Here is a 288,358-nt window from a genome sequence, read left to right as displayed (position 1 = left end):
ATACTAAAATGTCTGAACATATGCACTAGATAAAATCATATGTACATACATTTCAGTTACATTCATTTGTACGTATACAAATACATACAAAATGCAGTACATGTTAATGCGTGCAAAATGTATCATTATAAAATACATTCTACTATCTACTGTAAAATATAATCATTTATAAGAATACAATAGTCTTGTAATCGTGTAATTAGATTACATGTAATCATAATTACATGTAATCAAATTACATGTAATCAAATTACATGTAATCATATATTTTGATTGCTTGTAATCATAATTACTTGTAATCGTTTTTGTTGTGATTACTTGTAATCGCAATTACTTGGAATCATGATTACAAGTAATTGATTACTGTAATCAAAATTGTAATCATGATTACAGCTGTAATCAAAATTTTTTGAAAATTGTAATCATGATTACAAGTAATTGATTACTGTAATCAAAATTGTAATCATGATTACAGCTGTAATCAAACTTTGTAATCACGATTACAAGTAATTGATTACTGTAATCAATATTGTAATCATGATTACAGCTGTAATCAAAATTTTTGAAAATTGTAATCATGATTACAAGTAATTGATTACTGTAATCAAAAAATGTAATCGATTACATTTTTGGCCAACTCTGGTGTGCGGTATGGGTCCTCGTTAAACTGTGCTACCGTAAAGTGCTCGACTTCGCGCGTAGGTCGTCGGGCTACCGAAGCGGAGGTGCCATCCCCTCCGCAGAGGATCAAAATTGTGATGGCATGTCTTCGGATCATCCTCCGGGATGTTTCCAAGACCGTCGCCAATAGCCCATTGTGCAGCTCTAGTGCGACGTAAATTAACAACAACAACATAATATGAAAAATATAGAAAGAATATAAATTGTAAATTTGATGCTTACTCGTAAATTTGATGCTTTGTTACTGTTAACTAATTGAACTATATATATATGTGTGTAATAGTTGGGTGAATTGCGTCATCTACTTCCTCATTGAAAGGCGCCTGACCATTCAGAAAGGAACGTACCGGATAGATGGAGACACAAAGTCTAGACGGGAAAAGTCCCGAATTTATAATAACTCAAACTCTTTTCCATAGAACTATCTAATTTAGTATTCATTCTTGATCCGGCAACACTGCGTGTAGGCAGCTCTCACCGGTCATATCGCTGTTAAACTTATTCCTTTTTTTTATTATTAAATGTTAAGTTTCATTATTAAACTATATTGTCTTTTTTTCCTCTCTCTCTCTTGGATCAGTCTGCGTAGGGACCGAGGGTGTGCGGTATTGGTCCTAGTTAAACTGTGCTACCGTAAAGTGCTCGACTTCGCGTGCAGGTCGTTGGGCTACCGAAGCGGGGGTGCCATCCCCTCCGCAGAGGATCAAAATTGTGATGGCATGTCATCGTATCGTCCTCAAGGATGTTTCCCAGACCGTCGCCAATAGCCCATTGTGCAGCTCTAGTGTGATGTAAATGAATAACAATTACAGCAAACTTTTTTCTCAATTTTTTTTACTTTACGTTATATTTTGCTTTGTGGCTCAAAATCTGCAAGACATAGAAACATGAAATTTTAAAGGTGTGTAGAAAATAAGAGTTAGAAGAAATACAGAAAAATGTAATTTGATTATTAGTGTCATTTTTTTTTCATAATCGTCCTTGAAAAACTTACTCAATTTTGAGTTTACGACTACCAATGTTTAACTACGTAGCCTTGTAATTTTAAAACCAATCCAGAAGACAAGGGAACTCCTGGATCAGTATTCAAGTTCTCATAACAATTCAATACCCAAAGGTATTGAATTGTTATGAGAACTTGGTGGAGTTTGTGACCCGACAGATTTAACATGCACCAGTCACCATTTTATACTTGGGTATTATTCGGCCGGCTGAATTCGAACTCCAATTCTCACAAACACGAGTCCATAGCCCTACCAACCAAGATATCGCGGCCAAATTAGTAGTTTATTTTATAACAGTCAATGAGACGAGGACCAGTCCTTCAAAAATGACAGCTTTGCGCGAGTAATCACCGGCTCAAGTAATGCATATAATGCTTCTAAATATTTATGTAAAGTTTAATGGAAGAATAAAATCACCATATCTAGCGGCATACACAGGGCCGGATTATACCTTTCGTAGGCCCTAGGCACAGAGCCGGATTATACCTTTCGTAGGCCCTTGGCATAGCCGTTTTTGCCCCCCCCATTCCTCCCCTCTTTCCCCGCTAAAATTTTCTTGCATATTTTTTTTTTACTTTTTTATTAATATGGGTTTTAATTTACGAATTTGTTTATCTAACTTTATCTGCAATATCGGCAGTATGTCGGTATTGCAGATAAAGTTATCGGCATGTCGGTATTGCAGATAAAGTCGGTATTGCAGAGTATCTGCAATACCGACATACTGCCGATATTGCAGTTGATATCGGTAATACCATTTTTGGTGAAAATTTACTCTTCCGATTTAGAGGAAAACTTTGTAGATGAATTTTTACTATTTTCAAATTTGTATGAGCATAAATCTGCACAAGAAATGTTGAAGGCTCAAATTAAAGATAAACTTGTGAATACTTTTCCTAACGTTCACATTGCATTAAGAATATATTTGTCGATTCTTGGATCAAATGCAGAAGGAGAAAGATCTTTCTCCAGATTAAAATTTATAAAAAATTATTTGCGTTCAACAATGAATCAAGATCGTTTGGCATCTCTCGCACTTATGTCTATTGAATACGACATTTTGCGTAGTTTGGAATTCGACAGCATAATACAAGATTTCGTTGAATCCAAAAATCGCAAAAAAGTAATATATTAGATCATAAGATTCTGCAAAATAATTTATTACCGAAAAATATTATATTTTTATTTGTATCTTCATAATTTTGTGAAAAATACACTTGTTTTTTTAAAGCTAAATTATTTTGGTCAATAAATTTTTTTCTCCCAAGTTTTTCGTAGGCCCTAGGCACGTGACTAGTGTGCCTATAGGATAATCCGGCCGTGGGCATACATAAATTTAGGTGCTCCGCTGCAAGACTTATAAGCGCGCCTTATCTTAGAGTTTACACACACAAAATTAAAATTATAACATTAAACAAAAACCCTGCATGGCGGAAAGAGATATTCGGGTATTTATAATCATAAATTATATTTGAATTTAAGGTAATAAAAATCGCAATTGCGATGATAAGGCGAAACTTTAAAGAAGTACTGTATGCTCTTAACTCATTGAAATGAAATTTACTTTTAAAAATAACAGAAAATTATCCACTATTTTATAATAATTACATTCAGAGCAGCGATGGCGTAGGGGAAAGCGCGTTCGCTTTCCAATGACGTGAACCGGGGTTCGATCCCGGCTATGGCTGGTCGATACGAATTCCGCATCCGGCTTGCACCGACCACAGTGCTGGCGTGAAATATCCTCAGTGGTAGACGGATCATGGGTTTGAGTCCCCTTGCCGCCAGGCTAACCGTGGGAGGTTTTCGTGCTCTTCCTCTCCGTGTAATGCAAATTCGGGTTAGTTCCATCAAAAGGTCCTCCACGAAGGCAAATTTCTCCCAATACTTGATCCAGGAGTTCCCTTGTCTTCTGGATTTTTTTCAAAATTACATGGCTACGGAGTTAAACATTAGTAGTCGTAACACATTCGAGCTCCTCCCAAAAGTTCAAACGAGGAAAATCATGGAGAATTTCTTTTTAAATTCCTAACTAATCACGGCTGTTATGGACAACATCAGGCCAGGTTTTTTGGGGGAGCTCAGCTGTGCAGTACCTGTCAGCTTGTTGAGGATTGGGAATATATATTAATCCAGTGTACAGTCCGCAAAAAAAAAAACGAATCACCCTGAATAACTTTTGTTCTAATGATCGGATTTTCACGAACTAAGTGTCAATCTTAATGGTTCCTGGGGGTGACCTCAAATATGCTAATTAATTAGTGCTAACTATTAATTAATATACTAAATCAGACACAAAAACGTACTTTCTCTGAATAAACATATAATTTTTTTTACATATTTGGAATCTAGACACTTGAATTAGGGGGGGTAGACAAAATTTTGAAAAAATTGGATCGTAAATTGGGTCGCAATAAAGGTTTATATATTTGGCGATAATCCAGAAAACCGCCAAAAAAAGTCGCCTGCGCAAATGAATATTTTAAGATAACCCATTGACTAATTCGAAAGAGGAACGCTTAATTTTACTAGGTTGCTAGGCAACCATGCTATGATTGTAAAAAAATTGAAATAATGTTGTGTGATTGCTCAGAGAGGTTTAATTCATTCTTAATAGAAAATATCTCGAAGTTTCTGGGCAATAGACAATTTTTAAGCTGATTTCTGTCTAAAAAGTAAAAAAAAAATATTTTTTAATGTCCTTTGAAAAGAATATTTGAATCGATTTATAAATTATTTATGATTTTCTAAATTTTTAGAATTTAAATACATGAACTTTTTATCTGATATTGTTTAGATTTTGCTGTTTTTGCTAAATTTATTCGAGGATTTCATACTAAAATCAAATTAACATAACTTATTACAGCTATATACAAAATTTTAGGGATAATCATTTTTACAGCTTTAACCCCTAGGGGACGGGTGATTCATGAAAGCATTCGTACAAAATCAGAATCAGGATGTAAATAAATAAATAACGCTAGCTTAAATGCAGGCGTTGCTAATTTCACAGACTTACTTTGCCGTGAATTTAATTATTGTTAGTTTAATCATATATATAATCAATGTTAGTTCAAAGTATAACAAAATAATTTTATTTTGAACTAAGTAATGGTGAATTAAGTAAATCAAACAATTATAACCCCGCCCACAAATAAACTGTTAATGAATTACTTTGATTACCAGTGTTATCTTTTTACCCTGGTTGTTACTGTTTTATGCTGTCACGTATTTGTGACAGTCGGAGCGAAAGGGTTAACCAGTCTTCGAGGCAAAAAATTTTGAAGAAAAAAAAAGTGCTTGAAAAAATAAATGTAGATTATATAGTAATTCTAATGCACATTCACAAGGTTTTCTGTAATTTACGATATTTTTTTTCGATAACTCAAGGAATTGCTGAATGTGTAGGGGCATTTTAAAGACATTGAAATATGTTATGTTTAAGAATAAAATATTGAAATAATATGTTGCATATTGTATGATTTGTTGTTTATAAAATCGCGTCATTCTGCTAGATATTTAGGTTACATGGTTTTCTTTGGATAAAGATGCTTAGCAAATTGCATCCTCGTGTTTCGATGCATTCTGAAACTTACGTTCGCAAATTCACCATACAATGTCGCTCAGCATATTCTTCAATTACGATAAGCTACATTTACCACCAAATACTGCTACTATGATTATTTATGTTTTCTTATATATATCTGATACACTCCTTTTAAAGAGATCCCTAAAATACAGAAAAACTTAAAAGATAAAATATTTAATTTCATTAACTCAAAATATCCGGACTCAAAATTTAATTTTTAAGTTAAATATAACTTTTACAATATTGATGCTATTACGTTTTTAAAGACCACATGAATCCTGTGAAAATATTAAAATCCATATGTTTACTTTAACGAGTGTAAAATCCTTATCAAAATAATGATCAAGAACTAAATGTAAAACAGTATAATTGAAGATAAAAAGTCAACTGGCTTCAAAACATATGAAGAGGGGAGGTAAAAGCGTTCAAATATAATCGCCCATTCTCAAGACTACTTTTATTATTATCTATTATTTTTTTAAATCAATGAAGTTTTTATATTTTCGATTCAGTTTCTTGGGATTATCCATTTAGTTACACAACATATTAAATTATTTCACTCGATATTAAAATAAGTTTTGAAAAGTTATACTTTATGTATCGATGCCAAAGTTTATTCTACATATATTTTAGGGTATGCTTTCGGAGTATTTTGATCGAGTTTATTTTTACCCTTATTTGCTTAAAATTATTATATAATCTGCTTAAAATAAATTACTCAAGCTACATGATTTAATGCATTTATAGTATAATAGTAAGCGGGACTTCCATCGCATATTCTTAACCTTAATACCGCTATCATTAAATAAATGGAATAAGCTTAGATAAATAATAAAAGCTAATTTTTTCCCCGTTTTAATTTTCAAGGAATAATATGTTTCGATCAAACAGACTTCATTCTGGAAATAGCGAAATTATTGAGTATGTCCCATAGAGCAATATCATTCTTATCCTCTTTTGACGAAATATAGGAAAAATTAGTTTTCACAGTTTCTGTAAAAAGTATGTTAGCCTTCTTGTCACGTTTTTTTTAATTAAAATAAGTTCGGAAATCGCGTATTTTTTATAACATTTTTTTAAAATCAGATGACTCTAAAATTGTCATGGCTTCGGAATCTTCTTGCAAATTTCAATTTTTAGTATTTCCTACTTAACGAAGTAAGGCATTTTCCTGATAACAAATTATACTACAATAATATCTTGGGAATCGTGCTAAAGTAAAAAACTAAACTAAATAGTTTAGTATATTATCAGGAAAAAAGTCTACTTGGTATCATAAAGAAAGAGTAAAAGATATAATGAAATAATTAGTGAATCACACGTGATCAGATAATTAAAAATTTAATTTCACAACTAAGATGTTAGGACGACATTTAAGATACTGAGATATTTTAAGACGCTTAAAAATTTGGCTACGTATTCGACAGCTTTTTATGTTCTGTATCCTTATACTCTTTGTAGTGACTTATAAAACATCAAAACTATATTAAATAATCTATGTTGAAGTAACGAGAAACAAAAAAAAAGACAATCAATAATTTATACTCTTTTTTCAAAAAAAAATAGTATGCTTAGTAAATAATCAGCTGTTTTGCATTAAATAATTTTAAACAGTGGAATGTTTTTAGTTTCTTAATAAGGTTTTATTCTTAGCTAGCAGACAATAATTCTTTTTTAAGAAAACTTGACTATAATTTAGAAAGGAATTTTACTTTAAAGAAAACCTTAAAATACTAATAAAATTGACTAGTATATTAGTGAAGAAATAATAAACATAAAAGGATAAAGAATAAAATTCTTAAAAATGTCAAAATTTACTTAAATAATTGGTAAAATAGTTCTGCGAAACACTTGTGAAACACTTCCGGAAATTTCTTTTAAGATTAAGACGATATAGGGTAAACCAACCAGTGATGAAACATACCCCAGTAAAGGAACATTTCATAGATATTTTTTAAAAATAAGATTTTAAACGTTTTAATTTAGACTGATTGGTAACAGTAGCTTACTACCTAGCAATAGGAAATCATCTAACAATGCATAGAGTTACCTGGTCTTGGAGTCTTCTCTGGAAAAAGTTTTGAATTTGTTAGTATCTGTTCAACGCCTTGTTTCTTTGACACAATTATAAGGTCAGTGGTGGTAGTTATCAGTTTAAAGAACAAATAATTGCATATAATAATGCTTTTTTTCTCATTGTGAAAAAGATAATTCAAAATATGGTAATTGAAGTTACGTTTTATTTATTTCAAGCATCATAACATTAGCAAGTACTGAGATTAGGGGGTGCTTATTAACTGGATTACCAAACGATGAAAAACTAATGAATAAACAAGTGTTCATTTATTAGGATTTTTTTCAAGTTAATGAAAATAAAAGGAAAATTTTAATTTTTCTGTACTTTTAGTCATATTATACATCAAAATTATGTTGAAAGTACAAAAAACAACTTCTAACCAGTGAAGGAACATAATTTGTTGAATAATTGAAGTAACATATAATGTTTATTTCATTTCAAAATGCAAATTTAATTGTTAAATCTGTTTAAGGAATTATTATAATAATTTATTAATTATTTATTGTTATAAATGTAGTGATAAGTTATTACATCATACCTTAGACACCTTAATAAGCTATGTTTACTGACCAAATATAATAATAAAAGCTTGAATAATAATAATAAAAGCCTTTGTGCTAATAATTAGCTAATTTATTATCTTATTGCGGTCTTTAACGTCCAGACGGAAACTGGTAGGAAAAATCCATTTAAAAACCATCATGCAGGTGAAAAATGGGTGAAGTTTTTTTTAAGGCGACATCCACCGATAACTCAGTGCAATGCGAAGATAATTTCGAAAGGCAAAACTTCCCTTAGAGAATAATATTCGAAATACTGGTTTTAATAATTTTAAATGAATCTTTAGGAGAGAAGTAGCCCTGGCATCCTTTTAGAAAGTGATTGCATTTACAATGCGAACGAAACAAGAGTTGAATACTGCCCTTAAACGGGAAAAATCCTTGGCCCTAAAAATTATAAGGATTTTTATTCTTAAGTACCTAGGAAAGAAAAAGTACCTCCATTGGTAGTTTTTCCTTACTGAGGAATTCTTTGAGATATTACAGAATCAGTCCCTGCTGTATATTTCATTGAAAAAAGCGATTCATGATATGAAACAATGACCGCAGCAACATTTTTCAAATATATTGCAAATGCTTCTACACATGGCGAATTAAAAATGCTATCAAATTCCCTATTTTCCTTGTTTTGGATAGGTATAAATCTCATATCAATTTGAAACTGAGCAAGTTATGTTGATCGAAACAAATTTTCTGGTTTAGTTTTCTACCTAATTCAGGGAAATCTCTTGTTAGATCTTAAAAGAATTGTAAAGCAATATATCGAGAAAATTTTACATCCATTTTTAAATAAGATTTTGAGGCATCAACTAATGAAGTTAAAATGCTTTTATGAAATGTGATATTTTTCCATTCGATGTAAAAACGTTGACTTTAACAAATGCATGCAAAACAGACACCAAGAGTTAATGAGCAAGACAACTTATCAACAAAATACATGCTTCGAGAGTAACGATGCACTATTTCTTCAGAAACTTGAGAAGGAAATCTCACAAGTTACATTGCAAATTTTTAAAGGAACATTGACGACAGAAAAGTTTAATCTCCCAAATATCCAATAGCCTGTGCTTTTCTCAATATTGAAGAATTTATTTCAAAAAGAACATTTGGTTAATCAAATTTTGGCACTGAAGCTGATACAACTAACATTGATAATGAAAGTATCTTGGAAACTGATTTTGATATAAGTCCTCTTGAGGCATTGTTAGTTGCAAAAACAATTGGTTCCATAAGTAAATGGTAATTACTGCTGAAGACTCACTAGATATAAGTCAATGAGAGATGGATTTTACTCAAACTTCGAAACTCCTTTTTCTCATTTATTATCCAGCGAGGAATTCTAGAAATGGTACTGGAAAATCAAAAGATATTTCGAAGATACACTTATATTGGCCAAAAATTTAGAAAAAAGAGGAAGGTTAAATCAAAAGAAAAAAATTACTTTTTTGCATTAACTTCAGAAAAAGAACGAAAATTTAAAGAGATTGAAAGAGCTGAAAAAAAAGTTAAAGCCGAAAATATGACGAAGAGAAAAAAAATACTTAAAAAGATTAAAAAATAGCTTAAAAAATATGGGGAAAAGAGTAAACAAAAAAGTGATCTAATTATAATACAGTCAACCCCCGCTATAGTGAACATGGTTTATAGTGAACTCCCGGATATAGTGAACGAAATGTTCGGTCCCGTGCCTTGTTAAACCCGTATAATATTATTTTTGTGGATATAGTGAACCAAAAAAGTGACGAAGTTGGATATAATGAACTTTTTTCTGTCTTCAACTAATTTTTTTCTTCATTTTTTTGTAATAATTTTGAAATTTCTACTTCAAAATAAATACATATACCGATTTTTAAAACCATCTATAGGTAGCGATAAGCATTTTTTTCTTGTTTGCTTCTTTTATCTTACTTTCCCATCCCTAAACAAATCAAGTAGATGTTTCCAACCCAGGCAGATGATGCACCTGTAAGGTGTCAGAGGAATCAATATGGACATTTATATGTGTTGATAAGGCCCTTATTTCAACTACTTTTTGCTTTCAGTGCAGTTAAAAAAAGCCTGGAAACAAGTGTCTCAAATTTAACTATGGCGAGCAGTAAAATGTTCTCCATTGATGATAAAATGGGCATAATCAGAAAAATTTAAAATGGGTGTAATCAAGCTGATATTTGCAGGGAATATAAACTTTCCAAATCTACAGTTTGTAACATATGGAAAAATAGGCAATTAACAATTTCTGCTCATGAAAAAAATTTAAATGGCTGAAAAAAGTTGAGAAAAGCAGACCACAAGGATATTGAAGAAGCATTGCTGAAGTGGTTCAGCATTCAAAGAAGCCGTATCTTTCAGTATCTGGATAAATGTCGATAAATTTGGTAAGCGATTTTACGAGATTACTTTTATGTGCTCGAATGACAGGTTAGACAAGTTTAAAAAGTGGACTAACAGAAATTCAGGAAAAATTATCAGAGAGTCGGGAAATGTTTCCATATCTGATGTTGAAGACTGTTCAACAGCTAAAGATTACATTTTTTTTTTGTACGCAGGACGAAGAGTAATAAAAAGTAAAAAAATTTTTGCTACTACATTATATTTTTCAGTCATTTATTTGAATAAAGTGTAATAAAAGGGAGGAATTTGGGAACCATTAGTTAAATTGCCCTCATAACGAATATAGTGAACTCTCGGTTATAGTGAACCAAAATTTCGTTCCCTTAAAGGTTCACTATAGCGGGGTTTGACTGTTATAATAAAAACATCATCGGAATACGCAATGATAAATATTCATAATTTAGAACTGACTGTTAAACTGTGAAGGAAAAAAATGAAAAACATTTTTTTTTAAATTATGTATTCAAACATATTTTTCTTTCCATTCCATGACTGAAAAAAAAAAAAACATTTTCCACGTTAACTGTGAAAATATGTTGCAATTCCAAAAAAAATCTTATTTTTACACATTTGTGTGGCCTATGGATTCCTAACGAGCATCAAACATTCTCTAAATTAAGTGTTTATTCACTGGTAAGAACTGTTCCTTCACTTGGTTATCTTGCTACTTATTATTTGAACCACCAAAAGCTTAAAACAATATTATGTAAGTAATTTAATTTTTTTTTACATAATTTGTATTTAATAACAAATATGTCGACACCATCATTTAGCTAAAATTACAAATTTAGAAATTTTTATGATTTTTTCTTAAAGGCAAGCTAAGCTTAAGTGTTCCTTCATTCTTTAATTTACCCTATAAGTTGAGAAATTTGCGATGTTGTGAGAGATGCTAAAAAATGTTGACTACGTATTTTTATTATTATTTATAACATATATATTCAAGAAATTGATAAATATATTATTCCAAATCTATGCTTACGTATGAATATTATTGAAATTGTATCAGTTATTGAAAAGCAAAAGCAAAAAATAAAAAATAATCACATTAAAGAAGCACAATCTGGTGTATAATCATATTCTATCAGAAAATCATATCATATCCTATTTTATAAAACTAGACATTCCTTGAATAAATTGTTTTTTATTCAAAATATTTTATTCAAACTTCTTTACAAAATTACAAATAAATTATTAAACGACTAAAAAGGAAACATTGTATTTTATAGTTAGAAAGAAATAAAAATAAAAAGATTAGCAAACGATTATTAGCGAAAAAAATATGAATGAAATTTTACACTACGCGCGCGAAGTCAAGTTCCTCGCAAGTTTATCACATTTTAATATTAATCGCCCCATTTAATCATTTCTTTATTGTCGCCAAATTACTTTTTTTAAAATAATTAATTTTAATTTTTCTCAGCTTCTAATAAATAAAAACAGTTGAAACTTTAGATTTTGCAATTGAAAAATATGTAGAATAATATGGTATAAAAAAATTCATACCTTATAATTCAAAATTTTTTCATCCTCAATTTAATTAAATAATAAAAAATAATTAATAACTATTAAAAATTATTTTTTGCATGAAATTATCTTTGGGTAAATGAGTTTTATGAGTGGGTGCAATTTTTTTTGAATTGCTTCATTAGTTTTGAAAATATGACTGAAAACGCAAAAAGCGAAATTAACATTAAGGGGTACGAACTTTGAATCGCTCTCCTGACCAAACTATGGGGACCACATTTCCCAGATTGCGGCTACCCCCTATATTTTGAAGATAAGAAATCCAAATATGTAAAAAAAAATGCATGTTTATTCAGAGAAAGTACGTTTTTGTGTCTGATTTCGTAACTTAATTAATAGTTAGCACTAATTAATTAGCATATTTGAGGTCACCCCCAGAAACCATTAAGATTGACACTTAGTTCGTGAAAATCCGATGATTAGAACGAAAGTTATTCAGGGTGATTCGTTTTTTTTTTTGCGGACTGTACAAACTTTAAGAACATTAGAGAGAAATTTCTTCATTTAAAAACCACCTATGAATTTATAAAGCAGCATTGGTCAAACCCTAAGATAAAAAAGGGAATTGAGGAAATAATAAGAAAATTGTATAGTAACAAGGCACCTCCCTGAATCCTGATGGCCTTTTGCCGCCTATTGTTAGGAAAGATACACTTTAAATCACTGCTTATTGATTTACCTAAGGCTCCTATACTATCAGAGCTGACCTATCAAGCAATATTGGAGCAAAAAAGTTCACAAGTTAACGTTATGTTAGTATTGTGCTTATGTTAGCTCTTTGGAGCAAAAATAGATGCCTGTTATGGTTTTATTTTTACTTGAATTTTCTCTTAAAATGTTTTCTGTGCTTTAGTTTCACACTTTTGCCAACCTCTGCCCATATGTGATACCTCATTTTGAAAATTTTAATCACTTGTGTTCCTAGAGTATATATATGTCTTGTTTTGTTTAAAAAATAAAAAAAAATCCTGGAATTTGATACCTTTAGTACTGTTGTGCCAGCTGTAATTATATTCTGAGTTACAAACATCCTATATTTTCCTTGTGAAATTGTTTCCTTTTATTTACTTTGCACCCCTACTGAAGATGCGGCATCAATATCTCTTCTAATTGTTACTGTTTATTTTCTTTGTAATGTTTGTTTGCATTTAGTTTATTTCTAAGTAGCACTGTTTTCTGGATTTCATATTTAATATTCTACCTTTTTTGTTAAATATCTAATTTGAAAATTTTGAATATGTTTGCTCATGTAATTGAACTGTTACACTCACTTCAAACTTTCGGAGTGACCCCTTACGGGGGCGGGATGGGGTTAAGCTTGTTATTATTAGTAGTCGTAAATCCCAAAAATTGGGTCGACTGTTCGACGATGGTTATAAAATAAAATATAACAGTCATTGAACAGCCCACCCGATTTCGAATTTACGAGTACTAATGTTCAACTCCGTAGCCTTGTAATTTTGAACCAATTCCAGCAGAAAGAGAACTCCAGGATCAAGTTTTGGAAGAAATTTTTGCCTTCGTGGAAGACGTTTTGATGGAACTAGCCCGCATGTGAGTTACATGGAGAGGAAAACAACGAAATCCTCCCACGGTTAGTCTGATAACAAGGGACTCTAACCCATGATCCGTCTACCACTGAGGATATTTTACGTCAGCACAGTGGTCGTTATAAGCCGGGTGTGGAATTCATATCGACCAGCCCTCACTGGGATTCGAACTCGGTGCACCTCATCCGGAGGAGAATGATCCATCTATCCAGTGAGTCCATCTTCATTGAGTAATAATTCTGCGGGATGTACTAGTTTTCCAATTTTATTGATTGGTACCAATTTTATCGATTTGCCTAAATTTAGTCGTCTTCAAAATGTAAATGACAATCCAATCGTCATTTTTGCAGAAAAAAAAATGGAAATAAACCGTTTCTCCTCTTTATCTGCAATGATAATGAGTGCAAACTGTTGTCACAGGTTACTACATACATTGAAAAAGAAGTTCACCACTAGATGCCACAATTATCTAAACTGGTTCAAAATGCAACGCTCACCCGAGTACAAAAGTTAGGTTATTCAACCCAATAAATTTAACTTTTCATACGTCGCATCATGTACAATAGCAAATCACACCATAATAAACATAACGGTGAACAACCATATTGCTATATTGTGAGAATATCTTATTACACAAAAAGAAGAAGAAAAATTACATTATCCAGCCTTATAAATTTAACTTTTCACAGTGCTGAGTTATCTCAATTGACAAAAAGTACAATATCATCTCACATCGAAGAAAAGTTAGGTTATTAGGTTAGGAATACTACTTTCTATTGTATAATGTACAATAGTAAATCACACCATAATAAACACGACTATGAGCAACCAGAAAGCTATCTACTTTGTAAAAATATTTTATTACACACACAACAAAAAATAGATTATTAAACATTAGGAACATAATTGTCAAAAAATGATTGCCTTACTTGTAACAATAAATCACCTCACATGAACATCATTATAATAGCTTAAAAAATAAAATGAAATAAATCTTAAAGAATGTCTTTTACATATTTCATTGAAAAACTTGCAAATGCAATTTATTTTAATTGTCTTTAAACAAAAAATAGAAATATATTTGTACAAGATATGGAAATTGTACTAAAAATAAAAATTTTTAAAAAATATCTTTGACAAATTTTTTAAACTTAATTTCTTTGTCCATTATGTTATACTACACAGTATAAGTATAAAATTAAATAAAGTGCATTTTATTTTAACCGTTTATAGAAAAATAGAAATATTTATAACAAGATATTGAAAATGTGATGAACCATTATAAGAAAAGAACTACAAATTAATATCACACACTTATACATAAAGACCTCATGACATATATATATTTTTTTTTAATGAACTGAGCAGTTATTTCAAAATGACAAATTAAAATCATTTGCATATTTCCTTATTAAATTTAATTATTTATTAAATAGTTTTTGGAATTAAAAAAAACTTAGAAGAACAAAAAATTGATTTTATGAAGCAATCTACACTACTTTATATCATGTTTCATAAACCAACTAAGAATAAGGCTTCTCCCGAGTATGAACACGACCGTGTCTAGTGAGATGACTTTTTCGTGAAAAACCCTTATTACATATACTACAAGAATAAGGCTAGTCAACAGTATGAACATGACAGTGTTTTTTCAGACTACTTTTTAATGAAAAACTTTTATTACATAAACTGCAAGAATAAGGCTTCTCACCAGTATGAACAAGGCTGTGTTGTATTAGATTATCTTTTCGTGAAAAACTCTTATTACATATACTACAAGAATAAGGCTTATCACCAGTATGAACAAGGCTGTGTTGTATTAGATTACTTTTTTGTGAAAAACTCTTATTACATATACTACAAGAATAAGGCTTATCACCACTATGAACATGATTGTGTTCTTTCAGATGACTTTTTTGTGAAAAACTCTTTTTACATATATTGCAAGAATAAGGTTTCTCCCCAGTATGAATACGACTGTGTATAGTCATATTACTTTTTACTGAAAAACCCTTATTACATATACTACAAGAATAAGGCTTCTCATCAGTATGAACATGACTGTGGCTGGTCAGCTTACTTTTCAGTGAATATTTCTTATTACATATACTACAAGAATAAGGCTTCTCACCTGTATGAACACGGCTGTGACGGGTCAGATTTCTTTTTATTGAAAACTTTTTACGACATATACTACAAGAATAAGGTTTCTCCCCAGTATGAACATGACTGTGTTCATTCAGACTCATTCTGTTTTGAAAACTCTTATTACATATAATACAAGAATAAGGCTTCTCACCCGTATGAACACGACAGTGTGTTCTCAAACTACTTTTTACTGAAAAACGCTTATTACATATACTACAAGAAAAAGGTTTCTCACCAGTATGAATATGACTGTGTTCAGTCAAACTACATCTTTCTGAGAAACTCTTATTACATATACTACAAGAAAAAGGCTTCTCAGCAGTATGAACACGACTATGTCTTTCCAGATTACCTTTTTGTGAAAAACTCTTATTACATATACTACAAGAAAAAGGCCTCTTACCAGTATGAACACGACTGTGTGTAGTGAGATGACTTTTGTGTAAAAAACTTTTATTACATATACTACAAGAATAAAGTTCCTCAACAGTATGAGCACGATTGAGTTTAGCCATTTTTCTGACTTTTTTGTGAAAAACCCTTATTACATATAGTACAAGAATAAGGTTTTCTCCTAGTATGAACACAACTGTATTAATTCCTAATCATTCATTGAGAATATCTTATCACATATACTACAAGAAAAAGGCTTCTCACCAGTATGAATTTTATAGTGTTTAGACGGGCTTTTCCTGAAAAAATCTTGTTACAAAAACAAGAATAAGGTTTACTCACAGGATGATACTTATTCTGAATTAAATTAGGCCTTTAATAACATGTGATACGAAAAAGAGCATGCTCTATCAAGTCACTTACTTTGACTATATTTTTAATTAAGTAAAATATAATACAGAGGAAATATGATTTATAAATAGGTGCATCTATGAAAGCATTAATTTTAATTATATTGAGTAATTACTGAATAATTTTTTTTTCGCAACCAACTTTAATATTTCTCTTTTGTTGAACATACCAAGATACAAAACTAAATTAAATTATTTTACTTTATGATATTAACTATTATGAACATGAAATTATCAAATTTGATTTCATTAGCATTTTATACACAAAGACACTGCAGAAATATTGTTCATTATAAACCAAGAAAAGCAAAAAAAAAATTTTTTCACTTTGACCGACTTGAAAGGTTTGAAATTATCTATAAAGATGAATATAAAAAACTTTCATTTCAAATTCCTATATCAATGTTCTATCATACACAAGAAAAGCAAGCTCTTATTTATTAACATAAATACGAAAAAGTCAACAAAGTTTAATTCTATTTACGAGTATTAAATTGCACAAACTGAATACAGAAAATATTTTCTTAGTCTGAACATGAAAATCACAATTTAAATTTCTTGTGTATAAATATTAAATCATATATGTTTTATGAAAGTGACACACAGCTTAATTATCTGAAACTGTAATCAGTGATCTGAAATTTTAATCTATTTATAACTGTTTAATAATGCACTGCATGAAAAGTTCGTTTAAAGTGTTACTTAAATTATTCTTTTTTCCTTGATTAATTTATCACAATGAGTGCTTAAATAAATTATTTCCATCTTATGAACACATAACAATGAAATTTAACTACTTTTTTTAGTATAATTGTTAGAATAGAAGTGAAATGTTTTATAATAACGAAGAATAATTATAAACTACAATTGGAAACTCATCAACACAAACATTAAATTTCCATGTAAGAAAATAATTTTCTGTTAGAACATCATTGCAACTATGACACACATTGCACAGAGACTATTCGCTGTTATTGTTGCTACATTGAATGAGATTGTCTTTAATAATAATTTTTCCTTTGCTCATGGACAATTTTCACACACTGAATGAATAGTTTATTGTTTATATAAATCGTACAGAAAACACAATATTTTTAAAAAAAATATTTATGCACGCACAATATGAATCTTATTAACTGTCAGCAAAAAGATATTTTATCATTCACATCAATTTTTTTTCTGTATAAAGAAGATATTCTATGAAATAGATCTGCATGGAAATAACCTTTTTAAAACGCTTTCTACTAATTCACTTTACATGTACGAGATTATGAATACGCAGACTTATAAATTTGATCCAAGAAGTTGCAAATCAAAAACAATTTTTTTAAAACTTTTCTTCACACAAATATGGTTAATTAATGTCTTCTTCGGTCTAAGTAAGACATTATGTTTCAGTACAGTTACCCCGGTAAAGAATTTTACCAGAAAGAAGTAAACATTAGCGATGAGAATTGTTTACGTTATCGGTTGCCTACTTCTACTCACCTGATCTCAACGATCTCGGTTGTTGTTGTTGTAGTTGTTGCTGTTGTAGTTCAGTACGTCGCACTAGAGCTGCACAATGGGCTATTGGCGACTCAACGATCTTGGAACAGTGATATTGGTGATTGAACGTTCGTTGCGATCGCGAATCGACTAGCGCACACACGAGAAAGTTTGCTAGGAATTTTATGTTTAGTTCTGAATACGATTGAATATTTACAAAGAATTGGGCTACCGGAAGCGTCTTAAATAAACAATCGGCAACCTAGCATTTGATTATTAATTATGATTTTTAGAATTCTAATATAAAAACAGATGACAGGCAGAACATTTTCGTTTCTTGTAAATTTTTGATGAGCAGAAACTTTTTAGACCATTCCCATACCATTTGAGAACTTAACTGGTTATTCTTTAATTTCCATTTAGTTGTTTATATTTCCTTCTGCAGTAGAGTGAATAACACATTACATGTCTAAAGATGTCACATTTATCTCTTAATCAGTACCTTAGCAAAGTATGATTTATATTTATTACTTAAATTTGTACAGCTTGTTTTATTTTTCGATGCAGCATAACTCTTTTTTAATAACTGATGCTGACCGAATAGAAAATAACTTAAACAATAACTCATACACTATAACTGACCGAGTTTAATTTGCCTCTGAGATTTCACTTGTACTGAATTAAGAATCATTTATTTAGAAATGCTTAACCAATATAAATATTATGCTGACGAGGAATTTTTTGCCAGGCTTTGCACTTAATTTCCTGTGATGAATTTCTGGCAATCTTGCTGTATTTTGCATTTTTGAATAATTAGCAATTATTAGGGGTGTTTTGTGAATCTCTTTTGCAAAACAAAAAAACATGTGTTAGCACAAATTTAAGCAAAACTACAATTTAAAATAAATTATACTCTTCCTACTGAAAAGAATTATTTGGGCTTTATAAAGAAAAAATAGCTTACATATTTAAAAAAAAATTATCAAATGCTTTTAAAAATCCAATTTGGAAAAATTAATAATAATTAATAAATTATTCCATTTTTTTGTTATCAATAATTCTCAAATTTGAGAAGATTTTTTTGTTGATTACTTACCTTTCTTCATGCCTGATGACATGATAAAAGCCTTATTTTCCAATGTACCAGCTTACTCCGTCAGCAGCAAAAGATTTCACTTCCGACCAACTCGTCTGACCGGCTCACTTTTATTCACCATATTGGTACTGTCACCAAAGTAATCGCCAAGTTTTGCCTAAACCAAAGGGTGACATAGGATATAGACATCATAGTAAAGGATAAACTCAAAGAGCAAATGCTAAAATTGTTTGGAATCTTGACACTATATACATCCTGTTACAAAAATGCACCTAAAATTTTTTTTGAGCACAAGCAATGCAGCATTAGAATAACTTTTCAAGCATTAAAAAATTATATTGGAATGCATTTCATTTTCACATAACTGTACCATATTTACATCTTAGGCCATTTTCTTAATTAGCATAGAGTGTGCTAACTTAGCACTGCTAAGATAAGTAATACTTAACATAACAATTATGATTAACTCTTATAAACTCATAAACTGCTAATAAGCATCATGTCAAATGAGAAAAAAGTTTTCAAAGATTAACCTTCTTCTTGAAATTCTGTTTTAATGCTTAATATAATTTTTGATACCACTCTATTTCTCACTTTGTTTTATTTCCTAAAATTATTTTACAAATTTTATGTTTATGCAGAGAAAATTATTTGATTTTAGTATTGAAGCATTTTTCTTTCAGGTTGATAACTATCTTCAGTCATCTGATGGAATAAAAGTTGCTGTAAGTAAAAAAAAATTATTTTGTATGGTGCATTGCTTTTGTATGGCTATTTATAATCACAATTTTCTATTTTTTTCCCTCTTAAAAATACTAGTGTACAGTAGAGCGCCGATTATCCGAACTGTTCGGGACCGAACGTGGTTCGGATAATGTAATGTTCGGATAATCAGAAAGTTGTTTAAAATCTAGTTTAAATGATTATTATTTATGCACCAACTTCCCTTCACACTTTTTCTGGGCTTAGGACTGGCAGTACTATCTAAAATAGCTCTGGCGAGTTTAAGACTTTTTTTTTCTTCAATTTTTAAATATATTTCTTTAAACTTTTTTTTTTCCAATTTGAATCATTTTTATCACATTTCGGCTTTTTTATAATTTTTTTTGTCAATTACTGATTTTACCACATTTTTCTCTATTTTCCATTGCAAAAGATATCCAGCAAAGACTTTTGTTTGAAAGAACATGCTCTTTTTTGCACAGCCATATCCCTTATTCTTTTTAAATAAATCAACTGAATTGGATCAACATCATTTTGACGTTCTAAGCAATTCATTGCAATATCTAATGAATTGCATGCTTCTTATGAGACTGTCCACTATCTTGAACTTGATCATGTACTTCTTTCTCTTAATCTGAGTTCCGATTTTCATTCAAAATTTCAGAAACAATTTCATGATCATTTAAAATTTGAAATCCTGAGTCGTTTTCAGTGTCTCGACACCAGTCTTCTACTTCTTCTGCCGTATAACCTGGCATATTTTCACCCGAAAGATCTACCGATTCACAAACTGCAGTTTCGTTTGTTTTTCTGATACGAATTTTATTCCAAGATTTAAGATTCCAAGCACTGTAATCACTAATCATTAACCATGAGTGACAACTACCCATCCCCCAATTTTAGAATTTCAGCACTTATCTATTCATAAACACAGTCCGCTTTCCAACAATTGTCAAAATGAAGCTTGCACTGAAAATTATCATCAAAGAATGATGATAATTTTCAGTTGAAAAGGGGTATGTAGGTTTAACTGTATAACAATACATGTATGTATGGCTACTATAAGAAAACTGCTGAAAAATGTTGTAAATTAAATATGGTCTTCAGATGTAGTGGATATTATCTATTCCTCTAAATTTAGAGAAATTGTCGATAAGTTAAAAAAAAATTCTGAACTTAAAAAAGAGAAAAGAAAAAATGAGCGAATTCGAACATAGTTCGGATAATAAGGGTTCGGATAATCGGTGCTCTACTGTATTTCCATCATTCTTTTATCTGTCATTACTGATCACCATCAAAATGTTGCATATCATCTCTCATATCAAAGGGCTGTTATTTTGATATAAAATCATTTTTTCATCATCAATCAATCAATCATATTTTTTTTTAGTTGTATTCTTGTGTAACCATTTATGATATTTAAAATAATGATTAAAGTTTGAAATATTTCTTTTGCATTTTTAGAACATATGTTTCTTTTCTGTTGTTAAATTAATTGTATAAATTCAATACTTTGATACAAATCTTTTTGTTGTTTTCTTTTCACTGACAGTCTACATATCATCACTCATACTTAAAATGTTGGTTATTTAATTTTACTGTAAACTTGCATGGCTACAATTTAAAACAATATCTTTTGTACCTTGAAGGCATCTATGTCATTTATTTATTTATTTTATCAATATTAGTTCATTAAAGCTTCAAAAAATTCTAGATAATTAGAAATTTAGATTAATCCTAATTTTGTTATATATATATACAATGCAGAACCCGTTATCCGGAAATCAGAAAACCGGAAAACCAAAAAACCGGAACGAAATTCGATAAATTTTCCCGCCATTTTTTAAAAAAAAAAATTTTTTTTCCTCATAAGATTTTAGGATTTTTCTTTCTTTTTTGAAAGATGTTTACCTTACCATCATTTTGGAAATAATCATTAGTGTATTACTTCATCGTTTTTTCTTCTTTTTAAGATTATTTCCAAATATTTTTTTTTTTATTTGGGTTTCACAATAAAAGAAACGGCTTTTTGTAGCGATTCAGAAAACCGGAAAAATCAGTTATCTGGAATAGCGATGGTCTCGATCATTCTGGATAATCGGTTCCCTACTGTATATATATATATACAGTGGAGCATCGTTTATACGACGCCGAAGGGACCACCGAAAAACATCGTATAAACGATAACGTCGTATAATCGATTTTTACTTCTAAAACTGAAACTAACTCTGTTTTCAGTTAATTTTAATGTTTAACGTGTTGATTTACATACATTTCTAAATTAGACAAAGCAAAACAAACAAATAACCAAAGGAGAAAAATTGCAGTGAGCAATTTGAATGCATGTTACCTTTAATTATATTTTCTTGCTATTGGTCTCTACAATGCTTTGAATAGCGAGTTGAACTTACTGCTTTCTATGACGCAATTTAAATTTCGAATCACGGCCAAATCTAATGGCTGAAGCGCACTTGTACAATTTGCAGGAAAAAAGAGAGCTTTTACATTTACCAAAATAATTAGCATCGATCACATAGGTCGATAAATAGCAAAATTTTACGCTTTTGCCTCTTCATAATATTGTCTAGTTTTTTTTCAGTCATCTAGTAAAAATTACAGTCGTCATCCAAGAGTTCTTGTTATCACCCTTTTCTGTATCATTCATGTTGGCAAATTCCACCCTTTTTTAAAATACACAAGAAAAAATAAAAAATTAAATAAACGTGAGCAAAATCTAAAAACCGACGTATAACCGATTCTGTGCGTCGTATAAACGATACATTTTTACATTAAAATGAATAGGAATGATTTGGGAACACACTAAAACGTCGTATAAATGTAAATGTCGTATAAGTGATCGTCGTATAAACGATGCTCCACTGTATATATATATATATATATATATATATATATATTATTCATTTAAAATTATTTTTTAAGTATCTTTTTTAAAGTTTTTTTTTTTTTTTTTTTTTTTAAGAAAAAAAAATTGGTTAAGATGTTGATAGTTGTAAATATAAATTTACTCAATTTCATTTTATATCACACTGCTTAGCTTTTCTTTATATATCTTAGGAATATCTCTCCATCCAAGATGCTCATGTTATGAGCTCCAAGATTTATTCATCCAATCCTGACTCTAGTGTAAAGAGAATTTTTGATCCTCCATGGGATGAAGTTGTTCTTTTGCATGTCAGGTACATATCTTTTATTTTAGAGCTCTTTCATTCTTAAATTATTTCAAAATAATCTGTTTTAAGTTGTTGTTTTTTTTTTTTTTAAATTGCCCTTTTTATGTGAATAAAAGCTTTTTTTTCTTCTATATAACCAAAAGATATTTGTCGTAGGAATTTTCAAAATAAGTAGGACAAATTTTATTTGTGAGGGTTTAAGATCAACTATAGTAATTTTTATTACGTTTATATTTTTTTCTATATAGGTGTATTCAAGAAATGCATGAAGGAAACTATGTAGAAGCCTATAAACACCATTTTGCTCTTGTTCAGTATCCTTTACATATTTTGTTATTAATTAGCCTTATAAAGAGAAGGTTAATAGGTTTGTAAAAGATGGTTATAATTTTTTTAAATTAATCCTAACATCACATTATCATGTGACTATAATTTTCTATTTATGTATGATGTTACTGTTCGCAATGGGGATTGATATATATATTTTTCTTAACTTGTAATATAACATTTACCAAAATCTTACAAACACAAAAAGATGAGAACTGGGGCTTACCAATTATGTATACTGTTTGCTTGGATTTGAGAAAGCTTGCAACTAAGGTAATTTTTTTAATAGATTTATGACCACTGTGATAAGTCTTTTAAGTTTTTTAAATTATTGTCAAACATAGTTTAAGTTAAGTTAATCTATATCAGTGATTCTCAACCTTTTTTTTTGTTGCGGCACACTTTTAACGATTTCGAAATTTGACGGCACACAATGAAACAAATTAGATTAAAAGTTGTTTAATTACCTATTTTACACTGTGTTAAATAGTTTGTGATAATAATTTTGAATGTGACATAAAATAATATGTACTACAAAAGCACATTTATTAAGGGATTAATTATTTCTTTCGACCAATTTTTTATTAGTTAAACACAGTTATTTATTTTTTTGCTAGTTTAATTGTTAGCTTGTTTTTTATAATTATTAACTGTTATTTTTTGTGATTTTTTGTTAACTAGCTTTTTTTCTAATAATTGTTAGCTTAATTTTTGTTAGTTATCTTTTGTTAATTTGTTTTTTATATATCTGATTTTTTAGTTATCCTTTATTAATTTGTTTATTAATTGCATAGCTTACTTTTATGATTAGCTCTTACAACATTTTTTAAAATTAAGTGTCATATACAATTTAAACACTTCCATCTTATTTTAAGATTGTCTGGTAACAATCGCCGACAAAGATGTTCACGCTGTTAAAGCGTGGAAAAACTATAAAAAGTATATATATATGCACTTTTCTTTAATTTAAGCTTTACTCATAATAAAAAAAAAAAGCATTATAATTTTTACTGTATCATTTCTAATATTTGGCGGCACATTTTAAGAATTTAGCGGCACACAAAAGTGCCGCAGCACAGTGGTTGAGAATCACTGATCTATATCATCATGGTAGAGTAAAAACATAAATAAAGTTATTTAAAAGTACATATTTAGTATTTAAAAATTATAAATTGATTTTAGTGTTGAACAAGCCATAACTGATTTTGTTTGGAAATGGAATGGCTCAGGAAAAAAAAAAGTTACTTTTTAAGAAGATCTAATTAAACTTTTTTATGTAAATAAGTTTTGGTAAGTCATTGCCTAATCCCTTTAATATTACGATATCATGATTTGACTGTATAATCCTGTAAGTTTTTAATATTTGATTTTCGCAAGTATTTTGACTAATTTGTTTTGAGTATCAAATAATAATCCCCTCCCTCTTTAGGCTGATTTGCAATTGGACAAAAAGGAAAAACCAAATGAAATGTTGGAGAAGGGAGCTGATCTTTTGATGGGATTTTTTCGAATTTGTGTTGGTGATAAGTAAGTTTTAATTACTTTTAATAATTTTACACAATTTTTTTTTTTAAAGTTAGGTAATTAATAATTCTAAGATCCTAAAGTAGATCACATATATGATTAAAATGTGTAAATTGTAATTTTAAAATTAAGTTAAAACTTGTACATTGCAATAGAAATTAAAATTTACTATAAAAAGTTTTTTATAAAATTTGTTTAGAAAGATTTTTATAAAATTTGTTTGTAGAAGGACATTTATTATGAATTTGTTGACTTTTTTATGAATTTATAAGCATTTTAACTGACAAGAATTCAATGACATTTGTGATTGCAATACAAATATTTTAAAAATGTTTACTTTATTCATCATTTGCATAATAAGTTAAAAGTTTCTAATAAAATATCTAAAAATGGTTTATTTCCTATGATTTTTTCGTTTATTGGAAATAGCATTAATCTTTTTATCTCCTTTTTATGTTGAAAATTTTTTTTATTTTAGTTATTATTATAAGATACTTTTCAGCCATGTGTCGGACGGACTTAGATAAAGGGAAAAACTTCCTGTAAATACAATATCTCAATTAAAAAATCTTCTACAAGCAATTGATTAACTCTTGTAACTAGTTTCAACTCTTTTTTTTTTTTTTTTTTTGCTACCTTATTTTGACAAAATTTTTTGAAAATCACTTTTTTTTACGTTTTAATTTTTATGAAACTCTATATTGAATCATACCGCAGGTATGAATTTTGTAAATAAACCAGAAATGTTTTAAATCGAAATCTAAAAATGTTATGTGCAAAAAAACTTTTTAAATAATTGAATAAATACTTTATTTTTGTGCAAGAAAAAAGTGTATATAGGAAGCATTTATCCACATAATGGTATCAAACATTTTAGTAAAAATAACAATGCAAGATTTTATTTATTTTTATTTAAATTGTGTGAATATGAATCTTAATACGTGGTTTCTGAATCACACAAGTACGAATCTCAATATTTAATTTAAAAAACCACGATCTTGATATTTAATTTTAAAACCGCATGAGTGTGAATCTCAAAGTTTAACTTTAAAATTGGGTTGATACAAATCTCGATGTTTAATTTTAAAATCGTGTGAATATAGTGTTTATGTATGGTTTTTAACTCACTTGAACACAAAATGAATCATGATTGTGACTTTTAAATCACATGAATACATAAGTTTTTAAATATGATTTTTTACATGTTATTTTCATTTGAGATTATTCCATTTTCCAAGAATTCAGCTTTACTTATAAAAGCATTTAATGAAAAGTTCAATTCATTTTTTTGTTATTCACCAAATGGAATTGACTTTTTTGTTTCTTTCAGCCGATCATCTACTGAAGATTCTAAAAGATGGGGTATCCTAAATTTAACTAATCAACTCTTTAAAATCTATTTTAAAGTAAGTCATTTTGATATTCTATAGTAAATATTTAAACAACTAAGTAGAAATTATTATTGTCTCAGTGTGTTGCTTGTATATTCCTCAGTACTATATAGGATTCATACCAGTATGAGGATAATTGTTGCCAACTGCTTGAGAGATATCGCTAAAACCATACGCATGCAGGACAAAATTGTCGCCTTGATATATGTTTAGAAGCTACAATAATGAAAAATAATTTTTTGCATTCCATGCATTTTTAAAACAATTATGCTAATTTTATTTCTTTCCCCATAGGTTGAGTTTTAGTTTAAAGTTTTTTTAATTAAATAACTAAAAGTGCCTAGTACAAAAAAGTTTGAAATTTCAAATTTACATGTTGTGCTGTGTTTTGCTTTCATGCACTGACTATAAAAGTGTTCATCAGTGAAACATTATTTTTTCTCTTTTAGAATTGACTTTATTATCTCTTTTAGGAGTGACTTTAGAGCTTCATAATTTTTATATAGCTGATTTTTATTATAATATTTTGTTCTTACATTCTCTATTTCCTTCATTTATCTATCTCTTTGACCTCAGCATTTTTATCTGTAATTTGAATCTACTTACTAATATTATTTTTTTCTCTTAATTATAATAAATTAAAATGCTAATCTTCATTCATTATGGGATAATGACCCTAATTACTTTTATGGTATAATAGTCAGTGTAGAGGCTGTTAATTGTGACAGCTAGGAAATCATGGAATTCCGGGGTAGAAGGATCGAGATTTAGGTCGAATGTAGGAAGACAAACAGAATAGTTCTTGCGCGGAAGGATGCTCGCGGATGAACACAACCGATAACCACGGCTAGGAGTGAACAGTCTTCTGTTCGATATTGAGGCATGGATATTTTGCCATTGTGGTTGTTGCAGCATCCGAGACTGTCCCGATACTTCGTTTTCCCCGGTGACGCCCACCTTCAGGAGGAGATGCTTGCATTTGACAGTTTAAGTTTTTAATTGTTTTAATAACTACTTTTGAAATGTTTTTTTTTTTTTACGAATAATCTTTTTCTGGAGTTTGTTTATTGATGGGTTGTTAACTTTTTCTATTGCAGAAGGATGTTTCAGTGCAATAGTGTTTTATTTGGCATCTTCCAGTTTATCAGTAAACAGCAGTTAGCAATTACTAATTTTTGATGTGTGTCATAACAAGAATTATGCAATTGTAAAGTTCGATTTTTCTCTCAAGTTTGTCTACCATATTAAGTCTTTGGGCCACTAAATGAATGCCTGGGTTGTCCTATTTGATCACTAAATTTTTATTGCTGGCGTGAACCCTACTTATATATATATATATCCATGTATATCCAGGGTTCCACCGACCTGGAAAAATAAATAAATAGTAGCTAAGATTTTTTAAAGCTACTGAAAAATGCTTAAATTTTGCTTTATTTTAAGAATTACAAAATTTTTCCCGCAGTATTTTTTTTACACTCATACTATTTACTTTAAATTAAAAATTTATTGTAACTTAAAACATCTAGATTTATCTCAATTTGCTACCACTTTAAAAAAATTTCCCGACTGTGAGAATCCTGATATATATATTAAAAATTAAGTATGAAAGAAATTTGTTTTTATATACCAACTGCAACCTCAGTTGTCCATCTTTCTTGTATTCAACCTGTAAGTGAGTATTTTATCTTCCTTTTAGTTTAATGTAATTATTTTATAATTGTGGTAGTCTTCTGTTTTAGCAAAGTTAATGTGTATTTCAACAGGTAAAAGATGATTTAAAAAATTATTGACCATTCATTTTTTTTAAATTTTCTTTTTATGCTTTCAAGCTATCTTAATATTATTGTATCCCTTGATTATACCTTTCTTTTTATTGCAGGTAAACAAACTTCATCTCTTGAAGCCTTTAATCAGAGTAATAGAGAGTTCAAATCTTAAAGATCAGTACCCTGTAGCTCAAAGAGTAACCTATAAGTTAGTTTCCCAATAAAATACATTTGTGTTTTATATTTAAATGCTTTATTCCATGCTTTTTACATCAGCTTCTATGTTCCTCACTTTATTAATTTTTTTTATTTATTTAGTTGGTTAGCATTTCTTTTTCTTTTTTTCAGATATTTTGTTGGGCAGCAACAAATGTTCCAGAGTAAATTTAAGTTGGGTATGTTACATTTATAAAATTTATTTTTGCCTTTGTTAGCAAAACTGTTGCATTTTCTGTTTTCCACTAAAAAAAAACTGAAAAAAATTATTTTGGCCTAAGTGAAAGTGTAAAAGTACATAAAATACATTACGCATAAAAGTACATAAATACAATGATTTAAGCACTAAAATCTGGAATTGAATGGAAGGGCTCTTAAGAACAATTGCTAAAATCCACTTGAAAATTTACTTATCTTTAAAGTATGTTAATGATTTATTAAATTTTAATATTCAAATGAAAAGTATTTCATTCTTAACCTATTCTCAAATTTTATATTTTTACAAGTGCTTTTAAAATCACAATTTGTTTTTACAATTATAAATAAAACTTAAATGTAATGTAGAGATGGAATGATTAAATAAAAATAAAATGAAGAAAAGTGCTTTCAAGCTGCAAAGAAAAAGAAAATAAATATTGTTAAGAATTGCCACGAGGCGGCGCTCTCATCATATAACACATTATTATTCAGTTGCCATTCAACTCTAGAACAAAGAACATCTCTTGTTACTCAAAATGATCTTGTCAATTTTATGTTATTAAGTTTGAAAATAAATGTTTATGTTTGTTACAGTCCGCTACTTTATAGCTCAATATATCACGAACACTTAACAAAAAGTGGTCATCGCCGAGCACGAAGACAAACCGAACACTTGTGGAAATTGAGTACGAAATCGAAACGAACAATGGCTTTGGAGCAATTAACAGTATTTAACCGAAAGCGGGGTTATATACGAGGACAATTGACAAGGATTGAAAATGCACTTCAGCAAAATACTGATTTACCTGTAGACAATACGGACATCACTCAAAAATTATCAACTTTGGATAAACTTAGAACAAAGTTAGAGGATCTACGCAGCGAATGCTATTCTACTTTGTCGGATGAGGATTTGCCAGATTTTGAAGAAAGTTTAGATGGGCTGCAAATTGACCTCGAAACATGCGAGGTAAGCTTTCAAAAACTTTTAAATCCAAATTCTAATTCAAATGAAAATAGTTCGTCCTCTGGTAACTGTAAACTAAAATTACCGTCAATTAATCTTCCCGAATTTTCAGGTTTATATGTTGAATGGTTGTCATTCAAAACGCAATTTATGTCTTTAATTGACGATAACAAACAGTTGTCAGAACAACAAAAATTGTTTTACCTTCAGTCGGCACTTAAGGGTAACGCTAAACAATTAATTACGGTAAATGATACGTACAACAGTTTATTCGAAGCATTGAAAAAACGATTTGAAAATACACGGTTGCTAATTATGAGTCATATTGGTGAAATATTTAATTTTTCTAAAGTTAAATATGAATCTGCGTCTAGTTTAAGACAGATGCTCGATAAAATTGAAAGTAATTTGCGATCATTAAAACAACTAGAATTAGAAACGAACCCTCTTTGCGAAGCAATATTAATTTATATAATTATTCAAAGAATTGATATTGACTCACGTAAATTATACGAAATGGAATTGGGTTCGGAATTACCGAGTTGGGAAAAATTTACGGAATTCTTAACTAAAAGATGTCAAGCACTAGAAAATGTAAACAGAAATTCAGGCGAATTTAAACGGGAACCAACCCCGAAATTCAAAACTCTAATGGTGAAAAACGAAAACAAAAATAATTGTTTATTAGGATGCATAGAATCCCACCCTATTTTCAGATGTAAAAAGTTTATCGATTCTAACGCAGATGATAGATTAAAATGTGTTGTAAGGAATAAATTATGCTTTAATTGTCTCGGATTTCACACTATGTCTAAATGTAAGAAAATTCATTTAAAATGTAAATCTTGTAACAAGAATCATAGTACAATGTTACACGGAGCGAACTTTTTCTTCGATAGACAAAATCAAAACAAAAATACGGGTGTGGCGCCAATGAGCGGGGAAGAAAGAAATAATTCAGTTTCGGAACAAGAAGTTACGCAATCACAAATGCAAAATGAAATTAATAACAAACCGCAAGAGGCACCATGTTTATATTCTTTTAATGTAAATAAAAACGTTCTTCTTTCTACAGTGAAAGTTAAAATATTGCAATCGAACGGAAAATATTTGCATTTAACAGGGCTATGCGATTCTGGAAGTATGAAATCTCTTATTACGGAAGAGGCAGCTAATTTATTAGGTTTAAAAAGATCGCGTTGTAGGTCAAATTTAATTGGATTAAAAAATACAGTATTTCCGATCACTGAGAAGATTTATTCGCGTATAAGTAATGATGAGGAATCATTTAGTAAGGAACTCGAATTGTTAATTTTGCCAGAAATAGCCGGAAATGTTCCTTCGGAAGAAATAAATATTTCTAATTTGAATTTACCCGAAAACGTAAAGTACGCTAATCCTAATTTTTATTTACCGCAAAAAATATCGATTCTTTTAGGAGGAGACGTATTTTATGAATTGTTAAAAGGAAATCAAATTCGATTAAGGGGTAATTCTATTATTTTAATTGAAACAGTTTTCGGGTGGATGGTTACAGGTTCGATCCCCTCTACACACCCACATGATTCCAAATGTTATTTCATTCAGGACAATGTTGATGAAGGGTTAAATAAATTTTGGGAATTAGAGTCAATTGGGATAGTTCCAAATGATAATACAGATGAGGAAAGTACTGCTTTAGCTCTCTTTAAAAATTCTGTAGATTACAAAGAAGGGAGGTATCAAGTTGGGCTACCATGGAAACATGATTTTAGGGAATTAAACGATAACTTAACTGTAGCCAGAGGACGGCTAGATCATTTGATTAGAAAATTTGAGAGACGCTCAGAACTGTATGAAGATTATCGTGAAATTCTGAAAGACTATGAAAATCAAAGCATCATAGAGAAGGTCCCAAAAGACAAAGTACAAACAGATAAACCGCTATTTTATCTACCATTTTCCATGGTTTACAGAGAATCAGTCAGTTCTAGTAAACGAATAGTTTTTGATGCCAGCTCACATGAAGAAGGTGAACTTTCCTTAAATGACTGTTTATACGCAGGACTTAGCCTAAATCCCCTGATATTTAACATGCTTATATTTTTTCGTTTGAATGCTGTGGTGATCTTAGCAGATATCGAAAAAGCGTTCCTTCAAATATCGTTGAATGAGACAGATCGAAATGCAGTGAGATTTCTTTTTCCAAGTTCGAACCCGGCCATAAGTGAGCAGTATGACATAAATATTTTTAGATTTTGCAGAGTTCTTTTTGGTGTCAACGCCAGTCCCTTCTTGCTTTCTGCCACAATTAAGGAACATATCAAAAAATATCAAGAGTTGCATCCCGCTACGACGAATATGCTCAATGAATGTCTATATGTCGACGACTTCATAGGAGCTCTCGACGACGTGAAATCTGCCTTTCAGATGTCGGACGAAGCCAAGAAAATTATGGCAGAAGCAAGCATGAATCTGTGTAAATGGAGTTCAAACAGCAAGGAACTAGTACAATTATGGAAAGATTGCGGGTTCGAAACCCATCCCATTCATTCGGAAGCCAATCCTACAGCCAATTTACACAAAGTTCTAGGACTGCCATGGCATGTGCATGAAGACTACATCTCTGTAGAACTGAAAGACTTGCTTAAATTCGATGGAAAAGAAAGCATTACTAAAAGAATTGTTTTAAGAACTATCGGAAAACTGTTCGACATATTGGGTTTTCTTAGTCCGTACACAATAAGACTCAAGTGTTTACTCCAAGATTTGTGGCTTAGAAAGTGTCCGTGGGATACGGAACTTCCACCGGACATTCGCCAACAATTTATTCAGTGGAGGTCTGAGTTACCTGTCATTTCAAAATTACAAGTTCCTAGAATGATTCTAGACTCCAGTCTAGATGATGCCAAGGTACTTCAAATTCATGTATTTTCGGATGCCAGCCAAAAAGCATACGGAACAGCAGTGTACCTAAGAGTGAAGTACTGTGACAAAATCACAGTTAATCTTATAGCATCAAAGAGTCGTGTTGCTCCATTAAAGAAACTGACTCTTCCAAAACTAGAACTAATGGGTGCATTACTTGCAACCAGACTCGCCAAAGAAATAGAACAGATTGTAAAACGAAAAGGATCCCCAACAGTTCATTTTTGGACAGATTCCCAGATCGCATTGTTCTGGATCAAAGGACCTCATAATAAATGGAAACAGTTTGTTTCCAATCGAGTGAAAGAGATTCAAGCCCTTAGCAATCCTGAATCTTGGTCACACGTTCCCGGTAAACTTAACATTGCTGACATTTTTACGAGAGGAGTTAGTGCAGAAGTTCTTCTGAAAAATGAGGCCTGGTGGTCAGGTCCCGAGGTTTTAAGAAAAGATGAGATTTCAGTGTTTGAGTGCACTAATTCTATTGCTGAAAACTCTTACCTTTCAGAGTTAAAAAAAGGTTCCTCTGTTGAAGAGGATATGTGTTTTGCTTTAACTAATCAAAATGTTATGTTTTATAATTACCTACTTAAAATTACCAATAATTTTTCTAAACTTGTTCGTATAGTTTCATATATTTTTAGATTTATCTATAACTGTAAAAATCCAAAGAACAAGGTAGGTAGGTATTTAGATTCTGAAGAATTGAACAAATCCGAAACTTTTCTCTTAAAATTTGCCCAAAGTGAATATTTAGAAGAATTGAATGCTTTAATGAAAGGTGAGAATGTGAAAGGTAAAAGTAAATTGTCTTCTCTTAATTGTTTTATTGATAAAAAGGGTCTCATACGTGTTGGAGGTCGAATTGTAAATTCAAGTGTTAATGATTATACTAAACATCCAATTGTCCTTCCAGCAAAACATCCCTTAACCTATATGATTGTACATTATTTTCATTTGAAATATTTACATGTCGGAGCACAAACTTTGTTGTATTTAATACGTCAAAAATATTGGCCTGTGAACGGCAGAAATTTGTGCAGGTTGGTAATACACAATTGTGTTACGTGCACAAAAAACAAACCAGTTTTAGAACAACAATTAATGGGTCAGTTACCTAAAGAACGAATCGAACCTTCTTCTCCATTTACCATAACAGGTATAGATTTTTGTGGACCATTTTATATAAAATTTAAAGGACAAAGGAAAGGTGTTTTAAATAAGATATATGTTGCAATTATGTATGTTTCTGTACTAAATCAATACATTTAGATTTTGTAAGTGACTTAACATCAACCGGGTTTATAGCTAGCTTGAAAAGATTTTTTTCTAGAAGAGGTAAGGCCTCTAAAATTTTCATTGACAATGGACGAAATTTCGTGGGTGCAGACGCTGAACTGAAACGGCTTTTCAAAATTATTAATTCACCAGATGAACCTTTGGCTCAATATTTTGCCGAGGAAAAAATTGATTGGCATTATAACCCCCCAAGATCACCAAATTTTGGAGGATTATATGAAGCCGGCGTTAAATCTTTTAAATTCCATCTAAAACGGATAGCGGGAAACTCCAATTTTACTTTGGAAGAATTCATTACAATTTTAGCAGAGATTGAAGGAGTATTAAACTCCAGGCCATTGACTCCATTGTCAGCTGATTTCGAAAACTTTGATACCCTAACACCTGGGCATTTTCTTATTGGGAGACCCATCACTTCCATTACAGAACCCCAACTTGCAGATATCAATGAAAATAGACTCAGTAAATGGGAAAAGATTTCTAAAATTTCTCAAAAAATTTGGAGACTTTGGAAGAGAGATTATTTAAGTAATCTCCAAGAACGCCACAAATGGCAATTCAGTAAGGATAATGTTAAAATTGGAACTTTAGTGTTGGTGAAAGAAGAGAATTTGCCAGCAACTAAATGGTTAACAGGAAGAATTGAGGAAATATTTAAGGGAAGTGATGGGAAGGTAAGAGCTGTAAATATACGTTTGCCACAAGGCAGTATACTTAAAAGATCAGTACGCAACATTTGTATTATACCTATATATTAATTCTTGTGTTAAAATTTTCATTATAATTGTAAAGTTGAAATTACGTGTATGTATATTTGATGTTTTGTATGAATATTGTCAATTTTTCATTTTATTTTATTATGTAATAAGCATTGTAATTAATAATGATTGGATTTAAACATCCAATCGGCGGGGAGTGTTAAGAATTGCCACGAGGCGGCGCTCTCATCATATAACACATTATTATTCAGTTGCCATTCAACTCTAGAACAAAGAACATCTCTTGTTACTCAAAATGATCTTGTCAATTTTATGTTATTAAGTTTGAAAATAAATGTTTATGTTTGTTACAGTCCGCTACTTTATAGCTCAATATATCACGAACACTTAACAAATATGTAAAAGAACTTTCACTTAAGAAAATATTTTTTCCACCTTAATGTAAGAAAAATATAAATGAGCTGACGCTCTAGTATTAATAAGGCTTTATTTATGAACACTAAACACTTTATTTATGTTTTTGTTTGAGAATGTTAGAATTTAAATCCAATCATTTTTTATTTCACTTTTGTCGAAAATGTAATTAGTCGTTTACTCATAGCATTGTGATTAATGTTTTCAGCTGATGAAAATTTGACGTTTGCATTTCTGCATTGCCACAGAGGATCCAAAAGAAATAAACAGCTGATTTTAATTTTTCTCATAACAGTGAAAATGGTCTTAGTAAGTGTTGTATTAATTTATATTTTGCTACATTTTTTATTGACATCAATCTTTGCAAATAGAAAGATTTAGTAATAATAGTTTTTTTTTTCCTTTTTTTTATCAAGATATTTTTCAATACAATTGTTTGTAACCTTTATTTGTTTTTTAAAAAAAGTCATGAAATTTTATGATTTGACAGGTTAAAAACTTTTACAGCCTTACTATATCAAACAAAAGAGCATATAATGATCACTTGCTAATAGAATTTTTTTTTTAAGAGAAATAATGTTTTCAAAATAATTTTTAACTAATTAAATATGTATGAATAAAGTTTTATTTTTAGAAGAAATTTCCCTCAACAAATCAGTATCCACTCCTAAGTGTCAGGTAGATAGTTTTACTATTTGATTGCTAAAATATAGAATTAAATCATTTTACAGGTTGTTTAAAAAGATTGTGAAAATTTATGTAAGCATGCAATATTTTTCATGAAACTATTCATCATTTCCTCACAAGCACACTTTATCACATGTTATAATATGAAAATATTATAGGAGATATGTCGTTAAAATGATTTATTTGAATGTAACATTAATATAGTGCCAAAAATAAATGTTTTAAATATGTTCTATTAAAGAAACATTCAGACTTGTATCAAGATATAGTGTAAGTCTAAAATCTGTTAAATATTTTATTTAGCACTATAGAGTTTAGCCCTCTTGCTCACTAACTCTCACAATTACTTCCCATTATTTTTTGTTTCTTTAAACAGATAGCTGCACAAAATTAAGAATTATTCAACTGAAACATCCCAAAAATCTTAATGGTTTAATACAGAATTGATTCCAAAGATTTAGTTTTAAATCTGGCTAAATGTTAAATATAATAATTTTGCTTGTTTACCATCTATCACCACATTTAAACATAACATTTTTTTCACAATTACACTCTTAATATAAAATCTAAAAATTTATTTCTCAAATAATACTTTTAATTTTTCTCTTCTTCTTTTTAAGGGTGTAATGCCATCCATGTATTTGCTTCAGAAGTATGACCTTATGCAATTTGCTGAAGTTGCAAAAGCTGTTAGGTGAGTTTTTATTTTTCATGTAACTGCTTCATGTCTCACAATTATTTATCAGAAAAATCTGAAATCAGAGTATTAGCATTCATATACTTATCTCAGTTAAAGCATCATATTTTATAAATTCACATAAAACTCATTAAGCTTTGAAAACCTTTTAAGTCTAAAATGATTAGACTGTGTATTATTTTTCCTAATTCTTTAACGATATAGAAGGAGATATTTAGAAAATATTATTTAAATATTATTTAGAAAATATAATTAAATTAGTTATTTTCCATTGTTTTAAGTTTGAAACCAGAATATTTAAGGAAGTTATCAATTTTCAGTTGAAATCATGAGCAACTTAGAACTCATTAGCTTCCCCCTCCCCTCAAAAAAAGACTGCTTGCATTCGAAAACTTTATTATTTGGTTTTTATCTGTCTTAGTAATGTAATTTTTGTTTTGGTTAACCTACCTTTATTTCTATTACTTGAAGCATGATATATTTAATTTTATGTATAAAAAAAGCTTATTACCATTCAGAGCTAATTCTAATTTCACTAACTTTTTTTTTACAGCAGTTTCATTTCTTAATATTTTTATTTATTGCAGAACATAAATATTTCTCACAGTAAACTCGTTTTACAACAATTGATAGATAATTGTGTTTATTACATGTATCTTTGGTCTCTCTTTTAAAATATTTGTTTTAAGAATTAAATTGTATTGTAAGATTTCATAATTTGGAATTTTCACTGTCCTTTATTTGTTGAAAAATATTGCATTTAGCTTTGGTCTCTCTTTTAAAATATTTGTTTTAAGAATTACATTGTATTGTAAGATTTCATAATTTAGAATTTTCACTGTCCTTTATTTGCTGAAAAACAATAATACAAATAATCTGTATTGAAATTTGGTAATTTAAATAACTGTATTAGACATATTTAAAGGATGTGATCAAGTAAAATAATTAGTAATTTCAAATTAACAGTCAAATAATGTACCATTATATTATTAAGATAAATCACTTATCTAATAATTTATAAATAAATATAAAATACAACCACTTTTTTTTATACATTTTCCACTGAAGGAAATTTTTTTAATGATATAGCATAACTATACATTAGCCATTGAATATATTTATGCTATACAGCCTTTGATAAAGATTTTTTTTTTTTTAAATTTAAGAAAAATAACTGCTATTTGAAATTTGAAGCTGTCACACATATTATAAAATATCAGTTGAAATCAGTATGCTGAGTTAACAATTAGAAAAAACAATGCTTAGTTGGAGATGAATAATCAATTTTGAGTTTCTGCCTATTAAAATAAGAATTTGAATTTATTTTTAGAAAACACTTTAAAAATAAAGTAAACTTTTAGTTAAATCTTAAATATAGTTGTGTAAAATAGAACAGGTAACAGCTTCTGAAGTTCAACTACAAACTGTGGTTTGAAAGCATTTATTGCACTCTATATGAATTTAAAATACCTGTACAATGTGTTGAGTGATTGGTTGTTCATGTTATGCAGTCTAATGATTATTAGTTGACCTAACCAAGAAAAATCTCCCTGTATTTTTTTTCTTACCTATTTATTTGGGTCATTTTTTCACACATTTTACATAAATTTTTATATGAATTTTCCTTTTTGTGTAGTACACTTATTCCAATAAACTTACTGAAATTTAATGATAAATATATCTATATCCAAGAATTTTATAAAGAAAACATAATAGTAGCATGTAAAAAAAAAATCTCGTTTGTTGACTGACGAAGCCTATAATGTTATTTGTATGCTTAAGTAGCATACATTAGTATAGGGCATGAAATTTATCCTGTATTAACAATTTTTTTCCTAATTTTTCCTTTTTTTTTTAAAAAAAAATTCCAATTTTTTTTATATTTCTATAAATGTTAAAAAATAACCACACTGCCAAAAAAAATTTATCATGCATTTTTTATAAATTTCTGAAGATTAATAAAAATTATCTTTAAATCCATAGATTGTTAATAGATAGACTGTGCTATATTGGCAGTTTGGAGTTTCTAACTTGACTTTTTAAGGATCCTTAATTTTTGTAAAGTTTTATGTTGTGCAAATTAAACTGAGGCTTTTATGATCTATTTTTCTATCCAAATTTTTCATATTCATGAAAGATTTTAATATAATTTTATTGGTTTTATTTTTATATGACTATAAAAATAAAATTATATTGTGTATCTCATATTAGTAGTTTTATTTTCTTATAAATACTTTATCTTTTTTAATTTAATCTTCAATATACTAACATCGAAATATTACAACATTTTTCAAATGCTATATTTTCTGACTTGTTTATATTATTAGTAATAAATTGATCATGTTAAAAGATTAAAAACTTATTATAAATTTTTATTATGTTCCTAGTATTACGTATCATACTTTTCATTTGGAATATTATATTCTTTTGGCTTAATTTGATTTTCCTGTTAAGTAATTTTCAAACACAAAATTCATCAGTCTATAAATTAACTCAATCAAAATAATTTTTGTATTTATTTCAGAGATGGTGATTTACAAAGATTTGGAAATGCGCTGGAAGCATCGGAAGACTTTTTTATTAAATGGGGAATTCGTCTTGTGCTAGAAAAACTCAAAATAATAATTTACAGGAATCTTTTCAAGAAAGTGTAAGTAAAAATACTCATTTTATTAATTGTTTTCATTACTTGAGATATTTAACCATAATTTACATTATTAAAAAATGAAGGAACTCATCTTAATTTTTAAATATAAAAGGTTTTTTATTCTTTTCTCAAACTCCAACTGAAAGCATTTTTCTTACATGATGTTGAAGATATTTATTTATGTAAGAATTTTTAATTATTTTTGCTTTTTTTCTGTTTCATAACTGTACAATTAAATTTTGTCTGTACTAAAGTCTCAGATAATTTGATAAAAGCATTAAATTAAATAAACTTGTATGTAAAATTTTATGAATCATCATTTTCTAATCATTGTTCATCAGTTATACATTGCGCAAGAAGAAGCAAACATCCTGAATAAATTTTTATCTAGTTTTCAAATTTTCGTGGTCTAGAAATCAACCTTAATGATTCGAAAAGCCTAACCCTAAATATGCTAATTAATTAGCGCAAACAGTATTTTAAGTTACCGAATCAGACAAAAAAACATACTTACTCTGAATTTATCCTTAAAATCTATTAGTAAATTTCAACTTGATTCATAAAAGAATCTTTCAATACTTTCCTTATAAATTCTAACAGAAAAGTTAGACTGACCAATTTTAAATAAATTATTAATTTTCCCTACCCCTGAACTAAAAGGAAATAATTTATATTCATCTTTATATGCTAGTTTTTGTATATTGTTTAAAAAGCCATTCTTTAATCTTCTGTCAAATTTAAAACTTTGTTTTGTATTTCATCAGTTTTTATTAATTATTTTTATTGTTTATAAGTTAGTACTTTTTTTTCATTGCAGATACCTTTTACTCCAAACTCATATTATACCAGTTGGAGCTTTTAAAGCTGCTTTAAATTTTAGAAAAGTAAGTTCATATTTTATTGAAGTTTTACAAATTATTCTGAATTTGCAATATTAAATTAGTGAAAAAGTTTCATTTCGTTTCTAAAGATGCTTTTAAAAAAAATGCACGAGACCATCTAAATTGTGTTAATGCCCGTCTGAAAATGTAGGAAAAACACCGCTGAATGGGAAAAACATAGCAGTGATTTTGAACGGGTGCAAGTTTCTTTTGCTTTGAACCAAAGTGCAAAACTTTACATGATTACTTCTCATTCAGATGAATAAATTGTATCAATTGAATAGTTTTAATGTATTTATTAATAAAAATCATTTTAACTTACTTGTATTAGGAGCAAACAAGTTTTTAAAGGTATTTTGGAAAATTAAGTCTTCATTTATTTGCTAAGGATCTTGGATACAATATTTTCATCATTACATCTCTTTCAGATGTACAGCTGAAGGCATTTATCAATTTAACAAAAAAATGTTTATATTGAAATACAATCTAACAAGCATTCTTTTTAAAAGGAATTTTGAATTGTAAATGCATTCTTTTTAAAGGAATTATTGAAAATAAAATTTAATGTGAAATATTTTTCTATTGTTAGTTTTTAAGACAATGTACTTTAATCTTAATTAGGCTTTAATTTAAGATGCGTATAAACGGCCACCTTCTTCAGGATGCATCGAAAGAAACTTTTTCAACAATCTAATCACTGTGTCAAATGTTTTCAATAAATAAAAATATTTTTTAAAGAAGTTAATTGTATTGATCTTAAAATTTAGGAATATCAAGATGATGATCCAATTGAAGAAGAAGAAGTCTTGTGCATTTTGTCAAACCTTATACAGGAAGTAAGTTTATGCAATATTTGATTATCTACTTTATTTGTGTTATTATCTGTGAATCCAATTGCACAATGGCTAATGCACTAAACTGTCCTTGTGAAGGATCAGGGTTCTGTGCCTGTTCATGGCTTAAATTCTCACTCAGCTTCAGATCAATGGGTGCAAGTGGTTTGGAAAATGAAGGTGACAAGCCACAATGGTAACCACATTAGCACTATCATGCCAATGGTTTGGACATCATAAAACCTTAACTTCTATGTCCACTTGGCTGATAACTGACTATTGCAAGGGCATTTTATTTTTTACTATTGGTTATATATGGTGAATATTAGTATAAATAACATATTATTTTTAAGTAAAAAATTTTATACATGCTACTATCATTATATAATTTATAATAATAACCACACTATTTTATCACATGCTAAACTAAAATATTCTCTTTTGAGTATTGTAAGTATTAATTACCTTCACTACAGTGCTACATTTTATGAAAATTTACAATTTATTGGTGATACTTGTTTAATGTGCTTATGAAAATTTTTGAGATATTTTTAATACCTTTCAATACTTTGAACAAATTTTAAGTGCTTTAAATATTTACTGTTCATGCTTCTCATCTTGTATTTTCTGAATCATAATTATTATTAACTGAGCATTTTATGAAAAAAGAATCAAAATAACTTTTTCAGTATATATTTTTAAATAATTGAAAATAAACACTTCATTATAGTTTGATCATTATGAAATTATTTTATTGCATTTTCATTTTTAATCTATAAAATCTCAAAATGCTATTGAATAGCAGTTGTTATACAACAGTTTTCACTGTTTACCCAATGTTATTGTTCAAACGTATTTTGTAAAGAAAGTATTTTGTAAGTTATTTGTTTGAAAGAAGTTTTTTAAAGATACGGAAAAAATTATTAATAAATGAAATATTTTTTTAAAAAATTAAAATTTTTTAATAAATTAGAAAGCTGGAAAACAAAAATAGACAAAATATAATCTCATCAACTCACACGATTATATGTACAAAAAAAGAGTACTTGTTAATATTATATTAATATACCCAAAGCATAATCTATCAATACAATAGTGTGAGGAGCACCAAAATATTTTTGTATTGAAAATTGAACATGCTAAGCAAAAAATGCAAAATAAAACATATTAAGCACAAAATAGAAAATAAATATACGGAATAAAACACTAAATGTAATATATAAAGCAAGTAGAGAATTCAAATGTATTTACTCTTTCAAAAATGATTTTAAATATTTCTCCGAGGCTCTTTCCTTTTATGCCCCTGTGAGACAGGAATCTACTTTTGATGGAGAGATAACTGCTATCCGAATAGCTCTAGTCCAGTTACAGTGTCATATCGATCTTTTTGATACAGCTGTTGTCCTATGTGACTCAAGAGCTGCTTTGCTTACCATTGCATCCTTAAATAATCCCTTAACTCGAGACATTTTGGATTGTCGCCTCCAACTTGAATGCATAGCACCCCTTAAGAAAACCATTGTTCTCCAGTGGGTTCCTGCCCATTGCTGGGTTACGGCTAATGAAAAGGCTGACTACTTAGCAAAAAAGGGGGCCTTAATTATTCAGACTTCTGCGCACATTATGCCCTTCTGTTCCATCAAACAGCTTATTAAGAGGACCTTTAAGACCTGTGCTCATGAAGAACTTATCGGCCGTACTTGGAGGGCTACCATCCTAAATTTGCGAAATGGCCCAAGACGAAGAGTGGTGGCTGAATTCCACTTGGCCACCGGTCATGACTGTCTGCGGAAACATCTGTCTAGATTTGGTATCGTTCCTCCCCCGGTATGCACTCTTTGCAGTTCTGGTGAGGACATGGACTCCACGCACCTTCTCCGCTGCTCTACACTTTGCAGGAATTCTATCACTGAACACTATTGGGAAGCTAGAGACATGTTGTGATTAATAGACTCTGTTGCAGCATCTTTGTTTTTGTTCTTGTTTTTATTAGATGTTTATATTTGCTGTTACTGTCTATAATCTGCCATTGGAAATAAAGAAAAATAAAAAAAAAGTTTGCCAGATTACAATGTATGAACATAAAAGCATAAATAAAGTATAGTGGGGTCATTTTATGGCACGTTCTTATTGAAGTACTGTAGATCATTTGATTTCTTAGTTAATCTCAGGTTGCCCCAAAACTGGATCTGCACAAGGTAGTAATGTTATCCTGGATAATTCAAAGTTTACAATTAACAAGGTTTTTATTTTATTTTTTGCAGATATAATTGTGTGAACTGATGACCAGATTATATCTTTTTTTTACTTCATTTTCTGTCTTTTTAAATTTTTAACTAATTTTCTTTTAAATATTTTATTTATTAATAATTTTTCTTTTTCTCTTTAAAAAATTTATATATATTTTCCATATTTCCTTTGCATTTTTAAGTTATTTTATGGGTTCTATGTACTTGCATCTTATGTGCCGTAAATAAATTTTTTTATTATTTTTCTTGCTTTTCTTCATCATTAATCTCTCTTTTCTTTTTTGAGCATATATATATATATATATATATATATATATATATTGTTGAAATTATAAGTAAAGTATATATATCAGTAACAGCAAAATGAAAAGATAGAGAGGTTTGCCTATATATTTTTATAACTAGTTTTATTTTTAATGTCAAATAGTAAAATGTTACTATGTATTGAATACATTTTAAACATATTCATTTTTTTTTATTTTATAGAATAAAATGAAAGGTTACATCTCATATCAGCATCTGAAAGTTGTTTTGAGTAAACAAAATGCCTTCCCACCCCTCTCATCTTCATCAGAGTAAAAAGATCTCATTTCACACACTCCTTTAGAACATCACTTTATGTATTTTGTATTCTCAATCATATATTTTCATTAAAAAAATAAAACTTTTTTTTTATCACAATCTGTTGCATCTTTTATTTTGTTGATGATTTATTTAAAAATTTATGTTTGATTTAACTTATAATATGAATGAAAATAATTCATTCATTAAATACTGAATTTGCTGTATATGTAGAGTATAACTAAATCACCTAAAAGAATGCTTTTAAGTAATTTGGGGGAGGGGTTGTTTGCAAAACTACATTATAAATATGGTGCGTAGCGTTTTTAAAAGGTGCTTATTTTCGATTTTCATTTTTTAAAAGCCCTTAAAGGTGCTTTTTTTATTAGGTGTTTTTAAAAAGTTCTTAATTTTCCCTTTGCGAAAATGATTTTTTTTCTTCTTTACCATGTCGATTTTCAGTGCATTTTATGTGTGGTTTAACATGACAGAAGTGTGGTTTTCGCATTGTTCTATTAAACATTTTCATAATTCATTCAACCACAATCCATTTCGGCGTGTTGTCGGTCCGTAAAGTATAATAGCGCGAATCATGTTACATATTTGATGAAATACATGGGAGTCTGCATGTGCGTCTACTGAGCTGGATTTGGTGAGATTCTTGCACTCTCTTCTGCAACTCTGCTGCATATTGCCCGATATTCTCAATTTCAGGCTTCATTTTGCACCGTCTGATATCGAACCTTAAAACCTCTTGATCTCTTTATGGTGGCTAGCATAATCAAAAAAAAAGAGTTCATTGTCAGAAACTTGTTATTTTAGCATGATTATGTAAAGTCTTTGAAAATTGTTTTGCATTTTGTTAATGTATATTGTACTTCAAAATATTTTTTGAGTGATTAAAAAGTACTTAAAAGGTGCTTATTTTTTGTTGAAAGATTTGGTTTTGCACCCTGATAAACATTTGAAACAAGCATTGTATGCTCTCAAGTGAAACATTTATGTGTGTTAGATTAGTTTTTGTAATTCTTTTAAATCGTAACTGTAAAATATAAAGCTAACTCATGGTTAGACCCATGTTTTTTTTCTGCTCTATTATTGAACGAAGAATCTATACCAGAAAAACACATCTGAAAGCAGGTTCTTCCATGTAGCAGCACAAAAGCCTAAAAGTGCTTAAAAAGTACTTAAAAGGTGCTTATTTTTTGTTGAAAAATTTGACTATGCACCCTGCCTGACTTTTCCAATTATATAAAGTTGTCGCAGGTTTCTTTTTTTTTTTTTTAAATAAAATTCCAATTTGTTTGAAAGATTTTTCAATTTTAAATGCTTTCTTTCCATAAACTTTATTTATTTACTTTAAATAATAGTTATTTATCCGTTGTTGGCGGAAAATTTCTCTCTAAATTACTTTGTTAGCTCTCACTTGACTCGATGTTAAAAATAACAACAGCAAAAATTTGATAAAAGTAATAAGGAGAAACGATTAAATGTTTTCAGATTTAAATCACAACATTTATACCAAAATATTTTATATCTTCAAATGTTTCAAGGGAGGGAAAAACAGTTTGCAATTTGAACTGTTAATACAATAAAAGGTTACTGTCCTAAATAATAATCAAGTAAAATTACTTCTTATTGTATTACACATTCTCTATTCTTAAGTTAAAATATTTTTCTTCAAGTACAGTTTATTACCTTTCAAATCCAAGTAATCGTCCATTTTGTTACGGTTAACATAATAACAAAAGTTTTTTTTTTAACTAAAATTGCAGTAGTTACATATTTTATTAACAAAATTATCTTTTTTTTTTATAATTATTGAATTTTAAGGAAAATTTAAGGATAAGTGAGAGGTCACCAATAGGATTGGTAAGTGGAGCCAGCAAGAGGCGGACCCTTCTAATTTAGTAAAAAATCAATTTTTTTTGCTGTTATGTGATACTTCTGAAATTAACTAGGGCAAACAAAAAGTTATAGTAAAATTAATCGTTCATTTTGTTACAATTAAAAAATGTGATCAAATGTTAAAAAATGATTTTTTATTTTATAAACAAAATAATCTTTTTTTTTTTTCTTTTTAAAAGTATCGATTTCTTTTTTTTTAAAGAAATGAATGAGATTCCACCACAGATACTGAACATATCCTAGTATCCATATTTTACTTAAATGCTGAATAGTTCGTATTTTAATTTATACACCATTTTACAATTTTGCTTGGAAAGAAACATAAACGAAAAGCGTTGTTTTTTTCCTTTAGAAAATCACTTTTATCAGAGTGCTTCCATAACAGAATTGATTATTTGTTCATAATAATATGACATGCCTCTTCCTGTAATATGTATTTATTGAAACACTTTTTCTTTTCATTCATGAGGAAATTGGTCATTTTTTTGAAAATTAAAAAGATGACAAAACAACTCAATTATTTTTAAGGAAAAAAATAAGCATAAGTAAAGAAATCTCTTCATTATTTACATCATGAGTTCATATCCTTAATAAGATATGGACAAAGAATCAAATATAATTATCGTTTCGTCGATGCTCATTTCTTACATAACAAGTTCTTATTATGGATGAAGTATTTCCATCAGATTTTCATTTTAACTTTTTCTCATCTTCCAAAGAGTTTGGTTAGATTACTTTTATTCAAAGTTCATTTTTAAATCAAATTTCTATTTTAAAAAATGAAGACTTTCTTGCCTGTAGTGTGTCTTGTTTTAATTTTTGCTGGAGTTTTCGCCCAGGAACAAAAACCCACCTCCTGCCCAGGCAATGTAAAGGTGATGCAAAACTTTGATGTAAACCAGGTTAGAACGATTTTTATTTTTTAATTGTATTACCTTACATTTTAGTTTATTGATTTAAATGGAGTGAAATAATTTTACGATTAAATTTTTCTTTTTCTTGTGGAAGAAGTTTTCGTAAGTAAACTCTTCACTTCCTAACTATTTTTTCTTGCGTTAATGAGGACTGTATTTTTATACTATTTATTTGATTTTCCTTTTTTTTTTATTTAGTTTTGCCATTTTATAAATGCTGTTAGGAATTTTCTTTTCTATTAAAGTCCTTTTTAAAGCACGTCCTTTTTTTTCTACATAATAAACAATAAAATTAATGATAATCGGTGCATTTGAAAGAAAAAAATCTATAAAACAATTATTTTCTTTTCTAAAAATTTTAAAAACCATGTATTTCATGTAACTAAAAAGGAGAATATAATTTTATTTTTGTCAGTTTTAAAACAAAAAAATAAAGAGTATCTTTAAAAAACGAGGAAAGGGAAAATTTGTGAAAACAACAAAAGAGTTATTATGAAAAATGATGTGCCCTGCGTTTTTTCCTTTTACGTCTAATAATAGAATTCTTTCTTAGTCTAAATGTAATTTTAGTAGTTGCTTAGTAAAATGCAATTTTGTTAAAGTTGCTAACTTAGTAAAATGTAGTTTTGTTAAAGTTGTTGATTTAGTAAAATGCAATTTTGTTAAAGATGATAACTTAGTAAAATGTAATTTTGCTAAAGTTGTTAACCTAGTAATATGTAATTTTAGAATTATTTCATTTACTTATTGTTTTTTTAATTTTATTATTCTGTCTGGATCACATAAGTGTATATTAGTTTGCTAATAATGGCAATAGAAAATTTTGATTGTGCCATTCAGACTATTAGTCTCGACATTCAACTATTAGTTGTCTCGACATTAAGCAAAAAGCTCTAGCAAAAGCTCAGTTTTAAACACTGAACTATTGGAAAATCGTTGAAATTTGGATTGACGATTTAAAAAAATGTTTCTGTGGATATGATGGCAATCAAATTTGGTTGCAGCGGTCAAAAAACGATTAAAGCTTGTATTGTGATCACATCCATAGCTCTTATTGCTAAAATAGTCTCCTTAACCATAATTTCAAGGATAAGGGAGTTAAAACTAACTTCCCTTCTTTTCTTTTATAAAAATTATCGAAGTTATATCAAGTATAATATTATACAAAAATCAAAACTTTCAGTTTATTTGATTATTTTTATGTTTTGAACCTGAGATAAAATATATTATTATTTTCTTATTTTAATAATTATTTTCTTAATATTGTTTTTATCGAGATCAATGTTTCTGGTGATATTTTCAACGAAACTCACCCACATTTGCATACAGAAAAAAAAAGAAAAAAAAACTCTTTCAGTTAGCCGGAAGGTTCATAGATTATAACACATTAGTTGTTATACTTATACAACTGTTGTTAGACTATTAGTTGTTAGACTTATACAACTGTTTTATATCAACATATATTTGATAATTAAAAAATTAAGCGAGAAAATTTAGACAATTCTCACATAATTACCTCCGACTGACTCAAAGATTCAAAATGTTAATTTAACTTATAAGCACACATTCACGCTATGAACTAAAACGAAAAACTATAAGACAGCTATTACATAATTATTTTGCTGTGGAAATTTTATATCACTCTATATTAAAAAATTGTAAGGGTGTTTTGGATGTTCAACTTTAAATTACATTCTAGTTTTGCTGTGCAAAAATTAAAAGACTTAGGAATTTCAAATTACAAAGAATTATAGAAAAATGTACGGGGAGTACGATGGAATTAAATTAGATAATTAGAGCCTGTTGATTCAAAGAGTTTAACTTGTTGCTGTAGTAGGACACTAAGGCAAGGGGTGCGATTGTTCTTGTTTTCCAGTGGCTCCATCTATATCCAAGAATTTGACTTCTTCCACACCCATACGTCACATCCGTGTATAAGGTGAACCCATTCATACATATATTCATTAATCCATCTATAGATCGTAATTTTGACCTGAACCAGAGAACGATCAGTACCCACAGATGAATAATTTGTTATGGGAACATGGAAGACTTTGTGACACGACAGATTTTACGTGCAGCAGTCATCATTTTTTACACGGGGAGTCTTCAGCCGACTGGATTCGAACCCCCGTTCTCACGAACGTGAGTCCAGCGTCTGCCTACCAGGCTTTCCCGGCCCCAAGAATTTAGTTTCATAATTTTTAATCTTCCCTCTTTTAAAAAAATAAATCAGTTAATTTATTTTAATTCAATTTCATAAAGAGCGAATGCAAATATTTCTATTCTCAATAAATGTAACGTATGACTTTTTAACTTCAATACAAGCTCATGACTAATTATTATTTAATATCACAAATGCATATCAAAATCTATTTTTCACCTTTCTTTCTTACCACATTAAACACCAACAACCACAATAAACATTAGCATTTACGCTATTATAACTTTAATTTCTGACGTACTTTTTGGTCTTACACATCTTTATAAACCAATATGTATATTGTACAAACTTTTATTTACCTATTCATCTGCAAATTTAGATATGTCCCGCAGTGGACTGATCTTTAAGACACGGTTCCCAGCAGATCACCGAAGTCAAGCATCACTGGCTGCGGTCAGTGTGCGGGTGAGTGACCACTTGGATCAGTCTGCGTAGGGACCGAGGGTGTGCGGTATTGGTCCTAGTTAAACTGTTCTACGGTAAAGTTATAGACTTCGCGCTCAAGTCGTTGGGCTACCGAAGCAGGGGTGCCATCCTCTCTGCAGAGGATCAAAATTGTGATGGTATGTCTTCGGATCATCCTCAGGGATGTTTCCCGGACCGTCGCCAATAGCCCATTGTGTAGCTCTAGTGCGAGGTAAATGAACAACAACAGCAAATTTAGATATTAAGTTATTAATTTTAGCAATGAAACTAATTCAAAATAATATTGTAATTACAAATTTTCTAGGTATTTTGGTCATAATATTTCAAATTAAGTTGACAGTTTAGACATACTAAATTTTATATGGCTAGGTGCAATGAGAGGAGATATAGTTTCATAAAATTAATTTAGCAGTGTTTCCATTATTTTATCCCTCCACTGTATATTCTATATTGTAACTTAAAATTTTTATTTAGAGTTGAAACTTTTTAAAATCTTGTATATGCATGTCAGTTGGTGATGAATGTTGTCTTTGTTAGTATCTTGGCCTTTGGTTTGAAATCGAAAAAACTCCTATGGTATTTGAAGCTGGACTGAAATGCATCACAGCTAACTACACCGATAAAGGGGATTATATTTCAGTATTCAACAGAGGAGTTTCTAGAAGGTATATTTAACTCTTACTATCAAGGTTTAGAAGTACATATATCTAACTCTTTGTTCCATACTTACAAAACAACTGTTAAGTACGAACTTTTTAAGATAAATATTTAAACAAAAACAAGGAGAAAAAAATTTGCAGCAAAATTTATTTTTCAAGTTATTATTTTTTGTGTATAATTAAATTTCATTACAAACCGCGTAGAAAAGTGCCAAAGTGCAAAAATTCCTTATGCATATATCTTTGGAATAAAAAAGAAAATACTGAAGAAAAACATTCAACATAATAAAGGAAAATAAAAGAATAAACGAAATATTATAAAACAAATGTTTAAACATAACTATGAAAACATTACTAGACACGGACCTACTTAATTGTTTCACATATTATTTTTTTTCATCTAATATGATTAGCATATAGGCATAAAATTAAAACTCTCTTCTAAATTATTTTTGGCATATATATATGTAATACAAAAGTTATAAAAATACTTTTGTATTAATAAAAGCATTGAAACTTTTTCGTGTTCATAAAATGCAGATATTCTATTTTGGGATTTCAAGGCCAAAAAATATGCCAATGAATAATAATTAGATTTATATTTCAAAAAAGAAGTTATTTTAAGATCTTTCACTTCCATATAAGGAAGGATTGAACGATTTTCTATGAGTATTAAATGATTTGAGATGAGGCGTAGGAATACAAGAAATGCATTTGACTGCCCTTTTTACCCATTTTAATTATCGTATGAAATAGGGGAGCAATGGTTTTTGCGTGGCTTTTTGTAGTTTATAATGCCTAACTAAACTCCGTCAGTTTAGACGGGATATGGATCTCCCCATCTCTAGCTTGGAGGGGGCTGAGATGTATGCTTTCACCATCGTTAGTAAATAAAAAAGATTATGCAGAAAAGGACTTCATTTTTCCTGTTATGTTGACGAAAAATCCAAAATATATCGGGGTTGTGCCCTGATATTTCATATAATTTTTATTTTAATATTGTTTATATATATATAATAAAATAAATAATTAAGCCAGGAAAACAAAATAATGAAAAGATATAATCTCTTCATCAGTTCACTGCTCAATATCAACTCTTTCTAACTGAAAACAATTGTATGTTTATCTACAGACTGTGTTGCATTTTTCTCAATGGTGATAATTTTGGAAGCATTGTCTTACAGATTTATCTAGTCGATAGTGCTGTTGACAAACTTTGCAACGAATTTTAAAACATTCTGAGAATAAATACCTTTTTTCCTATGCAGAACGCTTCAAGACATTCTATACATTTCTATCTCTTTTTGTTTTTTCTTTAATAGATTTTTTTTTTCAATCGTCGATCATTTTTAGAACAACCATAAAAAAATTTCTCTATTTTTAAAGGAGTGGACGAGAAAAAACATCTGAAGGAAAGGCCACAGTTCCGAATTCCGATGAACCAGCAAAATTAAAAGTTCGGTTTGATATATGTAAGTATTACTCATAAAACGTAGGTATTAAAAAATGAGTTAGGTTTAAAATGGTTTTATTCATATGAACGTATTTTCTTAAAGTTTCGAGAAACTTCTTTTTTATAATTTTTTTTATAAACCTCTAACAATGGTCTTGCGAAAGAATTATTAATTTCTACCTAGAAGTTAATTAAGGTAATTCATGTCTAAAGTTCTCAGAGGAAAGTTTATCGCATTTTTCACGAAAAGATTGTGCTTTGTTAAGACTTGAGACAGGTTTAAATCTCCAAAACCCTACAATGTAAAAAAAAGAAAAAAATCCCATGTAATTTACGGTTTTCGACCTGCAACTGGATTGGTTTTACAAAACCGTAAAATTGAGCAAAACAGTAAAATCCGCCGCCTCATCGGTTTTTGAATACAAGTTTTGTCCGTACTCTGTAATCAGAAAATCTGTAATCAGACTTATTTTTTACCATAACAAAACAAAGCTTTATAAAAATTACAAATAGAAATAAAGCTGTTGTCTCAACAGATTTATACAATATGCGAACTAGTTTTCTCTGTGATAGTTACGAAGTAAATCTGTACCCACACCAGTTCAGAATATTTAATGTCGGCAGATTTTTTGTTGACCAGTCATCGCTGCGACTCAAATTTCGGTCGAGAAACGCGTGCCACTCCAACGCATGTCCAAACCACTGCGACTCAAATATTTTAATATGAAGAAATAGTGATAGTGAGAAATTCGCTTCAATATTATATCAAGTTGACAAAAAAGACGCATCGCAGATTTATTTATACGATGTTATAAAACCATAAATGATAAATAAGAAGTAAGAGCAAGTATAGATAATAGTCGTAAAATGATTGGAGAATAGGTACATTTCAGAACGCAAAATTGCACGGCAAAAACTAGAATTTTAATTGACGGTTTATAAACCTGTTTGCTACCAGGGTAAAAAACGGTGGAAAACCGTTTTGTCAACAAAACAGTTATAAGCCTTTAAAAATACTGAGAAATCCCGTAAAATCAATGGTTATTTCGTATGATGCTTACGCATTTAAATTCGTTTCCTTTTTTTTTTTAAATGAGAATCTACATATATTCAGAAAAAAAAAGAAAAAACGATATGTTTGTGCAAATAGTTGGAGAGATAACCAAATTCTGAGTTTGACTTCGTAACCTCAGGTGGTTTGTATGAATCTCAGCACTACTAACATAGGTCTTTCGATTCGTGGTACGATTTATCCAAGTATATAATAAATATTAAAAAAACTGATTAGATTAAGGGTTATTCATTTTGATTTGTTTTTTTCTTATTTGTTACCATATTAAATAATTAAAGTGAAAAGCAAAACGAAATAATTTTACAGTAAAATTTACATCTTCTTACATAAACATAACAAATGAATAGTATTTTTACAGTAAAATTCAGACATTACTGAATAATTTTATTAAAATTTTTTTTTATCTAATGTAATTTTATTTTTAAGTTTATCATTATTATTAAATCAGATATTAAAAAGGTTATAACGACACTTTTATCGATAGTTTTTATGATACATTTTTTGTTTTTCGTTTAGTATCCTTCTCATCAGATTACTGGGTTTTGGATACCAACTATGATGAGTATACTGTGGTATATAGTTGTTTTAACATGCTGAAAGGTTATGAAACTGGTACTGATATATTTATTCAATCATTTACTTTGTTTCAACATTTATATGTCTGTGATTTTTCTGAAAAATAAAATAAAATAATAAATTTAGAAACTATGCTTCTCAAGTGGACTAAAAAGGCGAAAATAATTATACTTATGACCAGGACCATTCTGAGTCAAAACACTTATGAAATTTTTGGGGCCCCTTGAAGTCTAAGGGACACTGGACGTTAAAAATGAACTTTTTTAAATATTAAAGGTGTTCAATATCTCAGAAATATAGCGCCAACTTGGCATCTTTGTCTCAGCATCCTCGCCACCGTTTGTTGTAACCCTAATCAGTTGAAAATTAGTTGTTGATCTTATAGCATGAGCGTGCTCGTAGCACCAATCATAATAAAAATCTTTAATACAGTCCATTTCATTTGTTATCAAACGAACCAGCGTAGAAATCAATCAATTGGTATCGAACATTAGTGATCCTTAACACCCGGAGATGGAAAAAGAAAAACTAAATAGATCGAAGCGTGCCGTCAAAGGTACCATAACAAAGCTAGAAACATATATTGACCAGACGAAGGAACATAACCATACTGAATTAGAGGTCAAGCTGAAGCGTGTGGAACAATTGTATGAAAAAGTTGATGAATTAAAGGAGCATTATTATGGGCTAAAAGACATAACTGACCCTGAGGTAACTGAAGTAGAAACGGACTTGGAGGGAACAGTAGACAGACTCGAAGCTCTGGAGGTAAGAATTAAAGATATTCTTAACTCTTTGATAATTAAACCTTCAATAATTAATTGTGAAAATGAAATATCTCAGGCTGATTCGAAAACAAAACTAGAAATTAAACTACCCGAGATACCACTACCGGTATTTCATGGTAAATTTGACGAATGGCCCAATTTTAAATCGCAATTTGATAACATTATAACTAAAAACAATGATTTAAATGACTCTCAAAAATTGCATTATTTGAAAGCGTCATTGCTGGGCGACGCTAAACGTCTGGAAACTGTTGACGATTCTTTTGAATCACTTTTAAAAGCATTAGAAAATAGATTTGAGAATAAACGTCTCCTCACTGAGACTTACATAAATCAAATTTTGGAAATTGAAAAACTTACAAATGAATCAGCTGGAGATATTAGAAACATGGTAGATATTTTAAAGAAAAATATCAGAGCTTTGAAGCTTCTAAATTTTGATCGTAATAATTTATCTGACATACTTCTGCTTAACATCATTTTGAAAAAGGTAGATCGAGAAACTAGAAAACAATATGAACAAACGATCGCATCAAATGAAATACCAGAATTGGATAAGTTTTTAGAATTTTTAGAAAAAAGAAGCCAAATTCTTGATAGTATTAGTCGAACAGCTTCTTCTTCAATTTATAAGCATAAGCAAGTTGTTAATAAGAGTAAATCTTTCCTGAATTCGAATAATAATCCTAACTCTTGTGTAATCTGTAAATTACCACACATGATTTATAAGTGCAATACTTTTCAAAATATGAAGGTTTCGGATAGATTTAATGAAATAAAACGATTAAATTTGTGTATTAATTGCTTAAAGAATAATCACAAAGTTAAAGACTGTAAATCGAACAATTCTTGCTTCGTTTGCAAAAAACGCCATAATACATTACTGCATATTTATGAGATTTCGTCCCCGCCTCCTACCTCCTCAGTTTCTACGATGCCAGGCGCCGATCAAACAACTGTCTCGCAAGTGCATGATTCATTCCCACAAGAACTTTCGAACACTTTTTCTAATTATTTAGTATCAAAAAAGAAACAAAATATTCTCTTGCCTACTGCAGTTGTTTATATTAGAAATGAATTGGGAGACTATTATCCATGCAGAGCGATTTTGGATTCCGCTTCTCATCTTTCTTTCTGTAAACAAAATTTAGCTAATAACTTAATGTTGAAAAAGGAAAAAATAAATGCTTCTGTTTCTGGATTGAGCGATATTTCGGTAAATATCAAACAAAAGGTAACCACTGCAATTAAAAACAATAGTGGAAGTTTTTCAACATCTTTAGAATTTTTAATTGTTCCTTCGATTACAAATTTGACGATAATTAATCCGGTTGAAGTATCTAATATAAAGATTCCATCGGACATTAATTTGGCTGATCCAGAGTTTAACACACAAAAAGAAGTAGAATTAATTATAGGTTGCGAGCTCTTTTTTGAAATTTTAAAGCCAAATCAGCTTCGATCGCCATGTAGTAATTGGTTGTTTCAAGAAACTGTTTTTGGTTACATAGTCGTAGGGAGCTCCGATAATAGTACAAATAGAGCATATTGTGGATTAACGCTTAGTTCAGATATAAATTCGGAAAGCCTTGATAAACAGCTACAAGCATTTTGGAATATAGAAACTGTTGAGGAGCCCTCTGTTGAACATAGTGTCGAATTTGAGTTATGCGAAACTCAATATAAAAATACTCATTATCGAAATCATGAAGGGCGTTACATAGTACAGTTGCCTTTGAAAGAGGATCCCTCTTCGCTCGGTGATTCTAAAGCCGTTGCCGAAATGCGTTTAAATCAGTTATGGAAAAAACTCTCAAAAGATGAGGAGTTGCAATCACTTTACAAATCATTCTTAAAGGAATATGCTGACTTGCAGCATATGCAATTAGTTGTAGAACCTCTTGATAAAACAACTTCGTATTTTTTACCTCATCATGGTGTACTTCGCCCAGATAGTAAAACCACTAAGTTGAGGGTGGTATTTAACGCTTCCTCCAAAACGACATCCGGTCTTTCTTTAAATGATATTTTGTACAAGGGCGGTACTATACAACAAGATTTATTTTCAATACTTTTGCGATTCAGGCAACATGTATATGTGTTCACTACTGACATTTCTAAAATGTTTAGGCAAATTTTGATTCACCCTGATCATCGAAATTTACAGTTGATATTATGGAAGAATAGCGTGAATGACCCAGTGCAAACCTTCAAACTTAACACTGTTACATACGGAACTTCTTGTGCACCCTACTTAGCAACCAGAACTATTAAACAACTAGCCATTGATGAGGGTGATAGTTTTCCCTTAGCCGCTGCTGTAATAATTAGAGACACTTATATGGATGACATTTTGTCAGGTAGTTCAGACTTTCAAGAATTTCAATTACTACAAGAACAGTTAGTAGACCTGTTTAAAAAGGCGGGTATGAGCTTACACAAGTGGTGCACTAACACTTCAAAAATTCCTAATTCCATACCATTAGAAGACCAAGCCTATGATTTCTCTTGTGAGCCACCTAATACCATTAAATCCCTTGGGGTTATCTGGAACCCAAATTTAGATTATTTTACTTTCAAGGTTGATGTAAATATGCATGACTCATACACCAAACGAAAGGTCTTATCCACCATCTCACGCTTGTTCGACCCCCTTGGATTCCTTGGTCCCATACTAACCAAGGCTAAATTGTTTCTCCAGAAACTCTGGATACTCAGATTGGAATGGGATGAACCGCTTCCAGATTCAATGGCTAAGGACTGGCAGTGTTTTGTTTCTACTCTACCTGCCATTGAAAACATGCAAATTCCTCGTCACGTGGGGGAGAAGAGGGGAATCCTGATTCACGGCTTCTCCGATGCATCAGCCGTTGCGTATGGAGCAGTTCTGTACATGCAATCAATTTCGGGAGAAACATCATATACGAGACTTTTGTGCAGCAAGTCCCGCGTTTCACCAGTGAAACCTATCACGATCCCTCGCTTAGAATTGTGTGCCAGTGTTTTATTGGCACAGCTTTTGAACAAGGTTCTGAAGTCTCTAACCTTGCCCATTCAACAAATAATGTTGTGGACAGATTCTACAATTGTGTTGGCATGGCTTCAACGGTCACCTGATCAACTCAAGACTTTTATCAGCAATCGAGTTAAAGTAATACAAGAACTCACTAAGAACTGTCATTGGAATCACGTTGCATCTGATAAAAATCCTGCAGATGTCCTCTCTCGTGGTCTGAATGCTACGGAAATTTCCTCCCATGAACTCTGGTGGTTCGGACCAGATTTTTTGAAACAAGATCTGAATATTGTTCCAATAGAATTTGAAAAACTCTCTTCGGACAGTGAATTTTTACAGGAACTCAAACCCCCTGCCAAAATACTTCTAACTTCTTATAAACTTGACTTAATTGACAATATTTTAAATCGTAGCAATAATTATACTAAAATTTTGAATGTTTTAAGTTATGCTTTCAGATTCATATTCAACTGTAGAAATCCAAGTAGCAAAAGATTTGGTAAGTTATCCTCTAATGAACTAAAGGACACGGAATCCTTTTTAGTTAGAAATGTACAAGCATCTGCTTTTAAGGAGGAAATAGAGGCCATTTCCAAGGGCAAGGCTTTTTCAGGTAAGAGTAAACTCAACTCTTTAAATCCTTTCCTTGATGGTCATCAAATTGTCCGAGTCGGTGGTCGTTTGCATAATGCTGCTCTGGATTATTCTCAAAAGCATCCAGCTATACTTCCTGCAGACCATCCTTTCACTAAATTGTTGATGACTCATTTGCATATCAAAAATCTCCATTTAGGACCTCAAGCGTTGTTATATTGCACTAGAGAAAGGTTTTGGCCACTTCGTGGTCGATCGATAGCTAGGAAAATTGTACATAAATGCATAGTTTGTTTTAAACATAAACCCCTTGTTTCAAATCAACTTATGGGAACCTTGCCTCGAGAAAGAGTAAACCCTAATTATCCTTTTTTGCATTCTGGTGTTGATTATTGCGGCCCTTTCCAAATTAAATATAAACACCAGAGAAAAGGGAATTTCCAACGGATTTATGTTGCAATATTTGTGTGTTTAGCCTCGAAGGCGATTCACTTAGAAGTTGTTTCCGATTTAACAACCGATGCTTTTCTTGCTACTTTAAAGCGTTTTGTAGCTAGGCGTGGCAAATGTGCTACGATATCATCTGATAATGCAAAAAACTTTGTTGGGGCTAGTAGGGAATTGCAGCGATTGCAGAATTTAACTAGATTTCCTGACGATAAACTAGCATCCTATTTGGCATCTGAAGGGATAGTTTGGAATTTTATTCCTCCCAGAGCTCCAAATTTCGGGGGCCTCTGGGAGGCAGGGGTCAAATCCTTTAAGTTTTACTTAAAACGAGCTACAGGAAATCTAAAATTAACATTTGAGGAATTCCTTACAATAACAGCACAAGTCGAAGGAATCCTAAATTCTCGGCCATTAACACCTTTGTCAGATGATATTGATGACCTGGATGTTCTAACACCAGGGCATTTTTTGGTTGGAAGATCTATAACTGCCATAGCTGAACCAAGTTTGTTGGATAAATCGGAAACCCGACTTTCTCGATGGCAAAGGTTGACAAAAATTGTTCAATACATTTGGTCTAAATGGTCTCGCGACTATTTGAACAATTTGCAACAAAGAACAAAATGGAAAGTAGAGAAAACCAACATAAATTTAAATGCGATGGTTTTAATAAAGGAGGATAATCTTCCTGTAAATCAGTGGGTCTTGGGACGAATTTTAAAACTATTTCCTGGAACGGATGGAAGGGTCAGAGTAGCGGAGATTAAAACGAGCAAGGGAATTGTTAAACGTAGCATTAATAAATTATGTATTTTGCCATTGGACAATTAAAAAATATGTATGTTAATTTTCTCATTATGTGTACCTACAGCATTTATTCAATCTTTGTAAATTTTATATTGGAATATGTTTATGTACCATTGTTATGCTAATTTGTATGTTTATTGAATATAATTCAACGGCGGGTGGATGTTCAATATCTCAGAAATATAGCGCCAACTTGGCATCTTTGTCTCAGCATCCTCGCCACCGTTTGTTGTAACCCTAATCAGTTGAAAATTAGTTGTTGATCTTATAGCATGAGCGTGCTCGTAGCACCAATCATAATAAAAATCTTTAATACAGTCCATTTCATTTGTTATCAAACGAACCAGCGTAGAAATCAATCAATTGGTATCGAACAAAAGGTCTTCAATGAAATTTGATCCACAACTTATTAACACTAATCTAAGTCTTATCATAAAGTTGCATGAAAAAATTTTAATTAGAAAAGTAATTATTAAGGTAAACAGTCATAAATTAATGATAATTAACAACATGTTCAAAAACTCCCCTGCGTTAAAAGTTATGAGTTAACTACCATGTTTCAAATTTTAAGTATGTTTAATTGATATTAAGTAGAGAAATAACAAATTTTCAATGGGCTGAAAATTTTGTTAAAATATAATTAAATAGTATTACATAAAAATCCTCATAGAAAAATAATAATGTTACTTAGGTTCCTATCAAGCATTTAATTATGTGCACGATACTTAGTAATAAGCTTGAAATTTTTTTAAAACAATTTGGGACAGATCTCATACGCAGCCAGATATGCAAAATATCACATTTTGAGAAAAGCAAGGTTTTATTCAAAAACACAGTATTTCTTTGAAAATCACTCTATGAAACATTTAAAACTTAGTATGCATGTTAACAAAGCCTTTTCAAGTATTTATGTATGCATAGATTAATATTAGATAAAATTAAAACTATTTCTTACATTTTAGTCCACGTGTAAAAAAGAAAAACGGACATTGCAATTAAAAAAAAAATAAAAAATCTAACTCTTTATTTATTTTGAGCTCATTTTAAAATATAAGTTCCTGGTTGTAAATGTTTTTCAGCTACAGGAACTCAGAATTATGAATTTAGTCATTTGAAATTTTGTAAACAGATTTGCAATAATATATCTCTTTAAATTCGTATAATTTTCTATAATTCGAAACTTTTATCGTTCCAATATCTTTTTGAATATGATAAGAGTCTTTTCGAGTTACAAAAACATCATATTAGGCTTATTACAATAAGTGAATAATACATATTACTGAATAACAAAAACATTTTACTTTTTAACAAGCACATTAAAATATCATATATTTTCATATTTTTCTGTAAATTCATCGATCTTGAACTTTATTCTATTCGATTAAATTTATTCTTTAGATTGGGGTAAAAGATAATTTCTCAAGAAAAGTTATTTCTTTATTTTTTTTATCGATATCCGTGTACATTTTTTTTATCGTTTATTACTATCGTAATATAATTATCAAAATTTTTAGCATAAAAGGTTTCAAAATGTTTATGTCATGATAATTTAAATTTCCATTTAGATTTAAATCTAATTATTTAAGTAAATAGATGGAATCGTTTCTGTTGAAAAATCATTGTATCATGAAAATAATGTCAGATTTTAAACTATTATATCCCAAGAACAATTTTTCGCGCATTTATATCGGAATTCTTTGCATGTTCAGATTAATTTCTCCTCGGGCATATCCATTGTTAAACAACTCTGGAGAAAAAAATGATATCGACGGGGAAATTCAAGGTAAACAACGTAAAAGGACGTAGAAAAATTATTTTTACCGAGCTGTGTTGTCTTAGTTTAATCTTTCCTTAGCGTTTAGCTATAAACACAGTGCTTATGATTGCAATTATTTTAAAAATAATTATATTTAACTATATAATTATAGTCAATCAAACTATTTTAAAAATAATAATATATGATTAAACTAATACCATAAGAATGTTGTTTTTATATTTTATAACCGTCGTTGAACAGCCGACCCAATTTTAGGGTTTACGACTATTAATGTTCAACTGCGTATCCTCGTAATTTTGTACCCAACCCAGAAAACAAGGGAACTCCCTGGATCAAGTATTGGGGGAAATTTGCCTTCGTGAAGGATTTTTTGATGAAGCTAACCCGCATTTGCGATTCATGGAGAAGATGACCTCGTGAACAGCCCACGGTTAACCTGACGGCAAGGGGATTCTAACCCATGCTCCGTCAACCACTGAGGATATTTCACGTCTGCACTGTGGTCGATGCAAGCCGGATGCAAAATTCTTATAGACCAGCCATCGCCAGGATCAAACCCCGGTTCACCTCATTGGTAGGCGAACGCTCTATCCCCTGAGCCATCGCTGCTCTACTATAAGAATATTTTATTTTATTTTTTATTTTATCCGTCGTTGAACAGCCCGCCCAATTTTGGGTTTACGACTACTAACGTTCAACTCCGTAGACTTGTAGTTTTGAACTAATCCGGAAGACAAGGAAACTCCTAGATCAGTACCCCCAGAGGTATTCATTTGTTATGGGAACAAGGAGGACTTTGCGGCCCGACAGATTTAACGTGCATCAGTCACCATACAGTACTATAAGAATATGTAAAAGTAAAACCAATAGAGTGATCGATATAATTTTTTAGAGCAAAAGTTTAATTTTTAGAAGCTTTATGTTTGCGCCTACTGCGCCAGGTTAGTGAAAGTTAGTGGCGAATATATTAATCTTTAAAATTTAAAATTATCTAACTATACATTGTGGTTGAGTGCACCGAAAGTAATAAAAGCTCGCATATTTTTTAACATAGGCCCTTATTATTTTCATTTTTACTGGTATTTAATTACCGATAATACTGATTGCATTATCTCGATTTCTTTTTCTTTCATTTTGCTGTGTAAACACTACTGAACTCCTTCTTTATAATTAAATGAATAATTTTTTTAAATTCTTTTTCTTTTGTTACTTTCGTTTACTTTAATACAAAAGTTTTCTTTAATACAAAAGTACTTTAATATAAAAATAACTTTTTCAGTGCTATAAAGAAGTGTCACTGCCAACCAATTCAGAATTTTGAAATTCTTTAAAAAATCAAATTGGTTTTTTGGAATCTTGTTATAAATTAAGTTTTAATGTTTTTTTTTTTCTACAGAATTCGTATGGATTTTGTCTCGATCACCAACTTTAAGTGAAACTACAAAGGACAAAGCTTACAAGCTGCTAAAAGCCAATAACATCGATACTGAAAACCTAAGAACAACTGATCAAGACTGTTGAAAATTCTTCTGTGTTTAATGTAAATAAAGAAGAAAATTTCTTTCGAAATCTTTTTCTTTTTAACGCAGCTTCGATGCATGTTTACCTTCGATAAAATGTGAGATATTTAAATGCAGTTTTTTGTCGTAGAACATTTTAACCGATGCAATTGGATACCGGCAAATGACGTCATCGTAGGTTAGGTAAATCGTGGCATTTTTCGATTGAGAAGTCAACCAGATTCCACATACACGCGTGTGGTCGCCTACAGGCTACATGTATCTAATTAAATCTGATTTAAATCACGTGGTTTGGCATAATCACTTCACTTCTCCTCGAATTTCAAGTACCCAATTGCCATTTTTGAATAAGAATCAGAAGCTCTACAAGCTTACTGTATTTTATTAAATTAATAATTAAAGAAAGTTAGATTTATTTAAGAAATTTATAATAAAAATAATATCCGATCAGTTAAAGTTTGATGTCTTACTCTATTCACGGCACAGTTCTATCACTTTAACTTTATCGATATGTTTTGCAGTATCAATATAAGAAATATTTTAATGATATAATTTAGGATAGTTAGGTGAGATAATTAAAGTGTCAAACTTTTTTCAAAGAAACTGTGTGCATCATGAAAAATGCAATGCGTGATTTAGAAATTAAATGAAGTTAGCAGCTTAAGTTGGCAGTATTTCCTCGTCAAAAATTGATATAGATTTTTCACAATGACCAAATTGAAAACAAGTTAAAAAGCACACAACACACATAAAATAAGTAGGTGTCAATAAAGCGAAAATCTCGTAAGTACAACATTAGTAAAATGTGTTTTAAAATGGTTGCAGTATATGAAAGGATTAAATACGCCTTACCATTGCTAAAAATAGCCAGTTTACTGACTTCAAAGACAAAATGAAGTTTTTAAAAACAATGTCATACTTCTGGCAATTTTTATTACATTAAAATATTGTCTTTGTGTTATTTCAAACAAAAAACGGTTATGCCAATTTTCATTCTACAGTATGCAGGCTTCTAAAAAACTGAAGCCATTTCTTTGAAATTTTAGAATTTCTCATTCGCTTGAAGATGACGATTGTCTCCTCTCTTAGAGGAAGCAATGTTCTCTTCTGTTGCTTAATTCAGAGGCCTGCCAAAGCAAAAAAACTCACAATTAAAAAGCAGACATTCGAATTCGACCAATTTTGTTCAAATACTAAAAAAATAAAGAGAAAAACTCGATAAAAAATGTCTTTTGTCTGATGATTTTTAAAACAATGTTATAGAATAACCTTATAATCATTATGTAAAATACGGGCTTGTTATGTTAAACGTATTACGAATTTGTAAGAATCTGTATAATTTTGTAAATATTCTTTTGCTATGAGGTTAAATAACTCTATATAAACAATTCATTTAGAAAATTTTTAAGAAAGTAGAGTAATTTAGAGACAAAATAACACTAAATGCATTTTTTTTATGGAAAACTCAGTTTGGAAAACTAAATGCATTTCTTATGGAAAACTCAGTTTGGCTACATTATTGCCGACTGGGCGATAATTTAGGCGACTTGGCAATAATTTTAGCGAATTGGTGATAATTTTGGTGACAAAATAATAGTTCTTGAAATCGTTTGTACTGAGCACACAAATCCCTGTGCTCAGTACAAACGTAAATTTCTTTTTAAAAAATGCTTTAAAGTAACAGGAATATGTAAAGTAGAAAATTGCGATAAAAAAATATTTGTTTCAATAATTTTTTGAGAAATCGCATGTTGACAACACAGTAAATATTATTCTTTAAGTCTCATAAATATATGAAGAATTCGTACCTAACAATAAAGGAAACAAAGTAACGTATCAAAAAAGAAAAAAAAATGGAAATGATAAATGACAGTTCAGTATTCATGGATGTTTCCTCATTCTATAATTATCAGTGTGATTTTTGAAAAGATATTTTTTCAAGGTCAGCTGTTTAAACTTTCCTGATATGAATCAAAATAGTGTGTGGGGGAGGGGAGAGATGAAAATTCATGTCATTAGATGGGAATTGTTTCATAACTGATCGATCGATCTTCGCCTTGACACAGAAATAGAAAGAATGTTCTTTTTTCGTTTCATATTCTGTCATTTTATTTTTGAGACTAGCTGCAAGTAAATAGAACTCATAAAATAAATTTAAAAAGTAGAGAAAGCATGAAAAAAATTCAGAGCATTGAAAAAAGGGGAAAAGAAAAATAATAATAATAAAAACCCGGAGAAAAGAAATCTGAAAAAAAAGGGTAAAAAATTAATAAAAATCCGGAAAATAAAAGGTATAATCATATGAACTGATGAAAATCTGTTTAATTTAAGAAGGTAATTAATTAATATTACACATTTGTACACAAGCAAAACAATCAATATTTTCATATCTAGCTTCAAGAGATAAGGGCAAAAGTTAGTTCTCTCAGTAAACAACTTTTTAAGAGGAAAAAATCTCTTTACATGTTCGTATTATGTAACATAATATTAAACAATTCTGTCCTATTGAAAATGCGAAAGAAAGAAACGAAGGACAAATGAAAATCGTTTGTGATTTACACAACACAACTTTCTAGTGTGTACACTCGATTTGTGCAAACTACACCGAACAAACGAAAATGTCCTTATCTGTTTTTGTTTTAAATTAGATGATACGTGAGAGATATACAGGAAAAAAAGTATTCAATTATATAATAATATAAATCTACGTGTTATTTTTTTTTCAAGTAAACTAAAAGTTTTTTTTTTCCGGATTTAAAATCTTAGGGTGTATCAATTTCGAAAGACGAAGGGGTAATATTTGACAGTGATACCAGTTTGTTCCCTAATTGATGTGTCTTATGCTTTTCGTTTCAAGTCTGACGAAATTAAAATTTATTGAAGTTATACTTCTTATGTGACTTCCCACAAGGTTGCGTTAGGACGCTTTTTCATTACACGACACGATACCGACAAAATCGGACGACAAATGTGTGAACGACATTGTAGTTGCCGGATCGTTCAAGCAATTGTTTTTTCACTTGTCCGATATCGTTCGGCCAAGAAGTAGAAATTCTTGTTCATTCAATGTTTTGAGTTGAGTGAGCACTTGATTGTGTTCTATTGTGATTTTTTTCTGCAAACTTTAAATATGCCGGATGATAATCGTCGTCTCAAACTTCTTACTTTATTTTAGAAGAAAAAAGCTAGCAGTGCAGAAACGTTTTTGGGTGCACGAAATGGTACTTACGTATTAACGCCACCGCAGCTACAGATTTGGCGGTTTTTAAGTGCCGCCAATCTACACCTAAAATTATTGCGACAAATCACGAAATAAAACACTCTATTTAAAATGTAAAAATTCAAAACACTTTATTTAAAATCAAAGTAGTCAATCGGATTTCGGTGGAAAATGGGCCGATATAGAGTTTTACATATATTCAAAACAGTCTTTTCTTTCACCAGATGTTGTCGCCATATGAACTCTGATAAATAAGATTCCAAATGATGTCTCGCTGTCCCCCTATGTCTTTTGTTCCTCCATTTAGCACTGCCCCTTATTCTCTCAACTGTTTGTGTATTATGAACTCCTGTATCAGGATTAATAAAATGTATACAAATACCTACTTGCTAATTATTTATGATAAACCTTAGCAATTTGTATTTATGATAAACCTTAGCAAAGTGGGAATCCTTCTATTATCTTTGTTTGATAACCTTTCCAACTGTCAGAATAAATTGTGCTACCATCTAACTCCCACTTGCTGATCACATTGTCTTAAATTACATTTCCAAAACGTACGTTTAACCAAAATAAAATTTCATGTCATGGAATTGATACATTTTCGTTTTCCTTTTGGGGGTAAAATATTTCGCTACTGAAAAAATAAAATTGCACCTTGTTCTGCTTTTGGAAAATCCCAAAGATGCATTTTCGTAGCACTAAAAATTGTGTCAGAAATCAGCAAACAAGGCAACAAGGAATCCAAAAGATAACTGCATGCGAAAACGCTGTGTGCGAACAGCAGGATTGCTCTTTATTGGCGCATTAGCACAACTTCTGCAACAACGTAAGTACCCACGAAATAAATGAGGCAAGATATCTTGAAGAAGATTTTTATGTGCTTTTCCATAAGCTGCAAAAGTCCCAAATAAATTTTTTAATTACGTCTGAATGAGAGAAACCAAGAACAAGAGTGATGTTTATAAGGAATAATTTTTATATGGCTTTTGAGTTGGCGTCTGTTCGCTAATTTATGTCTGTAATCACTTAACATTACTTAAATTCTAAAATGTTTTAAAGTATTAACGTTTTTTTAATCGAATTAAAATATTAGTTTCATTTAGAATAATCTTTTTAGATGATTTTTTAAATGAGTTTTACCAAATTTATCTTATGAAGCCTCTCTATCATGTTTCAAAAAATGTTTCAGTTGAATCAGGGAACAGATTTTTTATTATTCAATCAAGTAGAAACCAGTAGTAGATCGAGTTCTGTTTGAAATACATAAGGGTCTTTATTTGCCTTCTTATCAAACCATTACTATTATAAAAAATATTATCTCTTCATTAAAGCATATAATGAATTTATAAAAATTTTCAATAAAACTTTTATGATTGTTTAAATCTTTCAACCTCATTATAATGTAAAAAATGCTACATCATAAAATTAAAAATTTATAACCAGACATGAGAATACATTTTATAAAACTTTTATTTTCAAATTTTGCATTTGACATGATAAAATAAACGATTAAAATTGATTAAAAGAATAAAATAATGATATCAAAAGAGGATATAAAACAGAAAAGATATACAATAACAAATAAAATCGCCACGATTTGAGGAGAAACTTGCTTGCCTAACCAACATTTGATTCCGACAAACGATATCGCCTTGTCGGATACGACATAATTGTTATCGTATCGGTGAGTGAAAAAGCACTCCGTTGCTGACCATGTATTTTACTTGACTCTACGTCGTTCGGCGACAATCGGATTCGTTTTGTCGTTATCGTGTCGTGTAATGAAAAAGCGCCCTTAAACGTTTAACGTTACATTTTTATTGGCCTGGAAATCACGTGGTAGGATCCAATTTTCCCTCATTCATTTCCATATTGTTTTGGTTCTCACTAGCAAAAAAATAATAATAAAAGTCATAAAAGTATTCGCGATCGCAACGCTCGAGTACGCCGTCTAGCGGGAGCCTGTAAATATCGGACATTAATTTATCACGTTTTCATTTAGTTCCATCAAAGTCATTGACTGAATCAGACGCCATTTTTTAGCAGCAAATAGGAAACAAAATTTCCCTAAGGAAAAGGCCGAAGAACTTGAAAAAAATCTCCAGAATATTAGTAAATCTTTCAGGAACAGAACACGCCAAACATTTGAAGAAAAATTCCTCAATAATTTTTTATTTCTATTATCAACAAACTTGCAACTGATGACTTCCGATTTCGGATACTGTTACAGATGTGTGTATTAAGGTAAAATGCATTTCTTCTGTCTTCAATTCATTACGAATTAAAGTGAAGTCAACATTGCTTTCGTCATTCCAGTGAATAAATATGAATTCAGAACATACAGAATTGTAATAGTTATAGAATAGTATATATTTCTGTATCCATATAATTCGGAAAACAACAATAAAAAATTATCTAAGTTACTTGAAATAGTGCCATTTCTGCTGATTCTTAATTAATTTAAATCGTTTTCTTGGTAAGTTTTTTTTAATTTTGAAAGAATAAGTTCAACTAGAATTCAGCTATTCTGTTTTTAGCTACATATTCAAATTCATATCAATTATAAAATTTTGCTGTCTGGTATGTTATCTAAAAGTAATGAAGGTATAAACTATGTATCTATTATTTGAGAATAAAGTTTTCAAACAAGGAACTTATCATTTTGGAATTCTCCGGGAATCATAAATCAGGTAAGTGCAATGATTTTTACAATAAAAAATTTGCTTGTAAATATTTTTTTTCATTTGATGATGGTTCTCTACACTACAGAATGGGTTTTTACGTCTGATTAAGAACTATAAGAATAATAAAAAAAGAAACAATATGAAAGTTTTTATTTCAATGTAAAGAATTCTTAAAATCGTTTTTTTATCCTAAGAATTCTTTATTTTCCGTTTTTTAGTTTATAATGTTTTGATAAAAATTGTTCTCAAAATACTTTTTTTGAAAAATTAAATGGTATAACATTATGTGTTTATGTATACTTCTTGTATATTCCAATGTTTGAAGTAATATGATTCAGAAAAGTATGGAATAAAAATTCGGTACTAACGTATTAACGCCACCGCCGCTACAGATTTGGCGGTTTTTAAGTGCCGCTAATCTACACTTAAAATTTTTGCGACAATTCATAAAATAAAACACTTTATTTAAAATCAAAATAGTTAATCGGATTTCGGTGGAAAATGAGCCGATATAGAGTTTAGCATAGATTCAAAACAATCATATCGCCATATGAACTCTGATGAATAAAATTCCAAATGAAATAACATTTCCAAAACGTACGTTTACCAAGATAAAGTTTTATGTTGTGGGAATTGGTACATTTTCGTTTTTTCGGTAAAATATTTCCCTCCTGAAAAAATAAAATTGCATCTTGTTTTGTTTTTGGCAAATCCCAAAGACGAATATTCGTAGCACTAAAAATGGCGACAAAAAAGAATTGTTTTTTTTTTTTGTTTTTGTTTCGTCAGCATTCTTTATTTTACGTTTCTTAGTTTCTAAATAATGATTTTTATTGAAACTTGAAATTTTTTGATAAAAATTGTTGTCAAAAAACGTTGTTTACAAAATTAAATTTCATAAAATTATGAGGCTTATGTATACTTTTTGTTCATTTTAATTTTTGAACTAATATGATTCTTAAAACTATAGAATGTAAAGTTTAAATGGGCCTTTCATGTTATATCATTAAATTTACTAATACTATTTCTCGGGCATTAGGTTTTAACTCTTATAAGAATATACATATTTTTTTCTGTTAATGCACAAATATTTTTCCGATGTGTTTTGGATGTTCCTTCTCTAATAAAAAGAGATACCATTTTGTTTTCGGTTGTACAAGAAAGAAGATCAAGCATTTTTCTTTTTTAAATTTAATAAGCCACATTAAAGAAGGAACGTTGCAATGCTACACGCTACATTAACGACGTCTCCAGAGTAACTGAATGACGGTTCATATAGAAATCGCAGGTAAGCGTCTCATACAACAACGCCCCCTATAGTTCGTTGCGATCGCGAATTGTTTTTCTATAAATATTTTTTTAGTTTATTTTGATACACATATAATTTAATAGGGTAGTATTTTTTATTTTCAAATTTAGTGGATAACAATTGTAAAAAATGAGTGAAAACAATCCCACGGACAATGCGACGGATTTAAGGTTATGTCAAGGTACGTCTCTTGTGAATATCAATTGATTTCAAGGTTTTCGCTTCTGAAATTACATTATGACGCATTCACATACATTATTAATGCATTTTCCAGGGCGAGACGATGAGGCAATCACAAGCACTTCCACTGGTTCAAGAGGTCCACGAGGGAAAAATGCACAATATTACCGTGATTACAGAGCACGGAAGCGAGCGGAGCAGGAAAAAGAGTCGATGAATAGAACTAGTGATCCTTCTACGACTGCTGATTCTTCTACAAATAACGACGCAGGTTGCGAAGTTTAACTTCTTCCGCGCGGAGGGACTCCACGCACTATTTTTTTTACTTTAGTTTACTTCAAAAACTTTTAACATTTTTATTGTATTTCATAATTTTCTTCTTTTTAGTTTTAAGGGTTTTAAGGTTTTTTTCTTCTTCAAAAAGTGGTCGAAATTTTGTTTAACAATAAAGTTTTCTGGAACCATTAAGTAACTTAGATTTTACTGGGCTCAGTCGAAATTTTAACATTCAAGTTGGTCAAAAAGTAGTCTGAATTTTGTCTGACGAAAGAATCTTAAACAATAAAAATATGCTTGTTTTAAAAAGGATACGATTGACACTTTGCATTGTCATCACACACTGGCTTTCAGGTCAGAAAGTGGCCAAACTTTCGATCGCAAAATTCAACCATTAAAAACGCAAAATCGAATAGGAAAGTACTAACCATAAAAAAGCCGCAAGTCGTATAATTCGTGTCTGGTCGTTCACTGGCGATAATTAGTTATTTCAGTAAAGAAGATGCTTCAGCTTCAAAAAAACTGTCTTTACAACAGTTATTTTATTTGCTGGAATCTTTTCGTTTTCTATAAATAGATATTTACTAGCGGAATATCCGTTCTTCGTACGGGGTGGTGGAAAAAGAAACAATAAACCAAATAAGGAAACTAAAATAATTTCTATGCCTATTTTTAATATTAATTATTTTTTGCTCTTCTCTGTAACTTTACGTTATTAGATTAAGCAAAACATGTACTTAGTCACTCATCCCATCAAAATAAAGATTAACTCTATCTGGTATCATCCAGCGATTCCTGGAGAAGACGATATAATACTGAACTGTATAAAATCTACAGAGAGTCAGATATTGTGAAATTCATTAAAATACATCGAATGAACTGGGCAGCTCACATTTTCAGAAGGAATGATGACTCAAATTTAAAAAAATCCTGTTACACAAACCCCTAACGAACAGGAAAAGAGGTAGACCCAGGCTGAGATGGCTGGATTTAGTTGAGACTGATTTCCTTACTCTAAAGAAGAAAAAACTGGCGAACAAGTGTCAAAAGTAGAGAGAAGTGGATTCGACTTCATAGGAAGGCACTGGCTCACCCTGGGCTGTCTAGCCAGATATGATGATGATGATGATGGTATCATCCAGCATAATGGGGTCATTCTCACAAAAAGGTGATTTTTTAAGTCCCTGAGTAATAAATATTAGGAAATACAGCAGATTTCTTAATATTTTTCTTTATCATCTTTCGTGAAGTTCTTAACTAACAAATCATATGCATTTCTGCTAAATGTATTTAATATTTCATTCTTATTTTTTTAATAAACATGACTTCAAAATCCCCTCCGTGGACGTCCCTACGTCTGTGGCACAAAATAATTTTTAATGCCTGTTAAACAATTTAAATGTTATTTTAATGATTTTTGTAGTTTTACCTAATTAAATGTTTATAGTAACTTTTTATTTAATATTTAAAAAAAAAAAATTATTTTTATAAAATAAATGACTAGTAAACTTTGTCCATCAAAAATGATGTCTCCCTCCGTGGACAATTAATATAGTTCTGTAAATATGCAATAAAGGGCAGCATATGCGAAATCCCTATAAGACAGCTGCTGGGAGGGGTAACCATTCCATTTTCTAATGTTAAATATCAGTTGTTTTTGTTCTCTTTGGTGTCAGCTTTGGATTGTTTGGCAAAGTTCTCACCGTATACTCCGTGGACATCACAAAGAAGGTAAGGGAAAATTATTTTATTTTTGATAGATGAATTTTAGATTGCAAAAATAGTATATTTAACAAAAAGAACTGCCCCATATTTGTGACTTTAAAATTAAAAATCAGAAAAATTCAAGAACTAGTTTTTGTCTCCTCCGTGGACATCCCCTCCGTGGACATAACAAGTCCACGGAGGAGAAGACACAGTCAATGTAAGAGACAATGTGTTAGATAACCATAATACAATTTTAATAATTAAAAAACTATTTTCTTTTAATTGATATTTTTTTTAATGGAACAAATGTGTTAATTTGTTTCTATTTTTAAAGAAAATCAATTAAGTTTAACTTTTTCTTATTGGAGAAGTAAATATTGAAAATTTTTCGAAATAATTTCTGTGATGTTTAACATTTTTTTTCTCTTCAAATTTTAGGAAAAAAATTGCAAAACCAAAATTTAAAAAAAGAAGGCAATCAAATGTTCAAATGCAAAAGAAAAGGGAACAGAAAAAACTTAGTATGAGACAAGCTAGACAGAAATTAAAAAAAAAACCTATATTGTTTGAAGAAAGTAAAAAAAAGAAAAAAGAGCAAGAAACTTTAAAATTTGTATCAGAAAAAGATTTAACAGAAAAATCGTGATTAAATGTACTTAAATTTCCAGAAATTGATAGAGCAAGCCGTTTGTGCCCAGGGAAAAAAGAAACAATAATAAGAAGAAAAGAGAAAAAACAAAAACGTTATTTGGATGACAGTATGTTTAACTTGCATAAAATGGTCACAAAAGAGTACCCTCAACACTCAACTTTCTGAATTTTTATTTCAATAGTCTTTACATTTTAATTTATTAATATTCAGTAAGAGTTACTTATGAAATTGTACACCTAGGTTAAAAATGGATGTTTCCTTTCATAGCAGCATGATTAATCGGAAGTAGCTCTATCTCTAATGATGAAATATTTTATTATTTACTTATTAATGTTAAACTCATATCAGTTGTGCCCAATAATTAATGAATTAGTCTTCATTGACATTATATATTTTATAACATAAAATGTCTCCTCCGTTGACTATTACATCTCCTCCGTGGACAAGGCAGAATTTAAAATATTTTAAATCTTGTAAAAAATAAAATAGAAAACTTGACCATTATTATAAGGATATATAACAAAAATAAATAAAGGCATTTATGTAATTTTTATCACTTTTCTAATTACTTTAATTTAAGAAATTTTTTTAGTCTATTTATACCTTTTCAGTGAGAATGACCCAATGGTGTTGCTCTAGTCAGCTCATGATATTCAAAATTTACAACAGTCAATCTACCTTCTTCTGTGCATATATTCGAGGGTCCCTAAAAATTTATTTTTTCAGTATTTCTGATAGAAATATACAGTATTGATGTAGCAGTAATAGGCACCAAATTTACTCATAAACTATTTAGCACCTACATAAGAAAATATTTGGTACCTATCAAAACTGCCCCCACCATAATTCCAATCCCCCTTATTGCTAAAATTAAGCATCATTGTTGCAAAAAATAATATAGTGACATTTTGCGGTTCCCAACGAATAAGTACATTATCTCCATTAATTTTGTTTTTTGGTATCCATAGCTTATTTTTCTATTCCAATCAGTACCTATTTCCAAAATTAATTAAGCATCACGGATGTCAATAATAGTTTGCCGATTTTTAACACGCTATTGAACGAATTAGTACCATTTCTCGATTAATTTTGTCTTTTAGTACATAGCTTATTATTTTATTTCAATTAGTAACTATTGCCAAATTAATTATCATTGGCGTCACTAATATTATTGACGTTTTTAACATTTATCCTTAATGAATTAGTACCATTTCTTCATTAGTTTTGATTCTCAGTGCAAGCTATTTTTTATTTCATTTACCTTTTAATTTAATTTCTTTTAATTTTATTTACCGGCGATTTTTAAATTGTTCAGTTTTATAGTAACATGTTTTCAAAGCACAACTATACCAACACAAACTACAAGCACAACTGTAAACGAAATAAACACGTGGCTCTAGGTAAACCTAGAAATACTTATTTGGTCACATAATCTTCCTACAACGTTCACGATGATCATTCAGATAACCTGAGATAACGAATCAAAAATAATTAAATATTACAGAACGCGCATTAGACAACATTTTTTATTACAGCTATAAACTAGCAAACATCACTGATGTTATCTTTAAAATATTCACACAAAAAAATCTGAATCATTTACAGTTTACTTTAAAACAGTAGCTTTCGTTAAATAAATGAGACAACTTCATTTTTTAATGTCACTGAATTAAAAATAGCACTAAAAATCAAAAATCGAGAGTCATAATTTGTTCACAGTTGTACTCATTTAGCTTCCTACTAAATGTCGTATTTTTAGAGTCAACGGTTTACTTTCAAACAGACACAGTAAACAGAGACACATACAGGCAGACACACAAATTCTTTATTTTATTATGAATATTGAGTTATTTACTTTTTAATTTTCAAACTTGACGAAAATGCAAATTCATTGAAATTTGTCACATGAAAATATTTTGAATAATGGAAAATAAAAAGGAAATGAATTGAAAAAAAAAATTTCTTTTGGTTCATTCTTTTTTTATCACCTCTGATCAATCATACAGGGCAGTCCTCTGTAGAAAAAGAACAGTGCTGTTTACAGTTTAATTATGAGATTAGAGAAATATCCAAATTAAAATAAAAGCTGAACAGGAAAATTAAATAACTTCGAAACACATTTACCTTTATGAAAAAAATCAGAAACGATAAAAAAAGGATAAAAGTAAACAAAAGATTTCAAAACTAGGTTTAAAATGAAAAGTTTAATTTATGTTTAAAGATAATTCTAAATGAGCTTTCTAGATAATAACCAACATGTTTAAAAAATTTACATTGTTTGATAAAAATGTTTCATAAAAATGCTTTGTATTTATTGCCTTCAATATACATTTCCGGAATCCTTATCAAACAAAGTATTAGGGATCGCTAATTGATATTTAAGCAAGGAAGATACAAAATCGCTATCGAAATCAAATGAATTACCTTTGAGAAAGGAAGAAATAATAAAAAATACGTTTAAGAAGATGATATACAGGATGCTTGGTAATCATCGCCTTTAATGTACATTTCCATAATCTTTATCAAAAATAAAATAAACGAAGTATTACATATTAGGGGTCGCAAAATTAATACTAAAGCAAGGAAGATATAATATCGCTCTCGAAATCAAATTACTATTGAGGGAGGAGGGGATGACAACATTGAAACTTTTTTGATTGTCTGAGCAAACAATAGATGAAAGCGATTACTAGGAATACATCCAAGTTTGATCGGATAATTAAAATTGTTAAGATATTTTCTAAACTTCACACGTTTCTAACGTATAATTGGCTTTTAAATGTTGTTTGAAATTATGAGAGCTTATAATAAAGTTAGAATTAAAGTGCACTTATAGTAAAAGTTGTACTCTAGCTAATAAATTTCTTTTCTCTTCCTTTTTTTTATTTTGTAATTTAAAGGAAACAGTATCGGAATTTATACATAAACCACTCGAACGTTTTTATTGGTCTCTCTTGTGGTCTTGTGTGGAACGTCTTGTGGTCTTTCTTAATGTCGAACGTCTTCATTGAAATTGGCAAACCCACTGATTTATCAACATACTAAAAGTTCTACTTTAAAAATGCAAACAAAAATCGAAGAAGGAAATAAAACATTTTAAGAACTAGAAATTAAATTTTTAATGTAATGTACGGATACCTAAACCGAGTGTATCTAAGTAAGATCAATTTATATCGGCAAATAAAATAACAGTAAAAATTGTTTTAAAATATTTTAAACGGATGTTGAGTAATACTTTTTGTCTGATTTCAATCATATTTTCTGCAAATTCATTTTTTAAAACAATAATTTTCTTATCAAAGATTTACCAAGATTATAATAATTTACTTCTAAATAACAAAAAAAATCACAATTATTTAACTGACTAAGCAAAATTAATGTTTTTGAGCAGTAACATAATATAATTATGTTTTTTTCTCCAAAATATCACAAAACATGACATTATGATATATTTATCAGATTTATATACTAAAGAAAGAAATACTATGAACTGAAAGTTTTCAGTTTCTGTGAGTCGAGATGAACGGAATAATATCAATAGTGCTGGTAGTTGTGTGTTTTAATTTAGTTTCAACTCAAAAAATAAGTTTTGGACAATGCCAAAATGTACAAGTTCAACAGGACTTTAGAGCTGATAGAGTAAGCTTTTTTTTCTCCAAAAATTATTTTTTAAAATTACTTATAACCGATTACAATCATTAAAAAGTGTATCGTAGGATAAAAGAAATTTGTTATAAAGATATATATATTTTTTTTTTCAAAAATGTTCATTTCAAAGGTATAGCCAACTCGGTTATTGCTTGATGGCATAAGTCTTTAAACTCTGTTGCTACGAGCGTAAGTTTAATTTAATGAGGCTCTTCACGAAATTCTTTAGAAAATTATTTTAATAAATGGTTATTTCAATCTTATAAATCTTATAGCTCTATTGGTACGAGAGTAACTCAAATTTAATGAGGGACCTTCTAGAAAATTATTTAAATGTGTGATTAGTTTAATGTCACAAGTCTTTAACATCTGTTGCTCCTAGCTTAACTATTTAATATGGGAACTCAGTGAAACTTCCTGGAAAATTATTTCAATAAATGGTTATTTTAATGTCATAAATCTTATAACTCGATCTATTAGTACGAGAGTAACTCTAATTTAATGGGGTTCTTTACGAAATTCTTTGGAAAATTATTCTAATAAATGGTTAGTTTAATGTTATAAGTCTTTAAACTCTGTTGCTACGAGCGTAACTCTAATTAATTGAAGTTCTTCACGAAATTCTTTGGAAAATTATTCTAATAAATGGTTAGTTTAATGTTATAAGTCTTTAAACTCCGTTGCCACGAACGTAACTCTAACTTAATGAGGCTCTTAATAAATTTTTTTTAGAATTACTTTAATAAATAGCTAGTTAAATATCGTAAGTCTCTCCGTTGCTACTAGCTTAACTCAAATATAATTTTAAAAAAACTTATCAAAACCTTCAAAAAAATTATTTTAATGAATGATTAGTTAAATGTTATAAATTTTAAACTCTGTTGCTACGAGCGTAAGTCATATTTAATGAGGAATTTATCGAAACCTTCTGGAAATTGATTTTATTAAAATTGTCAGTCTTTATAAAAATTTTATTCCATTTGAAAACGTTTAAAAATTTATTTCGAAATGTTCAAACATGTATGTATGAATGTAAGCAATGAAGAATTACAATGTGAAGCATTTCATCTGTTTAGTCATATATGATGCGGCAGTGGATGAATTAAAAATTTTGCATGGAAGTTGCAATGAATTAAGAACACATTGTGACTCTTGTTGCTTCTAGTACTTACGTGTCTGCCTGCTTGTATTTTAAATGTCAAAAAATTGTAAATCATAAGATCGATCCACTCTTCATCTACCTTCGTACGTAGACGTGAACGAGGCTTTAATAAAACAGTTTTATTACTGAACGAAGTCATCATTAGTGCTATAGATATAAACGGCCGGGATAGCTTGGTCGGTTGGGCGTGGGCCCATGTCCCAGAGTTCGTGGGTTCGAACCCCGCAGGCAGAAGACTCCCCATGTAGTAAAGTGACTGAAGCCCGTTAAATCTGTCGAGTCGCAAAAGTCCTCCATGTTCCCATAACAAATCAATACCTCTGAGGGTACTGGATTGGAGATCGATCGTTCTCTGATTCAGGTCAAAATTACGATCTGTGGATGAATGAATGGATGTATGAATGGGTCCGCCCTATAAAATGGGTGTGACATATGGTGTGGCAGAAGTCGAATTCTTCGCCATAGATGGCGCCACTGGAAAACAAGAACAATCGCACCCCCCTCTGCCTAAACAGGCATACGTCAACAACAACAACATTTATTTTATCAATATTTGTTCAGTAAAGTTTTAAACAGTTTTTTAGTTAAGTTTTAAGTGTTCTTTTTTTTACTAAGTTTGACAGACTGTTTTAACAAGAGCTCTGATTTAACAAGCAATTTGATTCTGTCCCTCCGATATCGTTATAAGAGAGAGTACGACAGTATATTTCTTTTTGCTTCGTTTTATATTTTATGCTGTACTTCCCAACAAAATGCATAGACTTGAAATGCATTCCAGTTTTGTATATTGAAATTTTCATATAAACCAGTAACATTCGAACCCATCTAATGTTGAATTATGAGTAGAACAAAACGATTATTAGCTTTTGCACTACAGACTATAATCTCGAGCGCTCATTGGATCAGTATTATTACCGATTAAAAATTGTAATTAAGAACATATAATTTATCGTCATACTTATTTTTCCGAGTTCTTTTTACAAAATGTTTAATGATTTCTGAAACATTGAGCCTGTTTATGGACCACTCAATTGGACTATGAAATATGTACCACTTGGTACAACACGTTAAGAAAATATGTCATTTTTTACTATGCATTTAAGGATAGATACTGCGTTGGACCACTTTTCTTTTATTCACTTTTTCTATTATCTGTAAAGTACCATCAAGATCACGTGATTTAACCCAAGTTCCATCATACACCCTTGAGTTAGGAAATCTTCTAGGGGTTCGAGAACGAGCTTGGGATCATTAGAAAAACAATTTTTTTTTCAAAATATAAATTTCCTCTTCTTTTTTTCTTTTTAATCTAGCCGGTATGCTTTGAGATATCTCCATTCTACGAACTTCGCACTACATTTATAATGTCTCCTATGAACCAAACCCCACAGTTTGGGATACTAATTTCTGAAGAATCCAAATCCGCATTTAAAAGAAAAATAAGAAGAAAAAAAGCAGAAACATCAGCAAAAGCAGAAGTTTTTATTAAGGATTTCCAAAATTGCTCCCAGCTTCAAACCCAAGGAGTGAGGTTTGGAAGGTAGTCGAATTTATTACATTACCATTGATTGAATTTTTAGATTTTTTCGGGATGTTTGAAGCGTTTGATACTCTTCGATCATAATGTAGAAATGATTGAAAAATTATTTCTGAAGAAACAAAACGATGAAATAAATACAAAATTCTTTCCTTTTTCTTTTAGTTCACTGGTTTGTGGTATGAGATTGAAAAGTATACAGTTCCTTTCGAAATTGGATTGAAATGTGTTACAGCTAATTACACTCAAGAATCTGATCACCTTAAAGTCGTTAACGCCGGAATTTTCAAATGGTAATATGCTGGGTGATCTTTAATCACAACCCCTAACAAGTGTTTTTAGTATATTTGTTAAAATTAAATTTAAATTCACCTTTTTGGTTTGTGAATTCCTGTTTAAGTGAAAGAAGAGCAAACTCCGACAGACTAGAACTGAGAAAGGCTGACTAAAAACTAATTCGATAAGTTAGTGAAAGTAGACGTTAATTCTAAAAATCACCTTTCACATCTTCTTAGTTTTCTCCGATATTTTGATTTCAGATTTTATAATTTTTTTCGTTTTTCACTCACTTAAATATTAGTTTTTGAACCCTAATTCGTATAATTCAATTATGACAAGAATTATCAATACGTATATTAAGGACAGCAATTAAGAAACACCATCATTTTAAAATTTAAAACAAATTTCTTAAAAATTGTGCAAGATATGAACACGTAAAGTAGTCGTTTCATACTGCCTATACGCGAAAAACTAAAACTAAAATTTAATTAATTATTTTTTTTTCAGTGAATCGTTTTTAATGATTTATGAAAAAAGGCCGATTTGAACATCTTGAGAATTTAAAAAGTTTTTAGCAATTTCCTATGTAGTTGCACTTTTTAAAAAATAGCCCTTAATAAAAAGGGGTTTGTTTTCAACAAATTTTAATTTGTAATGTAAAACAACATTTAAGAATAAATTATACAACCCTACAATATTTGGCAGGACTGCGAGATGTGAGGGTATGAGGAAAAAAACATGTGAAATTAACATACTTTAATAGAGGATGGTCCTCATACTTGCTGTGTCATTTTTAATAAATCTTATTTTAAGATACTAAAAGAAATGTGAGGAGAACTCCTCACCATACAATGCTTTTTAAATCAACTCAGAAAATGATTAGAAGATTTTTAAATCTTTTAGATATTTAAATTAAAATTTTATTGTCGTTGAACAACCGACCTAATTTACGGTTTACGGCTACTAATGTAGGCTTGTAATTTTGAACATAATCCAGAAGACAAGGGAAATCCTGGATCAAGTATTGGGAGAAATTTGCCTTCGTGGAGGACTTTTTCATGAAACTAACCCACATTTGCGTTACTTAGAGAGGTAGACCACGAGAACTTCTCCCGGTTAGCCTAACGGCAAGGGGACTCTAACGCATGATCCGTCTACCACTGAGGATATTTTACGTCAGCACTGTGGTCGGTGCAAGCCGGAGGTGGAATTCTTGTCGACCAGCCACCGCCGGGATTCGAACCCTGTTCACCTCATTGGAAGGTGAACGCTCTATCCCCTGAGCCATCGCGGCTCTTAGATATTTAAATTGGATTTTTTTTCATAAATTACCAAATGCAATTTGCAACAAAATTATGTAGAAAAAGTTTTTTTAAAACTTTTCTCTCCTACCTGGTATGAAAGGTCTAAATTAAATGCTCATTTCTCGCATAATTTTTAACAAATTTCTATTTTTAAATTTAAAATAATAATTTCGATATTATTATTCTGTTATTATTATTTTTTTATTATTATTATTTTGTATATCATTATTTTGATATCATTATTATTTTGTTATCATTATTTTATTATTATCATTATTTTGATTTTATTATTTTGTTATTATTATTTTATTATTATTACTATTTTATTATTATTTTCATTTTATTATTATTTTTATTTTATGATTATTTTGAAATTATTATGGTTCCAAAGAATTTGTGTAATTTTACTGAATATTCTTACAGTAATAGTAAGAAAACGTAAGGCCAAATACCTCTATGAATGATTAAACTTTGCTTACTGAATTTTATGCACTTATTGTATAAAAAAAATCAGTGTAATCATTACAAGTCGTAAGTTTATTGTTATATTTTTTAGCACAAGTGGTTCAAAAACACACTTTTTTGTTCGTAATTTATTGCTAGTTCCTCAAAACTCCGAAAGCTTTAAAGTTTATTGGTCACATGAGAAATCACATGACCTAAATACTTTAAAGTTTTAAAATAATTACCTTAGTATTTCTTGAGGAATTTGAAAAAATGTCGAAAATTGAAAGTATCTCTTCCATTATTGTAGGATTAGAGTATTTATTTGGATTTGTAAATCTATTATGTATATGACATTGTTTTCTGTACATTCTTAACTAACAGTTACGCATTTTAATAATGTGATTTATGTTCATTCTCAATAGTTATGTTATGTTAAAAAATTTTATTGTATATAAACAGGATTAACATGAGAACCTCCTTAGAAGCACAATTAAATACTCCTAATTCTCAAGAACCAGCAAAAATGCAGCTTACTGCTTCGTTTTGTAAGTAAAAGTTTGTAAAGTTACTTGCGTTGCATTCTATACTGTAATTAGATAATAATAATTAACCATATAGATACTTCCAGTATAACTTTATCAGAGCAAATAAATTAGAGTTTTCAATTAATCCTTAGAGTGATTGGGTCTATTAAACGAAGATGATTAAATAAGAACTTGGCAGAATTTAACCAAATCAAGAATTATCAGTTTTATACCCTATTTTCTTAATTTGTACGTGCATTATTTAAAGCTACTAAAAATGGAGGGAAAACTGCAGAGAGACGAAAAGGAACACTTACGGCTCCCTGCCACAAGATTTTTTAAAAAAGGAGGCAAAAATCGTATTTCGGAGGAAAGTTCAAAAAAAAATTGAAATTAAATCTAATTAATAGCCTAATGGATAGCCTGGTCGGTAGGGAGCAGGGCCCATCTCCGAAAATTCGTGGGTTCGAAACCCGCCGGCCGAAGACTACCCGTGTATTAAAGTGACTGATGCACGTTAAATCTGTCGAATCGCAAAAGTCGTCCATGTTCCCATAACAAATCAAAACCTCTGGGGGTACTGGATTGGAGATCGATCGTTCTCTGATCAGAATTACGATCAATGGATAAATGAATGGATGTATGAATGGGTCCGCCCTATAAACGGGTGTGACGTATGGTGTGGCAGAAGTCGAATTCTTGGCCATAGATGGCGCCACTGAAAAACAAGAAACGCACACTCTGCCTTAAATTGCTCGATTTCATCAAGCAGGCTTGCCCGTGCGGCAAGTGGCATTAGAAACAACAACAACAACATAAATTGGCACAAAATTTAATGAAAATTATGCGTCAAATGGTTAAGTGGTAAAGTCAGCAATCAGCGTTGCGTGTTGTATTGGAATTTTATTTCCATTTTTCCTTTTATTATGAGGTCCCGCAGTGGACTGATCCTGAAGTCTCGGTTCCCAGTAGAGCACCAAAGTCAAGTATCACTGGCTGTGGTCAGTAAGGGGATGGGTGACCACTTTGATCAGCCTGTTTAGGGTCCGATGGTGTGCAGTTTCGGTCCTCGTTAAACTGTTCCATCGTAAAGTGCTTGACTTCACTCGCAAGTCGTCGGGCTACCAAAGCAGGGGAGCCATCCAATCTTCAGAGGATCAGAATTACGATCGCAAGTCTTCGTATCATCTTCAGGCATGTTTCCCCGACTGTCGCCAATAGCGGTTTGAGCAGCTCTAGTGCGACGCAAATAAAGTACCAACCTAACTTTTTATTATGAAACATTCGATTCACCAATAAGTTTTGCTGCTATATTGTATTATATTGGACATGTGTTCGACTGCTGCAACCAGCAAGCCAATTAGCTGTACAGTCCACGTAATGGTAAATATTCAGTACAGTATACCACATCACAGATTATACCATAGGAGTATACCATATTACAATAGACCCATACTATAGCTAAAAACAACTTTTTTGTAATAAACGTAACATTTTTGTTACTAAAACTTACATTAAATTTCAGTGTTTAAATCTCTAAAAATTAACACTCTAAAAATTAACAATAAATTCTGCTGTTATTACTAAAAAAAGTTAGTAGCTAAAAATTTTTTTTGAAGAGTTGATATCTATTTTGCAAAGTTGATATCTGTTATTGATCTTCATTTTTGCGACAGCTTGTTTCATTTTATACGCCATGCTTTTATTACATTTGCTTCATTTCATATATGTTTTCATTTCATTCGCCATGTTTTCGTAATGAATAGTTAAATTTTTGAATACGACTTACAGATTTATAGACTTTGAATACGACTTTACACCGCAATATGAATAATATTAATTAATAAGTATTTTTGGAACGGGTTTAGAAATATAGCAGATCTCTTCCCGTGAAGAAATAATATAAAATTTCAGGAATTTTTACTTTTACCCATTTCTTTCATTTCTTTACAATTTTTCTTTTAGTTACAAAAGTAAGTTTTACGTTAGATTTCAAAGTTCAAACTTATTTATCTTATTTTATTTTTAAGTGCCAGGAATTTTTGCTCCCTTTTGGGTGTTGGATACTAATTACGATGAATATTCAGTCATTTACTCCTGCGTTGATGTGATAGTTGCGAAAGCAGGTAAGATTAAAAGGAAGTATATTTTTTTATATATATATACATTAGTAATTTAAGAGTTTTAACTGCGCAAAAATGCTCAAGAATACTCCTTAAGGGTCTCCTTGAGCCAAAAGAGGGATTCTACTTCCCCCTCTTGTAATTAATTACTACTAGTAGCTAATTAATAATTAGATTTCTTCATTTTTCCATTGTAAAAAATATGCTCATATAAAATTAGTAGCCAAGTTTTAAATTTTAAGGACGTAAGTATATTGAAACTCTTTCAAACTATTCGCAACCTTAAAATTTTAAATTTTGCTATCTCGATTCAATATCTCATTGAATAAAACAAGTAAAAAAATATAAATACAGTGATGAAATGGAACAAAATATATCCCTAATACTAATTAGTTAGCTATAGAAATAAGGGGTATTGTATCCATACAAAGAGCATGACATAAAAATCATTTATTTAGTTAAGTTTGCTTTTCAGTTTCGCATTTTTTACTAAATGTGCAGTAAAAAGAGCTATAATTTTGAAAACCAGATTTTCCAGTAAACCGTTACCATATAAATAGAAAAATTCCTAGTAAATGGTTGAAATATCGTACATTTTGGTTTTTTTAAACTGAAATTACGTTTTTCTTTCTTTCTTTTTTTTTTACTGAAAATGTCATTACCAATCAGCACGGTAATTTTACCAAAATTTTTTTCTCGGTGTAATATCTAAAATTCATAACGATAAAGTTATTTCGAATAATAAATTTCACGAAAGTGATTTATATTTGTGTGTCATTCCTAAGATAATATTTTAAACTAAAAATGATTTGAAAAAAATACGAATTAATAGTTCAAAAGTTCAAAAATTAGATTTCAGAGAGAATAAATACGGGTTGCTATCATAGATGTAAAAGCCACCCCTTTGCACATAACTCGTAACGTGAAGAGTCCCACACAGAGGCTCATAGCTTTATTATCTGCAGTTATATGTTACAATTTATCATTTCAGGTTTTCCGTAATCACCGCCTATATATATATATATATATATATATATATATATATATATATATATATATATATATATATATATATATATATATATATATATATATATATATATATATATACATACAGTGGTGGCCAAAAGTGTGGACACTTTTTGAAAGTTTCATGTTTTTCAATACGATTTTCAATTTTGATTATTAGAAGCATTTCCACTTTTCATCGAGCAATCAAAATGGTTTTGATTTTTCCTTTTATTCTACTTTGTAATTCGCGAGATGTTTCGATTGAGTTTTTTCAATATTTTATTTCAATATATTAATTTCAATCCCGAATGTGGATGCGAATTTTTTGATTTCCTTGCAGACACGTATATATATATATATATATATATATATATATATATATATATATATATATATATATATATATATATATATATATATATATATATATATATATATATATATATATATATATATATATATATATATATATATATATATATATATATATATATACATACAGTGGTGGCCAAAAGTGTGGACACTTTTTGAAAGTTTCATGTTTTTCAACTTTGTGTGCTTGTAGAATATATTAATTTTCACTTAAATACAAAAGTTTATATATCAAATTGAAGGTAATTTAATGCAGAATTTAATAATAATACAGCATTACAATATCTGTATTACAAAAAAAGTTATGCAATTAATAGTAAGATCTATCTTAGATTTGCATTTTTCTAAAGTGATACTTACACAGTCAATACTTAGTAGGATAACCCTTAATTTTTAAGATAGCTTCACAGCGTCTTTTCATCAAGTGAACGAGTGTTTGGAGTTCATCTTTCGTAATCACATGGTGCCAAGAATCAATTATAGTTTCACTTAGTAGTTTTTTTCGTACAAGAATTTTCAAACGTCGCCACAAATTTTCAATTGGATTGAGATCAGGGCTGTTTCCTGGCCATGGTAATATATCTATGCCTTTACTTTGAAAGCATGCTTTGCATACTTTTTCTGTGTGGCATGGAGCTGAATCCTGCTGAAAAATAAATGGTTCGTTGATGGGGAAGAGATCCCTGATGGAAGGTATCAATTTTGGTTTCAGGACAGTTTCGATGTATTTTTTGGCATTCAGGATGCCAAATCAGGCCGAAAAAAATGCACAAGTGCTACTACCGATAGAAAAATTAAATGGCTGTGCCTTCAAGATAGAAAAATGTCATCAGATGCCATTAGATGTGAAATGAATGCAGCTGGTATTGCAGTAAGTTCAAGAACAATAAGAAGAAGCTTATCAGGATTTGGACTACAAGCTAGAATTTCAAGGAAAAAACCATATTTAAATCAAAAGCAACGCGAAAAACGAGTTAAGTCGGCAAAAGAACACATTAAATGGTCAGAAAATCAATGGAAGCAAGTAATCTGGAGTGATGAGAGTAAAATATCGCTCTTTGGAAGTGATGGTAGAAAATACGTGAGACGTAGAGTAGGTGAAGCGCTTCATCCTGATTGCATTGAAGCAACTACTAAAAATCCAACAAATGTCATGATTTGGGCATGTATATCTGCAGATAGTGTGGGCCGAATTCAAGTGATTGATGGTATCCTGAATGCCGAAAAATGCATCGAAACTGCCCTGAAACCAAAATTGATACCTTCCATCAGGGATCTCTTCTCCAACAACGCACCATTTATTTTTCAGCAGGATTCAGCTCCATGCCACACAGCAAAAGTATGCAAAGCATGGTTTCAAAATAAAGGCATAGATATATTACCATGGCCAGGAAACAGCCCTGGTCTCAATCCAATCGAAAATTTGTGGCGACGTTTGAAAATTCTTGTACGAAAAAAACGTCCATCTAATAAAAGACAACTTATTGAAGCTATAATTTATTCTTGCCACCATGTGATTACGAAAGATGAACTCCAAACACTCGTTCACTCGATGAAAAGACACTGTGAAGCTGTCTTAAAAATTAAGGGTTATCCTACTAAGTATTGATTGTGTAAGTATCACTTTAAAAAAATGCAAATCTAAGATAGATCTTACTATTAATTGCATAACTTTCTTTGTAATACAGATATTGTAATACTGTATTTATTATTAAATTTTACATTAAATTACCTTCAATTTGATATATAAACGTTTGTATTTAAGGGAAAATTAATATATTCTACAAGCACACAAAGTTGAAAAACATGAAACTTTCAAAAAGTGTCCACACTTTTGGCCACCACTGTATATAATACAAAAATTATAAAAATACTTTTGTATTAATAAAAACATTAAAGTTCTTTCGTTTTCATAAAGTGTCTTTGGTAAAGAATAGGTGTAGAGATATTTTATTTTGGGACTTCAAGGCTCAAAACATACCATTGAGTTATAATTAGATTTATATTTCAAAGGACGAGTTATTTTTAAAATCTTTCCCTCTTTCACTTTCATATTAGGAAGCATTAAATGATTATCGATGATGCGTAGAGTTACAAGGTATGCACGACTTGAGCCTTTTTACCTCATTTTTTGTTAGTATATAATGCAGGAACAATCGTTTTTGCGTGGCTTTTCAACATGATGTGATCCTGATAAACTCTGACGGAATTGTCCGAGAGTGCTATCCACCCTTCTCCAGTGTGGAGAATGGCTCACGACTGGTTTGTTTGAGCTAAATTCAACCCATGATATCAGAAATGATATCAGTAATGTATATTATATATATATATATTATATTATATTATATATATATATATATATATATATATATATATATATATATATATATATATATATATATATATATATATATATATATATATATATATATATATATATATATATATATATATATATATATATATATATATATATATATATATATATATACGTGTCTGCAAGGAAATCAAAAAATTCGCATCCACATTCGGGATTGAAATTAATATATTGAAATAAAATATTGAAAAAACTCAATCGAAACATCTCGCGAATTACAAAGTAGAATAAAAGGAAAAATCAAAACCATTTTGATTGCTCGATGAAAAGTGGAAATGCTTCTAATAATCATTTTTCAACTCGCCTCTTCATTCGGCAATAAAGCAGGTTTTGGTCTTTCTTTCGGTCCTATCCTCTACACTAGTAATTTGTTAAATTTAAATGGACTTTTTTTTGCTTTAATATTCATTTACGAACATTTTTTATTTGGTTTATTTTAGGACAAGGATTCTAAAATATTTATCTAGGAATAGGAATGCGAAACGCCCTGTGTATGTGCAGTTTCATTTATTCATTTATTTATTTTCAGAATATTTGTGGATTTTATCACGAAATCCGACTCTGAATGACTCTACCAAAAATGGTATCTATGAGAGGCTAGAAGAAAAGGGCCTCGATACTACTCCTTTTAATCCTACTGAACAAGATTGTTAAAAGCTTTACCATTTAAGTTTGAAGAAGTTTTTCAATTTCTTAAAATGATAATGTATGAGGAATTATTCTTTAAGATTGAAAAACTGATTTGAAACAAATTAAAAACTATTTGTTACATTTGTTGCCTTGGTTATTCATAATTTTTCATATTTCATACAATTTACAAAGCGTGGCACAGTGAAAATAATTTCTAACAGTCTAAATTTTGTTCATGACTGTAACTTAATTATTTTTATAAAACTTAATAGTAATGTTGATATATAGTACCCTTTATATGGTATTGTAATGGGGGATATTTTGATCATAGATTGAAGTCGCAAAGCCGCCGGACTAGCCTTGGGAGGTTTTCTTGAATTTCCTCTAATTGTAATGTAGTGTGTCTACCACTACAAAAATACAATTCCAATTCACTAGTATATAAGGCATGTTAACTCGATTCTATGATGACCTTTTCATAGATGAAAGTCGACATTGTCGATTGCTACCATCCCCACATTGGTGACCTGCGGATGTGATGTGAACGTGCCTACCTTCACAGAAACTCCCACTTCGATAGGAACACGCCTACTTTAATGGATGATTCACATTGAACAGTTGATTTGCTACTTATGACTGCTACATTATCCACCTCCCTGCTCTGTTGCTACTCTGTCTCGATTACACACAACGTATTCACTCGACTGCTAATGGCAACACAGGAGCGACCACGACCGTGAACTTAATACAGCTCTCACAATCAGCACTCAAAAGCACTGTGATCTTAATACGGCTCTCCCGGCTTCTCACAAAACAGCAATGAATCAATTAGTGGTATCCGTTCATCGAATTCCATCGGAGATATAATTCTGGTGGGTGGAGTACTGTAGTGCGTCTACCACTTCAAAAATACAATTCCAATTCACTAGTATGAACTAGTATTCCTATTCACTAGTAAAGACATGTTAACTAGATTCTATGATGGGGTACCTTTTCACAGATGAAAGTTGACATTGTCGATAATTACTCTCCCCACTGTAACATAAATAATGTTAGTTTCCTAGCGAAGGTGACCAATAAAGGAATTTTTCCTTGGTATTTCTATTTATTTATTTAATAACATTAGTAGCATTTCGTATTGGTAACAAGCTATAATCCGGCCATCTGTAACTTATTTTGTTTTATTTAAATTTTATAACCGGTGTTGAACGTTTTCTTTATTGGCAACTATCAATGTTCAACTCCATATCCTTGTAATTTAAAACCCAACCTAGAAGACAAGTACACTACTGGATAAATCATTGGGACAATTTAGCCTTCGAGAGGAGTTTTTTTTTTTTTATGGAACTAAGCGCATTTGTGTTACACGGAGAAAAAAGCCTAGAAAGCAACCAACATTAAGCCTGATGGCAAGGGAATTCAATTCCATGATCTGTCTACCAATGAGGATGTTTTACGCCAGTGCAAATCGGGAGAAAAATTCGTATTGACCAGCCATCGCTGGTATTTGAACCAGGGTCATCACATTGGGAGAAGAGCGCTCTATTCCCTGAGCCACCACGATTCAACTCATTTTGTTTGTATAAAATACAAAACGTTCTTCTTTGTGTACCTATTTTTAATTTTTTATGCAATATCTGAAATTAAGCCATTGAATTGAAGAGCATTCCACACCAAGTTTTTGATACTTATTGTAGCATTTCATTGTCTTGTTAAGCATTTTGAATTTAGAATTCTAATAGCCTATCGTAATTTGCAACTTAAACCATTTTAAGGCAGGGAATAGAATTTTTATAAAATGTGGCATTATTTTCATTGAAAAATGCTTAAATGCATTCATTAAGGCTCTAAAAAAGTTCATTGTCTGAAAAATAATATTTTATTTAAATAAATAAAATGGTATATGATGGACTATTGGCCAAATCAATGGACAAATCATTTAGGTTAACTCTAGTCTTTTATGATATTTATTATCTTTTTATTTTATTTACAGAAATTGCAACTTTTATCCATCATAAAATGAAATGATTAATATCAAATGGAACAATTATACTATTTCAAAAAGTCGAATTCGTTCATAACCGTTACAAGTTAAAAAAGAAAAAAGACTAGACTTAATAGTTTAAAAAATTCTCAATAGAAAGCCGTTGCTCTAACTGAGTTACTAACATTTTATACATGTCTTCAGAACTCTTGAAAATAGCAACAACAAAAATTCACAGTGTTAATAAAAAATATTTATTGAAATGGTGCGTTTACACGCCATTTCAATACATGTTTGAAAATATTTATTGATACTGAAATTACTAAAATAATTTAATACTGAGAATATTGATTATATACTGAAAAAGTGTTAAATCTAGCAAAGTTTCTCTCGTTTGATTACATTAAATATTTTACATCAGAAATTCAGTTTTCCAGTACAGTAAATCTATTTTCTAATGTAATGAACTTTATATGAACTAGTACAAAAGTTTTCACATTGTATGCTCCGTGAACTTTGTAACAATGAAACAGTGAAACAATTGGGAAAAAAAAATTTTGACATTTTTCTAATTTTCTATCAAAGATTAAAAGTTCTGGAATACTTTTTTATTACTATTTTATTTTTGTAAGAAAAACCTTCATCTCAATCAATATGACTCATACTTCAAACACATAAGGCGTGAGATCATATTTTGACTCCGAAAACAACAGATGGAAAAAAATTTCATTTTCCCTGATTATAGCAGAAAATAATGCCTTAAAAATAGAAACTTTTTTTTGAGAAACGGTCGATGCATTTAACTAAATTAAATTTTTTTTTGTGAAAAATACTTTAAATAAAGTTTAAAGAAAAGTAAAAATTCAAATATTTCTATTGGAATTTAAACTTTATTTTTAAATCGAAGCAATTTTGATTTGATACAAATTCTAAAAGCTTTATATGAAACATGTTATTTTTAAGAATTATTATACTGATTGATTACCCAATTGAACATTTAAGTTCAAATCATTACATATGGACTCGCCCATAGATGATGTCACGCTTAGGGGAAAGGGGATTTGTGACAGTTTGTATCATGGGGGAAAGTAGGGGTAACTATAGTGAGACATCGAACATCTAAAATAAAAATCAGTTCCATCAATCAAAAATATTTTCCTATTATTTTTTAAAAATATTTTTCATTTTAAGTATAATTTAAAATGATAAAAGTGCAGTTTTCTTCTGGTGATTTATATACTCTCGTTGATTTTGTATTGTACTAAAATAAATAAACTTTTAGGATTTAAATTAGTCTTAATTAAAAGTTTAAAATTAAAAGGAAACGTTCTCAGGAATTTTACTCAAAATACAACCGCTGAAGGAAAAGCAAGTAAAAGTACCAATAACAAGGAAAGTAGCAATGAGCCACAATAGCTCTGTGGTTAGGACACTCAACTTTCACTGTGATGGACCGGGTTCAATCTCCAATAATAACTTGAAACCCATCCAGCTTCAGATCGAAGGGTGCTGGCTTTTCAGAGAATTAAAGACGGTCTGTACACATAGACTGACCACATTGTCACAATCATGCCGTTGCTCAAAAAATTGTGGAGCCTTAGTCTTCATGATGTCTCCTACAAAGAGCTCTTGCAGGAATGCATTACTTTAATAGTAATAATAATAATAGTAATAATAATAATAGTAGTAATAACAATAATAGTAATAATAATAATAGTAATAATAATAATAGTAGTAATAACAATAATAGTAATAATAATAATAGTAATAATAATAATAGTAGTAATAACAATAATAGTAATAATGATAATAGTAATAAAATAATGCGAATTCCACTGAAAGCTCTAAAATATTGCTGTTTTCAATTGCTCTTTTATAACAATATCTTATTAATCTTGCACATTAATTATATGCAATGTTTTTTGTTGTAAGCCTTATTCTTATTTCATGCAAAAATAAGTACTCATATAATCATTATTTTTAAGCTCAAAAATGTCATTCAAACAAACAGATAAAATTTAAAAATAAGATCTGAAACATGATCTATAATGTATAGATCTCAAATTTTGCGTGGTATGTGACACAAAGGTGGAAATACGAGGGAAAGGAACATTTTGTGACAAAGAAGAGAAAGGGATCAAAAATATTGAAGAACGTGTGGCATCACTAATGAACAGTCCCTTCAAAGTGTTCTGTAATCACCACCATTAATATATATATTTTCAGAATCCCTGTCAAAAATGGAGTAAATAAAAGCATGCACATTTCCTTATTACATGTTTAAGCTAAAAAAAAAACAGAAACACTTTTGAATCACTTGTAGGAAAAAACTTGTAGGAAATCTTTTGAATCACTTGTAGGAAAAAACAGGGTAAAAATAATATAAGCACACAAAAACAATTTGCAGTAATTACTGCTAGGATATTTTTTAAAACTAACATTTTTAAAATCATTAAAACGGCATTTGGCACCAAGCTCATCAAACGAAGTTTCAGGGACAATATATAGTGAGACCCACATTATTACTGAGGATGACAGTATGACATAGAATCGTTCCTTAATATTGTTTTCCTATAGGAATTTAACAAACTTCTAGAATTTTCATATGCATAACCGCACCATACACAGAAATATCTTTTAACCTTTCTAAAATCAATCTCTAGGACATAAAGAATAAAAGTTAAGCTTAATATAATTAATGCTTTTGGCCATTAACACTAGATTGCCTAAGGAAGTCATTTTGACAGCTTTTAATACAAGAAAGACTGAAACTTAGTATATACCTATATTGCCCAAAAACAGTAAAAATGACTGGATTGTAAAAGAATAAATAATGCTTAAAGAAATTTGCTTAAAATAAATTTTTTATATTTTTTATATTACTTACAGTTGTATAACAAGTTATTGGTAAATATTAACAATAAAAAAATTATATGTTGTACAAAATTCTATGAAATTGCGTCATTATATACATCATTGTTTTTCTAATTGAAATAAACACTAGATTGCCTAGGGAAGTCATTTTGACTGCTTTTAATTTCAATTGGAAAAACAATGATGTATATAATGACACAATTTCTTAGAATTGTGTACAACATATACTTTTTTTATTGTTAATATTTACCAATAACTTGTTATATAACTGTTACACTGATTGCGTAACAATTATACTGAGTAGTTTTTACTAATTGGCCTGAAAATTCAAATTTTCAGTTAGTAGCCAGAGACCGTAGACTAATGACTTAATAGCCACTTTTTCATCAAAGCTAACTAGTCGGTAACCGGACCTTTCCCCTTCTAGCGGACTTTTTTTTCATACTTAGACTGAATTTTATTTTTAAAACAAAATTCTTGTAAGAAATAATCTACGGCTACAAAAATCCAATTCAACAATGAAAGTAATATAGATATAGGACGAAATTTAGTTAAACATACTGACTTTAAAGAACTCAATGTAAAAATATTTGGGTAGGCAAAATACATTTAATGTATGCATTACAACTATGAAATATGTGAATTGTTCCTTTCATCACAAATTAATGGATTCATCAATCAATCATGGATAAATGAATAGTGACTAATGAATTTTAATGAAAATTCTGTTTTTCAGAGTCTCATTCTACAATGATGTACTTTTATTACTAAAAGATTTTATAAAAAAACGATGGGAAAAAGTGACCCTTTTGTTTATATAAGTCGCCACTTTTTTTTCTGACTCTTCTCAAGGAAAGTCAACAAAACAAAAAAAACTAGTCATTATTTTAAGGCCTAATTAGTAAATGTTTTTGTCAGTTATTCTTTATTTAGAAACAAATGATTATAAGCAGCTGTTACTAAATAATTTTGTAATTAATACCATATTGTAAAACAAAATTATTGTAAGCAACTGTTACTAAATTTAGAAAATAAATTGATACACTGAGATGTAGGAAAAATTTGCTTTATCATTCCATTAAAACTTTTTTTTAAGTGACAGATGTCTAATAGTTAATCTCTATATATTTACGTTACGTAAACAGCTGGCTTATATAACAATCTAGAAAACATGACTTTTCAGAAAAATTCAATAGTTTTTTTTTCTGATATAACCCGTTCTACTCTTATCTTTAAACTTTTTTTTTTCGTAAACACTGAGTAACAATAACCTTAAAGATAACAATACCTTTTGTTGTATTGATAGTACTTTGTATTTAATAAACGCGCAGAATAACACTTCAGCAATTGCCTTTTCTTTTACTTACCAAAATGTTGAAACTCACTGCTGTGTTGGTAGCTGTGGTCATCAGCTGTGTGACAGCACAAAGAATCAGTCCTGGTGGATGTCCCGTAGTTGTAGTAAAGGATGGCTTCGACGCTAGCCAAGTTTGTATAAATGTTTCTCTTTAATGTTATATTCGCATTGTTCACTGTCAAAAAGAATTAAAAAGAATTCTCATCGTCATGCGACGTACGTTATAGACCGGCAATGAGTATCCTCATTTCTTCATAATTTTTTGTGTTTATGGATGCCATGATATATATATATATATATCAATATCATTCATTTATCATAATTAAGATACACGGATACGTAGAGAAATAAAGAAATAAATGTTCAATAGCTATGGTATAAGTTTTATCAAAAATACACGAATTCTAACGTAAAAGCTACACTCGTGTAATGCTAAACAACGTTAAAAAATCAACTAATTATTACAATTATTAAAAATCAATGCTTTTAAATTTCACCGACACATTAAGCAAACAAAGTTACTACGAAAATTTTCTATAGTTTCCATTAAAATGAGAAGTTTTTTTTAAAAAAAATTTTCAGTGATTTTCTATAACCTTTTTAACATGATTGAGGATCATATATAGTAAAATAAACATGCCCCTTCCTCACCTTTTTTCCCAGTTACCTTAATTTTAGTGATCAAGACAATGTGAAATTAATTGAATGGATAAAAAGGGGAAAATAGGTACCCAACGCTGTAATCAAAAGCAGGACTTCCAACAACTATGCTTTTGGCAAAACAATTTTAGAGAGGTAGGCAATTAAAGACTGAAGCTTTTTAAATTTTTGGTAATTTTGCCAGCATTTTAAAAGACTCAACACGAGAGATCTGAAACAAAGTGGTGTTACATATAAACTTTTGAATAATTTACATGCATTGATGTGGAAAATAATTCGAAATCAAAGTAATAAAATAAAGAATAATGCATTGAAGCATAAACTTAGCAAGCATTAGAAAAAAATTTCCCAAAAAGCTGGTTAGTTAAAAATATGTTTTTTTTTCTCAAAGTGTGTTCTACCTAGACACATCACTATATGATAGACATAGCATATGTGTCAGGCTATCATAACTACCCATAGTTTTAGAAAAGGGTCATAAAGCAGGTCAACCTCCTTCATATGCAACATAATAGAACATTTGAAAACTATGTTGCATGCATGTTTTCTCCTATTTATTTCCTGAATTGTCTCAAAGCTTCGAAAACATTTTTAAAAATCACGCAATCAAATTGTCTAGGCTTTACAAGCTTCCACGATTTAAATTATTTTTACAGGCTATAAATCTAAAAATTATCTTTAATTTAGAAATAGGTTTAGGGTAACGGTTATTAATGAACACGTATTTAAATTATTAAATAAACAAGTGCTTTATAAAAATAAATTATAAAACAAAAACAAATGATATCGTTGAAATAGTTTTTTAAATACATATTTTGAAAGGTATTTAAAAAAACTGGTTATGTTTCGACTGATGACTTAAAATAAACACTTTACAAAATTCATACTGTTCGAAATTTCAAAAACTTTCGCTTTGTATTTTTTTTTCCTCTTATTTATTTATTTATTTTTTGTTACCTGACTTAAAAAATTTTTTTATGTGATTTTTATTTTGTAGTTCTTACAAAACTTGACTAAAATACCTACTCTGCATATAAATAATTGATGTTTCTATTAATTATGATGCCTTTGTTAGCATAATTATAATTAATATAAAAATTGTTTTTGTTTAATTTAAATTTCGTTTAAAACGAGCGTCCTGCTTACAATAACTATATTTTGACCGATACAGTACCCATCATAATCACGTAACTGATTCAGTCAAAATTTAAAATAAAGTCTAAATAGCTATTTTAATCAAATAAATGCAATCTGTTCTGAATATAATTCAAATATTTTTTAATTATAACATTTCCTTTCAGTATGTTGGTGTTTGGTATGAGATCGAGAAAAACCCAGCAGTATTCGAAGCAGGATTAAAATGCAACCAAGCAAATTACACAGCAGAAAAAGATTATATCCGTGTGGTTAACACTGGAGTCAGCACACTGTAATTATCTTTCTTATTATTATTACTTTCGAACACTGCTATAGTGAACACTCTTCAGCCCTAGCAATAAGTCCACGATGGTTCAATGTATTCAAAATCTTTGAAAAAATATTCAGTAGTTTGAAAATAAATAGTACATAATTCACTTTTTGGATTAATAACAAACTAAACAAGTATTGTCTCCCTTTAACAGGGGTTTCCAACTCGCATGAGGCAGGGGGCCGCAATTAAAAACACCAGTCAAATGGCGGGCCGCAACTTTGTCAAAATTTTATATAGGACTCTTTAATGTTTGAAGGTACATTAAATATTAATGTCAGAATTTTCTCAAGTTGTACAAAACAAAAGTATTGAACTGACTGAAATTATTTTAAAATATTTCATTGCATATTAAAAAATTCTGGCCGCAAAATTTACAAATGCAATTAATTTCGCCAAAAATGAGTGGTTTCAAAAAGTTAAGTCGGAGAATTTCTTCGAGAAAATTTCTGAAACGCACATGCTAAATTAAATTCACAAAATACAAGAAAAGAAATAAAAAAAGAGCAACATACACGATTATTTTTATATTTGAATAAATAATTTCTCGGGTGCAAAACCTGAGAAATAAATTTCTTTGCACCGTTGGTATGTTAAATTTCACGTGAGGAAAAAATTAGGTTTTTTTAACGAAGGAAAAGCATTTTAAACCCATATAGAGTTTTTTACGAAAATTGTCCTCAAAAAATGACTAATAATATATTTTAGTTCGCCGGCCACAAAAAAAAAAGCTTCACGGGTCGCCAGTTGGTAACCACTGCTCTATAATAAAAATTTCTTACTTCAATTTTTTGTTGAAATCTTTAATCAAAACGTTAAATAATATTCAAAATATTTTCCATATAACGAAATGGTTGTCTTCCTATAACGAATTTTTTAGTTAATTATCTAACCAATTTCCGTCTTTTTTGGAATTTTTCAGATATTTAACTTTTTGATTTCCATCATTTTAAAGAAAGATGCAATTAAAAGTTGGGGTTTCTGCGTAATCAATTTTCTCTCCCATGCACCTCTTTTTGGAACCATTTGCATTATTCTTTCTAACGCAATTACTCATTTTAAAAACTCCTTTATATTGAGTATTACTTCATAATTAATTAGAAGTCATAATTATATCTTTTTAACTTATCACATAGATTGTAAAGTTTTATTATTTTTTTAAATAAATGTAAGGAAGAAATTTGAGTCCACTATAAATGAACAAACACAGCTGTCCACTGTAAGTGTATGAAACAACATTAATTCAATAGCAATTCGGACGGAACTACTGAAAACATCCACTACAACCAAGTGTTCACTATATCACGGATTCATTATAGATAGGTTTGATTGTATTATTATCATCAACGTTATTATTATTATTATGCTCGAAATTTATGAAAATTTAAAATTATTTAATTGCTCGAAAAAATCAAAATTAATATTTGAAAAAGGATTAAAATGGAAAGGAAGCAAATCAAATTATAAAGCAAAAGAGAATTATTATTCAAACACCATTAATTTTGAAAATAGATCATCATAAATACTATATTGAAACCTTGAAACTAATTACACGAATTTTACTTGTAATACACTCTATTTCAGTGTCTTGAAGTTTTAGTAGTTATGAAAGTTGAAAGTTACACTCATTGATTGTTTAATTATATATATATATATATATATATAAAAGTAATTTTTATTTAAGTAGAACAACCACTGCAAAATTTTAAATTTTTTTTTCTCAACTTTTTAGTGTTTTATCTCAGCAGCGTTTCAAACAATCAATTCAATCAAATTTTTTCTGATTTAAATTAAAAATATTTAATATGCTTATCAGTTATGCCGTTTTGTTGCATTCATAATTTATCTATTCCGATGTAAAATCGTTTAAAACGTAAAACTTTAGCCGGAGAGATATTTTTCATTTGGTAGCTAACGTTTTACAATTTTTATTTAAATCAAGCAACCAGTGCCGTCTTTTTGCTAGAAATTATTGCCTAAAAAAATTGTTAAAATCGTTAGAATCTACATGGCTAAAATTTTTAGCGAGCGATAAATCACAATAAAGTATCAAAATTGCTACAACCTTAATATGGTATCAAGTTTAACCACATTATCGTACAAATTTAACTATCTAAATCTTGACGCAATTTATACGGATTCAATTGATAATAATTTAAGATAGAATCAATATTATACGATAATTTGATTTACGGTACAGATTTATGAATCAGGGCACCAATATTGTGGTTCATCGCAGAATTTAATTTGCTAGATGTGTAGAAGGCTTTGGCCTTAAGTCATCTTACATTGAGAAAAAGTATGATCAAAACTATCAGAATATGGTAAAATTTACTGCGTTTCTGACTCGGTGAGAACACCAAAAAGCGCATTAATTTTCACCGAAACGTTTTGGTAATGATTTTGATAAAATTAACAATAAAATATGGTTATATATTATAAGTGATAAAATTTGGTAAATGCTGTAAAATTTGGTAATTTTATCGTGAAGCCTTAGAGCAGAGGTCGCCAAAGTGGTCTATATAGACCCCCAGGGGTCTATTTAACAAAAGCGGGGGTCGATCTGAGACAGGGGGGCGAATGGGGGTCGATCCGAATCCGAAGGGTCGATTGTGGGTCGAAAAAAAAAACAGTTCTCAATACGCAAATCACACATTCCTAATTAAGTATGTAAAATTTGCGAATTTTTTTTATAATTGACTCAATATCAGTTTCTTTATAAAACATAAATTAATAAACGTATATTTATTGGGGTTAAACAAGTATTTACGTACCACCGCGCAGTGGCACGAACTCAGCGCAGTTTATAAGTCCTATGCATATGTGCGCTTGTCCAAATGTCACGTGTGACGAGCATTGACGTTACAAATGCAAATACCATACGCAGTTTCAGCTATCTTTGCAAACTGTGTTGAATATTTGCAGTGTCATTATTAAAACTTTTATAGTTTTGGATAATTAGTTATTGTTTCGATAAAACCATTCGTTTGGTTTAGATATCAATTTTAATTATCAACACACAAAGAAGAAGGTAAGCATTAATAATATGGATTAGTACAGCCCGCGACAAAACTATAGCACACTTTGTATTTTTTTACGAAAATTACAAAATTGACTAATTTTGACGAAAATTAAAATTGACCAATTTTGAATCCAATATAGCGAACCTTGCAAAAAACACCAGGCACACCCATCTCATTGATCAAGAAGCAGTAAATCTCTAGTTACTTTACTTATTACAGCTACTTATGCATAATTACTTATTATTTAATAATAAGGTATTTAAATATCAATATTAATATATTTTTCATAAAACTATTGCTATACAATGTACTATAACTTTAATAAATGTACAAAATCATAAAATAAATGTACAAACACAGTATCTAATAGAGGTTTATTTTAATTAATAGAAAATTACTTTTGTGGGGGTCGATGGAGATTTCGAAAAATTATATAGGGGTCGATGATCAAAAAAGTTTGGCGACCCCTGCCTTAGAGCATAGCATAAAAGCTATTTATTTGGTTAAATTTACTTTTAAATTTTTTTTTGTTTACTGAATGCGTTGTAATAACACGAACTATAATTTCGAAGACAAGAAATTCTGGTAAACTTATTATGTGAACGGAAAAATTAAAAACAAAATGATTGGTAAAATTATCGTATAATTTGGTTTTTAATATCAGAAGTAAAGCTTTTTTTAATACTTGAAATATCATCACCACACAGAACGATAATTTTAACAGAATTTTTTCGATGTGCAACAGAAAATAAAGAAATGAGTTAGATTTGGTATAGAAAATTGGCAGAGGAGGAAAATGAGTTGAGAAATATTCTAATTATAGTCCAAAATATGCAAAATATTAAAATAATTTAACATGCATGAATGAAAAATATCGTGCAATCAAAACATTAAATTTGAAAACAAGTATTTTCTGGGGGAAGGATAATCAGAAATACATAGTCTCATTTTTTGTCTGTTTTTTCGACTCATATAAAAGAAATACATAGCAAATGTTTTCCTTGCTCTAGAACTGGAAAGAAAGTAACCATCTCAGGAAAGGCGACTGTCTCGAACAAAAATGTTCCAGCAAAACTGAAAGTAAAATTTGATTCAAGTAAGTACAAAAATTGCATTTAATTTTGTTTTTCATTTATAGGATTTTCATTCTAAAATTACAGTAAAATAACCATCAGATTATATGTAAAATTTACGGTTTGCGACAATCTTTTACTTTTACTGGTTTGAAACCGCATATAACTGGTACGATGGAGAAAAAAAACGTGAATACAAAACTATGCGGTTTTGTAACCAATTACAGCTAGGGTTATTTTAAAACCGTAAAAAATGAAATTTAAACTGGACATCGAAATCGGGTAACGTTAAGATTTTAGTTACGTTAAGTTATGTTTAATCAAGTGAAGCTTGGAAAGCGTGGTTATGTTACCTTCACGTCAGTCAAGTCTTGAAAATGGGCTCCTATTTTGATGCTCTTAAAACATGTCGACTGTCATTTCAATTTTGTATATTTTCAAAGCGTATGAAGTCTTCTATCAGATAATATAGTTATTGTATTTAATTTTGATTTACAATGTTAAAATTTTCATTCTGAAATTACAACAAAATAACCGGCAACAGTCTGTCCATCGGATTAAACGTAAAATTTACGATTTAGAACATTTCTTTATCTTACGGTTTTGAAATCGTTCACGACTGGTGTGATAAGAAATTCTTAAATACAAAATTATACAGTTATACAAAATTATACAGCATGGTTTTAAAACCGTAAAAATTAAATATAAACTGGACATCGAAGTTAGGTTAAGATTTTCGTAAAGTTGTGTGCAATCAAGTTCAACGTGGAAAATTGTTGATGATTTAAAAACAAGGGCTAAAATAAAGTTAAAGAAAATTCGCAAATAATTAAATTTCAAAATAAAAGGAATTGTAAAAAAAAAAATTTCGATGATCAAAATGCTCAACAAAAACAATTCCAGTACAAAGTCAATTTACTTCAGCTTCTGAAGAGTCTAGAGTCTGGTTGTTTTCAAGTTCTGAGACTGTTGTCTCTTCTGATTTATTCGAATTCTAAACTTGTAAATCCTTCTGACAGTTTTAGTTGACGAAGTTTTGATTTGTATTCAACTGAAATAATGATGACATTAGCATATACCTTATATCCAGTGAAAGTAGACAGAACAATGCAAGTCAAGTTGTGCACTGATTTCTCAAAACGCTTACAGTGTATATTTAAAATGTTATGCTAGTTAATGAGTTGACTCAAATAAAAATCACAATATTCTTCAAAGAAACAGTTTTAAGGAACCGGCAAATTGGTCTACCTTTGCAGAGCTAATCCACCTGTTTGTCATGGTGAAATCAGCATAAACATAAAATAAATTTTATACACGTTAATTGCAACATGCCACATTCATTGGTTAATTTGTATTAATCAACGAAAACATTTTAAAAATTACCTCATTTTCAAATATTTTTTATATTTCCATGATAAGTAATGTTATTACGCTTGATATGTCTTCAGGAAACTAAAGGCTTTGAAACCTAGGACGTTTTTGTTGGATTTTATGTATATAGACATATTTTTTAACGTAAAACAGTTGCTTATAATTTTTTTTTTTTTTTTTTTGAAGTGCCATTCACTGCAGACTATTGGGTGCTGGACACTGATTATGAAGAGTATTCCGTAGTCTATTCCTGCGTAACTACATTAAATCTGTTTAAAGCAGGTAAGATAAATCTCCTTTTTAATTTTTTTTACGTAATATAATGTATATATGTACTATACAAAAAAAATCTAAACTTTTAAAACTATTTAAAAAATTAAATTTGTTCTTATTTTCATCTGCTTTAATGTTCAAGACCATTTCCTTTTAAAAGAGCTCAATTTTCATCCGATTTCAGGAAGGTGTTTGTCAAAAAAAAAAGAAGAGGAAAAGACAAAGTTAAAGAAAGTTTATTTTAAAAAATAATCAGTCGAAATTAAACATTAACTGAAATTTCAATTGAAAAGCGGTAATTGTTTATTCCTTCGATAATACTTTATAATTTGTCTTTAATAATAATACTAATTACTAAAGTACTAATACTAATTATGACAAAAATAATTTAATAAATATTTTTATCCTTTTTATGATGACTTTTTTTCGTAAAAAGACATCAAAACTGAATAAGAGAGTCGGAAAAAAATTATTTTAAAATTTAGGAATTTTAACAAAAATTTAAAAATACTATTCGACAAAAACAACTTTATTTATGAACAAAAATACAAATCTAATAACTTATCAATATGAGGAGGTCCTATCCACGTGACAAAAAAAAAGAAGAAAAGAAGAAAGAAATATGAAATTATGTTTAGTCGAAGTGTTCATTGAATGAAGACTAACCATACGGTTTGTAATAAAGCGATGAAATTATAAAAGATTTCTTTATAATTATCGTTTTACTGTTTTAAAGACGTAAGAGGTAATTAAAATTGTTTTAAGAAAAGTTATTGTAGTCACTTCGCGTTTAATTGATCTATGAAGAGCTATTTACTCTCGCTATCTTGGATTTTAGGTTAAATTTTTAATTTGCGCTTTCTATAAAATTTTTTCGTATTCGTGAAAGTTTCGATGACATTTATTTCCGTGGCACAATACCTTAAGAAAAATATAGAAAATAAAAGGGTCGCATTATTAGATTAAAAGAAAAAATATTTTTTAAATTTTTAATTAATTTATTTTTTAATTTTTAATTCATTAATTTTCATTTCAATTAACTTATTTTTATTTTTAATTAATTTATCTTGCAATTTTTAATTTTTATTAATTTTTATTTTTTTTTTTAATTTTTAATTTTTCTTAATTTTTAATTTTTTTTAATTTTTAATTCTTTTAAATTTTATTTAATATTTTTTATAGCTTCTATGGATTTTCAATGCACACTTTAAGGAATTGAAATTCTGCGATCTGTTGTTTTGAGCATACAATTTAAAACTACACAAATTTCAGTTTTTAGATTTTTTTAATTTTTTTACTACAGTTTAAACTGATGAAAACTTATTTGGATGGTCAATGGTGCTAAAAAGTACTAACGTTAATCGTAAAAAACAAAGATGTTTATCAAATCCTAAGAACAGAGAACTTTATACTATTTAAATATATTTCAAAAACTGTGATTTTAGAATTGTATTGGTATAATTTTGTTAGAACAAATTCATAGAGAATCTAAAATTCTGCTCATTTTATATCTAAAATTCTGATTGGATTATGACCTTGTATTTTACTTATATCGAAAATAACGGCCGACTGTAGCAAATGTTCACCAACAGTTTGTTTGGTAAAATTAAATTCAGAGCATTGAGAGCATATTTAAAAATTTTCTCCTCCGTCTCCACCCCTTCGTTTCATTTAACATTTTTTGACAATTTTCACTGATAGTCATTTGAGTTTGATTGATAGGAGACACTTGTAAGATAAATTTATTTAGAAAGATTAACATTGGGGAACATTTTTTTTCCTTGCCTTGCAGGAGATTTTTTAACAGTTCTTGGATATTTTCAATTCGCCATTTTAAAATTTGAAATCGATCCCCCCCCAAGTTATGCTATTAGTTTTTAAATGATATATTTAAACTATTTTTTTGTCGAAAATCACAAGTTTAAGAATGTTTAATATAGCAGGGAGGACGCAAAAATATAGCGAAAAACTTCTGGAGGAATTACAGCACATCATCAGGATTGAAACTGCACAGGAACTTATGCTTGGTAATTTCGCACCACTAGGTGGCACTTCCTTATTATGAACTGCTTATTCATGCGCTTCTGAGCAGGTCATAATAGGGGAAGCGCCCCTAGCCACATACGATGACAATTGCAAATATTCTATGCAATTTTAATCTTGATGACGTAGTCAAGCTCTTCTAGAAGTTTATCGCAACATTTACTTAGCCATTGTTACATATAACTTTTAAGACTTAAAGTGTCATTTTTAAAAATTCTCTAGTTTTAGGAACAAAACTAATTTCAGATTTGAAATCCCCATATAATTCCGGAAAAATAATTCGGGTAATTTATTTATTTTTTTCTTTACAGAATACGTCTGGATTCTTGCCCGTGATGCAGCTTTACAAGAGGAGACAAAGAACAAAGTTTATAAAATTTTGGATAACAACAAAATCAGTCGTCAAAGCATAGTTGCAACTACTCAAGATTGTTGAATCATTTGCATGCTTTTTTTAAATAATAAAATAACATTTTCATGAATTTTATTCTGTTTTTTTTTTTTATTAAAAAGCTTGTCTATCCAACTTCAAGTCAAAGACGGCCTCTGCCCAATGCTTATCATACAACCACAATCACACCGTTGGTCTCGAAATTGTGCCTGCCCTGACTCACAGCGTGCTGATGCGGAAATACTTAACTTTACCTAATTTAATTGACATCGTGATAATTTATCTATCCCGAAGAAAAAAAAGCTTTATATTATAATTTGTTAATAAAGAATTTTTTAAGAGAAAATATGGTAAGCATAATTACCATAAAAAATAGAACCAGGTTTGAAAAAAAATAACATTTAAGGTTATTTTAATTTACAATGAAGATGCTTAAATAGTTTTTTTTTTAAATTCCCAGCCGCGTTAGCTCAGATAGGTCGCTAAGCCTAGATGGAATCAACGTTTAAAATAATTTTGCTGGTTTGTAAAAAAAAATGGAATTTTAGTTTTGAATAAAAGTAATTTGAATTTCAGCTGACTAATTATTTAAATTGGCAATTTTTATAGCTTAAAGCTTTAAAAATTCAAGCACCTTAGGCAGCTATCTTCTAAAAATATGATTCCCAACAAATTATTTTTTTTTCAACTGTAGAATTCGGATAAGTGTTTCAAGATGATTTAACTCAATCTATTAAAATTACAGAAGAATTATGTATTTGAAAGTTTCTTTTATAGCTTAACAAAAGAGGCAATTATTGCCGAAGGTTTAATATTAAAAACTTCAGGTTGATAAGGGAAGATCTCTACTAGTGAAAAAATGTAACGATATACATTATTCTTCATATAATATATATGTCACGGCGAAAGACCGAAATCGGTGGTTGTTGACTTTCTACCGGTGAATGTCGACAAACACCAAATACGTCGGTGAAAGATCGAATATTTCATTACATTCTTGCACATTCGGACCCTCACCGGTGTATGTCGACAATCACAGATATGCTTTGGTGAATGTCAGAAATATTTATTACATTCGATTTGATATGAATTTATTCATGGATATAATTACATTTATTCGATATTTTAACCCTACACTGATGTTTTTTTAAGGTTAAGTGCCGCTGCCCAGTATACATTTGCCCGGTATACCCTACACTGATGTTTTTTTAAGGTTAAGTGCCACTGCCCGGTATACCCTACACTGATGTTTTTTTAAGGTTAAGTGCCAGTGCCCGGTATACATTTGCCCGGTATACCCTACACTGGTGTTTTTTTAAGGTCAAGTGCCATTGTCCGGTATATATTTGCCCAATACTCCAAACACTGATGTTTCTTCTAATCTATCGTCAGTAAGTATTAAAATAAAGAATAAATATAAATATATCAAATAAATATAATAATATTAACGAATAAATTAATATAAAATTCGATATAACAAATATTTCGGATATTCACTAAAGCGACTATGTGATTGTTGACATTCACCGGTGAGAGTCAGAAATAAGGGTATTTAGCAAATATTTCGGACATACACCAAGCGACTACGTGAATGTTGACATTCACCGGTGAATGTAGACATTCTCCAGATTTCGGTGTTTCACCGTAACATATACATAATATCTTTATATAATAGTGAGGTTAAAAATTAATAAACTAGGTGGGTAGTATAACACTTCACGTTTGGAAATTATTACCTACGTAAGTTTAAAAAAAAAACCAGCTTTAGGTTGAGCCATATAAGCCTGAAGTATAAAATGTCGCATCTTAGGACGATAAATTAATAATTCTAAGAATACAAAAATATATACCTGAGGTTACGAAATAATAACCTAAGGTTGAACATGGAACACCTCACGTTAATAAAAAAATAACCTTTCCAAGTGTCAAAAAATACACTTGAGGTTGATTTATAATAACCAAAAGTGTAAAATGGCACACCTTAGGTATGTAAATAAATACATCAATAACTATATAAATCTATACCTGAGGTTGAAAAATAATTACCTGAAGTTGAATATAATACACCTCAAATTAGTAAAAACTCACCTATCCAACTGTCAAAAAATACACCTGAAGTAGATTTATAACAACCTGAAGTGTTAAATGAAACAGCTTAGGTTGTTGAATAAATACTTCCACAAGTGTTAAAAAATATACTTCAGGTTGAATTACTACCAATAAAGAAGTAAATATCTACCTCTCCACAGATGTTAAATTAAACACCTCAGGTTGATACATATATACCTTTGGAGGTATATTTAAGGTATGTTTGAGGTTAATTTTGAGGTATTCATTTGCAAACAAACGACGTATTTAAATAACAACGTCCCTTATACCTTTGAAAAATACCTCACTTAATACACCTCACTTTATATTAAATGTAAATACCTCACTTTACACCTTTGAAAAATACCTCACTATTTTTTCGTAAGGGTTGATCCATTCGAATTCTTCCTCTGCTTGCACTGACCTCAGTGATGACATAAAAAATCCTTCATGATAAACAAATCAGAGGTTAGAATCCCCTAGCTGTCGTGCTAACGATGAGAGGTTTCCGTGTTTTTCCTCTTTATTTTACACAAATGGAGTTAGTTGTATCAAAAGTCCTCCGCGAAAGCTAATTTGCTTAATATGTAATCCAGAAATTTCTTTGCCTTCAGGGTTGGGTTCAAAATTACAAGGGCATAGAGTTGAACATAGCATGCAGAGTTGAGGAGAGTCGTGCAGCCATGAAATTGGTCTCATGTTTAACACCGGTAATAAAATTAAAAAAAATTTGTCTGATTGATTGGGGGTAAGTTGAGAATAATAATGCATAAACATTTGAAGAGATAATCGATGAAAGTGGTATCTAAGGTGTTCCCTCTTTAGTTTCGCAGTCAAATGTAATTGTCATGCATTATGCTTTTCTCAGTACATAAAATATTTATAAGCTTATTCTGAATAAACTTATTGTATACAATTACGTCTTTTCGTCATTCACAATAATTATTACAATTTCCTTTTTGTATTTCACTTTTACATAAAAGAATGAAGACATTCGTGACGCGATTATCATGTCATTTTACCAAGCACTTTAAGTAGAGGACCAACTGCGCATGATAGTCACAAATTTAAAAAACCAATAATGAGGTAAGGGACTTATATAAGTCTTTATAAGCACCTGTGAAATATCATCATAAAAACAGATAATATTCTTATCAGATCAATAGATCGATAACTTAGTATTCAGAGGGAGTAAGAAGAAAAGTACAGTACCTTGTTTGTTTCCATTGAATAACTATGCAACAAATTCTCTTTTTAACATTAATAGTAGTAACTATTGGCTTAGTTACAGCACAACGAGTAAGTGGAGGTGCTTGCCCTAATGTGCCAGTTAAACAAAATTTTGATGTCAGCAAGGTTAGTTATTTTTCTAATGTAATTTCTTTCGCTGATTTTATTCTCTTTTTTTCAATCCAGCTGAAAAGGAAAAAAGCATTCAAAAATGAAAGACGTTAAATGTTTTAAAAATATTTAAAAAAATTTTAATTCCCTTAAATTTTTAAAAGAAAAATGTTCACAAGAAATAAACAAAAATTTTGATTACCTGAAACTAAACTATTTCTTGAGTAAGACATAAGGCAACCAAAAACGCACTAAAAAGATAATCTGTAAATTATTGATGAAAGCAGAAGTTCAGTTTGATTGTTCTTACCATAATTACAGTATGTAGTTTTGCTATTAAACGAAATACTTAATGTGATATTTCAATTAAACAATTTATTATTTACCAGTTTTATGTGGCCTGGACTAAAAACTACCAACTGCTTCATTCTATTAATAAATTTTATGAAAATATCACACTTGAGCTCTATATTTTAAATAAAAATTGTTGCAATTAATATCCTAAACGTACTTCTTCCAGACTTATACCAAGACATATAATTCCGAGACGTAATTCAATCCAGTTGAAAGAGAAAAAGCTTTAAAATGAAATAAAAAAAAGGCGGTAAATATTTCAAAAACTTTCTTTCCGAACTTTAATTTACATAATTTTAAAAAAAGTTTTTGAAGAAATCGACACAAATTTTGATTATCTTAAACTAAATTATTTTCTGAGCATGAAAAATATAATCAGTAAATTATTGATAGAAATAGTAGCTCAGTTTAAATACACTACTGACCATTAAAATTTCTACACCAGGAAGAAGACACACCACGAACGGGAAATTTGCAAGACGAATAAAGCATGTTGTGGTATGCAAATTATTAGCTTATCAGCGCATCATGCAAAGCAGGCGGTGGTATCGACACCTACAATGTGCATAAAGGAAGAGAGTTGACAGTAAGTCTGTCATACAGAAATTGAATTTCCGCATTGTTCTTAGGTAAAAAAGTTTTTGTTATGCCACGTGCAAGAAGGAGAAATGCCTACCAGCACGTGTCTGAGTTTGATCGAGGTCGAATTGTGGCCTATCGGGATTGCGGTTTATCATACCAAAGTATTGCTGCTCACATCGATCGCGATCCCATGACTGTTAGCAGAATATGGAATCAATGGGTTCATGACAGTCATATGGAACGCCGTACGGGATCTCAACGTCCCCCCATCACTATCAGCCGAAAAGACAGACATGTTATCCACGTGGCCTTAAAGGATCGTACAGCTACGTCACGAACCCTGAGTCAACAAATGGGGTCATTTGCAAGACAACAAGTGTCTGCACAGACAGTTCGACAATGTTAGCAGCAGCATTGACTATCAGCAGGGGGACCATGGTTTCGGCTATCCTTGATGCTGCATCACAGACAGGAGCACCTCCAATGGTGTGATCAACGACGAAACGCAGGAATGGCCCGACGTCGTCTTTTCAGACGAATCCAGGTTCTGTATACAGCATCATGATGGCCGCATCCGTGTTTGGCGACATCGTGGAGAACGCCCATTGGCAGCTTGCATCCGACATCGTCATACTGGCCCTTCACCTGGTACCAATGGTATGGGGTACCATTGAATGCACGTCTCGATCACCTCTTGTTCGCATTGCCGGCACTTTGAACAGTAGCCATAGATATTTCTAATGTGTTAGCGTCAGTTGCTCTGTCTTATCTTCGACGCCTCCATAACGCTACGTTTCAACAGCACAATGCACGACCCCATGTTGTTCCTGACCATTCGTCAGTCACTACGGTAGATGCATTATGGCTTAATGTTGAAGCTGCATTAAATGCTGTGCCCGTCCATGATATCTAATCTCTGTTCGACTCGATGCCCAGGAGAATAACTGCTGTTATTGCTGCCAGGGGAGGCTGCTCTGAGTACTGATTCCTTAGGATCTATGCATCTAAATGCCCTGAAAAATTAATTACTTCTTCTCCCAACTATAGTGTATGTGCCCAATAAATATCATTCTGTATTTTGCACTCTTTCCTGGTGTAGACATTTTACTGGCCGGTAGTGTAGGTTATAATAATTTTACTATGATGTCATATTTAAACCCTGTATTTTAAATAACAACTGTTGCAATTAATATCGAAGACATTTAACTTTTTTTAATATTTTGTACACATAGAGTTAGAAATTAAACTGTCTTAAATTAAACTGAAATTTTTTTTTAAAAAAAGTTCCTGCGTAAAAAGGTTATATTTTATTTCCGAAAATGCAAAGTACGTAATTGAATTCAGGAACGTGATTGAAATGACCAAGAAAAAAACTTTCAAAATCTGCAGTTTCGTAAAAATTTTCAAAAAAAAAAAATACATAATATTGCAACTACATGTAATAGAATTATATTTGAATGCAATTAAATCAATAAATAAATAACTTTTTTTTCTTGAAATTTCCAAAAGCTACTATTAAATCTAATTTAACTTAACAGATGTAAAGAATGAGCTAAAAACTAGATATACATTGATTTTTGAAAAATTTAACTGAAGTGAGCTATGACAATTATCTTTCTGAAGCTATGACAATTATCTTTTATGGATACGGTGCTATATTTAACTAATTCTCCAGACTTTTGGAAATATTTAGCACTGATAAAAACAAGAAAACAATAATAACAAATGAAATGAGGATTTAAAAATAAATTATATTATATTTGCCAGAGGAATGAGGATTTCAAAATGAATTAATTATATTAATATTTGTCGAAAAAAATAATGTCTGTGAGCTGTAAGTACATAATCATTATAGTTTTATTAATTCGTTCGCTTTCATATGAGAGAGGGCAGAACTTTAGCAATCAAAATTTCGACCTCTTTTCAACTAACTAAACACTTTTATGTTAAAATATATAGATATTATGGTCGAAAAAATAATACACTTTTCATAAATTTAATTGTTCGATACACACGCTTCTTAAAAAACCTTAATAAATTAACAAACTGACACTTTCCTTACAAATTAAAGATTTCACCGAGAGCGAAAACACTAAATTGAAAACTTATTAATATTCATTTGAGTTAATTTTTGGAATAGTTGCGCTTTAATTTCAGGGATTATTCGAAACTTCTGCTCTAACCACTTCTAACATACTTTTTCTTGATAATATTAATCAATTTCACTTTGTTTCTATTTTTTAGAGAACAATCATAATAAAAATGTGTGGCTATACTTCTGCAGTTTCCTATTTTTGCCCTTTATAATTTCCGATGAAATTACGGTAAAAAGTACTGGTACCCTGAGTAAAATATCAGTAAATTTATTTTACCGTGAAACTCCTTGTATGGTAAAATACGTTTTTACCGTAAAGCACACAACTTTATGCCGTGATTTTTAAAGTAATGTACATTTAATTACAGTGATTCAGTGATTTTACAGTAAATATTACTGCAAAAATTAAGGGATTTTAGATTTTTTGTAACGCTATTCAGAAAACGAAATATTAGATTTAAGAATGGATTTTAGGATAAAAAGTACCAACCCTCTAAGTGCATATAGTTTTCACCGTAATTTGATCCGGAATTTTTTTTTTTAAGTGTAGGGCCATAAGAGCGGGGTCATGCACCGGCATTGTTTTACTTTTGCATTACTTCACTTTTATTATAATCGAATATCATAATATATATCGTATGTAACAGCTTTTAGTGCCTTTCAAATACTGTTATTTTGTTAATTAATTGTGTTATTTATAGGTTTAAATTAAACAACTAGTTTTGAATATTTGCTCGGTATTTTCATGCGAAAAATATATTAATTAAAAATTTTTGTACTTTAGTAAAGTTTATTGAAATATATTTATGATTGAAAGAAATAATCACTGATAAAAAAAACAATTACATTTTAAGGAGTGTGACTAGTTGATATCTTTTTTCTTTATAATTATAACAAGTGGCAAAATAAATTTTACAAAAGATTTGATTATTTGTTATTATCTTTTTTTCTTAAGCAAAAATGTCTTTTGCAAATTTGTAAACGTCATAAACTGTACTATTTCACTTTTTAAACAAATTGCATTAGATTCCCGAATTAAACGTTTAGTCTAGTTAAATTTATCAGAATTTGAATACGAGACATGATGCAATATTATTTACATTGTAATTTTTAACTTGATTCTTTATAGTATGCTGGTGTATGGTACGAACTTGAGAAATATCCAGTGCCATTTCAAGCTGGACTAAAATGCAATACAGCAAGCTACACAGCTAAAGGTGACTACCTTGTAGTGGTAAACTATGGAATAAACAAAAGGTAACCAAAATAAAAAATTTATTTAGCTCCCGATAGAATCCAATGCAGCAAACTGCACAGCTAAGGGTGACTACATTGTAGTGGTAAACTCAGGAGTAAACAAAAGATTACCAAAATAAAAATTTTATTTAGTTCCCCATGAAATCATATACAGCAAACAACACAGCTAAATGTGACTACATTACAGTGGTAAACTCAGGAATAAATAAATAAATAAATAAATAAATATATATATATATATATATATATAGATATATATATATATATATATATATATATATATATATATATATATATATATATATATATATATATATATATATATATATATATATATATATATATATATATATATATATATATATATATATATATATATATATATATATATATATATATATATATATATATATATACACAAATTAACATGAAAAACATGAATAAAATAAAAAACTTAATGGAACAGAAACAAGAATGGTAAAAGCAAATAGTCGTTAATCAAGACACATCTATTGCTATAAATGCGATATTTCTGAATAAAGAATAATTATCCTAAGATAAAAATTATATATCGCAAAAATTATATATCGATATCGCAAAAAACCTTATGTTGTAAAAAATCATGAAATCAAAGAAAAATGTAAAAAGAAATCAAACTTACCGGCGTGAATTAAAACGCGGTTTAGGTTTAAAAGTACAATAATAAAACAGTTAACAAAAATCGCGAAGATGTAAAATATTGGAAGTTGTGCTTATAGCTTGAATCGAATAAAATAAAATTAAAAAAATATATTTGATCGAAGAAGAAAAAAATTTTAGGTAAAATATTAGTGCTGCCATCTATGAGAAACAATTAGTAAAAATGTAATAAAATTGAAATGATAATAAAAATGTTTAACGGATTGATTAAATTAGCAGACTAAGAAAAAAAAATCATTTATAGGGAAATTAATTTAAAAGTCAGTCTGTCAGGATAGAAAGCCGTTTATAGACTTATCCTTCATTCATAAATCCTTACATAATTTTACAGAATACACATATCCATCTTTCATAGGGTGATTTATTTAAAAATCAGAGCCTGCATACAGGAATAGAAAACCGTTTATAGGTTTTATTCTTCATTCATACAACCTTACATAGTTTTAAAGAATACACGTATCACCTGCATTCATTTGGGGTGGTTCTTTACGAACCAGAGCCCATTCCACTTATAAAAAATAATAAATAAATAAATAAACTGTTTATTATACTGGTATATATATATATATATATATATATATATATATATATATATATATATATATATATATATATATATATATATATATATATATATATATATATATATATATATATATATATATATATATATATATATATATATATATATATATATATATATATATATATATAAATTCCTTTTAATTACACAATATTTAAATAAATGACCAATAAAATAAAATACAAAAATGACTGAAAAATAATACGTAAGAACAAAAACTGCGTTGACTTGCTCTTATTTAAATTACTCTTCGTTTTGCGTACAAAAAAAGTTAGTGATCTTTAGCTGATGCAGAGAAAAATTTGTCCATACATCTGCCTGGGTTGGTCTTTGTTTAGGGATAGAAAAGTGAGATAAAAGAGGCAAACCAGAAAAAATGCTTATCGCTACATTCCACTCTTATGGATGGTCTTAAAAATCAGTATAAGTATTTATTTTGAAGTACACATTTCAAAATTATTTTTAAAATGTGAAGAAAAAATTCACTCGAAGACAGAAAAAAGTTCATTATATCCAAGTTCCTCACTTTATTAGTTCACTATATCCACAAAAAATAACATTACACGTGTATAGCAAGGCACGGGACCGAACATTTCGTTCACTATATCCGGGAGTTCACTATAAACCGTGTTCACTATAGCGGGGTTTGACTGTATATATATATATGTCGATATTTTTTGGAATTCGATTATTTTAAAGCAGACATCCACTTTTTTCCTTTGAAAATAGTTTCAAATAAATCCCATAATGAAAAAAGTTATTTAAAAATTTTGCGAAATGGCCACTAGTCATGAAATAAAACAAACATAAAGAGCAAACACCATTCAAATTTTTTTTTATTTTGGTGATAATAAATTATTATTATATAGCATTTATTAATTTCTTCAAAGCATATTTTTATAACAAACCATACGAGCGCCACCTCTGTTCACGATTTTGCAATATTTGGACTAAATTAAATATTTTAAAAAATGTTTTCACAGTGTATATAGTTAAAAAGCGACAGGGATCTAATCACTCACCGATTACTGTATTAGACTACCAGCAAATGAACTAATTTTTGCTGAAATGTACGATATTCATCCTCCATCTTTTATCAAGATTTCCTCTGGATCATTATTTTTTTAAATAATCAAACAATTATCAATATAATTTTCTCATCTTAATCCCAGGACAGGTAGAAAACATTCCATTGAAGGAAAAGCTACTATTCCTGATAAAAACGTTCCTGCAAAGTTGAAAGTAAAATTAAATACTAGTAAGTATAAAATTTAGAGTTCTCACACGATCTTTCATTTTCCAGAGTTTGAATAAAAATTTTCGTGTTTTAAGAAAACATTTTGTTCTGAGAGCTAAATAAAGAAGAATTATGAGGAGAATATTTAATTAAAAAAATTACAAGTTTAATTGTCAAAGTAATTAACAATGAAGCAATTTTTTATTTGTTTTATTTTCTCCTTTACCTAAATTTTCCTACATGATGATAAAACCACTTTGGTAAGATTTTGCTACTAATATAACAGATGAAATGCCTCAATTTGCATCCGGAGGTTGATCTATGATTCATAATAGCCAAATTCTTGTCTTTATCACTGAAGTAATCTGTAGTGATAAGATAAAAATTCTAATATCTTGAGAAATTTGTTTCTTAAAAATAAAAAAAAAACTCATTATTTTTCCTTGAAGTGCACAACAAATAAATTTGTAAATTTTTGTAATTAAATATTTGGATTTTGGTTTACGCATACTATAATAAACTAAACTTAACGTTTAGAGTTTATGTTTGATTTTTGATTTTTACCCAACTGAAAATTATTAATATTTTTTATAATTACATGCTTATCATTAAAAGTTTTTCGATGCTAAAATAAGAACAGCAATAGAAGAAAATAGTAAAGAAAATTGAATTTGTTTTTTTTCTTCTTTTGCTTTACGCATAGCTTTTTAGAATTTTACTTGTTTTTTTTTAAGTAACTTTATATGCTAAATAGTCATTGTTTTTATCATTTATTTGAAAAGTAGCTAAAATAGCTATTTCTAATCTAATTATAGCTGTTCATTATCTACCTATAAAACAAATAACGTCCAGCTGCAGCGCTCTATAAATTCAATAATAATAAAACTATTATTTGTGCCACGATTAAAAGAAACAAAGAAACTCTAACAAAAAATCTACGCGTAGATTTGTTTCATATATTAGCTCAGAAAGTTCTACCATTTTAACACGAATATTAGTTTTCATGTACATATATGAGTTTCTTAACCCTTTGACACAAAATTTTTATTAAACATTTTTATGCTTTTTTTATTACTTAATTATTTTAAATAATAAAATAATAAAATAAATAAAAAATATCATATCTAGAATTTTAATAACTTATGGTTAGGAAATTACTCATGAAACAATAGTATCATTTTCTGCATTAACGGTAAAATCTTCCAAACACGGCTCACATCCAAAACAATAATATTTCAAATTTGCTCTTATTTGCAGTTATTTAGATTTAAGAGAAACAGGTATTCATAACTGAAATTGCTTTAGTTTTTTGAAATCAATTATTAATAAATTTTTGAACATGAATATATAAAAATAAAAAAGTTTCCAAACTACTTTTGTATTTTAGCAGTAATATAATTTTGGTAATCTAACAGATATTTTCAATAGTTATTAGACTGCTTTTTATAATTAAAAAAATATATTTCTGCTTGAAATTAACGTGTCAAAAAATATATATATATAAAAAGGACACCCGAGTCCCGTCTGCATCAGAGGGTTAATACGTTATTTTATATTTTCTTCCTATGTGTGAATTTTTTCTTAACAACTGGAATATTTCAAAAGGAGTTGTTTAAATAATTCAAATATTCCATATGAAGTGTTCTTGAAATAATTTAAATGTAAATAATTAAATGAGTAAATCTAATTAGGAAAAGTATTAATGCGGGACCCGTGAAACATTAAATGAATACTTTCCTTAAATTCAATAATAGACCGAAATCTTTTCTTATCAGATCTGACAAAATATTAAACCCAAATTTAAACGACGTCTTTAAAAATAATTTATCATGATATTAAAGATTTACTGATTCAATTTAAAACCGGAATATCACTTTAAATAAATTTTAATTTCCTTCATAAAATAGTTAAAAATCTGAAAGCATTTGTTTTCGTACAAAAATATTGATTGTTTCAATTGTTTTTATATTCTGTGTTTTTTTCTCCAAAATTTGAGTTATAAATTTCTGTTTTCTTCTCCTTAAGTGCCATTCTCGGCCAACTATTGGGTATTGGATACTGATTACGATGAATATTCTTTGGTCTACTCATGCCATAGCGTACTACGTCTTTTCAAAACAGGTAATTTTACTTTCAAATTATTTCCTGTTTTCAAAAAAAAAAAAGAAAAAGGAACGTGTTCGACGTTCGTGAAAAAAAGTTTTACAAAGCACAAACCAAAATTTGTTATTTTATGTTAACTGTAAAAAATACAGCATAAAATTAAAGATTAATTTTCTGATGCAAAACATTTGAATTAAAATTAATTATTTTCATAAAAATAGATTCGAAAATCGAATTTCTTACAAAAAACAGCAACATTAAATGTAAAGTTTTTAAAAAAAAACATTCAATGATTTAAATAACAAATTTATTTAAGACATCGCATTTAAAAGTGACTATTTTTTTACTTGCTGTAAAAAAATTATATCAAAAGGGAAAAAATTTCGAATTCGTCTAGTATTTAAAACATTTCAGCAAAACACGATTTTGGATGAAATGTTTGAAATGTTAGGAGAAAAAGAATTTGTGAAAAAATTATAAAATGATAAATAATAAATTATTATGTTTAATTGTAAATCTATGTTTTAATTTTGGTTGATTTTCAATGAATGGGAAACTTTTAGTTAAGAGGTCTGACTCTAATAAATTTAATAATAATTTTCTATTAATAAATATTTAAATTATTATAAATTGAATAATAATGAATTAAGTAATAATAAATTAAACAATAATAAATTAGATAGTTGAAACTAATAAATAAAAAATCATAACTAAAATAATAATAAATAAAATAATTATAAATAAAGTACCAAAAAATGAAATAATAATATATAAAATAATAATAAATTAAGAAATAATAAATTAAGTTATGTCGTTTTAAAAAATATTATAATTGCATCTCATATTTTTATAAATGAATAAAAACTCCTTCTGAAAAAGATCTTATTATATGTGAATTTACATATTTGAATTTCCAATATAAAAATATACTATACAGATCCTATGATCCGACTTTCAATTATTAATTTATAATTGAATTCATTTATAACATAAAAATACAATTGAATTTTATTTTTAGTACTCTCTATTAATACACATTTAAATTGCATTAATGTGTGTATCTTGCAGAATTTGTATGGATTCTATCTCGAGAAACAGCTTTAGAAGAAACTGCAAGGGCGAACATATATAAATTATTGGATGACAACAATATTGATCGCAAAACTTTGCTTCATACCGAACAAGATTGTTAAGTTCAATTACAATCGTTCTCAAAATAAATAAAAAAAATTATAATATGAGTACATTAATTAATAGAATCTTATTAAATTCTGTCATTTATGATGTTGTCAAAAATCATGAAATAATAAAATTTAATTAAAAAAATTTTGAATATTGTTATTGAATTTTAAACACAGTAAAACAAAATCTGAGGAAAGCTTATAGAAGTTAAAAAGCTTTAAAAAAGGTTAAATAGAGATTAACAGAGTGTTATGTAAATACCACCCTTGACACATATTTTTAGAATCCTTCTATAGTATGAAATTTAAAATATATATAAATTTGCAAATAGAGTAGGAGGAATCAAATTAAAATTTAAGGTAGGGAATGATGAAAACGACATTGAATCGCTTGTGATGAAAACAAGACTATATATCAATTTGATTTTAGTCCAAAGGTAATTAATCTAAACACATTAAGAAACTTGAAGGTGTTTAGATTGATAACCTTTTGACCTCTCTCTGTTTTTCATGATTTGAATTTTTATGATTTTGATACAGCAATCCCCAGTAGTGATTCGTTCATTTGCGATGATGCTTTCAATTCTTTCCTAGCTTAAATACTAATTTATGTCTCCGAATGTATCCTATGCTTAAAAAGAGGAATAATTATATTTAATTCATTTTTCTGATTTGTAAAGTAGGGGACACTCGAGTTCTTACATTTTGCAGTCAATAAAAAATTTAAAAAAATATTTTTTTTAAAAATAAGCTGTGTACTTTATAATACAAAAGAAAGTTTCCTAATAATAAAGTGCGAACACAAAAGTGTTTATTACTTTAGAAAGGTACTGCAAATAAACTAAAATTCTGTAGGTGAAAAATTAAACAGGATGTCTCATAGCGACTACCCTTAATGCGCAGTTTTAAGTTTTTTGACTAAAATAAAGACAGAAAGTATGCATAATGGAAGTGTTAATTAATAAGAAAAGCAAGCTATAGAAATCTTTAGAATCACTTGTGAGGAAGGCAGGATGAAAACGTCAAAACGTCTTTATTGCCTAAAGAATCATGATGTTTTTAATAATCACCTCTCAACTCATCTTTGTTTTTTCCAGCAATCAAATATATTTGATATTTTCAGATCCGAGTTCCCTACTAGTGATTTAACAGATTGCGATCGCCATTTTGCTTTTTATTGCTTAAATATTTGCATGCGACCCGTAATGTGCATACTATTTTTACTTCATTTAAAATGAAGACAATAAAAATATTCATTAAATATGATCATTACTGGGCACTCTGCATGTTAAAGGGTTCTCAAACTAAAAAGTTAGAGCAGTATTTCATTCTAAATCTATCAAAATGTGGTCTTAAAACTGGCATAAAGTGACAGTAAAAATTTTACAGGAACAATGATCCTTAATCTGTACAACAAGGACAACATGCTAAACGCTAAATAAATAACTTAAATGTTACATTCTAGTAGCATCTGCCAGCAGACATAGTGATTATGATAATAAGTTAATGGACACGGAATCGTACATTTCAAAAAGTTATAAGGCATTTCAAGTGTCGTTCACTATTCCGTTGGATTTGCTGCAGCCTGACAATTGTCTTGAGGTACTGGTCTGAGACTCCTTCTATTAATGGCATTTGTGTCCAATACACTGTATTTTTGCTCTTTTATTTCTGAACTGAGGGTCCTCTGACGGGACAAGATCCACAAATTCTCTAAAATACAAAATAATGCAATAAATATTTTGAAATATATTCCCTCTTCGTACGGTTTTTAAAACTAAATACAAACAACACTGGGGAACAAAGTTTTGTTGCAATTATACAAATACTCGATCTTGCCTAACTCGGGAGGGTTTCTAAAATTGAATTTGCTCCTAAAACTGCAGATTTTTTTAAAAGATATTTTTAGTCTATTTTTTGGTGAAATGTAAAAGTTTAAAAACGTTTTACATAACAGTGAATCGCGAAAATGCGCGAAAAACTTCTAGGGAAGTTAAAGAAACTTTGCGAACATGCATGCGAAATAACATGCATTGTGTGTTCTATTTACGTATGCATGTGCACTTGAACATACACTATACGTAAGAACGGATATACTATATACTATGTAAGGATATACAATGTATGTAAGCATTCAACTTTTTTAATTTATTCATGAAAGTATTTATGTACAGTGATTGCTCGTGTATCTATACGCATAAAAATACAGAGCAGTTAACTGCTCATGTATATACAATATATTTATGTATTCGTGCAGTAACTATTTTTACAATTATTCTTTACAATATGATTGCTGGTTAAAATGACTGCTTATAATCTTACACATTGATTACATTGATTGTTTAAAATAAAAGATTTCGGTCACTTGTAACCGTACACCATTTATCGCATCTTGTTGTGATTACAGGTAATCATAATCACTTTTTATCTGAAATCGTTATTTATAACTTATAAAAATAATTAAAAGTAGTTTATTACCATGTACGTTTTATTTGTAGTTATCATAATCATAGTCAATTAGAGTATTCAGTGCCCATTTCTGTTGAGTAGTAAAAATTATTCAGTTATTCTTGACAAATGAATAAATAATGATTGAAAATAATAAATAATTCATTCTATTATTTCTAAGAAACATTTCTGACTAATAAATAAATCTTTATTCATTATTCAGGAAGATTGTAAGAAATTATTCATCATTCGTTATTCATTATCTCTGGTTGAAATTCCTTTGCATCCGTGTCCATGAGAGCTTCCCGTGGTTTTCCTCTTTATTTGACACAAATAAGGCTAGTTGTATCAAAAAGTCCACCACGAAAACTAATTTGTTTAATGTGTGAACCAGGAATTTCGTTATCATCAGGGTTGGGTTCAGAATTACAAGGGTATAGAGTTGAACATAGCATGCAGAGTTGAGCAGAGTCGTGCAGCCACGAAATGGGTCTCTTGCTTTAAGCTGGTAATAAAATTTTTAAGAACACTTTTGTCTAATTGATTGGGGGTAAGTTGAGCATAATTATGCATAAACATTTGAAGAGATAATTGATGAAAGAGGTACCTAAGGTGTTCCCTCTTTAGTTTCGCAGTCAAATGTAATTGTTATGTATTATGCTTTTCTCAGTACATAAAATATTTATAAGCTTATTCTAAATAAACTTATTGAACACAATTACGTCTTTTCATCATTCACAACAATTATTACAATTTCCTTTTTGTATATTATTTTTGTATAAAGGAAGGAAAACATTCGTGACGCGATTATCATGTCATTTTACCAAGCTCTTTAAGTTGAGGACCAACTACACATGATAGTCACAAATTTAAAAAAGAAATAATAAGGTAATGGACTTATATAAGTCTTTATAAACACCTGCGAAATATCATAAAAACAGATAATATTCCTATCAGATCGATAACTTAGTATTCAAACGGATTGAGAAGAAAAGTACAGTAACTTGTTTGTCTCCATTGAATAACTATGCAACAAATTCTCTTTTTAACATTGATAGTAGTAACTATTGGCTTAGTTACTGCGCAACGAGTAAGTGGAGGTGGTTGCCCTGATGTACCAGTTAAGCAAAATTTTGATGTCAGCAAGGTTAGTCATTTTTTAATGTAATTTCTTTCGCTGATTTTATTCTATTTCACTCAATCTAGCACAAAGAGGGAAAAAATTATTCAGAAATAAAAGACGATAAATGTTTTAAATAATATTTTGAATAATTTCAATTCACTTAAATTTTTAGAAAAAAATATACAAGAAATAAACAAAAATTTTGATTATCTTAAACTAAACTATTTCTTGATTCTCTTGAGCACATAAGACAACTAAAAACGCATAAAAAAGATAATCAGTAAATCTTTGTTAGAAATAGTAGTTTAGTTTAATTGTTCTTACCATAATTACAGTATGTAGTTTTGTTATTAAACAAAATACTTAATGTGATCTCTCAATTAAACAATTTATTTCACTCCAGTTTTATGTGGCCTGGAATAAAAACTACCAACTGCTTCATTCTATTAATAAATTTTATGAAAATATCACATTTGAGATCTATATTTTTAATAAAAATTGTTGCAATTAATATCCTGGACGTACTTCTTGAAGACTTATACCAAGACATATAATTCCGAGATGTAATTCAATCCAGTTGAAAGGGAAAAAAAGTTTTGAAATGAAACAAAATAAGACGGTAAATATTTTAAAAACTTTGTCACTGAATTTTAATTCACGTAATTTTTCAAAAAAATGTCGAAGAAATTGACACAAATTTTGATTATCTAAAGTTAAACTATTTTCCGAGTATGAAATAGATAACCAGTTAATTATTGTTAGAAATAGTAGCTTAGTTAAATACACTACTGACCATCAAAATTGCTACACCAGAAAGGAGACACACCACGAACGGGAAATTTGCAGGACGGAAGAAAAGTTGCATCAGGAATTTTGCGTCACCTGGTACCAATGGTGCGGGGTAATTATTTTACCGTAAATTTCCTTGAATGGTAAAATACATTTTTAGCTCAAAACACATTTTTAACACAAAACTTTATACCGTACTTTTTAAAGTAATGTACATTTAATTACAGTGATTCAGTGATTTAAAATAAATATTAATACAAAAAGTAAGGGATTTTAGATTTTTTGTAACGGTGTTTAGAAAAAAAAATATTAGATTTAAAAATGGATTTTAGGGTAAAAAGTACCCTCCCTCTAAGTGCATATAGTTGTTATCGTAATTTGATTCGGATTTTTTTTTTTTTTTTTTTTTTTTTTAAGTGCAGGGCCATAACAGCGGGGTCATTCACTGGCATTGTTTTACTTTTGTATTAATCCACTTTTATTATAATTGAATTTCTAAATATATAGTGTACGTAACAGTTTTTAGTGCCTTTCAAATACTGTTATTTTGTTAATTAATTGTGTTATTTATAGGTTTAAATTAAACAACTAGTTTCGAATATTTGCTCGGTATTTTCATGCGAAAAATATATTAATTAAAAATTTATGTACTTTAGTAAAATTTATCGAAATATATTTATGATTAAAGGAAGTAATCACTGATATAAAAACATTTAAATGAGTGTAACTGGTTGATATCTTTTTTCTTTATAATTATAACTAGTGGCAAAATAAATTTTATAAGAAATTGGATTATTTGCTATTATTTTTTTTCCTTAAGCAAAAATGTCGTTGGCAAAATTTTAAACGTCATTAACTGTGCTATTTAACTTTTTTTTAAAAAATGCCTTGGGTTCAGGAATTAAACGTTTAGCTAATTAAATTTATCAAAGCTTGAAAACGATACATGATGTCATATCTTATGCAATATTATTTTACGGAGTAATTTTTAACTTGATTCTTTATAGTATGTTGGTGTGTGGTACGAACTTGAAAAATATCCAGCAGACAAATATAAAGCTGGACTAAAATGCAATACAGCAAACTTCACAGCTAAAGGTGACTACATTGTAGTGGTGAATTCAGGAATAAACAAAAGGTAACCAAAATAAAAGTTATATTTTGTTCTCCCTAAAATTCAGTACAGCAAACTACACAGCTAAAGGTGACTCCAATGTAATGATAAACTCAGGAGTAAAAAAATCTCTCTCTCTCTCTCTCTCTCTCTCTCTTTATATATATATATATATATATATATATATATATATATATATATATATATATATATATATATATATATATATATATATATATATATATATATATATATATATATATATATATATATATATATATATATATATATATATATATATATATATATATATATATATATATATACAGTCAATTCGCTATAACTCGAAGTACGATAACTCGAATATTACTATAACTCGATTTTTTTTATGAGGTCCCGACACTTTTATCTTCAATTTCATGTTAATTATTCTCGATTACTCGAATTTTACTCCCTTTAACTCGATTTTTTTTGGATCTTTTAAAGCAAGAAAAAAAACCTAGGAGCTGATATCTTGCCCCTTCCTTTGCAACACACACACAATGTCTTTCGCACTCTTCATGGAGAAGATAAAGGTGTCCCTCTTGAAGTATGTGAACAGTGGTCAAATGAAACGTTACCAAATTTACTTCATGGATACAGTGAAAATGATGTTTTCAATATTGATGAAATTGGTTTATTTTTTAAATGTCTTCCAAATAAGACTATGATGTTTAAGGATGAAAACTGCTCAGGGGGTAAAATGAGCAAGGAACGTTTGACTGTCCTAGTTGGAGGAAATGCGTCTGGACAGAGAAATTGCCCTTACTTGTTACCGGAAAAAACCGAAATCCCCGATGTTTCAAGAATGTAAAAACGTATCTAACAAAAAGTTTTGGATGACATCAGTTTTATTTGAAGACTATGTAAAAAAATTGGATCGGAAATTCTTCATTAAAAAAAGAAAAGTGATACTCTTCATGGATAAATGCACAGCACATAGTGATCTACCTAATTTGAAAGGTTTATGAATTAGGATCTACCTAATTTATGAATTAGTGATCTACCTAATTATTATGAATTAGTGATCTAATTATGAATTAGTGATCTACCTAATTTTGGTTTATGAATTAGGTCGAACGATTCCCACGAAGATTAAAGGGAAAAATGACCTGCTTTAAATAAATGCATAGTTGAGCCAAAAATAGATTTAAGGACAGGATGTGAATTTAAAAGTGTGAGAAAGCATTTCGATTCGAATAATTAATTAGGATGAAGTTTTATAACAAAGAAGCTAACATAAAAATATTAATTGAAGCTTTTTATGTGACATCCGCCCTCATCGAAAAATTTTAACCAATATCTAAAAATTTTAAAAATAATACATTTGCAAAATTTTCCCTGTGATACAATTAAAAGGAAAGGAATCAAATTTTTAACATTAACATTATATAAAAGATAAATGAATTGTAAAAAAAAATACACATTTGTGCTCTTGGTAAAAATTTTAACACAATTAAAAATCTGCAGTAGCATTATCTGCATATTTAAAATTTTCATTTTCAAATTTTTTTTTGACTTAACAGTTTTCTCAGTTTCTAAAGTCTTTTATTTGAAGATCACAACAGTTTTTTCACCATACGAAGTATTCTTCATAATAACACAATTTAAGTTAACTCTTCAATCAAGATTATAAAAAGTTTCAAAAATGCTGTAACTAAAACATAAAATACAAAAAACAGTTTAACAGGAAAAATTACAATCTGAAATTAGACTTGAGTATTGTTTACCTTGTTTGAAAACAAAATAAAATAAAAAATGACACAGTGGTTGTTATTGTGAAGTCCAAAATTTCAGTATTGTCTTTATTTCACTTTATTATTTACCTATCATATTTATCACTTTAATAGCAAAATATCCGGGAAATTTTTTTTCTTTTTCTTATGTCCAAAATTTGCTTTCTGTAAAAAATTTTCTTTTCTCTCTTTTATTTTTCTTTCCTTTCTACTTTCTATATATTTTTTTATACTTTTATTTTCTTTCTTGGTATTTTTATTACAGTCATTAACCCGGATTTCAGGAAAAATGCGTCAGGACAAATTGTTTTTCAATCAGAAAAGATGATCAGTCTTCTCAGATTTTGCATTACAACTCGTTTAACACTATTAATCACTAATTGAAATCCAAAACAAGCTTTCAAATTTAATATGGTATTAAGGTAAATCAGTTCTTAATTTTTGACTGATCTAGCCATTTTCCTTATTTTTAATCTGAAGTGCAAATTTGGTTAATTTGCAAGTTACCTTTTGTTTGTTTACGTTTACATCTTTCTTTTCGGACATAATTTTTTTTTTCTTTTTCAAAAATTTCGGTTCGGATATTTTTTAAGTAATTTTTGTACTGAGATCTTAATTGGTAATTTAATTTATCACAATCGAGCACTCATTATTCTAATATTTTTATTTCTATTTTAAACGTGTTTTTGAAGTGTATTTGGTTACTATTACTTTTCAATTTGTGTTTGGTCACTTTATCTTTATGTTGGAATTGACTCTCAGCAATAAGAAACTTTGTTAATGAAAATTACTGAGCTAGAAACTGAGCTATGAACTATTTACCAACGTTGGACTCAAGCATTAATGTCTGGCTTCACATTTCAATTCAAATTCTAACAACAAGTATTTTATTCATTTTCCAAATTATTTGTATTAATTTTAACATTTCTTTGCTTAAAATCTGCCACAACGTAATTGCATTCATATATTAAAATGGAATTTCAATAATTATTGCAGTTGCATTAAGAGGAGAAAAAAAAATTTAATGGCATTTTCATCTTAACCCTACACACTATAGTAAACCAAAAATATAAATTCTACTGATCAATAAATCATAGAAACTATGACACACAAAGCAATAAACATGAAAATAATTTCTTCAAACATTTTTTATGCCAATCAAAACAATCAGTTCACTGAAAATAAAAATTTCAGGAAAAAAAAATTTAAACAGTAAATACGATCGATGTATAAAAAGTAATTGTTTCAATTAAAACATCAAGTATGAGAAGAAAAATTAAAATCATAATCTATGATTTTTGTTTATTTACATGAGTGCTTTTTTCTTTATTAATCAATGAAAATTCAAGAAATTGTTTTATGAGAATTGCAAAAAAAATTACCACAAAGGATTCTTGAAAAAGTTCGAATTAGTCCAAGAAGATATTTTGAAAACCGCAACATCATAGATGAAAGTGCTTTGAAATTCCATGAACACAATTCCATGAACACAAGAGTTTGACTGATAAATTTTCCACTGTCCATATAAATGAGATATTCCATATTTTTGATGTACCCTCTTCCGAAGTTGATTTATTTTCAAAATTTAAGATTATTATTTTAATGAGATATTACATATCTTCGATGTACCGTACCCCCTTCCCGACCTTTTAATCCTGGCGACTTATAACGTCGTTGCCGAGAGGATGGATTAAAACAGGTCTTAGGCAGGGAAGGAGGGTGCAAAATTTATTTACAGACAGAGCAGTCATGAAAGACAGAGCAGAGTTATTAGACAGAGCAGTCATGAAAGTACACGAAAAGTTGTGCTTCACGATTATATGTTAGGGAAAATCTTGCAAAGTAAATTCGTAAAATGTTTCAATTTAGGGACAGAGGGAAATCTTAGAAATTACTATTGGTTTATGAAATAGGTCGAGTGATTCCTAAGAAGATTAAAGGGAAAAATGTCCTGCTTTAAATTAATGCATAGTTGAGCCAAAAATAGATTTAAGGACAGGATGTGAATTTAAAAGTGTGAGAAGGCATTTCAATTCGAATAGAATAATTAATAAGGATGAAGTTTTATAACAAAGAAACTAGCATTAAAAGATTAATTAAAGCTTTTTATGTTATATATATATATATATATATATATATATATATATATATATATATATATATATATATATATATATATATATATATATATATATATATATATATATATATATATATATATATATATATATATATATATATATATATATATATATATATATATAGATAGATAGATAGATAGATAGATAGATATTTTTTACATACGATTATTTTAAAATAAACATCCGCTTTTTTCCTTTGAAAATAGTTTCAAATAAATCCCATAATGAAAAAAGTTTGCAAAATGGCCACCAGTCATATAAAGCAAACATGAAGAACAAACACCATTCAATTTTTTTTTATTTTAACGATAATGAATGACAACTACATAGCATTTATTATTTTCTTCAAAGTATACTTCTAAAACTGACTATATGAGCTCCACCTCTGTTCTCGATTTTGCAATATTTGGTCTAAATTAAATATTTTAAAAAATGTTTTCAAAGTGTATCTAGTTAAAAAGCGACAGGGATCTAATCTTTCGCCGATTTTGTATTAGACTACCAGCAAATGAACTAATTTCTATTGAAATGTACGATATTCATTCTCCATTTGTCATCAAGATTTCCTCTGGATCATTATTTTATTAAATAATCAAACAATTATCAATATAATTTTCTCATCTCAATCACAGGACAGGTAAAAAGAATTCCATTGAAGGAAAAGCTACTATACCTCATAAAAATGTTCCTGCAAAGTTGAAAGTAAAATATAATACCAGTAAGTATAAAATTTTGAGTTCTCACACGATTTTTCATTTTCCAGAGTTTGAATAAAAATTCGCGTTTTAGGTAAACATTTTATTCTGAAAGTTAAATAAGGAAGAATTATGAGGAAAATATTTAATAAAAGAAAATTACAAGCTTAATTGTCAAAGTAATTAATAATGAAGCAATTTTTACTTGTTTCATTTTCTCCTTTAACTGAATTTTCTTACATGACGATAAAACAACTTTGGCAAGATTTTGCTACTAACATAACAGATGAAATACCTCAACTTGCATCTGGAGGTTGGTCTATGATTCATTATAGCTAAATTCTAGTCTTTATTATTGAAGTAATCTGTAGTGATAAGCAAAAAATTCTAATATCGTGAGAAATTTGTTTTTTGATAATAAAAAAACTCGCTACTTTCTCTTAGCCCATTAACGGCCACTGTCCTCAATTGAGGACAGTCCCTAAAACATTATGTAAAGTTTTTATTTTTAATTTAAAAATGCTTTTCTTTCTTGGGAAGATAGTTGGCAGCACTATCAACATATCTCCATATTTTTAATAAATGTAGTGCTATATTTGGTTTGTTATTAGAATCGCCATTTTGTGATTTTTCTAGCCTCACACAAACCTCTTCTATTTTTGTATTGTCCTATCAAATAAAATTGAGGCAAATTATTTCGTTTATTACAGTTTTACTCTTAGGAGCATAGTTCAATATATAACGCTAAACAAATTTGTTTCCTACTGTTCCTTTTCTTTTTATGTAACATTATATTTTATTGTCCTCAATTGAGTACACTAAGCGTTTCAGGTAAACTTTAAAGAATTTTTCAGAATTTGTTTTTATTCATTTAATTGTGCATACGAGTTTGTACTTTTATAGATTAAGTGAACTATAAAAATGAATGGAGGAAAACAGAGGCACTAAGAAAATATTCAAGGGGCAGTGCCAGGTCCAAAGGAAAAGAGGAAGGCCGGTCAAAAGATAGTTTGACGAGGTGGAAAAAGACCTTAAGACTCTAAAAGTCCGAAACTGGAAGCAAAGAACTAGAGACAGACGACTTTGGAGGAAAATTGTTAGTGAGGCCATGGTCCAATATGGACTGTAATGCCAGGGAGTTAGTTAGTTAGAACTATAAAAATAGCAGACATTTTTTAAATTTTATTTCCGTTTTTTTAGGAAATTATTTCAAATTTTCGTAATTTTCCTCAAAAATTTAATGCAATACCATTCCCTGTAAATTTCTTACAGCAGAGGAAGCTCAGGAATATTTGATTTTAGAACAAATTATGGAAGATATCATTTCAATTCCTCCTGAGGTTAATGAGTAGGATTCGGATGGAATGACCCTAAATCAGTTACTATTACAGCGAATACCGAAAAAAACTCTTTTAAGGGGGGGGCAAACAATGCGGTGGTGCAAAGTATAAAATTAGAGAGTATCTGTGTCTGAATCAAAATTCATGCGTAAATACAACACTTTCATGGGTGATGGGGATCAACATGACTGGTTCTTAAGCAAACTGTATCAATAAGAGGAAAAAATGGTATTGGTGTTTATTTACAAGAATGATAAACATGTCAGTAGTGAAAGCTTGCATTTTGTATAAAACTCGTCACGAAAAAGAGAGTAAGAAGCAGATTTCAATACGAACTCCTCTAGTCATTCGTCTGGACCAGTGGCGGTGACTATGGTAACGAGGTACAACTATTTCAAGTAGGTGTGGGGTCACTGTTTAGTACAGGTTTTGGATCGCGTCAGCGAGAGAAAAGGAATATTTTTCTTCTGTTTATTGTGTAAACCTTAGAGTGAAGAAAAGCTACCATCACTGAAATGCGCCATTCTTGTTTCCATAGTAATAGACGGCCTCAGACTTTGTGGCGGGGGGAGTTCTTACCGTAGGCAAACTATAAGAAATGCAACGTAACTTAAAGCATACTTTGTTTTCCGAAGTTTAATAGTAAATAGAGCAACTATTTAGTATGCACTTCAGCGTATTTTTTAAATGCTTTCACACTGAATGTTTTATATATTTTTAATTGTTTTGTGTGCTTAGGTATTTTATATATGCTTTGCTAAATATACTAAATATTTATACGTAAAATAAAATTACGTGGTATTATTAATTTACTTTCATTGGTTATTTTCATATTAATCCTTTTTTCTAATTCAAAAATCAAGAAAATAATACTAATAATAATGTTCACAAACATTATCAGAAGTCTAACTTTAGATTTATTTTTAAGGAATGATGCAATTTATGTCTATTCTAAACAAAAAATAAATAAATAAACATTTAATATAAGAACTAACCACAATATTTGCATGTTAATCCAAAAGTGATAATTTTTTCACTGGAATGCCCAGTGTCCTCAAATGAGGACGGGCTATAATTTAAAAACTAATTCAAAATATGCTTAAATTTTAAGTTTTAATCTCTTATTCGGTCACAATAAATAAGATTTGAAAGATTCATTGAAATATATTTAGTAGAAATAATTTGGGCTTTAATGGGTTAAAGTACGCAACAAATTAATTGGAAAATTTTTATATTTAAATATTTCGAATTTTGGTTTACGCATACAATAATAAACTAAATATAACTTTTAGAGTTTATGTTTGATTTTTTATTTCAACCCAACTGATTATTATTAATATTTTTTGTAATTGCATGCTTATCATTAAAAGTCAAAAACAGCAGGTACAAATTAATTCATTTCAAGAATTGCAAAAATACGAACAGCAATGGAAGGCAATAGTAAAGAAAAAATTGAAATTTATGTTGTTGTTTTTTTTGGCTTTACACATAGTTTTTTAGAATTTTACCTGTTTTTTTAAGGAAACTTTATATGCTAAATAGTCATTGTTTTTATCATTTAATTTAAGAGTAGCTAAAAACAATATTTTAAATCTAATTATAGCAGTTCTTGATCACAACAAATATGTCACAACAAAATATCGAAGCAAATAACTTCCAGCTGTAGCATTCTATAAATTCAATAATAATGAAACTATTATTTGTGCCATGATTAAAAGAAACAAAGAAACTATAATCTAACAAAAAACTACTGATATATTTCTTTCATATATTAGCTCAGAAAATTATCCTATTTAAACACGAATATTAGTTTTTATGTCCATATATGAGTTTCTTAACCCTTTGACAAAAAATTTTTATTAAACATTTTTATGCTTTTCTCATTACTTAATTATTTTAAGTCAAAATAAGTAAAAAAAGTATTATATCTAGGATTTTAATAACTTATGATAAGGAAATTCATCATGAAACAGCAGTATCTTTTTCTGCATTAAAGAAATAATCTTCCAAACACGGCTCACATCCAAACAATAATATCTCAAATTTGCTCCTATTTGCAGTTATTTAGATTTAAGAGAAACAGGTATTCATAACTGGAATTGCTTTAGTTTATAAAATAAATTATTATTAAATTTTTGAATATGAACATAAAAAAATACAAAAATTCCAAACTACTTTTTTTTGGACTTTATATTTTAGCAGTAATATAATTATGGTAATCTAACAGATCTTTTTAATAATTATTAGACTGCTTTTATAATTAAAAATATATATTTTTGTTTGTAATTAACGCTTCAGAAAAAAATATATAAAAAGTACACCCGAGTCCCGTCTGCATCAAAGGGATAATATGTGATTTTATTGTTTCTTCTTAAATGTGGAATTTTTTTTTAATAACTGGAATATTTCAGAAGGAGTTGCTTAAATAATTCTAATATTCCTTATGAAGCTTTCTTGAAATAATTAGAATGTAAATAATTAAATGAGTAAATCTAATTAGGAAAAGTATTAATGCTGGACCCGTGAAACACTAAATGAATACTTTCTTTAAATTCAATATTAGACCGAAATCTTTTCTTATCAGATCTGACAAAATACTAAACCCAAATTTAAAAGACTTCGTTAAAAATGATTAATCATGATATTAAAGATTTACTGATTCAATTTAAAACCAGAATATCACTTTAAATAAATTTTAATTTCCTTCATAAGATAGTTAAAAATCTGAAAGCATTTGTTTTCGTACAAAAATATTGATTGTTTCAATTGTTTTTAGAATCTGTGATTTTTTCTCCAAAATTTGCGTTATAAATCTTTGTTTTCTTCTTCCTAAGTGCTACTTTCGGACAACTATTGGGTATTGGATACTGATTACGATGAATATTCTGTGGTCTACTCATGCCGTAGCGTACTACGTCTTTTCAAAGCAGGTAATTTTACTTTCTAATTATTTCCTGTTTTCAAAAAATAAGGAATGTGTTCGACGATTGTGAAAAAAAAATATTTATAAAACGCCAGTCAATATTAATTATTTTATGTTAAGTGTAAAAAATACAACATAAAATTAAAAATTTATTATTTGAAGCAAAACATTTGAATTATAATTAATTATTTTCATAAAAACACATTCGAAAATCGAATTTTTTACAAAAAACAACAACATTATTTTAATGCAATGTCTTAAAAAAACATTCAACGATTTAAAAAACAAATTTATTTAAAACATCGTACGTAAAAGTAACTATTTTTTTACTTGCTGTAGAAAAATTATATCAAAAGGGAAAAAATTTCGAATTCGTCTAGCATTTAAAACATTTCAGCAAAACACGATTTTGGACGAAATGTTTGAAATGTTAGGAGAAAAAGAATTTGGGAGAAAATTATAAAATGATAAATAATAAATTATTATGTTTAATTGTAAATCCATGTTTTAATTTTGGTTGATTTTCAATGAATGGGAAACTTTTAGTGAAGGGGTCTGAGTCTAATAAATTTAATAATAATTTTCTATTAATAAATATTTAAATTATTATAAATTAAATAATAATGAATTAAGTAATAATAAATTAAACAATAATAAATTAGATAGTTGAAACTAATAAATAAAAAATCATAACTAAAATAATAATAAATAAAATAATTATAAATGAAGTACCAAAAAATGAAATAATAATATATAAAATAATAATAAATTAAAAAATAATAAATTAAGTTATGTCGTTTTAAAAAATATTATAATTGCATCTCATATTTTTATAAATGAATAAAAACTCCTTCTGAAAAAGATCTTATTATATGTGAATTTACATATTTGAATTTCCAATATAAAAATATACTATACAGATCCGACTTTCAATTATCAATTTATAATTGAATTCATTTATAACATAAAAATACAATTGAATTTTATTTTTAATACTCTCTATTAATACACATTTAAATTGCATTAATGTGTGTATCTTGCAGAATTTGTATGGATTCTATCTCGAGAAACAGCTTTAGAAGAAACTGCAAGGGCGAACATTTATAAATTATTGGATGACAACAATATTGATCGCAAAACTTTGCTTCATACCGAACAAGATTGTTAAGTTCAATTACAATCGTTCTCAAAATAAATAAAAAAATTAATAATATGAGTACATTAATTAATAGAATCTTATTAAATTCTGTCATTTATGATGTTGTCAAAAATCATGAAATAATAAAATTTAATTAAAAAATGTTTGAATATTGTTATTGAATTTTAAACACAGTAAAACAAAATCTGAGGAAAGCTTATAGAAGTTAAAAAGCTTTAAAAAAGGTTAAATAGAGATTAACAGAGTGTTATGTAAATACCACCCTTGACACATATTTTTAGAATCCTTCTATAGTATGAAATTTAAAATATATGTATAAATTTGCAAATAGAGTAGGAGGAATCAAATTAAAATTTAAGGTAGGGAATGATGAAAACGACATTGAATCGCCAGTGGTGAAAACAAGACTATATACCAATTTGATTTTAGTCCAAAGGTAATTAATCTAAACACCTTAAGAAACTTGAAGGTGTTTAGATTGATAACCTTTTGACCTCTCTCTGTTTTTCATGATTTGAATTTTTATGATTTTGATACAGCAATCCCCAGTAGTGATTCGTTCATTTGCGATGATGCTTTCAATTCTTTCCTAGCTTAAATACTAATTTATGTCTCCGAATGTATCCTATGCTTAAAAAGAGGAATAATTATATTTAATTCATTTTTCTGATTTGTAAAGTAGGGGACACTCGAGTTCTTACATTTTGCAGTCAATAAAAAATTTAAAAAAATATTTTTTTTAAAAATAAGCTGTGTACTTTATAATACAAAAGAAAGTTTCCTAATAATAAAGTGCGAACACAAAAGTGTTTATTACTTTAGAAAGGTACTGCAAATAAACTAAAATTCTGTAGGTGAAAAATTAAACAGGATGTCTCATAGCGACTACCCTTAATGCGCAGTTTTAAGTTTTTTGACTAAAATAAAGACAGAAAGTATGCATAATGGAAGTGTTAATTAATAAGAAAAGCAAGCTATAGAAATCTTTAGAATCACTTGTGAGGAAGGCAGGATGAAAACGTCAAAACGTCTTTATTGCCTAAAGAATCATGATGTTTTTAATAATCACCTCTCAACTCATCTTTGTTTTTTCCAGCAATCAAATATATTTGATATTTTCAGATCCGAGTTCCCTACTAGTGATTTAACAGATTGCGATCGCCATTTTGCTTTTTATTGCTTAAATATTTGCATGCGACCCGTAATGTGCATACTATTTTTACTTCATTTAAAATGAAGACAATAAAAATATTCATTAAATATGATCATTACTGGGCACTCTGCATGTTGAGGGGTTTACAAACAGAAACGTTAAAGTGGTATTTCATTCTAAATCTAACAAAATGCCATCAAAGCTGGCAAAAGAAGACAATAAAAATTTTACAGTAACAATTATTATTATTCTGTACAACAAGGACAAAATGTTAAGCGTTGAATAAATAACTTAAATTTTACATTCTAGTAGCATCTGCCAGCAGACATAATGATTGTGATAATAAGTTAATGAAGTTAATTCGTACAAGACATTTCAAGTGACATTCACTATTCCGTTGGATTTGCTGCAGCCTGACAGTTGTCTTGAGGTACTGGTCTGAGACTTCTTCTATTAATGGCATTTGTGTCCAATACACTGTATATTTGCTCTTTTGTTTCTGGACTGAGAGTCCTCTGACGGGACAAGATCCACAAATTCTCTAAAATGCAAATTAAGGCAATGAATATTTTGAAATATATTCCTTCTTCGTACGGTTTTTAAGAATAATTACAAACAACACTGGGGAACAAAGTTTTGTTGCATTTATACAAATACTTGATCTTGCCTAACTCGGGAGGGTATCTAAAATTAGATTTGCTCCTAAAACTGCAGATTTTTTTTAAATATATTTTTAGTCTATTTTTTTGGTGAAATGTAAAAGTTTAAAAACGTTTTATATAACAGTGAATCGCGAAAATGCGCGAAGAACTTCTAGGGAAGTTATGGAAACTTTGCGAACATGCATGCAAAATTACATGCATTCTGGGTTCTATTTACGTATGCATGTGCACTTGAACATACACTGTACGTAAGAACGGATATACTATATACTATGTACGGATTTACAATGTATATAAACATTCAACTTTTTTTACTTATTCATGAAAGTATTTATGTACAGTGCTTGCTCGTGTATGTATACGCATAAAAATACAGAGCAGTTGATGTACAACATATTTATGTATTCGTGCAGTAACTATTTTTACAATTATTCTTCACAATATGATTGCTGGTTAAAATGACTGCTTATAATCTTGCACATTGATTACATTGATTGTTTAAAATAAAAGATTTCGTTTACTTGTAACCGTACACCAGTTATCGCATCTTGTTGTGATTACAGGTAATCATAATCACTTTTTATCTGAAATCGTTATTTATAACTTATAAAAATAATTACAAGTAGTTTATTACCATGTACGTTTTATTTGTAGTTATCATAATCATAGTCAATTAGAGTATTCCGTGCCCATTTCTGTTGAGCAGTAAAAATTATTCAGTTATTCCTGACAAATGAATAAAAAATGATTGAAAATAATAAATAATTTATTCTATTATTTCTAAGAAACATTTCTGACTAATAAATAAATCTTTATTCATTATTCAGGAAGATTGTGAGAAATTATTCATCATTCGTTATTCATTATCTCTGGTTAAAATTCCCTTGCTGTCGTGCTAACCATGAGAGCTTTTCGTAATTTTTCTCTTTATTTGACACAAATAAGGTTAGTTGTATCAAAAAGTCCACCATGAAAACTAATTTGCTTAATGTGTGAACCAGAAATTTCGTTGTCATCAGGGTTGGGTTCAAAATTACAAGGGTATAGAGAAGAACATAGCATGCAGAGTTGAGCAGAGCCGTGCAACCACGAAATGGGTCTCTTGCTTTAGGCTGGTAATAAAATTTTTAAGAAAACTTTTGTCTGATTGATTGGGGGTAAGTTGAGCATAATTATGCATAAACATTTGAAGAGATAATCGATGAAAGAGGTATCTAAGGTGTTCTCTCTTTAGTTTCGTAGTCAAATGTAATTGTTATGCATTATGCTTTTCTCAGTACTTAAAATATTTATAAGCTTATTCTAAATAAACTTATTGAACACAATTACGTCTTTTCATCATTCACAACAATTATTACAATTTCCTTTTTGTATTTTATTTTTGTATAAAGGAAGGAAAACATTCGTGACGCGATTATCATGTCATTTTACCAAGCTCTTTAAGTTGAGGACCAACTACACATGATAGTCACAAATTTAAAAAAGAAATAATAAGGTAATGGACTTATATAAGTCTTTATAAACACCTGCGAAATATCATAAAAACAGATAATATTCCTATCAGATCGATAACTTAGTATTCAAACGGATTGAGAAGAAAAGTACAGTAACTTGTTTGTCTCCATTGAATAACTATGCAACAAATTCTCTTTTTAACGTTGATAGTAGTAACTATTGGCTTAGTTACTGCGCAACGAGTAAGTGGAGGTGGTTGCCCTGATGTACCAGTTAAGCAAAATTTTGATGTCAGCAAGGTTAGTCATTTTTTAATGTAATTTCTTTCGCTGATTTTATTCTATTTCACTCAATCTAGCACAAAGAGGGAAAAAATTATTCAGAAATAAAAGACGATAAGTGTTTTAAATGATATTTTGAATAATTTCAATTCACTTAAACTTTTAGAAAAAAATATACAAGAAATAAACAAAAATTTTCATTATCTGAAACTAAACTATTTCTTGATTCTCTTGAGCACATAAGACAACTAAAAACGCATAAAAAAGATAATCAGTAAATTATTGTTAGAAACAGTAGTTTAGTTTAATTGTTCTTACCATAATTACAGTTTGTAGTTTTGTTATTAAACAAAATACTTAATGTGATCTCTCAATTAAACAATTTATTTCACTCCAGTTTTATGTGGCCTGGAATAAAAACTACCAACTGTTTCATTCTATTAATAAATTTTATGAAAATATCACATTGAGATCTATCTATATTTTTAATAAAAATTGTTGCAATTAATATCCTGGACGTACTTCTTCAAGACTTATACCAAGACATATAATTCCGAGACGTAATTCAATCCAGTTGAAAGGGAAAAAAAGTTTTGAAATGAAACAAAATAAGACGGTAAATATTTTAAAAACTTTTTCACTGAATTTTAATTTACGTAATTTTTAAAAAAAATGTCGAAGAAATCGACACAAATTTTGATTATCTAAAGCTAAACTATTTTCCGAGTATGAAATAGATAACCAGTTAATTATTGTTAGAAATAGTAGCTTAGTTAAATACACTACTGACCATCAAAATTGCTACACCAGGAAGGAGGCACACCACGAACGGGAAATTTGCAGGACGGAAGAAAAGTTGCATCAGGAATTTTGCGTCACCTGGTACCAATGGTGCGGGGTAATTATTTCACCGTAAATTTCCTTGAATGGTAAAATACATTTTTAGCGCAAAACACATTTTTAACACAAAACTTTATACCTTACTTTTTAAAGTAATGTACATTTAATTACAGTAATTCAGTGATTTACAATAAATATCACTGCAAAAAATAAGGGATTTTAGTTTTTTGTAGCGGTGCTTAGAAAACAAAATATTAGATTTAAAAAAGGATTTTAGGGTGAAAAGTACCCTCCCTCTTAGTGCATATAGTAATTTAATTCGGATTTTTTTTTTGATTTTTTTTTTTAAGAGCAGGGCCATAACAGCGGGGTCATTCACTTGCATTGTTTTACTTTTGTATTAATCCACTTTTATTATAATTGAATTTCCAAATATATAGCGTACGTAACAGTTTTTATGCCTTTCAAATACTGTTGTTTTGTTAATTAATTGTGTTATTTATAGGTTTAAATTAAACAACTAGTTTTGAATATTTGCTCGGTATTTTCATGCGAAAAATATATTAATTAAAAATTTATGTACTTTAGTAAAATTTATCGAAATATATTTATGATTAAAGGAAATAGTGGCAAAATAAGTTTTATAAGAAATTGGATCATTTGCTTTTATTATTTTTTTTTCCTTAAGCAAAAATGTCGTTGGCAAAATTTTAAACGTCATTAACTGTGCTATTTAACTTTTTTTTAAAAAATACCTTGGGTTCAGGAATTAAAAGTTTAGCTAATTACATTTATCAAAACTTGAAAACGATACATGATGTCATATCTTATGCAATATTATTTTACGGAGTAATTTTTAACTTGATTCTTTATAGTATATTGGTGTGTGGTACATACTTGAAAAATATCCAGCTGACAAATATAAAGCTGGACTAAAATGCAATACAGCAAACTTCACAGCTAAAGGTGACTACATTGTAGTGGTGAACTCAGGAATAAACAAAAGGTAACCAAAATAAAAGTTATATTTTTTTCTCCCTAAAATTCAGTACAGCAAACTACACAGCTAAAGGTGACTACAATGTAACAATGTAATGATAAACTCAGGAGTAAAAAAATCTCTCTCTCTCTCTCTCTCTCTCTATATATATATATATATATATATATATATATATATATATATATATATATATATATATATATATATATATATATATATATATATATATATATAACGTCGTTGGGGAGTGAAAGGATTAAAACAGGTCTTAGACACGGAAGGAGGGTACGAAATTTATTTATTAATAATTAGACAGAGCAGTCATGAAAGTGTACACGAAAAGTTGTGTTTCACGATTGTATGTTGGGGAAAATCTTGCAAACTAAAATGCTTCAATTTAGGGAAAGAGGGGAATCTTAGAAATTACTATTGGTTTATGAATTAGGTCGAACGATTCCCACGAAGATTAAAGGGAAAAATGAACTGCTTTAAATTAATGCATAGTTGAGCCAAAAATAGATTTAAGGACAGGATGTGAATTTAAAAGTGTGAGAAAGCATTTCGATTCGAATAATTAATTAGGATGAAGTTTTATAACAAAGAAGCTAACATAAAAAGATTAATTGAAGCTTTTTATGTGACATCCGCCCTCATCGAAAAATTTTAACCAATATCTAAAAATTTTAAAAATAATACATTTGCAAAATTTTCCCTGTGATACAATTAAAATGAAAAGAATCAAATTTGTAACATTAACATTATATAAAAGATAAATGAATTGTAAAAAAAAATACACATTTGTACTCTTGGTAAAAATTTTAACACAATTAAAAATCTGCAGTAGCATTATCTGCATATTTAAAATTTTCATTTTCAAATTTTTTTTTGACTTAACAGTTTTTTCAGTTTCAAAAGTCTTTTATTTGAAGATAACAACAGTTTTTTCACCATACGAAGTATTCTTCATAATAACACAATTTAAGTTAACTCTTCAATCAAGATTATAAAAAATTTTAAAAATGCTGTAACTAAAACATAAAATACAAAAAACAGTTTAACAGGAAAAATTACAATCTGAAATTAGACTTGAGTATTGTTTACCTTGTTTGAAAACAAAATAAAATAAAAAATGACACAGTGGTTGTTATTGTGAAGTCCAAAATTTCAGTATTGTCTTTATTTCACTTTATTATTTACCTATCATATTTATCACTTTAATAGCAAAATATCCGGGAAATTTTTTTTCTTTTTCTTATGTCCGAAATTTGCTTTCTGTAAAATTTTTTCTTTTCTCTCTTTTATTTTTCTTTCCATTCTACTTTCCATATTTTTTTTTATACTTTTGTTTTCTTTCTTGGTATTTTTATTACAGTCATTAACCCGGATTTCAGGAAAAATGCGTCAGGACAAATTGTTTTTCAATCAGAAAAGATGATCAATCTTCTCAGATTTTGCATTGCAACTCGTTTAACACTATTAATCACTAATTGAAATCCAAAACAAGCTTTCAAATTTAATATGGTATTAAGGTAAATCAGTTCTTAATTTTTGACTGATCTAGCCATTTTCCTTATTTTTATTCTGAAGTGCAAATTTGGTTAATTTGCAAGTTACCTTTTGTTTGTTTACGTTTACATCTTTCTTTTCGGACATAATTTTTCTTTTCTTTTTCAAAAATTTCGGTTCGGATATTTTTTAAGTAATTTTTGTACTGAGATCTTAATTGGTAATTTAATTTATCACAATCGAGCACTCATTATTCTAATATTTTTATTTCTATTTTAAACGTGTTTTTGAAGTGTATTTTGTTACTATTACTTTTTAATTTGTGTTTGGTCACTTTATCTTTATGTTGGAATTGACTCTCAGCAATAAGAAACTTTGTTAATGAAAATTACTGAGCTAGAAACTGAGCTATGAACTATTTACCAACGTTGGACTCAAGCATTAATGTCTGGCTTCACATTTCAATTCAAATTCTAACAACAAGTATTTTATTCATTTTCCAAATTATTTGCATTAATTTTAACATTTCTTTGCTTAAAATCTGCCACAACGTAATTGCATTCATATATTAAAATTGAATTTCAATAATTATTGCAGTTGCAGAGGAGAGAAAAAATTTAATGGCATTTTCATCTTAACCCTACACACTATAGTAAACCAAAAATATAAATTCTACTAATCAATAAATCATAGAAACTATGACACACAAAGCAATAAACATAAAAATAATTTCTTCAAACATTTTTTATGCCAATCAAAGCAATCAGCTCACTGAAAATAAAAATTTCAGGAAGAAAAAATTTCAACAGTAAATACGATCGATGTATAAAAAGTAATTGTTTCAATTAAAACATCAAGTATGAGAAGAAAAATTAAAATCATAATCTGTGATTTTTGTTTATTTACAAGAGTGCTTTTTTCTTTATTAATCAATGAAAATTTAAGAACTTGTTTTATGAGAATTGTAAAAAAAAATTCCACAAAGGATTCTTGAAAAAGTTCGAATTAGTCCAAGAAGATATTTTGAAAACCGCAACATCATAGATGAAAGTGCTTTGAAATTCCATGAACACAATTCCATGAACACAAGAGTTTGACTGATAAATTTTCCACTGTCCATATAAATGAGATATTCCATATTTTTGATGTACCCTCTTCCGAAGTTGATTTATTTTCAAATTTTAAGATGACTATTTTAATGAGATATTACATATCTTCGATGTACCGTACCCCCTTCCCGACCTTTTAATCCTGGCGACTTATAACGTCGTTGCCGAGTGGATGGATTAAAACAGGTCTTAGGCAGGGAAGGAGGGTGCAAAATTTATTTATTAATAATTGGACAGAGCAGTCATGAAAGTACACGAAAAGTTGTGCTTCACGATTATATGTTAGGGAAAATCTTGCAAAGTAAATCCGTAAAATGTTTCAATTTAGGGACATAGGGAAATCTTAGAAATTACTATTGGTTTATGAAATAGGTCGAGTGATTCCTAAGAAGATTAAAGGGAAAAATGTCCTGCTTTAAATTAATGCATATTTGAGCCAAAAATAGATTTAAGGACAGGATGTGAATTTAAAAGTGTGAGAAGGCATTTCAATTAGAATAATTAATAAGGATGAAGTTTTATAACAAAGAAACTAACATAAAAAGATTAATTAAAGCTTTTTATGATATATATATATATATATATTATATATATATATATATATATATAACATATATATATATATATATATATATATATATATATATATATATATATATATATATATATATATATATATATATATATATATATAGATAGATAGATAGATAGATAGATAGATAGATATAGATAGATAGATAAATATCGAAATTTTTTACATACGATTATTTTAAAATAAACATCCGCTTTTTTCCTTTGAAAATAGTTTCAAATAAATCCCATAATGAAAAAAGTTTGCAAAATGGTCACCAGTCTTGAAATAAAGCAAACATGAAGAACAAACACCATTCAATTTTTTTTTTATTTTAACGATAATGAATGACAACTACATAGCATTTATTATTTTCTTCAAAGTATACTTCTAAAACTGACGATATGAGCTCCACCTCTGTACTCGATTTTGCAATATTTGGACTAAATTAAATATTTTAAAAAATGTTTTCAAAGTGTATCTAGTTAAAAAGTGACAGGGATCTAATCTTTCGCCGATTTTGTATTAGACTACCAGCAAATGAACTAATTTTTACTGAAATGTACGATATTCATTCTCCATCTGTCATCAAGATTTCCTCTGGATCATTATTTTATTAAATAATCAAACAATTATCAATATAATTTTCTCATCTTAATCACAGGACAGGTAAAAAGAATTCCATTGAAGGAAAAGCTACTATACCTGATAAAAACGTTCCTGCAAAGTTGAAAGTAAAATATAATACCAGTAAGTATAAAATTTTGAGTTCTCACACGATTTTTCATTGTCCAGAGTTTGAATAAAAATTTGCGTTTTAGGTAAACATTTTATTCTGAAAGTTAAATAAGGAAGAATTATGAGGAAAATATTTAATAAAAGAAAATTACAAGCTTAATTGTCAAAGTAATTAATAATAAAGCAATTTTTTACTTGTTTCATTTTCTCCTTTAACTGAATTTTTCTTACATGACGATAAAACAACTTTGGCAAGATTTTGCTACTAACATAACAGATGAAATACCTCAACTTGCATCTGGAGGTTGGTCTATGATTCATTATAGCTAAATTCTAGTCTTTATTATTGAAGTAATCTGTAGTGATAAGCAAAAAATTCTAATATCGTGAGAAATTTGTTTTTTAATAATTAAAAAACTCACTACTTTCTCTTAGCTCATTAACGGCCACTGTCCTCAATTGAGGACAGTCCCTAAAACATGATGTAAAATTTTTATTTTTAATTTAGAAATGCTCTTTCTTTCTTGGGAAGATAGTTGGCAGCACTATCAACATATCTCCATATTTTTGATAAATGTGGTGCTATATTTGGTTTGTTATTAGAATCGCCATTTTGTGATTTTTCTAGCCTCACACAAACCTCTTCTATTTTTGTATTGTCCTATCAAATAAAATTGAGGCAAATTATTTCGTTTATTACAGTTTTACTCTTAAGAGTATAGTTCAATATATAGCGCTAAACAAATTTGTTTCCTACTGTTCCTTTTCTTTTTATGTAACATTATATTTTATTGTCCTCAATTGAGTACACTGAGCGTTCCAGGTAAACTTTAAAGAATTTTTCAGAATTTGCTTTTATTCATTTAATTATGCATACGAGTTTGTATTTTTATAGAGTAAGTGGACTATAAAAATGAATGGAAGAAAACAGAGGCACTAAGAAAATATTCAAGGGGCAGTGCCAGGGCCGAAAGAAAAGAGGAAGGCCGGTCAAAAGATGGTTTTATTTAAAGCATTTCAGCAAAGCATGATTTTGTTGAAATGTTAGGCGAAAATGAATTTGCGAAAAAATTATAAAATGATAAATAATAAATTATTATATTTAATTGTAAATCTATGTTTTAATTTTGGCAGGTTTTCAATGAATGAGAAGCTTATAGTTAATGGGTCTGCGCATAATAAATTTAATAATAATGTTCTAATAATAAATATTTAAATTATTATAAGATAATACTTTGAATATTTATTATTAGAAAATAATAGCAATAAATTAAAAAATAATAAATTAAATCATAATAAAATAAGCAATAATAAATTAGATAATAAAGAATAATAAATAAAAATAATAACTGAAATAATAATAAATAAAATAATAACAAATAAAATAATAACAAATAGAATAATAAGAAATAAAATAATAAGTAAAATAATAAGAAATAAAATAATGAGAAATAAAATAATAAGAAATAAAATAATAATAAATAAAATAATAATAAATTAAATAATAATAAAGTGAGTAATAGTAAAAAATAATAAATTAAGTTAAGTTGTTTTAAAAAATATTATAATTACATCTCATATTTTTATAAATGAATAAAAACTTATTCTGAAAAAGATCTTATTATTTGTGAATTTAACATATTTGAATTTCCAATATTAAAAAATGCTACTATACAGGTCATATGATCCAATTTTTATTAATTCATTTATAATTGAATGAATCATTCTATTCTTAATACTCTCTATTAATACACTTTTAAATTGCATTAATGTGTGTATCTTGCAGAATTTGTATGGATTCTATCTCGAGAAACAGCTTTAGAAGAAACTGCAAAGGAGAACATATATAAATTATTGGATGACAACAATATTGATCGCAAAACTTTGGTTCATACCGATCAAGATTGTTAAGTTCAATTATAATCGTTTTCAGGATAAAAAAAATTAATAGTATGAGTACATTAATTAATGGAATCTTATTAAATTCTGTCATTTATGATGTTGTCAAAAATCATGAAATAATAAAATTTAATTAAAAATGTTTGAATATTGTTATTGAATTTTAAACACAGTAAAACAAAATCTGAGGAAAGCTTATAGAAGTTAAAAAGCTTTATAAAAAAGTTTAATAGAGATTAGCAGAGTGTTATGTAAATACCACCTTTGACACATATTTTTAGAATCCTTCTATGGTATGAAATTTAAAATATATATAAATTTACAAATAGAGTAGGAGGAATCAAATTAAAATTTAAGTAGGGAATGATGAAAACGACATTGAATCGCTCGTGGTGAAGACAAGATTATAAACCAATTTGATTTTAGTCTAAAGGTAATTAATCTAAACGCCTTAAGAAACTTGAAGGTGTTTAGATTGATAACCTTTTGACCTCTCTCTGTTTTTCATGATTTGAATTTTTATGATTTTAATACAGCAATCCCCAGTAGTGATTCGTTCATTTGCGATGATGCTTTCAATTCCTTCCTGGCTTAAATACTAATTTATGTCTCCGAAAGTATCCTATGCTTAAAAAGAGGAATAATTATATTTAATTCATTTTTCTGATTTGCAAAGTAGGGGACACTCGAGTTCTTATATTTTGCAGTCAATAAAAAATTTTTTAAAAAATATTTTTTTTTAATTAGCTGTATACTTTATAATACAAAAGAAAGTTTCTTAATAATAAAGTGCGAACACAAAATTGTTTATTACTTTAAAAAGATACTGCAAATAAACTAAAATTCTGTAGGCGAAAAATTAAACAGGATGTCTCATAGCGACTACCCTTAATGCACATTTTTAAGTTTTTTGACTAAAATAAAGTCAGAAAAGTATACATAATGGAAGTGTTAATTAATAAGAAAATCACGCTATAGAAATCTTTAGAATCACTAATGAGAAAGGCAGGATAAAAACGTAACCATTTTATTGCCTAATGAATCTTGATGTTTTTAATAATCACCTTCCAACTCATCTTTGTGTTTTCTGGCAATCAAACATATTTGATATTTTCAGACCCGAGTTCCCTACTAGTGATTTAACAGATTTCGATCGGCATTTTTGCCTTTTATTGCTTAAATACTAGCAGGCGACCCGTAATGTGTATACTCTTTTTACTTCATTTATAACCAAGATAATAAAAATATACATTAAATATGATCATTATTGGGTGCTCTGAATGTTAAGGGGTCTTCAAACTAAAAAGTTAGAGCAGTATTTCATTCTAAATCTAGCAAAATGTAGTCTTACAACTGGCATAAAGAGACAATAAAAATTTTACAGGAACAATAATCTTTATTCTGTACAAGGACAACATGTTAAACGTTAAATAAATAACTTAAATGTTACATTCTAGTAGCATCTGCCAGCAGACATAGTGATTATGATAATAAGTTAATGAACACGGAATCATACATTTCAAAAAGTTATAAGGCATTTCAAGTGTCGTTCACTATTCCGTTGGATTTGCTGCAGCCTGACAGTTGTCCTGAGGTACAGGTCTGAGACTTCTCCTATTAATGGCATTTGTGTCCAATACACTGTATATTTGCTCTTTTATTTCAGGGCTGAGGGTCCTCTGACGGGACAAGATCCACAAATTCTCTAAAATACAAATTAACGCAATGAATGTTTCAAAATATATTCCTTCTTCGTACGGCTTTAAAAATAAATACAAACAACACTGGGGAACACATTTTTGTTGCATTTATACAAATACTTCATCTTGCTTAACTCGGGAGGGTATCTGAAATTAGTTTTGCTCCTGTAACGGCAGATTTTTTTAAAAGACATTTTTAGTCTATTTTTTGGTGAAATGCAAAAGTTTAAAAGCGTTTTATATAACAGTGAATCACGAAAGCGAGCGAAAAACTTCTAGGGAAGTTAAGGAATGAAATGGCATAGGAACCCTTCACCAGGAATGAAATCGCATGGGAACTCATGCCCGTATCCGGTAATGTCGTCGTACGAGGTTTGGAGTGATTCCCATTATGATTTATACAGAAGCACTCGAAGAAACAGTTTGTAATAGCTAAGCGCTCCTAGTGTCGAATGATGACATTTCTGGGCATAGTTTTCTGTACAATTTTAATTTTATTGATGTGCCCTAACTCCCTTAGAAGTTTTTCACACGTGATGGCTCAGGAGATAGAGCCCTCGCCTTCTAATGAATGACCTGGAATGGAATCCCAGCGATGGCTAATTGATACGAATTCTACATCCGACTCAAACCAGCAAAAGTGCAGACGTAAAATATCCTCAGTGGTAGATGGATCGTGGGTTAGTGTTAGCTTGTCGTCAAGTTAACCGTGGGAGGTTTCTGTGGTTTTCCTTCTCATGTAACACAAATGGGGTTAGTTCCTTTAAAAAGTCATCCACGAAGACTAGTTTGTTTCAATACTTGATTCAGGAGTTCCCTTGTCTTCGAGATTGAGTTCAAAATTACAAGGCTACAGAGTTGAGCATTGGTAGTCGAGAACTCAAAAATGGGTCGATTGTTAAACTGCGGTTATAAAATATTTATGTGATCCCTTGTCTTGTTTAACGCATTTAAATTGCACATTTCGATAAAAAATAGACTAAAAATATCATTTGAAATAATTGCAGCTTGGTGACAGAAGCCAATTAAAGATTTGAAATCAATGATACGATAGTATCTAAGATCTGTTGGAGAAAAAAAACCTTATGCGACAGGAAAAAAATTGTTTCCCAGGTTAATCAGTGAAACAGCATTACTTAACACTAAATAATCATGCACAAAATGAAAGGCATACACCATGACAATTTAAAAAATGCATAGTAATTTTTTTTTAGTATTTCACCCTTCACCTTTACAATAATAGATTTAGAAAAACACATTCTTAAAAGTTTAACTCATCAATAGAAAGAATAATTAAATTTAATATCATTCGTAACCAAAAGTAAGTCAAGGAAACAAACACAGAGTCAAGGTGTTACTCTAGCAATTTACTAGCAGATTAGTTTTAGAACACAACTTTTAATTTCAATGCATGTTGGTTTTACATTATTGAAATTTATAAAAAAGGTTTGAAAAATTTAACTATAAATAAAATAAACCTGTGGATTTTGATAGCTTTTAAAAACGTTAATTCAATGACTTCATCTCGCGAGCAGGATGATTTCACTTGTGCTTACTTGCATAATGAATCAAAGGTAAATAATAAAAGTGTGCAATAAACTTCCAGTGAAACTCGCTTTTAATTCAAAAAAAGAACTGCAGGCTAGCAAACATCCCTGATGCTATCTTATAAAAACATTATTTTATGTGCAACAATGCGTAATGTTACTCCCTGAAAAGAATCGCTTTGCAAAATTTCCCCCTAAAACGTACAAGTTTCTTTGTACGATTTTTTGTCATACGTACGAGTGTCTACGATTTGTACAATGTTTGAAAATACCTCGTAATTGTTCAAATTTTTGGGCGCAAACAGTATAAGAGAAACATACTAACTCTTCCTTTTATATCACAGACTTGGTGAATATCTCTTCAACGTACAGGCTCAAAAAAATCGAATTGGTATTATGTTTATCAGTATTATCATTACTATTATTTGGCTTTTTTAAATTATAAGGTTTTAGCAAATCACGTTTTTAAAAATCAAGTTTTTAATTGACCCAAAAAATTTTTTATATTGTCTAAAAAGATTACAGCGAAAGATTAAACAATGCAGAACCTAGAAAGATGCTTATGGTCGTAGCATACAGATGATATTCAAGTTTTACCGATGATTGGCCCGTTATGATTTTTTAATTGAAATTTTCTTTGACTCAACTTTATTTCAATTTATAGAAACCCATTTCAAAAGCGTCACTATAAGCAAAATAAACCCATGATTTCAGATAACTTTCGCAATTTTAATTAGCCGTGATGTCACCCCAACATACTGGTTACTGGTTGATTTCGCTGGTACATTTGTGACATTACGAGATAAAATTAAAAATTTAAAGATAAAGTTACGTTAAAAAAATCGTGCAACAAACTATCAGAAAAAATCCTTTTCTTTATTAAATAGAATGGTCACAACGTAAAACTGTAACTATAAGCTATGAGTCAAAACTGTAAGCTATGAGTCACAACGTATATTTTTTAAATAATTGTAAAGAAAAAAATTTGCAGTTTAAATTGCAATAATGTGACAACCAAGTCCTATGAGAAAGTTTGTTTTTTGCTCGTGCGTTTTCCTCCCGAACGGAAAACTTTTTAAAATTTTAACGTTTTCTCGAGCTGAGAGCTAAAGTTGCCCGTTACACCAGCTGTTCGAATTTCATGATTCTAGTACAAACGTTATGCCGACCAGCCTGTGTAGGGGTTAGAGAACTGCTCTTGCATCAGAAAAGTTCTGGGTTCGAGTCCCGGGCAAGGCATGGATGTTCTTTCATTCTCTGCACTTTCTGTTAATACTGTGGGAGCAAAGTAGGCCCTCCAAATTTGGTACCCCTGAAAGAGTGGCCAACAAATCTGCCCTGTAAATGCCTGAATTGACGAAATGTTAACACTAGTGGGCATTGGAAATTATAAATAAAATAAAAATTTCAGAAAAATCTTAGTAAATTTCCTAAGTAAAAATTTTGTAATAGTTTTCCCAAACATGTTTCACCAACCAGATTTGCAGAGTTAAAATGTGCAAAGGAAATTATTCGTTAAAATGTGACGTACTAGTATCCGAGACTGGCGTTTTGTTGTTAACAAAATAGTTAAATTTCATAAAATCAGGTACTAAAAATTTCACATTATGCCTCCATTTTTTTATAAATAACAAATAACTCACCTGTATGTGAAAGATTTCTTAAAAAGTCAAATCCTGATATAGGTATGGGAGGTTCGACATTCCTACAAGACCACACAACAGCTGCATTTTCATAATCAGTCCACAGAATGTAATTTGTACTTTGTGTTGGCAAAGCTAGAAATCAACGTATACATTACATATGAGGTATTATTTTTTTAACGCCATTGTAAACCTTATCTTTACTCATTATTATGAAAACCTTATATTTTATATTTCATTAGAAAATTAACGCATTTCATTGAAAACTTTATTTTTATGACTCCTTGAAATCTTATTTTTCATACTGTATTGAAAAATTTATCACAGAGCATCGCCTTAAGCTAGAAAATCAGTTTTTTATAAAAACATTGGTACTATTGAAATAATAATAAGTATTATTACTTGATTAAAAACTTCAATCGTTTCAAATATATACAATTTGGAAATATTTCAGAATCGAATGAAGTTTTTAATCAAGCGATTTCTTACCGCTTTAGTTTCTTGGAATTATATATTTAATAAAAAGTATTAATGAAGAATAATTTAGAATTATTGAAAGATAATGGCAACTCTTAAATTATCAAAGAATAAAAAAATATTTGGTATTATTGAAGAAAAATGGCAATTTTTAAATTATCAAAGATTATAAGAAAGTCCTTATTTAAATTTCAATACTCACCCATATATGAAAGAATTATTTAAAGAAAGTCAAATCCAGTAAGGAATTTAAAAACAGAGAGTTTCCTATGTTTCAATGTACATATAACTTTCAAAATATCGAATGTAAATAGTATAGAATGTAAAAAAATTTAAATAAACTTACAGCCTTCTCCTCTCAAAATGATTCTAGCAGGATTACTCGGTGAGAACGTGGCAAGTGCATTCATGGTTCTTCTAACACTGCATAATTAATTAAAACATAAATTAAAATATGCTTTTTGAACACGTCTACGCATAAAAATTACCTTTCTACGCATTTTACCTTTCTACGCATTTTACCTTTCTTCTGTTGCATGAGACTCTTGAATGGATATTAGATATTTTCGCGTTGCTGATTTCAATTACGCAATCGATTTTCTCTCTACAATCAACGATTTCTATGCAATTTAGTAATATATTCCCTAGATCGAACCCCAATTCTTCACAATGACAATTCAGTGCCTTAACCGCTCAGCTCATATAGCAGTAAATAACTTTTTTATTACAATAGTTGCTATTATCAAAATTAATCAAGCATATTTGGTGGCAATAATAGTATGGGTATATTTTACTTTTTTAATAATATTACGAACTAGCAATATTTCTCCTTCAATTTTACTTTTCAGTTCATACCTTACTTTTTATTTTATTAACCGTTGGTTTTAAGTAACTTAATTTTACAGAAATATTTTTTAAACGCATAACTTTAAACGAATCAAACACATGGTTTTAGATAACTTTAGGAATACAGTAAAACTTGTGTAAGTTGACCACTTGTGGTGCATTTGCTTTAGTGGTCAACTTAGACAAGTCGGCAACTTATAGAGGGGGGGAGTCATTGTTTCCTTTATCGTTTTCTATATCATGTTGCTATATATACTTAAATTTTTTTTTACTTGACTTAACAATTTTATTTAGCAAATAGCCAAATGAATATCTTAAGAAACATGTTTAAACCTGAATGAACTTCAATTTGTTACATATAATTCTAATTTTAAACTAATTTTTAAGAAACAATTATTTCGTTAGTTATGCATGTGAAGTGTTTAATAAAAATAATTTCTTAAAATATCAGAACACGAAAACAAGTCATTTGAAAACTTTAATAAAACAAAATTATTTGACCACTTTAAAATTTATTCTGTTAATAGTTATTGCTACACTTACAAACTTATTTGTTACAAAAATATTCCCTCATTGTTGTTTAGACTTTACATCAGCCCAATGTTTTGAATGAAAGAAATGGTCAAAAGCTGACCCCCTTCAGTTTCCCCAGATGGTCAACTCACAAAAGGGTTTAGATTAGCTTTTTACCCTATTTTACCAAACAAGTGAAATTTTAACATACATTGCAAAATGACAGAAAATTTTCTGAATTTTTTTTTGTCTAGTCAACTTATGAGAGTTTTAAACCAGAATTTCATAATACTCCTAGACAAAATTGACTTATTTCAGTGGTCAATATGCAAGATAGACAGGTGGTCAAGTTACAAAGGTTTTGCTTCTTTATATTATATAGGAAAAATTCCGTTCTTGGTAATTGAGGTCAACTTATGCAGGTGTCCAACTTACAAGGGTGGTCAACTTGGCAGGTTTCACTGTACTAATTATTGCGACGTCGTCCACGTATACTTCCACCTAAGTTTATCTCAGATAATGAATAAAGAACGTGCTTTAAACTCCTATTTTATTAATTAGAGCCATAATCTAGCCAACAGCAATAATATTTTTTTAAGTATTTCATATAAATCAGTATAATCTACAGTTTAAATTGAAATAATGGCTAGGGTGGAAGCAACGGTAGCCAATTAAAAATTTCTAACTTTCACGCGTCTCTAACAAACGATATAATTGAAAATTTTGAACGATTTTTAGGATCGGGTAATTTTTACTGGGACTGGGACTGATTTTTAGGTAAAAATAATCATGATTGTCTTTAATAAACTTATAAAATATTTGAGTAGCAACGTTTCTTTTAGTTGAGTAACGTGAAGCAAAAACAAATGCCGTAAGAAATGCTCTATAAAAAGTAAAACCTTAAAAAATAAAACCAAAAACCAACTCTGTGTATGCTTATTTGTATATTTTGTGTTGTATTAAATGTTATTTCTTTGTCAACGAATCTGTTTCTTGTTTTGCCTTTCACCTCTGCGCCAAACAAAAATTTCCCCTTTCAACCACTGTCCGAATTTTGGGACGCCAGGGCAAGCAGTTTTGGAGTTATAAACCAGAGGCACACACAAACTCTTAATTTTATTATTATTGACGTAATATTAATCAACTTTCACTAAATAATATCTTTTAAAACTCTAAAAAGTTTACTTGAAAAATCTAAGGAATTTAGTTTAAATTTAAGTGAATGTGTTTAAAAAAAGTAGTTTATTTTATGATGCATGAATAATATTTCCTAGAAAAACGAAATAAATAGAATATATCTTAAAAAATTTAAAAATTTTTTTATTTATTACGCTAACTTCCTACCTAAAGTAAAAGTATATTAAAGAAAATAAATTGTAACTAGTTCAATAAAAGCAATATATAATAATATAATAGCAATACGAATAAGACAATACAACAAACTAAGTTTGAAAATCGAAAAATAGAGTTATAATACAGAATAAAAATAAAATTTGTAGAATTTCGTAGGTGCATACCAAAAGATGCTAACAAATGCCGAAATCTCATAATTATGTAATCCAAATAATCGTAAAAAAATAATAGCATCAATATTTGGAATGAATTTCAATCTTTAGCAAATATTATTTATATGTCTTCTTTTGGGGAGGGGATGAAGCACCATATAGGGAGCGTCCGGCATCCTATAAGATTAACAATGATTTGAGTTAGGCTCTGCCATGCGTGCTTCGAATACGGAGATTAATCTCCGGCTAATGCCCTATAGTAATGTGCTAAATAATATTGCTTCCTCGCTTTATCAAAGTTTGTAATATTGTTTGTATTAAAATTGCTTTATAGAAGTTTATAATGTTTATAATAAGCACCTCTGACATTTTACAATCCAATCATATTCTCTCTATGAGATGTTGAAGGATGAAAAATTGCCAGCTTATCTCCAGGAAAATGACTTTAAGTTTGTTCGAGAAGCGAACAAAAATGTAATTGCGTAGCAATTATCGGGGGTTGGCTAGCGGTAGCGAGCAGATGGCGGAGCCCTCTTGCACACACACACACACACACACACATATATATATATATATATATATATATATATATATATATATATATATATATATATATATATATATATATATATATATATATATATATATATATATATATATATATATATATATATATATATATATATATATATATATATATATATATATATATATATATATATATATATATATATATATATATATATATATATATATATATATATATATAATTTCGTATTAATTATAGATTTACATTGCACAAATCAACTTTCTTCACGTTTCATGTGCACAATATTGCATTAAAAATTAAATTTATAGTAGCATTTAAAAGAAATTGCAAGATGTATTTTGCATACTTACACGGCTTGTCCGGCAGTTTCTACTTTTATCCTGTTGCCCTCTTCCTTGTAGTCAACAGTGATGCATCTCCAACCGAGTTCTGCCATCACGAATGATCTCTCCACTTCATACCATCTTCCGAAAAACTATCAAATAACAACGTATATTATAATAATCCCCTCATTATAAAATATCGCAAAACATTAAAAAAATATACAAATTTTTAAAATTTGTAATATCAAGAAAACTTTTCTTTTTTTTTTAAATTTCTCTGAAATTATTCAACACATCTTCCTTTAAATATTATTTATTTTAGCCAACTAAAATTGGAGAAGGAATTTAAATTTGAGACAAAAAATATTTTTAAGAAATATATATATTTCTTTTATTTAAAGAAAAATGTGCTAGATAATTTTCTGGTAAATGAAGGAAAATTGCTTCAATCTAGGTAGGAAACTCAAAATGAATTAATAACAGCTAAGAAGTCCAACTTTTGGTTGGTCTATTGGAAACGTGGAATTATCATCAATTATTTGATCAGATTTTCATGAGTGTTTCTTTTATACCATTCTTTTAAAGACAAATTAATTTTTGTTTATTTATTTTTTGTTTTATTTATTTATTTGCGTTCATTTACTACACTTTTCAACTTACGTATTTTTAATAGCCATATTTTCATTAATATTTCAATGTAGAAAAATTCTGAAATATCTCATAAACGTTTGAAAAAACATTTTATGCGATTTTTGTGCCAAGATGTGAAAAATATCTGTCTTGTTTTTTAGTAGTGAACTGATCTATAAGATAAAAATGACAAATAAGGTATGCCCCACTCAAATAAAGCCATCTTGTTTTTGTGCCATAAATGAAGACAAAGAAATTCAATTCGAACTAAACAGATATAAAGAAATTGTATTTATAAATAACTATTTACGATCTGCAGCGCCCCACCCCATACAGGGAAAAGAAATCAAATATGTAAAAATGCTGGATAAAAAATGTTCCACCGAAATAAAGCTACTAATGTTAATAGCCAATATACCAGCCATATTTATTTATGGCATGTAATACACGACATATATACCATTTACGAATCCCTGGTGGAGAATGACATTGTCCAGCTAGAAAATCCAACTTGAACACCACCAGGTTAAGTTTACTACCACAGCTAAATCCTTACATGCCATTAACGAGCTTAGATTCGAATTGTATTTCTTTGTGTTCGAGCTCGTTAATGGCATGTAATGATACCATTACATACCATTAACGAGTCATACCATTAACGAGCCTGGAGAAGAAATTATCTTTCTCTTATCAGTGAATCAATTTGGGGAGGAAATCTTCTTTTCTCCTATCAAAATTCACCACATTGAACCGTCCACGCTGAACCATTCTTTCTAACGACCGAAATTTTGTCTTTTGATTCAGAAAAAGTTTCAAACAAATTATTTAAACCATTATTTCAGTTGATGTTATCAAACAATAAATTAAAACACATTGAATTCTCATTGAATGAATGAAGAATGACATAAGCCCTTAATTTCTTATGTCGTATATGGTCCTAATTTATAGCCATTCTGGTAGCTTGCTTTTCAAATGATGCAATAAATTTATCAAACATATTGTTTGAAAATTTTTATGATTAACTTTTTTTGTGAAATGTCAGTCATTATTTTGACAAACTCTGTTATTTTAACAAACAATTCTCTAAAATAATTACATCAGAGTTTTGGTAGGTGTGCATCGAGAGCAGCATTCGTATGACCAGTCGACGCAGTGCTATTACACGTATATCCCTTCTACTTATTTTTTTAAGGAAAATTTTGAATGTAGTTTAATACTTATAGCCTCCCGCTAAGACGTAAAGTCGTTGTGAAAAGCGATCAAAGACATTTTCTTATAAAGAAAAATAAATTAATTAAATACAATGTGAAAAAATTCGAAAAAATTATTGTTGAAAAAAAATTGCATATAGAGATCAAAAGCGTTTTAATGTAGAACCTTTTCAAAGGATTCCTTCATGCAAAACGAATGATTTATTTCTAAAGTTGTGAAAAATCTATTTCTCAGATTATTTCAGATTCAGATTTACTTTCAAATCAGTCAGTAAGAGAAAAAAGTAATTTTTTAATATCTAAAAAAAATCTTTAAAACGAAATCAATCTAAGATATCAACTTACATAATTACACGTCAAAAATAAATCCTAAATCACAATATTTCATGAAATATTTTGAGCAAACTGCACTTAATGTAGCAAAATAAATAATAAATATAATTAACCATTCAACACTAGAAAAACTGAACATCATTGTATATCTATGAATTCTGAAAGAAACAGTGTGTAATAAAGGCAATAAGTCATCCAAAATGCTAAAATATAATCATTATTAATCTAATAAAAAATATATTGAAGATTTAATCTTCAAAATTCTATGGTATTTAGTTCGATTTGGTTACCGAAAATATTAGATTAAACGGAGCACTGACTTTTCAATGATTCTTATTCATTAGTTTCTAAGATATTTGAGTTTCTTTTTTTCTATAAATAATAATTATAGATAAGTTGAAATGATTTCGTTTTTTAATGAAACTGATATATCTTATGCTTAGTGAAGGGTACCACATACCCAAACCTACCTGGTTTTATAGGGTGCCTACCAAAACAATTAAGGGGACACTCTGTTCCCTCCTGTCATTCTAGGTATGAGGCTCTATACGTTCCTATAAGGCTAACACATGAATGATTAAATGATCATTTAATTATGAATAGGCAAGAATACTTAATACTTTCAGCAAGTTATTTCTTGGATTGCAGAGCAACAAGAAACGAGAGAGGCCAAGCATCCTCCATCCGTGTTTAATTTTCTATGAATGTCATTGAAAGAGGTGATTCCTATTATTTAGGGAAACACACAACTCTGAACATTGATTTTGAAAAAAGGAATTTAAAATAATGCCTTTTTAAATACCTTACTACAGTTAGCTAAAATACATTTTCCGCATTTCTCGTTTTATTTTGTTACGTATTGGCAATTCGGGTGGATGGCTCTCTTTAATAAAATGAACACATGCATTCAATCAAACAGCGATTGATTTAAAATGACGTTAAACATACTATAATTTACTTTGGAACAATATATATAATAATCGAATGTGTTTACTTACATCCTGAGTTGAAAAATTTTGTTGCATAGGAGGATTTGGGCATGCTCCGAGCAAGAGAGTCTGAGTTTGTACCTTGACAATGAAAACGAAAGCCCATGCAAAAAGAACGACCGAATAATATTCACACCTGCCCATGTTATTAGTCGAAGAGACAAACGAAATCCATCCGATCCCGGATTCATATCTAGTTTATATACCCAGGAAGTAACAAATGCTCTGAGAAGTGGTGATGACCGACTTTTCGAGTCTCCAGGGGTCAATCGAAAAGTTAGACATCTCTTTTTGTTTGTTTTTTCACCCCATTTGCAGGGACATTATGCTGACACATAGTTTTTAAATGATTTTTAAAATTCTGAGCACAAACGTAAGAGATGTAACCATTCGATTAATCGCCTTTTGTCTGTGATATAAAAAGAAAAATTAACGAGTCATTAAAAATAATATTTGCTTTGAAATTTCATAGCATGGAAGAAAAAAAAGAATACTGTGCATTTTTATAATCACTATATACGTAGAAATTATATACATATATATATATATATATATATATATATATATATATATATATATATATATATATATATATATATATATATATATATATATATATATATATATATATATATATATATATATATATATATGACTAATTTCTACGTATATAGTGATTATAAAGAATTGTTTTAAGCCCCATAACGCGTGATGTACAAGGCAGAATGCAAAATAAGATACGAAAAAAAAATGGGAAAAAAATCAGCTATATAATGTGTTGAGTATGCGGCTTCATTTTTCCAAATAATAATAATTCAATACAAAATGTCGAAAATAAAGAAAAACCTGGTGCTTCGAACCTAATGTGTAATATATAACAATAATTACGCATTAGGTGTGTAATATAAACAATAAATAATATATTTTTAATGATAAAAATAACATTTATTATTATTTATAAATGTAACTGAATATTCTAATATTTCTAGTAATTGTATATCGTTGGCTTATACTAAATATTTTTCTTTTCTTTTTTTTTCTATTCTAGATGATTAACCACGTACTTTGCTGAGCATTTACGAAAACTATCTAGATTCCATTCCATACACCACATGCTCTAAAATTCTAAACTCATGTTGTTTTATGTGAAGTATTGATGCATGCATCAACGTGAGGATAAACAGACAATCAAAAAGTCATCTTAGTTTTCAGTGCGAAATTCGTTATGTACACTGTGAAACAGTTTCGAATATAGTGTGTTATGGGAAAAGTTGCGAAGAATATGTTAATAGTGATTGTAACGGTCAATGAAATGAAATCAAAGTTATATCTCTTGTCTTAATGAAAAAACTCACATTACAGGCAAATTCAAGACTACAAAAAAGCGTTAATATTTAATTCTCTAAAGCAATTTGAATTTATTTTCTATCTGTACTGGAGTAAAAATCATAATAATTAAAAAAAAAGAAAAAAGAAAAAACGATTTGCTTATAGGTTGGCTCATAAATGTGTCTCAGAAACAAACCACACAGTATCTAATCAATCATTTCCAAATATATAGTCAAATTTAAAAACCAATTTTTTAATTTTTCATTGTTTCTGCAAAATGCGTAACGATTTTGTTAATAAATTACTTAAAAATAAATGTTATGCAGTGAATATTTCATATCTTAAATTCAGTATTGCCAATCTCTTGCATTGACATTTATGCGAGGAAGAATATTTTGCGTCATAAATCCATCATTATTTCAGTAACTATTCTCCACAAACCTTTAGCGCCTAACTTTTTACCAATGAGACATTTCTTCACTTATTAACCTGTACAGTTTTATATCAAACTGGTTGGAATTTTACAATTTGTAGACTGCTATATTTAGTGAAGACTACTATATTTAGACTATTTGTAGCATCGTTTATTTCGCCTCGAACATAAATAAGTTTTCCAACGTCTAAAGAAGCATTTTTTCATTAGAAATTTACGCGTTAATCGCATTAATAAGTTACATTATACGATAATTACGCATTGATAAGCCGCAGTCGGGAACATAATTGCATTTTCCTATATCAGAAAAAAAATTCATTCAAAATTTGCGCGCTAAACTCTTACGTACAGGTGATGAAGGCACCTTCTCTCTATAAAAGTATAATCTGTTAAGCATCAATTTTCACGAAAACAAGAGTACAAAAACTAGAAATTCTGATTATAAGAAAATATCGTCACGAAACAAAAAAAAAGAGAGTCTGAACGAGTAACTACTACACTAAACTAAACTTTCGAGATCATTACAAAACAAAATCACTCTTTTATGTAAGTTTTCCCTCTTAAATTGCCATATTGACCCTAAAAGTTTGATTTTTTAATAATGAATCTGCAAAACATTTCTTTATTTAATTTTCTTCCACTACTGCGCTACAGCCTGTTGCAGGCCAGTGCAGTCTCACAAAATATATTTTACCTAACGCAATACTTCTCCAAGTTCATTCTCATAAGTTTTAAATCCTTAGCATTTCTGAATTACTTTAACTACTATTTATTTATTTCAAGAATTTTATGAATACATGTTTGTATAATTCCGCCAATTTTTCGAAAGCTCTGCAATCGTACATTTTTGTGCCAGCTGTCATTCTAGGTATGGAAAAAAAAGTCAGCTTTTCCAGTGTTACCTGTGAAGTTTTAGAGAAAAAAAGTTTGTTGCACTGATTTGTAGGGAACAACTGTGTACTACATTTCAACCTATTGTTTTGTGTTAATAAATCGCGATGATGTGTCACAAAAAGCAAAACAAAAAGTGTAACATTTTTATTTTTATTTCATTCTTTTTCTCAGATGAAAGAAAAAATTAAATCTTTAACATTTAAAGCTTTTAACGCACTGAATATTGTTACAAGTATTACTTTATTCTATACATTGTACTCTTGATTTTTGTTACATTTTATTTTGTATTCTTCATTTTTTTTAAACTTCCGAAAAAAATTAAAATGTTCTTTTGAAAATTTTTCGAATGAAAAGAATTTATTATTTAATTATATAATAATCTAGAGTACTTCACTTATATTAGAAGAATTAAAAATGGCAAGTGAATGCTTATATTGCTTGGTTAAGAACCTAAATAATGCACCCAATTTAAAATAATTTGGTTATATTTAAGTAAAGTATGGCGATATAATCTGAAGTTAGGTAACATATACAGGAAATCAGTTTATTCTATTAATTTTTTTTAACACAAAAGAAGTTTTATTTTATTTGACATTTTTTTTCTTTCTGAATATTTTGTTAATAAATATCCCAAGATAAATTGCATTCGTCGAGTGCTATACCACAGGTAGTTTTACAAACATTAATTTACCCAAAACCTGATTTGTCCATTCGCTAATTCTGACATTCACAGACTTTGAAATTCGCTAATTTCGACATTGATTTATAACTGGACACGATTCAATAAATGTCTTTTCTGATTCACTGATTTACAGATTCACTGATTCACTTTCTTTCCTCCCACTTTTTTTTCACTCGCTGTATGAAGGGTTGCACACAGTTAGGTTACCATAGCATTACACACTTATAATAAGCTTTTAAAATTAGAAGTAAGGAACATTAAAATACCTGTAACACTAACGAAATGAAATAGCAAGAATAATAATCCAAAATATTACATCATATAAATTCATTAACAAAATGTGTCCAGTTGACCTGGTAGTAAAAAATATAAAATGACCAGCTGGGTTAAACATCATTGATTAAAGTCAAAATTCACTCTCCTCGGAATAATATAGCTTTATTAACCTTTAAAAAATAAACGTAGACTAGTTATCTTAAAAGATTCACTCAGGGCACTTTTCAAGCATGTGTGATTCCGTTATCGTTTCTCTGTTTACAAAACGATTTGATTTTATTACTCCTTTCAATAAATACAGAGATTAGCACATGAAGGTTTGAAAATACATTTTAGTAAATTAACGTACATTTAATTCTTAGTTTTATCCATTGGTAATTGGAAATAAAGATCATCCCTTGTTTTTTAACTATTCTCCTTTTAATTTGATTTCACTAACTTTCCAGTGGTTAATTCTACAATCCTCTAACGATCATTTAAGCTGTTCGCGTTAAAGTGGTCACACTCTACGCGTTATAATTTAATACAAGGTTTTATAAAGTTATTTTTTTACTTTTGGCGCTAAATGCGCTTGCAAGTTTCTTCCACCCCAAAACTACTCAAAGACTGTCATTTGCTACATTTATCAGCAAAGATCTCTAAACTTTGACAAAATAAATAAATGTAGTGTAGTTTAAACAAGACTAAAATAAGATCTTTCTCAAGAAATTTCAGTTTTATCAAAATTGTCCCTTGAAACCTTCTTCTTCTAAGCTCTTCTAATAATATGAACTAAATGATTAGCGCACTTGACCATTTAAAATATTTCAGATGTTAACAGAATGTCATACATGCAATCATGAATGCTGTGTAATATATTAGTGTATGTGTAATGCGTAATAAATTAGTCAAAAATAAGATCTTTCCCTAGAAATTTCAATTTTTTTCCAAAATATCAGTTTAAACCTTCTTCCATTAAGTTCTTCAAAAATTGTAAATAGAATCATGCACGCATGGCCATTTGAAATACTTCAGATGGTAACGGGAATCTAGTCACGTGATCCTCATATATGAAGCTTATTTGGAATGAATACTACAAAATCCAGAAGCTAAGAAAGAATTTAATCTCTCAAAAACGATCAAACGGAGCAGAGATGTGCGAGCTATTTATTATTCAGATCAGAAAATGTTTCCAAGTACGAAAGAAATCTCAACTAACCTCGATCAAAAAAAGAATAGATAAAAATGGGGCTTCTTCTGGTAACCCGGAGATACCTTTTCATTGACCTTGAACGCTGAATATCATATAATCAGAGATATCAATGTCAGGTAATAGAAATAACCTGAGGCCTTTTCTCGAGTTTAATACCAATATTCGCATACAATCGGGGTCAAAGTGATAAGAAATGCTTCTTTATCAAATGTTTAATGTTAGAAGAAGTACGTTTAAAAAGAATAAGTTTTAAACAGTGGAATAATGTTAACTGTATAATAAAGCTGAACGTTATAAGTTGAAGCTAGCACTGATAATTAAAATATTTTTCCGTAGGAGGTTAACTATATTTCATTTTATGCAGCATAGAATTCTTTTTAATAAAACTATATATACATATATATATATATATATATATATATATATATATATATATATATATATATATATATATATATATATATATATATATATATATATATATATATATATATATATATATATATATATATATATATATATATATATATATATATATATATATATATATATATATATATATATATATATATATATATATATATATATATATATATGTAACATAAAAAGCTTCTATTAATCTTTTTACGTTAGTTTCTTTGCTATAAAACAACTCCTACTTTATTACTAATTAATTATTCTATTCCAAATTCTTTCTCACACTTTTAAAAGCCACATCCTGTTCTTAAATCTATTTTTGGCTCAACTATGCATTTAATTAAGAGCAGGACATATCTCCCTATGCTCTGTGTGGGAAAAAGCTAGATTTCTTTCATAAACCAATAGTAATCCTTATCACTTCCCTTTTCCCCTCAAATATAACAAAATAGAGGGAAATTCCTTTGCTACTTTCCCTAAGATAAAAACTTAAGCACACAGTTTTTGAGTGCGAATTTGAGCTCCGCCTTTGCTAGAAAATGTCTTAAATATACTATGTGAAGTTAATAAAATATGTTTTGCCTTCCAACTGCTATCTGCGTGGCCTAACATCACTCACCATGACTGCTACCCTTTCAAGCCTAGCAGGATAGATAAATTTTGCAGTTGGTTTAGCACTTTTTTTTTTTCTCACTGGCTCCATTAAAAAAAAAAATGCTTTTTTCAAATAAGTAAAAAATATATAAATATAAAAGGAAAGAAAATAATCGAATGAAGTTTTAGGAGATGCCGGCGTTGCTCGTGAAACAGATATCCTGACTAAAAGAATGAGAATTTCGGGACTTTCCTTCATAATGGGTCCAGACGTTGTCTCTACACCGTTGTACCGGAATCGCCGTTAAAGAATTGATGTCTTCGCTGTTTTGGTTTCGTTTTCGCCTACCGTGTGTTACCATCAACAATTAGCTTCTTGCGGATTTACAGCAAGTGCTTGCTGTGTTGCCCTACTTGCTTGCTGCTTGTCGGTCTCATTGAGGATTGATAAAGGTTCAGCATATGATCGAATTGATTTCGTTTTCTGGCGATTTTCTCGAGTGTTCTTCTGTGTTTCCTTGAACGGAAGATGACCAAAAATGTGATCTCAAGTGGTAGCTATGATTCCGCTCGCGTGTGCGCGTGATTCATCAAATATTGGAAGTGATTTATTGGTGATGAAACACAGATGTGATTGGTATTTACTCAAAATTTTCTATACCAGTTTAAGTTTTTAAACGTGAATACTTTTGAATCATTTACGCTCATATATTGAAATAGGAACATATAATTTTATGTTTATTGTTCCAAATATTTATTCCGGTAATATTATATTTATCTATTAATATTTATATTTTGATAATAGTTCCAATTATTGATGCCATTATTCAACGGTTTATCATATTATTTGTTTACATTAAATAATGATATTAAATTTTAGTGCTATCACATATTTTTTTTTTCACTTTTAATTCAGTATGATTATGGTTTTAATTATTATTTAAGGAATCACTTTTTATATTGCATTATATATCACAGTGTATATTATATTGATTGTAGAAGTAAAATTTAAATTTTATTTTATTATGGTGTTTAAAAAAGCAAAATATGTGCTTATTCATATATTTAAATTTTTTTTCCTTCAAAATGTTATATTTAATTATTAAAATTTATTTTGGTTATTTGAATGCGGAGTGGAAGAAATTACAAATTAAAGATGGTAATCAAAAATAGTGCAACAAATAATTTTGAAAATCAATACAAAATTTCTTAAAATTAGAATTTAAATGAAGTTAGACCCGGAGAAGGTTCAGGCAATCCCATTAACAGATCAAGCTTATAAGAGAAAGAGTCAAATCCAACATAAAGTGACCAAACCACAAATTGACAATGAATAGTATCCGGATACACTCAAAATACATTCAAAATAAAAATAATAAAAGTAACAACTACCCGATGGTGACTAAGAAAACTATCTTGTTAAATACTAACACAGGTGGTACTTTAAAAGTAAACCCAACAAATATTTTAGAAAAGTTATGTGTCCAAAAAGAAAAAAAAAGATAAATGAAAACAAACAAAAAGTAATTTGCAAATTAACCTAACTTGCACTTCAAATTAAAAATAAGGAAAATAGCTAGGTCAGTCAAATTTTAAAAAACTGATTTACCTAATACCATATTGAATTTGAAAGCTTTGTTTTGGATTTCAATTAATAATGAATTGTGTTAAACGGGTTGTAATGTAAATTCTGAGAAGACTGATCACCTTTCCTGATTGTAAAAGCAATTTGTTCTCACACATTTTTTTTCCTGAAATCCTGGTTAATGTTTGCAATAAAAAAACCAAAAAAGAAAGTAGATAGAAAAGAAAAAAAAATTTCAAATCTAAGAAAAATGAAAAGAAAGGAAGAAATTAAAAATTTGGGCATAAAAAAAAGAAGAATAGTAAAAAGAAAAATTTTAACAAAGTAAGTTTAAGGAAAAATAAAATAAAAAATAGAATTAAAAATAAAGATTTAAATAGCAAAACTGAAAATAATCTTCAGTTTTCAAATGTTCTTGAGACTAAATGTGATAATGGTGCGCAACATTGTCAAAATCATGTTGACGGAATTATGCAAATTCAAGATAATGAAAAAATTTCCATCTTCAGGAATTTTAAGAAATTTTTCAGATATTTTTGCTAAAAATAAATAGTATATAGAGACAATAAAAGTTGAACCTCAAAGGGTAAAATAACCATCAAATTTACCAGTGTCAATTTTGTTTTGTTTCATGAAAATAAAATTAAATACCAAATATGACATTAATACACATGGTTCAATGGAACATGTGGTCCCCTTTTTTCTGGAAGATCCGACTTTTCAAATTTTCTTCAAGTTCAACGTTTACCCAAATCTAGTAGGATATGGGGCGATGGTAGTTTTGTCTCTGGTGAAAACCAAAAAAATAAATATTTATGCACCTTATTGAATCTAGGATCTTCCAGCACATTATTGTTGAGAATAGGGACTGTTTTCCTCCTTTTGGGGAATACAGCCCCTAATCCAACAAAACAATTTCCCCTAATAACACTGAAGTCTTAAACTTCAGATTAAAGACCAAGTGTCAAACTTTTTATTCTCTCATTGAAATAAAAATACTGAAGTCTTAAACTTCAGATTAAAGACCATTGTGTCAAAATTTTTTTACATTTTATATTGAAAATTTTTTTTGATAAAAAGTGTCAGTTTGTATTTTTATATCTCATATCACTTGCATTTTCATATTTTTGTATCTTTCTTGTTATTGAATATGAATATTTACATCTTTTAGGAAATTTTTATAGATTTTCTTGTCTTAAGTGAAAAGTTTATTTTAATTGTGTTAGTATGAGGAATAACTTTATTTACTGTGATTATAAAGAAGGACTGAAAAAACTTAATCACAAACAATTTTTTGAAAATGGAGATCTAACACTTCATTTCGATAGTAGCGCTACTTAAAATTTTTTTTTCTTCCTCTAACTCTGTATGAAACTTTTTTTTACATAGTGTGCAAGTGTGCTTTTTTTTATAATTCATGTTACTTTATATCTTGTTGATTTTACAAATATTATTATTATTATTTTAATTGTGTCATCATAAGGAAAGTTTTGCAAAGGGATAATTTTAAAAAATTTTTTGATGTTAGTTAAAATTTTTCGGCGAGGGGGGATGTAACATAAAAAGCTTCTATTAATCTTTTTACGTTAGTTTCTTTGCTATAAAACAACTCCTACTTTATTACTAATTAATTATTCTATTCCAAATTCTTTCTCACACTTTTAAAAGCCACATCCTGTTCTTAAATCTATTTTTGGCTCAACTATGCATTTAATTAAGAGCAGGACATATCTCCCTATGCTCTGTGTGGGAAAAAGCTAGATTTCTTTCATAAACCAATAGTAATCCTTATCACTTCCCTTTTCCCCTCAAATATAACAAAATAGAGGGAAATTCCTTTGCTACTTTCCCTAAGATAAAAACTTAAGCACACAGTTTTTGAGTGCGAATTTGAGCTCCGCCTTTGCTAGAAAATGTCTTAAATATACTATGTGAAGTTAATAAAATATGTTTTGCCTTCCAACTGCTATCTGCGTGGCCTAACATCACTCACCATGACTGCTACCCTTTCATATATATATATATATATATATATATATTATTTTATGAGTTCTATTTACTTGCAGCTTAATGCGCAATGAATAAAATTTATTGTTTTTCTGAATATTCTTCGTGCTTTTTTTGTATATATATACACTATGCATTATGACCACCCTGCTAATAACATGTAGGACCACCTTTAGCCCTCGAAACTACTATCACCCGCCATGGCGTTGATTCCTCAAGTTGCTGATAGGTAGTCTGAGGTATTTGGTACCAAGCGCTCACCAACTGGTCCTGCAATTCCCTCACATTGCGAGGGGGAAGCGTAGCAGCACGAATTTGGTTTTCCAAGTAGGACCACAAATGCTCTATTGGATTAAGGTCAGGTGAATTTGGGGGCCAAGGCATGACTTGAAAGTCACTGGAATGTTCCTCGAACCAATCCATGACGATTCGACCCTTATGACATGGCGCATTATCCTGTTGGTAACCATCATCCCCCGCAGGAAAAACTGTTCCCATGAATGGGTAAACCTGGTCTGCAACTATGTTCAAGTAGTTATCAGACGTCAGGGATTGTTCCATGAGGATTATGGGTCCTAATGTGCCCCATGAAAACACTGTTCCTAGGCGAGAAACCATGAAAACCTGGGCGAGCCCATTGTTATCGATGGAGGGTGGTCATAATGTAATGGCTCTTCGGTGTATATATATATGTAAACCATGTTGAAAAGACGCCAACTTTATTTTGATTACTTTGAGAAATTTAAATATGTTTATATTAATCATCTTTTAACTTCTCTTTGTTTTCCTTGAAATCAAATAAGTAAGTTAAAATACCGCTATCTTCAGTAGAGATTCGTTAGCTTGCGACGTTGTTTTCATTCTTTTCGAGCTTAAATATTAATCTGCAACTCTTAATACTAAATTATGAATTCCCTATGGCATAGATTAGTATGTCATGCTATATATATATATGCTAATATACATTTTTGGGTTCTTTGACAAAGATAAAGTCAAAAAAGTATGCGTATGGGAAGTGGTAATAAAAAAGAAACCTATTGAATCACTAGTGAGGAATGCAGGATTAAAAAGGTCAAAACCATTTTTTTTGCAAAATATGACACATCAACATAGTGACGGGCCTTAATAATTACTTGAATGAACTATTAAAAGACTTTCAGAACGAAATATTTTTCTAATTCTGTTAAAATAAAATAATTAAGCTCCGTAGGTAATCAACTTTTTGAACTATAAAAATTTTACTTCCAATTAAAATATTAATTTTCCTTAAATTTCTCATAATCTACTAAAATAAATCGATTTTAATAAAAGGTTAAAATGGCAAAAATAACTTGTAAATAAATTAATGTCTTCGCAAAATCAATCTGATGTAGTAAATATCTATCCTATCAATTGTTGTGAAAGTAATTAATCCATCTTAACACTTAATATGAATTTGAGCATTGTAGCCCCTTGAGCATGCGTCTACACTAATCCAGTAATACCACGACGTCATTTGAATTTTTTCAAGCCTATTATTGGTTAATCAAAAAAGCGGAAATTAATGACGATTATTAAAATACGTAACAAGCCCATTCATGAATAACTTAACATTTACTACTATTTAAGAAAATGAAAAAAATAGTCTTACGTTACAATTAAAAAGCAAATTAAGATTTTACTTTTCTAATCTTATAAATCATCACTTATAATTTACCACGCAACAAGCGTGTTGCCAACCAATTGCAAATGAAAATGTAAAGGAGTCTGGGGAATATGCCAACATTTTTAAAAAAAGTTTGACAGATAAATGACAGGATCATTCCAGCTATTCAAATCAACCCAAACTACATCTTTGACAGGAGGAAACGAACACTGTTTGACACAGAAAATTTAAATGCTCGCATGCAAAGAGTGACCGCTAAATATGAGAGAAACATATATATTAGGAAGGGCTTGCCTACCATAAAAGAAAATGATGATCAAATGAAGAGTAAGAAAAAGTAAAAAAATTAAACATGTTTGGGGTTATATCTTTTTATTGATATAACATGTAATATAACGATTTACTATGAATATATAACGAATAATAACATTTAATAAAGCATTTCCAATTTAGAGAAATGACAGCATTTTAAGTCAGATTTATTACTAAATATACATCGGAAAAAACTGCTCAATAATTCATACTATTTTAGCATAAGTCTCGTAAATTAACATCACTAAAAAATTCCATTGGAGTAAATTTTTAAATCTCATTTGGTGTAATCCTTTCATTAAATTTTTTTTTCAGCCACTGGCATCCATTTTCATCCACATACAATCTATGTTCTCTACAGAAAAGTAATTGCGACGCCATATTTAAACCAGCCCTTAAAATTTACGCATTTTTTTAAACAGTTGAGTTGTATAATAGCCTACTCATATTTCATGCTGAAAATTTCCATAGTTTTATGGACTTTTATCTTTAAATTTGTATCAATACAGTGCAAAACATTGTTTATATTATCACGAATCCATGCGCAAAATTCTCTATTTGCCTCTTTTTCAAAAAAGGAAGTTTATTGAACACGTATTATGTTCATACAATCGGTTGCACAAGAAAATAAAAACAAATACCAAAAGTTCAATTATTCAAAATGCTCATCAATCATATCAATATTTGAACAAATAGCTTATAAAATCTGAAACACTTCCGCAATCTGCTTTCTTTGAAGTTATATGATCGAGATTGCTTTCGAACGGACACGAGTATTCCAGAATGATCTTATTATTTTTATCGATTGTAGTTTGGAAAGAATGTTCCGCTCTGCCATTAGTTCCAACTGCTGGGACATGTAATGATACATTTATTACAGTGTTTCCTCCAAAGGTAAAGGTTAAACTTACTTATATGACTAAATGAATTTGAAAATTTGAATACGTGGTCTTCACCAGTACTATGTTTACTTTCGTATCTTTGACGATGGAATTTTGCAATTAAAATTTAGACCACTTTCCGATTTTCTGGAATGCTCAAATTTTTGTAAACGCTCTCAGCTAATTTGGAAATTGCCAATGTTAGTTTCAAATGTTTCTAGAACGCCAGAAATAGAATTTATTGTGATATTATCACCAAAAGGAATCTTTATCATTAATCAAAATTCTGTTAACTCAAATTTTAATTGGAGCTTTCTGCTGAATAGCATTACAGGCTACAAACGTTTAAATTTGTATTCATTACAATTAATCTCGATAATATTACGAAAAGATGGTTATAAAACATCAGAATTTTGAAAACTCCCGAATTAATAGAGTACATACATTCTATCGAATCCTTAATCTAGACGATAATAAAAATTTAAATACTTTCCTGAGGGGTACAAGAAAATTTATGGAAACTGATCACTTTCGGCCTGGTTAGAGTTACAGTTACAATTCGTCCTAAAACGTTGCAACCGAAATTTATCGCCCTTTATTCATCGCCAAATGAAATTTCCCTTACTTCTTAACATAAACAAAAACTCACAAGCATTAAATTTAAAAAAATAATAAAATAAAATAGAAATTTTGAAAAATATCGGTTATCAAGCGGACTAAGAAAAGAAAAATAAATCTATTTTTATCGCACCAGAAGCGAAAAACGAAATGTGTAACATCATCGTAATAAACTTCACACACCACTAATAATTCCCCACGTCTTTCGGAAGTGATGTGCCTTATATTTTCGTTTTAGGAGTTCATAATAATAAAGATATTTTCTTCTTTTTAGTTTACTTTTAAAAGTACTACTCATAATTTTTATTTTATTATTTTTCACTTATTCTTTTTATTCTCTATTTTCCTTTATATTCAAAACACCTGCATAGATTCCTTTTTATAAATTTCGTGTACGGACATTTCATTTCGATTCATTTATCACTTTAATTATAACATTGCATAAAAATGGTCATTGCATTAAAATGGTCATATATATATATATATATATATTTATAAAATTTTTACAGCCAATTTAGAGTTATTTAACCTATTCGCGTCCAGTGAAAGGAGAAAGAAGCGTATCCTCAGGCCTTCACGAGAAAAGAGTACGTGTACTTACTAATAAAAGTTAAAATACGAGAGCACCGAATTGAGATCTCTCCCGTTGATTTTGTGCCGCTGAAGTCAGAAAGGCCGTGAAGAATTGCGTGATCACATATTTGTGATCACGGTCCTGAAGGGGTTAAAGTTTCGATAGGTCATAAGGGGTAAAAAGTTAGGAACCACTGTTTTAGTGGAACGGAAATGCGTTTGCTGTTTTTTTTTCGTTAGAGACCAATTTTCAATCTCTTCCTCAAAACTTTTTGAAGCCTTATATTCCTCTTTCGCTCCGATAAGTATTTATACTCTTCTCTATTAATTCTATTGATCAATATTGATATCATTTATGTCTTTTTTCACTTCAATATTGGATTGTGACTTGCAATATAAATATATATATATATATTTTTAATCCTTCTTATGCAAAGAATAAACGGTGATCATTACAGTATTGCAAAGCAACTACTTGGGAGTAAACGGGGAAAACAGTTTTCTGTGTAATGAGATTGAAATAGGTGATTTGATTGCCTGTCTGGTTTTGAATATTATAGCTCAAACTTTTCATTATAACTAAATAATATGAAGTGTAGTAATTATTTGCAGTGTTTGAAAAGGATAAGTTTTGTGAGCTAGATGCGAAACGAAATTTTTGTCCGGCTTTTTACTTTTGCAATAACATTTTTTAGTGTGATAGCATCAACTTTATCAGTTATTTGCTTTTGTAATAAGATTTTTTTCCCCTTAATGATACCATCATTAGTATTTTGAAACTTGTCTTGATTTCACAGACAGATCTTATTATAGTAATAAATTTGATTTCAGATTATGAATAATTGGCACGTGATTACTCACACGGATAGCATTCCCCCGTCGTTTCCGCATTGCATTCTTATGAAAATTGGACGAAGGATAACCTTCAACACAGAGTTGCGTATAGATATTATTAACACCATTCAGTAAGTAAAATTGTTAAATTTGTATTTTCTCATAAAATAATATTTCATAGATTTACTATCGACCTTTAAAACCAATTGGAGGTCTAATTGGAACTGTGGTATTAGAATAGAGGATTTCCACTAATTAAAAAAAAGAATGAGATACCTGCAAGTAATGTAGTGTGTGTATCTCGATCCTAATTGGTTGTTGAAACGCGGCATTTGCTTACGTTAGTAACTGTTCTTTCCATTCTATTTCGAGTAATACAAACCCGTCAAGTATCGATTCTCCTAAGTGACACATTCTATATTCTCACACAAAGATTTCAATTCTTTCAATCTATATTTCTTATTTAATAAAAAGACAGGCACGAAGTCATATAGAACATAAATCAACTAACTATACATTGAAGTTGTCAGGTGCACAAAGCAAAAATATATCACCGTTACAATAAAATCCATAAATGAAAATTGAAAATATAAGTTAAGTAAAAAACGTGCACAAGAAAGAATTTTATTTTAAAAAACTCGGGGGGGGGGGGATACGACGTTATGCTAAACTAACTTAACGTTAATTAACATTCTAACTTATGTGGAGAAACTGAGCTCGACTTTTTGGAGGCGGTGATTGCCATATAATGGTTGTTGAAATATTTGTCTCCAGGAAAATGAATAAAATCGTTTAAGTAAAAAACTGATTTATTAAAGTAAGAATCAGTAATTTTAAAATTGCCATATTTAAAATACACTCATAAAGAAAAGAAAATCACCCAGAAGGATCAATACTAAACACTCTCTCACATCGAGAGTTTTTGATAGCATGAAAGATATTTAAACAGTTGGGACTGGGAGACCCGCAAGGAATTGAATAAATTTATTCTTTACGGACGCAGAAGCATGGAGAGGTGATCCCAAATTGGCGAATTATCAAAATATAACATAGCCAAAATAAAGCCAATCCCGCATAATCAATATTAGGTTTGAAAATACCTTGGAGATCGCGAATCGCCAACAAGACTGTGAGAATTATTATAACCATGTAACTGAAACACATTTGTGGTAAGAAGTTAATAATAAAGAGTTATAAATAGATTTTTTTTTTTGGAGTCTACATTAGTATTGAAACAAAAAGTCAGCCGTTACATTGATCGACAAGAAAAGAATAAAATATTTTATGCTCGCATTTATAAAGATTAACTTATTGATTTAATTCAAACATAATTCGATTAATTTGATAGACAAATAAGTTTCAGTAATTAAAGATATTTTAAATACCAATTATAATACCAAATATGTAATGCCAATTGTGGCATCACAGGCTTTAACTCGTCATCTTGTTTAAAAACGATCTGCTGACACTAAGGTCATAGGTCACGTGTCTGTGTATCAATGATCGTCTTCTTCTCAAGTGGCACGTATTGGCATAGAACTTTCACATAATTGGCATAGAATTGGAATAGAACTTTGTTGTTCATGAAAGTTATTTCTATCTTATAATCATCATAAAAATATCTTCTTTTTTTTCCAATGGCAGGCACTGAATTTTGAATCTTTGCCTATGAAGATGCTGAAATTGTTGCTCATTTAGCATTACCCAGTAGGCACCTGTGAACCAAAGTCACGTAGGCGAGCAACGTTGACCACGCCACACTGCCACAAACCCGTTTATAGGCTGGGCCACATTCACACATTACACACACAACAGAGGACAGCACAAAGAGAGAGAGAAACATCCATACCCAGAACGGGATTTGAACCCGCAGTCAGGCGCGCTAACCGCTCGGCCACCTGGCCGGCTATAAAAATATCTAAAATAGATCAAAGAAAGAGTTCGCTAACTATTCAAATAAGTTCTTTAATAAATTTTTTTAGAAAACAAAAGAAACTATTTTTAAAATCAAAATACACTACATGGCATTGCTACTAAATATTTGAAAATTAATAAAATTGTGTTCCTGGGTAAAGAAGGTAGTGTCAATTTCGGAATTTACGAAAAAACGAGCTTTACTGTGTTCTTTGTAATCGATTTTTTTTTTTTTTTTTTTGCCTTCTAGAAGAAAAATAAATAAATATATCGATAAAACTTCAATATTCTAAGAATAGTCAATTTAAAAAAATCAAACTTATTAAATATTTAGGACTACAATAACATCATGCAAATTTTGTTAAAAAGAAAAATAAACTATTAAGGTTGAGTGCTTATAGAAAAAGATAAACAAAATAGGGAAAAAAAGCAATTTTGGAAAATGCGTCATATTTCGAAAATAAGAAACGAAAATTGAAAAAATAAATAAAAGTAATTTCTACCATTTCAGTTTGATGTTCATTCAGTTTCAATTTAAAAAAAATTTTATTTTTTTAAAAAAAATTTTAATTTTTTTTATTTTTAAATTCTTACTTGATTTGAGGTAGTTAAGAAATTGAAACACTGGAATTGAGTCAAAAGATACTGCAAGCATATTGTTTAACAAAAAAGTTTTAGCATAGCGTATTTTGAAATTTTAATAATCATAATTTAGCTAACATACAAGTGCAATTTCTAAACCAGTTTTATAAATGAAAAAGTTTCGGATGTGTAATTTTGATGTATAATCAGCAAATATTATTTGATTTTTTTATTTATTTTCAATTATTTATTTATATATTTCCTGTAGTGTCTTCTCATTAATTTAAATGATTTTTTTAGACCCTAAATCATCGGCGCTGAGTTTCCCTTATTTAAGTTTAAAAAGTTTTCACCAAATTTTTTAAAGGATAGTTTTCGGTCATTTCTTAACTTATATACTAATAATTTTTAGCAATTAACAAAAATACATTTTTAAAACAAACATAGCAAAATAATTTTTAACCTTATCTCCGTCGTTACTCAATTGTTTCGATTTACGTAAAATTTAATTGATTTGTACGATCTATTTAATTTATTAATTTACTTTTCTTATAACATGAAATAAATACGCTAAAAGATGTTTTTTTGGAATTCACTATAAAATTACTGCTCCAGATAAAAACAAGCTAATCTTAAGATTAGAACAATTTTAAAGAATGCAAAACCCTGAAAATAATATCAAACAAATTGCATTATATATGTTGGTGAAAGTTGGTAAGAGAATTTCTATCGTAGAATTCGTAACGATTTAGTGTAATTTTCCTGAGAAAATATGCCGCAACAAACATTTATTAAATAATTAAATATTTTGCTTGTTAAATTATACAGTCTTAGCATAATTTTTTTCACGGGTTACTTAATTGTTTTTTTAACTTGAAACATTTTAATTATCCTTCACATAATCTCTAAATTTAATAAAGGTTCTTTTGTATTGTCACCATAATCAACTACACGACTGATTATCATCAGTATCACCAGTATTGACTGAAGGCCTTTGAATAAATTGAAAAGTTTAACTACTTCAAATAAAAATGTATGTTTGATTTTAGAGCTGAAGGGGCTGAATTGACACTACCACCAATCCGAGGTGAGATGACGGTGAAAGCGCTGGAGCCATTTGGGGTATTTTTTCCATTAAGTGAGTATTAACCTATAGATAACTATAACCTATTCTTAAGTGCAGAAAAAATTTATGCATAGTATTTTGTATTTTGGAACAGACAGAAACCAAGATTTGAGTAATTATTTATTATTATAATTGACATTGAACCGCCGACTCAATTCTAAGTTTACGGTTACCAATGTTACCACCTAGTAACCTTCTAGTAGATGTTAGTTAAACTCCGTTGTCTTGTAATTTTGAATTTAATCCAGAAGACATGGAAACTCCTGGATCACACATTGGAAGAAAATAGCCTTCGTGGAGGGAGAAATTCGCAAATTGTCCTCCTTTTCGTTAATTATACATATGCCCTTAAAACATCATAGTTTCGAATAAACAAATCCTTCTAAAAAATTTTGATTACTTATTTCTTTACACATATGGGTATTTTTCGAAAAATTGACGCTCACTTTTTAATCTAGAACAGGTTTCAAATGATTTCCTAATTGCAAAAAATTATAAAAAAATTCGCAATGTATCTTTCATTATGTTAACTATAATAATGCATAGCATTGTTTGGACTAAACACGTGGTTCTTAGAAATTTTGAGTATTTATTTCTTCACATCTATGGGCATTTTTTAAACATTTGACGATAATCCGAATAAAATCATCATTGAAAAAAAAAAATTAAAAATTCGCAAAATGTCATCCCTTATTTTTATATATATGCTCATAACGTAGCATTGTTTGGACTAAAAATTGCTTCTCAAATATTTTGAGTACTTATTTCTTGAAACATGGGTATTTTTGAAAAAAATTGAAGCTCATTTTATGATCTAAAACAAGTTTAAAATTCTTTCAGCCATGTAAAAAAATTTTAAAAAATCGAAAATTGTCCGTCTTTACTTTAATTATACATATATGCTCCTAACGTGAGTAAACAAATCCTTGTTAAAAATTTTGAGTACTTATTTCATTAAATATCTTGGTATTTTTGAAAAAAAATTACACCCACTTCGTAATTTGAAATAAGTTTCAAATGAATTCCTCATTGAAAAATTATAAAAAATTCCCAAATTGCCCGCCATTATATTAACTATACATATGCTCTTAACGTAGCATGGTTCCGACTAAAGAAATGCTTCTTGAAAATTTTGAGTATTTATTTCTTCACATGTGTATTGTTGAAACATTTGGCGCGTAATGAAGGATATATATTGCAAATGTTTTGCAATGAGGAAATCATTTGAAACTTATTCCAGATTATAAAGTGAGCGTTAATTTTTCCAAAAATACCCATATGTATAAAGAAACAAGTAATCAAATGTTTTAAGAAGGAATTGTTTACTCCAAACAATGATGTACTAAGAACATATGTATAATTGCAATTTTTTTAAAAAATTTTCTGTAATGAGGAACTCTTTTGAAACTTGATTAAGATTTTTTTAAAAAATGAGAGTCAATTCTTTCAGAAACACCAGTATAAGTCAAAATATATGAACTCAAAATTTATTTAAAGTAATTTTTAGTCCATACTGAAAATTGATGTAAAAAATATCGATATAATAATTACAAACTAATAACTAAATTACGATTTTGAATCATATTTTAAGCTTAATAAGCTTATAAAAACAAAAAATAAGAGAGAAAATTCAAATTTACAAAGAGTGAAGAAACTGCAAAAGGTCGTATTCATATTATTCTCAAATAAATAATTAAATCCCAAGTGTTTTGATATAGTTTGTGAGTAACATTATTAAAAAAATCTATAAATAAGTCTCTTTTCAAATTCAAAAAAGCAGTTTTTAGCAAATTTGATGTAAGCAAAGCAACTGCATTTAATGTAAACAAAACATTTTGATTTATTTTAAGAATAAATTTGTTATTCAAAAGAAATTATGCACTGTAAAGTAAATAATGCTAAAAAAAAACGGAAACGTTTATACCACTTTCATTAAATAGGCAATTATCTTAAAAAGTAAGCATTATTATCAAAACATTCATTTCCTTTTTTATCATAAAATACCTTGTTAAGTATCGTTGTATGAAACATTTTCACTTGAAAATGGAGCTTCCAGGAAACATCTCAAACATCCCACAGTTTTAAAAAAAAACTGCTGTGTAAAATAAAATATTGAATGCCAAATGCTAAGAAAATTCAGAGTTTAAAAAAAAAATTTAAAATCAGAATTTAAAATCAGAACCAAAACAATTTTAAAAAATTGTTTTGGTTAAAATCATCTTAAAACATTGCTTCCCAATATCAGTTTAAAATGCAAATGAAAAATTTTTCATTGCTTCAATGCTTAAAATTTAAACAAAAATACCAATATTTTAGTTTATTATCTAAACTTTAATAATAAATTAAATTAAATTGCCATTAATTTGAAATAAAATGCTAAGTTATTGAAATATTGTAATTAATTAAGGTTCAATAACACAAAAGAGAATTATTATTTACTGTAACAATTTCAGTGTAGAGAAATTGTTCTAAATTATTTTTTATGAATTATATAAAAGTCAACTTGTCCAGAAACTCTGATAATGAGCTTAGATAGTATCATACGACCCAAAAACAGTAGAACTTAAACTTAACCAATTACAGAAATAATCGCAAAATGTAAGCAAGAAATGTGATTTTCTGCAATAGTCAAATGAATAATAATAAATGTAATTTTTTTAAAAATGACTAAGAATTTAACTAACGACTAATTTAACTATTTTTAAACTAATGATTAATTAATTAACTAATGATTTTTTGCTAATTTAATTTTTATAGGTCCGATATTCCCACACAATATTCAAATAACAGATTTTGATGAGAGCTGTGGATGCATGGCATTTTGGTCTTGTGAGCAAGTTATGCCTTCTATGAGCATAAGTAAATATTTTTTCATTATTTGTAATCCATCTTTTAATAACAAAATCGAAAACTGATAAGGAAAATAATTGTTTCAATTTAAATACATTTGTATAACAACGAAATAATAAATAATTCATATATGTAATTTTAAATTTTTAAAAAATATATTTTATTTTAATAAACCATGATAAAATGACTCATACTGGATATTCCATAATGACTGCCTGTCCTTAATACATATTTTTAAAATTAAAAAAAAAGCATGCACAACGTGGTATACGAAGTATACAAAAAAGCAAAAAATATACTAAGAAAAAAGCTATCAAAATCTAACAAAACGCTACTGAGAAAATGGAAACAAAAAAAACTAAAACCTATTTGATAGCCAAAAGAAGTGGAAAGAAGTTGAAAGGTTATTATTAGAAACAAGTTCAAGTTTCAAAAATCAATCAAACTGGTTTCGATGTTTTTCATTTCTCAGCAGTGAATCGACAAATTTTTATTATGTTTTTCCTGCTTATAATGTTTATACATTTTTCAGACAAGGATTCTCAAAAAATTTATCCAGGGGAGTGATTGCGAAACACCCTGCACATTGTACAAAATAAAACATTAGAGGGTCTTAACTTTTTTTAAAAAGAAAAATTATATAAATGTTCAAAAATTGTTTAAATGGTGAAGATAACATTGAAAATAGATAGAAAGAAAAAAAAACAAATTTGTGCTTATTTGAAACACTTAACTTTCATCTTCAGATTTTCCTAGGCAGTTATTTAGCATTTCTACATTGAATAGTATACATTTTTGATGGTCAAATTTTTTATATTACTTGTTATTTATATGTAACAAAAATTCTAAAAACATATATCATGAGCGATCTTTATGGAACGCTTTCTTTGTCCACCAACATTCTTATTACGTAATTGTGTTTTTCTTTAAATTTTATTTAGGGGGAGCTTGGGTGGCCTGCCAATCAACAGATGTAGATGAAGATTGTATTGAGAAATTAAAAGGAAATGTTGCAAACGCAAGTAATATACCAACAGATCTTTTCATTAAAACTAAGTATGAAAAATGTTTTTAAGTGAAATTTTTAGATGCAGTAGCATGCTAAAATAAACCATATGTTAATTTTTCTAAACAAAGTCAGTTTTGAAACAAAAACATTGTGACGTTTTAAAACAGCACTGATAAATAATGTATTAAAATATTTTATATATTTATGTATAGTCTTTTTTAAGTTTTTCTGTTTTCCACTATATAAGAATAATGAAAGTTAAATGCATTAAAAGAAAGAAAAGTACATATTACAAAAAGCCACTGAATAAAAAAATTAAAGGATAGCTAATCCATAGTCTCTGAATGTTTGCTTAAAATTTTATACCTATGCTTTTCAACTGGTCTTCTGCAGAATACTGACGCATAAGGAGAAATGTGCAGTGTGCTGCATTCTTCTCAATAGATTACATCTTTTGCATCAAGTTATAAAATTAACAACAAATTTTGGCACTAGATGGTGCTGGTGATTGAAAAGCTGTGAAATAATATTTCTTTTTGCTGCTTGTCAGATCATTCCAACAGAAATATTTACAATGATGTCTGCTAATATATTCCTCAGACTGTCCCATATTGTTTCTAAAAATGGAGGTTATTCTAAAAATATTTTTATAGCTTCTTTGCACTTAAGGCCATCTATTGAAAAACTATCTAGATATTTTTCAAAGTTGGGAAGAAAAATTTAACAAGTTTTCCTAAGCAAAAAGTAAAAATTCATATAGATCTATCTTCTTCTGATTTCCATTAATTGATTTTTCAAATCATTGATCATTATTAGAACAACCACTATTAAAATAAGTGAAGAATTCATCAAATTTTCCAGGTGGAGTTACTTTTAAAGAAAAATTTTTCTCTAAAATAATTTTAAATATTTACATCTAATTTCCAAAAATAATAACCATTTTATTTTTAAAAAATATAAAAACTTATGTTTTATATTGAAGTCACTACAACGTATTATTTCTGTGACTCTCAATTAAATGTTAATTTTTCTCAATAGAACATGGATTAAATATGAATTATCTCTATCAAACATGAATTCTGACAAACTAGTATCTAAAAATTCATATTCGTTTGAGTCAAATAATAAGAATTATTAAAATCCTAGTAAATAACAGCTTAGCACACAAAAAAGAAACTTCATAATAATATTTTATTAAGCATACAAATTGTCTAAAATATATTTATGCTTCCATACAAAAAATATCACAATTACATTATACTTACATTAACAAAAATTTTTTTTAAGTTGAGGCAATTCCACTGAATTGATTTTTGAACTTATTCTCTGAGCAAGGCAAACGATTATTAGATTTATATATAAATAACATTTAAAAAAAATTATAAAATTTTCATGAAACAATAATTTCTATTAACAAGAAATTTACTACAAAAAAAAGCGAAAATAGGAAAATTTTAGTCCCACTCATCATCATCATTTTCGTCATTCCCTGATGTACTTTCTTGTTGCTTGGATAGGGGAGGAGGAGGTATCATAGAAGAAATTTTTTCTAAGGCAGCCCCAGGATTAAGAGGTGGGGGTGGTACAACACCTCCTTCGGATGCACCAGCTTTGTTGGCACCTAAAAACATCACAATTAAACATAATTATATCGATGGTGTTTTCTATAGTAAAGAGCACTGCAGGCTCTTTATCACTCATATTTCCGACTTATCCGGTGTATTTTGAAAACATTCGGCGCAACGGGTAAAGAGTGAATACGGTAGTTAATTAAAGGACAGTAAACAGCAAAGACAGTTATGTAGTTACATAATAATAAACGTAAATGGTGGAAAAGATAATAAACATGTGGTTTGAGAAGTACAAAAAAATTAAAATTAATATTAGAATAAAAATCATTATAAAACACTTATTAACTTGTTAAAAATATACTAACTTGGAAATTTAAATCCAAATGATAATTTACTTAGATATATAAAGATATTTCAGGGGTCTGTCCTGGATAAATTTACTACCGTTTTGCGGTACCTTCACAAATTCAACTTTAGGAAAAACGGAAATTTCACAAAATACCTTTTCTTAAAATTTTATTTTTGTATCCCGTAAAAAACGATAAATCCATATTTTTGTGTTGATTTTTTTACATAATTTTAAATTTTCACAAATTATGTCTAAATTTTCACAAAATAGGTACCTCTCAGAAAAACCTAGACAGACTCCTGTATTTATTAGAATGATAATTACCAAATAATATAAGCTTTGTCTGTTCTTTAACTTAACTTTAATATACAAGACTTCAACTAAACACTAATGTATGCACAGCACATCGATTGCAACACTTCACGTCAAACTAATCAGAATTATTTAATATCATTAAATTCTTATGAAATGCAGCAGATTTAAGCTCAGTATTAAATTATTTATTTCTATAATTGAAAACAAAATTATCTATTTAAAAATATCAATTCCGATCGGGGCCATTTAATTTTCGGTCCTTCATACACAGTTAGACAAGTAAATGTTTAGTTTAATTGGAATCTGCCTGGGAGAGAGGATTCAAAGCCATAAATCAAACTAAAACCTAAACGCCATGCTACTTGTCTCTTTCAAACCTTGAGTCATCAACTTAAACTGGGCATTATTTGTTTTGCATGAAAGGAAACAGGCATGGGTTTACCAATAATACTTAATACTTATGATAATAATAGTTCTTTGTTAATACTAATGCTCAGCATTTATTCCAATGTATAATCATGCTTAATACCTTTTTTAATAATAGGTAATATTTTTTTTGTTAATAATACTTAGTATTCAAACTTAAGAGTACTGATGTAGATATAATATTGTTAAAATCTTCTAACAGATTAATAAAACTGAGGGACAAATTTTTTGTTGTATTTATACAAATATATTATCTTGCCTAATTCAGGTGCGGAGATTTCAAACCTAAAATTAGTTTTGCTCCTAAAGTTTAAATTTTTTTTAAATGACATTTTTAGTCTATTATTTGTCGAAATGCATAAGTTTAAAAACGTTATATATAACAGGGTGCGGCGTAAATGTTGTGAATAACTTCTAGGGGAGTTAGAGCACATCATCAGGTTGAAAAATACCTAGGAACCCAAGTCTGGAAATACCGTCGTACTAAGACATTTCTGGCATGGGTTAATATGCAGTTTTGATGTGCACTACTTTCCTAGTAGTTTGTTGCAACATTTATACGGCATTCTGTTGTTTATAACATTCTTAAACTTGTACATTTTGACAAAAATAGACTAAAAATATCATTAAAAAACATAGTTTGAAAAGAAAAACCACTTGAAAAGATTTAAGATCTCTTAAAAAATCTCATGCAACAGAAGAAAAAAAATTCTAACCTAGTGTAATAGGTACATTCATATGTTTTTATTAATATGCATTCGGGAAAAACAACTTGAGCACAAAAAAGTTTTATCTGAGCATGCTTTTTGAAGGCTAAAAAAATCGGCAGAGAATGTAAAAATTTTTAGATTTTCAAGCCTTGGTCACAGTACATTGCCAGCTGATAATTACAGAGAAAGTACCCTTACCAGATATTCCCTTTCTTCTCATTTGCAACTTATTAAATAAATCACTCATTAAATCTCCGCCACCAGCCGCAACGGTTTTCTCTTCCTAGATGAGAGAAAAAGAAGCATGAAATTTATATAAAATAATCGAGAATAAAAACACGATATAAATAAAATATAATTAGATTAAAAAAATTCAAGTTAGTTACATTAAAACTGAAGAGAAAAAACTATTTACAAAAATTTTAAACGTTTTCGGATTGTTTTTCTAAATCTTTTTGATTCCCCGAAAAATGCTCAACTTAAAATCTATATATAAACTAGAATATGAAATTAAAATAAAAAGACAGAAGAATTTCACTTATCAAATTAGGGTGATTGTTACATCTTCTTAAATGCAATTTTCTAACTTATTAAAGAACTAATAAATATTTTTGAATACTTTTTGTTTCATTTTATCCATCGAAATGTATTATTTTGAACTTAATTATCAAATTTTACATTTTAAGATTGTAATCATATTTGAACTTTGAACTTAAAAGAAAGTTTTAAAAATACCTACAACCCTAAAGTTAAACAATTGATAACTATATTCCATTGAACAATGAATGGAATTAAGCAAAAAAAGTAATTAGTTTAATTTTAATATTCTTAATAAATAGGTACCTCAATGTTACATGATTTTCTCACTCTTCACACTTTTGCCCTCTTCACTACCATGGTTACAGGAAATTCTGCCTTTTCCTCATAACAGTATGTTTCAATAAGGAGTGGGAATATACTGGGGTGGAGAAAAAGCAAGATTTATGAACACCATGGTAACGAACAGGGGGGGGGGGAATGTGGAGAATAGAGAAATGGAGAGCTCTTGAGAAACCCATTCTATTTCAAAAAGTATAAGGAAAATACTGTTGCATAATTCTCCATTCATTAACACAGAGAAAATTCTGTCTAAAAGGAACTTTAAAATCAATTTAATGAGTTGCATAACATCATCTTCAGTTAGACTTCGCAATAATCATAATTCCTGCTTATCTTTTACCAAGTTACAGACCCTCTGCTCAACTGATTGTGTTATTTACTGATTGTAGAGATGAGACATCTCATGTTTTTACTCTTTTTATTCTTTATTAACACAGTTTATGAACATAGAGTGTTTTCTCTTAAACTATTTTGGAAGCAATAAAATGTTGATAACAGTTCTTTCCTGTCAGCATAAATAAAAAAGTTTTCAAAACTTTTAAGAAAAATTACTCAATAAATCCTTGGTATGCTTTTAATTCAACAGAATTTTATATAAAAGCTTTGCCTTCACCTAACCAATTTTAAAAAATTTCCTCCAAATTCTGAGATTTTCTTTAAAGCAGGGCTCACAATGAGCACATAAAATGAGAAAAATATATTTCAAAAATATTCCTGGATTGAATACTTTAAAAATAGGCTAAAATCAGAAAAGCAAATTCACTAAGTTTCCCAAACTTATTAAAATAATTTACACAAAAAGGTAAAGATAAAAAAGAGAGAATTAAGAATATATTGTCTAAGATCCAAAAAAAAAAAAAAGATAATCAGACATATCATAGTTTGCATTTATAGAAGAATGTGATAAAATATTAATTTTGGAATGAAACAATAAAAAACATTATTAAAATATCTATCCATATCAACAAAAAAAAAAGATTTCTTTAAAAAATATATATAATAATAGAATGAAAAGACAATGACTATTTAGTTGCATATTTCAATTTTTAGCATCACACAAAATAAACATCATAACATATAAAGTTAATAAGAAAAAAAAATAAAAGCAGATTCCAATAAAAATAACAAAAAAAATTATAAAAAATAGTACAAATTTTAATTCCTATATTCAGTAATGGGGTGCCCAGCAGACTAAGAGCTTTCTATTAGCATGTGAAATTAGAAACTGTAACAGAATTAATACCACACAGAATTTTCGTCCCTAGAGAAAAATTAATGCTACACATTACAATAAGATACTAAAAAAAGTAACTAACTTTTACAATAAACTAACTCCTACAATCAGAGAACTTGATACTTGTTTTCCTCTCAAGTCAACACCACACACCCGCATTTTTGTCTCTACCAGGCAAAATTATAAAAAAATAATCTTGCAAATGGGCAACCATTCTTCAGATGAACATACATTTTACATATTTTATTAAATATATTGAACATTTTAAACACCCTAATTTTAAATTTACCACTATCAAAACTTAGCATACTAAAATTATACAAGAAAAACAATTAAAAGCAAACCTCTTTTTTCTTCTTAGCTTCTATTTTTCGGTCTTGAACACTTTTCAATTTTGCCTTTCCACTTCCGCCAGCCTTTCTTATAGACTCTAGTAAGTTAGCTCTAGCATCTCCAGGATTAGCAACTGCCTTTGGTGCTTCTGAAACTGGACTGGGCTTCTTTGTATCAAATGCAGCATCTTCACCAGGAGGTGCAACATCAGAAGACGGTGTTGGAGGAGGAGGTGGCGGCGGCGGAGGAGGAGGTGGAGGCGGCGGGGGTGGAGGAGGTGGTGGCGGTGCTTGAACTGGTAAAGAAGCAGGCGGAGCAGGTGGAATATTACTAAAAGTAGATGCGGAAGCTGCTGCAATAGGAGGAATGTCTTGAGGAATTTCAGGCATTATATCAGGCAATTCTGGTAAAGTTACACTATTAATGACAGGAACAGATGAGGGAGCAATAGAAGGGCCTAAATCAGCACTATATAGAAGATCATCAGCGACACCTGGGAAAATATAGCAATAATTACATAATTTTCGGTCAGAAATGACCCAATTCAACATGATATGAAACTTAACAATAACCTATGAAGCTCATACAAATATTTAAAACTGATGCTACACTCCAGCTGTAATTATATCTAAAACGACAGATATGAAAAAAAAAATTATAAGCCAAAACTTCTAAAACAGCTTGAAATACCATGACATATAGTGTCACAAAGTACCAGTTCAGTAAGTTATATGTAGGAAGTAGCAGTGGTGTACCCCACAACTACCGTGGCATGGGTGAGCATAAGGTTTGTCCAAGCACGCTCCAGAATAACTAACACAATGAATTACAATAATATTTTTTTTTTCATTTTATAAGATGTTTTTTTTTTAATTCCCTTTCCAAATGATAATAACCCGCAACTAAAATTTGAATATAATTATTGGACGATAGTGAATTATTTTCTTGTATTATTAAGATAAATTTCATTTTAATGTGGTAAGTGAGATGTATACAATATTTCAATTTAGTAACTTTCTTAAATTCTGTCTTTTATCACATTTACGATTTTCATAAATTAAAATAATTTAAATTAAAAAATATAAATTATTATATATTAAAATAAAATTAATAATTATAAATACCCAAATGCCTCATTATAATGCTTTTGTTTCATTTTATAATTTTAAAAATTTTATGTTAAGTCTAAGATAGGGTGCACTTATAAATTTTGCATGGGAGTACACCAAAGTCTATGCAAACCAATGATTAGCAGATCTCTACAGAGAAGCACTAAACTGGTAAAACCATTTGCATCATCTCTTTATAAGTTGACCACTTGTTCAAAAAAAATCAAATTGGTATACAGCAAGTAGTCAACTTACATAGGTTTAATTTTATTTGCATCCTTAAAAATTGTATTTATTATAGCAAAACAGATTGTAGGTTGGTTTTTATTTAAACAACATCAATATAAAAAAATATATTTAAACCTTCATTAGTTTGAAAATATTTCTCTAAAAAAGTAAACATTCATTTACAATTCTTTTCAGAAAAAGGAGATTGAGTTTATATGCAAAAATATGTGCATTGATCATCACATCAACATCAAAGGCTGAACACATTCAAAATAAAAAAAATATTATTCCTCTCACTCACTGAACACTAAGAAATCATATTTCTGTTTACTGTAATTGGCAGAGATTTTGTAAAGACACGGAATTCACCATTTTTAAAAGCGTTTTTGACTACAAACTTTATTTGGCAACAAACGTTGTTTTGACTACAAACTTTAAAAATGTATGAGTAATTTCAACAAATAAAATGCTCTCTTTGTAATTAAAAAAAGAGAAGACATTATATTTCCTAAGATTAAAACATATCAGAAATTGCAAATTTTCTTTTGATTTTTTTTTAATTACCTAGTTCTATTTTATAGTGTAAACTAATTTATAATTTATGAAAGCAATCATATTTTCCTTTCAATTTCGTTAAGTTTTGATTATTTATTTTAACACAACAAAATGGATAACACCCTATAAAGTATGTTGGTAAATTGTACATAGAACTATAAACGAAAAATAAGACTTTGGAAGTAACTTTATAACAAAAGCTGTTAAAATTGCAATTTAACAAATTTAAAACAAGTAAAATTTAATATAATCTATAACAAGCAAAACGAGCTTTATACAGGCTTTTAAAAAAAAAAACAAATATATTTCAATCCGTTAAATTTTGTCTTTAACTATATAAACGTTCTAAATTAGTCATTTAAAACAAGAACCTCTGATGAGATCACATCTTTGGTTTTACTTTTTTATTGATTGACTTTTTATTTTTCAATTGATAGAAGTTAGGAATTTATATCTCAATTAACTAAATTTCTAATACTTCATAATGCAATGATAAAATACTTATAAGAAATTAATAATTATATGCATTATAAGCATTACATAATAATTATAAGAAATTAATGTAACGTATAAAGTGCAGCTTTTGAACCTTGTATCATCTGTAGTTCTCCTTAGAAAAACAGAAATAAATACATAGACAAAAATACAATTTTGGTTATCAATAACTTCAATTAACAAAGTTTATTAGTTTTTACTAACAGCTCTGAACTATAACACTTTTAAATTAATATGCAGATATAATAAACGTTTCTCAACTATGTTTTTTGTTCAAAACTAAAAAAATTTATTTTAAAAATTCGATAGTTTACAATTTTTTTTATTTTAATACCTATTAATGGCATATTTTTTAAATTTATTATGAGGGACAATCCAAAAAGCAATAATAAACAATATAGTTAAAATGACAAAAGCACATAAATTTTGTGTCAGTTTTATGTTTCACCAACCAAGCGTTTTACAATTCTATACCTCAACGTAGGGTATAACAAACCCTCAGTCGGTTAAAAAATATTTAACTTTTCTTTAAAGATTAAAATTATTCATTAATGCTGAGAGAAAAAAAAGAAACAAATTAAACCAACATGCTTTATAAGCACATTACATCTAAATGGTAGATAACATAACGATATTGTAAAATAGAAAGTAAAAATATAAGGTAAAAATACTAAATTACCGGGTAAATCTGGTAAAGCTAGAGGAACATCCATTTCCGGTACTTGACCCATACCAGGATTGTAGGAATAGTTCATTTTTTCAACAGCTTCCATTGTCTGCCTCTGACTAATAGATATAGGAGCAGCCCCAATTTCATCTTTTGAAGTTTCTTCTTCTAAGCTCTTTTTAGTTTTGGTGACAGCCCCAAGTGGATCTAAAACCACATACTTCTTGTATCTATAGAAAAATAATGAAGCTTCATTTCATGGCATTTATTACTATACATTTATTTACTTGTTACTTCATAAACAATTAACAAGGCACATTTTCATTTCAGTAATAATTTTAAAAAGCTTTCTGTAAGCTGTTTTAAGAAGAATTTTTAAGCTAAACTCAATGTGAATCACACATCAGTTATCCCTTTTTCTGTGATAGTAATTTTTTCATTAGATGAACTTTGATAATGTGGCTTGTATTTATTGCATCTTTTAGAACCAGCAAAAAATTTACAATTAGTGTTTAAGAACAAAACATTTATATTACAAAGGCTTTCAAATAATAGTTCTCTCTTTTTAATGTAATTAGCAGTTTCAAGGAAATTTTTCTTAAACATAAATGTTTGCTAATTAAAAAAGCAGCATAAATCTCTAACGCTAAAGAAAAATCGTAAATCAGAAGTGATAAGCAATGTTACTCAAAGGTTGAAAATATGCAAAATTGTCAATCAGAAAATTCAGAAGTCATCAGGATCAGAAGAGCATACATTTTGAATTAAATAATTTATTTTTTGTAAAAACTCTAGACAGGGATTATGAAAAAGGCAAATCTAAATGAAAAAAAAAACTAGGTTAAAAAAGGGTAAACTTTTTTACATATACCATTTGAAATAATGTGTATTATTGTTATATTTTTCGATAAGACTTTCCTTATAAAAATGGGAATTTAATCTTTGTACTGGAAGTAAAACTTAAACGATGTAAGAAACAAAAATACACACAGTGTGAAAAAGTGTTTTTTTAGCTCAGATTTAACTCAATCATCGACCTTGTCAAAATCACTGGCACTAAGATGCATTTTGCTCTTTAATGTTATTATTTTACATATACCAATATAAACTATTTTTAATATTTGTTTTTACATGTAAGATATTAATAGCTTTCTAACAAAAATAAACATCATCATTCAACTATTTTCTAAAAATTTAAATTATGACATTAAAACATACTCAGACAGTTTGAACAAAGCTGAAAAACATGGCTGTCCACATAAAAAATAATGGAAAAATTACTCTACTTCCTGATCATTCGTTTCAAGAGATCAATTTACACAGGAACTTCTTCCATCAGATTTAATGATAATAAAGAACATTAATTAACAGGGTGCGTAGTCAGTTTTTCAATCAAAAAATAAGTACCTTTTAAGTACTTTTCAAGCACTCAAAAAAATATTTTTAATCACCTTCCAAAAAAAACATTATAATTAGGATCTGTGCAGTAGTAAAAATTATTTTTTCTATCATTTAAAGTACTTAATTTATAAACATAAAATCAATAAAATTCAAAAAGATTTTCAAAAGTTTGACATAATTATGATAATATAACTAGTTTCTGATCAATATCGCAAAGAAAATTGTGAAAATAATGAATTTTTTGTAATTTAGAACAACAATCTAAATTACAAAGAATAAAAATCTCTTTTTAAAAGATAGAAAATTAAACACTTTTTACAAACCCCAAATAAAAAAAAGCTCCTTTAAGGGCTTATAAAAAACGTAAATCATAAATAAGCACCATAGAGCGCTTTTTAAAAAAGCTACGCACCCTGGTTAATATAAAGCTAAAGTTTCTGTTTTTAATTTTTCTCAACTGATGCAATAGGATTGAATAATTTGGTTCCAGTACGTCAATTATTATAGATTAAAAACTACTTAAATGAGTTTTGGTAATAAGAACTTATAATCATTTAACAAATAAAACAGGAGCGAACTATCATTCAAACTAATTAAAGCCCCAATATCCACAATTTATCAACATTTTATATCATAATATTGAGAATTTTTTTAACATTAAAATCTTTACTCATAAAATGAAAAAAAAATTAAATGTCTATTACTTGTGAAAATAAAATAACATTTCACTTACGGATTTTCAGAAGTGTTAAAAAGAAGAAGAGTGCTCAAAGAATTCAAATTTTTTGGTAAACTTCCCAGACCCTCTTCCATCAACTGATCCCTTTCTCTCAAACGCTCAGGCACTCTTACATTGTAAAATTGAAGTTTCTGCTTTAAAGTTTTTTCATCCGGTGTGATATGCTTGGATTTCACATGATAAGAAGAAGCTTGTTTACCAATAAGCTCTGGGTCAACTACAAATAATGCTTTGTACTCGTCTAACTCTTCCGCTCCAGGATATTTATAACTAGAAAATACCTGAAATGCATAAGAAAAAAGTTATTTATAATTTTTTTTCTTTAAAAAAGAACATAGTAATTCCATTTTATTTTTATATTATAACTAAACATCTATAGCCACCTGATGACAAGTACTTGTGGGGATAGTGAGTAGTTTGTCAACAACAATGTCAGCATTCATCGATGAAGAGGTACTCCAACACAGAATTGAGTTAACTTGTCTTATATACTAGTGAATTGGAATTACATATTTGTAGGGGTAGATACACTACAGTACTCCCCCACCAGAAGTAAATCTGTGGTAGAATTCGATGAACGGATACCACTAGTTGATTCGTTGCTGTTTTGTGAGAAGCCATGAGAGCTGTATTAAGATCACCATACTTTTTGAGTGCTGATCGTGAGAGCAGTATTAAGTTCACGGCCGTGTTTTCTCCTGCGCTGCCTGTAGCAGTTGAGTGTATACGTTGCACGTTATGTGTGATTGAGAATGACAAGCAACAGCGTGAGGAGGATAACGTCACAGTCAAAAGTCAACTGTTCAATGTGGACCATCCATCGAAATAGGCATGTTCATTTCGAAGTGGGGGTTTCTGTCAAGGTAGGCATGTTCACATTACGTCCGGGTCACCAATGTGGGGATAGTGAGTAGTCATCGACAATGTCGACATTCATCTATGAAAAGGTACCACAACATAGAATCGAGTTAACATGTCTTATACACTAGTGAATTGGAATTACACATTTGTTGAGGTAGATACACTACATACTCACCGCTTTGAAACTGTCTTGGTAAAAAGGTATTAGTTAGAATTACTGTCTATTAGGCTAATCACCTTGATAACAAAATATTGAAAAGATTTTTTTAATAGATACCTAATAAAGAACACATGGCTCAACTGTGAGATTTCTTTCTTCATAAAAAAAAAGTGTGAAAGCATTACTGTCAGCTAGTTTCTTAAAGTTTACCTTATAATCTTGTAAAGAACATGTGATCTGAAATTGAAACTTCAGGCACCTTAATTATGCTTTAAAATTGCAGTGACATTAAGTTAACAGACTCTTGTGATAACAGATTATCATTATGTAAATAATATTTAAGTGACTAATTAAAAACCATCTAGGATCATTTAAATATACTTAGCCATAAGTTCTGTAAATAGTAGAAAGAAGTAAAGAAATAGTTTCTTTTACAGGAAAAAATTTACAGATTCTTATTTATTCAAAAAAAAAAAAAAACTAAAAGGAAAAGGTTAAATAAGACAATGCCTGGGTCTCATAATTCTAGGTTGATGAATTAAAATGTGATAGTGGTAATGGCGATTCTAAAATCACTAAGTCAACTTAAAACAATGAGTAATTTTAAGAACAGGAGAAAGCCTTATATTATTCAATTACTTTTGTTACAACAAATCTAAAATCTACTTACCAGGAATGCAATTTTTTTTATTTCTTTACTATAATCTCTAACTATATTTAGTAACTTTAATCGCCAAAAGGTCTTTTTACTAACAAATAATTTTTTAAAAAATGTGATACAAGTTGCTCAGGTGTGGTTACGAGCCTTCAAATTTGTCTCCTTTTGTAATGTTCTTTTTTTTCTCTTCAGATGATGGAAAAATTCATGTAAAAAATAACTACACCAAAATACCAACCAACTTTCGAGTAATGATGCAAGAAAAATTTAACAATCATAACAAAAGGGAGCTAATAAATCCTGCCCACTCCCGAGACAACCTCTAGATACATATTTTTTCTTTGCAAGTTTAAAATCTCTTAGGCCCCCAGGCAATTTAAGTTGGCGCACATAAGTACCAATTAGGATGTATAATGTGGCGACTTTTTGGGCAAAGGTATACAGAAATCTTACCTAAAAAAAGTCGCAGGAAAAGATCCTTCAACTAATGGAGATTTCAATTTTCCAACCTACCTATGGTACTTTTAAAAAAAAAAGAGAAAATCTTTTAATCTTAGTCCAAGAGCCCATCAAACTGCCTTTTCACGCTTCTTGAGTGGCCACACTAGATCCTTTACTTTCAACAGACAACGTGCTCGACAGACATGGCCTCCATTGAGCATATCCCAGTTTTCCTCCGCCAGACTCCAGTTTTTTTTACGGACTTTTTGGAGGTGTTCGGATTCATGGGAGTTGTCTAGCGCTGCTAGACGATTGCGAGATTAGCAACAACAACAACCTATGGTACTGATGATGTTAGATAATCGAGGTCCTACATTTGGGCCGCTTCTAAACAAATTCTTTAGGACTTTCAACTTTGTGTGTCAATTTTTTAAAAAGATACATGCGTTTTTATCTTCAAATAATAATTTTAATACAGATGCAGGACTGTTGTAAAAAGAAATTACAATAATTTATGTGATGTTAAGGTTGCATTTGTATTTTAATCAAATTGAATGTAACATTCTCTACCGTGAAAAATATTAATAAAAGAATGATACCTTAGTTGCTTTACTGCTTCCTTTAATTTTGTTTATTTTTCTTTGAGCAATGTCTGCTCTATCGGATACTGACTGCAAGCGTTTACTGTATTCAGTTACACGATCTAAAATCTTCTGAAAAATAGTGTCCGTAATTCTTTTAGTATAATCCAAAGAATCGGCAATCTGTACCATAGCTTCCTCCCTCCTTAAATCCGGAGGAATAAGTGACAATTCAAAGGCTTGCATCTTCATCATAAATTATTAATAAAACACATAAATTTAAACTTCAAAATTTATTTCTAAGAAAAGATTAACAAAAAATTTTCATTTTATTCCCGAAGAATAACAAATTCGATATATATAAAAAGTTTTGAAAGTTGTTTTCCCCTCGCTTGTTACAAGAAATGCAAACCAAAATATAAACAACCAACAGCCTGAGCTCTGCTTGTCACCACTTCATGTGTTCTAAAAGGATACGCCTCCATCGATTAAAATAATGTTTTGGAAGGCGACAAGCCACAAATTTTGCTTTCACAAATGCTTTTTTTCAACATGTTGTGCAATCAGTTTAAAGAAAATTGAAGTGAAATAATTAAGTAGTGCTTAATACTTTTACGAAATATCAACAGGAAAAAACCCGTACAACCGGTTATTTCAGTTTTTGATTATATGTTTAATATCTTTCATAAACTAAAAAACTGAAAAAGTTTTTTAGAAGTGACTAAGATTGAAAAGTTATATAGTTCTCTTGTTCTATGGTTATCTTCATTTGTTTACAAAGTTTACAATCGCCGACGAGCTCAAATCTCACGTGTGACGTTCAATTCTATTATTTTTCTCTTATAAATCGAATTCGATTTATTATAATTAGCGGTGTACGCTAACTTTTGAGCATGGCATTAAGAGTTCAATTTGAAAACAATAACGAGGTTGGTGTGTTTTCAAAATTAACCAACACTTATTGTTTGGTAGCAATAGGAGGCTCCGAAAATTTTTACAGTGTCTTTGAAGGCGAACTTGGTGATACCATTCCTGTTATACATACTTCCATTGCTGGATGTCGTATCATCGGAAGAATGTGCGTAGGTAACAGACACGGTCTTTTAGTTCCAAATTCTACAACTGATCAAGAACTGCAACATCTTCGAAATTCTCTTCCAGAGGAAGTTAAGATTCAAAGAGTGGAAGAGCGATTATCAGCTTTAGGCAATGTAATTGCATGTAACGATTATGTCGCACTCGCCCATCCTGATTTAGACAAAGAAACGGAAGAGATTTTAGCAGATACTCTCAAAGTTGAAGTATTCGGTCATTCTATTGCAAGTAATACTTTGACTGGAAGTTACTGCTCTTTGAGTAATCAAGGAGGACTTGTTCATCCAAAAACATCAGCTGAAGAACAGAAAGAGCTCTCTTCACTATTGCAAATCCCATTAGTTGCTGGCTCTGTAAATCGTGGTAGTGATGTCATTGGTGCTGGTATGGTTGTAAATGATTGGTGTGCTTTTTGTGGGCTAGATACTACCAGCACTGAAATTTCAGTAATTGAAAGCATTTTTAAACTTGGTGATGTTTTACCTGCAGCAATAACCAGTGATATGAGGAATGCTCTAATTGACAGTATGGCTTGAAGTGCTATGTAAATCAATTTTTATTGAATGTAAATCCAGTAACTTTTATTTTTTGTTGTATCAATGTAAAGTAATTTTTATTCCCTCTAGTAAATTTTTTTAATTATTTCAATTTCATTAAGTTTTCCTACCTGACCTTTTAAATGTTAAATTATCATCAATTGAAAAAAATAATATGATTAATGTTTGTTAATTTATTGTTAAATGCTTCACGATACAAGAAAATGTAAATAAGTTGAAAAGCAAAATCAAGAGGTTTTTTTTCAATCATATTATTTTACATAGCATTATGTTTACTTACAATAAATTTGGTTTTGAAGTTGATATTTGTACTTCTTTCAGGGTGATTGTATTCCAGGTTTTTCGTATCATCTTTTGAGGTCTAGGGGTGAGGCCTGTGATTTTTTTCATGGATTTCTGCATTTCTCAAGACCATCAATTCGTGGACTTCAGCATATTAAAACTTTTAATCCACTGATATGTTCAGTGAGTTCCTTAATCTAACATTTAAATTTTAAAATTTTCGCTTAATCGTAATTGCGAGACAGCTTCATACTTGTGATTCTTCTGTGATTTGATTCTTTTGGTGTATCAAATTGCCGCAATTTTAGAAAAATATGACCATAAAAGAGTAACGCTGATAAAAAAAATTGGTCTTAAAATGTAATTTTAATGTTTAAGATCACAGTTTTCTATGTTACCAGTCATCTGCTTTTACTGTTCAGGAAAAGATTCTTATTAAAAGAATAAATTTTGTCATGCCTGAATATAAATAAAAATATAAGCAGTACATGATTCGTGGTTCAGTATAAAGTAATCTAGTTTCAATTCTTCAAATTTTTCTTTTCAAGAACATAAATTTGTAAGCCATTTGCAAGTTTTAGAACTTAACACGCATCTGTGGAGGAAAAAAACTATTTCTAACATAGTAGTAAAAAATATGAATTTAGATTGATTACTAATTAAATCTTAAAAAAAAAACATAATTTAAAAATACTTTTCTAATAAATACTCTGCGGAATATTTGACCAATCGGATATTCGGTATAAGGGACGAATATTCTTTACGGCTCTCATTTTTAGTAAGATGTTTTTACGGGGTTTAAATTTCATGCACCTCACTTTGTTGTGTTCGATTCGTGATAATTCTATTGCAACTTCACCACTATAACTTATTGGTCTTTTATTCAACATTTCTACAGCCTTTTCCACAAGGTTTTCCTAACTCTGATATTGCAACATGCTAATTTTAGACTAAGTCTCATTGCTTTCTCCAAGAATCTGCCATGGAACAATTTTGTGAGATTAATTTTATAATGTGACATTTCGTGAAGATAGAATTATATGAATGGGAATGGGATGTGTTTTTTAGAATTTGGATGTTTTAAAGAGACTGCAAAACAGTCCTAATTTCAACATGGATATCTGTTCCAAATTTTCGTAAAAATAATATTTCAAAATTAATTAAACTTTTTTTTTCTCGATTAGTATGTTGTAGCAATTAATCAAACATCAATATTCTGGCAATTTTTTTTACCTTTCTTTCTTCTAAACAAAGCTGTACTACTTCTCCATTAATTTTGCTTATTAATTCTATTGTTTATTTTATTTAAAATTATTAAGTTCTTTGGAAATGCATATTAAAAACATAATTAAAGAAAAATATTTCAGATTACCGAAGGAATACTAATTTGGTGACCAAGTCCACCTATGCTACCACTTTCATCTTAATCACTGAGGTTATCAGTTAACACAATATGTAATCAGGGTGCGTAGCCAAATCTTCCTACAAAAAATAAGCACTCAAAAAACATTTTTAAGCACTATATACTAAAAAAATGCAAAATAATTTTCAAAGACGATCATGATAAAAAACTAACTAAGAACTCTTTTCTTGATTATATTAGCCTTTATAAAAAGATCAAGAGGTTTTTCAGTTCGATATCAGACGGTGGAAAATGAAGCCTGAAATTAAGAATATCTTACAAAATACAGCAGAGTTGCACATGAGAGTACAAGAATCTCACAGAACCCAGCTCATTATAAGCACATGCGAACTCTTCAGTATTTCATCAAACTTGTAAAATGATTGGCGCTTTCATACGCTATGAACCGATGGTACGCTGAAATAGATTGTCGTTGAATGAATTGTGAAAAGTGCGCTTTCGCATAATATGTGGCGAAAATGGACATGGTAAATTTAAAAATCTCATTTTCGAAAAGAGAAAACACCCAATGAAAAAAGCCCCTTTAAGGGCTTTTAAAAAATTAAAATAAGCACTTTTTAAAAAAGCTATGCACCATTTTTATTTACTGTTTTAATTACTTAATTTTATAGAAACACTCAGAAGTTGGGCACCTCCAAAGAGCAGGGCACATCGACCAGAGGTCTATTGTACCCATAATCATGATTAATAAGAAAGCCAGGCTGAAATGAAGTTCAGCAACCACCCGACAGGAATGTCTTGCAGTTTCCAGGCCTTAATGCAATGATGCTCAAATCTTTGAGCAGAATAGACCTTACAATCACAGAGTATATGTCGTGAAGTCTCCTCTTCAAGATTACCTTTACAAAGAGGATTTGATTCAATACCCATTCTGTATAGGTGTCTCCTGAGAGTGAGAAAACCAATGTTCCTGTTTAGCTTAAGTTCTTTTTGACGTACATTAGGGCTATTACAATTCAACACTTTGGCTTGTTTCTGACCATTTGATCATGAACAATTTTGCCATTGAGCTTGAATATAGATGCCCTGAATGATGGGGGAGAAATTCCCAAGAATAGAAACACACGTTAAATGCATAACTATAAAGAAATGAACACATGGTTTCAATTAACTTTAAAAACACAAATTGTGACTTAGTCAACCTTTACTACTAAAGTTTATCTTAAATAACGAACAAAAAAGTAATTAAATATTAAAGAATTTACAATAAACTCCTTTTTGCATCATTGATGCTATCTTTAAATTATAATAAATACTGAATCGTAGGCAGTTTAATTCATATTAATGGCCGGGGGATAGTTCTAAAAAATTCCGTTATCAAACATTTCTGTCAAAGGATGGAATTGAAATTTTTGAATAATTTCCAAGATCGAGGGCTGAATATACCTTCATCCATTATCCAAAATTCATAATGCTAGTACAAATAGTTCTGGAGTTACCGAGTTCTAAAAGAAAGACACTCTTGACTAACTTCTAATTTTATTATAAATTATCAACTACAATTATATAAAAGTAATATCAGTTTGAAAATATCTTCTGCATTTAACCAAGAGTTGTTTTGGTGTTCACTTTTAATGTTTGAATACTAAAATTAGCATACTGTTTGTAATATTGAATATAATATAGTGATTAGTAGGATTGTAATTATAAAATTTGATTATACAGTAGGGAACCGATTATCCGGAACAGTCGGAATCGCTATTCCAGATAACTGATTTTTCCGGTTTTCTGAATCGCTACAAAAAGCAGTTTTTTTTTATTGTTAAACCAAACGAAAAAATAAAAAAATTTGGAAATAATCTTAAAACTAAGAAAAAACAATGAAGTAATACACTAATGATTATTTCCAAATGATGGTAAGGTAAACCTCTTTAAAAAAAGAAAGAAAAATCGTAAGATCTTACAAGGAAAAGAAAAAAAAAATTTAAAATGGCGAGAAATTTTATCGAATTTTGTTCCGGTTTTTTGGTTTTCTGATTTCCGGATAACGGGTTCTGTACTGTATTTTAATAACTCTTAACATAGTTATAAAATTAAGTTCCAGTACACTCCTTAACATAAAACGGAGAAACTATCATTGTGTTTATTTAAGATATTTTTCTTTCCGAATTCCTGCTTTTTAGTGTATTAAAAAATGAAACATTCAATAGTCTGGAAGTTAATATTTAATCTAGATTACAATTATAAAGTGTTTAAATAAAAAGTTTTTTCCTCTTGGATTGGAAGAAACTTATTTCTTCTAGGGCAAGTTTTTCTATGGATTTTTTTAGTCCACTGTCGAAGATACTAGCCATCCCTACACTTTGAAACCATGGTAATATAACATCTCTTTCCCCCAGACAGATAAATGCCAATTTTTATTTAGCAAGCATTCCTCTGATAATGTGACATATTTGGATGCAATAACTGCCAGAAAAATAAGCTTTAGCATGTGAAGAAAATGATTAATACAATCTATTGAGAGTTGCTTAACTTGCTGCATCGACCACTGGAAGATCCCTAAAATATAATCCTATTTACATATTTGACCACCGTATTTTTATCAGATTTGTGATGTAGAAAAACAAGAATTTCCAGATATCTTTTAAAAGAAGTATGCTATGTACAATTCACTTTATGAATTTCACGCATACTTTCGCGGGTTCCTTTCTAATTAATTTTTATAATACATTTTATAGAGGTCAAGTATTATGAGTTCATATTTAGGCTTGAGGAGAACACCAGATAAAAGAATCATCCTCCTGGCTAGGTGAATAACATAATGAGCTGTAATGTTCAAGCTATTGCAATGGAAATGAAATGAATGTTTTTTTCTTGATATTAATAATTCTCATGCTTGTAACTGTAGTGCAAAGAATAATTCAAAACGTAACAATCAATAATCTTTATTTTTTACACAACAGCAAATCATTACACTTGTATAAATATATAATTGGGTATAACTTGTATAATTAGAGGCACAACCACGCTGTGTAAATATTAAAAAGCGTTTTAATAAGTGCAAAGTAAAAATATTCTTACCGGTATTTTGTTCTCAAATAAAAAAAATTAAGCAGAACATTCATCTAAGTACAAAATTATGTTTTTAAAACCAATATAGTTCAATTAATATGATTTTTTTGTTCACTAATTAATGAAAATAAAGTAAAAAATGAAGAACCAACTAAAAAGCAGATCTATAAGCAGAAAATTTGTACATTCATAGAATGGTGAATGTATAGAGGTAGGAAAGGGCTAGATTGTTTAAAACAATCAAAATTGTAACCGTTTATTAACTGTGCATCATTAAATTTTTGAAATATGCCTAAAGCATCATCCACATTTGTAAAATACATTTACTAAATCAACTCAACTGAAACAAGCTAATTTTGGTACATTTTAATAAAAGTTATTGCTTTTTATGAAAATAAATGTAAATAATAAAATGTAGTAAAAGAAACGATAAAAATTATTAAAGCTTATAATTCAAACATTTATCAACAAGTTGCATTTTTTCCATACAGAATATGTTCAATAAAAGTTAATATTTTCAAAGTGTCAAAATTTTTTGACCTTCTACCAACTTTCCAATTGAAATATTTTTGTCATTTTACAAAAAAAATTATGTAACTCTCATTCAAAAATTAATATCTGCGTTTTGGGCATGTAATTTGCAAAGTATATGCTCTATCTATAAAAATTGAGTGCTGGTATCTGCATATTAAAAGTATAAATTCAATTAGCAAAAGAAAATTCTATCAAAAACTTTTTCTTTCACAATATTCCTAAATCTGAAATTTATATTAAAATTTCCAAATAAAAATTAACAATTGTATAAATTAAACCAAAAAAAGTAATTTTCAAAGTCAAATAAACAATTAAAATATAAATAATCAAAAGCAAATTCTTATATGATTCACAATATAAAATATTTGTAATTAACAATACAAAGCTATATTTTGCGAAATGAAAAAGCAGATTCAAGAAATGATGTATAATAAATAATATATATAGCATGATTTGAAGTATGAAATCATCTTAGATCTTAAGAAATTGTAAATTGCACAAATCATTCATTAGTGCATTATTATATATCACAATATTATTAATTTCATTAAAAAAAAATCCTGCAGTATAAAATCACACATGCAAATACAACTGTAATAACTTGTCAGCATTTCCTATGGGTCATTTTTAAGCCATTTGTAAGTACCATAGAATTTGAATCCAAAACGATCAACCAATTCATCAGCTTCACTTGGACCTCGACTGAAAAAAAATGAAAGAAACTTTTAACCAACCTATGCATGCTACCTTTTCTTCCTAAGCAGTTTTAAGAGTTGCAGATTATTCATTTCTCTTTGGTTTTTTTTACTCTTTTTACAAACTAATCTCAGAACAAAATCATAGTTATTTTAATTCAAGTTCAACACACGTAAAATTAAAATCTCTCATAAAATGCAAAGCCAGGGAAGGGAGCCAATTTAACAGTTGCATATCAAATGAAAAGTAAATTAATTTAAATTAGAAAACAAAAACAAAAAATTATTCTAAACTACTCTTGGCAGAAAATATCGTTAATATTTAAACACTCTAACTACATATTTACATAGCCTTAATATTAGCCCTATATAGCCTTATTAGCCTTATATAGCCTTAATATAGCCTTATTTGGATATAAATAAACATAAATTTAAATAGGTATAATTGAAATAATGCAAAATTATAATGTAAAAGTTATAGGTACTGTTATTTTCATCTAAATTTAGACTTAATTTTTCTCTTTCTTTATTTTTTGGGTTAAACTTTTACTGTCAATAACTTAGACTTTAAAATAATAGATCTCAAAAAAATTAAGTAATTTAAATTATCCCAACTTTATTGCATAAACAAGTAATACAGAAAAACAATTTATCAAACAATAAACTCAAAAATTGAAGGTCAACGTATAATATTTATTGTTAAATTGACAGTTATAACAGATACCTATAGACATGTATTTTATAAACATTGCACAAAATTTTTAATTTTCTAAAAACATACTAAATTAATTGATTACCTTCCATATATATATTTTACTGGCTTAGGCTTATCGTTTTCAATCTTATGCAATAATGGTGTAAATACACGCCATGCTTCTGCTAACTCATCACTTCTAACAAAATGCATTTGGCTTCCACAGAATACATCTAGAAGCAAACGTTCGTATGCATCTGGCATAATTAAATCCTATAAAGAAACAATGAAATAATTAATAGAAATTTATTTAAAATAATACTCTTATAAAATTTTAAAAAATAATAAATCAAATCCAAACACTACCACCCCATTGCCTCTATAAGTTTAAATAATCTGATTAAAACTTATTGTTTCCAAATTAATTCTTTGAGAGAAAATTTAAAATACATTTTATTTAGGATGCAATGGATTATTTAACAAAATTCAATGTTAGACAATTAATTAAAAATCGAAGTATATTATCTGTGGTTCCATATGTGCAATTTTAGACCATGCAGAAAAGCAATTGAATCATACATAAAAGCTATTTTCAAGAGATGAATGTATATTATTTACTTTTCTTTAGGATGTAATGTAACTAAGAGTATACTTTAGGGAACAGAGATCAGTTCAGACTTCATAAAAAATTACTTGGGTTGTAATTCAACATTTTGCTGAAATTTTTAAGCATGATTTATGAGGATGATTAAGCATGATTTGTTTTTTGTTTCTTTTTCATGATTTTTAAAAACGAGAAGACTTAGTTTTTATTTATGTGCAGAGCAAAATCGCTATTTAATTTAATTTGTTAAATATCAAATGAATTGTACAGTAAAAATACTAAGAAATTCATATTTTCCTATTAGAGGTGTTGTATAAATTGCAAAAGGTATTGTTCTACAGCTAATTGTTCGACTACAAAGGGCACAATTAAAAGTTTAGTAAATATTTTGAAGTTGTTAATTATATAATTAAAACTGTTATTTTCAGTAGCATTTAAAATTAATAAATCATCACCCTCTTAACAAATGATATTTTAATATCCAGGTATATTAAAATATTACATTATATTTAATTATTTATTATTGCATCAGTATGAAATAAGTATTCAAATTAACAAATTCAAATAAGGTAGAAAATATGTTTGAAGCAAAACTGAATATAAAGAAAACCAAACAAGAAAATGACTGTAATTAAAGGGAATCTCAGGAATGATTACAACCACATACATCTAAAAATAAAATGATCTGAAGCTTAATTTAATTTGTAATTCAACTGTAGAAATTCACTTATTTTAAAAATAATACACTTCAACAGCAAGCACTGACGATCAGATAAAATAGAAAAAATAATACACTTACTAAACCGAAAAAAAACACTGTATTATTTTTACAAAATATAATTGTTCCACTATTTAAATAAGGCTTTTCCAACAGAACTCCACTACACTGTTGAAATGCTAACCCTCATAGATTTTTATTAAGGAAAAAACAAATACCTGAAAGGTATGCATATGAAAAAATTTTATTTAAAAGATTTATTATGTAACTGCCAGGTTAAAATACTTATTATATATAAAATTAAAATAATAATTATTTTCAAGTCAGTTATAAATTAAAAGAATTCATTTGTACTTTATATCGACTATTGTAAGATAGATCTAGCTCTGTTTCTTCCAATTCAAATGACATTCCAGGTGTTTTAGTCATCATTTTAACATAAACAGCTTCACCAGGTTGTACTCGAATAACCAATTCATTTCTTTTACATTGTCCGTGAAAAATGTCGCCGGGTACGTCTCTGAACTGAATTCGTATGTCTGCCTTTCTTTCATTCAATGCTATAATAAGGAATATACATATAAGATTTATTTATTTTCAATAAAAAAGTAGAATCATAATGTTTCCTACTAAAACAGAAAATCCAGCTTTGCTACCATTAGAGGCCATACAAGTGTGGTGTCAAAATCGTAACTGTTTTCATTCAAATTCAATGTCTTAACATCATAATATGTTATTTTCATAAAATGATAATATCAGTCACTATATTTAAACTTTATTTGTTATTAGTAAAAATACTATATGTTACACAGTATATTTCATTTACAAAATTCAATACTTAATGGAAAAAATTATAATGGACTTATTATTGGGGTTTTTTTTATAATTTAGTTTAAAGATTCTCACATCCATTACATAATAAGTGATTTGAAATTTGATTATTGTTGCAGGCAAAAAAGAATGTGAGCATTTCTTACGTAAAATACAGAATTCCTTACATAGTATAAAATTCAATCATGATTTTAAAAAAAAATTACATTTGTGAATAAAACTACTCTGGAATATCCTACATCGGTCCAAGTTAAAGAACTGAGATTACAATTTACCAATGAAAGGCATAAAACATTACTCAAGATAATATGCTTATGCAATTTTAAAGGTATTAAATGTTCTAGAAAGTTTATTGTTAGTGGAAAGCCTATAATTTGAACTTTGGCATGTCTAGACTTTTCCTATATATGTCATGTTCTAATATTTTAAATTCAAATATTGTAATCTTAATAACAGATTAACAATAAACTAAGCACACTTGAACTGCAAAATTGCTGATAAGGAGGTAAGTTTTGAGAGCAGTATGCAAAATGTGCACAAGTCTTGTGATTCATACACTTATAAGAAACAAAATAAAAAAACTTGAAAAAATATTTTGGTAGCCTAAGATTCAGGCCTAAAGTATTAATTGGCAGGTCAGACATATGCATTGAAAAAAAAAAGCACAGTATTACCTTTGCCACAACGCAAAAAGAAAGGAACACCTTCCCATCTTTCATTATTAATAAAACAAGTAGCCATAGCATAAGTTGGAGTAACTGAATCTTTAGGTACAGTATCATCATCTAAATAACCCAATTTTGCATCACCCTCTGCAGTAGGATCACCAACATACTGTCCCAAAATTACATTTTCGTATTTGATTTCTGGCACAAATCTCAAAACTTTCACCTAAAAGGAACAGAAACTATAAACGAAGAAATCATAAAAAAACATATTTTTCAATAAGACAACATACTTTAGGTAGGAGAATTAACTTAAAAGACTTAACTTAAAAAACTTTTTTATTTGATAACAAGAAAGGTAAAATTGTACTGTAAAAGTTTTCACTAACATCGTAATAGAAATTTAACCATTCTAGGAGTCACTGAACGAAGTTGACAATCACTAATTTCAGTTTTTCTTAGTGACATATATATTAAATATTTCCAAATTTTTAGTTACTTAAGAGTTTTTAATGATCTTTACTCAGAGGTTTATCTCTAAGTTTCTCTCAAAGAAATGTGAATATTCATGATTTTTTATATTATATTTTGATTTATAAAACACCTTTAAAAATAATAGCATTCTAATAATTCTATCCTAAAGTTAATACATGATGCATCATGGAATACAAAATAATTAAAACACACATCACCGGACACATTACTAGAAAAAATTTCAGAGGTAATCTAAATATTTTTTTGGAAAAACCTAAACTATATTAATCAATAACATTGAAAAAACAAATAATGACTTCATTAACCTTTTAATGAATTAATTAGTTGAAAATATTTCATTAATTTGTTTCAACTAACCAGGACATTACTACAATAATAAAATATGTCTTTAATTTAGGCATTAGTTTATACACTCAGTAAAAGCATATGGATAATATAAAGACATATTTTAAAAATGTTTCAAAGCTTAAAACTTTATAATATTTAATTTAATAAGCATGAAATTTTTTCCAACATAAATGAAAGCAAAAATATTATACATTATACATCAGCAACTTCACATTTTAGAATGATAATAGAAGTAAAGAATGAAAATTTCTTATAAAATTTTGATTAAAAAAAAAATTAAGAATCTCACTTTTTCGTCTCTAATGTCTTCAGCAGATGTTGTTACAGGTTTTTCCATAGCAACTAAACACAAAATTTGCAGCAAATGATTTTGCATCACATCCCTAAATGACAAAAAATATTTAAATTTTAAATACATATTATGAAATATATCATTTAAGTTTCACATATTTGAATTATATGCTAACCTGGGATCTTTACAAGGAGCCTCCCATCAAAAAAACTTTACAAATATCATGCTGCCTGATCTACTAGTAATAAGAAATATGATCTTTGGTTGTAGGGTTCATGGCAATTAAAGTTTTTTTTTAAAAAAAAATCTAATTATCAGGTTTTTTTGGGATTATTTTATGTTTTTTTTTTTTTTTTGCGTAATGTTGTTTCATAGAAAAAAATTTAGAAATTCAAATTGAAATAATGACTTTGAGTTCTTGTTAATGTTCTGCAAAACATTTTGTTCTCAAAAAGTGAAGAAAATTTGTTCTCATATTTAAAACTAACATACAAAAAATACTACAACACATCTATGTATATTAATTCAACTTAGCAACATAAAAAATTCAACAAGTGTGTATTAGATAAAGAGAAAAAAAACTGACCTGATAATTCCAAACTCATCAAAGTAGCCTCCTCTGCCCTGGGTACCAAAGGGTTCTTTAAAAGAAATCATTATGCTAGTAATATTTTCTCTGTTCCAAATAGGACCAAAAATTCGGTTTCCAAATCTAAAATCAAGAACACATAATGCATTAGGAAAGAACAAAAGTATAATAATAATAAAAAGTCAACTCCTATAAAAAGGTACTAAAATTAAAATAAATTTATTATTAATGCAGAAAATGCATATATAAAAATTGAATGGCTAGAATTTAGATAAACAGATATTTATATTTTAATTAGATATTCCATAATAAGAAGTTTAATTATTTAATACCTTTTGTCAAATTATTCTATTCACCAAATAAATATAACAAACTGAAACACCAATTTTGGATCAGTTCTTAGAAACTGTATAACTATTTCTACAATCTGTATACTTTTTCTATTTCTAGGTATTAACTATTGAGGTACTGTATGGCTTTGATAAAAATCCTGAAGAACGAAAAGCTAGCACAAGTCTGTTAAGAAAAGTAATAAATTAACAACAAACCTTGATATACTTTCCTGACAATTAACTGTCATTGACTGACATTAATCTCTATTATTTGGGAAATTAATAATAAATTCAAAAAACTAGGACTGGACAAAGTGCATTGACAAATAAATTTAACCATATTTACCAAGTAGTTAATAAATCATCTACCTTTTTCAGAAGACCATTACTGGGGTTAAAATGAACTCATCTAAATCTTGTTGAAGAAGCTGGTCATTAATAGAAGTTTGAATAACTATTTTGGCCCATACAGCAAAAAAGACAAGATAATTTTTTCCTTAATTTAGTATAAAATAAATAAAATCACTCAACATAGAAATTTCTCTAGTTTTTAACTCAACATTTTATTTTAGTACCAGCATAATTGTATCACAATTAATAAGACATGCTTGAACGATCCTAAAACAAGAACCAACATTCTAACATGCAGGGTAAATCTCAAAATATAAATTTATTTTAATAAAATAACCTCATTTATTAATTTATTTTTCCTTATTTTCTATTTTAAGCTTTTTATTTTGGTATGTTTGCAATTGCAAACCTGGTTAACTGCTAAAATGTGACCGCCTAAGTTAAATTAGGGATCACAAATGAGGACAAAATTATAATAATTTACAATGTTTCTATACAACTTTTAATGCCTTATAAGTTTTGTTTCATTAAGTAGGTGGTTCTACATAACTTGATATTCCACCAAGTAAGGTTCTTTTTTTTTTGTTTCTGAAATTTCGGTTGCTAATATTGCACTTGAAGAGCCTTGTTGTAAAACATTAGAAAATACTCTGCTCCTGAGAACTTGCAGAATAACAAAAATGATATTTCATTAAGAAGGAGTATAGAAATGACATACTACATTATTCTCCATAAAAAAATAACTAACAATCTATGGGTATGTTTTACAGGCATCATACCTAAGAGCCATTAAGTTCTGCACCATTTCTTTTCCAAGGTAGTGATCAATACGATAAATTTCTTCTTCTTTGAACAATGATGCAAGATGTGTAGATAATTCTGCTGAACTATCACTATCTCTTCCAAATGGTTTTTCTATAATAATTCTAGTCCACCCTCTGAAAAATAAAAATTCATGAAAAAAAAACTTACAACTTTATGAAAACTTAAAAATTAACAATTATTATTAGACAAAAAGTTCTCTATGAAATGTGCCGAGGGGGAGGATAAACAGCCACAGACATCCAAGCAAACAGGAGCATTCAATCGAGGATTAAGTACACAAAAACCTAAAAGTTTTACTAGATTGGTGGGTTTATTTCTAAAAATAAATTAAAATTTTTATTAGGTGAACACTTGGATTATGCAAAATAGTATGAAAGATAAAAAATAACTTTCAAATAAAACTAATAGAAGTTTTGTCATTAAAATTTTTAATATTTTTTACATTTAAGAAAAAAAAATAGTTTGTTGGAAATAATAACTTTTACAAAAAAATAATTTCTGCAAACATTTACATAAAAATGGATTTAAAATATTGATCTAAACTTATAAACTAAAATATCATTCTAATATGCCAACGTTTTTTCTTATTGTTTAATTAGTTTCCTTTGTCCATCACCTCCTTTCAGAGATTAGATTACTATACTCATTTTTTTAAGGAACATTTAATCCAGGAATTTTTTCCCAGCATCTGCACACAACTGCACCAAACAGCCTCAAACGTAACATAAAAAGCTTTTGAAAATGTCATACTCTTAATGATTAGAAAAATAAAGGTTCACTGATCTTACACTAAGATAAATAACTTTTAGTAATTTTCTAAACTGTTAAAATATGAAGAGTAATTTTAAAACATTTATAACATGCTAAACATTCATATATATTTACTTTGTGGTAAGACTATTTCATATGTTGTACAACTATTCTTTCAAACTATGTATTACTGTTTTTTCTCTACATTATCTTATTGACTGGATTAAAAATTGTCACTCAAAAAAATCTTGATGAATATGATTAGCTACAAGAGCAATTACGTCCAAAACATTTTGACTTTCAGTGATAGCAAAGATATAGACAATTGTTTCGTAATTTTTCTCATTCTCGGGGGCAGTATTAGGTTGTGAAACAGCTGATAGCTCTGTGAAACATATCAACACAGATTGATTAACAAAAAGTATCGTTTAATAATTTTTTTTAAGTCAGTGCTGAACTTATTTAAAATGCATCTGAAGTAAATATTTAAGTTTATTATTGATAATTTAACTTAACATTCAAATTCCTAACATAATTAAAACATCATATTTATAATAAGAAACTATTACATCTATTTCTTCAATATATTTGTCTTGATGACAAAAAATATTGCACTTTAGGTGGTGATTTTACGTTATTTTTGGTTATAATTTAATCAATAATACCAGCAATAAAAATGTATATAAAAACAATCTGATGTGAACAGACGTCAAAATAACGTTGAAAAAGATTTATAAAACAATCTGAGAGGGTGATGGAGTAAAACAGGGATTATTGTCACACTTTTTTAACCCCCTACTGTTTAACTTCTTTTTTTCTAATTGCAATAAGTTTGTTTATGTTCCAACACAGAAGAAGGTTCTTGCTTTAAGAGTAAAAACTACAATATGTCCACTTTTGTGCCTGTATTCTCATTCTTCAGTTTTATTCATATGCAGCACAAAGTATATCCACTCTTCAAGTTTTTTTTTTCTCCAATCAGTTCAATGTTTTTGTGTGGCTTTGAAACACAGGAAAGATATTAGAATTTAAACAAATGTGATTCGTTTAAAAAATTTAATTCATATACAAGTTGCTTTTTTTTTTAATACTTAATTTATTTGTGCATTGCTCAACTCCAAAGAGTAGCACGGTTAAATCAGGCACATAACTCTGTTAGCCCTAACAATAACAAGAGCTACTACGGGAGCCTGCTCAAAAGAGCACTTGGTGCAAAGCTTCAAAGCACTTAGTGCCCTTAGTATATTTAAAAGGTAATAGATGACTACTGAAGAAGTGGGTGTGATGGTTTGATCTTGACGGCTGCAATCAAATGCCAACTATTGTTTATTCTCAATTATTACTCTGAAACCAAAAGTGCATTGGTGGAATAAGCCACTTGGTTTAACTCAAGTTTACTTCTGTAAAAAATCTCCAAATATATGAGAGGCACAGAAATAGTGCAGTGCAGGTGAGCACTATGGCTTCACTTGCCATAGACAGGTTGCCTACAATCTTATTATAAACATGAGAAAGAATCCATTGACAATGGATCTGAACAGACAACAAAAAGCATTTCAGTTTTTCCCAAATTACAATTAGTTTAGAAAAGCAATTATAATTTATTTGTAATTGCCTCTCTATAGTATCACCTTAAATGTCCCATTTTGGGACAGCTAAGGTGAAATTATACAGAAGTAATTTCATTTCTTACATAATTAAAACAGTTTACATTTTCCAAAAGCATGTCAAAATTTATGAAATGAATAAGAAACTAACTTTGGGGCCATGCAATTCAGCTTAACATTTTCTGTTACAGTAGCAAACACGGTGGGAGGTAATGCCAAATAAAATAGTCTGTTGGCAGGTGAATGTTTGTCTAGTTCCTTATTCAGCTTTACGTAATCTTCAGCTTTATCATATGAGCCTTGAACATATGCATTCAGTTTGAAAAAGGCGTCAAGCTTTCCTTCTTGGTCGGATTTAATCTGAAATAATAAAATTCAGTTTGATTAGAAAGAAAAGATAATCCACATTTCATTAAATTTTCATAAACATTTATGAAACTAATGGTATAACTTTTTCATTACTTAGCATCATTGAAATCTTCCAATACCAAGTTTATTTTCTCTTTAACCTTCAGAAAATTAAGTTTTAAAATATTTAAATAATTAATATATAACTATTAAAACTTAGTAAGCCAAATGAAGAGAAGTTTTCATATTAAAGTTGTATATAGAGTGGTTAAAATAAAAGTGACACAGTTTTGGTTCACGTAAAATCAATTCTGATTGACAGATGGAGAGCTTGGTATGTACGTTATATGCAGACTTAGATAAAATGAAAACCTTTCTGCAACATAAAATCTCAATTACAAAACTTTCTGCAAGCAATTATAATTAACTCTTAATTATCATAATATTAATTAACTCTTGAAACTAGTTTCAACTCTTTTGTCGCCACCTATTTTGGAAAAAGAAAATTATTTTTTCTTCATTCAAATTTTACAGAAATGTTTGTGTATAAAAACTTTAGTTTATTATTTAATTTTTTAATTTAATTTAACAGGAATACATATCAAAAATTTAGTAACAAAAAAATGCACATGGAACATTTTCATTTGGAAGAAACACTATTAAACCATTAAGTTTCCAAAAATTTTCAAACAGTTTCTAGTTCCAGAAATTACATATCTGCACAATAGGAACATTCAGCTTAACAGGTACCACATAATTATACCACAAAGTGTTAATTTTATGGAAAGGACCTCCAATACATAAAGCTTCAAACCTTTTAGAAGAGTCTTTAGACAAACATTTGCATAATGGATGCAAATTTCCTAACTCATATGTAAAAATATCATTTTACAAGGTTTTAATCAGCATCCCATTGTATAAAATATCTGTAAATGTATAAAACACCTAGGTAGCATACATAAGGAGGAAGGTTGTTAATTATGAATTTATTTATGAGCATTTATTTGAATATTTTCAACAAGTTGAGAACATTTCCTGACTTTCTTTTTAACTAAAGCAAATTTAATTAGAACATCCTGACTATCGTTAAATCCAGTAGCTGATATAAAAACATAGCATTTTAACAAATAAAGCTGAAGAAAGATAGAAAAGTAAGTCTTCAACTAAATCTTAAAAAAAAAAATTTTTTTAAGTTCATTTTAATATATTTTTTGATGTCTTATGGCCATATCAATTCACTGTCTAAAATGAAACAAACATATTTTCTGTAATGTTAAATATAACATAGATAACTTCATAAGTCAATTGTTTATTTATAAGTTTGAATTCCTTAAATTTAAGGAGAACCTTAAATTTATTTTTTTTTAATTATTCTTAATTTAATCCATTTTGATTTCTATCATTTTTAACACATATTCCAATTGATTCAAGAATTCCATAAAGTTGATTTTCTTTTCTTTGTTAATGAATTAATTATTACTATCATGAAAAACTTTAACAACATACAAACTTTCCTCTTAAAAGTATTTCAAAAAGTTATTACGTAACTTTTTCTTAGTAAAAGTTTTATATATCTTTTACTAACAAGTTACTTAATAGTAACTAATAGAAAAAAACTGCATTCTGGGAAAATATTAAGTAAGACTCAGAGAATTTTCTGCATCCCTGCCCACATATTTGAGAAAATGGTTAAAAACTTTACTAGTTTTTTCTTTTGCAAACTGCAACAGAGATAGACACCGACTACTGCATTAAAATCACTTCAAAACTTCAAATCAAAGTTGGAAAGATAATTTTGATCCACTGTGAATATTAAATTATGAATTTTTATTGGTACTTTCACTTTCCAATAAAAATAGTTTAGTATTTCAAAATTACTTTTGCCTTATCTGCAAATAAAAGAAATACTTTAGGAAACTTTAAATAGTGTTTTTCTTCAAAGCATAATGAGTTTCCTAATTTTCATCTTATTCATTAACAAACATTTAACATTTGAAAATGTAATTTGAAATTGCACGTAGGTTTTTTAGGTCCTGTTAACAGTTTTTTAATGACTAATTAAACTTGAATTTTTATTTCTTTTATTTTTTTTGCACAGTTGGTGAAAAATTAAAGATCAGGGAATTGATGGCTTCAACCATTCAAGTTAAAAATTTACTAAGATGCTTTAAAAGGAATTAAATCTGAAAAAGCTAGTTTTACTTATGAGGTGACAAATGAAATACCCAGAAGAGCAACTTCAGATATCAAAGCTGCTGGAAATGGAACTGTTAACATGACACACACATTTGCAATCAATTAAATCTCAAGGAAGAATTAAGAGCATATTACTGTTAAGTATGGTTCACACTTTTTTCTGATTTCTTCAACTGTTATATTACTTCTAGCATAACCAACAAATCTTGTTTTTCCTGGCAATAATCCATCACGAAAAAGAGCCCTAAAAAAGGTAAATTACTCAGATTTAGGAATGAAGTTATAGTATATAATAATTTCATTAGGAAAAAAAAACTAGATGATAAAAAAATTAAAAGTTCTACCTGAATAATCGCACAAAACAGCTCAGAGTAACAGGATGATAATACTAAAAACTTCAAATGTTTGGTTTTAAAAACATAGCTACTTCTAATTTTGGTTCAATACATCCTTTTCAAAGCAGCAATGGATGGCTCATTGGTAAAAGCACTAAACTATCATCGTAAAGAACTAGGTTTCAAACCTCAGTTACAGCTTGAAACCTGCCCATCTTCAGAATGATGGGTAGCAGCTTGTCTGAGAAATGGAGAGGGTAGTGTACAATACTGACCACAATCATATCCTTGGTCACGAAATTGTGAGAGAAAAAAAATTTGTTTCAATTAAATAACTTTTATTTATTTTTTCATTATGAGACAAAAAGTGAGCTGAGCTTGTTATTTTCTATTTGCTTGCTATTGTCTAGTTATTACAGTAGAAATCACTTAAATATATTAATAAAGTATATTAATAAAATATATTAGAGAAATATAAAGTTCGCCCACTTATTTCCCTTTGAGACAAAAGATGCTGATCAATAAAAACGGTTAGTTAGCACAGGCTTTCTTCAACAGAATAAAATTGTTTTACTTTCGCTTTAGGCATTAAGTTATCAAGATTTAGCCATACGAAATTTTCTTATATTATGTTTCCAGTTTAGCAATTGCTAATTAAGCCAAATGCAAAATTAAGTTATAAAACTAAATGTAAAATTAAGATGTTTGCGATAAACTAAAGGTTGTATATTCGAATTTTAAATAACATTTTAATGTAATCAAAAACGAATAATTATACTGATTTATTCTTTTTTTTTTTTATTTATTTATTTATTTTAATTATTTATTTATTTCAATTATAGTTTTTTATTCATTTATTTTTTACTTTATTTGTTTTTTGCTATAAATTAGAAATGGCTACTCCATTTAATGTCATTTTGTCTTCCACCCTTACATTATTTTTTATATAATATTTAAAATACAGAAGAAGAAAAACTTGTTTAAAGCAAATGATTTTTTAAAAAATCAGGTTTTCAGCCTAATTTATTATTGCTATTTATTTTAAACATTAATTTTTGCCTTCGCAATTACGGAATTCAAGTACAAATCTCATCTTTTTGGAGCTTTATAATTTCTTTGAGTCTCGTGGTTTTGGAGATTTTTTTATTTATTTGAAATACAGCTGCTTTTTTAATACAGCTATCTTTTTTCTTTAATTTCCAAAAAGGAAAAAAACAAAAAATTTCTTGAGTACACACGCAGCCTCTGGCTTTATGTCACTAAATATGATTGACTTCCTTTTTAAAGAAATTTCTTGTGCTTTCAAATACAGTAGGGAACCGATCATCCGGAAAGATTGGGACCATCGCTATTCAGGACAACTGATTTTTCCGGTTTTCTGAATCGCTCCAAAAAACCGTTTTTTTTATTGTTAAACCCAACTAAAAAATAATAATATTTGGAAATAATCTTGAAAAAACGAAGTAATACACTAATGATTATTTCCAAAATGATGGTAGGGTAAACATCTTTCAAAAAAGAAAGAAAAATACTAAAATCTTAAGAGGAAGAAAAAAAAAATTTTTTTTACAAATGGCGGGAAAATTTAACAAATTTCGTTCAGGTTTTCTGATTTCCGGATAACGGGTTCTGTACTATACCAGACGCTTTTAAGACAAAAACTGATTTTTCAACACTTATAACACCTTCCAAGAATTTACCCTTAATATTGCCTATAAAAAAAAGGTTCAAAATCATCAAAAAGATGCTTATTAATATTTAAAAACTGTAAAACAGAAGAATAGATTGAAAATCTGATGCTTCCATGTAAATTTGAATGAATGTGCCAACTGAAAAACTAGTTTTTACATTTGTTGTTCAATTAAAAAGTCGTATATTGAAGAGAAATTTCCATACAAAATCATCAAAATACGAAACGCTTAGAAGGTTAATTACACTTGGTTGACAAATTGTTCATGTTCATAAAGCACATAAAAACCAATTAACATTTCTTTCTATTACAATTATATTGGCTTCTTACATTTCATAGGAACCTAAGAACCAGAGCTGTTATTGCTTCAATAATAAATAAATAAATAATTCCCTCTTGTTGTTTCCTTAACTTTATTATTATTGACTATATGTCAGAGTCTTGATATTAAAAACTATATGGATATTAAAAACTGCATTGGTATTTATGTTGATATAAATTAGAATTGCAATAAACTTTAAAACATTTTATAGTCAATCAAAATTTATTTACCAAAGGGTTGGATAAATTTTCTTCTTTGCCAAATCACCCTAGGAAAAAAAGAAAAGAATTTCATTTACTAACAATTTCATAATATAAAGATAAAAAAATTAAAAGAAAGAAAAGAAATAATAAATAACATTAAAGGTGTTTTATCTTTATATCTGCTCTATTTTGATGTTATATACCAATAACTGTTACGTTCATAAAATATCATTAAGATTTTAAGTGTTTTTGTTTTATATTTACATTAACGTTATTTGAGGTTAGCTCATGTTTTCAAAAGTAAAGTCAAAAATCATAACCTTCAACATACCTTTTTTATATATTATATCAAATATGGAACTATGTGTTTCATAACTCTACTCAAAAATGCCCCTCCACCCCGAAAAAGTTCCATGGTAAAATTGCCCAATTAATAGAAAGACTTTTTAACATTTATTTTTTTTAATTAACTAACTACTTTTCATTATAATGAAAAATAATAAGTGCAGATAACTTAAGTAAATTTCAAAGGATGCTTAATTTTATAGCATGAATTTTACTATATAGTATAACATTCTTAATCATCTTTAAAAATAAACTTAGAGATCCTAGTAGTTTTCTAAGTCATGAAAGATTAAAAAAAAAAAATAAATAAATGGACGAAAATAAATAGAAAAAAGAGACCTATTGTTTTACATGTACATTTCTTTAAAGTAACTTAAGAAATAAAATTGTTTTATTAATAACAATTGCAAAACTCAAGTCTAAATTGATATCATAAATATAAATAAATACTTGTACACCAGAACAATAGCTAGTTTTGGCAGACGTAATACGAGTTCATAAGCATCACAACAAAAGAAAGAAAATAAAAAATTAAAATCATATCCCTCAAAAATCTCAATTCACATCTTACTTGCAGAAAACATTGCTAAAAGAATGATAAATATGAATACTAGATGAATATTAATTACATATATAACAACTAATTACAATTATAACAACTAATTAATGTGCTAACATGTCAATGAACTACTAAAATAAATACAATACTATAGGATAAAATACTAAAATTATTAAAATTCAATAGCTTGATTTTTTTTATTATTTAAAGTAAAATATTATGAGCGATGAAATGACCTTTTGTAATCACTGCCTTTTGTGTTATTTGGAATAGTTATCCCTAAAAATCTGCATGCTAAGTGTAAACATTAATAAGGCAGGAACTGTGAGCGAATCCAAGAAATCCAGTAGGAAACGAATCCAAGAAAGATGAAAGGAAAGATGTGATGGCTTTTCACTTTCATACAATAATTAAACCGGTTTTATAATTTTTTATTATTTTAAATCCTGCTCCCACGTTTTAACTCCTTAACGATCGGTTAATTTTCAAGAAAACGGTCATAAAAGTACCTATTTTTTTTTGGCTTTTGTATTTGTATTAGGTACGTATTTGATTAGTGCTGCAACTACTTTAAAATAAACTAACTATTTACAATTACCTTAAAAATATCCTGTTACTGCCATCAGGTGTGTAAAATGAGAAATAAAATTTTTTCCGCACAAAAGAAATTAATTAGTTCTATTCTTATTGGCGCGTTACTACTGAACACTCCAGCCCGTCAATATCAAGGGAGCGAGAAATAGCGGGCGAAATCTCACCCCGTCATTTTCAGGGGAGCGAGAAGGAAGGCGTTAATAAACTTTCGTCTGTACTTAAGTATTAATTTTAGTCGGTGCTAATTTGTGTAGAAAAGGGATGCCTTTAAGCCTTAAAGGCAACCTTAAAGTTTAATGTATCCGGCTGGACAAAAATATGCAATTACAAACGAAAAGTTCGTTTTTTTTCTTTCCTCTTTTCATTTTTTATATTTGAATTTTAGTTCATTAGCTTATCAAACACCTCTAAATTTTAAACATGAAATTAGAGCAGTTTTGTTCACATGCAGACAGCCGAAACTAAAACCGAAAAGTAAATCCCGAAAACGAAACTAAAATGTTTTCGGTAATGCTTAGATTATTTGGACTTTTTTTGATTTAAATAAATTATATTTTAAGACAAATAAAAATAATTTTCGAATCATAATTCTTTTGTTCTTGTATTTAACATGAAGACAACTTGATTCTGACAACCTTATTTTCTAGCATTTTAAATGCATTTTCTGCAGAACGTTGATTTTGAGAAAATTTCTTTATGCTAACACACACTACAAAAAAAATAATAAATAAATAAAAGTTTATTATAGAATTCTTTGAAATTTTGTATGCAGATTTTGTATAATGTTATCGATGTTTTGAACTTAAAGTAAAGCTAAGATTTAAATATGAATTTGTAATTCGTGTGGAGCTAAGTAAGAATATTTAGAATTTTTCTTTAAAAATTCAATATTAAACAATATATATTTTGCGCTATTTTATTGCCTTTTTGAAATTTTTTAGGTTTTAGTTCAAAACACAGGTAATCATGTTATTGACATAGGAAAAAAAATTATTTCGAAATGTATGCTTTACAATTTGTTATTAAGTGGTTAGAATGACCAGGGGTCTGTCCAGACATATTGTGAAAGGCCCGTTTTTCGAGAAATTGTGAAAAAATTACTCACATTCTTTCAACCAGGGTCCGCTTTTATGAATTTGTGCAAATAGGGTCCGTTATTGCAAAAAAAAATTTTCAAGGAGTTTTTAAATTGTAAAGAAATTAAATTTTAAAAAATAAACAACAATTGCTCCATCTAAATTAGAGATGCAACATACAAATATTTGGTATTTAGCCTATACTGCTGAACGCAGAATTTCGGACGAATAATGGAAGAATAGTCTGCCGAAGACAAAACTTAATTTCGTTTACATCCATCTTTCTTGTTTTCTGCCCTGGAAAGGGTTTATTCGATTAACAAAATGATAATGAAGATAAACAAATTTGTGAAGGGTCCGATTAAAAGAAAAATCATTTTCTGAAGGGTCCGTTTTTAAGTTAAAATATTTTGTGAAGGGTCCGTTTTTATGAAAAGATATTTTGTGAAGGGTCCGTTTACGGACCCAAATTTCTTCTAAACAGACCCCTGATGACATTAAAATTTTGTAGATTTTGAGCACAAATTTGCCCTTATTTTGAAAAATATTTTATAAATTCTTAAACTTTACTTTAAACTTATAATTTTTGGACCCCTGTTTACCAAAAATAAAATTACAGTTTTAATTATAAGCCTTTTTTATAATAATAATAATAATAAAAAATTGTGTTGAAACCAGTCAGATACCTTAAATGTTAGCTGAGAGGAGGAGAGATATTAAAAAGCCGTTCGAAAAAAATAGGGCTATAAAATGAAAATAGAATTTCAAAAATTTCAAAATTTATTTAAAAAATAAACAATTTTGGAGTTCTTAAGGTCACACTTGGGCAATAGCTATTTCAACGGCATATTATGGCAGGTGGCGATGGAAATCGATAATTTTTTTAATTTTACTTTTTCGATTATTTATGGCGAAAATATTGCCGACATCTATTTAATAAATATTTTGGAGGAGGAAAAAAAACGACGTCATATTGAGATACGTATTTGACTAACATACAAACGGAATCTAGCATTGAAAGTTTCCTTTTAAACTAGCGCAAGATTATCGGTTAACCTAAATTCACATTTGAAAAATATACATATTGCAATACGCATCTAATCGGAGGAAGCTAAATAGTACACGCGTTTAGTTCGCTATTTTAAAAATAATTCAAAACATATAAAATTATGTATATGTAGATATATGTTTCTATTTATTATAAGCGAGCACTAAATTTGCTTTAAAAAAAAAGAGCCTTTATCGGTAGAGAAAATCACGGCGGTGTCCCCCCTTAAGAGAGGTCAAGAATAAGGTGTAGGCGATTTTACAACAAATTTGAACAATTGGGAAATAAAAAAGTGAAACTTTAATAATGCACTTCACTAAATTAACTGTTTGCATTCGTCCACGACAAGGTCATTCTTTTATAAAATAAGTTGTTAAGAAACTACCGGCCTACTTTGCCATCGACCTATATCTCTGATTTTGAAAGGTACTCAATAAAGTCTGACTAAATGCCGGTTAAAATCATTTTAAAGTGAATGAATTCTATCTCGTTAAATGATAAACAAAAACTAAAACAAGTGAAAATAAGTAGTTCTAAACCCCACCCCCTCAATCAATCAATTTATAACTTAGACATATCAAACATTATTCTCAAACAGGTTCAAATTCAGTACAGTTGATCACAGCACGGGTAAAATTGGGAAAAATCAATATAACATCTAAAAAAAGATATAAATAAATAAACAAAACTGTCACGCAAAAAGCGAGGTCAAAAAGAAATGATTAATTTGCTCATAAGAAAGTTCTTTATGACAAAATTTTTCTACTTACTTTATAATTACAATTTTAGATATGTATTAGATGCAAATTTAGAATTACATACACATCCTTTTGTATACAATTTTACAACTAGATGTTAATAGTAAAAATATTCAAATTTTTACTAAGAATGATGTTAAAAAAATTGCATATACATTTTCTTTAGGCAATATATATATATATATATATATATATATATATATATATATATATATATATATATATATATATATATATATATATATATATATATATATATATATCAGGGGTCTGTCCAGGCCGAATTTACTACCGTTTAGCGGTACCTTCACAAATTCAACTTTAGGAAAAACGGTAGTTTCACGAAATACTTTTTCTGAAAATTTTATTTTTGTATCCCTTAAGAAACGATAAATCTATATTTTTACCATGTTTTTGTATTGATTTTTTAATATAATTTTTAATTTTTCACAAATTATGTCTTAATTTTCACAAAATAGGTACCTTTCAAAAAAACCTAGACAGACCCCTGTATATATATATATATATATATATATATATAGCGACAAGAAAAGAAAAGAGAGATAAACGAAGAAAGTTAAGAAAAATAATAAGTTTTATTTCCTGCGCAATAACATTCAAATACATAGAACCCATAAAATAAGTTAAATATGCAAAGAATACAAGGAGAGAGAAAAAAAATTTCCAAAAAGAAAATTTATAATTAAACAAAATAATTTGTAATTTTTTTTTTAAATTAAAAGAAAAACATTTAAGAACCGAAAACAAAATATATATATGTGTGAATTTTTTTTTTTTTTTTTTGAAATAGAAAATGAATTTTTTCGGAAAAATCACAATGTAAGTTTATTATAAGCCGATTTTTTTCTATTGAGAGCATAATTATTTTCATCCTACTTTAAAAAATAAAATTATCATTGTTGTATTTAGATTTACTTTACAGTCAACTATCCTCATATTTATCAATAGTTATTCTTAAGCTTCATGACTGTACTTTTTAGAGTAATATTTTTCTACTTTTTAGAACATATTTAATTCTGAACTTGTTGTCTCCTTGGACTTACCAAAATATACTAATCACAACAGGAGCAGAAAAGCTTTGCAATTGATAATATTATTTTGAATTTATACAAATCACTTCGCTTAGGCAAATAATTATAATCGGCGGGGGAGGTCGAAAAACTATTATCACAGAATTTTTATGAACGGCTGTCATTACTTTGAAACAATGAAACTCAGATATTTAATTTGACCTTGGAGAACCGGATGATCAGTGGCGTGATAGACTCTTTTTCATAACGTGCCTTATTTTTTTTACTAATTTTCCTTTATAATTTCGGATCACGTGATTCCAAGCGGATTGACAGGTATCCGATATTTCTCCTTCTCAAAAGTTTACATTTCTCTTTTTTATCTTTTCATTAACAAGTAACCGCAAAAAAAAAAAAAAAAAATTTAACAGCTATCGCGATAACGATTGTTTTGCGTTGAAACATTTTCGAGGTTTACTTAACAAAATTGCACTAAATCTCAGCGTGATGGAGAGGAAGCCAGCGAGGCACGTGTATTGCATGAGCCCCTCCCGGTTGCTTTAATGTCACATTCGTTGATACAAAATATATATATGAGGAATTATAATTTATTTATTTTGAGTAAATTAAAGCTATGTACTATATTTACATAGATTTATGCCTTAAGCGGGTAATTGCCGGGTTAGGGAAAACGGAGAGGTCTTACGTAAATACGTTAAATTTTATAAACAATAACAAATAATCATTTTTATTCAAGATCGATTCGAATTGAATCACGAACAAGAAATTAAAAAAATTTTCTATAAAAGAAGAGCGAAAACTCTGCAAACGATAATTATAAATAAAAAAAATAGACTGAATACTGAATTTTCAAACTAGTAAATTTCATAATTCTAACAATAACACAATACATTCATTTATAACAAAATACGAAAATAATATATGAAAATATTGCGACCTTAGAACTGTAGCGTTGACAATTCAAATAATTTATTTAAAATGTGCGAATAATAAATGTGTTAAAAACTTACAATGATAATGACAAGAAACACAAATTAAAATTTTTATTTTTTTTTAAAGTATTTAAATGAATATTTTTTAAATTTAACTACATAAAGATCAAGGGAGCCCATTTTTCACAGAGATCAGGAGGTCCAAGCCCATTTTTCACAGAAATCATGATTGCCATCTGTACATTTTAAGGATCAGTTCTGGCACATCATAAACTTGAAAAATTGGTTCTTTCTGAGAGTTATTACACGCGGTTTTTTTTTTTCAGAATTAGCTTTATGCTCATAAACCTTTCTTTCCCTTGATCTTCACATAACGTTAGTAGTGGAATTTGTATGCTCCTGTATAACGGCCAAGCACTTTTTTAACCCACTGACGGTTCTGCATGCAAAAAGTCGTCTTCAACCTGCAGTCTTCTCCGCATAGCTAAACAGGTTTTTCAATGTTATTAGATAGAGAAATAATGTATTGGGGAGAAGCATTCTCCCAATTTTGGGCGTTTTCTAAACCACCTATGCGTTAAAACTAACAATTGATATGACGCCTTGTGTTACTCAATCACTAATGAATTACAAAACAAATTTGCTCTAAAACCATCAATTATGACAAACACTAATTCATTATGGTTCAGCGATTTTGCATACTCCCTATATACGCAAAAAATCGAAGAAGGCATGAGGGAAAAAAAAAAGGTTAGGCAGAGTCCTAACAGTTGTGCAGTTTTCTATCGCGGAAAAACAAATGACAGGCCAGCTGCAATTGGAAGCTACAATTTGGAAGGGAAAAAAATTCTTTTTTTTTTTTTTAAGTTCATAGTAGAAGGAAAGAATGAAAATAATTCTGAGTATCAAACTATTACATTGCTGCTTCGCTTGGTGCAAGCGATATACTCGTTAAGATTGTTTTAGAAAATAGCAGATTCCCGCTTTTATCTCACAGAAATTTATTGACATTTACAAAAAGTTTGTTGAAGAATGAGAATTTGTTACAGTTTGGGGAAAATGCCTCGAACACCAAATTTGATGTTAAGCATTAGTTGAAAATGTTAAAACTTCAGATGTCGAATGAAAAAATGATAGCAGAAACTGAAAATGTGCAAAACAATATCTCTAGAATGGAGATTGTTTTAGACAAACTACTTAATTTCAAATTCAAAAACTTTCGTTTTAACATGATTAGTTCAGGATTTCTATCATACTTATTTTCGAAAATACAACAACTCAAGAGCATGCAATCAAATTTTGAAGCTTACCCTATGCCCCATGCATCAGCATTTTAGTTTAAATTTTAACTAGCACTGCTCTGGGGGAAATAACTTATAGCTTAAAATTTTATACCAATTAGTTACCTCAAAATTATGTTTACAACATTAGCAAGAAATGAAGAAAACACAGATGATGGAAAAACACACAGAGTCAATAATCAAAAACTAAAAAGTTCTTACTCATCTGAGAACTGCTCTTCTTTCACCCTCTTAGAACTTTTTTTTTTTTTTTTTAGAATCTCCAGTATAATTTTTGTACTTCTTTTTAAAACATTTCATACAATTAAATTTTAGAATCTCACCTATGTGAGCATTAGAAATTCGCATAGATGAAATCCCTCACTGAGGTTGTATTTTACCCTGTTACTCCCCTAAAATCTTAATTTTTGATCTCATTTTAATCTTTTCGAATTTTTCTTTTTTAACTTAACACATCTATTTGGTCTAGTCATTAAAAAAAGGCACTCCTGAATCAGGATTACTCCTTATCCTGATTCAGGATAAGGAGTGATCCTGATTTATTGTTTAAGTACTTCAGGATTACTTCTGAAGTGGCTCTTTCATTGATTTCCCACCCCCTGTGACTAAGTTTGTTATTTTTAGGACATGGAACAGAAGATGAGTAGAAAACAACTAGAAAATCTGGACACAAGCCAGAAAGACCACAACAGACCCACATGCTCAAATTGAAATAACACAATTCTAAGGAATTTTTACTAACAAACTACTCTTAACAGAAACTGCCAAGATAGAAAGATATCAGCAGGGGTCTGTCTAGGTTTTTCTGAGAGGTACCTATTTTGTGAAAATTTAGACATAATTTGTAAAAAATTAAAAATTATATTTAAAAATCAACACAAAAATATAGATTTATCCTTTCTTAAGGGATACAAAAATAAAATTTTAAGAAAAAGTATTTTGTGTTCCTAAAATTGAATTTGTGAAGGTACCGCTTGTGAAGGTACCGTAGTAAATACAGTCTGGACAGACCCCTGATCAGTTAAAATCGGATTTAAATAAAGATATCCAAAAAAGAAACATGCATGTTAAATTCATTTACCATACAAAAAATAGCTGTTGCATTAATAAAGAATATGTAATTTATATCTAGACAAACTAAATAAATAAATAAAAATTTCATTGACTCTCTCTACATGTATTAACCCACTTTTAGTGCAATATAAAATTCCTTTGACAAGTATAACATGATTTCTACGACAAATTTTGATACAAAACTCTTAAAAATAAGATACATTGCTAATAAACCTTTAGTTCAGTAGTTCAATATCAGTTTATTAATTAACAAAACACTATTAGATGAACTAAAATAGTAAGTATATTACCAATACATTAAAATATTGCCAAGAGTGAATGTTGTGTATATTAATTCTACCTTACATCTAAAAGAAATACTATGATACTTTAGTAAATTTATATTTGATATATATGACATATAACTTATTTTAGTACACAGTATAACCAGTCTAGGATACATTATGGATGCCTTTATGCTTTAAGCCATTTCTTCGTCAAAAAAATAAAAAATAGTTGATTATGCTTATTGTGAATACACATTAGTTCATAAATGCAAACTATATTTAATCTGAAATTGAATAAATATTTGCCCAATACATTACACAATACTTTTGATTAAAGAGATCCACAACCCAAAAATTTTAAAAATAAGGACCAGAAAAGGTCCTTATTTTTAAAATTCTTTTATTACTTGAAAAATAAACAATTCATAATCTTTTAAATGGGAAAAAAGTTATGCTTACATCTCAATTGAAAGAAAAGTCTAGATTTAATCCTTTTTACTTATTTAACTACATATATGATGTTAGAGGGCCCTGATCACAATTTTTAGTTTTTACAAATTAAAATGAAATACATAGCTGACAACTTGTATGGTTAATGAGAAAGATTTTTTTTTTTAAAAAAAAGTTGAATTATAATGTGAAGTAGGAAAGTTTTTGTAAATTGAAAACTTTCACCAGCACTTAAAAGCGTAAATGATTGGCTAAATCTTACACAAATATGTTTGAATTACTAAATTATAGTGTTGGAGAAAACAATTCGTTTGGAAACATCAAAAATTAATGTTTAAACATGAAAATATACATGGTACCTACTTCCACTAAAAGAAATTGTTTTCACTGACCATAGAATTTGGCAACAATTAATGTATCTCAAATCTTATTAAAAAAAATAACTGTACCCACACAAAAAATTTATATATTTATATTCACGTTACTTAGCTTTTATCTGTTTTCAAGAAACTTGTAAAGCAGGCTTAAATTCTAAGCTTTTCGAGCAATAAAATGAAAATTATTAAATTTATTATTAAGAGATTTAAAAATATTTTTAAATTAATGCTAAAAATACAATTTACTTTTGAAGATTTTCATCCAAAATAAACCAAAAACTATAAAAATATTAATGTTTTCAGTTACATCAAAAATTAAAAACATCAATTACTTTAAAAATGAGAGTGTTTTTTCTTTTTCGTATATTGAACATAAAAATATAGAATGATTACATGCATTTAAAAAAAAAAGATTGAAAAATGCTAATACTGTTAACATATTAGACTAATTATATAAATATGAAAAATTATTTTTGGTTGTATTTTAACTTTTTTTTCTTACTTTTTCTGCTACGTAAGAAATTGGGGGAAAAATAGTCGATAATAGAAATAGAAAAAAACTTAATCAATAATATTTTGTTACATATATTTTCATGAAATTGTAGAGATAATAGAATATGACGAAAATTTAATTACACAGTATGGTAAACCTAAATTACCGGTATAAATATTTTAAAATTAAAGAAAAATAACTCACCGAAGCACCAAGAATGATGAAAACATAACAGGATTCTTCCTTAGGCTGCTTTTCCAAATGTTGAAGTGATTCCTTCAGTAATTCAAGACATCGTGGAGAAGCAATAGTTTCGTTATTTTCATTCATATTTAATCGGAAGGCACAAACTTTCTTTTGGTCACGGGAAGTTTCAACATTAACAGAACCTTTTTCAACTTGAAAGGAGCGCGAATTAACAATGCTTTGAACACAACCCAGATTGACGGTTCTTTCTATTAACTGCTAAAACGTAATTAAAAACAATCAATTACGAGTAAAAGTGATTCCAATGCTTAAACAAAGTTTATTAATGCAGAACTAGCGAGTTAATTAGTGCAAAACTCAAGTCTCCGTTTACTCCATGGATGATTAACGCAGCGTAGAGATCAACAAAACACGAAACTCACACTACTGCTGTCACTTCATGTCACTTTACTGAATTTAAACCGGAAAAGCAGAAATCGGAAATCGTGCTGACTTTCATGTATCTTTCCGCGAATGTTGTTTATAAGGCGATGTGTTAACAGGCTCCTTATCCTGCTCTTCTATGGAAAGAATACATTCTTTAACACCCCCCTCAGGCATTTATTATTCATAACATATAATGGATAATATTTTATCGGTGGATTTATTTAAGCTTTATTAGGGGTCTAAATATTAATTGAAGTCGAAAGAATTATTTCTTTAAAAGAAATATATTGATTTTTAATACCTAATTTAAATGTGTTAATTGTATATAATTTTTTTTTTCACTTCTATAAAAATAAACATCTTACAAAAAATTGATGAAAAGAAGCAATTATTAGCTCATTTATTTTCAAAACTATTATCTATTTATTTTTTATAATGACTGGTTACAAGAATACTAAATAGCAAATATAACAAAAAACGACCTGTACAAAAAAACGGGAATAACGTGTGTTTAATTCATAATTTAAATAAGCTGCATTTGAACACAAATATTGAAAAAGGGAATTGCGAATTTATATTCTATTTAGAAACGAGGTGTCGCAACATTTATTTTTTTATTTGTAAAGTACTGTTTCAGAACTTTTAGTTTTAAAAAATGATATAAAATGATTACCGAATAATTTAAAGGGGAAAAAAATTATATTTAAGTATAAAACATATATTTCATTTGTTTAAAACTACCTAGTGGTAGTTTAAAAATACTGAAATTTATTCTTCATTAAACTTACTATAAAAAGCTTTAAATGTGTATTTGAAATAAAAAGAAACTTAATTTGTAAAGTACTGTTTCAGAACTTTTAGTTTTAAAAAATGATATAAAATGATTACCGAATAATTTAAAGGGGAAAAAAATTATATTTAAGTATAAAACATATATTTCATTTGTTTAAAACTACCTAGTGGTAGTTTAAAAATACTGAAATTTATTCTTCATTAAACTTACTATAAAAAGCTTTAAATGTGTATTTGAAATAAAAAGAAACTTAATTAAGATATTATTTCATTTTTAGGTTAATTCAATATTGTAAATGTGGTTACGAATTACTTCTATTCTTATTTATATGAACACCTAATTATGTTTAAACTTTTTTACTGGTAGGATTCCTTTATATGCTTTTCTCACTAATGTATATTTTTAAAACTTCAGTTTGTTTTTGTTTTAAGGAATTCTAAGGTTTTAAATTTTTTCAAAAAAGAAAAAAATATCTAATTCAATTCTAATTTGTCTTCTTCTTCAGCATGAAAGAATACTAATTACCTTTACACTTAACTAAGTAAGCCAACTTTTTTTTAAATATTTCTAATAATTATTTTGCTTATTAGATTACATCATTACATGGAGTTAAAAACTAACATTAACTTTTGCTTTCAAGAGAGAACAAGGGTTTAAAATTTTCAGAATCTAGTTTCCTTGAGACTGAAGCGGACCTCAATGAAAAATAGACAGATAATCAAGGTTTGGATACTTTCAATTCCTCCTTTGCACTGATGGAATGTGATAATAATGTATCATAGATTTAACCTATTTTTTATTTCATTTTTATGAAAATTGTAAGAATTTACATTAAAAGTTGTGATTATGGAACTCTCTTTACCTGTGATTTCTGAAAAAGATTACTTTATCTTGGAAATATTTAATACGAGGAATGACATTTTTACTATGAACCTTAAGTTTTATGTCTATTCGCAATCCTAGAGCTGTATCTAGTCTGGTTATGATTTTTTTGGTGTATATCTATACAAATATGCTGAAAATAAATAAAATATGCCAGAGTATAGTTTCCTTTGAAATGAAATCTAAAACGAATTGCTACAATTTATTTCGATTTGAAAAGCACAATGAGGAATACTAATGAAGTTTTTTTATACATGCATGTTCTTCCCATAATTTATTCAACATATTGTTACAAGGAAAATAATTTTTTTTTTTAAAATTGGTATTTTACTCTAAATAATTTCATAAAGGCAACCAAAATATTAAATAAATAATGGGTTTGGTCTAAATATAATTAAAAATTTTAAAACTCATTACTGGTAAAAAAAAAAAGAGAGAGAAGCTCATTTTCTCCCATGAAACCCTGGGAACCACAGCGGTATACATTTGTAAAACTTCTCAATCACAATTATTTACATCCACAAGTTGACTTAATAAATTTTAACATTAAACTATTAATGTAAAATGAGTAACAGAAATTTTTATTTAAAAATATAAATTCTTCCAACTTCAAAACAGTTACATTTTTCCTTTTGTTTACTAGGCAGCTCTGCCTTTTAAGTTTTTTATATTTTTAATTTTTTTTTATAAGTATCAATTATGAATATAAATATTGGAGATGATTTACATCTAGCAACATCTAATCTCTTTTTTTCTGCATGGTGTTCTTTACTACAAGTTCAACAGTTAGTAATTCTCGAACAATCGAATGTTTTTTTTCTTCATTCCATCGTACTCAATGTATATTTTCTAAACCCATTTGAAATTTAAAGTTTCAGCACATTAATTTTTTATAACAAAACAAAATATAACGTAAGGTTATATAAAGCAAAAAGAAAAGAGAGAGATTTATGAAATAAAGCACTTAGAACTGTATTAATTTTCAAAGAAATTGTATTTCTCGAATTGATTAAGTTCATAAATAAATATTCTTTTCCAAATTAAATTTCACCTCTGTAGCTGAATTTCTGTGGGCTGCAGAGTGGCCCACATAGTATTTTTGGTACAAATTTAATTGCAAATAATTCTCGAACTAATAATTGAATTTTTTTTTACTCTACACAACTTTGCAATATTGCTTATATATAGTTTTATAAAAACGAAATGTAACACAAAGTTGCCCAAAACAGAGGCAGCTGCTAAAAGGTTTTAATATAGAGAGAGCCTAGGGGATTCTCCCCCAGCTCGTCTTGCTAACTAACCCCTTTGATTGCAACAAAATCATTTTTTTTATTTATTGACGATAAACACATTGTTACATCAAAATTAAATATTTAACTGAAAGATAACAGAATACTTTATTGTATAAACACAATTTTTGTTTACAGATTTAATTTCCCATTTTATTGGGTAGAAACATTAGCCTATTCATTTTGCTCAGCTACCATTACAACTTCATCTACACATTTGTTTCATAAAATTCCATTAAATTTTTGGTAAATATTGAAATTTGTTAAAAGTGTTTTACCAAAGGATTGAATTATTAAATAAACTTTTATTTATTTAATAATAGTGTGCTGTGGTACAGCCAGAAAATCTTTCAGTGTGGAGTTTTATAATTGATGGTTTAAATATCTATAAACTTTTAATATGCAGCACTTTAAATAGAAAAGCTTTCTCTTATTCAATAAACTGCTTTTAAAGTATTATTATTGAATAAAATCCATAAATTAATGAGTTGAGGAGAGAGACTTAGTGTGGACAATATATTTACCAATAGGTTAAAAAGTTTACTAAGCATCAATTAAAACATGCCTAGATTTTTTTTAAAGTTTATAATTTTATCTTTATTCGTAACTCCACATAATAAAATTATTTGTTTCAAAAAACCCACACACTTTTCATTTTCTTTTAAAAGCTCGTTATATTTTCAGATAATTTTAGAAATTATATGCTTTTTCAATCTTTTTCATGCAATTTTTGATTCATAGTATATTAAAACCACTTGACACATAAGCACTGAAAACATTTAAATTTTTTTTTTCAATACTATAAAATTGCTGAGAAAAACTTTTGTGCTGTTCTTTTTATTTTTACCCTGTTATATTTTTTGCATCTTTTTACTATGGAATAGCATTTTATTAATGCAACATGCTAATTTACTTTTGAATGGATCAGAAATTTAAAAATTTTTGAGGATGATTTCTGGTAGGAGTTTTAAACCTTAAAACATCCTCCTGGCTGTATAACTTTAAGATGTAATCAAAAATACTAATATTGAAATAAAAAATCATGTTTAGTGTATCAGATTTACAAGAATCCAAGAGGTAAGAAAGACAAAAATTACAATAAAAATAATATTTATTGAGAAAATATACAGAAAACAAGCAACAAATATCTTTTGTTATTAAATTTTATGTGAACCTATACTTTTAGTATCTACAATTAATGATGGATAGGAAAGTATCCTTTTTAATAACAAAATTTTAGGTTTAACATGCACCTGAATTGGAGGATACATTGAAGGCTCAAGAGTCCAATGTGAATAAGCATTAGTTATGTTTATTACAGAGTGAGTACGGAGGTAAAAAGCATCATTATGTCCAATATCATCAGTCCATTCAACTAGTAGATGTGTAAACTGCATGATTTCTAAACTTTTTAAAGATAATTCTTCAGATTTATTGTACCTAAATGAAAATATAAAAGTTATTTTTCAAGAAACAAAAATAAGCTATCAAGATCTTTCCAATTTTGTGGCAGTGATAGATCCATTAATATAAAAATATTATTAATTATTATTATTATGACATTATAAAAGTGCAAACTGGCTGTATTTTATTGCAATTAAGGAGTGTGCTGTTTAAAGATAAAATATTATTTTACATTTATAACTTGGTAATGTGGCTCCAAGTTTGCTTTTTTTTATGTTAAAAAATAAATTAAAAACTATTTATATCGATTGCTTAAAAATATGTTAATATGCTAATAAAATTGGTTAATAAAAATATGTTCTATCTGTCCATTTCTTTCAAAACTACTAAAGGATTAACTAAAATAATAAAAAGATACCCAAGTTAATAATTATATTGTTCATAAAATTATTATTCTGTCAAACATCAAGAAAGTAAAAAAAAAAAAAAAAGACTTAAAAATTGGTGAACTGATCTTCCCTAATGATAAATGAACAATTTAAAACAGAGCTCGTTATTTAGTTCATGTTTTGTATGCAACTTATGCATAGATTGTAATGTTCAAAATTTATTTATTTAAATAAAGGATAACTAACTTTTTCCAAATACTTCTGCTTATGTAAAATGTAACCCAAATACTTCTGCATTAGAAAATTAGTCAAAATGGTAATGTCAAAATATACATGTAAAGCATTTGTTAATAACAGCATATGCCATACACTTATAAATAAACATATTTTTGAAAACATTGTGTATATAATACATACTTCCACCTAGGATTAACTTCAGAGAATCGAGATACACCAGTTTGACAGCTAAACACATCAAAATGCACATTTACATCTGAAAAGTTATAGAACAAACTCATAATATAAAGCACAAAATATTTTATAGAAAATTTATATTCTTTTGAGCATATAAAATACTTATGTTATATAAGAAATATTAAACAACAAAAGCAGAGAGGAAGTAATGTGTTATTCAATTTGGATGTATTTAGTATTACTTAAACTATTTTTCTTTTACAAAACCTTAAACTAGCAGCAAATGATTCAAAACCAGATTTAAAAAAATTCATTCTGACATAAAAATTTACAGTACTTTCAGATTGTAAAACTTAATATTTAATCTTGGAATAACATACTTTTTAAAACGAACACACAAACAAACAGTGTGCAGAGTCCCACTGCATTTTGACATCTTTATCAATTTTAATTCTGCTAAATGCTTAAAGAATAATCACCTAGTTTTGAGAGGATAAAGCTGTCAGATAGCAAACTTTACCATGCATTTATCATCATGATATTCAAAAATTAATAAAACATCTATCTCTATCGCTACTTCACTTTTGCCCATTGATCTGTCAATCACATAAAAGTTCTGTTTAAAAAAAATTAAAAAATACATTTTCCTTTCTTAGATTTATAGAAAACTGCAGTTATATAATTGACACAAAAAGGAATGAGGTCCAACTATATTCCAACAGGGAAACTCTTAATGAAATCAAGACAATTATCTTAACAAAAGAAATAATGATTTTAAAAGAATTTCTTTCACTTGGCAGATGTTAATTACACTTAATATTTGACTATTGAAAAGATCCTAGCAAAAAAGGAATTCCATTTTTAAATTACTTGGGGCTGTCATGAATCCTAATAAAATAAACATGCAGAACAATATTTAGAAACTTCGAATAATACTTAAAACATTAATTTTATAACAACATTTATTTAATAATAATATTTCCTTAATAATATTTCCTTAATAATATTTCTTTAATAATATTTATTAATAGAATACGAAAGATTTTAATGAATATATATATCGGCTTAATTACCTTGTAGGCCACTTTCAACTTCATGAAGTTTATTTACAGCAAAGCCACCAGGATAATTGTAATAAGAAATATTCAACATTAGAGATGTGCCAAAGAAATTTATCATAAGATGGAAGATAACACTTTGCATTAGCAAACCATGCATGGAAGACTTGTTCCTGTTATTCCATCTAAAAACATAATACAAAATTTAATTAGCATATTGGAAAAAAAGTAAAAATTTAATTTAATAATAATTTTCCAACACTTGTTTTCATAGTCAATAGAAATAAAAATAAAAGAAAAAATAGGATTCAGTTTATGTTTTTGAATAATGTAACTAAATCAGGTGCTCCGCAAATATTTTGATATAAACTTATTTGTCAGAAGAAGTTATTAACTGTAATGAAATAGTTTCTCACAAAATCAATAGCAAATTTGTTTCAAACAGACTATAATAGGCTTGTATTTTGATTGACTTTTCTAGAAAAAGTACAAATTTATTCATCTAAGAAAATTATAAGATTGATATTATATTCCATAATTGTTTTGATGATTGCAACTGACATGCCAGTTATGGTGCCTTTAAGATGATTAAAAAACTGATACAAATTAAAGTTTAACTCTTAATAACACTGTAAGAACATATAATGAATTGGGAAAAAAGTACTATGATGGGGTTGTTTGCCCAATCTTTAACGTATAAGCATCATTGTAGTATTAAGCATATTTTAGAAATATGATACATTTCTTTGATTATGAAGGAGGGATTTATCTTTGATTATAAATCCCTTTTTATAATCATTTATTATCTTGATTATTTATTATCTTTGTAGATCTTATTATAAAGAATATGATTATATTTTTAAAATCATAAAATAAAAAGGTGCTTTGTGAAAGAGATGTGGAAATTCATTCTTCCCATTCCCAAGAATTCAAAAAGTAAAATTAAAAGGGAATGGCCCTAACAAAAAAGAATTCAAAATTAAAAATAAAGTGAATTGTTCCCAACAGACATTGAGGAACATGGGAAGAGATTCATGTAGGCGATTTATTGAAAGATAAAATAGCCAAAAACAAAGCCCACCACCGTAGTCAATATTAAATTTGAAAATAATTTGGCTATGGCTAATTGCAAATAAGGCTGCGAGAATTAATATAACCCTGTAACTAAAACATTTTTGTGGTAAGAGAAATAAAGAGTTAAATAGATTTTGATGTTCGATTTAGCGGCAACAGTGAATTAATGAGTTTTACATTCATATTGATATAAAAAGTTAGCCATTACATTGATTGTTAGGACAAAATGTATAAAATATTTATAGTAGTTTTTTATAAAAAGTAATAAAAATTAAATAATTGGTTTAATTTAATTAAAATTTCATTAAGAACGATTAAAAAAATTAATTTACGAAATTTTTAAAGCTATATATGTAATGCCTATTATGTCATCACAAGTACCACTGTGAAATTTCAAAAAAATGAATTGATTTACTTTAGTATAAGTCTGCAGCTCAAGAACTATTTTGTAAAGTATAAGTTACACATAAAAATACAAAGATATAGTGCATTTTACAATGCCACAAATGCAATAAGTCACCACAAATTATTGTCATTTTCCAAAAGCTGCACTTGCTACAATGTGAAGCTTACACATAGCATTACCTAAAAAATTATAATGCTTTTCAAAGCATTTTTGGAATAAGCAAATAAATCATTGTGTTTATGGCCCTAAAAAGTTTGCGGGATACTTACATATGTGCACATGTTCTTGCAGCAGCAACATTTAGAAGAGGAACTGTATACATAATAAAACGTAGCTCTTTGTGAGGCAAAAAAGAATACAAAATAATGAATCCAAAAGCAGGATACAGTATTAGTCTGGCTCGATAATCTAATTTAAAGGCATATGGTACAAACAATATTGAAAGTAACAAAGCTCGTGGCAATGCTGAGTAAAAATACCACGCCCAAGGTGAAGTCTAAAATAAATTAAGGATTTTTTTTAAAATAGTAGCATTTAAAACTCTATTCATGATTCAAGATAAAGAATTACAAATATTTAGATATTTAAGCAATATTTTGCTTTAATTCATACTTCAAAGTTTCAAAATTAAAATCAATATAAAACAAAAATAGTATCTTTATTTTGTAACAGTTAAAAAAATGATAACTTTTATATGATGACCTCCAGTAAACTATCTGTATTTAATTAATAACTTCCATATGAAATGTAATATTTAATACTTCAATGCAGTAAAACCCTAATTATCTGACTGACTCTGAAGCAGGGGTTGGTTAGAAAATTTAAACTGTCAGATAATCGTGGAACCACTTTAAATCCATTTTTTAAATGCATAAACATTAACTATGAATGAAATTACTAAAATAATCTATATTATAAACAAATATTTCTGATGAAAGTGTTTAAATACATTTTTTGAAAAGTAATAATAGTTGTTTAAGATTCAATTTAGTGAAATGATCAGCAACAGTTATTGGAATAGTATTTTCCAATAAAAAGCTACTAAAAACTACAACTACTTCTGGGAAATAATCACAGGAAGCGCACCTGAGGTGATCAGAACAATGGATTGGTTTAAAAGCAAAAATACTGCAGTTTCACGAAAATTCAGATTTTTTTATAAAAATATCAGATTTGATTTAAAAATTAGGAACAAATCCGAAAAATTCTGAACAGTTGGCAGCTATGTAAGTCCAGTGTTCTATTTCTTGAGCCACATCGCTCTCGTATCCTTCATCCATACTCTATCAGCATCATGTTCATAATATTCTTTCTCAGGAGAGAGTACTTCTCTTTTTAACTCCTTTCCTCCCCTGTGATAGGGGAACGACACTTCCCATGTCCTTCACCCACTGAACCTCAGGTCAGAGGTCATTTAGATGCATGAGAGCATAATCAGAGTCCTGACAACTTCTATTTTATTTTTCTTGCATAAATAATGATACTTATCATAATTTAATTAACAAACTTCCTACACTCTGCAATAGTTATAATACTACTGTAATCACATGTTGATTTATTAAAGGTATTGTTTTATTCAATGTACACTAACAGTTTCCTTATTGCTAAATTGTTTATTACAAGTATCGTTCGTATTGCATTTTAACCAATCTAAGGATATACAAGGAGTAATATTTTCTAGGCCTGGGATTTTGGACATAAATGAAATAAAATCTGACACATTGTCATAAATTACATCAACTACTTTTTGTTCTTCATCTGCACACAACTTTCATCTGCTTTTTTACAGAAGTTTTAAAAAAATAATAATAAATAAGGCAAATTTTAGCTAAAGTAGCAAATTTCCTTGTGTAAGGCTTTCAAATTTTGAAACACTTGATTTACTAACTATAACAGCTGTTGAATAAAAACTTTTAAATATAACCTTTTAACCTAGTTAGAAATGATAAAGACACAAGTTGAAATGGGTGTTGAATAACTGATGTGTCAAATAAGCGGCAGTCAAATACTTGGGGTTCAACTGTCAAGGTATTAACATAAAAATGAATTTTAAATTATCACATGTTTAATGAAAGCATTGAATTAAAAAAAATACTTTCAATTTATACCAAGCAATGATGATTTAAATATTTAATATTGTTCAGATAAAAATAAAATAAACAAATTTCAAAGGTTAAATTAGCTGTTAGTGGGTACATTTTAAAATTGAATTTCAAAAAATAAAATTCATTAAGTGAAGATATACTTAATATTATGACAAAAAATCTAAAATTAATATTAAAAAAATATATAGTATAATAAAGTAAAATTGTAATTACAATTTTAAAAAACAAATCAAAGTAGTAGTCAAAGGAAAACTAAAGATATATACTGAAAGGATACACCCCATTCAGAACTTTTATTTAAATAAATATTAAACCATAAGACTTCCCCTTCTGGCCAAACTGGGCGCATCCAAAACAAAGAATCAACACAAAACGTTAAACCTACAATCAATATTTTTTAAAGATTATTTAAAAATAACCATTATTCTGAATTAACTACAATTTGACAACATAGAATAAAAATTAAAGTTTTATAGTATACAATTATTATCTTTAAGAATTCTAACAGCCCATGATAACTGGGTAGTATTAAACTTTTTTTAAAGACACAAATATAAGATAAATTTGAAAAAAAATTACAGATTATCCAAAATATTTCTATGTTACATTTAATACATTTTCATATAAAAATCTTATATTTTCTATTCATTTATTTTTTTAAAAAAGAGTATTTTTACAAATGAAAAATATTAAAATTCAATTTTTTATTGTATAAATAATTTTCATTTAATGGTACTGAGTTTTCCCTGCTCAATCTACTTTTCCATTAAATAACATGCAGGCAACTGTTTTTTTTTATTTATTTATTTTTTTTTGAAGCAAGAAAAACTGTAGCAAACAATTTGGAAAACATCTAAATTAATGCTCAGAGGCTTAAGCTAATGACAAATGTAAATTAATTAAATAGTTTATAAATAAATTTGAAAATTAACTAAATTACTAACAAATCATAACATCACAAAATGCTAAAGGAATTTTATATACAAATGACAAATAAACAAAAGATGAAAGAAAAAAATAAATAATGAATAAATTTATATAAAAATATAATTTTAATAATTATAGCTTTATAATAGTTATAATTTTACAATAATTATAACTTTAACAAATTTTTTAAGAATTAATTTGAAAAAGTCGAAACTCTGGGAAAATGCAATCAGAATGAAATATTAACATTTTAAACCCCATTTAGCATTTTAAGCTTTTTATTTTAGAGAACTTAAGGGCTTGTAATTAACTAATCTGGTTAATTTTTGATGTAGATGTACCAGCTATAAAATTTTCTCCAATATTCTCTATCATAAATTCTGATCTGTTGCAAGAAAATTTATTTATGATCAGATTTTCTTTTTATGCCAAATTCTTGAAAGATCAATTTTATTTAGTAATGATACTTATCACTGAAACAAGAAGGCTCAAATGGATGCAATGAATGAATTTAAAAATTCAAGCAAACTCATTAGGTAATGTGAACAATAAGTGACACCAATTGTAAAATCAGATTTGTCAGAACACTCACAAAGTGCTAAGTGAGTGTGGTGTTTCACAGGATGATTGTTGCTAGGAGAATCCCAACTTTGAAAGAATACATTGATGTGTTACTCTAAGATAAGAAATCCAGTTACAAAAAAAATCATACGTCTCTTTCTGTTGAATTTTCAAGAATAAATCAATTTACTTTATACAGAAAAATAAAGTAACACACCTAAAATCCATCATCAAAATATCAATGATATAATTTGAATCTTTTTTCCCTAAATCATCTCACCCTGCATAACATTCCTCGACAAAGAATTCAATAATATATTCAGCTGTCATATTCTAAAGCAGCTGAAAATCCATATCCAATAAATAAATTTCTAAAGCTTAAAAACTACTTTTCTTTCTAAAAAAATTTTAACACTTTAACTGTCTATAACAATAGTACAATATTACATGGAAAAAAAACACAGGAAAATTTTTTTTAACAAAAACTAATACCAATGTAACTTTTCAAAACAAGAATCAAAAATATAAAACTTAGGCATAACTATGGGAAATACATTAGAAATTAGAGACAAAGGCAGAGAAAAGTTTTTTTTTCTTGTTAATTTTTTGTTTTTGTTTTAAGGAATTCTAAGGTTTTAAATTTTTTCAAAAAAGAAAAAAATATCTAATTCAATTCTAATTTGTCTTCTTCTTCAGCATGAAAGAACACTAATTACCTTTACACTTAACTAAGTAAGCCAACTTTTTTTTAAATATTTCTAATAATTATTTTGCTTATTAGATTACATTATTACATGGAGTTAAAAACTACTAAGAAAATAACAAGCTAATAAAAATAATTAAAATTAATTAAAATAACTAATAATTAACCATCAAAAGTAACCCTGAGATGAAGAAAGGATTAATGCTGCCAAGTATTCACTTAACAAAAACGAGTATTTAATCCAATCTTGGTGAATAGGTACATATTATGAATTAGTTAAGAATAAGTTACATCATACATCCTCCAAGATACACGACATTTGTCAACCAGCCCCAAGTTTCAACTGCTGGAAGCAAAAAGGAAAGAGCCAAGTTCGTGTTAGTGTGTAATGTTTGCGATTAGGCCTCACCCTCCACTGAGCAAGACAGTTCTCATGGTCTTGTCACCCTTTGTAAGGCAAGTCCACCGCAGTCTATTTTTAAACTAAAATTTTTATGAATTCCAACTTCATCAGCTACTTCAAAAAACTTCATTTATGCTGAAATTAACAATTATAGACACAAAATAAGTCTATTTTAAAAGAAATAACTGATCATATAATAATAAATAACTTAATAAGGATTACTTCATAAGTAAATTAATCTTACCTAGCATCCATAAGCCTGAAGGAATTCCCCAGCAAAATATTTGTAATATGTTTAATCTCCCTAAAACAATTTCTTCTAAGGCTATCAAGCCTAAAAGAATTGACAGCTCAGCCCGGAAGAGTATAACAGCTGCAGCAGAGGTTAACACAAACATCCTTTGGTTTCTACTCATCCAGAAATGATAGGCAAAAAGAGCTAAAAATGTAATAAATATTATTAATATAATGAAAGCTCATTATAATAACACCTGTTTAAAAAAACATTAAAAAAGGAGATTTCTATAATGTTAGTCTTCAAATAAATTGTAAATATTACCTCATAACTAAACATGCTAGAAAAATTTCGAAAAAAATATATTACTGTATTAAAAATAACATTTACAAAATACTTGAGCTGACAAAATAATGAAAAATAACAGAAGTTTTTTTAATATAAATATAAAATGGTATGAGCAGCCATCCTGTGTGCATGTATACTAATTAGCTAAGCTTACAGAAAAGAAAAAAGATAGGAGAAAGAAAATTCAATTAATGCATATTTTTGTAACATTAAGAAGCTAATTATAAAACTGATTAACAGTATATATAACTGTAGTTTAGATAGTGCATATGAATTTTTTTTTTGAAAGAATACTATAACAATACTGTATGTACTAGTGTATAAGTCGACTTTCCAAAACCCTAAATCTTATTTAAATCAGGGGGTTGACTTATAAACCGATAATCATGTAGGACATCCATTGGTCGTGAAATATCAATGCATTATAAAGAATGAGATAAACATGAATAACTTTGTATTAATTTACCCCTTTCTAAAAGAATTTTTTATGTATTATATACAATAAATATAGCATTATAGCATCGAATAGTTATAGATGGGGTAAACTGACTGAGACGGCCTTGGCTGGTAATCGGCTATAATTCCCAAGAAGAAGAAGAATATTGCATTTTTTGTGCATATAATGGTTAGTTTATTTAAAACAAATCTTTACATTACGACCAGAAAAATTAAGAATAAGAAAAGTTAAGATAATTTGTTCTAGAGCAGGGGTCGGCAACCTGTGGCTCGCGAGCCACAGGTGGCTCTTTTGATGTAAAGCTGCGGCTCTCCAGTTCCATACGAAAAAATTTATAAATTGTTACCAAAACCCTTAAAAGTAAGAAAAAATATTTTTAAGTACCTAATTTCTCAAGAGCTTTCTATTATAATCGTTAATTACAAACCGCTACGCTCAGGCCCGTCGTTAACGGGGGTTAGAGGGGTGTCTCATTCCGACTCGATTCCGAGTATTCACCCAGAAAAGTATCAAGTCTGTTGTCTGTTTGAGCATGCCGTTACCAACACTATGAAAAGGCACAAAAAAAGGATGATGCCCGCGGCTCTGATCTTGTGAAACAGCAGACAAAACCCCGGAAATTTCTGTCAACTTGAAAAATCCAGGGTGTTTTAAAAGTATTTAGCTAGAAATGCCTTTTTCTCACGTTTTCTCTTACTCTTTCTAAGAATAAAGACAATATCTTTGCCCATGTCGTTAAGAAGGGGAAGGAAAGGGCTCAATGCACATACAGCTGTGGTTTTCTCTATATGACTGTCCAGTTTCTTTTCACTCACCCCACCAGTTACTTCACTGACCTGTCCAGTACCAGTTTACAAGTACTTAGTTACTCAAAGCGTATTTTATAAATTAATATTATTATTGAATGTAAGTATAAATATTTTACGAATATTTACTATTTGCAGTCTTATTGTTTAAATATTAAGGTAAAATTAAATTGCATTAAATATGTTATTTTCAAAATAAATTAATTCCTCAATTATTGCTTCAAAATTTAGGTATAAGACTTTTTTTCAAAAAAGAAAAAAAATTTAATTTTTTAAAAATATATATGGGTAAAAATTGATTTTTCTGAAGTAGATAAAAAAAAAATTTAATCTCTTTTCTTCAGTAAAATGATTAAAAGAAAGAAAAAAGAGCAATTAAAATTTTTTTATGTTATTTATATTCATTAGTAAGAGCTTGAGATAGAAATAGATAAATCACATTTGAATTCTAAATATAGGAATTCTTTTTCCTTTTTTAAAACAGTTATTTACTAAGCTTTTTAATTTTGTGTTTGAAATAGCAATTTATTTTTAAATTTAATTTTTTCAGTTGAGATTATTTTTTATAGATCTTATTTAATTGAAATTTCAAAAATCAAATTCTATATTTGTTCGTAGTATTTGTTTTTATAATAAGTTCAAACTGCAATCCTTTAGGAACAAAACTATACTAATGCTTATTTTATTAAAAATTTAATGCGTTTAAAAATAGAATTACGTTTAAAAAAAGCTTCAGTTTTTTTTAAAATAATTTTTTTTCAATCTTTTTTGTTACTACGTTGATGTATTTCGTATATATTTAATGTTTTTTATATTATATTTTAGACTTAAGTTAACAATTTTCCATTTGTTTAAGTTAATTATTAGTATAAAGAAACTTAATATTTTTGTAATTATGTAAAAACTCAATTCGCAGTTTTGTATTAAAAGGCAGGATAATTAACAAAATAAATAATTAACAAAATTGTACTTTAACTGCCTTAACTAGAAAAAAAATTATTTTGCGATTTAAGGGGGTTTTTTTATTTAATATTTTAAAAAAAAACTTAAATGTTCTTTGGTAAAGCATTATTTACAAATCATCAAATTTTACAAATATTTATTTATGATTAATCATGCTACAATGTTTGAAAACATAGTTAAATTTTTTAAAATTTTATTTACTATTTTTATTGTGTTATTTTCATATATAGAAATATTCGGATAAAAAATTTAGCATTCTACAAATTATTTAAGGCAAGAATGCATGAAAAAATTTATCTGTACTTCCAAAACTAGTTCCAAAACCCCCAGAAAAAAAAGAACTATTTCTATATCCCCATTCAAGATTTTAATCACAGCTCTTATATTAATTACAATGTAAATTATAAAATGAATAATAAAAATTAATAAATTATTAAATAAAAGTGAAAAATAAAATTTTAGTAATAAATAAGCATTAAAAGTAATTATTCGCAAATAAGATTACTAAAATTAAATAAATACGCATATAATATTTGAAATGCATAAAAAAGAATCCTACTTAGATTAAGAATTTAAAAAAAAAATGCACGAGTCATAATTGATGTCTGATAATTTTTCAGTTTAATGAACAAATACTAATTTAATTTTCATCTGCATTTTTTAAAGCCTTTGATGTGTATCACATGTTATTATTATGTAAAACATGATGTTATGAAAAGATCACCCTTAATATAAATTTTTATAAACCTTGTCAAAAATAAAGATAAAAATCTACTTCAGCGGAAGTAGTAAATTAAAATTTAAAAGGGAAAAAACAAGCATATGAATTTAAAAAATATCTAATACAATACATTGATAATAATCTTTATAATAATAGTAATAATAACAGGCCTGTTTAATTGCCAGGTGAATGTTAAAGTTTTTAATTTATAAAGTTATTTAATTTGGTAAAAAATCGTTAATCGCCTTTTTACACTTGCCTTCCTCAATAGTGATTAGTTTGTTTTCGATAGTTAAAATTCTAACGTGTGACCTCTATCCTTTCTTTCTCGCGTTCACTTGAAACAAAATTTCTTTCATGCATATGCGGGAGCCGTCACTCCGAATCACCTGCATATTATTAAATTTCATAATCAAATACATTAATGTTGTAATTTTGCGTATAAAAGATATTTAAAATAATAGAAGATCGTTACTTTCAATGACTTTTATTAAATTAATTTTTTTAAAAAATTTTAAATTCTTTGAGTCGGAAAGCTCGAGGCTCTATGAATTTTAAAATTTTTTACAATAAATAGAAAAAGTATGTGACCATCGTTTCTAGCACTTCATCATAAGTCGATTTAACGTTTGCTTTGACAAAAAATTTTTTAATTTATTTAAATGTTCAATAATTAAGTGCTTAAAAATTTTTTTTAACAGTTACAAGAATAGACGGTACATATTTCTTAAAAAAGGAAAATTGTGAAAAAATTCTGATATAATATAAATGAATATTATTGCGGAATTGCTATGAAAAATTAAAAAAAAATTTTATAAAATCTATCTGATAAGATTGTATTTCGTTGCACAGTCAATAGAAAAAAAATCGCGTTTTCTGTTAAAAATTTGACAAGAATTAGTAAGAAAATTTACAATTTTCATCGAATTTTAATTATCCAAGTATTCTTATCCCCCCAAAAGAAATAATTTTAAAAAATTAAATGAAAACTAAATTTTAAAAAAATTATTAACGTATTTTAAAAATAAAGAATAAATGCATTCAAAACCGTTTTTTTAATTAAAAATTAAATATACATAAAAAAATTCTATAGTATTAAATCAAAAAATTTTAGTGGCTCTTTAAACGCGGGAAATTTTGTAAAATTATAACTTTTGGCTCTTTCATTTCAAAAGGTTGCCGACCCCTGTTCTAGAGTATTTGACAAAAATATAACACATTGAAAACTTTTAAAAGATAAAACAAAGATATAAATTTAGCTTACAAAACATCATCAGTGTTGGATTAAATATTTTTAGCAGTATCATCATATGGATACCACTTTGAAAACAATTCTACTTCATTCTCATCTGCTGTGCCCCACAAAAAATTGTTTTTACCCCCACCCAAAGAATTTACAATTCCACATTTGTTAATACATCTTTATTTGAGAGGGTGCTTCACAATATCTATACTTGAGAGCAAATGTATGTTATCCAAAGAGAAATATTTTTAAATTGAAAAAATTCCTTAAATTTTACTATTTATGTTTTTAATCTTTATTTCGAAATTTTCAAAATTTTTTTTAATTGAAATTGTCATATTCGATTTTATTATCACTCTACTTATAACCCAACAGACCGAAAATTTGCTATCTTGTAATCAAAAACAGGGGGGTCAATTTATACACTGCGATATACGGTAGTGAATTTTGAATATTTTATTTTAATATGTCATCTATGCATAGATCTATACAAGTGAGAGAAAAAATTCATTTTTCAAGTAAATACATACTTTAGAAAAAATAATGCAATAACTAAAGATAAAACTGGATTTGATAAACTATAAATATAAATTAGTTCAGAAAGAAATATATCATAAATCATTCATACATTTTTAAACAGGCATGATTTTTTTTTTTTTTTTGACAAATCAAAATGTAAAAAATATAATGCTTTGTCAATATTAATTACTTACCTAATATCAATGCAAATGTATTGGGCAATGGTCGAGTCATGTAAAACAGAAAATGAAATTGTGATAAAGTAATAATCAGCAGCCAAGAAGAAACAACAGAGCCAAATTGATGTTTAACAGAACTTTTAAACTTTTGAAAAGCTATAAACACTAAGGATCCCAATACTAAGCGAACTACAAATAGAAAAGTTTAATTAAAAACAATATATATAAACACAAAAAAAAGTTTTTTTAATGAAAGGAAATGAATGGCAACAGCTTAGCACATATCAAGATAAAGCTAAATGACTAGTGTGTTATCACAAAATTTAAATTCAACACATATGAATTTTGGAGAAAAAAAATTTTTTTAAAGTTTTAAACAGTGAACTTATAACTCAAAATATTTTTAAGCAGTGTACACAGACAAATTTAAAAATTTCTATTTTTACCTTTTTAAAGAAGCAAAGGCATAGAACACTAGTGAAATTTAAACATTCTAGCTAATTTGAAAAAATGGTCAAAATTTTCATCAATGATAAATTCCCATTAAAGTAATATGGTGATCACCATAACAAAAGGTGGTCAGGAAACAACTTATATTTGTAATGTGATCAGACATAGATCACTGCAGTTATTAAGAAAAGGCTGAGAATTTTGATTGACATTATAATCTATTTATTTATAAAAAAATTTTACTTTTAATTAGGTGCTGCTTTTCTATTACTGCATCTGACTTGTTTTTTGATGTGAAATCTAATTTTTTTAAGAAGAGCTTTGTATCATTTGTAAATTTAAAAGACTTCAAAACATATTTTTAAGTTGCATAATAAAATAAATATACATACCAACATACTGCATGAAAAATTTGTTTAGTTCTATAATATTAACAAGAAACAACACTGGAGATGACAACATGGCAACAACAATTGGTCCCAAAAATGTACGTGGTACAACACCAGGAAATTCTAAATGATCATACTAAAAACAGAAAAACGAAAATATATTACATGCAGAAAAAGAATAAAATACAAACAAGAAATATATATAGCTATATAAATTTAAAAAGCACATTTGTTTCATTATCATGTTAACAGAAGTTTTTCAAAGCAATATTTATTTTTAAAAATACAGTAAATGACAGTAACAATTAGTAAAAAGTTGTAGAAATTATTTCAAACAGAAAATTATTATTTTACATTTAACTTTAATTAATGTGTACTATTTTTATGTCAACTTTTGCTTTCAAATTATCAATCACAAACACTAGATCTAAAAGTTTGACTACAGTACACTTTTGAGCATTAGACATCCGAGTGCTTTGGCCTCAATTTCTCTTCCCTTAAAGAAAACTTAGCAGTTCTCAGTGCGTCTCAGTTTCAACTTTCTGTGATTAGACAACCCATCTGTCCACCAAAACGTCTCTGGTTTGATTCCAACAACAATTATATCTCCTACATTCCGACCATTTACATTGAACACATTATTTTCTCATTCTTTATTACAGATAGTCACCCTGCTAGAAAGTTTACTTTAAAACACAAAACAATTGTTTAAAGTCCATGAGGCCTCGTTGCATGAAATGCCTAAAACTGATGAGCCAAACAGTCTCTTTGTTCAGAATGAGAGTGAATAGCAACAATCCCATAAAACTTCAAAACTCATCTATGCCTTCCTGTTTTCGGATGGTGATTAGATCATTCAAAAGCAAACCTAAAAGCCCCTGGTTCTATTCTAAGAGCAATAACAAACATCTCCCTGAAACCCACTACAAAATCTAAACAAAAATGTCTTTCCACCATTAATTACCATAAAAACAATAGGTAGAGACTAAAAACAGAGAAAGATTTTAGGGACGAAAAAAAGAATGCTCTTGATTGAAGATTTCACAAAAAAATTCATAAATCATGATTTTTGGATTTATGTTACTATTCAGATTCATAATATTAACGTAGTAACTGTGGTTCGATTGATAGGGACTTATTAAGGAAACTCCAAAATAAAACTTAATTAATTTTATTACAAAATAGAAAACGCAAGATAAACAAATTATTCTAGGCCAGACAAGCTTGCTTATTGCTGGTAAGACTCACTCCTTTTAGGAAGGAGATGACTCCCAAAAGTCATGCGATAGCAGCAGCATCTCTTAATTAACACAAATAACAGATAAAATGATAAATTCTGACATTACAATTAAATCATTAATAAAATAAAATGAAAAATATTCAAATATATAATTGTTACCTTTGAAATATCAGGGCCATGATATAGAAGATCATGTATGGCTTGCATGTTGAAGCTCTCTTCTACTTTTGTATATGGACAAATAAATAAATGATAACACATTCCCACATAAAACATAACATCTAGGATCTGTACGAAAAACATTTTAACAGTTTTTAAAATTAATTTTAAACAAAAAATAAATTAGTTTCAAACAAAAATAAAATTAATTTTAAACAAGAAAATTTAAAAAAGAAAACATAAGAGCATGTTTAGCAATATATCATTTTCATGAGGAAAGAAAATAAATATGAATGTATAAATCTAAATTGTGTCATTGGAAATGTGAAGTGGAAAATGCTAATAAAAGAAAAATTACATTTAAAAAAGGAATTTAATCCACAAAGTGTTGTGTGTCAGAGTAAAATTGCATTGATATTTTACATCAAAGGATTATTTATTTATTGATTTATTATTTTTTTTTTCATTAAATAACATGTAGTAAGAAAGCTATTAAGAAAGTTCGGAAAAAACCCAAACGATTGCTCAGATGTTTAAGTTTTTTAGCCATTTCGCTAATGGAAAAATTTGTAAAAATGTTTCTCTCATATATTGTTTCCAATTAGACTGAAATTGAATTTCTGTGTAGAGGAGTAAGGGGTCTGTCTAGGTTTTTCTGAGAGGTACCTATTTGTGAAAATTTAGACATAATATGTGAAAAATTAAAAATGATATTAAAAAATCAACAAAAAAACATAGTAAAAATATAGATTTATTGTTTCTTAAGGATACAAAAATAAAATTTTAAGAAAAAGTACTTTGTGAAACCTCCGTTTTTCCTAAAGTTGAATTTGTGAAGGTACCGCTAAACGGTATTAAATTCAACGTGGACAGACCCCTGGGAGTACACAAGTTTGCAATGAATACTGAAATTAATGTGAAAACCAACATTTTTTCAGATTTAAATCAAGTGTTTTCATTGACTTACATGGGAGAAAATCCATTTTAAAACAGTTCTTTTGTTTTCTACCTCATCTACATGTGTATTTTCAGCTTCATAAGAGGCTTGTTCTGTTTTCTCCATTCAGTATCTAGGAAAAAAAATTTTATTAATGAGCAATTTAACCTCTTTTTTTCAACACATGATTTAAGTACAAGGTAAGACTAATTTTTGAACATATCATTCCATGAACATATAATTAGATGCTGTGAAAGATTTTGGGGAAAAAACTGAAGTTGTAAGTTCAGAAGGGGTCTGTCTAGGTTTTTATGAGAGGTACCTATTTTGTGAAAACTTAGACATAATTCATGAAAATTAAAAATTATATTAAAAAACCAACACAAAAATACTATAAAGTAAGAAGAAATTTTCAAAAATTGTCACTACAAATAAAAATCATTTATGACGGGTAAATTTTTAAATATCTTTCCCCATATATTCAAAAATAATTTTGCTATTGTAAAAGTTTGGGATTGAAATTGTATCTAAATTTAAAAATCCATAAAAATCATTGTCCATTGTTAAATTTCAACTTGAATTTTTTTTTAAAAAAAAAAAAAACAACATGCCTTCAGATTTGCACTAAAAGTTATTTTAATTATGAGAACATTTCCCACGGGGTCATATAAGAAAAAGTTTCACAGCGAAAAAATTTTTCATAAAAACATAAAGCTCTTTTAGAATAAATTTAGAACAATATTTGAATGTTTAGAATAATGTTCAAATTTCAACTTCCTGTAATGTTTACAGAGGGAGTGCCTCATCGTTTAATTTTAAAAATAAAACTGCAGGGGAAAAAAGCTCAATATAACATGGCGTAAGCGATCGGTTAGGCAACCATGCCTCATTATCTAACCAAGCATGTACTACACATTTATACATGCTTAATTAAATAGGAGTGTATCGCTCCTCACGGGGATACAAAAACAAAAAAGAGGGGGGGAGAAGAATCTTAGAACTTGCGTTTTAAAAGTATTTTGTAAAACTACCGTTTTTCCTAAAGTTGAATTTGTGAATGTACCGCTAAACGGTAGTAAATTTGTCCTGGACAGATCCCTGATCAAGGAAATAAGTTATGTTCTAATTTTCATTATGTAAGTTGCACAACTCTTCTTCAAAAATATATTTCATAAAAATTATTCTTTAAACTATAAGAAAGCTGTAAATTACAAACCAAAAAAAAAAAAACAATTTAAAATGACTTTTCTAATATAGTTGTTTCAAAAAGTCATTACTGTGATTACTCTCAATTATAAACATCATCTCTTACTAAAAACCAACCAAAAGAATAAATATTCTATTTAAAATTTTTTTGTTTAGTTAAATCAGAACCTAATATTTTTAAATAAAGTATTTCCTTAATTTTTAAAGCTACTAAAACTGAAATTAAAAGTAAAAATTGTGAGCGACTTTTCAGTTGATCATTTTAAAAATTCTGTGATTATTGAATGAAGTTGTTAATATGATTAAAATAATTTAAAAAGAACTGGACATGATTTACACACTAAATGAGTGATAAATTCAAATTTTTGGAACAACGAATCTCCATCATAAGAGTTTTGATTTAATCTTCACATTTTTATTTACACAATGTAAAAATAAAGTCATTCCTTGTCTTGAATGACAGTGGCTAATGCTATTAAAAGCAGACTTCTTATTTCATGAGACTTGTTGGAACAGGGCAGGATGGTTATAAGTTCCTATCAAAAATTTCTCCCTCCCCACTATTTTAGATAAATTTAAAAAAATGAATTGTCATAAATTTAAATAAACTGAAGACAAGCTCGGGAATTTTTTTTAAGTAATTGTTTTGTTGATGATAAGCAGATGATGGAAGAAATTTTATTGAATTTTTTCTTCAAATGTGGAATTTTGGAGACTAGGAGCTTCATTTCATCCTACTGAAAAATTGGATGATGCCCACGGCTTATCGCAATCCTTATTACTGGTTTTGAGAAAGTTAAGCAATAAGAAAACAGTTAGTCAAAGATTATGTAAATACCAATAAGCATAAATAAATCAAGCACACAAATGTGTAAGCTTTGTTTTAGTTTACATTTTTAGTTAAAAATGAAGAAGAAAAAAATAGCTAAAGCATAAAAAAGATAATCTGAAAACTGATCAAGAAAAGTTTAGTTATTGTTTTATTCATGAATAAATTAGCAAGAATGATATAGAAACTAAATGAAATTAAATAATATTCTTCAGGTATTTTAGAAATTCTTAATTTATTCATTCTTCATTGACAATGTCTTTCCGCATTTTTCAATAATAAACAACTTTAAGTAAGATTACTTAAAGTGAAAAATTTTCTAAAGTTAAAGTTATACAATTTTATAAACATATTCTATATTAAATAAAAAGGACTAAAGTACATCCCTTACTAAAGTTGTCAGGTGGAGAAATTGTATGAAAAAGAACACAAAAAAATCTTTAGAAATAGCTACCTATTTTTCCTGATATTTTATACAAAATTCATAATATAAAATAGAAAAGTTGCAAAAAAAATTTAAAAGTTTTTTATTGTGCTTATCATAATACAGGTAAACAAAAAAATCCCCTGTAATAGGACAAACTATATTCTTTTTCAAATAAGGAAATTTGAATTAAAATTGGGAAAAAAAATGAAAACAAAGTAGTTTTTCAATTTACCAAATCTTGCTTACCATTGGTAGTTTACCAAATTTTATATTTATTGTAATAAAAGATAAGTTTTATTTCAGTTAGTCTAATTATTGAATTGAATCATAGAAAAAAATTATATATACTGTGCTGTGCAAATGTGTGCAAAGATATGGGTATACACACATATGAATTTAATAAATTATTCTTACAGCATTTTCAGTTAAGGTATACAGGAATCAGATAACCTCTTTAGAAATGTTTTTAACAAGGATTTTTATTCAATATTTAAAGAGTTGCTAAATTTTATACTTCACCAAAAAATTTTTATTATAGACACCATGTGTTGGTGACTGCCTTTTCAAGTTTTAAGCAACAAGCACATTGGTGCCTATAATCAATAAGAATGAATTTCAATAATACACTACATTGTTACAATATTTTTTTCAAAAGAAATTTAAATATCTATTGTTTTAATCAAATTTAGAACTAAGTAAGAAGTTTTGGAAAAGTAAAAGATTCTAACTTTATTTATTATTTGAATAAATTTAAGAAAATTTTTAAATCGAGCATTGTTTACGTTCGTATATTGCAAAAAGATCACTTTGATATTTCCGTATCGTGATCTGCCACGCCAATTACGATAGCCAAAGTGCCAAATGGATTTTAAACTTGCAAAAATTTTAAAAAATATATATATATTTAGATGTTTGCCTGGGGGTGGCTATGAGTTATACCTTTCAAGTTGGTCTCGTTCTGAGATATTCTTTTTTTAATTTCTCGCAGGCCGATGCCTGGAAGATCCAATACTTGACAATTATTCTCTGCCACAGATCAAGACAATTTAAAGATAATTAACTTTAATGAAAAACTTAGCTGATTATATATTTTAAAAACGGAGAATGTTCGCATAATACAATAAACGAAAAACGAGCAAAATTTTGATGATCAGAACAAAAATAAAAAAAAATATTGCAAGTTTCGAAACACAAAAAAGTTTTCTTGTATCACTAAAGATCCACAAAAATCTGCTGAAAATCAAGGAGCTTTTCTCACTGCCTGCAATTTTTTCTTACGCAAAAAAAAACTGCGTGTAATTAAGATCAGGATAAGTGAAATATATTCACTTATCCATAAAGAGCTCATCAATCAGTTTTTTATTTGGATGCGAGAAATCTCATTCCAATCAGAACTTGACTGGAGGCTTTTTTTTTAAAAAAAGAAGGGAAAAAAAGCAAGCAGAAAGAGCAATTTTTGATGTAGTATTCCTACTGTTTGAAACAAATCGCGTATTTGATTTCTGAGATACAAATTAGAACCTGATTGGTGAGTTTTTCTCAGGCAAATCTAATTCACCAATCATTTGCATCTCCAAATTCCCATCTGAGAACATTATGCATACACTGTAAACTATTCCTAAGCATCTGTCTGAATTAGTGATGTTCCTTTGCTATTAAAATGTTTCAAAGAATAAAATATTTTTGCAATGATCACTATACTGTAAGAAATAATTTTAACAAAATTAGTAACTTCTTATTTTGTTCTAATTTTAACGATATGAATCGATTGCGTACGTGACTTTTGTTTAATCGGTAATGGTTTCTCGTCTTTACGTTTGTATCACATCAATTTGTAATTTCAGGAGACTGCTTTTCGTTTGTGTATCTCCTTGTGTATATTTTTTTAACTTAAGTATTTTTAAAGTGTATCAGAGTGAACTACAAAGAATTGCTTGTTCATAGGGGGGAAAATCATTGGTCAGGATATTCTTCAAGCGATGAAGTCCTCCTAGATATTCAGTTATGGATTGAACTACTGTCAGGATTATGGACTCTTCCTACGGGTGAAGCTAAAATGGCGCACGGTCTTGTACTAAGAATGCAAGATTACGTTAAGAAAATAGATACCAGGAAAGAAAATACTGCAACTGCACAGGTTGGTTTTCTGTTTGAGAGTTAACTTTGTTTCAGTTCTTATTTGAGCTGAATAATTTTCGGAAACTGAGATTCGATTCCAGCTGTGTGTCGTATGCTTGTTTGTTTTGAAACATCTCGTGGTGAGGGGGAAGGGACTAACCATATATTTTATTGCCCAACTTCGAATACTTTTTTAATCGGGATGGTATATTAGATTCTCATTACCTTAAGTTTATGCAATATTTTCATAATATTTTAGTATATTAATTTAATAATTTAGTTCTTAAAAAAGTTTGAATTTTAATAAATTAGGATACCGATTCGAATTAACATACAAAAGCAGGTCACAAGATTATGTTTCATTTGCAGATTGTTTGAGTATGTTCTCTTATTATAATTTATATTTTGCTTAAACGAACTACAACGTGTTTTTAAATTCGAATAAATTATTAGTTTTTAGTTACCGCATTTTCATGATTGCATAGTCCAAACTGAGGAAAGTCTATGCCTGCTTTTTACTACGACTGACTATCAGGCTCTGTAATTTTTAACAAATATAAAAAAATTTCTATTGCAAGTATTTAATGCATATAATTTAGTACACTTCACTGATATTTAAATTTATTAATCCGGTATTACTTGCTGTCTTATTATTATAAAATAAAGTGTGTTAGTAAATTAGTTCTATTAAACAATGAGGATGAATGTGCTCTTGTTTTATTTCAATTTGCAAAGAATGCAGATCTCACAGAATCTAAACAAAATAAATAATTGAAATTACTTATCAGAAAATAATAATTTCTGTATTGATACCCAAACAATAATAATGGTCTATGGAGATATTTCCCTTTCATTATCTATTGTGCCAACTACAATTGCTAGGGTGCAGAAGGAACAAATTTAAGGAAAAAATTTTGAGCTTTGTCTGTGTGGCAGTGTTGAGTTGTTACCCTTCTATAGTATTTTTTTATAGTTTCTTGCACCCCACTGCCCTGAAGTTGCCAAAATTTTACATTTATTTTAGTGTAGATCATGCTACAGAAATTTTCCCATTGCTGAGTTTCCGGACTTGTTTTTTATTGTTATGTGTATTATGTTGGACAGACATTGATTTACTTTTACTTATGAGATTTCTATTTTGTATTGAAGATTTTTTTTTTTTGTTGAATGACAAAGATTTAATAACAGATTTTGTTGAATGACACATATTTCTTGAAAAACTTGATAAAGTTTTCTGGAATTAGAACATGGTTATTCTTGTTACTTAAAATTCAAAATAGCCATTTATTACAAATTTGCATTAAAGATTTTATTATCTAAACTATATCGTAAAATCTCATTTTAAATTATTTTTTAAAAATAGGATAGTCAACTTATTTAATTTGTAATCTGTGTGAACCTCTTCATTTTTTTTTTTTTAAACCTTTTGGTTTAGGTGATTGTAGTCGATACAAACTGCTAAAGATATGGAAATGTCCCTCAGATATTGCTTATTACTTTTTTTGTTTCAACAATTTTTGCAATTCTTTATTAGGAAAATAAAATGCGTTGATGGTTCAAAATTAACAACTGTCATACTAGTTTAGCTTGAAATTTTTCTCATGAGTCAGAAAGCTTCTTCCAGTTAATAAACCTGTTTCAACTTGAGCACTTTGCAACAAAATTGGATTTTTGATATCAAAGGATCAAGTTTCTCATTTGACATTGAGGACATTTTATTATAAGTCTACCTGCATAACTATGTAAATCATACACAATATTTCATATAATTGCTATTGATTCATATAATATGTCATTAATATAAGAATTATATATGTAAAGATAACAGCTTAAATTATCAATACTATTACTAATTATTATTATTTGAAATATCTTCTAACTAGTAAGTTAGTATTCTTGATAATAATTATAAGTTGTTATTAATCTATATTTTGATTTTAATTATCCCATAATTCCATATAAATCTTCGTAATAACTGTTAAGTGCCAAAAACCCAAAATTTTCATGTAAGGATAATTATTAGCTATTATGAATGAGAAATATTTATAAATAAACATACATATAAAATTACAAGTGATGAATTAATTATGTTCTTGAATTATTTTGACATTAAAAACTCTTTGTTTAGACAATTACTGTCAAAAACCCTTATCGTAATGTAGAAAATATTGAATAATTAAAAAGGATTTTCAAAGCCCTCCAGCCTCAAGTTCATTTTTCACTTTAGTACGGATAAGATCAAAATTCGAAACTATTCTTTCGATTTATGCTGAGCTGTTTAGACTAAAATGTAGACATACTAAAACTATTATAATATAATAAGATAGCATGTTACTAGGAAATTTATTCTGATAGCTGTACTAAATACAGGGTTCGTACAGGCTCCTTATACTCCTTAGAAACTCCTTGGAAATAAAAAAGTCTCCAAGGAGTACTTGGAATTACTTAAATTTCCAATTTAGTCCTTAGGAACTCCTTAGATTATTGCGTTGCATAGATGAACTTACTAAGTCGGCTGATGAATTTGCTGTCCAAGCAGGGAAACGAAATGATATGACTTAGCTGTCAAAATCTAATAGTTTAAAAAGAACTTTAAAAGGAAAAAAAAGGGGGGGGGAATGAATTGCAAGAGTTAGAAGAAAGAAATAACAGCAAATAATTTAAATTTTACATGTTACAAGCTAACTTAATGATTTACTGTGATTTTTTTTTCTTTTTTTTTTTTTTTTTGTATAAAATGTCATAGATTTTCTTAGATTCAAATTTAAAAATATAAGATTGGTAGGTTTTTATGTTAATCTTTAACATCTGTACTATGTACTTTAAACAAGATTTAATCAAATATTTGAAACTGGAAAATGTATTTATGTGTGAAAGTGATAACAAAGGGCTAGACAAAAATATCTTATGCAAAATAAACGTTTTTGCAAGTTCTTTATAATAACTGCTTTTTAATTTAAAAAAAAAAAAAAATACTGTCTAGTTATCTTTTACACAAAGTTTTTAAATTTTGAACTCCTTGGATACTTCTTGGATTTCTTCCGCTGATCTCTGTATGAACCCTGTAAATATTAATAGTAATTTACTTGAATTGTTTGATTTAAAGAAATGACTCATTTAAGCAATTATTTTTTTTTTAAATAGTTCGGAGAATGTATTTGAGTAAAGATTAATTGGAAATATTCATGCACTTGTAAAGAACAGTGGGAAAAGTTTTCACAACCTGATATTCCCTATCTTTTTTGGACCAAAATTTCCCCAAAAATTTTTGGGTTTTTTTTGTGTACAATAACTTTTTTAAATTAGTTTTGGAAAAGAAAGCTTATAATAGAAAAAAACTCCTTTGATTTTACACACTTCTTGAATAAACAAGTATATGTATTATAAAATTATAGAAGTCAAAATATATTGAAATAGTAATTTATCAAATTAAACTTAAAGAATTCAAACTAAAGAATACACAAATTAATATGCTTCTTTTTTTTAACAAGAAAAAGTTTTTAAAAGAGATGCATTTTTTAAGGAAACATTTTGTAGAAATTTTTTTAGACCAAAAAATGTCCTCATGGCTGCCTGAATTTTCGCTTAATACCTCGTTCATGCTGTTAGACATATTCTACTCCTCTGAATATTGTGGTATAACTACCACTATAAGTATTAAAATACCAATTCACTAGTATATAAGACATGTTAACTTGATTCTATCTGGAGGTACCCTTTGATCGATGAAGGTTGACATGGTCAATTAAAACATTCCCCTCGATGGTCACCTGTGAACGTGATATGAACTTGCCAACATTGATGGATGGTCCACATTAAACAGTTGATTTGCTTAAAAATATACTGCTCAAAGAAAAGAATATAGTCAAGTAAATAAAGTCTTCAGGACAATAAAACAGTATTGAAAAGAAGAAAAAAAATAATGAGTGAAATTCTATAAACAAAAAATGATGGGGGGAAAATGAGCGAAATGCTATAAACAGAAAAGGAAGAAAAAATATAATAAGCAAAATGAAATAAATAAAAAAAAAAGCATAAATCAACTAGTGTTATTTGTTCATCCAATCTTATCACAGATAAAATTCTAGAGGGGGAGTAATGTGGTGTAACTACCACTTTAAATATTAAAATACCAATTCACTAGTATATAAGACTTGTTAACTTGATTCTATCACAAGTTGCCTTTTGATAGATAACTCTAATCTTAATTCATGTGTCATAATAATGTTTTGAAAATATGCATAGCTTTCTTCTGTGTTTATCAAACGTAAAACCACAAAGCTACAAAAGGGAGAAAAAATACAGAAGTTGGCAGTTAGTCATGTAAAACTAATAACGATAAAAAAATCTTATTAAATTAATAATAAAACAAAATAATTTTTTTCTATGTCAAAGCTACTTTGCTTATTAAATACTGTGGAAACTTTGAACTTTTCTCTTTATGTAATTTTTTTAGGATAAGTATACTAAACAGCTCCATATTGCCATAAAATTTTATTATAGTAGGTATGTGTATATGTTAATAGAAACAAAAATTATTCATATTTCTGGAAACCATACTTTAAGAAATTCAAATTTCTGCAACATGGACTTGAAAATATCTTACTAATCATTGTGAATAGGTAGTGATTGTTTTTTGATACATCAGCTGCAATAATAGGGTCAGGTGGGGGAAAGTGGTGGGATGGGGGAAAGTGGTGGTAATCTAAAAAATGCTCTTTTTTCACAATAAATGTACATATTTTTACTTTTTTTTCAATTAATACATAATTGGAGTTTGTGACAAATATTTCTATTAAGATTTGTAAATCTGGCAACCAGTTTACTATTGTTTATCTTCTTGTTTACATATATGTGCAGTTTGTTCTTAACACATGGTATTGATAAACTTTGTTCTTGATCCTTTCTCACTTGAAAAAATTAGTATATTTTGATACATTTCAGTAGAAGAACTTCTTAAAAACAGATTCATGCATCAAGGTAAGAATTATTTTATTATTTCAATTTTTTATGATTTTTTTTCTGAGGTGGGGGAAAGTGGTGGTATAGTTAGGCTTAGCTCAATGTTGTATGATGATTCAATTTTAGACTGTAGATGTGATTAATTTTTAAAAATGGGCTGTAATAAAAGTATTATTCTAAAAAAATAGGCTTTATTTATAAATTTTAATCTAAATATGATAATACAATTAAATTAAAAGTTATTTTTTACATATTTAATCATGATTTAGAATATTTTTTAAGATCATTAGAATAAATTTAATTCTTTTTTTTTTATTTTTAAATTTAGATAATTTTAATGTGTGACTGTTCACTGACATGTAATTTTTTTTTTCCAGCTTAAGTATGCCTAGAAACTACATAAAAAAGACTAGTGGTCCGAAGTATACACAAAATGATCTTCAGATGGCTATAGCAGAAGTTAAAAATGGAGCATCGATTTATTCTGCATCCAAGAAAAATGGTATTCCTGAACAAACTTTAAGGAGGTGGATTGTTAAAAGTCCATCACATCAAGGACCTGGCCGATCGCCTTTTCTTAGTCAGGAAGAAGAGAAATGCATCGTTGAAGCTGTGAAATTTCTGTTAAAATGTGGATTTCCATTCGACAGAAAATATATTCTTAATGTTGTTGAAACATACTTGCTAAGCAATAAGGAGCTCAGCAATCTCTTTCCTAATGGAAAGCCAGGAATCGAATGGGTGAGAGGATTTGAAAAGAGATGGAAAGGAGAAATCGGGAAAAGAAAGCCAGAACTTTTAACGAAAGCCAGAGCTAAAGACATGTGCGAAGAAACAGCAAATGCTTTCTTTAACATATATGAAAATGTACTGCTTAGCAATGGTTTGCTTAAGGTGCCAGGAAGGATTTTCAATTTGGATGAAACAGGGTTGTCTACTGATCCCAGATCAAGCAAGATTTTTGTCCAGAAGGAAAGTCGAACAGCTTACTTAAAGTCTGCCGACTGTGGTAAGGCCATGTATACAGTATTATTTTGCATATCTGCTGCTGGTGAATATTTACCTCCTTTTGTTGTCTACAAAGGTCAGAACTTATATCAATCCTGGATGACTGGAGGGCCACAAGGAACTCTTTACGGGTGCACAGAGTCTGGTTGGATGCAGGATTTTTTGTTTGAAACGTGGATGAAGTTTTTTATTGATTTCGTCAAAAACTTTAAAAAGCCGGTATTGTTAATATATGATGGCCATGGAAGTCACCTAACATATAATTCCATTAAGCTAGCCATGGATAATGGTATTATTTTACTATGCCTCCCACCTAATAGCAGCCATGCACTTCAACCACTAGATGTTGGAGTTTTTTCACCAATGAAAAATTCGTGGAGGGACGTATTAAAAACTTGGTATCGAGAGAGCAGGTTGCAAAATTTTTCCAAAGCAACTTTTCCATTTATTCTAAAGAAATTATTTGAAAAAATGAAGGCAACAAATGCTGTAAATGGATTTAGAGGGACTGGCCTTTATCCTCTCAATAGAAATGCCATTCAACATCGTATAATTCCTACAAAAAATAATCCAACAGTTGCAGCTACAAATAAGAGCTCGGCGTCTTCCAAAGTTTCTGCACTACAAGATTCACCTATGAAAGATTTGAAAGAGGCAATTCTGTTGACAGTATCTCCTACACCATTTGCAAACACGGTTCTAGCTATGGATAACTCTAAGAAAAAAAAGAAAAAGGGTGCAAAGCAAATCTGGGGAAATTTTAACTTAAGAGAATGTTTTGAAAAGATTAGCAATGGAAGAAGAAGACAGAAAGAAAAAATGCAATTTAGGCCAGGTTCCTAAACGAAAAGACCAAAAAAGGTCTGATAAAAAAATAAAAAAAGTCTCCAGTCCTACTACCCCTCTCGATACCAGGAAAATCAATCAAGGTTCATGGCTTGAGGTAAAATACAATTCCAAAAGAAATATGATGTGCTCATTTATCGGGCAAGTTGTTGAGAAAAATGGTGATCTATATCATGTTAAATATCTTACTAAATCTAAATTGGGAAATTATTTTATTTTCCCAGAATTAGAAGATGAAGATAATGTGGAAGTTAGCAGCATTATTCGCATTTTAGATGAACCAAGATTTGACAGTCGTGGACATTATTTTTTTAATCAGTAATTATAATAAAAACTATGTAAGGAATTTTATGTAAATTGGATACTTTGAATATAGATTTGAATGTAAATCTCATAGCGTTTCCTTTATTTCACAGTTAAATTTTGAAGAAATAATAAATAAAAACATATTGTACCCCCACTTTACCCCACCATGGGGGAAAGTGGTGGTATCAAAACATGCCTATTTTAAATTAAATCTACAAGAAATTTTCTTGGCAAAATTTTATATACGCACAATATTTCTAACCTATATAAGTCTAATGTATATAATATCTACTTAAAACCTGATATCTAGTGCTTAAAACTTACTGTTATAAGGCTTTTTTCAAAAAAACCTTGATTTTACCACCACTTTCCCCCACCTGACCCTATATAATTTTACATTTTGATTTTGCTATAATTAATATTACCGGGTTGCCACAGAAGACTAAAATGCTACTATTTGCAACTATTTTCGTTCTGGTGCAAGTTTTTTACCTGAAAAGGCTTTAAAAAAACTATTTTTCAGGAACAGGCAGGGTTTGAAAAAACCCAGGGAAAATTGGGTTTTTTCATCTAGTGCTCATAAATTTTACTGTGAAAATATTTTTATTTATTAAATAGAGTTGTGTAAGTAAACACTAAAATTTCATCTGACTTTTACCTGTAAAAAAAATAATCTGGAATAAATATTTAATGATCATCCATGTTTTTATAATACGATTAATAGAAAGTGAAATTAAAATTACGTATAATTATAAAGAGTATCAGTTACTTGTCCCTTTTTTCAAATATTTAGATAAATATATGTACATTTTTAGATACATTTTAACTTTATAGTTTCAAAAGACAAATTAGTCTTAAAATTATAAAAAAACATATATAAAAAGTTATAGCTTATTTTTTTAAAATCAGAAAATAAAACTTTAAATTTGTTTAATGTATCACTTAATAGAATTTTTTTTTTTGTTTGCTTTCAATATTTTTAAACATGATTCAAAGAAACAAAATAAATTGTATTCAAATTAAATTTAAAAGTAATATTTAAAAAATCTTATAAGTAATATTTTAATTTTTAACTGTTTTTTTAATTGTGATAAACTTTCTCCAAATAGTTAAAAATTGTCAGCAGATGTTAAGAGTTAACTTTAAAAAAAAGGTCCATTTTTTTCCTATATTATTATCATACAACAGATTCAGAGTGTCTACATTTCTCTCTTAGATGGTGATACACTTTTATTAGTTTTGTAGCTTTATCTATTTCGAAGTTTACTCTGCACCAAACCGCAAGTTGAAAAGTGTCTTTCGATAGAGACAGAGGGTGCTGAGTGCAAAGAAAAAAGAAATGACAGAAATTTTGTGGAAGCTAGGAATTTTATTTATTTTTTTTGCCATAATTTTCCACTATTTTTCGATGAAAATTATTGAATAACAGTGTCAAGCATCATTGATTTTGGAAAGTATTCAGGATCGGACATTTTTAGTGCCATGACACATGGCAGAAATTCTGGATGATGCTTAGAAAGACAGTTTTCTGCTAATAGGTCTTGCTCATCATTTAAAAATTGTCCCCTTGTTTCGGGATCCAGGATGCATATGCTAATAAATGATGTGGCTGAACAGCCTAATTGAATCTTTTTACAAAATGTTTATGCAGTTCTAATTCATCACACGATAGTAAGTTATTTCATATTTCAACAACTTCTGAAATTGAAATGTTTTCTGATTGAAGCTTTTTTAAAGCTTAAGAAACAATTGATATCTGCTTTTCCCAATTGATAGTTTTTTGGTAAAGCCCAACATTATTTAATATTTTTGACATATTATTATTAGATTCATTTTGATGTTCAAGAGCAATCTCTTCATATTTATGGTAATTATTGGCAAAAGTTTTTACGTGCTCACAATATGAATTCCACCTAGTATCATTGGGTCATCAAGCAGTTTATTTCATTTGCCCATCCATGTGCTTGATGTACATTTCTAAAATATTTGTTAACTTCAACGATGTGTCCAATGATAGTATTAATAAATACTTCTTTTTGAACCAAATTAAGAAAAAACGCGAAGTGGGTTTTTTCAAAGTCGGCCCACTTGGGGAACTCTAGTTATATGTATTTTATATTAAGTTTAAATAACGCATTATCACTAATACATATTTGAATCTTCTTTATTTTTAAGTACATTACGCTTCATAATTTTTTAAATTAGGAATTGTAAAATATAAATGCAGTAATATAAAAGGAACAAGTTTATTAATCTTTTTGTTTTCACACACATTTATTTACTATATTTATTAAACATATGGATATTACCTATTATAAAATTATAATCTGTAAATATTTATAATCAGTAAGAACTAAAATTTCATCTGACTTGAGTTAAATAAAAAACTGAAATAAATATTTAATGGTCTTACATGTTTTTATAATTAGGTTAATAGAAAGTGAAATTAAAACTACGTATAATTATAAAGAGTATCAGTTACTTGTCCCATTTGTTTTCAAATAATTAACCCTAGGAAAATGATTTCATTTTTAGATAAATAATTTTTAAAAGTTCTCTTATCAAAAGTTTTAGCTTTTTTTTTTTTTAAAGCCAGAAAATAAAACTGTTTAAATTTGTTAATGTATCACTTGGTAAAAAAAGAAAAGAATTGTTTCTTTTTAATTTTTTTAAACATATGAATTAATAATAATAACCTGTTTATTAATATATAAAGCATGCAACTATATTTGAAAAATTGATCTTTTCAGAGTATATTATTTACATTTTTATTTGATTTAATATCATTAAAATATTACTTTTTAATAAAACCCACGTGAAGTTTTCAATAGTACCTACTATAAAATTATATGAAGATTCGAGTTTCTTTTACTTTACTAATATTAGAAACTTAATCATATAAATCATGCAACTCTATTTGACAAAAAAAATTTCTTTTGTTGAAAAAGCCCACTTATTGTTCCAAGTGGGTTTTTTCAAGGTGGGCCCGCCCAATAAAACCCGGGCACATTTTTTCAGAGTGGGCCCACTTGGCGAACCTTGGGAACAGAAGACTTTTCGGTACTGCTAGCGATGTTTTTTAACATAACTTAGTTTAGCAACCTGCGGGATTCTAAACACAATGATTTTTTTTTCCCATAAAAAAAGTTTAATTTTTTGAAAATTTCAAATTTGAGTAATCACTTTTTAATGCTCTCAATTGCTCAGATTCCATTGTAAGTTTATTTTGTTTCTCGATCGCCTTTACAACGGTTATTGCTACGAAATTCTGCATGATTTTAATGCAAAATATTTTTAATGTGATACTGCAATGTGCAAAATTCCAATTTAAGTAACAACTTTTCACAATATATATATATATATATATGTGTGTGTGTGTGTGCTAAATCAATTATTGATAAAACAGAAAATATTTAGAAAAAAAAAATGTTTTTTTTTTTTTTTTTTTTTTTTTTAATGTAAAAGTATTTTATTTTCTGTAAATATACTAATTTTTTTTTTAATTCACAAATTTAGTGCTAGAACACTAACGTTTATATAAAAATTATCATATTTGCCACATAACTTGACTAAAGGGTTCGTGGTATATAACAATTGGGTCATTTAATAAAATTTTAGTCATATTGAGAAAAAAAATTTGTTCTTATTTAGGCAACTATTTTCATGCTTTAGGCTACTAAAAGCAACTACTTTGTTCATTTTTTTTGTGTGGCAACCGTGTTATTAGACACCTTATGCATCATAATAAACTTTTTACTATATTTTTTAATGAATAGATATCAATAAATTAAATACAAATATTGACTGATAAAAATTTTAAAATCAATAAAGGCCTCATTTTAAAAAAAGCAAGTCAGCCATTTAATAAGAACTGGTTGATCCTATTAAGTGGCTGACTAACTTAAATCAGTAAATTTTTTTTTTTTTTTTAAGTTACTGTAGCCACCTCTTTTTAACTCTCAACTTGCTAAGTTTGCTTTGTCTTCAAAAAATATTCTGAGTTGCACTGATATTCATTGAATAAAAAAGTTTTGTGTATATATATAATCATAGATAACTCTCAAATTAAAATTTCCTAAGTATTATTTATTTCTCAAAACTTATTATTTTGAGTTTAACTAGAGTATAAAAAAAATGAATAAACATGAAATACTTAATTTTATTATTCATTAATATTATCTACATTTTATTTACAGGAATCTGCTTACGTGCCAGTTGATGAGTCAGATGCATCTTCTGTTGAAGTTGTGCAGATAATAAAATCATGGTTGCTGGTGACAAAGAATTCCCGAAATTCCAAGATGGAATTTCTGTCACTGCTAAGGTGTGTATTTACATATATCTTTCCTAAACTGTTTGATATAATTCTTGATTTAAAAATTTACAAGGCATTCTATTCCATTCCTTTTAAAATTATATTTTAAGAATATTTTATGCTTGGGAATTTTTCAGAATGCATTTAAAAGACAAAATGAATTGAATGGGATGCCTACAAGTGACTAAGTGTGGATAATTCGATTCTGGTTGGTTGTTAAAACATGGCATTTGTTTATGTTAGCCTCTATTCTTTCCATTCTATTTCGAGTGAGCCAAGTCCCGCAGTGGACTGATCGTTAAGACACGGTTCCCAGCAGATCACCGAAGTCAAGCATCACTGACTACGGTCAGTGTGCGGGTGGGTAACCACTTGGATCAGTCTGCGTAGGGACCGAGGGTGTGCGGTATTGGTCCTCGTTAAACTGTGCTACCGTAAAGTGCTCGACTTCGCGCGCAGGTCGTCGGACTACCGAAGCGGGGGTGCCATCCCCTCTGCAGAGGATCAAAATTGTGATGGCATGTCTTCGGATCATCCTCCGGGATGTTTCCCAGACCGTCGCCAATAGCCCAATGTGCAGCTCTAGTGCGACGTAAATTAACAACGACGAGTGAGCCAAGCCCATCAATTCTCTTAAGTGACACATTCTATACTCTTGCATGATTTCGATTCTTTCACTTGTTTCTTACTTAGTCTTTTTCTTACTAAGACAGGCATGAAGCCATATAGAACATAAACAAACTAATAATTATGCATTGAAGTTTCCAGGTACACAAAACAAAAATATGTCACGATTACAATAAAATAATAAATCTAAGCTAAGTAAAAGATATAGACAGGAAAGAATTATATTTGAACTAATTTGATGTGCAATACAGCACTGTATTTAATTAACTTCATTTAATTAATATTCTAATTTATGTGGAGAAACTTAGCTCAACTTTTACTCCCCATTTTGCTTGAGATAAGCTCCTGAGAGCAAGTATGTACTTTGGTAGCAATAGAAACATTCTATTACAGCTGAAAGGAAAAGTTTTTTAGTTTATTAAAGGGAAACTTGTTAGCTCATTTGGGAAAAGTAGAGCTTACAAAGAATTTCATAAGTACAAAAAATTATCTTGTTTCCATAGTGGTTGTGTACAACTGCTGTCTTTGTTATTTGGAGGCATAAAGATGTCAACCTAACTTTGTCAAACTGAAATGTTTAGTTTGTTACATTTCGTTGGTAGGCTTCCTAAATGCATGACTGACAGATGGGTTTAATTGAGAGTTGACAGGCTTCATAATTTACTATCTTATGACTCCTGTTTGAGAGTCTCTTTTTATATTGGACAGATATATGAGTTGAAATGAAATTATACAAAGATTAATTCGTTTGTTGAAATTTGTAATTTCTTTATCCTTTTTTTTGTGCCTATGTAATTGTGTATATAAATTATTTTTCAGAGAAACGCTGTTGTTCATGTTATCCTCAAACTGGGCAAATTGCACAAAGCAGAATGATTTGCTACATGTATTTGGGAACTACCACCAAAAGTTTTCAACTATTGTAAATAAGGCAGAAACTATAAAAAATGCAGTTCTTCAATTGTCTAACGATCCTTGGGGAAATCCTTTCTTCCAATGGACAGAATTGGCTTTGGGTAAATTGACTGTTGCAGACAGAAAAGGTGAGATCTTTCTTACTGTTAATTTCTTATTTCCTGTCAAATTTTAGAAATGTATGGATTATTTTTCTGAACCAAATGTATTTATCTCTTTTGCCCTTATTAAATTTCTTTTTCTCGCAAAGAATTTTTTTGTTTTAAAAATTTCAATTGCAATTACATCTTAATACACATTTTAATTCCAATTTTAAATTTATTATATCATACATTTATTACTTAGCTTAATTAAGCATGCTAAATATATAGTGCTTATTTTTTGTTGCACAATTTGAAGGTTATTATAAATGTATGTCTTTTAGTTTACTTGCCACAATTGCCTAGGGTATGTGCAATTTTAAAAAGTGATTATTTTTGATTTTCGTTTTTAAAAGAACTTAAAGACGCTTCTTTTTAATTGGGTGTTTTTAAAAGGTGCTGAATTTTCCAAAATGAGATTTTTTTTTCTTTGTCATGTTGATTTTTGCCATAGAATTATGCAAAAGCTTAGTTTTTCCAATTCATTCAACCACAATCCATTTCTGCATAACTTAGGTCTTTAGCATATGAAAACGCTGATCAATTTACATGTTCCATGAATTACTTGCAGATTTGCATGAGAGTGCAAGAATTCTTGCACTCTCGTGTGAAACTCTGCTGCATGAGCAAGAGATTCTGAATTTCATGCTTCATTTTCCACCTTCTGAAATAGAAAATAAAAATCTCCCGAATTTTCGCTGATCACTAGGACCAACCAACCAAACATTATCAACCAAATTTTTACCTCTAATAGCAGAAGAAAATTTTCTTTTGTTAATTTCCTTGTTGGTAATTCGCCATATTTAGTAAAAAAAAATAATTTAAAAAAATAATAACTTTATTGTGGCCTAACCTGGCTTGAAAACCTTCACACTCTCTTAAAATTGAGAATGTTCATCATTAATTACATTAAGCAAACGATGTTTTATGCTTTGTAAATTAATATTTTTTTAAAAAAAGAAAATTATTTTGTTTAAGTAATGGGATTTTAAAAATCAGGTGATTTAAATATTGAATTTAATCATGGTAACCCGTGTACCAATGCATTAATATACCGTGTACCAATGCATATAATTTTAGTTTTATCATTTCCTTGTCATTTATATTTTTCCTATTCCGTTGATTGTAGAATGGTGTAGCAAAATTTTATTGCTAGTATTTCTGTAACTTCAACACCGGATCATTAAAATAAGAGAATGTTTAATATTTAGCAATAGTATGTAGCTTTCACTGCTTTAATATAATTTTTTAATCACTATTTTGTGCCGTCCACCCATTATTGTATAATTTTAATTTTATCTCCTTGGGTGGTTGTACATATTTTTCCTGTCTGTTCTGTTGGTAGTACAACAGTGTTTAAAATTTTGTTGGTATTTCTGAACTTTAACTGAACTAACATTATAATAAGTAAGAGAATGTTTGATATTTAGAAATTGTTTTTATATGAATTTTTAATCACTATTTTGTACCCATGCATTATTGTATAATTCTAATTTGATCATCTCCTTTGGAAGGTTTATTTTTTTCCTATCTATTGTGTTGGTTGTATTAATGGTGTTTAAAAATTTTTTTGCTATTTCTGTAACTTCAATAATTAAAATCAGAGAGACTGTTTGATATCGAAAGTTCTACCTAAAAAAAAAAAAAGAAAAGCACAGTTTGAATTTTGAAGAAGCACTCACATAACACCTTTAAAATTTATCTTATTATGTAATAACTGAATTTGATCCTCAACAGTTTTTAAAGTAGTTAAAAAGAAATAATTAAAGGCATGCTAAAAGACAATCTCTAAGCATAAATTTTTTTTAAAGAAATATTAATTGATAAACAACTTGAAAGCTTTTCTCTAAAATTTAAACAAAAAATTATGAATAAGATCTCTTTTCTTATGCAAAAATAATAAAATAATAATTTGGCTCAATTTTAAAACTTGAACAAAAATTTATAACTGTCATTTATGTCTCGATTCTTCATAGATTTCTTTTCTTTATTGTTAATATTTCTTTGAATTAAAATATTTTTATTTGTTGCGTTTAATTCATTCACAGCGCGCAAACATTTGTTAATTAAATTTCTCAAGAATGGCCCAAATCCGTCAGAGTTGATATCTCTACTCTATTAATTTTGTTATGAAATTGTAGGTATTTTTTATAATGTGTCTCAAAATTGTGAACTTTATTCATTTATAGTTGAATATTAATATATATATCTTCTTTTTTTTTCAGTTCAAAGCTATTTTTCTCAAGAACCTGAAGAAATTGTTTTGGCCAGAGTTCAGTCATTTGTTTTGCACAATAATCTACCATCAGCTTTGGGTCTTGCAAAATTGTCTTTTTTGTACCATAGTCGAATTAAGAGGAATCTGGCGAAACCTAGTAAAGCAATTGGATCACAAATTGAAGATATTAGCTGCGAAGGTCATGCATCTATTGATTGGTATATGACACTTTTAGAAAGAAAGAGATCTCTTTCGGCCATTATTAAAGAAGTATGTCTCTTAATTTTTTGCAAGTGTAAAAATTTTTTATAACTTACTGTACATTTCTTATTTCCCTGCTGTATTTATTACTCTTAGTTTGGTATTGTGCACTTTCATTTTTATTAGAAAAATGGTTTCAATATTCAGAACTGCAATTCAAAGTTTTAAAGTACCAGACTGCCTATTTTAAGTTTATTTTGACTAAATGATCAGTTTTCTGTTTTTTATCTGCAATAAACCTAGAAACTTTTTTGTTTCTAAAACCGTTTTAGTTATTTTTTTATGTCAAATCGAACAGAAGCTGTGATGATTTTAGAAAAAAAAAATTTTTTTGGTTGTTACATTAATAACTGCCTTTTTTCTTTTCTTTTTTTTTTACTTTTTTTACCTAATTTAAAATTTTTTAGGTTTAATCTTTAATTCAAGAGGGAATACTTTTAGTTTAAAAGAAAACTTCCTAATGTTAAATAAGGAATTCTGTATATTTTCATGGAATTCTGTATGTTTTCAATTACTTTTTTATTTTTTTGCAATCATGTATTTTTATTCAACTTTGCTTAATCACAGTTGACATATCTGGTGGTTCATCTGGTTCCCCTTTTCTTTTTGAAGGAGAATTTTAAAGTTTATAAAATGCTAACATTTGGGAACAAAAATTTTTCTCTGGATACTTTCTTCTGTCCATTGGATATATTCCTGTTGCTGTGGTTGCGGGTTCGAATCCCGCTCAGGGCATGGATGTTTCTTTCTCTCTCTGTGTGTTCTATGTTCTTTCTTCTGTGTGAATGTAACCCGCCCTATAAACTGGTTTGTGGTTCTATGACGTGGGTGACGCTACTCCACTGCCGTGGCTTAGCCATAGGTGCTCACTGGGTAATGATAAAAGTGTAGCAATTATGTCATTTCTGAGACCAATGGGAAATAGACCCAGGTGCCCGCCATTAACCGGAGAAAAAAAAATTTGTAAATTTTAATATTTAAATAATTATTTTGTAGCATTAAAATATAACTACTGACAAAATATTTTAATTCATCCAATTGTGTATTTTGTAAGATAAAAATATTCTTTTGGAAAGAATTAAATTCTATTATTTATATTTTGCTATAATACTTATGTGTGCTTATTTTTATTCGTATTTGAAACCTTATTTACTAAAGAGATAGAAGAAAAACAAAGTTATTCCAGTCAAGTGATTTTCTTTATTTATGTATTAATGTTTATGTTTATAAGCCAAATGAATAATAACGCTTGGTATAAGGGCAGATTTTAATTCTGTTTATTTGGGAAAAAACATTTATGCCCAGGTTTTATCTGAAATTTTCAATTGTCAACAGTTGATCTATCACAAAAGTTGTGTGTGTAAATTGTGCATTTTTTTTTTATATATATATATATATATGTTGAAATTCTTTAATATTTGTCTTATTATACCACGATAATTTTTCATAAATCACCTGTGTTTTAGGTAATTAGAAATTGTACATTTTTTCTTCATCAAATTGGGACAAAATTATGAATGTAGGTAATTTGCCAAAAAAAAATTTTAAAAAAAACATTTCAAGCAAGCATCATAGTCTTAGATTTAACATTTGCTTTTAATTTTACTAAAAATTGATGAAATATTAATTTAAAAAAAAATATTGTCAACAAATGCTTGTTAAATAGTTTTATCAAATCAAGTGTTGTAAAATGTCTGATTTTTCTTAAAATTACTTTTCAGGTTAGCCGCCTGAATTGTCATGAAGGAGTTGAAATAATTTGCCGCCTAAAAAGAAATAAACATTTCAATAGTTTGATTCTTACATTGGTGCAAATTTTTATCATGCAAGATTTGATCAAACCATCAAAACATTGCTGCACAAAGGTATGCTGGTTCTTACTAATTTTTACATATAATGCTTATAGTTTTATTGTATGCAAATGGGAAAATTTATTCTTATTTTTCTTCAATCTAAGTTTTTCTAAAACAAGCATATACAACATTTTGTTTCAGCAATAAAATTTAAATGAGCTTCCTTCTTATGCCAGCCAATGATAGAAATTTAAATATCTGAGTATTAACTTCGTAATTAATTCTTTTATGGAAACTTTCATTTTTTGGAATGTTAAATTGTTAGATTTCAAAGAATTACCTATTTTTTATCAAGGGAAAGTATAAAAAAAACACATTTTAATTCATTAGCTGTGCATGGCATGGATGCTAAGCTAAGAGCAGAATTCCCATGGGATAAAAATCAAGGAATAATTTAATAATAATTTTTCCCTTTTTTTTAGCAATAAGAAAAGGAAATAAAATTAATTGTGAAATTCATGACAATAATAAGTAGCAAATGCAATAATTTAATATCTATTCATTTCTGAAAAGTGCCACTACAATCCAAAAATGTGTTAATTATTAGGAAATATTCTTGTCCTTTTTTTTTTTTTTTTAAGGTTTTGCTTTAAATTTATTTAGCTTCTTAATAATCTTAATCACAATTAAAATTTATGATAGCTATATGCAACTAATGTAACTTAAACTATACACGTTTTAAAATTTTGCTGATGCTTGTGCAGATTGATATCCAAAATTTTGCATTGTTTATTATAAAACTACATGTTAAGCCCATTAAATACTGTCCCCTTTAAAATATGTTTGATATATATTTTATTAAAAAGAAAGTTTCTTTGCATATTGAATAAAGGATGTATTTCTTATGAAATATTGCCATATAAAAGTAAGAATGTAAAAGTCATGGTATGGTTTTTTTTTTTAATTGAATGGTAGTGTTATAGGGGAGTGTCGGTAACCCCAGCCCACTGTCAATTTCATATGTATAGAATATTTTTTCAAGTCAATGGGCCATCGGACATTACTTGTTATATTAAAAAGAGATTATTTTCAAAGTTTCAAAATATTTGTGATATACTCAAATATTTGTGATAAAAATGATAAATGAGGTTTATCTATTGTCAATACATTGGTCGTTTTCATTTACACCTGAAAAAATAGTCAAAAAACATAATTTTTGTAACTGGGCGGGGCTACCCGACACCTTTTGAAAAAGAGCTGAAAAACATGTTTTTTTAAATTTCTACTTTCTTAAGTTAAACTATTCTTTTTTTTGGTTTATTCTTTTTACATTATGTAATTAGATGTTAAAACAATAGAACCATACAAAAATATTGATTATTACTCAATATTATACAGAAATATAAGCAAATCAATCCTTAAGTGGGTGGGGCTACCCAACTCCCCACTACCTGAAAATGTCAGGAGATTCTAAAATTAACCAAAAAATCAGGAAAGAGAATTAAAAGCTTACGTTAACCAGCATTTGATTTATTTAACTAGCTGTTACTTTTATAAAACTAAATTATGCTTTTTGTTGCAGAACCTTTTTGATTTATTTTGCCTGATCCATAAAGAACGGAATTCTAATGTAAAGGAAGTAACAGAGAGTATAGAAAAGATCTTTGCAGCTCATGCACCTAGCAGTTCTCATTTATACTTATTAGTTGATGTAATGTGGGAAAAAGTATGTATTTGTTAATTTTATATTTTGATAATTCTCATGTTATGTTTATTACAATTCTGTGTAACTCTTAATTTTCCCTACAGTGAATAAAAACTCCTTGCATTTATTCTACTTTTAAATTATTTATAAAGCTATAAGTGTGGTTAATTTCACTAAGGTTTTTATATTTATTTTTGATACCCAAGTATTTCATACTTAAATTATTTCTAATTATTGATAACGAAAGATACTTAGTTACTTCCAAAACAAATAAAATTTATCCTGAATTTTGAAAACATTGAAATTTATAAAATTTTAATTATTTGTTGTAGTTCATAAAATTATTCTTAATAATTTTCATATTGTATCATTTACCCTTAGTTAGTTATGAACTGTATCAGACAATCTTATCACTGACCTTGGGAATCAAAATGACATTTAAGAAATCATTCCAGATTTGATCTTGTATCCTATGACATAATTTACGCACTAAAAAAAAAATATATTGATTTTCTTTGTGTAGAGCCATCAATAAGTCCTAGTCACTAATCTAAAAAAAATAGTTAATTGTTTAAGAAGTTCCCATTTGAAAAGTCTTACTGTTTAACCTTTTGTATATATTTGTGTTTAGCTTTTCATTCTCGTTCATTGCCTAAATTAAATGTTTAGTGGTTTCTATTCTCATTATGATTTTGTTTCCTATTTCACCAATATTAAAGTAAAACTTGTGAGGAAACTTGTTTTTAACTTTCTCACCCTTAAAAAGTAAGGAATAACTTGATAAGTGTCTGATATAACATAAATTAGAGATTCTATATTACAAGCTTATGTTATACAATTTTTTAAAACTTAATTTTATCCTACCTAATTTAGAAGCATTTTGCTGTTTTAGAAGTTTTTCTTTCCCCATGAAAAAATTCTTAGACCAAATTTACTGCATTTCAAAAAGTGGAGCAAATTTGTTTGTTCCTCTCCATGAAAAAAAAAAATCGAAGTTCTAAAATTATCTTAACAAACATTGTGGTATAAAAGAATATTTCTTGCAGTTTTTTATATTTCATTCAGTATTTTCTTTTTAATATTTTTCATTTATTTTGTTTTAGTTTGGAGCCAAATTCTTCTCATTATACATTGAATTCTGTATAAGAGGTTTAACAGCAGACATCAATTATCTGGAGATTGCAAAAAATGAAGATCTTCATTGTGATAAAAGTGAATTAGAAGTACACATAGCCAAAATGTTTGCTAAACTGTCTACGTTATTCAGCTTCTATGACGAAGCCAAACGAGATTGTATGTTCAGTGCCTTCATCCTAAAACCATCAAAATCTAGACATAAGTATTTGCAACACGTCAATAGGATTATACAAGAAAAACAGCTGGAAGCTTCTGAAAATTCTAATTTCGATTTGCCATTTAGAGACTGTACGTGCAACCGTATTTGTAATGGATACTGTAAAGTACCCACATGTGACAATACTTTTGAGCATCCACTTTTAAAAAAGGGCATTAGAAATGTCCCATTTTCTCTTGTTGAAGATTTAGTTAGTGTTTTGGAGAGTGTTCGTTGCTTAAAGTTTCAGTACAATGTATTTAATTGGAAATTTGCTGGACCTAAAATAGCAAATTATTTTAAATCCTCTTTAAGAAGTAGAAATAGTATTAGTAGTGTTGATAGCAGTCAAGCAAAAAACACCCTAGAAAAAGTTTGCAATGAAGATAATAAATCTTTAATGGAAGTGGATGTAACAAAAAGATTACTTTCACCTAATGCTCTTGTTAAGAGAAAAAACTCTTCAGATAATTCTAAGTCTGATTTTCTAGATGTTGGAGCTAACATTGAAGTTCACAGTGATGACAGTTCTAGTAAAAGAATCAAAATATCTTTACCGCCTGCAAAAGAGACTCCAGAAGATTCAGTGAGTTCCATTTGTAACCTTAAAATCAGTGATGCAATAGAAAAAGTAATTAGATCATCTCTTAATAGTGACAAAACATCAAGAGAACAAACTTTTATGTCTATGGCACCTGCATTAAATGAGCCTTACTTAAATAATACAAGTTGTCCTATTAATATAACTGACAAAATGCGTCATGTTATTAATAGCAACCAAAGTCCGTGTGATAATAAAAGTGTCAGAGCGGGTGCTAATTTAGTAACAGCGTTGCAGCATAGTTATGTTTCCAAGCCTAGTACTGACTCTCCTCCTTTAAAGCAAGGTTTAGTTAGACCAAGTGTGGTGATGAAAGCAGAAAACTTATCTGACAAAAAATATATTCAACCATATGAATCATCTAAACATTCTTTATTAAAAAGTTCTCTGTTAAAACCAGACTTGCATCACAAATCATTAAAAGATTTGGGTGTCAAGTCAAATCTGCCATACAAAAGTGAACAGTTTAGTAACAATTATTTGCAAAAATCTTTGCAGAATGTCCAGCTTAAACAAACAAACCAGATGATAGACAGAAATAGTAATGATCATGGTGCTATAAATTTAAGCTCAACAAGACACTTGGACATCCCATCTTCCAAACCATTGCTCGAGATGTCTCATCAATATCCTCTTGATCTGAAGTGCAATAAAAAATTTGAAATTCAGAAAACAAATAGAGCAATTGCGACTTCAAATGAGTCTGTATCTAATCAAAATATTCATTATAATAATCAATTGGCAGATAGACTTTCAAATACACCATCTGTTGAAGCAAAAATGGTTGATAGAAATTCAGTAATTCAACACACAATGCAGCACTTAGATATTAAAATACCAAAAAATCTGACTGTGTCTATCATTTCTGATAGGACAAAACAGAACGATACTTCAAATTTGCCAACTTTTAAGCTTAAAGTTCCAAACAGAAATTTACCAAAACACAATTTTGTCCCTGCCAACTTGGTGATTAATCGTCCACTTCCATCCACTTCTTCAACAAATATTGTTTCAGATAAAACTTCTACTCATGATAAGCAAGAAATGATCACAATTCCTGGTATTCTTGCACCGAAGTCGGTGATAAAGCGATCTTGGGAGGTTCCATCTGTTCAGAATAACGTTGAATTTAAAAAAATAATTCACACATCTTCTACTACTAAAAAGACATACTGCCATCCTTATCAGAAGCAACCAGTGCCGGTGAAAGATGAATGGCCTCGTGAGTTTATAAGCAAAACTGAAAAAGTTACAAAACGGGAAACAACCTATCAAATTTATAAAACTAAGCAAATAACAGATAATGTCGATACTGGAAAGTGGAAAACAGTGGGGGATGTCATTAACTCAGTTCAATCACCAGTTTTATTGACAAATCCTCAATTGCTATCTCGTAGCTCAGTTCAATCACCGGTATCATCAACGAATCCCGAAGTGTTGTCTCGTAACTCGGCTCAATCAACAGTTTCTTCATCAAATTCTCAATTGCTGTCCATGAACTTGGTTCAGTCAGCAACTTTGCCATCAAATTCTCAATTATTATCCATGAACTCAGTTCAGTCAGCAGTTACATCATCAAATTCTCAACTGCTGCCTTTGTCATACCAAAATTCTAATAATTCTAGAGCTACAAGTTCATTCTCAAATAACATAGCTGTTCATAAATCTCATCAGTCAAATACACAAACAACCATGTCTGATTTTGATAAACCTTCTCACTGTTCCTATTCTTATAAAAATGATGCTGTGTCTGTTCCTAATCCATTACAGTCTAAACCTTCTTATAATGTAAAAGACAATTTTACAACTCAATCCGAACTAGAAAAAAGGTCTGGCTTACCTGTTATTGGCACGTCTTTGTTAAAAACTTCACTCACATCTCAATCTCCTCTTGTTAGAAAACATAATTCACAAATAATGCAGTTACTTGATTACACAAACTCTAAAGCTTTAAAAGGCTCTAATACATCAAACATTTCAACTACTACTGGAACTTCACCTGGTTTATCTGTTAGTTCATCCAATTTAAATCAAAGGTTTCAAAGTAATTTATCAAATCTTGGTACTTCATATAGTTTGGCTTCTGTTTTAGTTGAAGATGACAAAGGTATTGTATACAAAGCAGCAAAATCAGAGAACACACAGGGACATAATACTTCAAGTAGGTGTTGTTCTCCATCAGAGGTTAATCCCTGCCAAAATTGTTCATTGCCTCCAAAGGATATTAATTTCAATTCTGCCAGTACAAATGCACAAATATTCAATTCTCCATCTGTTAATGTGAACTCTGCCAATCAGGTAAGTTTAATGATGAATGAGTGTGTAATGTCTATACTTTAGGTTTGTTTTATTTAAATTAAATTGTAATTTTTTAGATATAGTTTCTTTAACAACCCTTAACCCCAAAACTACAACCTTAGACTCTTATGCAACTGAATTCAATCAAGCAACTGGATTGCATTCGATTTATTCTAAAAACTGTCTGTTTCCTTATTCAACTGTAATGTTGCATATATTTTTGTCATGTGACCAGAACAATGGTTTGACTTTGATGGCTAAGTATGATTGAACTGTTTTAGGCTCTTTTTAATGGCGGTAATGGACACAATCAGGACAAACATTTGCTACATTTTTCATTCCACTCTGACAATTTTATGTAAATAATATGCAAGTTTAATAATGGGAAAATAATTAAGGATTGAAATTCAAAACTACAATCCAGTGTTCATCAGTTGTGAGTAGTTGCTACTTATTCAAGTTGGTAATTTATTACTTTTAAAATTAAATAGAAATTATTTGGTTGTGATTTTGTACAAGATTATCACATTACAGTTCATAAACAATTGCTTTTGATTGAGACTTAGGTTTTCTGATCTGGTTTGATATATGTTTTTGATGTAGAAATATTTTTAATTAGTCAACGAATTACACAACAATTGCAAATTATTGTAAGGCAAATGTTAAAAATATTATCACAATAATATAAAAAATTTGAAATGTATAATCATCACAGCTTAAACTTTTAACAGGGGGAATCCTAAAAATAAAAATTCATCATTTAATCTGAAATTGGATGAAATAATTGTTTATTTTCATTTTAAAAATAATGTCCTTCATATTATTAAATATTTGAAGAGTTTAAGTACTGTAACATAATTACAGATAAGTTTAAGTTCAGTTGCATAAGGGTATTAGTTAAAATATTTCCTACAATATTTTAAAATTTCATGCAAAATAATTTTTGTACTTTTTTTTTTCTAGACAAAAGTGAAAAAGTATGGTTTTTACATATAATTTTATGTCAACCTATTATTGTACACTACAGTGAGACTTGTTTTTTAAGTAAATACAGTTAAACTATTTTGAAATTCTGAGTAATAGGGCTGCATACATGCATGTTGTGCAGAGTTTAAACTAAGTTCAAAAGTTCTTAAGAAAAAAAAAAGCTTTTATAAAATGCCACAAAGCTTATGAATTCCTTTATCAATTTAGGAGCATAAATTAATTTAATTAGTGTGGAAGTATCATGGGAGTTTTAAAAGATATGGTGCGATTCTTAACACTTTTTCAAGGAAAAATCTGGTACAATGGTGTAAATAAATATTTTGCTTCATTTGAAGAAGAATTTAATTTAGTAAATATTATAAGGAGAGGAATGGGTTTAACTCAACACCATACTATAAAAACGTGCAAATTTTTATAAATGGGGGATTATACCAATTTTCATGTTTTTCGCCAAAATGTTTAGTTACATTACGTAAAGTTAATTTTTAATAACAGGTTTGGCTGAAAATGATTTTGTTAAAGTTCATCATAAAAGTAAATATAACACATTTGCTGGTCTAGTAATGAAATATAAAAACTTGTTCAAATAGTTTTTTCAATTTTTTCGACAAATTTCTTAATTTACTCTTTTTATTTAATACACATGAAAAGAAATTGCAAATCTTAAATTCTGCACTTAATTTTACAATTTAATTTCAAGGAAATCATTAAAAATGGATTGCAGATTAGTTTCAGATGTTAACATTTGCAATCTGACTGACGTTAACTTTAACAATCTGAAAATGTCTTTTTCTTTTCTTTTTTTTAAATTTTAAAAAGAAATGGCGTCCTGTTAATTAATACAATTATATTAATGTTCACATTATGATAAAATTGTTTTGTTTTTTAAGGAAGGTAAATAATTTGCACTGTCACTGATGGCATATGTATATTCAATGATAAACAATCATACTATTTTTAAAGTGCTTAATTTTTGCTTTGTTGAAAGAGTGTGAACCCTGGTTAAAGCAATATTTACTTTTGTATAATTTAAAATGTTGAGTCGGGCATGTTTAGCAATATTTGTTTATTAATTAGTGAGTGCATGCAAATTAATTTTCTTTTTTTTTTTTTTTTTTTTTTTTTACTTCAGCAGAAATATTTAAAACCTATTTATGTTTAATGACTTGGAAATAATAAAGCAAAAAACATAATAGGACTGTGTTGATCTTTTGATTTTTCAAATCTTTTTTATTCTTGAATTAATCATTACTTAATTATAAAATTTTTAAAAAATGGCAGTGAAAATTAAGCATTAAATTTAAGTTAAATTTTTAAGGTTGAAAAGTTTTGACCCAACCTTCAATTAATGTGTTACATTTATTCAGTATTAAACTTGTCTTAATATTTAACAACCTATAAAGAGGCTGAAATAATCATTATTCAAGGAAAATGTTGTAAATAGGCCCAGACGTTTAATAAAAATAATAGGGCTGATAATTAACTCCGAATTCTTTTACTTAGGCAATATTAGCTTGTTCATTAAACAAGGGTGTGTTATTTTAATGGAAGAATATTTAAGTTCTTTATTTTTCTTTTTTAATTCCCGTGTATGTATTTTAGTTTTTTTATATCATTTGTCCTATGCAGATAGCTAAACTGGCAACTTCTGCTGAAATATATATGTATATCTTTTGTTTCATTGTTGTATCCTCTTTTTTAACGGTGTTGGTTCTTATAAAATTATTAGTATATATATTTCAGTGGTTGTGTTGAATGGTGTACCCATCTGTATAGGTCATTTGCACTCAATTTGATGATTTTAAAATTTATCTGAAAGCTTTCTCTTTTTATCCAAATCAAAAATTAAAGCCATAAAATAATTTTAGGCTAACATCAATGTAAGAGGTGCAAACAGATGGATACACCTATTAAAAGATTAAATAAGAATATAAATCCTCTTCCTCATAAAGGTGAGTTCTTATTTAAAACTAGAACAAAGCATTATTTTTCAATAGAAAAACATTTACTTTTAGTTTTTATTATTTCTGTGTGCATGATTCATTACTTCTACATATGCAGTAAAACCTAGATTGTTGTATGTTGTTCTTGGCTTCCAATCAAGCATATAGCTGCCAACTCTACTGGTTTTAAATCCATTTAATGTCAATCAAGAATAAAAAGTTTTCCATTTACGGTCAAATTAGTGTAATATAGTTTTTGTATTTTGTTGACGATAAATATTTTAACTCTCTGTAGCTAAAATATTTTAGGTATTACAAAGTGGTTAAGAGGAAGTAGTATATACTATTTTGTAAAATGTAATGCTTTTTTTTTTTTTTTTTTTTTTTTTTTTCAAATTTTTTTGCAGTTTCTTAACTTTCTTCTAATTGGAATTATGCAATGCCTTAATTATGCTATGTGTTACATAGCAATAATATTTGTGTATTTTCTAATTCTTTCAAAATTATTGTGTGGTATGCCATTTATAAATATTGAGAGTAGGAATTAATACACTCTATTAAAAATATGAAATTTTATTATAATTTATATTAATTTTTTGATACCGCAAAAAAAGCAAGGTTTTGAAATTACCTCTTTTTGCAACCAGTTCGATATGTGAAAATTTTGATTTCTGAAAAAGTATCAGAGATGTACTACATTTTTTTTCTTCTAAGTTATGATACTAAAAATAAAATTCTATTGTATTTTATACAAATTTAAGCAAATCAGCTTCAATAAATCTAGATCTTGTTTACTAAAAGCGAAATTCTATGATTATATTTTATATAAATTTAACCGATATTAATTTTGAATTATTTCTTCAATAGATTAAATATGAAGTTACTGATCCTGATGAGGAGAGAGAATTAAGTCAAAACCAATTGGTACTCCAGTGTCCCTCTCAAGAAGAATATACTGCCTGCCACATATGTTCTATGACATGCTCTGTTGCTAATTACCAATTTCATCTTGAAAAGCATCACTCTTTTGAAACAATGAAAAAAGTCGGGATGTCTTCAAATATAGCAAAAAAATTTGATTTATATGATCTTCAGTCTACCTCATTTGACTCTTTGCCCCATGACCGTACCGAAGAAGTATCTAATGTTGATCCTGTCGAAAATAAAACTGTTAGTATAGATCTTCCTCCAAACCAAAATAATATAAACACTTGTATGGGTATTATAAATAATTCCTTTGATCAAGTCTATAATTATTTAGATAATGTTGAGAGTTCTACGGTTTACTCAGATGATTCAGCCTTCAAGTTTTCGGATATGCTGCAAAGTCATCAAAATAATAATATAATTGAGCTGGAAAACAATAATTCAGCTTCTGGAGCTTTAGAAGAAATTAACTTAGAAAGTTCTTTTATTGAAAATAATATTTGTGGCAATGGCAGTAGTCTGGATGAAATGTTGGATTTTCTAGATAATGGTACTGATATAACACAAGCTTCCCAACCTTCTGAATCACTTGGTCCTGATAAAGGTATTACTCCTAGTACACCTGAAAATTGTATATCAAACCCAATATATATAAATCAATTGGGTAATAAATCGAAGATTAAAAAGAAACTATATTGTAAATTTTGTTTGAAAACCAAGGGGAAGGAAAGAAAGTTTTCTATAAGAGGTTCCCTGTATAAACATGTTAAAACCTTTCATCCAGACACAACTATAAATGATTGTTTGGGTCATTTGGTTCATGGTTTAATACCTTCTAATTCTTCATCTAGTCAGAGTATACTTAAAGTTCCAGACAATAGAATTGTTGTTCGTCAAAGTTTTCCAATAGTTAGACATGAAAGAAGTGAAACTGGAGAAGATACTTTTAATAATTTTCAGCAAAATGTTATGGAAAGGAATAATTTTCCTGCTCACAATAATGCAAATCAAGTTTCAGTTATAGATTCTATTAGATATGAAGGACAATTTGATACAAAAAATACTTTTTCTTTTCCTGAAAGAAAGACTAAACATCGTCAATCTAAATGTGTTTATTGTGGTAAATTGTTAACTCTCATATACATGAAGCAGCATATAGCAAAAATGCATCCCAATGCTTTGTCATCCAATCTTTCCTCAAATAATGCTAGCACTTCAGTACCAACTGAATTTAAATTATCTTTATCCAAGACATCTGATTTAACTCAAGAAAATATTGATTCAAACACATGCTTATCTGTGTCTGATGCACTGCAAACTGGTGAACAATGTAATAGTTTATTAAATGTTATTCAAAAGCAGAGTGATTTTGTTAACTCTAGCTTAATTCCTACTCCTAAGTTTGTAACAAACAATGAAGAACACCTTGGACAAGACTTGAATTTAAATAATTTTTCAAGTAATTCTACGCATATTTTTTACACTTGTCATTTATGCCAGAGACCTTACACATCTCAATCGTTTCTAACTAAACATATTAAAACATATCATGGAATTGATGATATGAATGAATCTGCAAAAAGTAATTTGAGCTATAATGAAATATCCGATTCAAGTAAATTTAGTGATACAAATAATTCTGAACCGAATCGATCTCTGTTGGAAATGCCCTATGAAAATATTCCAAACTCTTATGGTGATTATAATTACTTAGAAAATAGACTTGATACAAATTTAATGCATGGGGATAAAATGGATGCAGGTGATGGCTACAGAAATTCAGATATTTATAACTGTGATCTATCAAACTCTGAATATTCAACACATTATAAGCATAATATTTCTGATCTAAAACAGCTGCTACAATCTGGCCAAAACGAACATGACACTCCAAATTCAAGTGCAGAAAATAAACATGAATATTCAAACCCATTGCATACCACTGGTTACAAAATAAACCAATCTAATTTTAATTTGCATTCTTTAAATAATTCTATCGATACTGAGCAAAATTCAGATTTGAAAAATGTTTTTGTATATAATACTCCAAATATAAATACATCTGCAGAAATAATAAACCCAGCGCTTACCAGTAGCTGCGAAATAAATAGAGACTCAAATTTTCCTTTGTGTTCTTTAACTAATTTTGTAGATGCAGAGCAGAAGGCCGATTTAAAAAATGTGTTTGAACACAATATTCCAAATTTAAATACAACTCCAGAAATTAAAGATTCAGACCCATTGCATACCACCGATTGCAAAATAAATGAAGACTCAAAATTTCCCATATGTTCTCCAAATCATTCTGTGGAATCAAAGCAAGATGCAGATTTGAACAATGTGTCAGAAACGACTGTAAATTACAACCGTTTACCTAGGTTCACATGTCCTATTTGTCAGAAGACTTACTCTGGGAAAGCTTATTTCAGAAAACATTTTAAAATGAAACATAACAGAATAGCATCGGATAAAGAGTTGGAGGCTTGGCAAAATTTTTCTGTTCCAATTAAATCTAGAATTCAGCAGAAAAGAATAAGTGGTGTGCCTGTTAACAATATTTCTGATGTAACTGATCTGCTATCTGCTGGAGCACGTTGCAATGAAAAGGTTATGTGTAAAATTTGTATGAAGGAATATTCATGCAGGGGGAATCTAAAAATTCATTTGAAAAATATTCATAACAGGATGGTATCAGATAAACAGTTGGAAGAGTGGCAAAAGTTATCTGATTCAATGAAAGGTAGAGTTAAGAAGAAAATTACGAGTGAACCTGTTAACCAATATACTAGGAGATTATCTCTTGAAGTTCAAAAAAGTAATTATTCTGGTATAAGTGACCTGCTATCTGCTGAAGCACGGTCCAATGAAAAAGTTGAGTGCAAAATTTGTAAAAAAGAATATTCATGCAGAGGGAATCTAAAAATTCATATGAAAAATGTACATAATTATAGAGGCCAAAGGCAGAGGATTGTGGAGGGAAATAAAAAAGAAGTGCAATGTCATATATGTTTAAAGCTTTTGCAGAACACATCATTAAAGCAACATGTTCAACAAGTGCATGGTGACGGTTTCCTAACTGATGAACAGGAGGCTTTCACTGTTTCAAATGTAGCAGCTCTGTCTGCTTTGAATTATTGTGACGAAAATGTTCAGCACACTCTATCTAATTTTGGTAATAGCAATGTTTCCAATAGATCTGATTCAGTGACATTCTCTTCTGGCAAATCAAGTACAGGCTGTACTGAAAATGAACCTGAAAGTTTAAACCTAAAAGACAAGGCATCGAATTATGATTGTCTAAACAGCTTGAAAAAAATGGCCGATTTTGGGAAAGCTGATTTTAGCTCTTTCCCATCTAGTAACAATTTGCAAGAAGTTACTAATGTCTCTAGTCATAAAACTTCAATTGAAACCTTCAATTGTACTGCATCAAAGCTGGGATTTGATTCAAGGGCAGTGAATGATTTTGATTTGCAAGGCGAAATAACTAATCAAAATGTGGCTGATGATCGAAGTGATTTTGATGACTTCTCTTTATCAGATATTCCTACTTCAGATGATGAATGTACAAATTTAATAGAGAATGAAATATTGCAGAAAGAGTTAATGGAGATTGGCACTACTTCTGAATGGACTTTAAAAAACTTTCAAAATTGTGAAGATCAAAATTTTACTTCATTAGAATCCAACCATAGTCTTGAGCCTATATCAGATGTAACAGATACAAGCAGAAATGATATAAGTGAGTGCAAATTTTCAAATAATGAATCAAAACGACTTTCAGTAGTGGAAAATTATCCAAAAAGTAATATTGTATCTGAGTTGTCAGAGTCTTGTGAACCTTTTAAAGAAGTAGGTCCTTCCTTATCTGTTTCAACTCCTGAGGCAGCTATTGAATTTAATTTTGTTGAAGGTTCAAATTTAGATCGCAAGGGAGAAAAATTACATTGTACATATCCTCTAGAAAGCTGTCCAAAACCTGATAATGTCTGTGCCATTCAAAGCTCTACTGATGATGAATTTAGTGTTCCTTTGGAAAAGTTTAGTGATGCTAATTCTCCCCAAACAATTAGTTGCAGCTTTTCCTCAAATGAATCAAAAACAAATTCTAATGAATGCAGATTTTGTCACAAAATGTTCAGCACCATGAAATTTCTGTCAAAGCATCTGAAAATTTTTCACAACATCCCATTTCTAAAAAAGCAAAAATCTGCGAAGCGTAAGTCTAATCAAGATGAAAAATTATCCCCACCCCTTTTGACTCACCAAACATATGAATTAGATACCCTGCCACCATCAGTGGAAAACTTCCAAAATTCTGCTATATCTGCAATTGAAGATGAAAATAAATTTGTTGGTGTATCTGATGAAGTTTACAATTATAGTGATTCTTTACCTGTGGATAATACAAATCAATTGAATAACTGTTCAGATGGTTCTCTTATGCTCAATTCAACTTTTCCAATTAGCACATCCAATTTGGAATATAGTTTGAAAGAAGTTGGTGGTGATTTTAGGTTGAAACAACGTAATATCCGTGATACTGAGCTGGCCTGTTATTCCTCTTTTAATGATTGCAAAAATGAGCATATGGCTTGCCCTGTTTCTGATCGTGATATTGAGCATCGATCTTTTAAAGTTTCTGATTATGAAAATGAATGTACATCTCATCCTGTTTCTGATAGTGAAAGTAATTATGCACTTGATCCTATTTTAGATCATGAAAATGATTGTACAACTCTCGTTCCATATCAAAAAAGCCATTGTATATCTGATCGTGTTTCTGCTCTTGAAACTGATTACAAGTCTCTACTTGTTTCTGATCATGAAAATGAATGTGCAACTTATCCTGTTTCTGAAGGTCAAGAAAATATACAAGATAAAATTTCTAAAGCTCCCATACTTCCATGTATCATAAAAGTGTTGAAAAATGAGAAGAATGCCATAATTTATCAAATTGACAAGTCCAAAGGAGATGATTCACCTTCAAACTCTGTTAATAGTAAATCAAAATCTAGTCCTGGATTTCACAGGTATTTCATAAAGCATAAAAAATCAAATAATTCAAGGAACTGTAGAAAGAAGTCAAATAGAAGTCCCTATCGATCTAGCTTGTACAGTAGACAGAAAACATTAATGCGTCGTAAATCAAGAGCACTATTTACTAGGAGGAATAAAATTTTCAAGAGATCTCGAAAAAAGAGGGATCAACCTGTTGTTCAAACTTTTAAACCAAGTGATGTTGAAATATTTTTGAAAAACCATAAACTACCATATGTTCTGCTGACACCATTAGATGCAAAAACTCTTTCCCAATTAAATTATAATGATTGTGCTGTCAGACTAGAAAGATGTGATATTCTAAATATCGAGAGTCCGGCTCATTTCCATCCTGGTGACGTTACAGAGCTCTCATTTTCCAATGACAGTTTTATGCCTAATGAGGCATATAACAATATTCAAATCAATTCTGTGATGAAAACACGGCGAAACTCTGCTGTACAAGAAACCACCAATTTAACTGTTGTTCTTCACAAGTTACAATTGGACTCTAATTCAAGTGAGGTGCCTTTAAATAATGATTTTGAAATTTCTAGTTACAGAAGTTGTGTGCAATCGCACATCCAACTCAAAGAATGTAAGGTTGTTTTAGAAAAATTACCATCTGATTTTGTCTCATGTGTACAGTAGACTCCCAATTTTCCAATTCAATGCCATTTTGATAAACCTAACTAGCCATATATCTGGTGGTCATTTTTCTACCCAACTTTTCAAACTATTAGCAAATAAAAAGTGTTATTAAAATAAATTAATCTTCTGATTGCTTATTGTTAAAATTTTGAAATATGATTTAAATTAACATAATGTAATATTTTTATTACATCTTAGTGCTACCACAGCCTTCAAAAGTATAAGTTACGATAAAGAAAAAATTATCTCAAGCTAAACTTTTATCATGTATTAACTACAATTCATGTGTCTGTGTTAACAATCAAATGGGGCCTAGTAACAATGCTATGATAGCTAAACTTAGCTTCTTTAAACTGCATCTTTCTGAACTATTAAATATGAGAAAAATGAAATTACAAAATATGAAAATGAAATAAATAAGATTAATGGGTTTTAGAATTTGATTTTTAAAAAGATAATTATGTTTGCTTTTAAATCATTTTTAAAATTCCTAGACAACTGAATTTGGATATATTCCATTAATTATCAAGCCATTTTTAATTGGTCGAGCAAAATGTTAAAAAGTAATAAAATGTTCAAACGTTAAGTTTAGATCTTTCAAAAAGTTTTTAAAAAAACAAGAATTAAATTTCAAAAATAGAGGGGAACTTTTATTGGAGTACTATAAAAATCACTTCTGCTTAAAAATACCTTTTCTGACCTAAGAGCATTGATTTTAACTTAAATTGGCTCCAAAAAAAACTCTGAATAAGACTTTATACTAATGATTAGATTTTTAAAAACTATGTACAAATCTTAATTATTCAAAAGAATGCCCTTAAGTAAGCTAATTTATTACTGCAAACTATTAAGTTACAGAATCAGAAGCAAAAACTTATTTCTCCGAATAAGCATACCATTTTTTAGCAATCAAAATAGTGGAGAGGAGTTCCGCAGTGAGAAAAAATTTTCTCAATAATTTAGTCGAGAGAAATCAAAAGTTTGAGCCCCTTTATGCAAATTTTTAACTTTTTTTATATTTTGCCTGTTCCTGAGAACCTCTTAAGCAAGATATCCAAAGATGATCCACTGGAGTAATTTTTAACAAATGTTTGTCGCTTTTTATTAATTTTTTTAATGCTGGTTGAAAATTGTTTGAGTGTCAAGATTTGGGAGAATGTTGAATAGTTATTATTTTTATTTTATTTTTTTTGCCCATTATAAAAAAAAAATTAAAAATAGTAATTGTAAAGTATTTTTAACGATACCAAACTGCCGACCACTCTCCTGACTAAATTATTGAAAACTCATTTTCTAAGATTTTGGTTACATCCCATGTTTTGATAATCAAGAATTAAAACACGTTGAAAAAATGTATGCTTCTTCAGAGAAAGTAGGATTTTGTAACTAATTAATTAGCATGTTTAAGTTTTTTAATTATTAAGATTAGGTCTTAGTACTTGAAAAACCAATCATTAGAACAAAAGTTATTCAGAATTAAATATCTTTTTAACCATCAAGTTTCAATGGTAATAAAAACCAAATTAATAATTGGAAAGATCTTAAGTCTACTAATATCTTAATTCTTTTCCTGTTAAGATTTTCTTAAATTATTTCTCTAAAATTTTAGTTTTAAAGAGATTTTTTTGAGTTGAGAGTCTACTGTATATTATAAATGTATTTAAATTCATTTTTCTTTTAAAAATTACTTATTGTTTTTCATGCATTTTAAACTTTCCACTGGTACAACTGGCTGGTAAAATACATATATAAATAGGCATTAAATGCTTACCTCAAGTGCTTTTCATTATAACTGATTTTTAGAGAATTTTAAAGTAACTAAAACCTCATTAGTGTAAATAAGATTATAATTTTAAGTTTAAATGACACAATTCATGAGCAGTGCATTTCCAACTTTTTGGACTTTTGTAAAATTGGTGTTGCATGTGAATGTTTCTTTCCTCAGGATGAACATTTCTTTGGTACGTCATTAGAAAAAAGATAACTAAGCATCAGAAAATTGTATTTTTTCACACACATTATTGTATTATAGCTTCTTGAGAAATGTGTTCCAAATATTGTAAATAATAAATCTTAAAATTTGTTTTGATGAATGTCTTTTTTTTTTTCTTCTTTTCTTTTTTTTTTTTTGTCATCACTGTAAACCAGTTCTGAGGATAATATGAATTATGATCCTAAATGGGGGGAGGAGTAAGTTGACCCGCATCCCAGGAAAACTAAAGTGCTGGTAGTAAAGTTTCTTAAAGGAAAGATGCTGCTTCACCTTTTCAATCTAATTCACCTAATCAATTCTAAGGGGAAAAAATCCTTGGCAGAGGTTCTTTAACAGAAATATTTATTAATAAAGTAATTAGTTTTTAAATGTTCATTTAGAAAACTTACTATTACCAGTCTTCTAGTTTTCCCGGAGACACTGATCAGTTAAGTCACGAAAAATTATGTACTTAAACCTATTTTACAAATAACCACGTGTAAAAAAATTAATAATTTCACAACTAAATTCCTTAAAGGCTTTTTTAGTTATTTTGCTCTGAGTTCCGAATGTCCGAAAAGAATTTATTCTAGTTGTATAAATTGGAGAAAAATTTAAAACAAATGATGGCGTTTGACGTTTTGCTTGATCTTGTCGGAGAGAGCAAGTATGACCTCACGGGGGCAGTATTTCTTCAAATGTCCTTTCCCACCCCATTCAGCTTCAAAACTCATAAGCCCTGAATCTAAAACGCGTCTTTAAATTTCATTCAAATATTATAAACTTGGTGTTGTATTGATCCTCTTAATATGCGAAATCAACCTTAAAATATTTCATACAAGTTTAGAACAGTTAAATCATATTTCACTTCTGATATTCAATTTAATTTTTAGAGCCTATTTTTAAGCTTTCCGTAAGTGTATGTATGTCGTATGCTTACTGGAAAATCCGGCTTTTATCAAACTGCCAACGTTATTTCCTGCTTATAGAAATGAGCCCTCTAAGCACAATGCTAAGTGACGTTTGAAGATTAAATCCTTACTTTTTCTAATTATAGCCCAGCCCATAAGGAATTTTCGTTGCTATAAATTAGCATCGAACTAAATTTTGACAGTATCTAACTGAATGGAATATTTCCTCAAAAGTACCCTCTTTACCCTTAAATGCTTGTTCTACATGCCTTTTTGTCCTTTATCACTATTCGCTCTAGATTCATAAACTTTTTATTCTTAAAAATCTTGTATTCTCTGAAATGTGCATCTCACAAAACAATATTTTTGAGGAAGACTGCTAAAATATGATGGATTTTAAATTTGAATTTAGAAGTAATAATTTACAGAAATATTACTTCTTAACATGCGTGTAAAATAAGCATTAAGAGTGAAGTTTAATAAAGAGATGTATCGATATCTTTTTAAAGTTATACTGTTCACCAACTTAGTAATCTTTTTTTTTAAATAAAAAGATTGTTGCCTAAAAGGTGAACCCTAAAAACATTAGGAAATGCAAATCGAAAATGTGTTATTTGAAATTTTGTTTTGCGGAATCAACGTCGTTTTTTGTCGCTTTACCTAATTAGGGTACATTGCAAGTGTTATATCCTATAAGATTCCTCTGAAAAGGAATCTGTACACGATGCAACTCCATTCACCAAAATATGCTGACGAAGCAGTGTGAGGTTGCGCCAACCCGCCACATTTTGAGAATCCGAATTTGTCGTATTTGCATATTTAAGATAAGCATTCAAACCATTGAGTTACTCTGTATTTGCTTTTTTTTCCCCCTACATTATGAACCAATAATTCAATTGATCTCTAAGGATGCAGTTTTTTCCCCTTCTAATAAAAAGCTTTTTTTTTTTATTTCCTTCCCCTGGTGAAAAATAAATGTTAAAATGCACTAACACGAAATGTTGAAATAAATTTAATCTTACAACAAAATTACCTTATAAACTGTTGTAGCAATGCAGCATTCCATGTCTTATCTTGTTTCATCAATGATGCCACTCGAGACTATTGAGTTTCCTTATCGTTTCATCAAGAAAACACTTTATGAATGTACCTTTACTAATTTCACCTCCCACAATATTCTAAGAAAAATTAGTTTTGTGAAGGCAGGCATTTTTTTTTTTCGTAGAGAAAAATAGAAAGTTGTAAATATTAGTACTGTACGCAATTATCATTGTAAATATTAGTATTGTACGCAAAAATCATTGATACAAAATTCCAAAAAAGGAAAAAAAAATGTACGAAAGGTGGTTTCTGATTTGTCAGAAAAATTAACAATTGCTACAACTTTTTTGAATGAATGGCTATTTGTACAGCAGGTTGACAATTGTCAACCTTCAATTATCATTTAAATGAAGAGTCGCAAGTATTTGAACTTGTTGACAGCAATTATGATAATTTTAATATAGACATCAGAGTTTTAGACAATTCTTATTATCAGTCAACTTAGTAGTATATTTGTATAAAATTAAATATTAAAATTCATTCAAAATTGAAGAATACTAAATTGAAAAAAAATATTTCCTTCTTAACAGATTATAGATTTTTCGGAACAAAGTAAGAAAATTGGGAAAAAGTAAATTTTTTTTTAACACATTACGGTGACAGAAAATTTTGTTTTAAAATAAATTAACAATAATGTCCAGGAATGAAAATTAAAAATAAGTAAGTTGAAAAAACGTAAAAAGTTTTACAAGCCAAGTTCGAATTTCCCGACTTGTAATAATTTAATAGTGTATTAGAAATATCAAGATTTAAAAAAACGATCGAAAAATAACTTGAACTGACGATGAAATCGAACAAAAGAAAGCTTGTCAAAAGAGATGTTTAGAATGCTCAATTAGCTACTCCCAAGTTTTAATAATTCCGTATCAAAAATATAGGGAATTTCAAAACCATGTAGAAAAGTGCAGCGAGAGCTGTAAAAAAGAAAGAAAAGAAATTGGGAAATAACTTGAACTAAAGAGGAAATCAGAAGTGAATATAGTTAGTGGGGCATAGTAAATACGTGATTCAAAAATTGCCAAGTCATTATAATATCAGATTTTTTTTCTTTTTAAAAAATGAGTTTTTCAAAACAAACCGTAGCACAAAATGCTGAAAGAACAAAACAAAGAATTTATTAATTTTCGAAAGGAAAAAAATCCCTTTGATTTGTGATGAAATCCGTACAAATAAAGCGCACATTTAAATATGCGATTCGAGTGTCCTATTTCTACTCATTAAAAATATCGAGAGTGCCAAAAACACGTTAGAAAAATAGCTTAGATTTATAATAAAATTAACGCAAATAAAACACGTTAAAAAAATTAAAGGAAGGTTTAAAATTTAAGGTTTCAAATTTAAATTATTAGTGGTTTGTAACATATATTATAAAAGCGGTTAACATATAAAATCTAAACTACGTTACTTCGAACATTAACAGCTAAAGATTTGCAGTTTAAAGCTCTATCAATATACAATATAAAATTTAACCCTTGTTCGCTAATATTAGCAAGATTTCCAATAAAAAATTTCAAATTTGTAAATTTCAAATTTTTCGGCAAAAATCAGAAATAAATCAACTCTAATATCTTGGATTTTTGCCTTTTTTACAGTAATCCGTACACCACTGAGATTTAAAAAGAGCTTCGAAAGCAATTCTGGAGTTGGTGAGCATGATGCAGATTAATTTAAATGTCGAAATGGCTGATATATTGATCTTTCTCTAGATGCATGACAAAAACATAACATAAAAAATGAGCTTCAAAAACAAATTTGTTTCCTAACACAAACATTCAATGCATAACATGCATAAAAAAATTTAAACATATCTTGTCCCGTAATTTTTACTTTTGAAGCATATTTTTAGAATAAGTAAATATTGTTTTTGTATTTGGATAAAACAG

The 288,358-nt window shown here is 28.6% G+C and overlaps 15 protein-coding genes across 21 annotated transcripts; 10 read left to right on the top strand and 5 right to left on the bottom strand.

The window, feature by feature from the left end:
• Positions 1-14,220: 14,220 nt before the first annotated feature.
• Positions 14,221-17,792, bottom strand: LOC107446448 (uncharacterized). Its single transcript, XM_016061117.4, has one exon. The coding sequence runs from the start codon at positions 16,040-16,042 to the stop codon at positions 14,999-15,001; it is 1,044 nt and encodes a 347-aa protein (XP_015916603.1). The 5' UTR covers positions 16,043-17,792; the 3' UTR covers positions 14,221-14,998.
• Positions 17,793-18,081: 289 nt separating this feature from the next.
• PCID2 (PCI domain-containing protein 2) lies at positions 18,082-43,223 on the top strand. Its single transcript, XM_043056472.3, has 15 exons — positions 18,082-18,329; positions 19,598-19,639; positions 22,713-22,834; positions 23,077-23,142; positions 23,332-23,428; positions 24,585-24,682; positions 26,010-26,085; positions 27,950-28,044; positions 28,185-28,231; positions 34,765-34,865; positions 35,864-35,937; positions 38,465-38,590; positions 39,405-39,471; positions 40,236-40,304; positions 43,037-43,223. The coding sequence occupies exons 1-15, from the start codon at positions 18,294-18,296 to the stop codon at positions 43,127-43,129; spliced, it is 1,209 nt and encodes a 402-aa protein (XP_042912406.2). The 5' UTR covers positions 18,082-18,293; the 3' UTR covers positions 43,130-43,223.
• A 2,369-nt stretch (positions 43,224-45,592) lies between these two features.
• Positions 45,593-61,344, top strand: LOC107446445 (apolipoprotein D). The gene is made up of 5 exons (XM_087157468.1): positions 45,593-45,921; positions 49,121-49,248; positions 50,629-50,714; positions 52,284-52,379; positions 61,172-61,344. Exons 1-5 carry the CDS (start codon positions 45,799-45,801, stop codon positions 61,294-61,296), a joined length of 558 nt encoding a protein of 185 aa, XP_087013594.1. The 5' UTR covers positions 45,593-45,798; the 3' UTR covers positions 61,297-61,344.
• Positions 61,345-74,778: 13,434 nt separating this feature from the next.
• LOC107442683 (apolipoprotein D) lies at positions 74,779-86,887 on the top strand. Its single transcript, XM_043055514.3, has 5 exons — positions 74,779-74,965; positions 77,839-77,966; positions 80,163-80,248; positions 82,258-82,353; positions 86,640-86,887. Exons 1-5 carry the CDS (start codon positions 74,846-74,848, stop codon positions 86,762-86,764), a joined length of 555 nt encoding a protein of 184 aa, XP_042911448.2. The 5' UTR covers positions 74,779-74,845; the 3' UTR covers positions 86,765-86,887.
• Positions 86,888-92,779: 5,892 nt separating this feature from the next.
• Positions 92,780-103,348, top strand: LOC107442678 (apolipoprotein D). The gene is made up of 5 exons (XM_016056305.5): positions 92,780-93,086; positions 94,917-95,044; positions 99,117-99,202; positions 100,737-100,832; positions 103,178-103,348. The coding sequence occupies exons 1-5, from the start codon at positions 92,970-92,972 to the stop codon at positions 103,300-103,302; spliced, it is 552 nt and encodes a 183-aa protein (XP_015911791.3). The 5' UTR covers positions 92,780-92,969; the 3' UTR covers positions 103,303-103,348.
• Positions 103,349-106,502: 3,154 nt separating this feature from the next.
• On the top strand, positions 106,503-117,509 carry LOC122273063 (apolipoprotein D). The gene is made up of 5 exons (XM_071177642.2): positions 106,503-106,701; positions 110,847-110,974; positions 113,429-113,514; positions 115,519-115,614; positions 116,665-117,509. The coding sequence occupies exons 1-5, from the start codon at positions 106,582-106,584 to the stop codon at positions 116,787-116,789; spliced, it is 555 nt and encodes a 184-aa protein (XP_071033743.1). The 5' UTR covers positions 106,503-106,581; the 3' UTR covers positions 116,790-117,509.
• Positions 117,510-120,169: 2,660 nt separating this feature from the next.
• Positions 120,170-132,476, top strand: LOC147815823 (apolipoprotein D-like). Of its 2 annotated transcripts, XM_087157464.1 has the most exons (5): positions 120,170-120,372; positions 122,145-122,275; positions 126,800-126,885; positions 131,037-131,132; positions 132,169-132,468. In XM_087157464.1, the coding sequence occupies exons 1-5, from the start codon at positions 120,253-120,255 to the stop codon at positions 132,291-132,293; spliced, it is 558 nt and encodes a 185-aa protein (XP_087013590.1). In that variant the 5' UTR covers positions 120,170-120,252; the 3' UTR covers positions 132,294-132,468. The 2 variants fall into 2 exon arrangements, with proteins under 2 accessions (XP_087013590.1, XP_087013591.1); XM_087157465.1 differs by lacking the exon at positions 131,037-131,132 and having other exon boundaries at positions 132,169-132,476.
• Positions 132,477-135,677: 3,201 nt separating this feature from the next.
• LOC147815822 (apolipoprotein D-like) lies at positions 135,678-157,119 on the top strand. 2 transcript variants are annotated; one of them, XM_087157467.1, is made up of 3 exons: positions 135,678-135,853; positions 137,551-137,681; positions 156,814-157,119. In XM_087157467.1, exons 1-3 carry the CDS (start codon positions 135,734-135,736, stop codon positions 156,815-156,817), a joined length of 255 nt encoding a protein of 84 aa, XP_087013593.1. In that variant the 5' UTR covers positions 135,678-135,733; the 3' UTR covers positions 156,818-157,119. The 2 variants fall into 2 exon arrangements, with proteins under 2 accessions (XP_087013593.1, XP_087013592.1); XM_087157466.1 differs by lacking the exon at positions 156,814-157,119 and adding an exon at positions 141,526-141,761.
• On the bottom strand, positions 144,875-156,171 carry LOC107449848 (apolipoprotein D). Its single transcript, XM_016065510.4, has 5 exons — positions 155,775-156,171; positions 152,630-152,754; positions 149,212-149,288; positions 148,389-148,523; positions 144,875-145,203 (listed from the first exon to the last, which is right to left on the bottom strand). Exons 1-5 carry the CDS (start codon positions 155,907-155,909, stop codon positions 145,052-145,054), a joined length of 624 nt encoding a protein of 207 aa, XP_015920996.2. The 5' UTR covers positions 155,910-156,171; the 3' UTR covers positions 144,875-145,051.
• A 10,758-nt stretch (positions 157,120-167,877) lies between the features above and the next one.
• Positions 167,878-177,682, top strand: LOC107449850 (uncharacterized). The gene is made up of 5 exons (XM_016065513.4): positions 167,878-168,025; positions 170,035-170,168; positions 173,583-173,671; positions 176,417-176,518; positions 177,451-177,682. The coding sequence occupies exons 1-5, from the start codon at positions 167,915-167,917 to the stop codon at positions 177,582-177,584; spliced, it is 570 nt and encodes a 189-aa protein (XP_015920999.2). The 5' UTR covers positions 167,878-167,914; the 3' UTR covers positions 177,585-177,682.
• Positions 177,683-178,690: 1,008 nt separating this feature from the next.
• LOC107449851 (WASH complex subunit washout) lies at positions 178,691-191,699 on the bottom strand. The gene is made up of 6 exons (XM_021145288.4): positions 191,249-191,699; positions 188,524-188,810; positions 186,402-186,619; positions 183,347-183,828; positions 181,088-181,172; positions 178,691-179,139 (listed from the first exon to the last, which is right to left on the bottom strand). The coding sequence occupies exons 1-6, from the start codon at positions 191,483-191,485 to the stop codon at positions 178,973-178,975; spliced, it is 1,476 nt and encodes a 491-aa protein (XP_021000947.2). The 5' UTR covers positions 191,486-191,699; the 3' UTR covers positions 178,691-178,972.
• Positions 191,700-192,123: 424 nt separating this feature from the next.
• eIF6 (eukaryotic translation initiation factor 6) lies at positions 192,124-193,185 on the top strand. The gene has a single exon (XM_016050230.5). It carries the CDS (start codon positions 192,124-192,126, stop codon positions 192,859-192,861), a length of 738 nt encoding a protein of 245 aa, XP_015905716.1. The 3' UTR covers positions 192,862-193,185.
• Positions 193,186-197,456: 4,271 nt separating this feature from the next.
• Positions 197,457-224,024, bottom strand: Zw (glucose-6-phosphate 1-dehydrogenase Zw). The gene is made up of 11 exons (XM_043055253.3): positions 223,553-224,024; positions 213,051-213,088; positions 210,609-210,717; positions 208,081-208,289; positions 205,527-205,685; positions 204,062-204,187; positions 203,473-203,566; positions 202,350-202,566; positions 201,199-201,404; positions 199,626-199,795; positions 197,457-198,835 (listed from the first exon to the last, which is right to left on the bottom strand). The coding sequence occupies exons 1-11, from the start codon at positions 223,676-223,678 to the stop codon at positions 198,748-198,750; spliced, it is 1,542 nt and encodes a 513-aa protein (XP_042911187.1). The 5' UTR covers positions 223,679-224,024; the 3' UTR covers positions 197,457-198,747.
• A 4,014-nt stretch (positions 224,025-228,038) lies between these two features.
• Positions 228,039-248,732, bottom strand: Alg12 (Alg12 alpha-1,6-mannosyltransferase). Of its 3 annotated transcripts, none has more exons than XM_087157460.1 (11): positions 248,437-248,732; positions 245,066-245,168; positions 244,099-244,227; positions 242,703-242,835; positions 241,876-242,049; positions 236,634-236,828; positions 234,073-234,176; positions 231,960-232,186; positions 230,226-230,395; positions 229,156-229,231; positions 228,039-228,385 (listed from the first exon to the last, which is right to left on the bottom strand). In XM_087157460.1, the coding sequence occupies exons 2-11, from the start codon at positions 245,159-245,161 to the stop codon at positions 228,103-228,105; spliced, it is 1,587 nt and encodes a 528-aa protein (XP_087013586.1). In that variant the 5' UTR covers positions 245,162-245,168; positions 248,437-248,732; the 3' UTR covers positions 228,039-228,102. The 3 variants fall into 3 exon arrangements, with proteins under 3 accessions (XP_087013586.1, XP_087013589.1, XP_087013587.1); XM_087157463.1 differs by lacking the exon at positions 248,437-248,732 and adding an exon at positions 248,017-248,122; XM_087157461.1 differs by lacking the exon at positions 248,437-248,732 and adding an exon at positions 247,912-248,008.
• Positions 248,733-249,093: 361 nt separating this feature from the next.
• Positions 249,094-284,580, top strand: LOC107438052 (uncharacterized). 3 transcript variants are annotated; one of them, XM_043039627.3, is made up of 8 exons: positions 249,094-249,634; positions 260,934-261,061; positions 262,499-262,722; positions 264,960-265,222; positions 266,935-267,078; positions 268,589-268,732; positions 269,815-272,943; positions 276,741-284,580. In XM_043039627.3, exons 1-8 carry the CDS (start codon positions 249,554-249,556, stop codon positions 282,489-282,491), a joined length of 9,864 nt encoding a protein of 3,287 aa, XP_042895561.2. In that variant the 5' UTR covers positions 249,094-249,553; the 3' UTR covers positions 282,492-284,580. The 3 variants fall into 3 exon arrangements, with proteins under 3 accessions (XP_042895561.2, XP_042895560.2, XP_015905713.3); XM_043039626.2 differs by lacking the exon at positions 249,094-249,634 and adding an exon at positions 249,655-249,820; XM_016050227.5 differs by lacking the exon at positions 249,094-249,634 and adding an exon at positions 249,867-249,993.
• The last annotated feature ends 3,778 nt before the right edge of the window (positions 284,581-288,358 follow it).

This window comes from Parasteatoda tepidariorum, chromosome 2 (genome assembly GCF_982258835.1).
Source record: "Parasteatoda tepidariorum strain Cologne lab strain chromosome 2, Ptep-v5.0, whole genome shotgun sequence".
Taxonomy (NCBI): Eukaryota; Metazoa; Arthropoda; class Arachnida; order Araneae; family Theridiidae; genus Parasteatoda; species Parasteatoda tepidariorum.
The sequence above is the reverse complement of the archived record's forward strand: the minus strand, read 5'-3'. Positions and strand labels throughout refer to the sequence as shown.

What these genes read in the sequence shown, in the direction of transcription:
- LOC107446448 (XM_016061117.4), bottom strand. Translation starts at nt 16,042, where the DNA reads ATGGCTAAACTCAATCGTGCTCATACTGTTGAGGAACTTTATTCTTGT.
- PCID2 (XM_043056472.3), top strand. Translation starts at nt 18,294, where the DNA reads ATGTCACATTTATCTCTTAATCAGTACCTTAGCAAA. An exon ending in CGAATTTGTGTTGGTGATAA is followed by an intron (nt 24,683 to 26,009) that starts GTAAGTTTTAAT and finishes TGTTTCTTTCAG; the next exon opens with CCGATCATCTACTGAAGATT. An exon ending in CCAGAGTAAATTTAAGTTGG is followed by an intron (nt 28,232 to 34,764) that starts GTATGTTACATT and finishes TAATGTTTTCAG; the next exon opens with CTGATGAAAATTTGACGTTT.
- LOC107446445 (XM_087157468.1), top strand. Translation starts at nt 45,799, where the DNA reads ATGAAGACTTTCTTGCCTGTAGTGTGTCTTGTTTTAATTTTTGCTGGA. An exon ending in AAAAGTTCGGTTTGATATAT is followed by an intron (nt 50,715 to 52,283) that starts GTAAGTATTACT and finishes TTTTTCGTTTAG; the next exon opens with TATCCTTCTCATCAGATTAC. An exon ending in GCTGAAAGGTTATGAAACTG is followed by an intron (nt 52,380 to 61,171) that starts GTACTGATATAT and finishes TTTTTTCTACAG; the next exon opens with AATTCGTATGGATTTTGTCT.
- LOC107442683 (XM_043055514.3), top strand. Translation starts at nt 74,846, where the DNA reads ATGAACGGAATAATATCAATAGTGCTGGTAGTTGTGTGTTTTAATTTA. An exon ending in AACGCCGGAATTTTCAAATG is followed by an intron (nt 77,967 to 80,162) that starts GTAATATGCTGG and finishes GTATATAAACAG; the next exon opens with GATTAACATGAGAACCTCCT. An exon ending in GCAGCTTACTGCTTCGTTTT is followed by an intron (nt 80,249 to 82,257) that starts GTAAGTAAAAGT and finishes TTTATTTTTAAG; the next exon opens with TGCCAGGAATTTTTGCTCCC.
- LOC107442678 (XM_016056305.5), top strand. Translation starts at nt 92,970, where the DNA reads ATGTTGAAACTCACTGCTGTGTTGGTAGCTGTGGTCATCAGCTGTGTG. An exon ending in AACACTGGAGTCAGCACACT is followed by an intron (nt 95,045 to 99,116) that starts GTAATTATCTTT and finishes TCCTTGCTCTAG; the next exon opens with AACTGGAAAGAAAGTAACCA. An exon ending in GAAAGTAAAATTTGATTCAA is followed by an intron (nt 99,203 to 100,736) that starts GTAAGTACAAAA and finishes TTTTTTTTGAAG; the next exon opens with TGCCATTCACTGCAGACTAT.
- LOC122273063 (XM_071177642.2), top strand. Translation starts at nt 106,582, where the DNA reads ATGCAACAAATTCTCTTTTTAACATTAATAGTAGTAACTATTGGCTTA. An exon ending in AACTATGGAATAAACAAAAG is followed by an intron (nt 110,975 to 113,428) that starts GTAACCAAAATA and finishes TCTTAATCCCAG; the next exon opens with GACAGGTAGAAAACATTCCA. An exon ending in GAAAGTAAAATTAAATACTA is followed by an intron (nt 113,515 to 115,518) that starts GTAAGTATAAAA and finishes CTTCTCCTTAAG; the next exon opens with TGCCATTCTCGGCCAACTAT.
- LOC147815823 (XM_087157464.1), top strand. Translation starts at nt 120,253, where the DNA reads ATGCAACAAATTCTCTTTTTAACATTGATAGTAGTAACTATTGGCTTA. An exon ending in AATTCAGGAATAAACAAAAG is followed by an intron (nt 122,276 to 126,799) that starts GTAACCAAAATA and finishes TCTCAATCACAG; the next exon opens with GACAGGTAAAAAGAATTCCA. An exon ending in GAAAGTAAAATATAATACCA is followed by an intron (nt 126,886 to 131,036) that starts GTAAGTATAAAA and finishes CTTCTTCCTAAG; the next exon opens with TGCTACTTTCGGACAACTAT.
- LOC147815822 (XM_087157466.1), top strand. Translation starts at nt 135,734, where the DNA reads ATGCAACAAATTCTCTTTTTAACGTTGATAGTAGTAACTATTGGCTTA. An exon ending in AAAATTTTGATGTCAGCAAG is followed by an intron (nt 135,854 to 137,550) that starts GTTAGTCATTTT and finishes GATTCTTTATAG; the next exon opens with TATATTGGTGTGTGGTACAT. An exon ending in AACTCAGGAATAAACAAAAG is followed by an intron (nt 137,682 to 141,525) that starts GTAACCAAAATA and finishes TCTTAATCACAG; the next exon opens with GACAGGTAAAAAGAATTCCA.
- LOC107449848 (XM_016065510.4), bottom strand. Translation starts at nt 155,909, where the DNA reads ATGGGCAGGTGTGAATATTATTCGGTCGTTCTTTTTGCATGGGCTTTC. An exon ending in GAAACTGCCGGACAAGCCGT is followed by an intron (nt 149,289 to 152,629) that starts GTAAGTATGCAA and finishes TTAATTATGCAG; the next exon opens with TGTTAGAAGAACCATGAATG. An exon ending in CATTTTGAGAGGAGAAGGCT is followed by an intron (nt 148,524 to 149,211) that starts GTAAGTTTATTT and finishes GTTGATTTCTAG; the next exon opens with CTTTGCCAACACAAAGTACA.
- LOC107449850 (XM_016065513.4), top strand. Translation starts at nt 167,915, where the DNA reads ATGATCTTATTATTTTTATCGATTGTAGTTTGGAAAGAATGTTCCGCT. An exon ending in TGGGGTATTTTTTCCATTAA is followed by an intron (nt 173,672 to 176,416) that starts GTGAGTATTAAC and finishes TAATTTTTATAG; the next exon opens with GTCCGATATTCCCACACAAT. An exon ending in TATGCCTTCTATGAGCATAA is followed by an intron (nt 176,519 to 177,450) that starts GTAAATATTTTT and finishes AATTTTATTTAG; the next exon opens with GGGGAGCTTGGGTGGCCTGC.
- LOC107449851 (XM_021145288.4), bottom strand. Translation starts at nt 191,485, where the DNA reads ATGATGAAGATGCAAGCCTTTGAATTGTCACTTATTCCTCCGGATTTA. An exon ending in TTTAACACTTCTGAAAATCC is followed by an intron (nt 186,620 to 188,523) that starts GTAAGTGAAATG and finishes ATTTTTCTATAG; the next exon opens with ATACAAGAAGTATGTGGTTT. An exon ending in AAGCTAAGAAGAAAAAAGAG is followed by an intron (nt 181,173 to 183,346) that starts GTTTGCTTTTAA and finishes TCTCTCATCTAG; the next exon opens with GAAGAGAAAACCGTTGCGGC.
- eIF6 (XM_016050230.5), top strand. Translation starts at nt 192,124, where the DNA reads ATGGCATTAAGAGTTCAATTTGAAAACAATAACGAGGTTGGTGTGTTT.
- Zw (XM_043055253.3), bottom strand. Translation starts at nt 223,678, where the DNA reads ATGAATGAAAATAACGAAACTATTGCTTCTCCACGATGTCTTGAATTA. An exon ending in AGTGTGAACCATACTTAACA is followed by an intron (nt 208,290 to 210,608) that starts GTAATATGCTCT and finishes TTATTATTTCAG; the next exon opens with ATTAAATCCGACCAAGAAGG. An exon ending in CAGAACTTAATGGCTCTTAG is followed by an intron (nt 204,188 to 205,526) that starts GTATGATGCCTG and finishes TCTTGATTTTAG; the next exon opens with ATTTGGAAACCGAATTTTTG.
- Alg12 (XM_087157460.1), bottom strand. Translation starts at nt 245,161, where the DNA reads ATGGAGAAAACAGAACAAGCCTCTTATGAAGCTGAAAATACACATGTA. An exon ending in ATTTTTCATGCAGTATGTTG is followed by an intron (nt 242,050 to 242,702) that starts GTATGTATATTT and finishes TTCTATTTGTAG; the next exon opens with TTCGCTTAGTATTGGGATCC. An exon ending in AGTTGAAAGTGGCCTACAAG is followed by an intron (nt 229,232 to 230,225) that starts GTAATTAAGCCG and finishes ATAACTTTTCAG; the next exon opens with ATGTAAATGTGCATTTTGAT.
- LOC107438052 (XM_043039626.2), top strand. Translation starts at nt 249,728, where the DNA reads ATGCTTGTTTGTTTTGAAACATCTCGTGGTGAGGGGGAAGGGACTAAC. An exon ending in GACTGTTGCAGACAGAAAAG is followed by an intron (nt 262,723 to 264,959) that starts GTGAGATCTTTC and finishes TTTTTTTTTCAG; the next exon opens with TTCAAAGCTATTTTTCTCAA. An exon ending in TTTCGGCCATTATTAAAGAA is followed by an intron (nt 265,223 to 266,934) that starts GTATGTCTCTTA and finishes ATTACTTTTCAG; the next exon opens with GTTAGCCGCCTGAATTGTCA.